The 263943-nt window shown below is 45.2% G+C and overlaps 1 protein-coding gene and 1 long non-coding RNA gene across 36 annotated transcripts; one reads left to right on the top strand and one right to left on the bottom strand.

The window, feature by feature from the left end:
• The first annotated feature begins 36179 nt into the window (after nucleotides 1-36179).
• Nucleotides 36180-239606, top strand: GRB10 (growth factor receptor bound protein 10). 35 transcript variants are annotated; one of them, XM_063815392.1, is made up of 23 exons: nucleotides 48237-48286; nucleotides 50109-50191; nucleotides 50538-50565; nucleotides 73684-73853; nucleotides 97345-97441; nucleotides 101821-101918; nucleotides 102271-102366; nucleotides 103672-103694; nucleotides 125922-126009; nucleotides 155211-155433; nucleotides 160003-160144; nucleotides 202645-202801; nucleotides 210322-210437; nucleotides 211469-211537; nucleotides 213249-213386; nucleotides 214716-214826; nucleotides 216757-216855; nucleotides 223233-223310; nucleotides 224241-224357; nucleotides 225277-225343; nucleotides 225569-225656; nucleotides 234145-234238; nucleotides 236571-239606. In XM_063815392.1, exons 10-23 carry the CDS (start codon nucleotides 155246-155248, stop codon nucleotides 236715-236717), a joined length of 1611 nt encoding a protein of 536 aa, XP_063671462.1. In that variant the 5' UTR covers nucleotides 48237-48286; nucleotides 50109-50191; nucleotides 50538-50565; nucleotides 73684-73853; nucleotides 97345-97441; nucleotides 101821-101918; nucleotides 102271-102366; nucleotides 103672-103694; nucleotides 125922-126009; nucleotides 155211-155245; the 3' UTR covers nucleotides 236718-239606. The 35 variants fall into 35 exon arrangements, with proteins under 35 accessions (XP_024213603.1, XP_063671464.1, XP_054543521.1 ...); XM_063815393.1 differs by lacking the exons at nucleotides 48237-48286; nucleotides 50109-50191; nucleotides 50538-50565 and adding an exon at nucleotides 47224-47289; XM_063815384.1 differs by lacking the exons at nucleotides 101821-101918; nucleotides 102271-102366; nucleotides 103672-103694 and adding an exon at nucleotides 72491-72678 and having other exon boundaries at nucleotides 48168-48286; nucleotides 50523-50565.
• On the bottom strand, nucleotides 186158-188209 carry LOC129144558 (uncharacterized). Its single transcript, XR_008548983.2, has 2 exons — nucleotides 187922-188209; nucleotides 186158-187040 (listed from the first exon to the last, which is right to left on the bottom strand). It is a non-coding gene; the product is annotated as an uncharacterized LOC129144558 (long non-coding RNA).
• Nucleotides 239607-263943: the final 24337 nt, after the last annotated feature.

The raw sequence follows: 263943 nt of genomic DNA, 5'->3' as shown, positions 1-263943 counted from the left end.
AGGAACCCACGTGCCAGAAGACTCCATAATTTGATGAGACAGAGCTGAGAGGTTATATGGTTCCATTTACGTGAGATGTGCAGAAGAGGCAGACTTATGGAGCCTGAAAGTAGACAACTAGTTCCATGGGCTGGGAGGAGAGGCAAGTGAGGAGTGACTGTTAATGGCATTTCTTTTTGGAGTGATAAAAATGTTGTGGACCTAGACAGTGGTTAGGGTTGCATAACTTTGTGAATACACTAAAAAATTAACTGCATTGTACACTCAATAAGGGTGAATTTTATAGTATGTGAATTGTATCTCAATAAAACACTTACAAGATATAGTATTAAAGGCCAGGGAGAAATGAAACTATATTATACAGCTATTAAGTCACCAAGGATGTATTCTGTTATTTTGTTTCTTTGTTGTTTTTATTTCATCCTCTTTAGTAGACATCACTGCTGTTCATCAATTATTTCCAGTATTTTTCACTTCCGGAGGTATGCTAGGCTTGTACCTCTCTGCCCCTGTGTTAGTCAGCTCAGGCTTCCAGAATAGAATACCACAGACTGTGTGTGCCTTAAACAACAGAAATTTATTTCCTCACAGTTCTGGAGGCTGGAAGCCCAAGATCAACAAGGTGCAGGTAGTGTCATTTCTGGTGAGGGCTCTCTTCCTGGCTTATAGACGGCTGCCTTCTCACCATGTCCTCACATCCCTTTCCTCTGTCCACACACTCCTGGGGGCCCTTATTCTAAGTCATAATAACTTAACCTGTCCCGAGTAATGCAGCCTCCATAATAAATATCGTTATCTTGCTTGAGTTTCTTCATGTTTATAATTTTTAAAAATCATATAACGTTTCAAAGAGTTAAGGTTTCACTTAAAAAAAAAAAGACCCCATTGTGGAACACATAAATTGTTTCCCATATTTCTCTATTAAATAATCAGACTGCAAAAAACTTATGAATCTGTCTTTAAAAAACTTTTTTAAATTCCTTAGGTTACATCCACAAGTGAGATTATTAGATCAAAAATCCCACAATTTTATGGATGTTGATTTGTATAACCTTTTACTCTATTACTTATATAAATGTACCTATTCCACTATATCTTTATGATCATTAGGTTGTAGTATTGTTTTCGCCTTATTAAAGTGATATACAGATAATCCCCAACTTACGATGGTTCAACTTAAGGTCTTTCAACTTTACAATGGTGCAAAAGTGATACACATGTAGTAGAAACTGTACTTTGAGTACTTATACAGCCATTCTTAGTTTCGCTTTCAGTACAGTACTCAATAAGTCACATAAGATATTCTCCACTTTTTGTAATAGGCTTTGGATTAGATGATTTTGCCCAGGTGTAGGCTAATGTCAGTGTTCTGAGAATGTTTTAGTCTCAGCTACGATGCTCAGTAGGTTAGGTGTATTAAATGCATTTTCAACTCACTATATTTTCAACTTATGATGGATTTATTGGGAAGTAGCTCCATTGTAAGTTCAGGAGCATCTGTATTTATACTTAGATTTGTGCAAAAATTCATTAAAAATCTGTGTAATTTTGCATAAAGCATAAATCAAGGGTGATTACTAGATTCTAAAAAGTAGTCTTCTGAAGTGCTTTTAAAGTTTGATTTGTTTCAATCAGCATAATGGGTGTGTCTAGGTCAAGTGTGAGGATTATATTTTGGTGTCCATTGAAGTAGGTGGGGTGTAAATTCTATGAAGGGCCGGACTGGCAGAAAGATGTGGTCCTCATGCTAGGTACTTCATGTAGTCATATGCACAATGAGCTTAAAAAGCAATTGGAGTGTCTTGGTCCATGTAGGTGGAACATTGAAGAGTGTCAAGAAGAGCTGGATGGGAGGTGCTGTCATACAGGCAGGGCTCTCTCTCAAGGTCAGCTCTGCCTCCTGTTGTATTGGCTTCTTCTGAAGGCAAGTTCTCTCATGAAGTGGGGAAGATGGCCACCACCAGCTTCCCAGTTTAGCAGCACAGGGAAAGTGAAACTCTCCTTCCCAACATACACATAGCCACCTCAAGGGAGGCCCTCCTGGCCCTGTGGAAATGCATACCCTTCGCATCAGTCCTTCCTCCTGTGGCCCACTGGGGGTGGTGTGCTGATGGACAACCTAGGACCACAAGGGATGGGGAGATGAGTTCTTCCAGGGATGGGGGATCCTGGACAGACCAAACAATAAAAGTCCCCCGTGTCATGCATCCTCATACAATCCTATGGCTGAATTAATAACTGAATTAAGGGAAATTCCAGATCAGCCTGAAGCATCCTGTAGCATCAGAGGACATGCTTTAAAAAATAGGAACACATCAAAAGCACACAGGAGTCATCCTGAAACAGTACCCAATGGCCAAAGCTGGAACAATCCATGAGTCTATGCCAATATAAGTAAACATGTGAATAAGCAAATACATAGGGAAAAAGAGACAAATCTTTCTCACAGAAGCACCACAAGTAATACAGGGGAGCATTGATGCAGCCACTTCTCCAGGAGGTGGGGCTTCATTGCTCTCCTAGTGAGTGTGGACTGGACCTGGTGACTCACTTCCTCTAGAAGGGTATGGAAAGAGAAAAATAGCAACTTCACAATGCAGTAATCTGGCGGATGCCACCACAACCAAGGGCTCAAGGTTAACATCACCAGACTTGAGTCATGGTGAGGTCATGTGCCCCCGAGGCGAGGCAATGAGAAGGGCACTTCACCCCATGGCACTCACCCCCAAAACATAACCCCAATCGATCACAGAAAACATCAGCCGAACTCAAAGCGATGCACATCATCCAGAATGCCTGATCAGCACTCCTCCAAAGGGTGATGGTCTTGAAAAAGAAACAAAGTCCCAGAAATGGGCATAGATGGGAGGAGATTAAGGAGACAGCCTAAATGCACTGTGGGATCCCGGATGGAATCCTGGAACAGAAAAGAGGCATGAGTGAAAAAAACTGGTGAAATACAAAAAAAGTCTGGAGTTTAGTTAGTAGTATTGTGCCAGTGTTAATTTCATAGTTGTGACAAACATGCTGCGGATATGTAAGATGTTAACAATTACAGGAAACTGGATGGAGAGTATAGGGAAACTCCCTGTATTATCTTTACAGCTTTTCTCTAAATCTAAAATTATTCCAAAATAAAAAGTTTGAGAAATTAACAGTGATTACCCATTCCATACTAGGCACTGATTTAAGGGCTATGCATATATTAACTTTTAAAAATCTTAACAATAACATTGAGGTATCTGCTATTATGATTACCACGCTAATTTTATGGATGAGGCTACCAAATCTGAGAGGTTTAGCGACTATCTATAGTCACGTGGTTCTGAGTGTGTGATTAGCGCCTAGGCAGTTTGGTTCTAAAGCCTGTAATCTGCAATCTTTAACTCTACATAACAAACTTTCAAGGAAGAGTTAATATCTGCACATTGTTTTTCCTCTTGAACACCCTTACCTTAGGAGAAAAACCTGTTCTGGTCTGCACAGCTCACAGGGGCTTCCCCTCCACTTATTCCCTTTGCATACACCTTCCTAAGACACAGACTTTCAGATTGCAAGTGTTCCTAATCCCTAATACCCAGGCCCCACAATACTGAAAATTTCCAGAAAAGAAATGGAGTCAGCTTAGAAAAGAGAATTGAGAGAGAAAGAACCAACGAAAGGGAAATAATAAAATTTAGTGGGGGAAAGTATGAAAAGCAGTGCAAACTTGATTCCCTCACCAGAGTAACTCAGGGATTGAGGAGAAATGGCTTGCTGCCTTAGGTGTTGGTTAGAGACCCCAAATCACCCACGAGTAAAGTGCAGTGGGCCTTCAGCCTCCTGCTTTCACTCACGAAAAGCACCTGTTTTCTGCTCTGATAGAGATCAGTGAATACCAGCCACTGAATGACTCTCACGTGATATGCCTTGTGCTGTTAGTTAAAGCTCGTGCTCCTGAATTCTCACAATATTGTGCATTTCATGCCCCTGTAGAGCAGGGGTCTCAGCCCAAACATGTCCACCACCTGATTTCATAGGGCCCATGAGCTAAGAACAGTTGTTATGTGACTAAATGGTTGAAAAATACATCTATGAAGACTATTGTGTGACACGTGAAAATTAGACCGAATTCAAACTTCAGTGTTCATAACTGAAGTTTTATAAACATAGTCTTGCCCATTTATTTACATATTGTCTACGACTGCTTTCACACCAGAGAGTGTGACCATATGGCTTGCAAAGCCTGAAATATTTACTATCTAGCCCCTTGCAGAAAACATTAGTTGAGCCCTGGTATAGATAAAGAAACTGTGGCCTGGAGAGATTGAAAAAACTCATCTATAAGGATGCAAAAGAAACTGTTGTCTGGATGAGCCCTGGGGCATAGGTGTTCATTACAGGGCGGGCAGGGAAGGAGGCGTGGGTGAGAAGGCTGGGTGTTTGCATCGTACCCTTCTGTGCTGAGGGTTACTCTACAGTGAGCACGGACTGCTTTGATCTTCAGGGGCCGCAAGTGGTGAGGCATCCTTCAAACCCAGACAGCTCGGCAAAGCCCGCCCACTGAGTAAATAGGACTCATCCCAAGACATGAGGTTGAGGACAGTCACTCAGTTTGAATTTTTCCAGATCCTGGGTCATTTTGGAATATGACTGGGAGAATAAAAACTCCAGAAAGGCAATAAACTGATAGAATTGTAAAGGCAATAAACTGATAGAATTGTAAAGTGAAGTAAATCTTAAATGCTTTTAAATAAGTGAAAAGCAACCAAATAAGTCTCAATATATTTTCCCTCCAATAGTTAAAACACAAATTTAATGCCAAAATAAATGCACATGAATAGCCAAAACTTCCTTAAGACCTCGAATTCTTAATGCTCCAGGACTGAACTTATATTCCATGTGGTATCCCAAGGACAAGGTGTGTAAGAGGCATGAAAGAAGGCTTAGAAAAGCAAGGAAAATGTCCCCACGAATTAGAGACCAGTGTCTTGATAGTAGAGGTTTCCTGGATTCGGGATGTCCCCTCCTCAAGGCCACGGTAGAGGAAACTGACTACTCATTCATTCAACAAATATTAGGTAAGGGTCTGCTGTGTTCTAGCAGTTGCTCATAGAGCAAGACTGAGACAGGCAAGGTCCCTGCTCTTCTGAAACTTACATTCTAGTGGAGGAGAAAGGGAATTAATAAGACAACAAATTTTAAAACATCATTTCAGGCAGGAGTGAGTCCATGAAGCAAGCAAGCAGAGTGATAGGACAAAGATGAGGTGTCAGGTGCACTTAGGCTGAGTGGCCCAGGAAGGCTCTCTGGGCAGAGCCCTGAAGAAGAAGATGTCAGCTGTTTGGAGACCAGGGTAGGATCATTACAGACAGAGGGAGAAGGCAAGAGAAAGGCTCAAGGGGAGAAAGAGTAAGGCCTACTCAAGAAATAGGAAGTACACATGGAGCAATATCAATGGGGAGGGTGCCTGAGAGGGTGTTGGGAAGGGAGGGAGAAGCCATACGAGTGGGCCTTGGAGGCAAGAACAAAGAGGTCAGTTTTCATTCTGGGTAAGATGGTGTGGTGGGTTTAACTGTGTCCCCCAGAGATAGGTTCAAGCCCTAAGCTCTGGTGCCTGTGAATGTGACCTTATTTGAAGACAGGGTCTTTGCGAATGTAATCAAGATAAAATGAGGTCATACTGGAAACAGAGGGGCCTTAAATCCAATAATGGGTGTTCTTATAAGAAGAGGGAGGACTGGGAGGCCAAGGCAGGTGGATCACGAAGTTAGGAGTTCGAGACCAGCCTGGCCAATATGGTGAAACCCCCGTCTCTACTAAAAATACAAAAATTAGCCAGGTGTGGTGGCGCACACCTGTAGTCCCAGCTGCTCGGGAGGCTGAGGCAGGAGAATTGCTTGAACCCAGGAGGTGGAGATTGCAGTGAGTCGAGATTGCACCATGGCACCCCAGTTTGGGTGATAGAGCGAGACTCTGTCTCAAAAGAAAAAAGAAGAGGAGGGGACACACCAGATACACACAGGGAGAATGACAGAGACAGAGATTGAATGATGCAGCTACAGGCCAAGGAGCACAGTGGATGGAAGGGCAGGGTGGATTCTGCCCGGGAGCCTTTGGAGGGAGCGTGGCACTTCTGATACCTTGATTTTGGACTTCCAGCCTCTGAAACCGTGAGAGAATAAAGTTCTGTTTTTTTAAGCTTCTCAGTTTGTGGCACCTCGTCATGGGAGCCCTAAGAAACTAACACAGATGGGAAGCCACCAGAGGGCTTTACCAGAGGGCATGATCTTAAACCATAACAGGTGTTGTGGCTGTCATGCTGAGAATGGCATCAAAGAGGCTGTGAAGGGGGTGATGGTCAGGGTCAACTCACAGGTCAGAAGTGGCAGCAAACCTTGTCAGGAGCTGGGCTCCCATGGCACAGCCAAAATTCTGTGAAGGCTGCCAGGCACAATGCAGTCACACACGGATGCATCCACCTACATTCTTGAGGACCAAAAATTATAGAACCCAGATTAAGGCAGGAAATTGCAAATACTGGCCCTGACATACACAAAGCTCCCTGGAGAAGAGTTTCTTCGGGACAGATGCCATGGTTTTCCATTGTTTTGCATCTCCACTGATTTTTACAGAGGGTTAAGTGCATAGTCTAGTTAGTCACCAGTTATTCTCATGCATACTCGCCTACTCATGCATACTCTAGTAAAGGCCTGCTGAGTGCTTCTGGATGGGTTGAAGAGAAAAGGTGGAGGACCGAGTCCTAGAAGCAGATCTTTTACACATGCCACCAAGACTCCATTTTCTTTCTCTTTCATGTTCTCCTTCAACCTTGCTAGAATTCATCTATTGCACATATTTAAAAAGTGACTACATTTTATCCTGAAATATAGTGGTTGTCAAGAATATATGGGCTCATTCTGCCTTTTACTTGGGATGAGAAAATTTTGACTCTTTTACTTGGAATCAGTGACAATAAAGACCAACTAACAATGACAGGACTATGTTTTGATGAACTAATCAGGGATTCCATCACAATGAAAATTAAGGCCACCTGGTTAGTTTCACAGGGGTGAACAGTAGATGTTCCCATCAGGTCTTGGTATCCATTTCCCTTTAATAGCAAATTTTAAAAAGCTACTCTCGTGGTCATGATGGAGAGATTTACAGATGTTTCAATGAAAATCTTCGTTTGGAATTTATGTAGCAACGTACATATTGACTTTGTGTCACTGAGAATACCAAGATTTATTATTCTTGAAGATAAGTAATAACCTTGACTTTGCCTTGGTCAACATTTATCTCATGAGTCGATAAATCTCCTGCAATAAATGTCAACTAAATCCTAAACTTTCTGGTACTGGACTGTATTCTCTGCTCTTTTTCTTAGGAAACCAGTGGTCAAACCTGTGGAAATATTCTCAGACGTACGTTATTTTTAGTGAATTCAGTCTGGTTATGACGGCAGACTTTTATCCAAATAACTTAATGTGGGTGGGAAAATTACAGACTCTGAATCTTTTTGTCTTCTTTTCAATAGTTATGACCAATGAATCTCCTCCCCAGTCCAGCTTTTTCTAAAGCTGATCCCAAGTGCTAACATCAGACACCAGCCTGATCAGGCTGAAGGAAAAGCCTGTCTGCAAATAAAGGCGATATATGACACCGGCCATTTGTGTGCCTGTCACTGCAGGCATTATCTGAGCTCCCCTTTTATATTTTAGCAGTGCATGATCTCATACTAACTTTCCATAAGCTCAAAATACTTTTTTGGTGTTGGCCGGTCAAATAGTTTGTCACTGTCTAAAGCTACAGTGTGCCCTGTGAGCAACCAAAGACAGTTGTTCTCATCTGGCTGGAAGTGAGACGATGGTTCTGTCCCCAGATGACTCAGCTTCTGCAGCCAGAAAGGACCTTTCCCTACGATGACGTTCCAGGCAATCCCCTCTCCTCCACATTCTCCACGTGGAGCACGTACCACAGTTTGTCAGCGTGCACATAACAACACGGCTGACAGTATGTTGTCCCTTTCCTTCTCCTTCAGGGAGCACACGCATAGGGGTGCCCGTTTTCCACATGATTTTTGGACCTTACCAGGTTACTGAAGCCCAAAGGAGCTGATTCACAGAGAAGATTCCTTGGCGTGACTCTCCTCATGGCCCACCCGCTGTGTCTCCTCCTGCTTCGAAGAGGCCCATTCTAATGTGTTGGCAGATGAATCTGCAGATAAAGATAGGCTTTAATAGCCAGTAGCTCTGCACCTTACCACCTGAAATTTTCCATCTAATGATAATTTTAGGAAGAATATTTTTCAGCTGTCCTACATCCACATTTTCGTCCATCAGAAGGCTTTATTGTTTTGTTTGTTTCTGTGTTTCATTTTGTTTGGAGCCAGGTTTATTTGATTTTATTTATTTGTTTGTTTTGCCAGAATTGCTAGAGAAGCTAGGGTTACTGATGAACTTCCCTGGAAAATCTAAAACACACACTTAGATTATATCAAAATGATCTCAACCAACTAATCAATCATTGAACATGGAGAGATATTCCCCAGATATGAGGATGTTTCTTTTCTAATGTTGATGTTGAGGGAGAGTAGCAAATAAAAGCAAAGATTCTAGAGCCAGACTGCCTATATGTGGATCCAGTCTCTCCCACTTACCAGCTGTGTGACTTTGGGCAAAGTTACTGTCTCTTTGTGCTTGTTTCCTCATGAGTAAAACTGGGATCATTGTAGGACTATGCATTAATTGATAATTAATTTAGTTAATATTTTAAAAGTATATAGAATAGTGCCTGGCACCTAATAAGTGCTATATTAAGTGTTTGATAAATACCTACAGTGACATCTTGCCAACAGTAATGACTTTTATTTATTAAATACCTACTCTCATGCAGCCACTTCATGCACTTTATTACATCTAATCCTCATAACCATTCTCCAAGGCATATCATTTTGAAGATGAAGAACCAGATTCAAGAGGTCAGATGGTTTGTCTGAGGTGACAGAGCAGGTGATAAGAGCTGGGATTGGAATTTGGGACTTTTGAGCCTAAAAACTGATTGCATGTTTCTTATAGCATTGCCCCTGATAGGATTTAAAAGTCACTTTTACTGAGTACTTATTATATATCTACCAATTTCACATATGTTGCTTCAAGGACTGCAACAACCCCTCTGGGTTGCTTGCTTCTATTTTCAGGCAAAGAACTGGGGCTCAGGGAATGAAGGTACCTATGTGAGTAGTAGACTCAGGATTTGAACGCAGGTCTTTTGAGCCAAAGTTTTGCGCTTTCCACATATGCCCAAAACCATAAGGATTCACATTTGTTGAACATGTACTCTGAGTAGCTTCCATGTTGTTATCCTCCCACGTTCCAGCTTTTCAATTAGAAAATCGTAAAGCCTATGGAGAAATTGAAAGTATAGAACAATGAATATCTAAATAACCTTCAACTAGTTTCAACAATTACTTTTATAACAAGAGGTTTCAAACATACAGAAAAGTTGCAAAGAAATATTAAATGAGACCAAGAAGGTCATGTTTCAATGATAAAGGGTACAACATGCACTAAGATCTAACTGTGATAAATATGTACACACTTAATAACAGCATCAAGCCGGGCGTGGTGGCTCACGCCTGTAATCCCAGCACTTTGGGAGGCCGAGGCGGGTGGATCACAAGGTCAGGAGATCGAGACCATCCTGGCTAACATGGTGAAACCCCGTCTCTACTAAAAATACAAAAAAAATTAGCCAGGCGTCGTGGTGGGTGCCTGTAGTCCCAGCTACTCTGGAGGCTGAGGCAGGAGAATGGCGTGAACCCGGAAAGTGGAGCTTGCAGTGAGCCGAGATCGCGCCACTGGACTACAGCCTGGGCGATAGAGCAAGACTCCATCTCAAAAAAATAAGTAAATAAAAATAAAAAATAACAGCATCAAAATCCATGAAGTAACTACCATAGGCGCATTATGAGAACAAACAGAAACACATCAGGTATGAGACTTCATTTCTCTCACCTGTGAAAGATCGAATAAGGATGCAAAACATATGTAAGACTGAAACAAGGAGAGATGCTTAAAAGAGCATTGGGAGCATGGTGGAGGGCAGGGAAAGTCCTAATCCAGAGTGGCCAAGTGGGACAGTAATGAGCGAGTAAGCTTGGAAAGATGAGTATTCCAATCAAAGGGAGTGCTGAAGGACTGTACCTATTGCCTGAGAGAAGGCAATAAACTCCAAACTACTAACTGACAACATGAAAACACCAGCCCTTGTAGAAACTCCTCTCCTGCCTAAGTACAGATTCCCTTTCCCTCAACAAAGTGGCTTCTGCTTAAATAGTCAGGGTCAGATGTCTTCAGAAGCCAGGTAGATCAACATGTAAAGGACAAGGAAGCAGTTGACCGTCACTAAAGAACACAGCTCTGCCTAAAGACCATGTGGGCATTTGTTAAGCAAAGTGTAAGTCAAACAGTACACACCTGGAGACGATATTCTTTTCCAAGGGCCACAGCTTTTGTCCCCTGATTTGTACTTCAGTATTTTTTTTTTTTTTTTACTTCTCCGGCCAAGGTCTGAGACAGAGATTATTTGAGATAGTTTACTACGTTGGGTAGAGAAAGAGATGTTTAAGGGGTGTAAGGTGTAGAGGTGTAATTGCATAAGGGATGTGCCAATCCCTGAACTGGATAAGGGTCCATGAGCAGAAATTCCAGGCATCTCTAGCTCCCCATAAATCCAATAAAGTGTTTTATTTGTATGTTCTAAACTATAACCTACAGCCATTGAACACACCCAAATAAAATGCAAGTACAAAATATTATATTCTATTTCAATGAATGTTATGATTTCTAAGTGTGTTGGTACCCATTGCCTTCTCTAAGCCTCACACACTCAAGATGTGAAGTATCTGCTTCATAATTCAGTCCAGATGTCAGCATCATGGCTGGGAAGAGAGTATGATGGAGACTGAATCCTCCGCCAAATATAATTCTCCACCTTTAGTGCCACTGGTGTGCTTGAGTGAATGAACTAGTAGGGAAGTATGCCAGAGGAGGTTGCAAATCTTTGGAGGAAACCTGGCATGCAGCCACCACAAAGACAACAGCGGAAGGTGTATAGACAGCTGAGCTCATGGCATTTTTCTTGGCTACCTATGGTCTATGTAGTGCATAGAAGTGACTCAAAAGTTCCCGGGTACCCGAGTAACATAGTATGCAAATGCTAAAACTATTATTGTAATGACAGAGGCCTGAGGTCATGATAAAGGTCACTACTAATAAGGACTCAAAACTAAGAAAAGGATTTCAGCTTCTGGCCAAGATTTACCCTCCCATACGAAACAATTTAAAAACTAGACAAGATCCATGGAACAACAGCAGACTTCTTGTTGGAAGTGTACAAACCAGAAACATCGAAACAACATCTTTTTAAAAAAAGCTCTTTATAGGTTCCAAGTCTAATAATTTGTTTTCAGAAATAAAGGCAAATAAAAACATTTTCAGGCACTAAAAAGCTTCCAAACTATTCATTACCAGCAGAATCACAGTAAAGATAGAAATCTGTATTTATACAAAGGAATGAAGAGTATCAGGAATGATAGGTGGGCAAATATAAAATAACTTTTTCATGATTTAAAAAAATATTTTAAAAACATAATTGACTATTTAAACCAAAACAAATAAAAATGTTTTATGAGGTCTACAACATGGAGTAAAATGTATGACAAGAACAGCACAGAGGCCAAGAGGGAGAAAGAACGTCCTTGCTGTAAGGTTTGCTGTGCAAAGACACTGGACTTGGAGTTGAGGAAACATCTGAAATCATGGTTTCCTGTGGAATGTGGAGAGACTGTGGGAAAGTCAGGTAACTCCTCTGAGCCTCAGCTTTTTTCTTTTTTAAAATTGTAAATTGACAATTCATAATTGTATATAATTATGGGATAAAGAGTGACATAATGTATAAATACAATGTGGAATAATAAAATCAAGCTAGTGGCCGGGTGCGGTGGCTCACTCCTGTAATACCAGCACTTTGGGATGCCAAAGTGGGCAGATCACCTGAGGTCAGGAGTTTGAGACCAGCCTGGCCAACATGGTGAAATCCCGTCTCTACTAAAAATACAAACAAAGTAGGCAGGCGTGGTGGCCGGCACCTGTAATCGCAGCTACTCGGGAGGCTGAGGCAGGAGAATTGCTTGAACCCAGGAGATGGAGATTGCAGTGAGCCAAGATCACACCACTGCACTCCAGCCTGGGTGACAGATCAAGACTCAGTCTCAAAAAAAAAAAAAAAAAAGCTAGTTAACATATCCATCACCTTAAATACTAAACAATTTTTTGTGCTAAGAACATTTGAAATTTACTTTTAGTAATTTGGAAATGTACAAAACTCTATTATTAACTATATTCACCATGCTCTGCAATAGAACTCAAAAAAGAAGAAAAAATACTCTTCCTATTTATCTGAGATTTTGTACCCATTGATCATCATATTTCCTCCTTCTCCCACCCCCAGGCCCCGTAACCACCATTCTAGTCTCTGCTTCTTTAAGTTCAGTTGTTTTAGATTCCACATATAAGTGAGAACATGCGGTGTCTGTCTTTCTGTGGCTGACTTATTTCATTTAGCACAATGTTTTCCAATTCCATCCATGTTGTCACAAGTGACAGAATTTCCCCCTTTTTTAAAGCTAAATAGTATTCCACTGTGTGTATATGTACCACATTTTCTTTATTCATCTGTTAATGGACACTTAGATTGATTCCATAACTTGGCTATTGCAAACAGTGCTATAGCAAACATAGGGGCGCAGACATCTGTTCCACGAACTGACTTCAGATCTTTTAGGTAAATACCCAGAAGTGAGATTGCCAAATCATATGGCAATTCTATTTTTAGTTCTTTGAGGGACCTCCATATTGTTTCTCATAATGGCTGTACTCATGTACATTCCCACCAACAGTGTATGAGGGGTGCATTCCTCCACATCCTTGCCAACACTTATTATTATTTTTCACCTTTTTGACATTCTGACAGGTCTGAGATTATATATTATTGTGGTTTTAATATGCATTTCCCTAATGATTGTCCATGTTGAGCATTTTTTCATTATCTGTTGGCCTTTTGTATGTCTTCTTTTGAGAAATGTCTGTTTAGGTCCCTTGCCTATTTTTTTTTATTTTCTTGTTATTGAGTTGCTTGAGCTCCATATATATATATTGGATATTAACCCCTTATCAGATGTATGGCTTGCAAATATTTTCTCCCAATCAGTAGGTTGTCTCCATACACTGTTGTTTCCTTTGCTGTGTAGAAGCTTTTTAGTGTGATCTAAACCCATTTATTTATGCTTATGTTGCCTATACTTTGGGAGTTAACTCCAAACACTCATTTCAAAGACCAATGTTGTACAGTTTTTCCCCTATGCCGTCTAGTAGTCTTAGTGTCTCATCTTATGTTGAAGTCTTTAGTCCATTTTGAGCTGATTTTTGTACACGGGGTGAGATTCTGTGAAAACTGGAATTCCACACGCAGAAGAAGAATTTGAGACTCTGTCTCAAAAAAAAAAAAAAAGTCTCTTTTGCTCCAATTTTTTAAAGCAACAGAAATCTCTACCAATGTTATAACTTTCAGATATAAAAATCATGAATAAAATGAGAATTCGTCTGCATGTGGAATTCCAGTTTTCATGGAATGAATGAATTCTTCTGCATGTGGAATTCCAGTTTTCACAACATCACCATTTATTAGAGGCTGTCCTTTTCCTATTGCATATTTTCATGGAAACCTTTTCAAAAGTCTATTGACTATATATGCATGAGTTCATTTCTGGACTTGCTATTCTGTTCCACTGGTCAATGTATCTATTTTTTGCCAGTACCATGCTGTGTTAATTAATATAGCTTTGTAGTATAGCTTGAAATCAGGTCATATGATACCTTCAGCTTTGTTCTTTTTGCTCATGATTGCCTTGATATTTGGGTTTTTTTGTAGTTCCATATGAATTTTAGGATTTTTAAAAAATTCTATAAAAATAACTTTTGAGATGACCACTCTGTATTAATCTGTTCTCATACTGCTAATAAAGACATACCCAAGGCTCACAGTTCCACATGGCTGGGGAGGCCTCATAATCATGGTGGAAGAGCAAGGGAGGTCTTACATAGCAGTAGGAAAGAGAGGGCTTGTGCAGGGGAATTCCCCTTTATAAAACCATCAGATCCTGTGAGACTTATTTGCTATCACATGAACAGCATGGCAAAGACCCGCCCCTGTGATTCAATTGCCTCCCCCTGGGTCCCTCCATGACATATAGTAATTGTGGGAGCTACAGTTCAAGATGCGATTTCGGTGGGGACACAGCCAAACAATATCATACTTAATGTATAGTCCATGAAGCATTTAAAACATTTCCATTGGCCAGGCGCGGTGGCTCACGCCTGTAATCCCAACACTTTGGGAGGCCAAGGCAGGTGGATCACCTGAGGTTGGGAGTTCAAGACCAGCCTGACCAACATGGAGAAACCCCATCTCTACTAAAAATACAAAAAAAATTAGCTGGGCATGGTGGCACATGCCTGTAATCCCAGCTACTCAGGAGGCTGATGCAGGAGAATCACCTGAACCCAGGAGGCGGAGGTTGCAGTGAGCCGAGATCACGCCATTGCACTCCAGCCTGGGCAACAAGAGCGAAACTCCGTCTCAAATAAATAAGTAAATAAATAAAATAAAACATTTCCAACTCAGGCCCTCCCTCAAATCTACTGAATCAGAATTTTCATTTTAACAGGTTTCCCACATGACTCATAGGTACTGTCAATCAAGGAAAATGACCAAGAAATTCTCAATCATTTTAGGAGGTTTATTTGTCAAAGTTAAGGATGTGCTGAAAGACATGTCTATGCCTTTCTCTAAAGATGACTTTGAGAGCTTCAATATTTAAATGGGAAAGGGTGGGATATTGAGAAATATACAATTTTCATGTGAGAGGGCAGTAGGGGAAAACAGTCATTCATGCCTTTGTCTGGCTCAGTGAATCTGCATTTTTACATAAGATAATGGAAACAATAGGGCAGAGGAAACAATCAGATATGCATTTGTCTCAGGTGGGCAGAGGGATGTCTTTGAGTTCTGTCCTATGTCTCTGCACCTGTGAAGATAAGCTATCAATTTACGTTGCCATGGTGAACTCTAACCGATAAGCTTTAGGGTAAAGCTCTTGGGGCCTGCAGGAAATTTCCTCGTGGCAAAATGTGAGGGAGGTATGTAGCCTTTCCTCTTTGTAGTCATCTTATTCAGGAACCAAAATGGGAGGAAGGTATGCATGACCCAGTTCCCAGCTTGACTTTTCCCTTTTGCTGAATGAGTTTGAGGTCCCAAGATTTATTTTCCTTTCACAGTACCGTAAAGATTGAGAATCAATGCAATAGGACTCAGTTGACATAGTGTATAAACAGACACTTTTTAAAACTAAACACTGTATTAATGTTTTGTAATAACCAAGAAAATAGAAACTAGGCATTTCTCATTTATCATTATGATTGTATATGCAATAATTTTTCACTTTATTTTCAGCTTGAGATAATAGGCAGTTTTAAAATGAAAATTATAAAGCCTCAGGATTAACATGTTCATTGCTATTAAGAAAGTCTGGGGGCCGGGCATGGTGGCTCACAACTGTAATCCCAGAACTTTGGGAGGCCGAGGTGGGTGGATCACATGAGGTCAGGAGTTCAAGACCAGCCTGGCCATCATGATGAAACCCTGTCTCTACTAAAAACACAAAAAAATGTAAGCAGTCATGGTGGTGGGTGCCTGTAATCCCAGCTACTCTGGAGACTGAGGCAGGAGAATGGCTTGAACTTGGGAGGCGGAGATTGCAGTGAGCCAAGATCGCGCCAATGCAATCCAGCCTGGGCGACAGAGTGAAACTGTGACTCAAAAAAAAAAAAAAAAAAAAAAAAAAAGGTGTCTGTTTTGCTCCAATTTTTTAAGGAACAGAAATATTTACCAATGTTACCCCTTTCAAATATAAAAATCATGAATAAAATGAGGATTCAATCAACTACATCCTTGTTTCCCCAAGTTGGCTGATAATAAGAATAACTGCACTCTTTGTTGGTTTTATTCTTAAGTGTGAGTTACTTTAGTTTGAAACTGCTGTGGATTAGGGAGGGTGGAGTACAAGTAGTGTTAACCATGGGGAAGAGAAGATTCCTTGGCTGTGGCCAGAGCAGGGCCTTCCTACACCTGGAGGGAGCAGAGCAGAAGCTTCCTGCAGCTCCTGAGCTCAGAGACAGCAGTGGCTTCTCTGTGCAGGATACTGAGTTCACTTCACGGGTTTTGTGAATTCTACAAGGCTACAGTTGATATGTAAGGCTGTCTATTTCTTTTTGTAGCATAAGACAGGAGGGGAACCCTGTGCTCCAGGAGGTTGCTGCTTCCTTTCTCATTTTGAAGGATGAACAAGTGGCCTCTGGTCACCTAAGGGTGTAGGCCTCAGGACCTGATGTCATCTTGGTTCCTGGCCAAGGCTGGGAGTTTCCTGGAATGTGGGCAGGGCCTGGGCCTTGGAGTTCCCATTACTGCATGCTACATGATGCATGGACAGGCAAATTGGGTCTGGTAAGCTTGCTGGAAGTTGGCCCTTTGGGACTGGATTTTCATTTGGGTTATCTTCTCAGGACCCTGGCTATGATTCCCTTGCCTCTGGAGGGGTGGGGGAGGTAGGGAATATTCCACAGTTTAGGGTAGGGATAAAAAATCTACTTATAACTATTGCCCCAGGTAAATGGCCTGCTTGAGTTTCTGATTCAGTAGTCTGGGTCTGGGGCTTGCACTGAGAAATTGCTTTTCCAAGGAGTTCCCAAGTAATCTTGATCCTGCTGGTTGGAAAATCTCACTTTGAAAACAACTGATCTAGGAAGTGATTAACAGTTTATAAAGCCCTTTCATGCATTCTATTGTGACTGAGTACCCCCGTTTTTCTAAGAGATTGTTTAATTATATTTTTCTTCTTTTCCTGTTTCTGTTTCCCCACTTCCTCACCTTTCCGAAATGCAAATATGTAGCCTTTTACCCCCGCTCCCCTACTCCATCTCCGTAGGGAGATGCCTCCATCTCCCTAAGGGGGCAAGTTCATCTAACTATGGGCTTCAAGGTGGAACTCCTGAGAGTTAACAGTTGATTTACAAAACAAAGTATCCGCACTAGGGAGCTCTCACCCTACAGGAGGTTGCCTTGAGGGATAACAGCCTGCCCACGAATGCGCTAGCAGTCACTGGTGGCACTGGAGCTGGCATGCAGAGCTCTCTGCCCTTGCTCACTTCCTCCCCTGCCTTTTAAAAGTGGTCGCTTTCTGCTCCAAAAGTGAAGTGGCACATTTAAAGGCAGGATGCCTGTGCCTCTTCCCGTAAGCTAGTTTGAGAATAAATCACTCTCTTTATACCAGACTCTGCATGCGGTAAGCAACTAACCTGCTTATTGCTAACCTGTCTCATTGAATCCAGGTAGCTAAAAAAGTATTAAGTTAAAATGGACTGGATTTCAGGAGTGCTGTGAATAATTCTGGTGGGAATACTATAAGACAGAGGGAAGGGTGAGAGTTTTGAATAGCTAATGTTCACTGAGCACTGCTTTGTTCCAGGCGCTGGGGAAACACTGGTTCAGAGAAGTTAGATAATTTGCCTGAGATTGACCAGCTGGAAATAAGAACAATTTGAACTCCAGAAGTCTGGCTCCTAGGTCCATGACCACCTTCATACCCTGGTGTTGCCTTTATTACAAATGACAATAAAATACTTGCTACTCCAAAAGTACTGGTGATAATTAAGCTTAAATACCAGATCCTGGCACAGTCCAGCGGCCTGTAGTTTTAAAGAACAGTTTCTTTTAGTTTCAAAAAACACAGGCTCACTCAAATTTACCTTGGGTAAAGCAAGAAACGTGTAGACTAAATCTCAAAAGTTGCAGAAAGCAAATGAGCTTCATCAACCAATTCTCTCTCTCTCTCATTGTAGGCTCTTCCTTGTGGTACGTTAGCAAATCTCCATTTTCTTCTATTTTTGGGTTTCCACTGCTTATTCACATGTGATCTCATGACATTGTGTTGTCTGATACCCTCACTGTAAACTAGGTCAGTCTTACCCTATTTCCCAAATAGATGTTCTAGGCAAGAATTAGAGAGATTGGGGGATTGTTTCAATCTTGGCCATCTCACTGGTCATTCACTGGCCTCTGAATTGGCTACCTTGGCTCTGGTGACTATCAATGGCCTAATTAGCTATGGTGGTCTCATTGTATAAATCACAGCAGAGTGCAATAAGTTTGCTCATTAAATGAATTATTTCAACTTTGAAATAAAAATGTTTTGAGATATCACATATACCCTATTATAGTGAAGGCATACTTATTTCCACTAAGCCCCTTTTCTGGGTGCCACCGTGCCTTGTGCTATTTCTGCAGAGCTCAGTGTGGGGAAGGCTGCCAGGGACTCTCCCAAGGTCCAGAACAAGGGACCAAGGTCATAGCTGCCCTCCATAGCTGCTGCCACATAAACCCATTTCCTCAGGGACTGGGACAAATTGCATGGCACACCTACTATTTGTCTAGGAGTGAAAACGTAGTTTATGTAAATATCAAATGCAGTCTAAACCAATGGAATCTGGACCAGGAAATCTACCTGGAGCACTGAGGAGATAGCAATGCTGCAGGGAGATGCTGTCCTGGAAAGTCACAGATGTGTGTCAACTGTTGTCTCCTGTCCTCACAAGCAACTACAGAACCCAACAAAGTCACGGGCCTGGGGAAGTGGTCAAATTTTTCACACATCAGGACATCTCTGGCACTAAGGTAACCGTTTTGAACCAATATCATGACTGCAGTTCAGTTTGAAGCATTGGAGCCCCTCCTTAAAGCCAGACAGGTGTCAGTACTGGTGTAAAAGGAGAGTGGGATTGAATCTGGGCCCCCAGAGCCCTGTTAGATGGGGAAGATGGACATTAAATAGCCCAGCTATGTCTGGGATGACTTCTGGGTCTTGATCTTTCTACGCCAGTTGTTCTCAAAGGCCAGCATGCCAGAACTGGTTAGGGCACAGATCCCTGGAGCACCCCCACAAAGATCTGATTTTGCAGGTCTGGGTAGGGCCCAGGAATTCACATTTCTACTAAGTTTGCAAGAGGCGTGGATGCTGCTGGGCTGAGGACAACACTTTGAGGAACAGCTCTACTCAGCGTAGCCTGGGGCAGGTTATTCTGCCTCCTGCTCAGGCGTGCGGGTGCAGTCAGTTGTGGCACCAATGACTGCAAGAAGAAAGGAGTCTGGGATGACAAGCTCCATGTGGGACATGCCGTGCTTGAAGTGTGTGCAGGGGGCCCGGGGGAAAATGTCTGGAAGGTGGTTGCAAACGAGAGTCTGGAGCTCAGGGAGTAGGCTGAATTGCAGCCATTGGCACATCAGTGGAAAGGAAGGTGGCATGACTCGGGAAGAGTTACAGGGTTTGACAAGGAGGACTCATTCTCATGGTCTCACCCTCCCTCCCCCCGACACACCCTGGCCATTTGTCTTCAGCACTCCGCATTCATGGCATTCCCTGGAGCACGGACAGGACCCAGATCGTGGGGACCTGTCAGGCACCTGCTTCCTGAAACTTCTCTTTGTAAGTCTTGCCTCTGTTTGTGGCCTGGTCTGGCCCTGCAGGTGTCCCTCCTGGAGGTTCCAGGCCAGCCCTGGCACCCTACCTAGAATTCCTCAGCCTTGGTTCCTGGGCAGTAAAAATGCTGGGATGGAACAAGGGGACCTGGGGGCAGGTAAGTGGTAGAACCTAGAGGAACAGGGAGGAAGAGGAGGAGGGACAGAGGATGCACCTGGACAGAATGCAAGTCCTGTTTCTGCAGAGGGAAGAGGCCAGCTTCTGACGTGGCTGAAGACTCAATCTGAGGCCTCTTCCAGGAGGATGCTTCAAGGATCTTTTGATCAAGGGTGACCACTGGAGGCCAGCACACACTAGACCACAGGTCTTGGTTTAGGTGGAGGGGAAGTAAATAATTCCATTACTCTTCAAGCCTAGGAAATTCTGAAAAGCAGCTTAAAAAAAGCAAAAGGTGACCTGTGGCCAGGGTTGGAAGCCACCACTGCAAGAGGACATGCATAGAGCAGTGAGCTGGGGATGCTGTGGACTGAGCTGTATCCCCTAAAATCCATAAGTTGAAGCCCAAACCCCAATGTGACTGTATTTGAAGATAGGGTCTAGAAGGTGGTAATTAAGGTGAAAGGAGGTCATAGGAGTAGGCCCTAATCCAACCTAACTAGTGTCCTTATAAAAGGAGATTGGGACACGGACACTCAGTGGGCAGACCCTGTAAGAACACAGGTGCATGGGCTGGGGAGAAACTAGTCCTGCCCATGCCTTGGGCAGGCTTTTTTCTCGGACTTTGGCTTCCAGAAGCATGAGAAAATAAGTGTCTATTGTTTAAGCCCCTCAGTCTGTGATATGTTCTTATGGGAGCCTGAGCTGACTAAGACACTGCATGGGAGAGACTCCAGGTGGCTCAGTGAAGACCACATTTGTAGGCGGTGCCGTGTGGGGATCACCACTTGAGAACAAGCCTTGAGGCTTTTGTCACTGCTGCGAGATCCATGTCAGGAAGTCTTAGACCAGAAAGAGGGTGGTTTATGACCTGTGAATGTGGTTGGTCTCCCCTAAATTCAGGCTGTTAGGGGAGGCTGACCATTGATGAGACTGCAGCTGATCCAGGGTGTAGCAGTTAAGCTCGCAGATAAATGCCTGCGACAGAAAACCCCAATATATATGTCAAAGAGGCGGGGCACCCAGACATCTGTGGATTAGTTCTCACCAGCGTTCATAGTACTGGACTGGGCAAGCCTCAGCAGGCCTGCCGGGGCCACGCTCCTTCCAGGGGAAGCTGCTGTGCCCGCAGACCTGCTGCTCGGGCAGCTGTGCTTCCCTGTGGTTGCGTGGCTCTTTCATGGTATCACCCCTACTGCAAGGGTGCAAGGAAGGAGATGTGACCAGGGTGGCATGCGGATGCCAGGCCACCCAGCCCAATCCCCCTTCTTCGACGAATGGGCTCACTCTTCCAGCTGCTGCCAGTGTGGGTGGCCAGCCGTGCCCAGTGGTGTGCACTCTGCAAGGTGTGCCCTCTGCAAGGTGTGCCTGCGCTCAGGTGCCCTTGCTGGGGGGCAACCGCATCCAATGGCTGACTGACAGGGGAGTGGTCATCATGAGAACCCCACCTCTTTGCCCCAATTTAGGAGATGCCAGCACAGAGCTGCCCACAGGGTCAGCTGAGACTTCTGTGACAGTGTTGCCATTCAACACCATCTTCAACTCTTACTTCGTTCCTTCCCTCCCACAGGTGATCCTGAGAACACCCTCCAGTGACTGTCCTGTGCACTGATCTCCACCTCTAAGTTGGCTTCTCTCACCTCAGAGCAGCCCATCTATGGGCCGACCCTATAACCAGACTTATAACCAGAGGTTTGGGGGGCCAGTAGAGGCCCATTTCACTTCTATTTTTACAGGCACCTGGTATAGAAAAATGAAAAAAAAAAAAAAAGCTATATCAGGATTACAAAATTTGTGGTACATTTTCAATGTTTATATTAAATATGTTAAAACTTTTTAAAAAGTAGACAAATGTAATATGATCTTGCTATGCATGAGATAATTATAAGGCTTAATAAAAGATATGCATTCACAGTGACCACATACAGAAATGAGACCTGGTTTGAAGTAGTATGTTTAAAGTAGTATGTTTAGTGTAAAGCAGTATGTATCTTCTTTCAAACTTTCCAGGTTTCATATGAAGTTTCATGCACGCGTATTGTAAAGTGTTAAGGCAACAGCTCCCAAAGCACACTAAGTCACATGTCTGCACCCACGGGCATCACTCTCCCAAACTGGCCAACATAACCCTAGCAAATAAGATGCAGCAGGAGCACGGAGAGCCCCTGGCCACCAGGACTTGCCCTCTCCACCTCCCTGAGACAACGTCCTGCAAGTGCAGGACGATATCTCATGGAGGAACACAGCGGATGTTCCACCTCAGGACCCCCGGCCTGCACACCCCAGCAGGCAGCCCCAGCCCCAGCCCCAGGGCAGGAAGGATCCCAGGGGAGGCCGGCAGAAGCACCGTGCTGTTAGGCCCAGTCTAAATCACTGGTCTAGAAAATTGTGAACAAATTAGATGGTGGTGGTTTTCAGTCACTAAGTTTTGGGCGTGGTTTGTAAAATCCCATTTGGAGATCAAATTTCAGCTGACCCTTGAACAACACTGGGGCTAGGAGCACTGACCCCCGCACAATCAAAAATTCACACATAACTTTTGACTCCCCACCAACTTAACTACGAATAGCTGTTGGCTGGAAGACTTACCGACCACATAAGCAGTTGATTCACACGTATTTCATTACATGTGTCATATTCTGTATTCTAACACTAAAGTAAGCTAGAGAGAAAAAGAATAACATTAAAAAGGCTGGGCGCAGTGGTTCATGCCTGTAATCCCAGCACTTTGGGAGGCCGAGCCAGGTGGATCACCTGAGGTCAGGAGTTCGAGACCAGCCTGGCCAACTTGGCGAAACCCCATCTCTACTGAAAATACAAAAATGAGCCGGGCATGGTGTCACACACCTGTCATCCCAGCTACTTGAGAGGCTGAGACAGGAAAATCGCTTGAACCTGGGAGGTGGAGGTTATAGTGAACTGAGATCGCGCCATTGCACTCCAGCCTGGGCAACAGAGCGAGACTTCATCTCAAAAAAAATAAATAAATAAAAATTTTAAAAAATTAAAAAATAAAGTTAGAGAAAAGAAAATGTTATTATAAAACTTATAAGCAAGAGAAAATGTATTTATTCTTTGATAAGTGGAAGTGGATCATCGTAAAGGTCTTCAGCTTCGTCTTCACCTTGAGGCTGAGGAAGAGGAAGAGGAAGAGGAGGGGTTGTTCTTGGTGCCTCAGGAGTGGCAGAGGAGAATGAAAACCCATGCCTAAGTGGACCCACCCAGTTCAAACCCATGTGGCCAAAGGGTCGACTGTCAACTAAATTTGATTCCTTTCATGACCGAGCCCTCCTGCCCCATCATAGGCCCTACCCGTGCCCTGGCCTTGTGTGAAATCAGACTTAGATTAAGGAGACAGCCAGTTGAGGAATATGGACTATGGAATCTGACAGATTGAGCTTGCTGAAGGTGGAAATCAACACTGCAAGGAAATCGGCCAGTTGGTGCCGCAGGAGCCACAGCCGTCCTCATGAAAGCCAGTGACGAGGGGCAGACCACAGGGAGCAGGTGCCAGCCAGCAGACCTGGACGCAGGAGAAGGGAAGGGGGCAAGGTGTGGCGGCACCCACCAGCAACAGCGACCCCCCTGCACTCACCAGCAACAGTGACCCCCCTAGAACAGCTGCTGCCTGTCCTCCCAGAAAGATTCCCCTTAATGAGCCCTTTCTGTTCAGGTAGCTGGCATAAGTCCTTTCTTCCTCGACTCTAATAAAAGAAGAAAAGGAAACAGCAATGTTCTAGTGAGATGTGTAAAGGATTTGAAAAAAAAAAAAAAGGCTTGCCCAGGGGCATTTCTTGCGGTGCTATTCATAGCAGCCAAAAACTGGAAAAGGGCCAGGTGCCCCACAGACATGCATGTGGAGGGTGTCAATTCATAGAAAGGGGTGCCTGGAGGCAGCTGAAACCAAAACAGAATGCGAAACTCACTTCTGGCTATTGAGATGGAAACATGTACATCATATTTATTGGGAAGTGGCAAAAGGTTATCCAAATAGTTGACATTTCATGTATTTTTAACTCTTCCTGTAAAGTTGTGAATATAAGGGAAATTTAAATTAAATGATAGCTCTTCTTTCACAGATGGCTATAAAATGAGATGCTCAGTGCCAGGCAGCCTTGCTTCCTCTTTCTCTTTCTTTGGTGTATATCCACCAAAGTCGAGTTCCCCCATCTGGCTCTAGCTAGATGATGCCACAAGGGCTGAATGGTGGACCAGAGGATATGTGTGGTGAGTCCCTGTCAGCTGAGATTAGGGTGCCCAGCTCAAAACTCACCTTGCAGGCAGCCCTGCCCAGCCCTTCAAAGGACCTGTCAACATATCAAGGTGGGAACAGGCACAGGATGTCCTGTCCCATGCACAGAGTACCTACCTAGGTGGTCCATTCCTTGGACACTGCCATCGACTGACCAGGCTGTCATTCTGAGTCTCTTCTTCCCCAGAGAAGAAAGTAACTGAGGGCCATCCCTGGTCAAGCCATTCTCCTGGCAGGATGAGCCTGATGAACCATGGGCCTGGGAGTCAGGAGGATCCCAAGCATGTATTTATGGCTCACCTGGAGGGATGGTCCCCAGAGTTTATTGCTGGTGACACCACAGATCACTCCATTACATACATACAAATTTAATCCTAAGAAGCCACCCTATGGAGTAGGTGCTGTTATTTCCCCATCTTACAGATGAGGAAAAGAGGCAGAATAGGGGTCTCACCAGTGGTCGAGCAGGAACTGAACCTACTCCAGATATTAGTAAGTTCCTCCAGGTGATGGAGGAAGTATAATCCCTGCTGACTGAGTCTTACCATGAGCCGCTATCTTGCTAGGCACTTCAGACCCATGGTCTATTTGATTTTGCCCACAGTAGATGGTCTCTGCATGATAACTGAGAATACTGAAGCTTGGAGTTATTGGGTGGCCAGTCTATGACCCATGGAAAATAAGGGGTGTGGCTGTATTGACCCCCAAATCTGTCCTCTTTACTGTGATAGGATTTCTCAGTAGCCCTTCTGGAAGAATGATTGTGCTTCATGACATATTCCTGAAAGACCCTAACTTGAGCATTCAGTTATAGCTCTGACTCTGGGATAGTGGGGGGTCCCTGAGTAGTGTCTCTTTGGGGGCTATGAAGGCATTTTGGCATCAAGTGTTGGAGAGTTCTGCTTAAGACTTTAGACAATTGATTAACATGCTAGGAATGAATGAGGCTGACCCTGTTCCCTAAAATGCTTTGGAAAGCAAAGTGTTAACTGTGTAAAGATTTTTTTTTTCCAAAACAACACAAATAGAGCAGAGCAGAATGGTAAGTGTATCTTTCAAAACACCCATGCTGTTTCAGGCCAGAGTCTCTGGTGGTAACTATAGGGTAGGGTGAATGGTCCACAGTCTCAGTGGAGGATTTGCACCCCTTTCCAGCCCCCACTCAGAGTTTGTGTCTTCCTGATGCACCTTCCCTGGCTGGGGACACTTCCTCCCTAGAAAAGAGTAGGTTAAATAATCAAGCAGCCCTGCCTTTTTCATGAATATTGGTATACCTGATGCTGTGATGGCAAAATGAACAGAAGCTTCTGTGCAGAAAGGCAACTCCATGATACTGCTCCTCTTTATAGAGTGGTTACCCCATGTTATCATAGTGAACAATCATATTAGTCATGATGCTTTAAGCCTCAAGTAAAAACAGTAGTCCATGAGCCAGGTGTCAGGGCATGTGTCTGTAGTCTCAGTTACTCAGGGGGCTGAGGTGGGAGGATTGCTTGATCCTAGGAGTTCAAGAACAGCCGGGGCAACACAGCAAGACCCTGTCTCAAAACAAAAAACAAAAAACAGTAAGGATGTTTATTGACTCTCAGAATGTGAAGTCCAGGGTGGGATGGTCTGTGATGACCTCAGATGCCCATGTTTCCTCTGCTCCCTTACGTTGAGGCCCACAGGGTCAGCTTCCTCCTCAGTGGACTATCCTTAGAGCCAGGGAGGCTGCCAGTGCACCTGAGGTTCCACACTTTCTCATTCATAGCTCGTGTCCTACATAACAAAGGAACGGAAACTCCTTTTCTAGACACCCCCAGTAAACTTCCTCCCCCTCACTCTTCTTTGGCCTGAGTTGATTCCCAGGCCCATTCCTAAGCCAACCACTATATCTCTGGGACACAGGGATGGATGACTCTGATTGCCAGGCATGGTAGAGAAGAGGCAATCTGGCTGTCCTCACTGCGCCATGCATGACTTACTGACTCATAGATGTGCAAACAAAACAAAAAGATGTTTGTTTTATGCCACTCTATTTGGGGTGGTTTATTATGCTGCATTATATTTTAACTCATTACAGACAAAAGTAAGGTATAAAAATCCACTAAAATAACACTATTAGGTAAGAATTATCATCCTGACTCTACAGCTGAGGAAGTTGAGTTAGGGAGTCTGTGTAATTTATCCACAGTCCCACAACTAACAAGAAGCAAAGTTAGAATTTGAACCTGGGTCAAATTCCTGGTTCCAAAACATATGTCCTTAACTAGAACTGAATGAATATGGAGCCCCCAACCGAATGCTTTACTAGGGCATTGTGACAAACTTCCTCCACAGGTGATGGCCTCTATACAAAAAGTCCTCATGGAGTTTTTCAGACATGCAGACATGGAGGCTCTGAGAGACAGAGCAGCTGCTAACTGCTGCCCTCACCGACTGGTCTCTCAGAGCCCCAGCTGGAACCCTGGACTCTTGACGACTGAGACACTTAGGGCCCCTGGGCAGTTTGGAAAGTCTGTGCATCCCTCCCTGGGAAGAGTCTTTCTGGTATACATCTGCCCTTGTCATCATACAGGCCCCCAAAGAGTCTGTCCCAGCCTCTCAGAGTCCTGTTGCAGAAGCCTTTGTAAGGCCATCAATGCCAACATCTTGACTGCCTCTGGACTGCTTTGCACCTACCTGCAATGCTGCAGGTAGTCAGCATTCAATCAGTGTCTGTTAATTGAATGAGTTATCACTGATGGTCTTTAGGACTTCCCTTCCATTCCCTTCCCTTTCCCTTTCCCTTTCCCTTTCCCTCCCCTCCCCTCCCTCCCTGCCTTCCCCCCTCTCTTCCCTCCCTGCCTTCTCCCCTCCCCTCCCCTCCCCTCTCCTCCCCTCCCCTTCCTTTTCTTTTCCATGGACTCTCACTCTGTTGCCGAGGCTGGAGTGCAGTGGTGCGATCTTGGCTCACTCAGCCTCTGCCTCCCTGGTTCAAGCAATTCTTGTGTCTCAGCCTCCCAAGTAGCTGGGATTACAGTCACCCGCCACCACACCCAGCTAATTTTTGTTATTTTTAGCAGATGGGGTTTCGCCATGTTGGCCTGGCTGGTGTTGAACTCCTGACCTCAAATGATCCACCCACCTCAGCCTCCTCAAATGCCGGGATTACAGGTGTACTAGGCACCTGGCCTAGTACAAGCATTCTGAGTTGCATTACTTCCTTCCCCCTTATTCCTCCTCTCCTCCCTCAAAGAGTCCCTGCAGACACTGGCATTCCTCTCCTAAGGGAATACTGAAGGAGTGTCACAGGGGTGCTCGGGGACTCAGGTCCTCTACAGACTTGTTTCCTAGTTCTTGCAGTGGGGCACCAACTTTTACTGTGAACAGTCTTGATCTCCTAACTCACTTCCTGCTGGATGGAAGCCCTATCTTGTTCTTTCCCAGGGACTGAATATCTGCCACTGGACTTCCATCTGTGAGCAGACCTTGCTAGCTCCTTCTGTCCACCAGGTGTCTCATCACCATGAGGGTCACTCATCCGCAGGACATCTACCTCTTTTGCACTTTTTGGATATATTGTCTGGCTGCATCATCACTGACCCAGCTCCACCCACTCTAGGGTTGGCTCTTCCCACCGCCCATTTCTGGAGCTGCCTGTCATGGTGCCATCCCCATCCTGTGGGTGTCTCTGGTCTCCAGGAGGTCAGAATTCCCAAGGTAGCATCAGAGCCAAGTAAGTCAAACTCCCTAACAGTAGGAGGGCAAGGAGGGTGGGTAGGTGTGAGATTAAAATCCCTAACTTGAATAAATAAAAGACTTTAATATCTTCCTCCCATGACCCTCCCCTTCCTCCACCTTGGATTCAGGGACACATGCTTAAATAGAAATGAGATCACATTTTAGGATCCAAAAATAAACGAGAACACCTTTCCTAAAGAGGGAGAACTTTATTATACTGAAATCTAATTGCAGACTTTTGCACAAAAGACATCCCATTAGGTCATACATTTAAATAACTGGTTACATGGAAAATAATCAAATGACAAGAAATGACAGTAGAGACAGCCAGGAATAGTGGGAAGAAGGTAGAAGGGACTGAGAGTCAGACAAAGGGGGCTTCAAATGCCAGCCCTGCCACTGATTTGTTAAGTGACCTTGAGAAGCCATGTAGCTTCCCTGAGTCTGCTTCCTTGACTATAAAACTAAGAAAACAATATTTGCCTCAAATTTATTATGAGGATTAACTGAAATACGTATATAAAGTGCCTGGTACAGTGTCTAATGTAAGGTACACATTAAACATATATCACCTGTTTATGCTGAAGCAGGCACTTAGGGATGGTGCTCGTTTTGAGAATGAAGAGGGAGGAGAAGAAAGAGGAGAAGATAATAACTAAGGGAAGAAGAAGAAAAAATACTGTTTCTCCTAGAAAAATCTGTCACATACAGTCACTCGATCTTTAAATCTGATGAGTCCTAAAAAATAATGACCCTGGGCTACACTTACATATAAATGAATGAGAAGGACTCTCTGCAAATTATTGTAAAATATAATTCTCTCCTGTGCAACTGAACATCCAGACTTGGCTAACAGAAGTGCGAGCCCAAAGTGAATGCAAACACTCACGTGATCGCCCTCCACCTGGACAGGGTTCCTCACTGCTGTAAGTACGAATTGTGGGATATCTAACAGGTTCATCTCCAGGATTAGCTGTTCTATTTTCTGTGTAGTCTCGTACCTCATGCAGGCAGATTAATCCTCTTAAAGAATGTATGCTGACTAACTGAAGCAGCTTCTGGCTTTAACATCTTAAACATTAACTTTAAGGTGCTGTCTCAAAAACATACATTCACTTCCCCTCACACACCGTGCAGGTTATGCTAATACTAAATCCCCAGTAGCTCTAAATAATTTTTACCAATTAAAAGTTTTTGTTCTTATTTTGGATTCTCCTACTAGCTCTGGAATTTTGGTTATTAAAATCATGAAGTGTATTGGGATGGAGATATATTTTATTAAGTAAAGTTTGTGCTACATTCATGGTTAATTAACTTCTAATGGGGTTAAGGAGCTGAAATGATTTTTTTTTTTAAGTGGCTGGAAAGGAGCTCGTGTTTTAGAGATATAACTAGGTTTGGATGCCTAGGGATTTAGAATTGCATGCCATCCCTAGGATCCTAATTCCCAGGCTGCATTTATTTAGGAAGCTCCTTCTAAACTAGAGGGGTTCTCAGCTCTTCATTGCCAAAAAGGCCACCTGCTATTGGCCACGTCCTTTTGGTGGTCCATTTACCAGCCACCCCCATCCCTGATCCTTCTTTCTTGCTGGTAGAAGCTGCCCCCACAATACAGAAGTTAAAGATGCGTGATGCTTACATTCTCACCTTCCTTCCCGCTAGGGCACGGGCCTGAGACCATGTTCTAGATCCTGAAATGTGAGAAGAAATCTCCTAGTGGATTCTGGCATGAGGCAAGGGAGGAGAATATCCCCTTTGTGCCCTTGGACACAGTTATCAGGGGAACTGACGCCTGGAACTGCATCTGCATTGTGATCTTGACACTACCGGGGCAAGCATTAGACAAAGCCATGGCCCTGAGAATGACGTGGACAGAAATCCTGGACAAGGCTGGTAAGCTCTGCTCTGTTCCCTGCAGCCCAAAGCATCCTAATGGGTGCAGTGTTGTTTCAACTAAGAGGGAGACGTCTCAGCCAGAGTGCCCGGGGGAGGGTGCTGAGCTTGCTCCATGATGGAATCTTCCTGCAGCAACATGGCCATGCACTCTCCCTGCTCTGTGCCTCCCTCCCTCTGTGCCAGGCACTGTGCTTACTGCCACAGTCTCATCTAAGCCCAGGGCCACCAGAAGGGCAGAGACTTGCTGTGATACATACGTCCTATACTCACCCCAATCTGTTCATTATTGTCCCTCCCCTCTGTCACAGCCCAACATCATCCTCACCTACCAGTCTCCCAACTGGTCTGTTGGCTCCACTGTAGCTGGATCGAGCATTCTAAAACAAAACTGGGATCACCTAACAACTTCAAATCACTCAGTGGGACAAGCAGACATCCATATGCCACAAAAAAGAACCTTCACCCTTGTTTCACACGGTCTACAAAAATCAGTTACAATTGAATTATATCTCTAAATGTAAGAGCCAAAACTATACAACTTCTGGAAGAAAACATAAAAGAAAATCACTGCAGTATTGGTCTAGGAAAGAATTTCTTAGATAGGATACAGAAAACAATCCAGGAAAGGACAAATTGATAATTTAACTTACAAAACAAAAAACTTATGCTGGCTGGGCACAGTGGCTCATGCCTGTAATCTCAGCACTTTGGGAGGCCAAGGCGGGCGGATCATGAGGTCAGGAGATTGAGACTATCCCAGCTAACACGGTGAAACCCCGTCTCTACTAAAAATACAAAAAATTAGCCAGGCGTGGTGGCGGGCACCTGTAGTCCCAGCTACTCGGGAGGCTGAGGCAGGAGAATGGCGTGAACCTGGGAGGCGGAGCTTGCGGTGAGCCGAGATAGTGCCACTCCAGCCTGGGCGACAGTGTGAGACTGTCTCAAAAAAAAAATAAAAAATAAAAAATAAAAAAATAAAAAAACTTCTGCTGTTTGAAAGGTACCATTTAAAAAATGAAAAGAATGGAGAAAATACTTGCAAAACACATCTCTACTAAAGGATTGATAATATAAATAACTCTCAGCACTCAATGATAAGAAAAAAACACACAAAAAGATGGGCACATGATTTGAATAGACACTATACAAAACACTGTATATGCACAGCAAATAAGCACATGAAGAAGTGCTCAACATTATTAGCCATGAAGGAAATGCAAATTAAAATCAGAATGAGACACCACTACACAACATTAGAAGCTGCCCCCACAATATCAGGATGGCAGAAATGAAAAAGACAAACAACAGCAAGTGTTGGGCAAGATGTAGAGCAACTGGAACTCTTACACATTTTTGGTGCAGACACAAATAATATACTCACTTTGAAAATGGTTTGACAGTTCCTGGTAAACATATACTGAGATATGACCTAGCGGTCTCTCTTTTAGTTATTTACCCAAGAGAAATGAAAACTTACATTTCCAGAAAAACCTTTACCCAAATACTCATAGCAGTTTTATTCATAATTGCCCAAAACTGGTACTAGCCTAAATTTTCGCCAGCCAGAGAATGGCTGAACAAGTGGATGTACACCTACCCTAATTAAAGTATCATGCTATCCAGTCACTAAACATGGATGATTCACAAGGACATTATGCCAAGTTACCTACTGTGTGATTCCATTCAGATGACAATCTTGAGAGCAACATGGCTGGGTGTGGTGACTCACACCTGTAACCCCAGCACTTTGGGAGGCTGAGGAGGGAGGATTGCTTTGAGGCCAAGAGTTCAAGACCAGCGTGGGTAACACAGGGAGATCCCCATCTCTCCAAAAAAAAAAAAAAAAAAAAGAAAGAAAAGAAAAGCAAAACCTAAGAACTGAAAGAGGATCAGTTGCCTGGAGTAGGGAGGGGGACTGACAAGGAGCATGAGAAAACTTTTTGGGGTGAAAACTATTTGTATTAATGTCTTTACTGGTTCCATAACTATATACCTTTCCAAACTCCACAAAATGTACATTAAAAAATGATAAATTTTCTGGTCAGCAAATTATACCTAAGTAACCAGCCTGAATAAACATCTTTCTGTGAGCCTCTGTTCTGGTTGTAAAGACATTTTGATCCAAGCAACTTCAGAAAAGGAGAGTTGATATTAAGACAATATAAGGAAAATGGGGCCAGGTGTGGTGGCTCACACCTGTAATCCCAGCACTTTGGGAGGCCGAGGCAGGTGGATCACCTGAGGTTGGGAGTTCAAGACCAGCCTGATCAACATGGTGAAACCCTGTCTGTACTACATATATAAAAAATCAGCTGGGGATAGTGGCACATGCCTGTAATCCCAGCTACTTGGGAGGCTGAGACATGAGAATTGCTTGAACCTGGGAGGTGGAGGTTGCAGTGAGCTGAGATTGCGCCACTGCAGTCTGGCCTAGGCGACAGAGCCAGACTCTGTCCCTACCCCCTCCAACCCCCCACCAAAACCAAAACAAAACACACAAATAAACAATGACGGAAAATGGAATTCTATGGAAGTTCAAAACAATAGCTGTACCAGCCTGGGCCCAGAGAGACGGGAGGCACGACGGCATCTTTTGGGTCTTTGTACTTTACACCATCCTTATGCTGAGCCCAACTCGCCGTTCCTCACCTGGTCTCCATTGTGCAGATCCCACCAGTACTTCAAGTTCAGAATCCCAGGTGCAGGCTTCTGATTGGTTGGGTCACCCTTCCGCCCACTGGCCCACCTACCTACAGAATGGGAATCTCTGGGCCAAGCGTCATCCCTGACCAATTTAATTGGTACTTAGGAATCAAGGAAAACCAGGGTTGTGGGGAAACTCTAGACAGAGCAGTGCTAGCTGGGGGGCACTGTGCTGGTAGGCCCCATAACAGACATATCCGGTGCTCTCATCACCATATAAGCCTATGCTTGACAAATAAGTATAAATAGTTAAATATAAATCTGACAAATAAGTCCCTTCTTACCCCTCCAGCTTGGTGTGTTGTCAAAACTCTAACCCCAGACCCAGCAGCAACATTCTGTGACTAAATGCAACTACTTGGTACTGCGCCCTGAGGGAGCCAAGGTCTTTCATGGGTTTGGTCTGAGAGACACGCCTGTCCCTCAACCCCAAAGGCCTTTTCTTCAGTTCTCTTTGCCTAACTTACCATCTTTGATGTTCTAGGGTGCCATGGGGGCATGGCAACCACTGGGAAGCCTTCCTTGAATGCTGCCAGGCTCCCCACCTCTAGACTCCAGGGTGGCCTGTCCATCTCGTTTTGGAGTGTTTGGAATACTGGTGTGGATGTAGATCGTGCATCGTGCAGGAGTCTATTAAAAATGGGCTGGGAGTGTTGGCTCACGCCTGTAATCCCAGCACTTTGGGAGGCCGAGGTGGGCGGATCATGAGGTCAGGAGATAGAGACCATCCTGGCTGACATGGTGAAAGCCCGTCTCTACTGAAACAATACAAAACAATTAGCTGGGGGTGGTGGCAGGCGCCTGTAGCCCCAGCTACTCGGGAGGCTGAGGCAGGAGAATGGCGTGAACCCAGAAGGCGGAGCTTGCAGTGAGCTGAGATCGCGCCACTGCACTCCAGCCTGGGTGACAGAGTGAGACTCCGTCTCAAAAAAAAAAAAATTGCAGATGAACCCTGGAAGTGTGAACTCTCCAGAGCTTGGGTGGGCCCAGGGATGTGTAGTGCAAGCAGGCTCCTCAGGTATTCTGGGGCAGGCACTATGATTATACTATGACTATAGACTACCCCCTTCCTCTTGCAGGGGTGGGCAGGCGGCTGCTTTCCAGACATGTGCTCGCATGTCCACATGGGCCGCATGGGATGGTGGCTGGGCCGTGTGACTAGCAGTGGCTCATGAGAGCAGAGGCGAGGGCCACTGCTGCTCAAAGCAGTTAGCTGTCAGGGTGCCATTCACCCTGACTACTTTCCCTTTGTCAAGGTTACTGGCAATGTTTGAGACAGTGCCCAGGTCTCAGAGGCTCCTGAGAAATTAATTCACAGGACAGTATTCCCCAGTAATGACTATTCACTTAGTGCCCTCTCTGTCCCAGGCACTCCCCCTGCTGGAAGGACACTAGTGAAGGGGCACAGAGTTGCCACAGTCACCATGCTTACAGTCAACAGGGGAAGACAGATGTTAATCAATTCATTACTAATTAAAAATTAGAGTCTATCAGATTCTCTACTTTCAGCTGAAGGAGGCTTATAGCTCATGTTTAGATAATTGAATTTCTCACTATCACGGAATCCTGTGTCCTGACACCTAATTCCAGCTTATATGTTTCCCCTTGGGGAAGTGCTTGAACTACAAGCCTCCCTGTCTTGCCCAGTAAGCTGAGCTCTCCAGGATAACGTATAGGCTGCATGGCTAGATTCCACTGTGGCTGCCACCCTGTTGAGAGGGCGCATTGTGCGTGGGCAGGGGCATCTGGAGTTTGGGGGAAGGGAAGGCTATAAGATACAATCTGTATATAGGATTGGCTCATCCAGGATCACTGCACAGAGGACAGCTGCAGCTTCTGCAGCCACAAGAGTGACAAGTTCATGAACTTGCATCAGAAAGTGTCTCTGAATGGGTTCTGCCCACTGATGTCTACAGAGAGCCAGGAAATGTAGGGAATGAGGGCCTGTCCTAGGAATTCTAGAGACCCATGCTAGCAGGAAAACACTTAAGGACATTTATCTTGATCACTTCTCTGTGAATAGTAATGTCTGAAAACCCATACATTTTGAGACAACTAAATGCAATACCTGACTCTAGACCTCAATAGTGGATCTTGTAACAGAGGGAAAGAAATACTATGGAAGACATCGTCAGATCAACTGACTATACCGGAATATGGACCTAGATTGGATACAAGTATTTTATCAATATAAATTTACGAATTTGGTGACTATTGTGGTTATGCACATAATATCTCTACTCTTAGGAAAGACACATCAATGTATTTAGGGGTAAAGGGGCCATAGTTTATGGAATTTACCCACAAGTGATTCCAAAAGAACATATGTCTATGTATCAAGGAACTTTTGAAACCTCTATCAAAGCCTCCTTGCCTATCAGGCTATCTGACGGGTGTAGGCATGGATTGCTGTTTGGACCTTCAGCAGAAGCTAGAAGGTTCAAAGCTGATGCATTTGTGAGAAGTTGGCTCAAACTGAGTTTTCTGTTCTTTAATTTTCTTTTGAGTCCTTTGTCTGCAACAGGAGTCCTCTGTGTTCCTTTCTTCTAGGAATCTAAAATCCTTTGATATCATCCTCTCTTGATTTTCATCTTACGTGTTTCTGAGCTTGGACCAATAGGCAAAAATTTAGGGAGGTCTGTTTCAGTTACAGGGAAGGATGACCTTTCCATGAGTAACATCTGTCTAAGGTGGAATAACTCCTGCTAGAAGCAGGTGCCTACGAGGGGCTTTGGTACAATACCGTACATGGTTTCCAATCCTTGCTCTGCACTTACCAGCTACTTGACTTTCAGCAAGTCACTTAACCTCTCCAAGATTCAGTTTCCCAGTCCGTACAGTGGGACTCTAACAGTAACACCTAGAGGGCCACAGTGGGGGTTACATGCAAGGATTCATGAAGGTTTTGCACAAAGTGCACGCTCTATGAAGGCAAGATATTGTCGCAGCTGCGTTTAGAACGCCAAGACCCAGGAAAAGACATAATTATCGTTATGCTATGTGTATTATAGTTTTGACTCGGTAGAGATATTAAGAATCACACTAACGACAATGGCTTCCGTCAATTGGGGGGTAGGGGAGTCTTTCGCAGTCACTTTATGTTCCCAGTATGACCTCATTTAATCCCCAGGACACCAACCCTCAGGCGGGCGTTATTAGCCCATTGTAAAGATAAGGACACCAGGCTTGGCAGCATTAAGAAAAAATGAAGGGCCTCTCACTCCACCCGCACTCCGATACTCATACGCAGATGGGGCAAACTGAGGCTCAAAGAGGTGAGGCCCCAGACCTGGCTGGCTGTGAGCAAACCCAGGTTTCCTTTTCCCAGGCCGGGTGCCTTCAGCCCACGACAGAGTACGGGGCAGCCCCAGCTCTTCCGTCCCGTCCTGCTGCGCCCAGGATAAAGGATCTGGACTGCGCAGTTAATACTTTGTGCGTTTCAAACAGTTCGCTTATAAATTGTCTTTCGGGACAGGTCCAATTTGTCCTTTCACTGGCGAAGACTCCTGAGCCGCGGCGGTCGTGGTCCCGCGCCCGAGTCCCGAGGACAGCAGGAGGGGGGAACCCGCTCAGCAGCCCGGGGCAGGAACCTCCGAGAGCTTCTGGCCCCCCGGCCGTCCGGCCCGCGGCCCGCGCCCCCGCGCCACGCCCTGCGCCCAGGCCCCGGCTCCTCCCGCGCTGGCGGCCGCCGAGCGGTCCGGGCGGCGGCGGCGGGAGGAGGAGCAGGAAAAGTAGCCGGGGGAGGAGGCGGAGGCGGAGGCGGCGGCGGCGGCAGAGGCGGGGAGGGCGGGCGGGGTCGGGCGAGTTTAAAGCCCATCGAGGGGGTGGGGAGGCCGGGAGGAGGCAGAGAGGGAAGCGAGCTGCGGCCGGGCGGGCTCGGCGCTCGGAGACCCGGTGGAGCCTAAAGTTTCCGCGCAGCCCCTGGGTGGCGGCAGCGCCGGCGGCGCGGGGCGCCCGGGACAGTCTCGCGCGCCGGCCTCGCCCCGCGGGGACCCGCGCCCGCCGCCGGCCACGCCGAGTGTCGCCCGCAGCCACGCGGAGGCGGCGGGGAGCCGCGCGCGGCAGGTACGGAGTTGGGCGGGGAGCGCGGCGGCAAGTTACTTTGTGGTTGGCGTCCCCGCGGGGCCCGGGACGGCCAGGCGGGTCCCCGCGCCGTCATTGTCTGAGCGCTGGGCGGCCGCGGCCGGGGACGCCGGGCCCCGCGGAGGCGCGGCGGGCGGAAGGGCGTCGCCTCCGGGCCGGGGGCTCCGGCGCCCCGGGCCCGCAGCGGGCGGTGCTCGGAGGCGGGACTGGGGCTGCGGGCGCGCGGCGGAGGCGGAGGCAGCCGGGCGCCCCGCCGGGCTCTCCGCGCTGCGTTCCCGACCCCTGGGGGGAGGTGTGGAGTCCAAGCGGTGCATTCTTGAACCATCTTGTCAGACGCCGGCGGCTCGCGGGCTGTGGCGGGGGCTGCGGTCAAGGCCGCGCTCCTGGGGGCCGCCGCCTGGGAGGGTGGGCGCCCAGGCGTCCCTGCAGCCCCGGGTGCTCCGACTGCGCGGCGGGGCCGCGGCGCGCGCGCCCGGGCGTCCGGGACAGTGGTGCCAGACACTCCCAAATCCCGAGCCGGCCCAGCCTCGTACGGAGGACCTTTTTTTTGGTTCTGTTGGTGACCCGTTAGCCGCCGCTGGGGCCTAACACCAAGTTGAGGGCTCGCGGATTAGCCGCCCGCCAGCCGTGGAAATGTGATAAGAGCGGTACCGTTTGCAGAAGGAAATTTCTGATGCAACTCTTCGCCTTTGCTGATTGCCTCTCCAAACGCCTGCCTGACGACTGCCCTGGAGCATGTGCGTTATGGAAATTAGGGTCCTTTACTTTTTATTGTGTGCGTCTTTTCTTGGGATTGGAAGAAACGCGAACTTTTTATGGTTTGCTTTCACCGAAACGTTGGGTAACGTAAGAGAGCCACAGGTGATTTTTACAGGGTCCTGGATCTTTACAATGCGTTTGAAAGAATATTTTCTTGCAAACTTGGTGCCCAGTTTCATTCAAGAGATGGGGGGGAGGGGGGAAAGACCAAAACAAGGGGAGCTCGTGAGTAAATATGCGTTATTGCACAACTTGCTCGTTGCTGCTGTTTAAAAGGCCAGGCCTAGAACACTTTGTTTCTGAAAATGCTGATTCAGCCGTTTGGAGCCCCCGAGTTTCAGAAATGGTGGTCTATTTAAAGTTTCAAGCAGTTTTACCAAGAACACATGTTGTTAGCGCAGCAACCGGAGTTGACTAGGGTTTACAACACAATGCTGGCAATATTTTAACGAGCTGACCCCGAGTTCCTCTCTTTCCAGGAGGAAAGAGTTAGAATGAAGAGTTTCTACAGCAGTGGGACTTCTGGCTGTGACAGCGGTGAAGTGTCTTTTAGGAGAGTATTTTAAGTAAAAGCACTGAAAACCAACTATGTTTCCAGGAATGATTCTAGATGTCTAGGTTTTTCTCTTAAAAATCAAAACTCTAGGATCACTGCATGTAATATTTGAGTTTTACTGGGAGCACTTGAAAGAGAAGGGCAACACAGGCCAATCCCCAGATTACAGGGAGGGAATTTGAGGACAGAGTTACACGCCCAGCAGGCATTGCTCCTGTAACTGAGAAGTGTAGCGACTGATACTTCTGTAGCATTTCACAGTTTACAAGGCACTTTCAAAAGCCTTGTTGCTTTTAATCCCCTCTACAACCTCCTGATCCCCATTTTACAGGTCTGAAAACCAAGGCTCAGGAGGTTAATTGGCATGCCCGAGGTCATACTGTCAGCAAGTGACAAAGCTGTCACTAGAACCTAAGCTTTGGATCATTTTAGTCTTGTGTTTTATTTGCAAAAGTACATCCACTTCTGAAAGGGAAATGGCGTGGGTCAGGTATGTATAGCCTGCCAGTCACACACTCGGAGAGTGATGATTGCCTGGTCTGGGGGCTCCCAGCCTTCAAGGTTAATGCCATGTTACCAGAGCATTCTAGATATTTCCTTTTAGTTCACTCACTTTTTACATTTAAATACACATTTATTTTGGGAAGGAATTTTGATATCCATGAAGTCATGAGTTTTGATGTGGTAGTTATGTTTACTGTAATTAAAATAGAAAAGCTGTGTACCCCTAAAGTCATCTATTGCATATTATCTGTTTGGTCACTTTTGGGGCAGCGTTGGCCCACTCAAAATGCTTTTCATTTGTGGATCAGGAACCCAGAACTGGGCAGGTTCATGCCAGCTACTTGTCCAGAGCTTTGTATGGTGATGGCCACCAGGACTGGGACCAAGGGCAGCCCTGACCCAGTTTAAAGAGCTATGTCTGTGTCTACTCAGCCTCCAGTAGGAGAAGAGAGCAGAGTCAGACTCGAAGAGTTAGCTCAGAACTTGATTTTGGTGATCTCTCCGGGTACAGGCTTTATTATGTGTAGAAATCAAACTCCAGCTTGAACACAGTCATCTATTGTGCCTTCAGCTTCATCTTAGAGCTGTAGAAATTCTTGATTGGTTTATGTGGTAAAACCGAATGCTTTAAAGGTGGCATAATTTAAGGAATGGAACCTATTTCCTTGGAATTCTGTCCAACTCTTAACTGCAAGGGGAAGAGAAACCTACGGGATCGTAGAATGTATTTGAGCTTGTATCTAGGGTTAGGTTGCCAGCCTGTCAGAGCTCAGAGCTAAATGCAGGGGATTTTGGTCCTGCTCCCTGGAGGGGAAGCCTGTGCCTTTGCACGTTTGCTCCGTAATCCCCACGTCTGTTTCTCAGTTTATTAAACCAACGTGGCATTGTATGGCTTGTGAGGAGAACATATTTGCCTTGTCTTTCATTTAAGTAATCAGTCCTTCAAAGTTTAAATAAACTTTTTTTTTTTCCTGGTAGTGGAGACTTTTCTTTTAACCTGTGCTATTTTATTTTTTATATAACTGTAGAAGTACAGAAGTGTGGGAGATTATGGAAGAAATTAAGGTCGTCCAACTACTTGGTGGGTGAGACTTGGCAGACAGGTACTTTGGAGTTCTAGGGATCACTTTCAGAGTTTGCATACTATTAGGGGTATAACTGGTCTGATCCATTCAGCCCCTGGCTGGTATTTAATTTGTGTGAATATTTTAGCTGCACACTTTTAGGGAGCTGTATCTGTTTTCACTCCTTGTTCCTCTTGGCTGGGACACCTTTGCATCAGACTCCCACCCCCAACCTGGACCACTTCTGAACTGATCTCTGAGAAATGAGCGTTCCTGCACTTTTGTCTTCCGGAGGCTTTTGTCCATGCTCCTGGTGATCACAGGGCCTGCTAACTGCAGGGAGATAAAAGCAGTCAAAGCTTAAAACTACCCGCTTACTCGTGGAAAGGCAGGCTGATGGCTCTTCTTTAATAATGGATTGAAAAATGGTGTGATTGTCCTTTGAGATGGCAACAGAAGAAGCCATTTCCTGGGGTTATCAAAAATAATCTCAGAGGTAGAAATGAGTGGTTCTGATTTTTTTGCTTTTAGGATATAGTGACTCTAAGGAGATTTTTTCTTTTCCCCTGTATTAGAATATTCATATTTTTGAACCATCTACTTTACATAGGGATTTCTGGGGAGATTCTTCTAGTCTTTTCAGATCCCTAATTTGAGGGGCTTATTATTTGGGCTGGACCCAGCAACAGAGTGGACTTTTTGTTGTTAACGTCAAGCCTGAGAATGGGCGCTGGGGAGGAATAACCCCTCCCACCATATCGTTTCTTTTCTGCTCTATTTGACCAGGGCAGCAGGCACACTGCCTCAGTTGACTCCTGGTTGTACTACTTACTAGTTTGGCCAGGCTGAACAAGTGAACCAACTTGATCTGTTAAAATGGAAGCCATAGGCGTGTTTATCCCCACGGCTTCTTGGGAAGGTAGCACGAGGTGTGATGTGTGTGATTGGCACGATGCAGAGCTCATGCAGTCTTTGTGGCGATGTCTGTAGGCACTTTGCCGTCAGCCTTGTCTTAGAGCAGTTTGTGGACTTGATATCCTGCTTGCTATTAATTTATAAGGTTGGTTAGAAAGGGGACTTGGCTTTTGTATTTTTGTCTTCCAGTGCTTTGTACATGCTAGTTGCACAAAATCTTGTTTGAATTTATCTGAATGTTCTTTGAGCCACAGTCAGTGCTCAGAAGAATCCTTTTGTTGACTGTGTTTAGCGTGACAGTTTGAACTCCTCACAGGTAGAATTCTAAGAGCAAAGATAGCTGGTGTACTGCAGACTTCACTTGGCTGCAAACCATTTGAACCAGATAATAGTGAATAGCAGGTGTCAAAAATTGGTTTCCTTCAACCAGGAGCAGAAGTTGTGAAGACCCCTGCAGTGCATAAGCTCTGATGGGCAGCAGCATTGGGTGTGGAGACAGATCTCTGGTCTCCAGGCCTGTGGAGCCTGTGGCATTTGTCTTCAGGCCCCCACGGTTGGTGTCTGGACTCTTACAGAGGCACTTATCCTAGCTGGGACTGAAATGACTGTGGACCGCTTATCCTGGTCAGGCTGATGTGCCCCTGGGATGTGGCTCCGAGCTCTATCCAGGGCTGTGCTAGTGGGCAGTCCTGCTTCTCCCTGAAGTCCTTGAAAGGTTTTGTATTAGGTAAATGGAACTGGGCATGAACAGTGGCAGTCTTGCCTATTAACATGGGTTTCCCAAAGTACTTGGCACTTTGGCGTGTGTTGGTCCTCATCATTGTGTCATTAAGGTCACTAGAGCTAATGTGGGGTTGGGAGCTGGGATCCTCATGTGCTGGGTCAGTGCAGGTGGCACTGCGTTGGGGACTGCTCTCTGTCTGGTCCTGTCTGTGAGCTGTCAGGGGTCTCACTCTGGGAGCTCCAAGGGGACGTCTGAGCAATAGAGGACCATGAGGGATAGCTGAAGACCCGCTTTCTACCTTCTCTTGTCCTTTCACATGGGAGTCGAGGGTCAGGAACCTCCAAGGCTGCTCACTGCAAGCTACCTGGGCCCCACTGAGATGGCAGGTCCCCACTTCTCTGATGTGCAGGGCCTTTAGTTTACTTATTTGATTTTTAACTTTCATCCCTGGGAGTATTTAGGCAGTGGCTTCCAGCCTTTTGTAAGTGAAGAGTTCCCTTTAGTATAAAAACCTTTATAATACCACATATCTCATAGTAATAATTTTTGGATTCCCTGCTTTGAGAAGCTACCATGAATTGAGTAACTTTTAAATTCAGAAGTTTGTACCACAGCTTCCTGCCCAGGGACAGTGCCTGGTGCTGAGCCTGGGGCCCTGCTTGAGATCACTGTTCCTAGATGGCCTTCACATCCTGTGGGAAGTTGAGCTGGCTGGGTCATGTTCAGTGCCCTATAATTGTCCCGTATGGGCTGATTTAAGCCAGAGGGCACCTCCCCCATCCATCTTTTCACCCTGGCCACACCACCCTGGCCCACGACAGGCTGCAGGGGTGTTACCTGAGCTTCCAGGTGTCTGTTCTAGGGTACTGCACTCCCTCTTCTGAAGAAAATCACGTGCATCTCACAGAATCCCCTCCAGAGAGGAGAACATTGAGTGTCTTGGCCTGCGATCCTAGTGAGGTGATGGAGCGACGCAGGAGGGATAAGGCAGGAGGGCTTCCTAGTGTCATTGTCGCCTCATCTCTCCATCACAGGTCTCCCCGGCCTTCTCCCCACCTAGGCCTGCAGGGCAGTGACTGGACACAGGCTGTCCCTGTCCTGACCCACCGTCCCTGCCCAGGGCACTGTCCCCGTGCTGTCCTTGCCTGTCCATATCACACAGTGTTTCTCTTCTCTTCATCTGAAGGGTCACCTGGTTTCCTAATTCCTCAACACCCAGAGCAAACTATTTTAAAATTTAGTTTGGATTTTTAAAATCAGAGTGATATGTAGACATAGGTTAAAGATGAAATAATTCCCCAGAAGTAACTTATCAGCAGATTTTTTTCTGTACGTACTTCCATACTTCCGAAGAGGTCTAGACAATAGATTGCGATTCCTGTCCTCCTCCCCCCAACAACTACTACTACTACTACTCCTCCTCCTCCTCCTCCTCCTCCTCCTCCTCCTCCTCCTCCCCATTTTTCATGTGATTCTTGATTTCAAACTCCATGGAAGGTGAGGGTGATGCCCTTTGCCCCATCCCCACCCTACACTCACTCTTGTCTCCCCATCGTCTCTTCTGGTCCATTCGGCTCCATCAGTATGCAGTGTTGGGATGGTCCCCTAATGCTGCTCATAGCTGAGCCATGTAGTATACTGTGATAACTGTGATTTTCTCCTAGGACATTTTGTTTTCTCCTGGAGTTGTTTTTGCCTAGTTTTTAAAATGTACTTATCATCTCCCCTCCAAACTTACAGAGTTGTGTGAATCTCCTTTCCAAGGCCTAAGGTGATCTGCAGTTTTATCTTTGGAAGCAGTTCCTCGTGTGCCTTTCTGCTTGCAGCAGGCTGGGTTGCTCTGAGGCTCCCTGCACAGCTGTTGTCTTGGAGTCTTTCTTCTCCATTGTCCCAGGAATGCCCCTTTGCCTTTCTCTTGGATCTCATGACTTTTCTTCTTGGTTTATTTCCAAAATTTGATGGAGTACTTTCTATAGAAGCTTCCAAAAAGTGGTGCACAAGATGTCAACTTTTTGAGACCTTGCGTGTCTGGGAAAATGTCCATCTTCTACTCTCACAGTTTACGGTTTGTCTCAATATGGATTTCTAAATTAAAGATAGTTTTCCCTAAAACATTTAGAGGCTTCCATTGCCTTTAGGCAGAATGAGGTTGAGAAAGAAGCTCTTCTGATTCTTGATTCTGTGTATGAAAGAGTACCAGAGTGGTTTTTTGGTTTGTTTTTTGTTTTGTTTTGTCATGTCTGGACACTTGTAGGATATTCTCTGTGCCTTTGTTCCGAAGTTCCTTGAAGATGAGTCTTGTTGGGTCTCCACTTTGTGTGTGGGGTATGTTGAGGGCCCATTGAAGCTGGAATCTCAGATCTTTCTGGTCTTGGACATGTTTTTGAATTAATCCTTTCATTTCTTTTCTTCCATTTTCCTCTTCTCTCTTTCTAGGATGGCAGTTATTTGGTTTTTAGCCACCTGGATTGGTTCTCTGTATTTTTTATCTAATAGTCTGTGTCTGTTGTGTTGTTTTTAGGTTTTGGGATATGTCCTCAATTTGACCTTTTAACTTTTCTGTTGGATTTTGTTTCTATTTTCATTTTGAATTTCTTAGGATCTCTCTCTCTCTATATATATATATTTATATTCTTTTTAAAAAACAGACTTTAGAGCAGTTTTAGGTTTACAGCAAAACTGAATGGAAAGTCCAGAGACTTCCTACATACCCTCTGCCCCACACACGCACAGCCTCTCCCACTACTGGGAATCCTGTACATTTGTTACAGTTGACTATTGACACATTATTGACATTCAAAGTGAGTATTCTTTTTTTAATGGCATAATATTCTTATTTCATAGATACGTCTATCTCATTTGTAGATATTAATTTTTAAAAACTTTTTGTGTATCGTTTCTTCTCTCCCATTTGTAAATGATTTACTTTTAATTTTTCTGTTTGTTTGTGTCCAGCTTACCTGGAAAGCAGAGCCTATGGCAAAGCCTTGTGTGCTTCTATTGTAGGAGGGTGTGCCAGCCTGGTGGAGGGAGACTGGAAGGAGGGAACCTGGGTGCAGGGTGAGGCGGGGTGCCCGCGGTGGGCATTGCCTAGAATTGAGTGAAGCCAATGGTTCCACATGTGGGGCTGACTTGTGTCACGAGCTCCCAGTCCTCCAGACAGTGCTGGGAAGGGGTTGGGGTGGAGGATGTATCTCCTGTCAGTGCCCATCACCATAGGCCAGGGTTGCATCTGGGCTACATCCCTGCAGGTGCTGGGTGTACAGGTTCTTCAGAGCCCTGGTAGGAGGAGGCTGTGCTGCAGGACATAGGGGTCCCATCAGATGCGGCTCAATAGAGCCGTGGACAGGGCCCAGGGAGGTGAGGCATAGGAAGTGTTTGTCCCATGCAATTTGGCCACATCTTTCACCTTAGAGGCTTCGCTTAGCTGTCTGGGGCCCTTTTTTGTCTTCCCACTTTCAAAAGGACATTGCTCAGAAGCTGACAGGAGCCCTGTGTGAGTGAGCACTTAACTGTGGCCTCTGTGGATGGACGCCTGGTTGCTTGTTGTGGGGCTCATGCTTTTGGGTCTCTTCTCAGCTCTGCAGGAGCCTCTTTCAGTTCTGTTGGAGGTGCTGCTCCAGGAGCTGCTGGGGATGGTGGTGGGATTCATATGGCAGCTAGCATGTGATCCACCAAATCTTTCTGGGACTAAAGGCATGGCTGTGTCTGCTGACCCTGGTCCAGAGACCTGTGTCCCTGCTTCCAGAAAAGAAGTCACCTAGCTGATGGAGCTGGGGAGAGGACCCGGGATGAAATGGGGCCCAGCTATTCCTGACACTTCCAATTAATCTTCTTGTTTTGGACTCTATGTTTCCCATTTCCAGAGGTGAATGGTAGTTCTCATTCCTGAGACTTTCTGGACTTCCACTGAGTATATCATCAGGCTTCATCTCCACTTTCCAGCTTAGCCTTCATCTCTTTTGCCTTTGCTGTCAGTTACTTCTTGACCACTGGCTTTTATACCTTTTCAAAGATTCTGTTCTTGTTCTAGTAAAGCAAAATGTGTGTCCTGTCAGCCATTCAGTGAAGGTCTGGCTTTTCAAGATTCCTTGTCCATCATTAGATCATTTCTCTCTTGCTCTTCCCACATCCAGGAACAGCTGCTTCGAACTGGGACCTCTGGCATTTTGTAATAGAGGGGAGTGTGGCAGGGAAGCCCTCAGTCCTGCACAACCTGTTGTTCTAGCCCAGGAGACGGCAGGGTGCGTGGGATGTTCAGGCAAAGGAGTTCACCATCCAGGCTGGGAGCTGCTGGGCAGGGAGGCAGAGGAACACTCGAGCCACCTTTGTAGGGTTGACTGCAGAGGTGGATGAAGCCACTGTGTCAGACCGCAGAAAAGTCTCATATCTGGAGTCTGGAAGGAACGCCAAGTTCTCCCAGTCAGTAACCTGCTCTGGACTTTGGATGAGTTACATAATTTCTCCACACTTTGATTTCTCCCCGAATCTCAGGGTTTGATTCTGTGCTTCCATTTCCCATTCTGTGCCTCGCGATGTTCACTCTGTGACATCTTCTCTGAGGGGTGCACAGTTAGAGTCAAAAGCGCTAACACCTTCAATGTTTCTTGCAGTAGCCAGGCCATATGTGGTCAGCCCGGACTGTGAGAAAAGAAAGCCTTGTGTTACCCTTTGTGTTGTGTTGAAAACTGCTCTTGGCTGCTCTCAGAACCAGCCTTAACTCTGCTTTTGTTTGATCGACTTAAACATATTGGAATTTTGTGGTCATGACCACCATGGAACCTCTCCTTTTGGAGTGCATATCTGCACTTTTTCCAGCCTCCTCCTCCAGTGACCTTCAGGGGCCTGACCTGGCCTCCGAGCATTGGACTAGGGTAGCTTTTCCACTCTTTGAACCCCAGACTGAGATGGGGTTTTCCCAGCGCCCTGCCCCTTAACATGTGTGAATGCAGTATAGGATCTCAGTTTCAGAATCCATTGTCCACTGTTGACTGTTACGTTCTTACTGCTGTCTACAATGTCTAGCTTTTCCTACCATGTTCTCTGCTAGAGGGGAGTAGAAAATCTGCTTACTGCTTACTGTGGCCTTGTAAACGGCAGTGAATATCTCCAAACGTTCTGTTTTGCTTCCATCATTGCAGGCTCGTGTGTATGTCTGTGGTGTATGTGTGTGCGGGGGTGGGGGAGTATGTGTGATGTGTGTGTGTGGTATGTGGGGGTGTGTGGTGTATGTGTGTGTGGTGTGTATGTATGTGTGTGGTGTGTATGTATGTATGTGAATGGGTGGGTGGGATGTGTGTGGTGTGTGGGTGTGTGTGTGAGGTGTGTGTGGGGTGTGTGTGTGTGTGAAGTGACTAGCACATAGCAGATGCTTGGTATGTATAGGATCTGTTCTTTCCCTCGCTGACTCTCAGTTTAAATGGGACCCTACTTTGTCCTCGTTGTTCAGTAACGTTATGCCTGTGGCTTCCAGAAAGAGCCTCTCCCTTCCTGGTTCTTGCTCTGACATTTTGCGGAGAAGGGTGAGACGACAGTGATCCTGGAAGAGTAGAACTGGCCGGCCCTGCAGGTGGAAGGTTGCTCGAGCAGGCGGCATCTCTAGCTTGCCGCGGCCGCGATGTCCCCCGCCTGTCTGCGAATGCGGCGTAGCGGGTAGACATGGAGGGCTTTCGGCATCGTCAGTGGCCAGTGTGCGCGTCCTTGCCCATCAGGCGGGGGGGCTGTGGGGGAGGAGAGGAGGCAGTGGAGGGAACAAGGGGTTCTTCAGGGTTGCCATGAGAACCAGGGATCCGGGGATTGGGCAGCAGAGGGCCCCCGCTGGGCGTTGGGGCGTGGCCGCGTCACATGGGTTTGGTCCTGGGATTCCTGTTGTGCTCCAGGACCGGGCGCTGCTCCGTCGTCCTCCCGCTCCTCAGGAGCGCCCGGTCCCTCGGAGGCTGAGTATTGCCGCCGGGCGGCAGCCGGCTCCGCGGAGGGGCCTCCGGGCACCTGCGCGGTGATGGCGCTGGGAGCCCCCGGGCACGCTCGGGCGGTGGCGCGGCATCCCACCCTCGCCCGGATGGCGTCCCCAGAGGCGGCGTTGGCCCGCTTTTCGTGCTAGCGCGTTCGCCTGGCGCGCGGTGGCCCCGAGGCCCCGGGTCGGTTTTCTGCGCCGCAGGCCCCTGGCCGGGGCGGAGCCGTGGAGGACCAGCCCGGCCCGGCTCCGAGCGCTGTCCATGCGGAGCGCTGTCCACGCGCCGGGCACTGCGGGGGCCGGGCCCCGAAGCCCTACCCGGGCCGGCGGCGCGCACGCAGCGACCCCGTGCGGCCAGTGCTGCCGCCCGCTCTCCAGGTACTCAGGTGGGCTCCGCCGCGGGCGCTGGGCTGTGGGCGGTGGGCGGTGGGCACGAGCCGGGGCGGCGGGCGGATCGGCCTGCGCAGGCTGCAGAGGCCCCGGCCGCGGCGGGCAGGGCCCGGGAGGGAGGCGGGGAGGTCTTGCCGCGCGGCCCCCTGCCCGCCTGCCGCGGGCTCGCTGCAGTCCGAGATCCCGAGCTTCGTTTCCGCCAGCCATAGGACAGTATTATGTAACCATTTTTAATCTTAATTGTTTAATATTATGTAACGAGTAATAACTGTACCCACGGAAACCCGTGACGACGATTCAAGCGAACCTCGCCCGCTCCTTCCTCGCCAGGCGGCGGGCAGCGGGTGTGGGAACCGGTTTGGGAAATGAGTGGATCTGGGCATCCGGGCTACTGCACCGGCTTTTTCTGTGAAAAACATAACGCTAGAGCCTGCCTGGACTTCTCTTAAACCTGGATGGCATATAGTCCGGTATAAAAGCCTTGGGTAAACACATATAGACAACGTTGCCTCTTTCTCCATGAAAACCTCCTTCTCCCTGGAAGGTGCATATCAGACAATGCGAATTGAGCAGTGAAGATGTGGGCATGGGGTTCGTGTTCTTGATGGAGTTCAAAAAATTGTGCATATGAACACGTAGGACGTCCTAGCCCTTGCTCTTTAGAAAAACAATCGGATCACCTGTTCCACACGCCAGTCGCCTCCTTGGTCGGCTGCCATTTGTCTGTTGATGGTACAGTCCCTGCCAGGGTGCTGGGGGGACCTCGTCTGCGGAGCCGGCACACAGGTGGCTATGGGCGGGGGAGACTGCAGTCTAAACCCGCAAAGCTCTCCTTCCTAGCCCAGTGAGGGGAAGCGTGGGTGTCTTTCCTCATTGTTCTTTTTAAGTCTGAAAGGCAGCGACTGCAGGGATTATGACGTGCTGGCGGCCAGGGCCTCGGGTGCTGCCTGGAGTCTCCTGCGTGTCTCTGCTCCTTTGATGTCGGCATCGGGGGTGGGAGCAGGGCCCACGCATTCCCCCTTTGGCCTGGGTGGGAACAGGGGAAGTGGTGGGCAGAGCCAGAAGGGCTTCCTGGGATTTTCTTTCTCTCTGTCACTCCAGAGAAAGGTGGTAAAGAACACTTGTTTCAGTTTGAGGTGCTCGGCAGCCACGCGCTGAAGGACGGTTTTTAATTGTAGGGTGGGGTGTGAGTGCAGTGTGGTTCAGTCCCCTCCCCGTCTTGTGCTACCTGCCCTTGTACCTGGACCTGTGAATCAGGGATAATAGTTACTATCTTGTAGGACAGAGAATGGTACATACTAACTGCTGAGGAACACGGTGAATGGAGTTATGGTAATTGCACGATTGGCATAAAGGGGTGAGAGAAGTTCCAGATTGGTCGATTAAAATGTGAGTTATTTTTAGTGTCTCCTAAGGATTTCCATCACCAGTTGCTCCTCCAGCCATCATGTAATTACCACCCCAGAACTAGGCTTCCAAACTTCCAGAGAACACTGCATCTTTCGAATTTTGGAGGTTAGGCTCCAAAATTTGCATATTTAGGCCACAGCCTAAATTCACTGACACTTGTGTTCCCACAAAAGCCAGGCAGCTTCTTGGAGTATGTACTTGTGACTTAGTAAGAGTGTCTTAGGAAACTCGCTTGGACTAGAATGGTTTTACCTTTCTTTCAGACTTGGGAGGCTGCATTCTGATAATTCTCAGGAGGAAGAATGTATAGGAGAGACCAGGGTTTTTAAGGTGTGACCTCTGAACCACCTACATCAGAGCCGACTGCCTCTCGGTGCATATCCCCAGGCCTCAGCTCTGAGCTATGAAACTGACTTTCTGGGCTTGGGACCTGGAATTCTTTGTCTTTGTAAAGCATGCCAGGTGATCCTTACAAGTATAAAGTTTGAGAACTGATGTGGTGTTCTGGGCCTTGTAACTACTGGGGCTTCTGGTGATTCAGTTAGAAAGTTAGTGTCTGAAGGGTCAAGGGCAGAATGAGGGGAGGCCTTGAGGCAGTATGAGCCCTGTGGACCCTAGGAGGTCTGGGAGCACATGTCAAAAGAGGCCTTTATGTGGGCCTTTTGCTTCTGTCAGATTAAACAAATAACTTGGCACATCTGGTAGTGGGCATGGCCATGCATCACGTGCAGAACTGGTGTGATGGACCATATTTTCTCATATTTCACAGAATTCACTGGCTGGGCATGATCCACAAAGTCCCAACCCATCCCAAACCCTGGAACCCTTTCCATGACGGTTTATTCTGATTTGTTCAGGAGACACATTTCTTCTGTTTTCATGTGGAATGGGCTTTGTTCCTCTCACGGCCGGCAGAGGTTAAATTAAAGGGGCCAGAAAATGCTGAGCTGTGACTAGGATTGGGGGGCCAGTAGGCATTTATTGGCCCCGTTTGCTTCTTTCTTCCCTTTTTTTCTCTGCCTCCTCGGTCAGGGGGTCCAGGACTATCTCTCCAGGGGCATTTCTGGTCTGTGGAGACTTGCCTGAAGGCACCTGGAAGAGTCTGGGCTGAACTCTAGATGCCTCAGGCTCAAATCTCATATTAGTGAGGGAAGAAAATTCTAAATGTGTAAATGGTACCTGTAAGTCACCTACAAATAATTTTTTTCCTTTCCTGTGCTGTGTCTGGGAGCCAGCTTCTGAGTGTTGTCAAGGTAGTCCTGGTGGCTTGAGACTGGTGATGTGCCGTTGCCAACAATGGCTGTATAATTCTGAGCAGTTGTTCAGCACTCAAGTGGGATGAGAATGGCAAGGAGTGCTCTGGGTGGCTTTTGACAAGGGACCCCGCCTGTCATTCACTCAACAGGTGTTTGAGGAGCCAGTCTGTCTCCGTCGTCTGTTCCTGCCTTACTTAGATGGAAAATAATGAAATCTGTGTAGGAAGGGAGGGTGAGTAGAGGGATGGCCTGTGTCGACTGAACAATAAAATAGTGATGTTAATATATTTTGCTTATTTATTTTCTTAAAGGGAGCTGGCACGTTTCAGTTCTGATACAAGTTAAATATTAACAATGTCTGAAAATACCACAACTTAAACTTTAATATGCATGGGAATCTCCTGGGGCTGATGATAAAATGCAGCTTCTAATTTAGCTGGTCTTGGTTGGGACCTGAGGTTTTGGGTTTCTGACCAGCTCCCAGGTGTTAGGCTTGCAGTTGGTCAGTGGCCCACACTTTGTGCAGTAAGGTCTTAATGCATTTCCCCCTGTGTTCACTTTAGTGTCTTTTTCTCTAGAAATTCTCTGAAGAGGACACTTTACCTGGTAAGAACTATTATTAATAATGCTATTACTTAATCTAAGAATTTTTGTACCAAGAATTTTCTAGTGATTAGCCCTACATTGTTGTAAATGACATTCTTAAATGTGTCCATACTTTATTCCAGGGGCAAATATTTGTACAGTGTCCTGCTTTGACATTTGTTTGGATTCCTGTGGATTTTATTTAGTGGTTTCTCTTTTGTTTATGATGATAGAACACTTTTAGAAAGGTTTGAAACCTTTTGAATCTTGAGCAGATTTGAAAGCCCCACCTGCCTTCTTTTAAGAATGTAGGAATTGTATCTGCTTTGAGCTTGTGCATGCTAACACCCCACTTCTTCCAAGGTCCTTGCTCAGTGCCTTCATGTCTCAGCATCACAGCCTGGAACCTGGAAGGCCTCCAAGCCATAGAGAGAAGCAATAAAGATGTCCCAGTGGGGCTTCTGGCTGGGGCCCTTGCCTGTTTCTGTCAGCGTTAGCCCGACCCTACCCTTGGAGGTAGGGTTGGGTTGTCCCATTATTTCCCTGTCAGGGTAGGTGGTATTAAAGCAGCTTTTGTCTTGCTTGCACTGTGAGTCTGTTCTGTGTATAAGGCTTCACTGTGTGGATCACCTCTGCTTAATGCCACCTTTTGAAAAATTCTACCACCAAAGTTCTTCCTTGGATAGCAAAGACATTTTTGAATGTTTGTATTTGTGCCTGCCCTAGTTGGTCAGTAAATGCATTGATGGGCTCCATGGGACTTTGGACCCATTCCTTTGTCATCTTCCATTAACAGTCTTCCTAGGCTGGTGGTGATGTTGGGCAACTTAATGCTTCCTGAAGGTTTTAGATACTTACTACAGGAGCTAATAATTTATTGCCAAATAAGTGAGGAAACTTTGGATTAGATAAAGTTGGTTTCTTTATGGCACAACATTTCAGAAAATTTTGTGTGCCACAATGTATTATGACACTTTAAGAGGAAGATGGCTAGACTACAGTGGTTCCAAATTTTGGGGGGTCGGGGTGGAGCTAGAACCCCTCTTGTGCTGATTATTTCATTAGGCTAGTTTTTTCTTTCTTTAGTTCCGGGATACATGTGTAGAACGTGCAGGTTTGCTATAAGTATACGTGTACCATGGTGGTTTGCTGCATCTATCAACCTGTCATCTAGATTTTAAGCCCCCCAAGCATTAACTATTTGTCCTGATGTTTTCCCTCCCCTCAGTCCCTCTCCCCTCCCTGACAGGCCCTGGTGTGTGTTATTCCCCTCCCTGTGTCCATGTGCTCTCATTGTTTAGCTCCCACTTATGAGTGAGAACATGCAGTGTTTGGTTTTCTGTTCCTGTGTTAGTTTGTTGAGGATGATGGCTTCCAGCTTCATCCATGTCCCTGCAGAGAACATGCGGTGTTTGGTTTTCTGTTCCTGTGTTAGTTTGTTGAGGATGATGGCTTCCAGCTTCATCCATGTCCCTGCAAAGGACATGATCTCATTCCTTTTTGTGGCTGCATAGTATTCCATGGTGTATATGTACCACATTTTCTTTATCCAGTCTATCATTGATGGGCATTTGGGTTGGTTCCATGTCTTTGCTTTTGTAAGTAGTGCTGCAATAAACATACGTGTGCATGTATCTTTATGGGCTAGTTTTTTCATACAGTCCTCTCTTAAAAAAAAAAAAAAGCTGTATTGAGGTATAATTCACATACCATACAATTTTTACTCATTTAAATTTGAAGTATATAATTCAATTATAATTAGTATATTTACAGATATGTGCAATGGTGTGTGTGTGTGTGTGTGTGTATGCAGATTGCTGTGGTCTGAATGTATCACCCAAAATTCATGTGTTGAAACCTAATGGCCAACGTGATGTTATTAAGAGGTGGGGCCTTTAGGAGGTGTTTAAGTCATAAGGGTGGACATAGATGGGATTAGGGCCCTTTTAAAAGGGCCTGAGGGGGAATGGGTTTGCTCTCTTCTGCTCTTCCACCATATGAGGATACAGCATTTGTTCCCCTCTGGAGGGTGTGGCAACAAGGCACCATCTTGGAAGCAGAGAGAGGCCCTCACCAGACACTGAACCCCAGTGCCTTGATCTTGGACTTTCTCTCCTCCAGAACCATGAGAAGTAAATTTCTATTATTTATAAATTACCTAACCTGTGGATTTTGTTATAGCAGCACAGACAGACAGAAATTGATACTGAGAGTGGGTGTTGTTATAGCAAATACTTAAAAGAAAAGTGGAATTGGGTAATGGGTAGAGGATGGAACAGTTTGGAAGTGTTTGCTAGAAAAAGCCTAGATTTCTGTGAACAGAGCATTAAGAATGATTCTGGTGAGGGCCCAGAAGAAGAGGAGAGCCGTAGAGATAACCTGTGTCTTCTTAGAAATTTCTAAGTGGCTGTGATCAGAATGCTGGTAGAATTATAGACAGTAAAGCCCGTTCTGCTGCGGTCGTACATGGAAATGAATATCTTATTGGAAACTGGAGGAAAGACAGTCCTTGCTACAAAGGCGCAAAGAACTTGGCTGAATTGTGCCCATACTCTAGGGCTTTGGGGAAGGCAGAATTTAAGAGTGACAACCTAGGATATTTGGTGGAAGAAATCCGTGAGCATAGTGTTCAGTATGCTGCATGACTTCTCTTAATTGCTTACAGTAAAATGTGAGAGAAATGAATTGAAAATGGAATTTATAATCCAAAGGGAAGCAGAGGCTGGGCACTATGGCTCATGCCTGTAATCCCAGCACTTTGAGAGGCCAAGGTGAGAGGATTGCTTAAGCTCAGGAGTTCAAGACCAGCCTGGGCAATATAATGAGACCTTATCTCTACTAAAAATAAAAAAAAAAAATTAGCGGAGTGTGGTGGTGTGCACTTAGCCCCAGCTACTCAAGGGGACTGAAGTGGGAAGATCGCTTGAGTCTGGGAGGTCAAGGCTACAGTGAGCCATGATTCTGCTGCTGCGCTCTAGCCTGCGTGACAGAATGAGACCCTGTTTCCAAAAAAAAAAGGAAGCAGAATTTAAGGATATGGAAAATTTTTAGCTTGCCCAGGTTGTAAAAACATGTTTGGGAGAAAACACTAAGGGTGTGGCCAAGTGACCTTTTGATAAGGAGATTAGTATGGATAGAAGGAAGCCAGATGCTATTCATCAAGATAATGGAAGAATGATCCTGAAGGCATTTCAGAGATTATCAGTGCTGCCCCTCCCATCGGAGGCCCAGAGTACCAAGGCCCAGGGAACAGAACTATGTCAAAGGAGAGGCCTTGGGCGTCTGCAGGACCTCAGCATTCACTGCCCGGCATCACTTCTCTGCTCTCTGCATTACAGTGCAGCCCTCCTTGGATATCCCAGCTGTAGCTCAAGGGGGCTCACGTGCAGCTAGTTCCCTTGCTGTGGAAGGCACAGGCCATAAGCCTAGGTGGCATCCACATGGTGCTAAGTCTGCAAGTATGCAGAGTGCAAGAGCTGTGGATGCATGGCTACCTTCACCTAGATTTGAAAGGATGCCTCAGAGAGTCTTGGGCTCAGACAGAGAATTGCTGCAGGATAGGTCTGCTGCAGAGTCTCCCTGCTAGGATAATGCCTAATAGAGCCATGGGGCAGGAGTGCCAAAAAGAGCCCCCACTAGGACAATGTCCAGCAGAGTCTTGAGGCTGGGGGCACACCAGCGAGCTCCCACAAGGACAATGCCTAATGGAGCTGTGGGGGTGGGGCTGCCCTCGAGAGCCTGTAACTGTAGAGTTACCCGTGTGTAGTGCCAGCCTGGGAGAGCTGCAGGTACCCAACTGCAACCTGTGAGAGCTGCTGTGAGGGCTGTGCCCAGCAGTTGGCTGCAGGGCTGCCCAGGTCCTTGGGAACCCAACTCCTGCCCCATTGTGTCTGGAAGGCAGGACATGGAACCAAAGATTTATTCTCCAGCCTTACCATTGATTTAATGTTTGTCCTGTTTGGTTTTGGATTTGGTTGGGAAATGTTACCTCTTTTTTCTTTCCTATTTCTCCCTTTTGTAATGGGAATGTCTGTTCTTTGTCTGTTCCACTGTTGTTTTTGTTTGTTTGTTTGTTTGTTTGTTTTTTTTTGGAGACAGGATCTCACTGTGTCATTCAGGCTGGAGTACAGTGGTGTGATCTCGGCTCACTGCAACCTCTGCCTCCTGGGCTCAAGCTATCTTCCCACTTCAGCCTGCTGAGTAGCTGGGACTACAGGCATGTGCCATCACACCCAGCTAGTTTTTTTTTGTTTTGTTTTGTTTTGGTATTAGAGATGGGGTTTTGCCATGTTGCCCAGGCTGGTCTCGACCTCCTGGGCTCAAGAAGTCCAGCCGCCTCAACCTCCGACAGTGCTGAGATTACAGGAGTGAGCCACTGCTGAAGTCTGAAGTACTTTGCCTCAGGTTGAAACACATCTTTGAGTCTCACATGTCTGATTTAGATGAAATTTTAGACTTCAGACTTTTGAATTGATCCTGGCCTGAGATAAGACGTTGGGGCTATTGGGATGGAATGAATGTATTTTGTATGTGAGAAGGATATAAATTTGGGGGACTTGGGGTGGAATGCCATGGTTTGAATGTTTGTGTCTCCTTATGGCCTTATCACTTCCCCAACGCAACTCTATTAAGAGGTATGGCTTTTGGGAAGTGATAAGGTCATGAGGGCTCCAGTCCCATGAATGGATTCTTGCCCCCATCAAAGGGCTGGAGAGAACTAGCTAGGATCCCCTTTTTGCACTTCTGCATTCTGCCATGTGAGGGCACAGCAAGAAGGCCCTCACCAGACACCGAGTGCTGGCATCTTGATCTTGAACTTCCCAGCTTCTAGAACTGTGAGAAATAGATTTTGTTCTTTATAAGTTATCCAGTCTCAAGTATTTTGTTATAACTGCAGAAATGAATAAACACACACACATACATTGTATATAGTGTTCAGTTAATATATTCACAGGTATGTGCAACCGCCACCATAGTCAATTTTAGAACAAAAAGAGACCCTGCACCCTTTAGCTATCATACTCCCACTCCCTGCCATCCCATTGCTCCCCCTGCTTTCCCAACCCTAAGGAACTCTACTTTCTGTCTACATAGATTTCCCTGTCCAGGACATTTCATGTGAATGGAATCGTCTGTGGTTTTTGTGAGTGTCTTCTTTCACTTAGCATAATGTTTTCATGGTTAATCTATGTTGTAGCATGCATTAGTACTTCATTCCTTTTTATGGCTGAATAATATTCCCTTGTATGTGTAGTCCCAGCTACTTGGGAGGTTGAGGCAGGAGAATGGCATGAACCCAGGAGGCGGAGCTTGCAGTGAGCTGAGATCGCGCCACTGCACTCCAGCCTGGGTGATAGAGCAAGACTTCGTCTCAAAATAAATAAATAAATAAATAAACAAACAAATAAATTCCCTTGTATGTATATACTACTTTTTGTTTATTCAACTGTTGATGGACATTTATGTTTCTACCTTTTGGGTATTGTGAATAATGCTTCTGTAAACATTGGTGTATAACTATCTTTGAGTACTTGCTTTCCATGTTTTTGTATATATGTCTAGATTATAATTGCTTCATTATATGGTAATTCTATGCTTAGCTTTTTGAGGAACTGCCAAACTGTTTTCTAGAGCAGCTGCACCATTTTACATTCCCAATAATAATGCACAAGGGTTTCAATTTCTCCACATTCTTGCCAACACTTGGCATTTTTCGTTTCCTGTCCTCTCCTCTCTTCTCCTCTCCTCTCCTCTCCCCTCTCCTCCCCTCCCCTCCCTTCCCCTCCCCTCCCCCCCTTCTCCTTCCCCTTCCCTTCCCCTTCCGCTTCCTCTTCCCTTGCCTTTCTTCCCCTTCCCCTTTCTTTCCTTATAGCTGTCCTAATAGGTGTTACATCGTTTGGCTGTGTCCCAAATCTCATCTTGAATTGTAGCTCCCATAATTTCCACTTGCTGTGGGAGGTACCTGGTGGGAGGTAATTGAATCACGGGGTTGGGTCTTTCCCATGCTATTCTAGTGATAGTGAATAAGTCTCATGAGATCTGATGGTTTTATAAAGGGGAGTTTCTCTGCACAAGTTCTCTTCTCTTGTCTGCCACCATGTGAGACATGCCTTTCACCTTCTGTCATGATTTTAAGGCCTCCTCAGCCACGTGGAAATGTGAGTCCATTAAACTTCTTTCTTTTGTAAATTGCCCAGTTCTCTGATATGTCTTTATCAGCAGCATGAAAACGGACTAATACAAGGCATCAGATGATAGCTCATTGTGGTTTTGATTTGCTTTTTGTTATTGAGTTGTAGGAATTTATATATTCTAGATATTAATACTCTTATCAGTTATGTGATATGCAACTGTTTTGTCCTTTTCTGCAGGCTGTCTTTTCACTGTCTTCATAGTGTCCTATGATGCACAAAAGTTTTTAATTTTTGATGAAGTTCATTTATTTTATTCTTTTGTTGCCTGTGCTGTTGGTGTCATATCTGAGTAGTCATTGTCAAATCCAATGTCCATATAAAGATTTTTGCATATGTTTTCTTCTAAGAGTTTAACAGATAATTTTATTTCTTCCTTTCTAATTTGGATGGCTTTCATTTCTTTTTCTTACTTAATTGCTCTGGCTAGAGCTTCCAATACTGTGTTAAGTAGAAGTGACAAAAGCAAGAATTCTGTCTTGTTTCCACTCTTTGGGGAAAAGCTTTCACTATTTCGCCATTGAGTATGATGTTTGCTGTGGAATTTATAACAGACATTAACAGATATTTAATTCCCTTGCCTTGGTGGAATGTTTCGGGAATGATTCTGTATTCTTTGACTGTCCTGGGACTCTTGGATCCAGAATGCGGTCTAGAAGCCCAGAACGAGGTGGCTGGGGAGTTGGGAGACACAAGTAACATGATTTTGTTCTATGTTATAGTGTGGCGTCAGTTCACCTTTCTTTCCAGACCTAGTGGCCATTTTGTGGTCTTGAGGGTTGCAGCAAACGCCTTAGGTTTTGAGTGTCTTTCAGAGGCAAGGGGGGGTTCTTATACCAAGGTTCTCACAACTTTTTTCCCTTTTTGTCTTAAAATGATTGAGACCATAGGGCCGTGGTGATGTTGAAGGAGGTCGCCTGAATAGATCCACATCCGCATCACAATTTCACTTCGCCTCTTGTACTTCAGTACCAGGTTTAGGGGACACATGTGCCATTCAAGTGAGGTTGGCTTTGTGATGACTTTTCAGGGTGGATTTTGGCTTCCTACAGGTAAGAACTTTCTACCTTTGTAATATCCTGACTCATGAGTTGAAACAATAGATATGATGAAGGCCCATGCCCCATTTAGAAGAGTAAGTCTCATGTTGCCAGGTCAGAAATAGATCCTCTTTGCTCTTGTTAAGCGTTGTGCTGAATCCTGAGAGTGGTAATCCCGCAGCAGGCAGAGAGAGGAGGACATTGCCCTGAAGCTGTGGGGAGGCCTGGGATTCATTCCTTCTGGGCTGCGGGTTCTGGTCTCTTCTACCAGTTTAAACAAAATGGCACAGATGGCCAAGAGCAGTATCAGTTGAGAGTAGCACGAATCTTGGGTGCTGATGTGTGCTGTTTAGTTTTGGCCCCTGTTTTAACACAGGGAGAGGGCAGATGGTGAAGCTCTGGCCACCTGTGAGTGTTGGCAACCCCGGGGGGGCAGTCCGTCCTGCTGGCTGTACTTTGAACTGGAAATACTGGACATATGACATTTTCCTTCTGACTCTCGCTGTTCATGTGGCTTATGCAGGAGGCAGGGGAGGAACATTCTAAATGATCTGGAGCTATGCATCTTGCCAGAATCAACAAGCAGGACAAACCTTTGGGGAGAACAGTTGAGCCACTTTTCAAAGGCAGTGACCCTCTGGGACCCCCTACTTCAAACTGGCCCTGGAGGAGTAGACTGGTGGAGTGGACCGGAATGGAATGTCCTGCTGATTGTGTGGAGCAGGCTGAGTTGCACATGGTTTCTGGCCAGTGATGTTCATTTGTGTGGCCAGGTCTCAAATTCAATATTGTTTTTAAGAAAATCTTTCTGAATGAAGAAGTCTCCATGGACTCTTACTCCATAAAAACTAAGATTCTTTGCAGAGTTTCATTGGGCAGCAGTTCCATGTCTAGAGGTGGAGGTTTGGCTTCTGTCAGACTGTTCCACAGGGCACATTGAAGTCCTGGGTGCTGGGCAGGGCTGAGATTCCCAGGGGAGCACCCCCAGGGCTGGGTCCTAGGGCGCCTCGACACTGTTAAAAATTACTGAAGGCCCCAAAGGGCTGTGGTTATGTGGCTGTATATATTGAAATTTACTATTTTAGGAATTGACAGGCATTTAAAAAATATTTTTTTCTCCATGTAAAAAGAATATTCACCCATTATATCTTTTATGGAAAAAAGCTGTATTTTCAAAAACCAAAAAAAAAAATGAGAAGAGTGTCATTGTTTTGTACTTTTTAAATCCCTTTAATGTCTGCTTTAAGAGAAGGTAGTTGGATCCCCCCATCCCCCCGCCATCTGCAATCAGTCTTATGCTATTTGGCCTCTAGAAAACTCCGCTGTGCATTCGCGACGGAATGCAAGGGACAAGGACACATCATATCTTACTATCTTGAAGATAATTTTGGCTTTACCACTCCTGGAGGTCTTGCCATAGGGGTGAGGTCACTCATACCAGGGTACCATGTGAGAGGCTACCACAGGTGGAAGCACAGGTGTGGGGATTTAGGCAGAGACCTTGGAGGCCAGGGGCTGCAACACCCCCTCACTGAATTCAGATAGAGAGATGCTTGGGAACCACCAGTTCCTCTGGTTGTTCTCTTGTGTCTGTTGTTTGAATCAGAAACTCAGCAGCTTAGGCCTCAGAGAGATCTTGAGGATACTTGGTCCATAACTATTATGTGCCAAATGAGGGAACTTAGTTCTTCAGTCTTCTAGAAAAATTTTATCCCTTTTTGTGTTAAAACGTGGATGCAGCCTGGAAGTGGTAATGCTAGATGCTGCATACCACCTTGATGGAACTAGATGAAGTGATTAGCTTCAGTCGCCTGAGTCTAGAGAGCCTGGGACCAGGCAGGGCAGCAGCATTTGAGGGACTCTTGGGAAGCTTGGCACAGCTTGAGTGTGGGGGCTGTGATGCACAAGCACAGGCAGCTGTCTCTCTGTCTCTTCCCCCAGTGTTTGTTGAGCCAGTGTGATGTGTCCTGTGTTGGCTGCCCAGGTATATACGACAGTTTCTATCCTCAGGTCACCTTTACTAGGGGGAAGACTGAAGGTTTGTAAAAGAAACTGTGATACCAACGTCATTCGATGATCCACCCAAGAGTGCCTTGGAACAAAGGAGTGTTAATCGACAGCAACGGGAGAATAAGAAGGCTGGCTTTTTTTTTTACCTGACATGTAAAGGAGCTGAGGAGAGAAGGGTGTTGCAGAGAAAGCAGGGATCTGCATTCTCTTCCTCCCCACTGCTGTTGCAGGCTGACAGTCTTTGAGTACACACACAGATGTGGCTGTGTTGTGCCCTGTCAGAGGCCCTGTGAGACTCACCACCTCCTGAAGCACAAAGGTCCTTAGTGTGGTGCTCAGAGACCCCTGAACCATGGGGTACAGTGTGGACAAAACTGGCCATGAGCTGACTTTGTAGAAGGGCAGCCTTGGAGGGAGGGCGAGACATTCATGACCGTGGACCCATTTTCCTCTGTCAGGAAGGATGGGGGAAGTGAAGAGGACCTGATCTATATTTGCCAAGAGAAGCTAAGCAGGTGGTTTTGGTGGATATGAAGGACAGGTTCTTTCTCGGGTCCCAGGACTCTCTTTCCTCCTGGGAAGCCCAACCTCCTGTGTGGCTCCATGGCTCGGGTCAGATTCCTGACTACTTAGCATCACAACAGTGGAGGACAATGGAATTCTAAAAAGATTCAGAGGAAACTTAGTAATGTTAACAGGAGACAGTTTGAAATTCGATTGTTGTTGACTCTTTCAATGGCTCAAATTGCGGAGAGGAGGATGTGTAATGAAATGCTAAGAGTGGATTTTGATGGAGTGAAGGAAGTTTGAATTAGCTTTGATTAGAACACAGCCTCATCATGGGGACTCCATTCTCATGGGGAGTAGTGGATGCTTTAAGATGGATTCCCCTGAGTTCAGAGGTGGGCATCAGAGTGATTTGCCTGCATATCAGTCGTGTCTGTGGTCCCGGGTAGCTTTTTGTTCATCAGCCCAGTGAATGGGGCTCCACTTTTCTCCCTTTGGCTTTGCCTCTGGTCCAAGAAGTAAACGTCCTGAAATAGAAAAGGAGGAGCTGTTCTTTGGCCAATGATTTAAGAATAGCTAGAACTAAAGTTACCAACTGTGGAGGGCGGTTCCCTGTGGGCCTCATCAACAGCTGAGGGCCCCCTTTCAGACACCTGTGAACAAGCTCCTCCAGAATCCTTGCATGCAGCTTTTGCAGAACTGATAAAAGCAATGGTCGGTCATACTTGCCACAAGCTGCTTCTGTTGAGATCATCATTCTACAATCTTGACCAATGGGTGAAGTTTGGTTGCACTTTTGGCATCTTGCATTCACAGACCTACAGAAACCAGATTAGGGAGCATGTTGGAGGTGGCTCTGTAAGTGACAATGCTAAGATTGGGAACATAGTGATGACATGGTAAGTGTGTACTGAGTGAATTAATGAAAGAATACTGAATTTCAGGACTAAGGGGAAACATAGAGGTGATTATAAAGGAAGTGAAAACAGAACTCCCAGCTGACCACAATGAACCTGGGGGTTTATGAAGGCCTTATTAGGGCACTTGAAGTCTTAATTTGGGGATTGAAGGAGGTAGCAGTGGAGTCTTAAACTTTTCCACCCAAATTACAAGAGCCAGGTAAAAAGAGAATTAGTGCAGAATCTGGTATTTGAGCTTCCTGCATCAATTTTTCTAAATTATTTGCCAAATTACAGGTTGTTTACTTTCTTTAGCTAAGGCACCACTCAGGGTTTGCCTTTGTCATTGCACAGTTTGTCCCCAGGTCATGGGAGCTGAGGCTGTGTCTAGGTGGCTGCAGGCCTGAGAGGTGTCAATGATGGAGTGGAGCTGGGGGTGTTGGGAGAGGTTTGAGCAGACCCAGCTGGGCAGCACCATAGGGCTGCTGGGTAGGTATTTTTGGGAAGCAGAATGCTGAGCTCTCACTCAGAACCCCAGTGTAGGAGGCAGATGATTACCTGAGGCCCTCTGCACAGAGAAGGAACCGGCTTTGGAGAGCATCATGGGTTTCTGCTGCTTCCTCAACTGTGGTCTCCCCAGTTCCAGGAAGGCAGAACAGGTCATTGAGAGGCACAGCTTGGGCTTCTCGATCGCAACACAGGAGCAAAGTGGTAGATGGATCATGTCTGTGAATGAGGTGTGAGCAGCCCAGTGTAGGACACAGTCAGGGTCCCCAACATGATGGGCCTAGTGGCTCACTGCTGGGTCTGATTTAAGAAAGATACCTGGATAGGACGATGTAAGAACTGTCTCTGGGTCCCCAAGGATGGGTTGGGAGCTGAACTGTACCCGCTGCTGGCCAGGAGCCGCAGGGACTCTTGTAGGTATGGAGGGTATGGCATGGGGGCTGCCGTACTGTGACTCAAGAGTGCGATGGGTGGATGTGGGCCTCAAAGTGGGCCAGCTCCGCCCAGACCAGAGCATTCTGCTTCCTGTGGAGCATCCCTGGAGTCCTTGTGACCGTGTGGCCAGAGAGCATGGTCTTGGGGCAGGCAGATGACGAGGCCGTACCAGGATGGAAGTCGTCTGCATTTGGAGGCAGGAAACAACACAGGACTCTCCCTGCAGTTGGTAAGTGTACTCTTAAGGTGTCACATGCTTGCCTGCACCTGCTTGCCCTATACCTTCAGGATCCAGGTGTCCTTTTGGAACTGGAGGATCAGGAGCCAGAGGGGCCGGCAGTCTGGTACTCCTGCCTTGGGCGTCTGTGTGGGCATTCTGGTATTCCTGCCTTGGACTTCCCGGCAGCCAGGCAGTGGGTACCTGGGAGGATGTTGCACCAGTCTGTGCAGGAGACCAAGAGAACTAAATACTGGAGATCATGCACACTCATTAAAAAAGAATACTGCAGAAAAGTTAGATTACATTGCTAGATAAAGTCATTTTTAATGTGTCCATACCCTGTGTCAGTTTTCAATCTTGTGCGACCTGCCTACTGTATGATAATGATGCATTTCAGAGCCATTAATCATTGTTTACCAACCATTCCTGTTTGTAGGAACCCTCTGTTTCCATTGTCTTTGCAAAATTCTTGATTTTCTGAGTTAAGGATTGGTTTTCCTTATACATGTTTATATAGACATTACCCTGAAAACCTAGAACACACAGTAGTTACTTACTGAATGTACTATTGATATAGAGAATGAAAAGATATCATCATCTTTAGAATAGAATGCCAGGCCCTAGTGGGCTCTGGTGTGTGTGCTGGTGATGGGCTAATGTTGATAACTGGCTGTTTGGGGGTGGTGATAAAGCGTCCAAAGCACATTGACTGTTTCCCCACAGCTTTCTTCATTGAGGAGAGGAGAGATCTTAATCAACTGTGCACGCCTCTTCACTCCAAACTATTACTCCTCTCACAGTTTTAACGATTACAATTACATTATGTTTCCTCCACAAGCAAGAATGTCTTTCCTCTTTACTTTTGAGGTGTATCCTTTTTTCTTTAACCCGCCCCTTTTTTTTAAAACTCCTTTAACTTTTTTTAAAACTCCTTTAAGGGAAGAAGAAAAGGAAAAGAAAGGAAGAAAAAGAAAAGAAAATAGAAGGGCAAAGTCTTTCAGTATTTCCAGAAGCTGCCTGTATAGAAAAGGGCCTGTGCAGTTAATATTCATGTGACTTGGCCTCAAGCACTTAATAGCCTCATTGTGTTTAGGTATAGAGCAGTGATTTCTCTGGAATTCCTAGAAAGGGAGGGGGAGCCCTCCACAAGGGCAGAGGGGGATCACAAGGGACCCTGAGTATAGGTTTTTGTGTGAGGAGAAGCATATAGGACCCTTGGCCTGAAACTGGATGAAAACATTCTTTCTTAGATAAATTTTAAAGTTGCATGAGTAATTTGTGATCTTTATTTTAAATAGTCGAACCCAGAAGTCTGTAGAGAGTGAAATTCTCACTTCACTTCTCATGGCCCTCCTTTGAGGTTGGTGTTCAGGGTTCTTTTGGCTCCTTTTGCTCTGCGGAATTAACTAATTACTTTTTTATTGATGCATAATAGATAAACATAGTTTCAAGGTACATGAGATAATTTAATGCATTCATGTAATTCGTAAAGGTCAAATCAGTGTACTTGATATACCCACCACCTTAAATATTTGTCTTAACTTTAGAAACATTCAAATTCTTCTCTTCTTGCTATTTTGAAGTGTACAATAGATTATTGTAGACGGTAGTCACCTTATTGATTTATTTAATGAAGTGTACTTATTTCAAGAATGAGCAGAAATAAGGCCTAGTATTATATAAATCAATAAGGTGACCATATATTTGTACTCATTAATCAACTTTTCTTTAATCCTCCATACCCCCCTACTCTTCCCTGTCTCTGGTAACCACCAATCTACTCTCTGTCTTCATGAGATCCACTTCATAGCTTGCACATGAGTAAGAACATGTCATATGTCTTTCTATGCCTGTCTTCCGGGTTAATGCATGCTGTTGCAAATGATAGAATTTCACTCCTTTTTTATGGTTGAATAGCACTCCACTGTGTGTGTGTACCACCTTTTTAAAATGAGTTCATTGTTGTTGGACACTTAGATTGATTCCATATCTTGGCTATTGTGAATAATGCTGCAGTAAACACGGGTGTGCAGATATCTTTTTGATACAGATCCTTTCTTTTGGGTATATACCCAGCAGTGGAATTGCTGGATCATATGATAGTTCTATTTTTAGTTTTCTGAGGAACCTCCATATTGTTCTCCATAGGGGCTGCACTAATTTACATTCCCACCGACAGAGTACAAGGGGTCCCCTTTGGTACATTCTCCCCAGTATCCATTATTCCCTTTTTGATAATAGTCATTTTAACTGGGGTGAGATGATATCTTATTGTGGTTTTGATTTGTATTTCCCTGATAAATATTAGTGTTGAGCATTTTTTGGATACACCTGTTGGCTCTTTGTATGTCTTCTTTTAGAGATGTCTGTTCACATGTTTTGCCCATTTTTAAATCAAGTTACTTGTTTTTTTGCTATGGAATTGTTTGAACTCCTTATACATTCTGGTTATTAATCTCTTGTCAGATGAGTAGTTTGCAAATAGTTTCTCTCATTTTCTCTGTTTGGAATTCCTGGGTGCAGACACCCACAGATATACTGCTTTCCCCTTTTTACGGCAGTGTTTCTTATTCCTGGTGCTTAGCTCTTTGCCTCCTTTATTAAACACTTGCCTTCTGTCAGTGCTGTGTGAAGCACTCTGTGGGAATTGCATCATTTCATCCTTGCATGAAGTTGGGACGGTTTTGTTCTCGGTTTACAGTTGAGGAAATTGAGGCAGAGAGTGGCTGAGTGCTTGTGCAGGCTGCCCCCACCCCAGCTGGTGGAGGCTGGGTTCTGAGCCACTTTCACAGCTGCCTCCCACAGACCAGAGCTCATGTCCCTGTGGCTCCTTTAGAGCTTTTGCGTGCCTTCCAGTGCTGCTTTCCATGCTGGAGGAGTACTGTGCTCTACTATATTTAAGTCGGCTCCTGTCCAGGCATTTTTTCCATAAGTTCAGCAAAGATTTGAGCCACTTGGCCCTGTGCTAAGAGATGGGATACAGCAGTAGTCAGGACAGATAGAGTTCTCGGCCTCAGAGCTACCTCTTCTTGGAAAAGGGACACAAAAAAAGTTGGCAGGAAGAAGAACAGCACTAGCAAGCCTGATGTGTTCTGCAGAAGAGGCAGCCAAGGGCTGAGCTATAGACCCGTGTGGGGAGGGTCTGGAGTGGGTCAGGCGACCTGATCCCTCAGGGTGGACAGGGACAGGACAGGGTGGATGGGGAGCCTTGGTGCTCTGAGGAGGCTACCAGCAGGGGAAGGTGGAAGGCAGCTGGGGCCACAGGTGTTTGAAAAAATTCCAAATACAAGGCAGAGAGCATGCAAAGGCCATGAGGGAGGATAGAGTCTGAGAACCTGGAGGAGGCCAGGCTGGTGAGCGAGGTGACTCCAGCATGGGACAGCAGTGTCTGGGCAGCCTGGAGAGGAGGCAGGAGCTACATGCGTCAGGCCTGGCAGCTGTTGCTGAGAAGTTGGGTGCATTTGAAGTACAGAGGGCAATGGTGTCACCTCATGGGCTCCCCAGAGCTAGGGCTGGTTAAGTGGGAAGCAGTGAGGATGCTTAGAGACAGGGCAGCTGAGTCCCAGTTCAGATGAGGGGCAAAGGCCTGGAGTTGGCAGCAGAGATGGAAGGGAGTGGATGACCCTCAGATGCTTCTGCAGCCAATGAGCTGGGCTAGCGGATTACATGGATGGAAGGCAGAAGAGAAAGTTAGGAATGGAGAGCTCTTGTTTCTGCCTTGTGCAGTTTGGTGGGTGCCATGAACTGGGGGAGAGGAGGGATTTGGGCAGCCACATTTAGGTTGCTTCCAGTTTTTCTGTCTTAAAGTGTGTAGTAAACATTCCGTGTGTGTGTATGCACGCGTGTGTATGCATGTGAGTCTTTCTGTAGGATAAGCTATTCCAAGAAGGATGCCTGTGCCTAAGACTAAAGTCTGAAAGCTGCTGCCCCCACTCCAGCGGGCCTCCCCATGCCTGTACAGTGTGATCCCACCTCCGGTTTAGGGGAGCCCTGTTGCTGTTCAGCCATCCTCAACTCTGGGTAGTCCAAGTCCTTTTAATTTTCAGCTATCAATTATAGCTCATGTGTTTGTATATGTCTCCCTGGCTCCTAGTGAGGTTTAGCATGTTTCACATGCCTGTTTTGCAAATTGTTTGCTTCTATCCTCTCCCCATTTTTATGTTGGGCTGCTTACATCCTATCTCTTATTTCAGTAAAGAAGAGATTAAATTCAGATTGTTGGCTGTGTGGTAATGGAAATATTTTGTCCCAAGGCTTTTTTTTTTTTTTTTTGGAGACGGAGTCTTGCTCTGTCGCCCAGAGTGGAGTGCAGTGGCACGATCTCGGCTCGCTGCAAGCTCCACCTCCCAGGTTCACGCCATTCTCCTGCCTCAGCCTCCTGAGTAGCTGGGACTACAGGCGTCCACCACCATGCTCAGCTAATTTTTTTGTATTTTTAGTAGAGATGGGGTTTCACCGTATTAGCCAGGATCGTCTCAATCTCCTGACCTCATGATCCACCTGCCTCAGCCTCCCAAAGTACAGGGATTACAGGCGTGAGCCACTGCGCCCCGCCGGCTTTTTGCCTGTCTTTTGATTTGTCTATAGGGTCTTTTGCTGAACAGAAGTTAGTTTTTTCTTCATGGCTTCTAGGTTGAGAATCTTGCTTATGAAGATCTTCCTCACTCAGATTTTATAACATTTTTCTTCTGTACTATCTCTTAGTAGTTTAGTAGTTCTTGTAATGTTTAAGGCACATATGGAAGGTGAGGATATGACCGTGGGATCTTACTGAGCATAAGTTGCCAGCTATCCATGATCTTATTTTTAATTTATGTGTCATCATTCACCTCTGGCTGCATTCTCTTACTTTTATTCTGTAAATGGACATGTCTGTTCCTGTATCTGTAAATCAGCAAGCTGAGTTCCTTGAAGACAGGGCCTTCCTTGGGATGATATTGCTTTACCTTACTGATGTGGAGGTGGAGTGGCCGTCAGCAACGTGAGGGCTTCCCTTTAAAGGAGATGGTGCATTTCTAACCCTTCTGATCTTCTTTTGGCTTCCTCAAAAATTTTTTATTTTCTTCAAAGGATCTCGTATGTATTCTTAAGTGTGTTGTTTTGGTTGCTTGTGCGAATTAAATCATTTTCACCATTAGACTTCCTAGGTGTCTTGGAGCTGCTGTGCAGAAGGGCTGGGGAGGGTTTGTAGTTTGCTCTGGGATCGCAATCTTACTAAACGTTCAGATTGGTTCTAATTATTTTTCAGTGCATGGTCTTACATTTCATCTGTAAATAGTGACGGTGTATTAGTCTGTTCTTGCACTACTACAAAGGAATACTTGAGACTGGGTAATTCATAAAGAAAAGAGGTTTAATTCACTCTTGATTCCGCAGGCTGGACAGGAAGCACGGCAGCATCTGCTCGGCTTCTGAGGCGTCCTCAGGAAACCTACAATCAAGGTGGAAGGGGACAGGGGAAGCAGACATGTTTTATGTGGCTGGAGGAAGAGGAAGAGAAGTGGGGGGAGGTGCCACACACTTAACCAGGTCTCTTGAGAACTCCATCACAACAGCACCACGAGGATGGTGCTAAACCATTCATGAAGGATCCACCACCACAGTCCAGTCACCTTCCACCAGGCTCCACCTCCAACACTGGGGGTTACAATTTGAAATGAGATTTGGTAGGGACACAGAACCAAACCATATCAGACAGTTCTTAAAAATCTTTTTCAATTTAACATTTACACCTCGTTTCTGTTTCTTCACTGTGTTTTCTAGACCCCTAGAACAGTTACATCTGATACTGCCATTGTGAGCTTTCCGGCCCTAATGTTAATGGGGATGTCATTTTTGCTTCTTCATTATCTGTGCCACTTGCCTGCTGGAAGTTTTGGATAGATGCTTTTTATCAGGTTAAGGGGGTTCCTTATTTATACCTCATCACTAAAAATCTTTCATTCCTGGCATGCAGGGGATTTTAAAAGAAATTCTGTTATCTTCTATGCTTTGGATTTCAGGCTCACTCTAGTAGATTTTCTTTTCCCTAAAAGGAAATGATAAAATCTGTTCCAGCAAGTGATTGAAAGAATCAAAATGAAGAGAAACTTTACAATTATTGTAAAAGTTTTCTATTTTTTTCCTTATGGTAGAAATGATATTTTATTAAAATCACAAACCGTGTGGCAGGGATTCATACATCCAGGTATCTGTTGACTTGCATCTTCGCTCTGCCATTGATTAACTGTGTGGCCTTGGCATATAATTACCGTCTCCTAGCCTTGGTTTCTGCATCTGTAAAATGAGGTAACAGTGCTGCCTCAAAGGATTGATATCTAGTTGTTCTTAATTAAAACCCACCTATCTTTGCATGTTGTGTTTTGTGTCTCACATGCCTTTACTTCCTTCAATTTGATCTTCAAAAAGCCCTCCCATGAGAGATTGTAAAGCATTTGGTAAGATTCTGACAGGTAATAGGTTGTCAATCAAGGGTGGCTGCCATTGCCCTGAGTACAGTTATCATAGCTGTCACCACCATCTTGGGTGGCATAATCTGGAGAGTCAGGAATGGCTGTGAGCCCTGGGATTCTAGTCCCAGGGATCCTGTATGCTCGATTGTGGAGTGAAGACACGTGCCCACTCTTGTTTCAGTGTAGCTTGTATAGCATGTGGTGCCATGATAAAAATACTCATGTTCGTATTTGCAGATTTGACTCTTCTGGATGAACAGTAGCATGTATTTTTGTGCCAAGTACACACTATTTTAACTACTTTTGCTTTAGGGTGCATTTTACTAGATGATGAGTAATTCTCCCTTAATGGTCTATGATTGACCATCTTACCACTTATTTTATTTTGTTAGTTTTAGGATTATTCCACTAGTTCTAAGAAAAAAACTGCTTGAATTTAATAGATACATACTACATTTCATTTATAAAGTTGTTTTGGATATTTATATTACTTTTAAGAGAATTAATCCTTATGATGTTTAATCTTTCCATTTAGGAACTTAGCATGTTTCCATTCATTTAGGTCTTTTTATATCTCCTAAGTAAGTGCTATGATATTTTATGGTTTGTATAGGATTATTCTTAGGGCTAACCTAAAATATGCATACCTATGTATATAAACTATTGTGAGTGTGGTCTTTTCTGTAGGTTTTCTGCTCAGTCGCTGTTCTGTGCATGTGTGCATGTGTATTTATCCTGCCTCTCACCGCTCTGCTGGCCTTTGGCTAGTTTTAGAGCAGTGTGCTGCCTCTTTCAGGTAGGCAGCCTCTGACCTCCCTGTGCTTCTGGTCTGCATGGCCGTAGGGGGAAGCACGCTCTCTGGCTAACCCATCTTTGTGCTTGCTCGGCTGGTGGCTCCTGGAGGCCCCACACTGAGGATTATTGGGCCTGTTGGTCCTGCTTGACCCTGAAATTGAGACCTAGATGGAGTCTGGGCCTGCTTACACATTTTGGCTAAGTTTTGTTGGTTTCAGTGATGGTGGCAGTTCAGAAGCTGCTCCCGGGGTGTCCGCGCTCTGCCCCCTGGCCATTCACTGTCTCTGTGGCCCTCTCCTGGTGTCTGCTGGTGGACAGGTTAGTGAGGGAAGAAGGGCCTTCCTAGGATTGGGCAGATGACTGGGTCCCTGGCAGCTGAGTTGCTGCTGAGCCTTTCTGTATGTTTGGTGATTTGAAAGTACAGCCGCTCTCCTATTCCACAGCTTGTGCGTCTGTGGGTTCCACATCCTTGGATTCAACTAACCATGGATAAAAATATTCAATCCCCCCATAAACAATCAAATATAACAATAAAACAATAAAATAATTCAAATAAAAACAATACAGCATAAACAATATAGCATTTACATCATGTCAGGTATTGTAATTAATCTAGAAGTGTTTTAAAGTGAATGGAAGTGTGTAGGTCATATCCAAATACTACGCCATTTTATACCAGGGACTGGAGCATCCTCTGATGGATTTTGGTGTCTCTGGTGTCCTGGAAGCGATCCGCCATAGGTGCTGAGAGATGATGTTGGCAGTGAGGTGGGATGGTTTCTGTTTTCGCTTCCATCTGCTGCCCGCTTCTGTGGGCCTCCTGTTCTATCATCTTCACCAGGAAAGGAGCTGTGGCTGCTGGATTTGCATTACTGAATGAAGAGGCCAGAAGATACACCTGATAAAAGTGGTGTGAAGTTTGGCATTTCTTTTTTTTTTTTTTTTTGAGGCAGAATCTCACTCTGTCACCCAGGCTGGAGTGCATTGGTGTGATCTCGGCTCACTGCAGCCTCGACTTCCTGGGCTCAAGTGATCCTCCCACCTAAGCCTCCTAAGTAGCTGGGACTACAGTCACCCACCACCACACCCAGCTAATTTTTAAAAGAAGATTTTTATTTGTAGAAACAGGGTCACGCTATATTGCCATAACTGGTCTTGAACTCCTGAGCTCAAGCAGTCTTCTAGCCTTGGCTTCCCAAAGTGTTGGGTTTACAGGTGTGAGCCACTGTGCCTGGCCTGTATTTCATAGTTGTTGTTTCAGCTTTAAGCTGTCCACAGGTCCTGGCAATAACATTCTGAAATTTTATAATTACTTTTTAGAAATGTTCTTTTAATTCCATTCTATTTACATATTTCTCAGTTTGTCTTCATAAGCACCCTCTTACTCTGGGAAAACACAGTCATCTCTGAGTCTCTGATATCAGTACAATATGGAGTTTAATTTTTTTGTTTAACTAAAAGTATTCTGTCCCCTTCTGAGAAGGCCTAGACTTCACTCCAGAGCTCTCTGGCCGAACAGGCTGAATACCCTCGTCATGAAAGTTAGGATTTATTGAGTGTCTAAATAGTCACTGTTATTACTCTAAATATTTAGTGTGAGAAAACTAGACAGAAGGAAAACTTTATATTAGCTCAGGAATTTTTGGAAGATACCAAAGATACTAAACAGAAATCAAGAGGCCCTTTGTTTCTGGGATATTTTGGAAGTAAGTTAAGACATTATTTATTTTTCCCCAGGTTAGTATATTCTTTAAGATCTCAAGTTTAAGTCGTATCTAACTGGAAACTGCCTAAGAAATCTCTCCTGACTGATAGGGAAATAGCTGAGTGAGCCCTTTAGACTCTGTAACTTCTGTCCAGTGGTCCGGGTCAGCGTGTGAAGTGTGCTGGTCTACTCTCAGGGTGTTGGTGGTCTGGGTGTCGGTGCCAGATGAGGCTACTGTAAACAGAGCCGAGAGGTTGTGTTTGCAGCAGGCTTTCCCCTGTGTGTTGATGGGCAGACACTGAGGTTATTGAGGAGGCATTGTATCTTACTAACTCTTCAGTTTATCAGGTTCAAAGAGCATGTTGTCTTTGTTTTGTCAACTGTAAAGACTAATATCAACTTCCTAGAAAATAGACAAAAATGGATGAAGTGGTGATGGGTTTGATAGGACAAGTATATTTCACTTTACCTCAGTGATGTATTTAATTTATCGTGCCCATGAGAAAAAGCAAACCTTTCAAGCACATGTCTTACATTTGAAGCCACATGCCTGAAGATGCCTTGGGAAGTGGTCCTGGGCATTTGAATCAGAATTGGGGAAAAGATTAGGCTCTCTAGAGATGGGACACACATCAGGATATGAGAATTAGCAGTGATTCGTATGCTGTTGTGATGGTGACCGTAAGTCCATTTCCCAGTGTTCCCATTGCCATGTCACAGACCCTCATACTTGTTTGCCCATGCACCCTTTTTTCTTATCTTGTAGTCACTTAAGCTACTAGAACTTAGAAATATTCTAGTCGACATAATCATCTTGATACTTTCCAAACTTCCAAATTCTTTGAGAGGGTTAAAGCGATACCCTTAATAAAATGCTTTTGCATAGGCAGGTGATGTTCAACTTTGATCAGTCTCATAATCATGTATCACATATCTCCCCTTTTGGTCCTAAAAAGACCAGCATCCCCTTTAAACATTAGCAAGCTTCATAGCTTGCAGGTGGCTGGTGTGTTTCACACCTGAAAATGGGAGAATTATTTGGCGTGTTGTAGTTAAATGATGAGTATACATTTGTTTAACGTTTGCTATACGTTGAACCCTGTCCTAAGCCTTTACATGCATTAGCTCATTTAATCCTAATAAAAGCTCCGTGAGAGAGATACTATTTTCATGCTGATTTTATAGCTGGGAACACTGAGCCCCAATGACTCAATAATTTGCCCAGACATCAGCCGCTAAGGGGTGGCATCTGGAGATGAACCAAGACTCTCTGGTGCCTGGATTTTTAGCAAGCATGTTCAGCGGGACCTGTTTCAAAAAACAGCCATTTGACTGGTCTTCTTATATCTGGGCCCAGGACTTCTTGATGTCAGGTAAGAGGCAGGGGCAGGTTTCATTTTCACCATTTAACAATTAGGAAAATTTAGCTTCTGACTCTTTCATGGAGGGATCTGTTGAGATCACCCACGTTGCAGGCAGGGGACCTCCTCCAGCCCAACAGCGATAGGAGGCTCCTGGATGGCACCCTTGCTGCATGCCAGTCACACTGCTAAGTCATTCTCTGTGTATTTCATTTAAACATGTTGAAATCCAGTGGCATTCCAATGCAGTGTATTAAAATCCTCAGTGAGGTGGGTTTCATCCCCATGCTCTGCAGTGGGACCAGAGCCTGGGAAGACCAGTGAGTTGCCCAGGTCACTATAAAGTCTCCTCTGGTAGGGGTTTCAATTGGTCTCCACCCTCTTCTCCATGCCTAGAACCCACCTGTGAACTGAGGGCTCTGCGCCTTGAGCTCTCAGTTCATAGGACTTGAGTGATGAATCAAAGATCAGAGCCAGAATTGGAACCCCAGGTCTGCCTGCTCTGCACCCCTCTCGTGGAACACATGTGCGCCATGCAGAGTGCCCAGCGGAATCTCTGCTGAGAACAGTACCAGGCATTGTGGGCTGGGGCCAGGTCTGACATGGAGGCAGGTTCCTGCTGGGTGGGCCGAAGGTTGTAGCCTGGGAGGACCCTGACCTGGGCCCGAAGTGAATTCTAGGTAACTTTGCCTTGCAAGAGGGCAAAGGTCTGTGTGCTTTGTACCCCGCCTGCCTTGGAGGCAGCGTGCTTTGGAGACGCAGAGATGTGTGGGCAGTGAGCGGAGAGCCCAGTGCATCTTCCCTCTGTCCTCTGTCTCTGGGCATCACGTGACAACTAGAAACCTACATCTTACGTAGTCACGTCCTTGTTTTGTTCTTCAGAACACTCTTAAATGATCTTCTTGGAAAAAAATATTCTTTCATGTCTGTTTTAAAAGTTTTATTCCTGGGCTCAGAGTATAAGTTCATTTGTATAAATTCTACGGAAGTTCAGTGATGGCCCGTTTGACTTTCCAGCTTTGGCACTGACCACAATGCTGAGCAGGAAGCAGCAGCTGCGGGCCCAGTGACTGGCAGCTCAGTGACCAGCAGCCCAGTGACCGGCAGCCAGGTCCTCACCTGGGTCCTCTCAGTGAAGCCAGGGTGGCCGCCCCAGCAGACAGTGCTACAGAGCCAACTCCTGACAGGTAAGCCCTATGCGTGACACTAGTCACTAGTGCCTTTCTTTGCAGGAGAGTCATCTGTTCAGTATTGATTAAGGTGGTCAGTGAATGCGTGTCACTGTAGGTAGAGGCCTGATACTAGAACCTTTATTCTAAGGTTCCCAAAGAGAGTCTCCCGTCTCTGTCCTCTCTCTCCCTCTCCTCCTTGGCTCGGCTCTGCCTGGGAACACCGGGCTGAGTCGGGTAGGGATGGGAGGACCTGGGCTGCAGCAGAGCCGTGCTGCGCACACTCTCCTCGCGGACATGCCTCTGGGCCTCACTGGTCTCCTTGTGCCCTTCCATACGGTGGGGGTGATGCTGCCTGCCTCCTGGGTCACTCTGGGCACCCCTCGTGAGCCTCAGGAGTTGGTAGCTGTTGTTCTGAAGGTGGGCTAGAACACAGTGTGGGAGGGTCTTGACCTGTGCCTTGTTGCTGATGTGTGTGTTGTGTGCCCCTGCCTCAGTCAGCACTGAGATTGGGGACCCTGTAACTAACGGAGGACCAGGGCAGTGTTGGCGCCCCTGCCTTCCTTTGGCATGTCAGCCTCAGGTGGCCCTTTCTGGGAATGGACCTTCTCTTTGTCCTGGTTGGCCCTGGGTGTGGGATTCTTACAGTGCTGTTGGCAGGTCTGAGATGGTAGCTGGAGATGCAGGCAGAGAGCTGAGGCCAGAACGGCTTCAGCACACAGACCTGCCGGAGCCTTTGCCTGCAGAGTGGAGGATGCTGTTAGCTCGGGCTTCCCCGCAGTATCCCGCAGACTGGCTGGCTACACAACAGAAGTTTGTTTTCTTATAGTTCTGGAGGCTGGAAGTCTGAGGTCAAGGTGACAGCTGAGTTGGTTCCTCCTGAGGCCTCTCTCCTGGGCTTGCAGATGGCTGTCTTCTCGCGGTGTCCTCACCTGCTCTTCCCTCTGGACCTGTGTTTTAATCTCCTCCTCCTGTAAGGACACCAGTTGTATTGGATTAGGGCCCACCTTTGTGACCCGGTTTTAACTTAGTGACCTCTGTAAAGACTCTGTTTCCAAATACAGTCACATTCTGAAGTGCTGGGGGTTAGGGCTTAACATAGGAATGTTTGGGAACGCAGTTCAGCCCAGGTCAAAGGCCTGAAGGGAGGCTGGGGGACCTGGGTACTGCCGGTCACCTTCCCTCATATCCACACCCTTGGTAGGAAGTTTCTGGGCTATCTTTTCCCAAATGTCTGCCTTATGTTAGCTTTGTGTTAGATGCTGAATGACATTTTACACATCCCTTTCTAAATTCAGAAGGTGCGCATGTGGACATTTTCCTTCTCTCCAGACAGCTCACACTGCCGTTGCTTTTTTTCTGAGAGTCTGTGTCCCTGCAGAGAGAGGGTCCTGGCGCCAGTGAGGAGAGGGAGCTGGAACCTCCTGCAGCTCCCGCCCTGGTCATGCATGAACCGTGACCTCCCCCACCTGCCACTGCCTTGCCAGGGAAGTGGGCTGTGCTGTTGGGATGGATTGTCTTTTGTAAAACAGGCCCTTCACCCTTCTCCTCACAGCATAGTTGAGTGAAGGTAGCAGACCTCCCTATCTCAGAATGGGTCAGAGAAAAAGCTACCGCTTTGTGGCCAGTGATAGCTCTACAGACCCTTCCATGCCTGAGACCCAGGGCAGGGCTCTAGGGCAGCTGGGTCCCTCGTCTTGCCTCTTGACTGCTCATTGCAGACGATGTGCAGTGCCTGAACCATCAGGCAGGTGTGCGAGCTTCAGGAAGGCAGCCCTGCGAAGCTGAATCAGGGAGTGCCGTGCTCACGGGCAGGTAGTCGCCCTCCTTGGACCCGTCTGCCCCTTTGCATTGCCCAAGATCCTTCATTGGTGACATAGATTTGTTGCGAGTGATGCTGAGATTCCTTGAGATTTGGGACGAGTTTTCTTTCTGGCAAGGCTTTACAGTGTTGAAGGGACACATCTGAAAAAGGCAAAAAGCCATCTCTCACCAGCCCCAGCGCCCACTTCCTGGATCACCTGACAGCCTTGGGCTTCCTGCCTTTTCTTACTGGTCATGTAATTCAAAGGGAAATCTCCTTCCCAGCCTCTGCATTCCAATTGCCTGATTATGGACTGCTTGGCATGGACATGGCATTGAAACAAAACTTCGTTTCCCACTTAGTCTTTGTGTTTTTGGCTTGAAATCTGATGATCACTGGCAGCTTACAGAGCAGGTCCACCTGTGTGGTGGCTCCACTCGGTGGGGTGCTTCCTCCGTCCTCCAGGAGGGAGACGCTGAGTCTGTGGTCATCTGTGGCCCCACTTGACAAGTTTGAGCCCCTTGAGGGGTCAGCAGGTATTGAATGAGGCATGGTCTTCCAGGGAGTGCTCTGGGAAGTAGTTTCCAAACTTTATAAGCCATGAAACCTTTCCTTGACTTGGGACTCTCAGATGGGCTCCCTCTTGTCCAACAAGAGAATGAGTGAATGTGGGCACCCATTTGGTACCTGGCACTGTCCAAGTGCCGGGCACCATGGTCACAAGATGGCCCCAGCTCCTGCCTGCAAGGAATTTATTTTTGGTAGAAAGATATCCTGTTAAGAACTCACGTTTTGCTTGACCTAACAGTTGAAGCCCAATCCCCTGGGGTTTCAGAAAGATGCTACAAATCAAAATAATAGAGTCTGAGAAGAGCTAGTTATTGTCAGAGTAGACTTCAGTTTGCAGAGTGTCTCAGATGAGGGCACCCAGGCCTGGATGTGGTGGGGCCTGAGGTGGGAATCCCAGACCCTATAGTGACGGGCCATGGCACTAGACTTGGGGGAATCAGCTGGGCCTCAGGGCAACCCTCCCACCGTCCTTCGCTGCTCACTGCCTCTAAGAGCTAGCCCTGTTTGTTTTGGGGTCAAGGAGGGAGAGGCAGAAATACGCAAATGGTCCTAATGGTCTCAGTTTCTATTCGTTAGCTCTTGGGCCCAGAGAGACCTCTGAGCGTTTCCCTCAGGCCTGTGGTTCCTTGGGGACCATAGCTTAGCTTTCCTCTGTCCGCATTTTTGGTTACTTGTCTTCTTCTCATGGGAGAAGTTTTAGGGGTTGCCTGGGGTTCAAAGCATCACATCCCCAAACTCAGTGTTCATGCAGCAGCTTCTGCCTTGTGGGGCTCAGCCTCAAGGAAAGAGCTCTGTTCTCCTGCTCTTGGCCCGTGGAGACCGGCCCAGCTGCGATGGTACAGCTCTTGCTGGGCTCTTACTCACACAGGAGGGCAACTCTCATGGCCCTGCTCACCCTTGGAATGCAGTCAGGGGAGGGCTTATTATCATGACACCAATCTACTTTAGCGACACAGAGCTTGGCTAAGGGTAGAGACCATTTCTCTGGCCCAGATGCTCTGATGCATGGTTCTTTCCCATTTATAGGACAGTTTGAACTAAAAAACTTTCAGAAACTAACCAAGAATGGTATGCCTTTCACCTTTCTCTTTCCAAGGGCAGGAAACTTCTACAGTTGTGCCACACAACCGTTTTGCTACTCAAGGTGTCCCATAGCCTTTCCCGTAGGAAAGAGAAACTCTTAAGTACCTTGATGTTGCCTCAGCCTTCCTTTTTTGACATCCTCTCAACTTTTGGCTTCTGTAACTTGAGCCTCCCTGAATCTCCTGTTTATCATTTTCTATTTTTGTAGCCCCTCATTTTTTCCCCCCAATAACTTTGCTTCACTGTCCTCCCCATAGGAGCCCTCTCAACATTCTTCTGTGGAGTTCTTATTGTCTTGTTTCTGCCTCACGTGGGGCACTTAACCTGCACACCCTGACTCTGTGGTTTTGTATGAGCTTCTCCCCACTGGATTGCGCTGGGAAGCTTGGGTCAGGCATCATTCATGCCCCTTGGCATCCTTGATCAGCCAACGAGATACCTCAACAGTATATTTAAGTAAAGTGTCTTTAAACAGAAACACATAAAAAGAGGTTACGTATTGATTGGTTGATGAAAATGTGACCGGCTCATAGAAACCTAACTCTGTATTTCCCCTAGGGCCAAAGACTCACCATTCACTAATTCAGTGTTTGAGGTGACTTTAAAGCCCTTAACTATACCACAAATAAGGAGAATCACTCCACTTGTTCTTGGTCACCAAATTCCTTGCTATCCACCTGCCCCCAATTGTTTTCATTCTTTTTTTAACCAGCTCAATTTAGATACAATACATTGAGCACAGTAAACTGCACATATTTAAAATGTGCAAACGGATGCATTTTGACATATGTGAAACCATCATCAAGTAACCAAGGTAATGAAAATATTCATCACTTCCCACACTTCCCAGTGCCCCTTTGCAGTTCTTCCTTCCCACCCTTTCACTGGTCTGTTTTCTCTCAGTATAGATTGCTTGCATTTCCTAGAGTGTTGCATAAAGGAATCAATTTATTTTATCTGGCCCCTGGCTATTTATTTTGAGATTCGTCTATCAATATTTCACTCCTTTTTAATGCTGAGTAGTGTTCCATTGTATAGATGCATCACAGTTGGCTCATTCATCCACTTCTTGATGGGCATTTGGCTTGTTTCCAGGTTTTTGCTGTTTCAGACACAGCTTCTGTAGATTGCTTTCTTTCTGTATCTGAGCCTCTTTCTAGGCTTCTAGGAAAGCAGTGTCCTTCCTTTTTTCCTTCTTTTTGGATTGGATTTCTTCCTGCTGAGGTCTTGAGTATCTGGTTTGGACATGGCTGTGGGTCTACCTGGAGTCTGAGCTCTGGCCTGATACAGAGGGGTAGGAGTGGTGAGGAGGGCAGTGTCCAAGGCAAGTCAAGGCTGGGACGTGGCGTCTCTCTTGTTGGTCAGTGAGCTCTCGGTCCCTGTGGGTCACTGCCTTCATTCATTCTTGGCGAGTCTGATTTGCAGGCTTGGGGGCCAAGCGAGCCACTGTGGACCCTCAGAGCATATCCTTATTTATTGACTCCATTCACGTCCTAGGTGGGTAGAGATGATTCCTGGGAGAGCTGTCCTCAGACAGCCCAGGCTGTGATTTGGAAGGGCCCATCCATCCTTCTGACCAGTGGTGAGTTATTTGGGGACCCAGGAGATGAGTGCAGGCTTGATGCTGAGACTTAGGGTAATTCGTCGCCCAGAGTGTCTGCTGTCTTTGCTCTCCTTCTAAAGTGGCTGGCATAATTAGATTGGGGACTTGCTTGTCTTTTGTGATGTACAAACTTGTCTCTTCTGGTATTGACAACAGGCTGTTTGACTTCACAGTTGGAGGTGGGCGTGGGAAACCTAAGTGTGATACTCATCTATATAGTTCTGTCTGCAGTTGGTTATTGGAATTGTGGGACTGCGTTCCCTAGCACTTCTAGATGTCTTGCCCTAAGAGAGACTCTCGGCAGGCTCAACGTGTGCTGTGATCATTGGAGCTTCTATTGAACAGGATTGCCCTGAAATGGAGGGTGAATGGCAACCGTTGGATATCTCCGCGTGCGCACCTGCTTAGGTGGAAGACAAGAAACGGTGCAGGAAAGCCCCTTTCATTTTATTTATTTTGGTCTTTGTCCAGCATTCAAAGTTAACTCAACTTTTCAGAAAGGTTTTATATATGAGTGGTGAGAGCAGAGTCGACCAAGATGTTGCTTATGATCATCCTTGAAATTTATGATTAAAAAAAGAAGATAAAATTTGCAAAGAACTTGCTGCCTTGGCAGCTCCCAAGAGAATTCAGTTCCTGAGGTTGAGAGGGAGCTGGTTTTAGGGTGCTTTCCCACGGAGAGCTGCCGGAGGGCTCCTCTGTGCTTCTGTAGACAATCTGCAGGCCAGACATTCCAACTGTCTTCACGAAATAGGTTCTCCTTTTTTCTTTGCCCCCACCTGGGAGAGTGGGGCCAGCCTGGCAGCAATCTCACCAAGGGAGTAGCAGGATCAACAGGCTGTTACAGTCTGTCCTAAGTTGAAAAGAAGATTAATTTTTTTTAAGTTACAGTTTCAATTAAAGGAAGATGGAGGAATGTAATAACATGCAATGAGATTTATGATAAGTACAAACGGTGCTTGAATACCTACATTTAAAGCATTTCATGCTTTCAGAATTAATAGAGCTGTGGGCCCAAAGACGGGATGGAGGAGAGAAGAGGGTAACATTTCAAAGGTGCCCTCTCTTTGTACTGTTAATGGTTATTTTGATGGATTACTTCATAGACCAACGAGTTGATGACTGGGGGTCCAGAGTGTGCATGATTGATGTAGATGATTGCGTTAGAAGATGATTACCTAGTTATTGCAGTGTTTAGAACCAATGGAAGAAAAATGCTTTGAAAATGACAAATTCCACAAATTATACAAAGTTTCTAAGAAGAACTCCTGGAGATTATTTATAGAAGCTCTGGTAATATAGGATGAGTGTGGCCAGAGTAGAAAAAAATCTACTTTTATCAAAGCAAAATTATTTAAAATTCCATCTCACAATTATACATTAAAGAATTTTATAACAATACAAATTTTGGCCAGGCATGGTGGCTCATGCCTGTAATCCCAGCACTTTGGAAGGCTGAGGTGGGTGGATCACCTGAGGTCAGGTGTTCAAGATCAGCCTGGCCAACATGATGAAACCCTGTTTCTACTAAAAATACAAAAATTAGCTGGGCATGGTGGTGAGTGCCTATAATCCCAGCTACTCTGGAGGCTGAGGCAGGAGAATCGCTTGAACCTAGGAGGTGGAGGTTGCAGTGAGCCAAGATCGCACTATTGCACTCCAGCCTGGATGACAGACAGAGTGAGACTCCATCTCAAAAAAAAAAAAAAAAAAAAACAAAAAAAACCCCAACATTTTATATAGAATTGACTAACGTGTTTGTAAACATCTAGACCATTTGAGTTTGACAAATTGTGGCATCCTCTAGATTGTAGAGTCTAGACCCATTCCACCCTTTTACAGGTGAGAGAACAAGAGTTTTTATTTAATATGTCTTTTAATGTAGCACCTCTTTATAAAGTAGAGGTTCTGATTTCTTATGGCCTTTTGGAAATAAATGTCCTGGTAGCTTTTCCCTGTTTTGAGGATTAGAGAAATTACATTTTGCACACGTGGGTCTCACTCTCTCCATGAAATTTGATTGTTTTACTTCAGAGTCTTTGTGGTCAAGATGGATATCATTGCCCTTTACCCCAACTGGTCCCTATTCCTGGAGCACTATGGGGTCCAAAGGCCTCGGTCCCCGCCACAGCAGCTAAACACTGGGGTTGCTTACATTCCTGAACTCCAGGCTCCTCCTCAGTGACACTCGGGGTATTGTTAGGAAGAATGAGAAGGAAAATGGAAGTCAGCGCTTAGCTGAGAACCTGGCCCATTATAAATGTTCCACAAAGGCTTGTTTTTACCCGACCCCATCCCTGGTACCCTGATTTTCTCCACATTCTCCCAGCCTGTTGTGTGTGCCTTTGCCTCTGGTTTTGTTATGCTGTTTCTCCTACCTCCTTTCTCCACTCCTAATTTCCAACACTTTCCCGAGCTCAGCTCTCACATCTGCCGTGACGCTCTCCCCGGCTGTTGTGGTGCCCACTCGTGTCCATCTGCATGGCACTTGGCCTATAGCAGGTCGGTGTGCACTGTCTGATGTCCATCTCTAACACCAGCACATGGCTACTCTGTCATGGGCCACGGGGCCTCCTCCAGGGTGCTAGGCAGAGAGGAGGAAAACCCCTACCTAGGGCTTCCTTAATTAATCCGAAACCACAGGACCCCGTTAAAGATGGGGTGGGGGGTGAGTGATTACGTTCAGTTGTTAGAGCAGATCCACTCCCTCCCCATCCTGAAATAACAGTGTCACCAGCATCATCAGGCGGGGATGAGAACAATCCTATCCTCTGGAATTTCCCACCTGCACGCATGCGTCCTGCCTTCTAGAATTTACCACCTGCACGCATGTGTCCTGCCTTCTGTGATTTCCTACCTCTGCAAGTATGCTTCCTGCCTTCTGGAATCCCACCTGTGCATGCATCTTGCCTTCTAGAATTTCCTATTTGCACACATGCATCCTGCCCATTCATCATCTCCCACGCCTTTCCTATCTCGATGTCTGGAGATGCCCTCCTTCTACTTGCCCAGGCCCGAGGTCTCCACTCTGCTTTTCTTTCACGTGTCCCACCTGCTAGATTCAGAATGCACCACTTCTCTCCTGAGCATCCATCAAGGCCTGGGTGCAGGATTCTGCTGACTGGTTTCTCAGCTTCTCTCCTCCCAGGCGGCCTATTTTCAGCAGAGAAGCTGGAGTCCCATGGAGCTGCCCTGCTCCATGCTTGCATGCCATTTCTCTCAGTGTTGGAGCAGAGCCCTCAACAGTGAGCGTGGTGGGTGCCTGCCCAGTCAGCTCTGGGGGTGAAATGGAGAAGCAGGGCGGAGGGAGAAAAATCCCAAAGGGTTGGAGAGAGGGTAAAACCATCTTTGAAAATGCTTCACCCCACTTTTCCTCTTGAGAGAGCTGCCTTGCTAGATTAAAGGCTCAAAGAAGCACTGGAAGAAAGGAAAACGTTTGACTTTATAGAAAACCTGAACTTGTTTGACTGTAAGCGCCTTTGTTTTGTGGATTTGGAGGGAACGGTGGGGACCTGCTCTGCTTCGCGGGTTTCCTCCTTAAAAGCAGGAATCCCAGCCCCAGGCCAGGTTCAGCTACCGCGCCTGGGCTCATGGCTCAGGGATAGGTCGTGTGTCTCTCCTTAGCCTGGCTTCCTTATTGTAGTGCCCACCAGCAGCGACCATGACTGTGAGAGTGAGAAGAGACCATGATGGAAACTCTTAATGATTCAAATAAGTTTAGAGAGAATTTCGCTGCAGAAACTGGGGCTTTGGAGAGACTGCTGATTTGAGGGGTGGGAGGCAGCGGGTTTCGAACATGCTTTGTCAACACTTGCAGAGGGATGCAGAGAGAGAAAGGGCTAGAGCTAGAGGAGGACATGCTTAAGAGAAATGTCTCTTTGCTTCCTCCCTTCCTTCCCTCCTGAAGTGGGAAATGCACACAAATGTTCATGGGCCCAAGGGAGGGAGGACATGGGCAGGAAGAGGTCATGAATGGAGGCGAGAGCACAGAATGGCTCACGCAGGGACAGGCCAGGGGAGCCTTGGGGACTGGAGGCCCGGGGGGCAGAGACTGGGTGGTGTGCAGGCCCTGAAGTGATATGGGTGTTCTGCAGGAAGGGGTTTGGGGATGCTGCACTGAAAAGGGTGGGGATGGGAGGTTTAGGGCAGTAGGCAAAAAGCCTCTTTTGTGGAGAAAGTGAGTAGCTGAGGGTGAATGAAGATTTGCAGCACAGCATGGAGGGTCTGCAGGTAGTTTTTGGTGATTGCCATTATCCTCTTTGGTGCTGCTGAGGAAAGGCCCTCACAGGAGTCCACACAGTTCCTAGGTCTGGCAGTGTCATCAGAGGGTGCCCACTCCTCCCTTATTTCGTTAGAATCCCGGTCTTAGGTATAAAAGAAAATAAATCACTCCTTGGTTTACAGGGTTCCATTCTGATAAACCCATCATAAGACACAAATGTCGTAAGTTGAAAATGCATTCAGTGCTGGCAACACGGTAGACGGTGCCTGATTTAATGACGGTTTGACTGTTTTAATTTTAATTTTTGATCTAATAATGCTTTGTGTTTTTGGCTTTTTGATGGTGTGAAATCGACAAGTGTTCAGTAGAAACTATAACCCAATGGTAAGTTGTAAGGAGATTCTTAACTAAAAATGGGTTTACATCCTCATCAACTCATCATAAAGATGAAAAATCCTGAGTTGAACCATTGTCAAGTTGGGAACCATCTGTACAGATTATGAAGAAACCAGGCTGCCTGTGGAGCTTGTATGGTTTCACACTGCCACATCCTACTCTCAGTGGCACCCAGGACAGCGTCCTTACAGCTCAGATACTGGACTCTGGGGCCTAATTGGGAAGAGAGCAAATCCCAGGCCTTGTTCAAGATTTGCCAAAAGAATGAGATTAAGATCTGATGCCACTATCTTCAGTATTTCCTAATTTAGCCAGAGAGTTTACTTTAGCATCTAGAAAGTGTGATTAACTACTTTAGCGTTTAGAAAGAGTGATTAACTTTTTGAGGCCTTTAAAAAGTTTTCTTTAGGTAAAAAGATGTCTTCTGTGAGTTATTTGGGTTTTATTATAGGGACAAATGATTTACCATCTAATATTGATTGGAATGACTTTGGAGCGCATTTAGTTTATAAAGTGTTTAAATCCAAGGGCTGTTTTATAGAGCATCTTTTATTTTTCGGATAAAGTTCTAGCCGTTTTCCCAACAGTTATGAAATTCACTATTTTTAGGCGGCAAAGACAGATCTGAGTGGTTTTGCTTTTCCTTCCCGTTGGCTTTATCTATTCCCAGAGGAAGACAGTGCTTCCGGACCAGTGGGGGTTATAGTTGGTAATGTGTTGTCATGGCAATTGTTCCCCTCTTTGTCTTAATTGATTTGGTGTCTTAATTTTTGTTTCTCTTTTTATAGTTTAAATGTACAAAGATCTATTCCTTGGAAGACACCCAAAGGCATTCGGTAATTTGTAAGAATTTGTAAAATTCAAGTATCAAGGATTCCAAAGGTAGAAACAAATCTTTAATGAATTTAGAAAAATATTAATATATCAGAGAACAATAAGTTCTTTTAAAAGGAACTCAATTTTAAATCTATATTTAAGTAATACGCATTGCAAATTTAAAATTACAGTTGACTCTTGAACAACATGGATTTGAACTATGTGAGTCTATTTATATGTGGAGTTTTTTTCAGTGATTACTAGAAAATTTTTTTGAGATTTGCAACAGTTTGAAAAATCTTACAGCATAGCCGAGAAGTACCAAAAAAATTAAGAAAAGGCTATGTCATGAATGCATAAAATATATGTGGAAGACTAGGCTGTTACTCTAAAATATATACAAATCTATTATAAAAAAGTTAAAGTTTGTCAAAACTTACACAAACACAGACCATACATGGAGCCATTTGTTGACAGAAATGTAAAAAAACCCATGAAGGTGCTGTATGAAATCATCACTGCATAGAATTAACTGTAGTACATACTGCACTTAATTTCATAGTTATGAAAGAATTACTGTTCTACTGTAATAATTCCACTGTTGCTGTGAGCTCAAATGTTGCAAGTATACGCTTTAAATGCCATGTGATGCTAATCATCTCCATGTGAGAAGCTCCCTTCCCAGTAAATTGCTCATTGCATTAAAAAGTGACCTCTCGTGGGTCTTGTGTATTTTTCATGTTTAATGCAATACCGTAAACTTTGAATAACACAGGGGACCCATACTAGTGAAACTGGAAGTGCTCCCAAAGAGCTTACTTTATTCTAAGAATACAGTATGTAATAACTATATGACATACAACATGTGCGTTAATGACTTTATGTTATTGATAAAGCTTCTAGTCAACAGTAGGTCATTAGTAGGTAAGTTTTTGGGGAGTAAAAAATTATACATGAACTTTTAACTGCATGGGATGTTCGTGCTCCAACTTCTGCCTTGTTCAGTGCTCAGCTGTGTAATGTTTATTCTTCTCCCCCCATCCTTCTCCATGCCAATATTCCCAGGGTGCATAAAGGTAGGATGCTTTGATCTCTGGAGCACCTGATACTGCTCCCTCCCTGCCGTCCTTTTCTTTGACTCCAGCCTGCCGGCCTGTGATGGTTCTACGCGGTTTCTTTTCTTTTCCATGAAGTCCTGTGGTCGTGGTGTTGCAGCGCCTGCGTCCTAATCTGTACGATTGAGGCAGTACTCTGACCTGTTCCACAGTGTGTCTAGACTTCATTGTGCACATGGGTTCCTCTTCTCTGCACATGCCTACCACAGAGCAGGGGTATCCACTCTCGGTGAATGCGGCTTGAGAAGGCTGCATGTGGAGGTGGCCTTCATCACCCCACCTCTTTTCAGGGCTAGAAAATTGGTGTTTTCCTCTGGTGAGGCTTTTAGGATGGAGGGATTCGAGGACCTCCTGCCTGTGGATAGCCTAGGCTGTTTTCTGTGGTTACCTTTGCTCAAGTTTTCTGTTGACTTTCTGGGTCTCAGATCAGTTGGATCACTGCATTAACAGTCCTGCCCTGGGCATTCGTGTCTGTGTGTGGACCACAGCACGGCAAAAGGGAAGACCTTCTCTCTGACACCAGTGCTAGTGGTGAGGGTGCTTAGAAAGTGAAAATTAGTTTCTGGTGTCTGCCTCTCCTGGTTCTCCTGAGTAGGATCTTGCTGTTGGGGTTCTGTGCTGTCCCCTTCAGGACTCAGGCTCTGGATTTGCGGAGAGCATATCTCAAATTAACTATGCAGCTGTGCAGCAGGAGTAACTGCTGGCCAAGTTACTTGGATTCTTTCTCATTGGTTGAGTGGGGATGCTGCTAGTGTCTCTGCACAGGTTTCTTGAGGGGACTTGATGCTTCCCACAAATGACAGTAGGGATGTGGCCACCGTAAAGTGGTGCTGTGCTTCGCAGCGCTGCGTGATCTGACCCACGCTTACGTTTCAAAGCCATTGAAACAGATTCAAGATCATGTATTGATTTAAAAAATTTACTCTTTTCTGTCGGGAGGCTGACCAGACTACTGAAGTGGAAGGAACTGTAGATGCTTGAATAGAATATGCCATACAAGTCTTTTTCAAACTGCTGAGAATAAAAAATCAAAGGTCATCCTCATACCTATGGTCACATATAGACCCTTGTACCTAATAATGTGCAGTTGGAAGCAATGAGGTCATGCTTTGCTGCAGATAATTAAAATAGCTCTTGAATCTGTCCCTTCTCCCCCTTCTCCCATCAATGCATTGTGGAAGAAAAGCGGAAATTGGTGTTCTAAAAGGCATTCTTTGTATTTGCATATGCCAAAAAACCCAAGAGTTATTATTTTTTTTAAAGGCAGGAAGCAGAACAGGTACAGCTTTTAGTTAGGGATCTAGTACTTAGGATTCAGTTAGGGCATTTTGAGGAACCGAGTATAGTTTTTACTTCAAGCAGTGTAGTAGCAGCAGGTTCCCCCTTCCCAGCCCCCAGGAAGTGGGATATGATTCTTCAAAGCGTTACTGAATTTTTTCCCCAATATTTTCCCCCTGCAGACATCATAGAAACCAACAGTAATTTAAAGAAAAGAGTGGTGGTGCTTACCTTTGGAAACAGCTGAGGAGCTTTTAACACTATTACCCCCCATCCCCGAGATTCATTTTCCTTGGTCTGGGATGCAGCCTGGGCATGCAGAGTCTTCCCCTTTCCCCCTAGTGATGTAATATGCAGTCCAGTAGTTGGGACTATGTCAGCAGTAGAATCATGCAAGGGCTTGCGGAAACACATGTTATGGGACCACACCCCCTCCACTGAGTTTCTGGTTTAGTAGGTCAGGGTCTGGGCTCCAGAATTTGTATGTTAACAAGTACCCGGGTGATGCCCATGCTGTATGTCCGGGGGACCATCATTTGAAAACCCTAGGACTTGTAGGATCCTGGTTAAGAGCATGGACTCCTGCACTGAGCTCCGTCTCCTTCATTGAGTCCCATCACCAGCCCTTGGCCTTCATCTCAGCACTTCATTTTCTTGTTGTGATCAGTGGGAATGGATGCCGTGTGTGTGTGTGTGTGCGCGCGCGCGTGTGTGTTTACACATAGACAAATACATAAAAAGCACTGAGCCAAGTGCCTGTTATTAACAGGTGCTTTAGAATCTTTCTTTCCTTCCCTTGACAAATTATGGTCATTGATTGGTTCTTCCATCCAAGTCCATTCACTTTCTTTATATTGGTAGGTGGGTGGAGTTTGGGTTTTACTCAGTTTCATCTTCACTGTTTATATTTTAAGTGTTTTTACTTTAGATGATTCTGATTTGGGTATTTTTTTTTTGTAAAAATTAAAATTTCAGTAATGTTCAAAATTTATTTCTTTACTGGTGTGCATAAAAATTACTGTATGATTAAAAATCATTGTATTTCATTGTTTAAAATTTTGTATGTTTTTTTGACTATACATTTAAGAGATTTGTCTTTTATTATATTTCTTGGATTTCAATTTTGTCATGCTTTGCTTTCCGATTTTTGACTGTATATTTCCCTCTTTCTGGTTCAAGATGGATGGATTGGTGTTCATTTATTTTGTCCTTATAAAATATGCGTTTCATGGCATGAGTTTTTCTTCTTTTATTTCTCTTGCTTCATTTTATTTGTCTTGACACATGGGGGTGTGCATTGTCCTAATTGTCTAGGACTGTATTGTATCTTTATTTCCTCCTTGAACCACTTATTTAGGCCAGAGCTTGTTTTTAATTTTCAAGTGCCTTCGTTTTTTTGTTTTTTGTTTTTGTTTTTTTTTAAACACATGTTACTAATTTCTGGTTTTCTTTATTTGGCTGTAGCATGGAGCCCCTTGGCACATTGGCCTACGGTCCCTGTCTCAGTGCTGGACATTTGGGGTCCTGTCTGCAGCTGCATGCAGGCTGGGAGGAGGCAGCATGTAACAGGTTTTTCCTTGGGGCCGTGTTCTGTAACTCCAGAGATCTTTGCATTTTTGTAAAATGCACTACTCTTCTTTGTGGTTTAGTATTTTTAAAAAATAATAATTTTTCAAATGTTTATAAATATTTGCAAATGCCTGTTTTTCATAAATATCAATTAATGCCTTCTCATTACTCATTCCAATTTTATTTCTTTGTCCTACATAATAGACCAACATCTGCAACAACTAGTTTTCCTCGTTTTCTCCTTGAGACTCTCATAGTTTTTGTTTTTAATGTAAACTTTTTATTGAAGTGAAAACTTTTTATTAAACTTGCTTCTAATTTTAGCTCTTTGTATTTTGATACTTTGCTGTTTGGAGGATAATACTGTTCTTATTCATTATCAATTATGCTTTTATCAATGCTTTTTAGTATTTGGATTATTGTTTCTTTGCTTTAAGTGACACTTGACTATCATTGCTACCATTGCTTTTATTTTGTTTGCATTGTGTTTGGTTTTTATATCTGTCCATTCTGTCTTTTTCTTTTCTAGCTCCCTTTTTAAAGCTTTTCTATTTGCCTTGGGTATTTTTTTTTTCATTAGAATGGTTTTGAATATTATTTTGAAAAGGAGAATTGGATGACTGACATTTACTGCTATGTCTTCTCTCTTCTGTTGCAAATTGTTTGGGTTTCAAATGAATGTGTCTTCATCTATTTTCCCTTTGATGTTTAAAGAATTATTAGTTTCTTTTAATGTTTTTATTATGGCTTAGAATGTAAATATTGTTTTCCATTCTACATGTGATTATTTTAATATACCGTGAACATTGCTCAATTATATTTTTCTTAATAAAGAGTAGGATCTTCTGGCTTTTATGGAAGGTACAGCTTTTAAAAAAACAATTCTATGATGATTTAAGACTCAAAACGTCTTTCTAAAATTTTAAATTTTAAATTGAATTTTATTATTTAACCCAATCATCATTAATTATACAACTTACCCTTATTAGTCAGCAGATCTTTCTTGGGTCCCCATTACTATGTGCTGTTCTGGGTATGGCAGGGAACAAGACTGAGTTCTTGAACAAGATGGGGTTTGTGACTGTCTCAAAAGTGAAGCTGTCAGGAAGTGGTTGTTGCCATGGAGAAGATACACCAGGGCGATGAGCTAGAATGGTGTGCCACTTGAATGGGTCAGGTGTGGCAGACACGCGACTGTCATCTGAGTGACTGGCAAGTGGGGGCCAGTGTTCTGGGGGAGAGAGGAGAAATTCTGAAACATACGTTCAATGTAGATTTCCTAAGGAATGCAGTAAAATGTTCTAGTACTGTTAAATGCACATTTTGGATTTGTGGCTAAATAACAAAAGAAAGGATTCATGTGGCACAGTCACATGACTTTCCCTCCAGCCTCACACAGTTCCCGGGCTGGCTAGGTTCCTTTAAGCAGATGAGCTGTGTTTTCAAAGAGCGGGAGTCACAGGAAGAGGTGGCATAAGAGCTGTGGTGTTTGCTGGGAATGTTTCTGGCTCTCCTGAGTCAGGGAGGAGAGAAATGAGGACTGAGGGGTGAAGAGGGAATAGAAAGAGAAAGGCCAGTGGGCCAGCCTCTCTGTGCCCTGGACAGCACTTGGGTGTGAAGGGGCAGGCATGGGAGGGGACGTGAGGGAGCGGGCCCTCCAACTGAAGTTGGTGACCCCGATGTTGACCACAAGCCCAAACACAGCCCTGCCCTATTTTCAAACTGTAGGTTTCAACCTGTTATTGGATCTTGAAATCAAGTTAGTAGGCCATGAAAAGCGTTTTTAATAAATACAGTAGAACAGAAAAGGAAATAATGAGAGTGGATTGCATGGGTTCTTAGCATGCACTTAGTATGTTGCCATGTGTGATGAGCCACATGCCATGCGGGATAGACAAGGTGAGCATGGATTGGTCACGGATGTGTCATTTGGTCATCTGCTTATTGGCATTGGGTTAGAAGATGTCTATTTGACTATCTTTTCAGAACGGAGGGTAAACGCTCTACAGTTTAAATCCACCATAAACATAATTTGCAATTAGCTGTGAGGTGAGGGCCTAAGAGTATCATCTACAGGCTGCTAGACTCTAGAGTTTCAGTTAGGAACACCCAATGTACTTTTCAGAAAAAGTGTTATTGGGTGCAACATTTTTCAAGTTTATGACAGTTATATCATTTTAATTTAACTAGTATAAGTTGCCCTAACATGGAAAAACAAAAAACAACCCATATAATCGGAAACACAAAGACGTTCAACTTCAGCTGCTGGATCTAGAAGTGTAAATATTGGCATTGTTAAGAAAAATGTTGACTTTAGAATGAGTAAACTTTTGACTCTGCTTGAACGATTTTTCTGAACTATAGTCCAATAAAGAAGTTTAAGCTTTATCATGAAGATTATTTAAATTTTCATTACTTAAAATAAACAAATTTTAATATATTATTTACAATGATAATCTTGCAAAGGAGGGTTTAACCTTCGACATTAAAAGAACAATGTGAAACCACCACAGCAAGCCAAACTTGTTAGTAGGCCCTTTTAATCAAGGGAAGCAAAAAGACAACAGATATTGATACAATTTCTTAATCATCTGACAACGGTTAATGAGAAAGTCTTTAGTTATTATAGACAGAAAGCTGCTATCTATCTACTGGCTTATAAAACTATTCCTCATTATCTATGAATATGAATCACATATTTTGATAAATCAGCTGATGATTTAGAATCTGAACTCTTTAAAGTAGCACAGTAGATGATCCAGTTGTATAACTGTAGGATGTTCAGAAGTGAGCTTTTTATCTGGGCATGGTGGTGAACTCCTCTAGTCCCATAAGTCCCAGCTGCCTGGGAGGCTAAGGATTGCTTGATCCCATGAATTTGAGGCTGCAGCAAGCTTTGATCACACCACTGCTCTCCAGCCTGAGTGACAGAGGGAGACCGTGTCCCTTAACATTCCATGTATGTATATACCACATTTTGTTTGTCTGTTGATGAATTATCCATTAATTCATCAGTGGACACTTAGGTTGCTTCCACCTTTTGGCTGTTGTGAATAGTGCTGCTATGAACATGGGTATAGAAGTACCTGAGCCTCTGCTTTTGATTAGTTTGTATTATATGCTTAGAAGTGGAGTTGCTATTATATGCTTAGAAGTGGGTCATATGTTAATTCTATGTTTAATATTTTTGAGGAATCACCATATTATTTTCAACCACAGCAACACCATTTTGCATTCCTACCAGCAATGCTCAGGGGTTCCAGTTTCTCCACATCCTCACCAATACTTGTGGTTTTATTTTTTATATCAGTCAGCCTAATGAGTGTCAGGTGGTATCTTGTTGCAGTTCTGATTTGCATTTCCCTAACGACTAGTGATGTTGAGGACCTTTTCATGTGCGTTTTGGCCATTCATGTATCTTCTTTGGAGAAAAGTCTATTCAAGCCCTTTGTGCCTTTTTAGATTAGGTTGCTTATGTCTTTTGTTGTTGAGTTGTAGGCATTCTTTATTGCATTTTTTTTTGTTTTTTTTGTTTCTTTGTTTGTTTGTTTTTTTTTCTGAGGTAGAGTTTTGCTCTTGTCGCCCAGGCTGGAGTGCAATGGCGTGATCTCAGCTCACTGCAACCTCTGCCTCTGGGTTCAAGCAATTCTCCTGCTTCAGCCTCCTGAGTAGCTGGGATTGCAGGCGCCTGCCACCATGCCCGGCTAATTTTTGTATATTTAGTAGAGATGGGGTTTCACCATGTTGGCCAGGCTGGTCTTGAACTCCTGACCTCAGGTGATCCACCTGCCTCGGCCTCCCGAAGTGTTGGGATTACAGGTGTGAGCCACCACGCCCGGCCTAGTCTGTTGTTATATTGCTATAAAGAACTACCTGAGACTAGGTAACTTATAAAGAAGAGATAAAGAAGAGAGGTTTAATTGACTCACAGTTCCGCAGGCTGTACACGAAGCATGGCTGGGGAGGCCTCAGGGAACTTAGACTCATGGCGGAAGGTGAAGGGGAAGGAAGCACATCTTACGTGGCTGGAGCAGGAGAAAGAGTGAAGAGGGAGGTGCTACACACTTTTAAACAGCTAGATGCTATGAGACCTTTATCATGAGATAGCACTAGGGGGATGGTGTTACGCCGTTAGAAACCACCCCCATGATCCGGTCACCTCCCATCAGGCTCCATCTCCAACGCTGGGGATTACAGTTCAACATGAGATTTGGGTGGGGACACAGAGCCAAACCATATCATTTATATATTCTGGGTTTTAATCCCTTATCAGATAAATGCTTTGTAAGTATTTTTTCCCATTCTATGTGTTGTCTTTACAATCTTTTGATAGCATCCTTTGATGCACAAACATTTTGAATTTTGGTGAAGCCCAGTTTATTTTTTCTTCGGCCTGCACCTTTGGTGTCATATCTGAGAAATCATTGTCATATTTAATGTCATGAAGATTTTTCCCTGTCTTTACTTCTAAGAGTTTTATAGTTTTAGCTCTTACGTTTAGGTCTTTCATACATTTTGAGTTACTTTTTGCTTATGGTGTAAGTTTAGAGTCCAGCTTCATTTCGTTGCATGCTGATGTCCAGTTTTCCTAGAACCGTTTAAAAAAAATTGGTTATTTTTATTTTTTTGAAACAGTCTCACTGTTGCCCTGGCTGGAGTGTAGTGGCGTTAATCACAGCTCACTGCATCCTCAATTCCTGTGCTTAATTTGATCCTTCTGCCTCAGCCTCCCAATTAGCTGGGACTACAGTGCACATGACCATGCCTGGCTAATTTTTTTAGAGGTGGTGTTTCACCATGTTGTTCAGGCTGTTCTCAAACTTCTGGGCTCAAGCAATCCACCTGTCTCTGCCTCCCAAAGTATGGGGATTACAGGCGTCCACCATACTCAGCCCCCAGAACCATTCATTTATTGAAAAGACTGTCTTTTCCTCAGCGAATGGTCTTGGCATCCTTATTGAAAACCAGTTGACCATATATGTGAGGATTTATTTCTGGGCTGTTTGTTTTATTCCATTGGTGTATGTTAGTCCTTATGTTAGTACCAGACTGTTTTGATTACTGTAGCCTGGTAGTAAGTTTTTTTGTTATTGTTCATTTTGTTTTCTTTTGTTTTTTTGAGATGAAGTCTGGCTCTGTTGCCCAGGCTGGAGTGCAGTGGCGCAATCTCGGCTCACTGCAACCTCCACCTCCCAGGTTCAAGCAATTCTCCTACCTCAGGCTCCCAGGTAGCTGGGATTACAGGCACATACCACTACACCTGGCTAATTTTTGTAGTTTTAGTAGAGGTGAGGTTTCACCATGTTGGCCAGGCTGATCTCGAACTCTTGACCTCAAGTGATCCGCCCCCCTTGGTCTCCAAAGTGCTAGGTTTACAGGCGTGAGCCACCATGCCCAGCCGTTAGTAAGTTTTGAAATCGGGAAGTGTGAGTTCTCCGTGCTGTTCTTTTTCAAGATTGTTTTGGCTGTTCAGGTCCCTTGAGAAGCCATATGAATTTTAGGATGGCTTTTTGTTTTGTTTTGTTTTGTTTTTTTCCTTCCAGTTTTTTTTTTTCCTGTAGTTTACTCAAAAGGCAAACAAAAAATCTTTCATTTTATATATATCACAATATTATATAAAAGTCTTTTTCAAAAGAGAAAACCAAATTTCATGTTTGTATTAGTGCATCTTTAATGCTAAAGCTACTTTTTAATAAAATTTTATAAATCTGTCTAGTTTTAATTAGTTTTTATTAGTTTTAATTAGTTTGACCATAAGGTAAGATTTTCATAAACTTTTTAGAGTCCTTTACAATTTTTCATTGAATAGCAGATCACTTTTTTTAAGGAAACCCTGTTACTCAGACACATGGGCCCACATTCTGGCCCTGCATCAGTGTGCTTTCATTTTCATGTTCAACCTACAGAAAAACCTAAATCATCCCCTTTCAATCTTAGCCAGCTTGCTCACAGAACTTCACAAGATCAGCCCTTCACACACCCTCAGCTCTGTTTCTGCAAAAAAAAATCATTAGGATATTGATAGGGATTGCATTGAATTTGTAGATTGCTTTAGGTAGTATTTCATCTTAACAATATTAGTTCCTCCAACACAGCATGTCTTACCGTTTATTTATGTCTTTATTCTTTTAGCAATGATTTAGTTTTCAGTGTACAAGTAGTTCACCTCTTTGATTACATGTGTTTCTAAGTATTTTGTTATTTTTGATGCTATTGTAAATGGAATTGTTTTCTTAATTATCTATTGGATTGTTCTTAATTTATAAACACAAATGGTTTTTGCGTGTTCACTTTGTATCCTGTACCTTTGCTGAACTTATTTACTAGCTCTGATAGTTTTTTATTATGGAATCTTTAGGGTTTTTACATATAAGATTATGTCATATGTCATCTCTGAACCTTGATGATTTTAGTTCCTCCTTTCCAATTTGGATGCCTTTTATTTCTTTTTCTTATCTCAGTGCTCTGGCTAGGACTTCCAATACCATGTTGAATAGAAGTGGTGAAAGTTGGCGTCTTTGTCTTGTTCCTGATCTCAGGGGAGAAGCTTTTCATCTTTCACCATTAAGCATGATGTTAGCTGTGGATTGGTTACATTTTATTAGAGACCAGAGATAGCCCAGCCCTCTTACTGTATCTAACTATAGTTTACTTGTCCCAAGGAAACTGTTCCACTGGGCTTATGGGACACACATTTTCCTGGCGGATAAGCCATCTCCTTTGGCAAATACTTTCAAAGGTGATATTTAGGTAATAAAATTGGCATATTAAGTGATATTTTTGACAGTCTTAACACACATTAAGTTTGAAACTTCAGGGAGAAAATAAGAACATATTTCTATACGTCAAACACATCCAGGAATTCCAGAAGGCATATTAGTGAGGGCCAGTGAGTCTCCACGGATGAGCTGGGAGACTGGGAGATGACCACAGCAGGGAGGCGTGCGACATGCGTGGGGGGTGTGGGCAGCCTGGTGGGATGTGGCAGAACTGTCACCCAGCGGGCAAGGTGGCCAAGAGGACACTCCGTCCTCTCCCAGGCCCTCAGAGATGTGGGCGAAGGGGAGAGAAACAGGTCCCTGCAGTTAGGGGAGAAGGCAGAAAGAGTGTTTAGAGATGGGGCTAGGACATGGGAGGTGGTGGGGTGAGGTAGAGAGTGAGGAGTCGCACAAGAGTGTGTTTGCTGGTGTGGAAGGCAGAGGCCGCCTGGCTGCCCGCAGGAGACATCCAGGCATGGTCCTGCGATCTGGCAGCAAATGATTTGGGGCACTGATCCACCTCAACGGCTAGGGGTGACGGCCTGTCCAGTGAACCCAAACCGATATGTGTATGAAAATAAATAAATATATGTTTAAATATATAAATATTTATATTCATATGTATTCAATATATGAAGATTTATTTTAAGGAACTTGCAAGTTTGAAATCTGCAGAGCAGGCAGGCTGGAAACTCAGGCAGGAGTTTGCTACAGTCTTAAGCTAAATTCTTGTTTCTCTAGGAAATCTCAGTGTTTGCTCTCAAGGCCTTCTGTGGATTGGGTAATGCCTCTGTTAAGGGTCATTTCCTTTAAGCCAAGTAACTGTAGACATTAACCACACCTACAGAATACCTTCATGGCAATAGCCAGACTGGTGTTTGACTAAGTGACTGGGAATTAGAGCCTGGACTGTTGACGTGTAACACCAGCTACCCTGAGGACAGGCTGACTGCGAGCTGGAGAAGGCTGAGGCCTTGGGGCTGCTGATCATGGCAGAGGTGAAGGGTGGATGTGGGCACAGTTCTCACTCAGTAGGTTGGGGACGTCTGAGCCAGGTCATGGACATGCTCCCTTCATTGTGCCAGTACTTCCACTGCTATTGACTGCTTCCTTTCAGCCCCAGCAAAGTGTTCTGGGGTGTTCTTTGGTGATTTGAGGGATTCCAGAGAAACTCTTGCAGAAAACATGGTTGGTAGTAAATTTTACAGATCTGGGATGCTTCTGTTCCTTTTAGCTGTGATGAGAATTTCCTAGTGATTTTATATTTTGGGTCTGTGTTAGTTTAGTAAGGCTGTCATAACAAAGTGCCACAGACTGGGGAGGGGGTGAGGGGACTTAAATAGCAGAAATCCATTTCCCGCAGTCCTGGATATTGGAAGTCCATGATCAAAGGTATCGGCCGATTTGGTTTCTCCTGAGGCCTCTCTCCTTGGCTTGCAGATGTTCATTTTCTCAAGGTGTCCTGACATGGTCTTCTCTCTGTACAAGTCTGTGTTCTAATATTCTCTTCTTACAAAAACACCGCTTGTATTGGATTAGGGCCCACCCTAATCATCTCATTTTAACTTAGTGACCTGTTTAAAGACCCTCCTTCCAAATACAGTCACATTCTGAGGTACTAGGAGTTAGGGCTGCAGCTTAGGAACTTTGGGAGGATACAGTTCATCCCATAACAGGGTCTTGTCTTGATTTTTGTTGTTGTTATTCTGATTGTTAGAATTAATATCCCTCATTTTATTCGGTAATAGGTGCCGTGGCCCACAGGGGAGAGTATGTAATGAGTTTGTCAGGTTGGATGTCCACTGAGAATTCCGATTTGTTCTATGGCTTGTGGAGCTAGTGTTCACTCAAATGATGTTCTGTGGTCCTGGCCCCAAACACACACACACAACCCCTTCCGGGCTTCTTTGGAATTTGTCTGAATCCCTATTTGCGAAAGCATGATGAAGTTTGCAGGGTGTTAATAGATGGTATAGGGAAGAAGGGTGAGGCAGTGCAGGAGAGTGTTGGGAATGTGTGAGTTAAATTTAGAGGGTCTGATGTCACCCTCACCACTCTGGGCACCCTTCTACCCCACAGACTTTTGACCTCACAGATGACCTCTCAGGGCACCATAGTTGGGGACCATCTCTGCATGTCAGCAAAAAGCTGGTGCCCCGAGCAAGTGTCCTTACTGAACCTACAAGCTGAGGCCAAGAGCTGCCCATTCAGACATGTCACACTTGAACCAGCCATAAGTAGTGGATTTTTTTTTTTTTTTCTGGCTTGGCTTCTCACAGTCTGTCTTTATTCCAGGTGCTGCAGCGCAGTAAATGTAATTTGAAGAAGGCAGAAGGAACCCATGGCTTTAGCCGGCTGCCCAGATTCCTTTTTGCACCATCCGTACTACCAGGTATGGGCGAGCACATATATCTGATCCTGGCCCGATGGTGCTGGTCGAGGTCCAGGGCACACATGTCGCCAGCAGCCACGGATCGTTTCTGTAGCTCTCAGGTCACTAGGACACGCTGGAGCAGGGGCTGGTGACAAGTCCCATGGTGCAGAGGCCCACTGCCCTTTCTGCCTCGGTCTTCTGTGTCTTGCTTTGCCTTGTAAGATAGCGTGGTCATATTCCCGTTTGACTGTGCGTACTTTTCTAAAAGAGTTTGGTTGTAGTACAGAGTTGCCCCCTGAGAGCCGGGCTTCCGTGTTTGGAATGAAGCAAGCACTCACTGTGTTTTTCACCTTCTGGGTCGGGCCAGACACTCCTGATGACGGGTTCTGCAGTGATGGTGGTTGTCGGGACATTCACCTGGAGACATGTGCTCACGCGTGAGGGAGTGGGAAGGAGAAAGGGCTTTGGTGTCTTAACAGATGTTCTAGAGGGAGTCCTCTCCACAGATTGGCTCTTTCCTTTCCTGAGAGCCCTAGGTGGAATTTTGTGGGAGAACAAGTTCATTTCTGTTCCTTCACTTTCTCTAGCTCTTCTTCATGGGCTGCTAGAACAGTTTCATCTGCAAGTTCCCGTCATCTTCTGAAACAGATTTTATTTGAACTTTCACTTGGTGTAGACAGATTCATTGTTAGGGGATGGTCTTTGGTTCTTTAGATTTGATTCGCGAATCCTGGTTCATCCTTACTCGTGATTTGTCATTGGAAGTACTTACACCATCTCTCCCAGGCCTGTGACTTTTCGGCTGGAGCAGTCCTAGGTTTGGAAGTCCTTTTATATGCTCAGGCTTTGGTCAGGTTTTTGCACTTCTTTGAACTTATTATTTTCTCTCTTAGTCTGTGAAGTCTCTTTTTAGCTACTGTGATGAGAAATTGCCTACAGCATTATGGCTGCAAAAAGATGCCTTTGAACTTTTTTTTTTTTTTTTTGGTATCTAAGTGAAGCAAGCCTTCGAAGAAAGGCTGAAGATTAGGAATACCATTCATTCTAATCGTCGAATGTGACACAAAGCCAAAATTGGTTACAAGCCAGAAAAGAGGATTAAAACCTTAGCGAACTGCGAAGTTTGGTGGTGACCCCTGAGTCTGTGTAGTTTGTGAGCTCTGGAACAGGCATCTGCCTCTGCCTCTGCATAATTGTTTTCTTGTTCTTAAAGAGGCTGTGGTTGCCTCCCCCCATTGATTAAAGCTCTGTGCTGCACCCACAGGTCACAAGTCCAGTTCTCGTGTGGCCAGTTAGTGTCAGCTAGTTGTGCGGGCCCGACTGCACCCTTCACCCCTGCCTGCCACTTCCTACTCAGTCCCAAGAGAGTGCAGTCAGCGAGCTCAAAGAACATCCCCAAGGGAAAGTCTCTCTGAGGTCATTTTCATAGTGCTGTCCTCGGCTGGGTATAGAATAGGCTTTTAGGGCCAGATAATGGCCACAGAGGTTCTGTCAGCTTCCCTTCCCTTCCTGGCATTTCCAGTTTCCTGCTGGTACCTACAGAAGTGGCAGACTTGCAAGCTGTGTCAGTTCCTCCCTTGATGGCCTTGTTAGGTGTTTGTAGTCACCGATGCCCCAGGCTGCTTTCCTGGAGCCAGGAAGCCAGGAAGGAAGGGTGGGCTTTCCCTGCTATGTGCTGTCATGCTTTGAGGAAATACTCATTGCTTCTCAGGGCCATTTGAAAGCACTGTCTTACTCTTTAAAAAATTTGACAGCAAGACTTGGCAGCATATGTCCCTTGTTCCTGGAAAATAAGATGACAGTTCCAGAATTTCTCAGAATATGGGATGATTTACAATGGGTTCCAGTCTTGAGCAATCGTAATTATATAATAATAATTAGATAAATCTCCAGAGTTTTATAGAGAAAAATTTATTCTTAAAACCTTCAACATACAAATAATTTTCTAATTCTAGCTGTTCACTTGCAGCAGTGGCTTGGATTAGATAGATGGTTCAGTCCGTGAGTCACTGATGTGATTTTTAAAATATGCACAGAAGCACCAAAATTACTGTATGCGTTTAATCATCCTGCTGTTGGAGGGCAGCAGTTGGGGAGGGGTTCTGGCAAGGTTGGGGATGACCCACTTCACTTTTAAGACTTAAGTTTTTCCTTTAGAATGTGACACATCATAATTCTCTGACCTTGGAGAAATCCTGCAACTTTCCCTACCGCAGTTTCCATACCGAAGTTTTGGTAGAAAAGGGTTAGTGGTATCTGGGTTGTAGCAGGGATTAGAGGAAATATGTCTAAATTACCCGGCGCCTGGTCATCCTTTAGAAGCTAAGTCAAGGGCTGTGATCTTTAATTCTTTGATAGAGCACCAGCCAGGTACCAGGCACATGTTTTGGGCTAGGGAGCCAGCTTTGAGCTCGGCAGACAGATCTTTGGGGCTCCTGGATCCCAGTGGAGGAGACAGACATGGAACAACTGGCAAGTGAGATAGCTGTGAATAATGATACTAATTCTGAAGCAAATAAAATGGGACAACGGGGGGAGAGAGGGCCGGCTGCCTTGGTCTTCGGGGGGGGCTCCGTTAGTAGGGTCCTATAGCTCATTGTCTGCCGTTTTTAAAATCAAAAAGTCTGAAGCAAGAAATTTCCTCATTTATTATGCCATGGCAGAGTCCAGAGCTTTGCCGAACACAGGGTCTGCCTGGGAAGTGGGATGGGGTTTATGGAGCTCCCTCTGGGCCCTGCACATCTGTGTTAATTGATGTGGATACTGTGTTATCATTCTCCATTCCCCAAAACTCTTAATTCTTAACCATGTCCAGCCTCCAGGCTTTTGAAGAAGGAATTATGCACCTATGACAAAATTATGGTAAATAAAAGCAACATTTATTATCTTTCAGAAAAATGCAAAATAGGAAATAAAATGTGCTTGCTACAAACTTCGTACACAATGTTGAACTGAGCATTAGAAATGAAACAACTTGCATGTGAATTTTATGTAGGTGATTAAATTTACTGTTGAATTTCCAAAAGCAATGTTTTTATTTTCATAGTTTTCTGATTTCTGAATTAAAAACAATCATGCTTAGAAATGAGCCATCTTAGAAACTCTCCTTGCCATCCTGCCCTGCAGAGCCTCAGCTTTTGGTGGAGATAATGGCAACAGCATTAGTGCACATACACGCTGTCCAGCCCCAGGACACCACAAGATGTGTGTTGTGGTTCCATTTCAGTGCTGTGTCCCTGAACCTTCAGGTGGGGAACCTACTCTTCTAGTGCAGGGCTTGACGAACTGCAACCTGCTTTTGCAGATAAAGTTTTATTGGAGGCTGGTCTTGGTGGCTCACGCCTGTAATCCCAGCACTTTGGGAGGCAGAGGCGGGTGGACCACTTGAGGCCAGGAGTTCGAGACCAGCTTGGCCAACATGGGGATACCCTGTCTCTATTGAAAATACAAAAATTAGTCAGGCGTGGTGGCGCACACCTGTTATCCCAGCTACTCAGGAAGCTGAGGCAGGAGAATTGCTTGAACCCAGGAGGTGGAGGTTGCAGTGAGCCAAGATCGCGCCACTGCATTCCAGCCTGGGCGACAGAGCAAGACCCGGTCTCAAAAAATAAAATTAAAGTTTTATTGGAACTTGGCCATTGGGTTTTGTATTGTCTGTGGCTGCTTCCAAGCCCCATCAGGAGAGTTGGGTAGTGTTTGACCCTTTACAGAAGAAAGTTTTTTCTGGGACACTGACTGCTAGAATGAACCTTTTTGGATGGACAGAGGCTCAAGGGGGCCTCCTTGTATCAGCTCATCTCCTCCCCATTTTCTGGGTTAGAAACAGTCCTCAGATGAGACTTCATCTGCTGATCACATACAGCTTTGGATTTTCTGTTGGGTGCCCTAGATTCCTTAATCTTTTGGCAGTGCGTGGAGGAGCTGAAAGATGACATCATCTCTGAGAGTTGATTTGGGCTCAGTTCCTGGAAATGAATTCCATTCCCAAAGTCTGTCACTGTTGTTATTATTATTATTATTTTTAGTGAAAGAGTGATTCTGTAGTTTTTCATTTTTAAGTACTACACCCCCCCATACTTTGGCTAAAGAACATTTTATTAGACTACATTTTCTTTAAGAAATTTGTTGATAGTACCTGCCACTCTTAACCCTTGAGGTGGGAAGTTACGAAGATCATTTGAAATGTCTCTCTTTAAATTTTATTTGACTGTTCCAGCTGATAGGACATTTACCTAAAATGGTTTTCCAAGTCATTTAAGGTTATGATTCTGAACTTAGGAACAGCAGCTATGTTATGGAGATATTTTGTGAGGTAAAACAGGCAGTGTGTTGACTACTATTCACCTGCATGGCTTTAGGCATGGTGTTTAAATTCTCCACATTTCTTCTGTTTTCAGCGTCATTGTGAAAATTGGAAGACACTTATATAAACTTTGGCATTGTGTTTAGCACACAAAAGACCCTGTTAAATGTGAGCCACTGTTTGGATGAGCTGGTATGTGATTTTTTTTTTTTAGAGTGTAGAATTATTTTTAAGAATGTAAGTTTTTTTTTTTAAGTGATTTGTGCGATACCTATGTAAATTTGAGATTATAATCTTTTTAAGTCTTTAAAATCACGTGAATATTCACTTAAAACAAATAGATGGCATTTGGTTTGGGAAAATACTTTTCATTGATCTGGCAAATTGCTGTTAACTGGCTTTATTTATTTAAATCCTAGGTAGTTAATTACATATTAGTAAATAGTTTACACTTTCTGTAACAGAATCAGTTGAAAACTCTATTCTTTAAATGTTCTAAGTAACTTTGACTAATTTGTTTATTCGCTTACCATTTTATGAACAGTTGATTGGCAGACCATGGCTGGGTATTAGGGTACCAGGTGAACAAGATGTCAACCCTGCCTGCAGGGAGCTCCCAGCCCTGGAGGGAGACAGACAGGTACAACAACCAACCATGGGCCACCATGACCTGGGATGCTGTCAGTGGCGTGCTTTGTGCAGACAAGTCGAGGGGAGGGTGATTAATCCCCCATCCCATGTCATTTCCTGCTAGAACTGTAAAACTAACATATTCGACAGCCTGCAAGCTGACCACTCAGAGGCTGGCAGTGGGGAAAAGATTAAGCTCTTCCTGTGTACTTGCCTTGTCTTCAGCCTTCCACCGACTCTGTGAATTGGGTACCTTCATGATACCTATTTTATAGATGAGAAAACTGAGGTTTTTACTATATGCTGGTCATCATGCTGAGGACTTTACTTGGATTTTCTCTCCTGCCAATGCTACGCGGTGGGGACCTTCATGTTCTCCCCTTTGCAGATGAGATTATCAAAGCAGAAAAAGACCATCTCTCCTACTGAGTAACAGAGGTACATTCGTCTCTGTGAAGTGTGTTTATGTTTAATGTTGGTGAGACTGAGGAGAACAAGTTTTTGTCCAAATGCCAAAATCTCCTCCTCAGAATTATTATAATAAAACATAGAATTTGTATCCTGCAATTTTGGACTTATTGAATTTCTTTGATCATGAAATGTCATAAGTCAGTTTTAACAACAGCTTTTCAGTTGAAATAAAGATTATTATGTATTGTCCCTAAATGTGTCATGTGTGCTGATCGTAAGGTGTTTGCATTTTTAAAATGTTAAAATGGGGAGTGGGGCATGTCTTAAAATCAGTGAAATATGACAGATAAGTAAATAAATGGAAATAAAAATACATAAATATGTATATATTTATTCTCAGTGCTTTTCTTTTTAATGCCTAAATCTTCTCAAACATCATCATCCTCAAGTATGGGCTTAAAGTCTGATTTTTTTTGAATAATATAAACAACTATATTTATCACATATTTTCTATGTATTATTTTTGTTTTTTGTTTTTTTTTGAGACAGAGTCTCACTCTGTCACCTAGGCTGGAATGCAGTGGCCCAATCTCAGCTCACTGCAACCCCCACCTCCCGGGTTCAAGCGATTGTCCTGCCTCAGCCTCCCGAGTACCTGGAATTATAGGCATGCACCATCACACCTGGCTAATTTTTGTATTTTTAGCAGAGATGGGGTTTCGCCATGTTGGCCAGGCTGGTCTTGAACTTCTGGTCTCAAGTAGTCTGCCCATCTCTGCCTCCCAAAGGGCTGGGATTATAGATAGGGGTGAGCCACTGCACCCAGCCTGTGTTATTTTTATCCTCTCTCTGGTACTGTGGCAAATATTCTGGATGTGTTATTTTTTCTATTTCTTTTTTCCAGGAAACCAGGGCTTGCAGATATTGGTAAGTTGCCCAAGGTCACACAGCTTGTAATGGGATAGATCAGGGATCAGGCGTGCGGGGTCAAGCCTGAAGCCTGTGTCCTTAACCATTCCACTGTCTGGTTTTTCCTTGGCACCGTGTGCTTGGCTGTGCAGATATCTATTTGATTGGGGGTGCTAGAGTTGATTATCTTTTTCGTAAGATTTCATAAGCAGTGGAGGAGCGGAACACAATATTGGTCTATGACTTTGCACTGCCTTTGAGAAGGACATATCTAATCAGGGATACCTATATCCCACTTCTGTTTTCCTCCTACTTATCATGGGGGTTAAATCCCCACAGAAATATTTGTGTTCTTTTAATTTTACATCCCATGAAAGTTCAATGTTAGTAATCAACTTTCCCTTTGCCATCTATCTGCCCAGAAGCTACTATGAAATCACTTATCAAAGTCTTTGTTTTTGTTTTACTAATGAGACCAGATGGTTGCCTCTTCTGTTGTAAAGTATCAGAGTTTCTACTAGACCTACAAAAACCAAAACTTACCTGCTGTGTGTGTGTGTCACTGTATTCGTCCACACTCACACCGCTTATAAAGAACTACCTGGGACTGGGTAATTTATAAAGAAATGAGGTTTAATTGACTCATAGTTCCGCAGCCTGTACAGGAAGCATGGCTGGAAGGCCTCAGGAAACTTAAAATCATGGCAGAAGCAAAGGGGAAGCTGGCAAGTCTTACGTGGCTGGAGCAGGAGGAAAAGAGCACAAAAGGGGAGGTGCTACACACTTTCCAACAACCAGGTCTCATGGCAACTTACTGTCATGAGAATAGCAAGGGGGACATCTGCCCCTGTGATCCCGTCACCTGCCACCAGGCTCCTCCTCCAACCTTGGGGATGGACATGAGATTTTGGGCGGGGATACAAATCCAAACCATATCAGTTGCCATTACAGCAGGTAGGGCAGGCAGCAGGCAGGTAACCAGCAGAGCAGGCAGCAGGCACAGCTACCTTGCGGGAGTGTTTTTCCAGGAGAGATGGCAGTATCAAGCGCACGCAGACTTGGAAAGGCATCATGGCGCACCTGGTTGGAGCATGAATCCTTGATTCAACTGTTTTCTTTGCACAGAGTCATATTACTTGATTACCAAAGGGAAGGGAACTCATGACCCTCAGGGACAGGCTGTTTATCTGTGGTCAGAAGATGGGCCTCCTGTAACATTGACTGTGCTCCCTTCTGGCCTTGTCAGTAACGCAGAGCAAATCACTTCCGTCTCTCTGCGTTTGAAGTTATGTGTCATTACCCAGCCAGCCCCCAGCTCCTTCAGGCATCCTTCCTTTGTCGGGGTTTGTGGCACTTTTTCCTGTTTCCTTTCTCCTGTCTTGCCTAGACCTCTTCAAGGGGAACGACCAGAACTAATCAACACTTCAGATGAGACTGACCAGCTCAGAGCTGGGCGGCTCACGCTCTCCCTTCAGGACCCATCCTCCCATCCCTCATTGTAGCACAATGTTGACTTTTTTGAAGGAAGGTCTGTTCATGCACCCACTGCTGTGTCCCAGGTCGTGTTTATTTCCAGTTCATGATAAGTAGAGACATTGAGAAAATGCGTTTAGAGATTTTATAGCAATTTGAATGTTGAACTTAAGAATAAAAATGTGGGTGTGTATCGTATTTTTGTTTTATTTTACTTTCTGGCAATTCATTGCTATGTGAGTTGTGAAGTATCTGTGCTTGACAGGTTGACAGGGACAGCAAAAACTGCTTCTTCCCCGCAGGTGGCTCCTGAAGCACTAGTCTTGGCTATCTCAGGATATCACAGTCATGCCTGTGGTTTTTCTGTCCTTGGCAGCTCCAGTTTGCAAAGTTGAAGCTTTGCGTTTATGACCCATTGTGGCCTTGGTGTGTCATTTGTGCATGGTGAGATTTCCTCAGGCGCTGCTGGAACGTGCGAGTCCACTGCCTCCAGCCAGTGGCGGATCATGGGGGACAGCATCTGTGCCCTCCCACTGTGTTGTCCACTCTTCCCTATAGGCCTGATGTGACTCCGCTGTGCTTTTGCTAACCATCCTTAACCAGCTCCTTGCCACTGCACTAGGGCGTGAAGGTTGGAGGGTGCCTGTGGGTCCCTCTGTAGCTCTCAGTGTGACCTACCTCCCACCTTCCTATGTCTGTTTGCCTTGAGCAGCTGTTCTAGTCTTGGCTCCATCAAGAGTCTACACCGTTTTGGAGGGTCATGTGGCCAGCGGGAGGTGAGCCAGCCCAGGAGGCATGCAGGCCCCAGGTTTGAATCCCAGTACTGCTGCAGGCATGTGAGGCTGACAGTTATACCTGCACTGTTATGAAATGAGAGCCTCCAGGGACCACCCAACTAGTGGGGCCTTAGGAAATCCCAGTTGACCAGGGGCACTGGGCTGGAACCCTGAACACGGCCTTTGCTCCTGGGATCCAAGGGGCTGGATCCCTAAAAACCCTTCATCGTCTTCCTTTGCCCCCAGACTCTGGTTTAGCAGGCTCTGGGGTACTGGCTGAGGGGTTCATCCTTCATTTCCAGACCTCAGCTGAAACCCAGCTAATTTGTAAGATGGGACCAAACAACATTAGAACATTTCGTTCTTTGGACAGTGAGGAAATGATTGGCAGTTTCTTTGTGGTTGCCCATTCTGGGAATACAGAAGTGTGTAAGACATAGCCGGGGCTTAAAGGATGTACCCAAGTAATAGAGGAAGGAGAATTGTACCTGTTGTTTAATGACTCTAAATAAGGAAACACCTGACCCCTCTGTCTGTGGACACAGAGTTGGAATTTGAATCCTTCACTGCCAAGGACATCATTGCTTCACTGCAACTTTTCTCTTTTTTTAAAGAAAAAAAAGCTACTTGGTATTGTGAAAAAATAGCTATACGGTTATATTTTGCTTTACTTGTCCCTTCAGAACTTCACTAAAAGAAAAGTAAATTTTATATAAATGTATTTTATTTTTCGACATTGTGAAGGTGTTAATTCCAATTAAATTGGTCTTTGAGGTCAGGTTCTTGGCATTTGCAGGGTACTTATATGGATTTTTCAGCTTTCTAAGGCGTAAATGTGGCCTTTGTAGCTTGTGCAGTATGAGGGGTGAGTGCCAGGGCATCTAGAGAAACAACTTAATCCTGAGAGTGCTATCTTTACCTAAGGTGGGTGAAATGGGATTAAAAATAACCCTACCCAAGGAGGACATTGAAGGCAGCTTCTGAGGAGAGGCTTTATGGAGAACAAGCTGTGTGTTTGGAGGCCAGGTATAAGTAATGTCGGGGAAGGAGAGGGGGCGGTACCCTGTCACCCCACCTCATCACTCTGTCACCTTGTCACCCTGGCATTCTCCCCCATAGTCCATCCCCCATCATCTGGTCACTCTGGGCCCTGTCACCCTGGCTCGCATCACTGGTTCTGTCACCTCTTCACCCTGGACTCCCCTTTCTTGAGTCCTTGTCACAGGGCTTTGAAGCTGTTGCTGCCCATGTGCCCCCATCAACTATGTTCTCCTGGCAGATGGGAATGTGCTTTCTGTGGCTTTGAAATCTTCGAACACATGGAATTTCCCACCTTGCTGCAAGCTCATGGGACTACAGATGCTCTCGGAGCTGCTCTGTCTGTGCCATCCAACATCTTTGCCCTGACACTTCTTTGGTGCCAGGCGGGGTTACCCTGGGGCCTTCCAGGGGACCTTTCTATCACCTTAGGAAGCCGCTTTGGATCTTGGAATGACCCTTGCAGGAAGTCCTTGAACGTAAGTTTATGGCCAGTCCTTGGCCTCCTGAGTGGGCATGAGAGTGGGCAGGGCAGAGGGGCTGTGGCGTGGTGCAGGTTAAGGGTTCGGGGCTCAGCTGGTGGGGGACAGCCTGGGAAGCTGGGAGCTACTGGGCCCGTGGTACACCCTGCCTCTGGGGTGCAGGAGAGACAGGAGAGGAGGGCATAGGAGGTAGCATAGTGACCGGGCCAGCCTCCTCAGCCTGTCTTTGGCCTGATCCTCCCTACCAGCAGCCTAGGCTCTCCTTTGCCACCAGTAATACTGAACTGCTCTGTTCCCTTCTCCCCGCTCCACGCGCTGTCTTCTTCTTCCGTTTCTTTGCCTGGGCCATTTCCTTGGACTTCGTCCCAGACACCTTCCCTTCCCACAGCAGTCCCTGCCACACCCCCATGGAGCCTTCTCTTGCATTCCTGTAGCCAGTCCTGGGCCTCCCTCTGCCTGACCCCTCCTTATGCTGTCGTCTGTCCTCCCCCATCCTCAGCCACCCCAGATTCTGCTTGAGGACAGAGTGGAGACCTATCACCCTTCTGTTTGGCCCCTACCCAGTGGGGAATGGGTGACATGGTGAGGTGAGACCCCGTCCCCAGCCCAGGTCAGAACACCTAATTCTCAAGCTGCAGAGCCCTACGAGGGGCAGAGACAAGAGCTAACAGACCGGGGCTTGGGCCAGCAGAGCAAGAAGGTGGTAGCAGGTGGGGTGGGCTCACCTTGTCATGAGTTGCTTCTCTTTGGCATACTCAAATGGCCAGCATCGTTCCTCTTCACTTTGGGGCTGTTATTCAGTATAGTAAGGGCTACTTGAATTCAAGCTCTGTGATCCATGGCAGTTGATCTGATGATCACCGCGACGGCTCCTCTGTGATTCATGGGCAGGCAGCGCCTGCAGCGTGGATCTTGGAGTCGCATCCTGGGCAGAGGGAGGAGTCGCATCCTGGGCAGGACAAAGCGGGTTGGTGCAGGATCTCATCACTCTCCTCCACACAGTGTGAAACTGATGAATTATTTATTTCTGGAATTGTCCATTTAATATTTTTGGACCACAGTTGACTGTGGGTAACTGAAGCTACAGAAAGTAAAACCAGGATAAGGGGGGGACTACTGTATTCTCCAGGAAAGTTTAAAATAGTTTCGTGTTTGGGTACCTTTACTGTGTTAAAATTGTTTGAATATGGCAAATACTGTATGTGGTGTTCATGTTAACAATTTATAAAACTTTTCAATGAAGCAGTGCGTTTCTTTTCTTTCTGGCACCTGGATGAAGAGGGTATTTATTGCAACAATTTCCTGCACTGGATTTGGGTGCCGTGCAACTTCTGTGATTGCTCACTCAGTTGCAGAAGAGAAAAGCTATTGGATAATATCGTGCTTTAGACAGCCAGGCAGAGAAAAATGCTATTTTAAACAAGCAGTAAATACATTGATGAAAATTTAGGAAACGGCAACTTTTTTTTTTTTAAATGGTGTACTTTGGCAGAGAGAGGAACCTTAAAATTATTCCTTTTATTAAAAGCATACAGAGTAATTTAAACATAAGCTTCTTTACTTACTTTCTGATTGAAGTGTCTGGTCTTTTAAGGTGGTAACTATGTTTAAATTATATTTTTATATTCCTGTACCATGCATGTTTAGTTGGGATGACTTGCTTTCACTGTTATTTTTCCTTGGGGTTTTAAGTGTTGCCATATGTGCCGGGCTCCCCGTCCGGGATGTGCCTGTCCTCTACTCTCTGGGCCTCTTTGGCGCCTTGTGTCAGATGGGCCTCATCACCTGTGTTTGCTGCCACCGGTTATGAGTCTCGACAAAGGGGGTCACTTAGGTAGGGTTTGCGATCCTGTTTTCATCATGCAGTCAATACTGTCACTTTAGCAGTTTCCCCAGAACCTGTTAAATATTTATGTGTGTTTCAAGCAGACTCTGCGAAACTGGCTACTGGTACATTTATTATTATTATCATCTTAACTAGAAACAAAGTATGCGAAGTGACTGTGATATGAATTATTAACATTATTTTTAACTTTTGTGAGGTTTTCCTATCATTGATCTTAAGAAAGTAAATATTTAGCTTGTATTTAGTTTTTCCTCTTACTGAACTTTCTGTGACTTAGTTGATGTGTTTGTTAGTGTTTCTGGAAAAGTGGTAGGAAACCGTGTTTCTTTATCTGAAGATGGGCTTCAGCCTGCAGCTCTGCTAGGGGTTCTCTGGTGTTTGTTGAGAGGCATTCAAGTTCTGTGAAGGATTTCAGCCCCGCTCCCAGCAGCTGGAGTGGGGGGCAGAAGAATGTGTCTCCACCAGCTATTTCTAGGTGCCAGAGATCCTGCGTAGCATGCAGGAACTCGGATTTGATCACTTGATAGTATGACTTAAGAAAAAAAAAACCTATAAAAGGAGTAAACTCACAGGAAAAACAAAACTTGTCATTCTTGGTAGGAAATTCCAAAGTGTAGTGGAAATGTAAGGAGCTGGTTGTAGCATTTATTTCATGGAGAAAGTGGCATCCGTGTAATTGTTAAAGATGGTTACTCTTTTTTTTTATTTTTTAAATTTTACTTTAAATTTTGGGATATATGTGCAGAACGTGCAGGTTTGTTACATAGGTATACATGTGCCATGGTGGTTTGCTGCACCTATCAACCCATCATCTAGGTTTTTAAGCCCCCCATGCATTAGGTATTTGTCCTAACGCTCTCCCTCCCCTCGCCCCCTACCCCCGACAGGCCCCAGTGTATGATGTGCCCCTCCCTGTGCCCACGTGTTCTCATTGTTCAACTGCCACTTATGAGTGAGAACATGCAGTGTTTGGTTTTCTGTTCCTGTGTTAGTTTGCTGAGAATGATGGCTTCCAGCTTCAAAGGATGGTCACTCTTAAGATGAATTCCCTTTGCAGGGCCTTCTGTCTCTGCCTGCAGTGATATTCTTTTGCCTTGTTTTCCTCCTTCATGTAGGTGTCACAGGACACCTGTGGGCCTGGCCCTTCCTCCTTGCAGTCTTCACTTTTGGACCCCTTTTCAGTGAGGCCTTCCCTTGTGTTCTGTGTAAATTGCAGTCTCCGCCCCGTTTATCCAGCTCTATTCTGTTCTTTTATTCCATAGCACTGCACTCTCAGATTATAACAAGTAAATGGTGTGTTTATTGCTCACTACTTGTTTTCTTTAGATAAAATACAAACTCCATAGGACAGGATTGTTGCTTTAAACACTCATGTGCTGGGCATAGAGTAATTGCTTGGTAAATATTTGTTGAATGGATCAGCCTCTCTGAAGATTGACTATATTTTTCTTCTGCTTGGGTGACCAAGAGGTTGGATACTCCAAGTCTCTGAAACTCTGTGATTGGTTATCTATGACTGTGTCACCCTTGGGTAAAGATTTTGAGGGGTTCAACAAGCTTAGACATTGGACAGTAATTGCAGGACCCCTCTTGCTGCTTAAGCGCTCTTGACCCTGAGAGCTGTGAATGGCAACCTCTGCTCTCAGGGTTTCGACGGTTGCAATTTCAGTATGCATGGGACTTAACGTTGGGCTCCTGGTGAACTGGGTGTTAATGTGTTTTTGAAACCTGCCCTTAATGTACAAATTACTTTGGAGTAAAGTTAGATCTGTGGTCCTCAAAAACTGAAATATTAGATGTAGAGTGCGGGTTTAAGACCCAGGCTGGAGAGTCCCTGAGTTCTATACTCTGGGATCCTCGTGTGAGAGTGAGCTCTCACTGATCTCAGTCAGTGTGCTCAGGAAGCAGCAGTGAGCGGCCTGAGCCGAGGGCGCCGCAGTGGCCGTGAGAAGAAAGTGTGGGTGGAAGTGGATGTAGAAGGCAAAATAATCAGGATCAGTAAGCAGTTCATAGGTGGATAAGGAGGAGTTGGAGGCTGACTGATTTCTGTATGGGTAACTAACCCATGCAGATGGCTGACTGGCATTCAGGGAGGTGAAGGTAATGCCAGCATTTCAGAAGAAGGACATTTCAAACCAAACTCATTTTCCCATTCCCCAAACTGGCCTCCCCCCTCTCTGTTAATTCTCCCTTGAACTGGGCACTGGGCTTTTTGATTTGAGGGAGCTTGGATCCCCTTCCCTTTCTTCCTTCCTGCTGGACACAGTTCCGCAAGCCTCCGGATCTTGCCTTGGGAATCCCCTGTCCCCTCTTTGTCCTGGCACTTAGTCAGTGGGCTGGAATTGTCTGGGCCGACTGAGTCCCTGGCCTCCTCCCTTTGCTGGGCGCCCAGGGCCCTTTGGACTCCCTGGAGTGACAGAGGAGTCTCTGCCTGGGGGGATCAGAACTGGGCCTGCTGCATGTTGAGCAGTCTGGAGTGGGGTCAAGCAAAGCATGGCCATGGCCTTGTGGTTGCGTCTCGTAGGTCCCTTCAGGAGCTGGTACCAGCACAGGGTGAACCGATCTGTGTATCTGACCATCGCTCCTCAATGGGTCCAGAGACCCCAAGAACCTCATTTCAGAGAATGAGGCCTTGGCTAAGTGGTGCTAAAAAGCAATTTCCATCTAAACACCTGGTTGATAATATGGACACAGGAGAAGATACACTGTCTTCAGATCTACTGATAATGAACGAGGTTCCTAACTTAGGGAGAAAGTATTTAGGTAAAGAAATGTTTTGTAGCTTCAGTGGTGGATAAGGAGGGGCCTGTTGTCATATCTGTAGATTACCTGTATCTGTGTACATTTTAAGTTTGTATTACTTGTGTTTCCACACATGGTTCAAATTTCATATTTATGTATATATACATATATATGTGACTGTGACGCATGTGCATGCACACACACACACACTCTTCAAGCTTCTCGTGCGAGTGAGTGTCTCTCCTTGCGGTGGCAGCATTAGGAGCACATGGCCTGGCAACTGCTTCCTGTGGTGGAGCCCAGTTGCCCCTGACTCCCTTGCTGTTTGTTGAAGCTGGAGCAGTAACCAGACTATTGCGCTTATAACTGCTTTTCAAGTACGTAAGAGTAGGTTCACCTCTGAGTGGAAGGAATGGTGAAGACTTTCTGTGTTTCTGTCCTTGATACCCCCTTGCAGTTGTTAGGCTGCCACAAAGTGGGAGACTGTCTCCTTGGAGTTTGAGAAGGGAGCTAGCATGTGTTTTGTGACAGGACTTTGTATACCTCATCTCACTCAGTTTTCCTACCAAACTTTTTGAAATGGGTATGATCCAAATTTGCCTACAATAAAAGTGAGGCTCAGAAACTTTGGTTGACTTATCCAGCCCGGCCAAATAGCGGGAATGCAGAAAGTGCTGGCTGCAGCCTTTATTTTCTCTGGCCCCAAACCTGAGCTCCTTCCTCCCTCCCCTCATCTGGCATCATCATTTGGAGGTAGTTTATCGTAATCTTTTCCATCTTCCTTTTCTCTCTGTGTGCCATTCTGGATAGTTTCTATTACTATGTCTTCATAGGGTGCTCCTACCCTAGACCTCTCCAGACCACGCCAGCCGTTGGGCAAGGGAGCCTCACAGTGTGTCTTTGGAGATTGGTCACTGGGGATGGAGGGAGGGGAGAGAAGCGTGGTGTCCAATGTCTGGTTAATCCTGCCCACATATTTTTCATCTCCTGTGTTGCATTTTTCATCTGTAGGGTTGGATTTGGTCATTTTATATCTTCCACTTCTCTCCTTATCACTCATGCTTTGCTTTTCCTTCTTGAATGCACAGAGCATATTTATCTTCATCATTTTAATATATCGCCTGCTGTTTCATCTTGGACATTTCTGTATCCGTTTCTCTTGGCTGATTTCCCTTATCGTTATGGGTTTTATTTTCTTTTCATGCCTGGTACTTTTTGTTTCGATCCCAGTCATTGTAAATTTCACCTGGTTGGGTGTTGGCTGCTTCTTGGGAGGGGGCTATTCTTTTAAATATTTTGGGCTTTATTCTGGAAACAAGCTTCTTGGAAATAGTTTGACCCTTTTGAGGCTGGCTTATAAGCTTTGTTAGCTGGGCCCAGAGTCACTTTTAGTTTGGGGCTAATTTGCCCCCACTGTTGAGGCAGGACCCTTCTGAGGGCTGTCTTGTGTCCCATGCGTAAGGAAGTTTTCCATTTGGGTTGGTGGGAACACGCTTCTCTCCAGATGGCTCTGTCTCCTTCATTCTGGTGGTTCTTCCCAGTCTTGGTATTTTCCTTACATGCATGCGTCATTAATCCTCAGCTGGAGATGTGTGTGGAGAGCCCCCTCTCTTGAGCGCTCTCCTCTCTGCCTTGACCTTCCTGAGTGCTGAACTCTGTCTCCTTAGGACGATCCTAGGCTCTGCCTGGAAGGGAGATTCCCCCTCCCTGCGCTGCAGCTTGGAAGCTCTCTCCAGTCAGTGAGTGGGCACTAGTAGGGCTGCGTCATGTGGATCATGTCTCAGGAATCACTGTCCCATGCTGCCTGTTGTCAAATGTATGAAAACTGTTTCAGTTTTAGTTATTTAGGGGGAGAGGGTACATCTAATCTTTTATATTGCATATTGGCCAGAAGCTCAGAAGTCACCCATGATATTATTTTAACCGTGGTTCTAGGAGTAGATTTGCTTTGGAACATTTTTGTGGAGTGTGCAGACCCAGCCTTGGAACTCAGAAGAAGTTTAGACGTCATATGGTCCAAAAACCTGATTTTATTGGTGAGGAAATAGGCCCAGAGAGTGAAGTTATTTGCTCAGAATCATAGTTTGTCACACTGGCAGTTTGTAAACATTTGGCTCATGCCACAATAAGATTTTTCATACCTGAAGGGCGAGGTGAACTGTTTCTCATGGACCACAGCAAGGTTGGGATCCACCAATTGTTCCTGCTGTAATGGCTGCCCGAGTTTGGTCTTACTGGGAAAAGTCACTCTTTGGCAGAGGGATTGAGTTTCCTGAGCCCTGGGGTCTGTGCTGTTTATTCATTTTTATGAATAAAACGAGCTTTATCCAAAGCCTCTGGGGAGCATCACTATGAACCGCCGTCCTCTTGCCCTGCCAGCCCAGCCCTTCTGCTTGCACCTGGAAGCTGCTCCATGCCCTTCCCTGCTCCAGATCGCGCCTGCCCTTCAAAGGGCTGCCACACCTGGGAGCCCCAGGCTGGAGCTCCAGGCCAGACCTAGCTTACCTCATTCCGCCTCTAGCTTCTTGGCACTGGCTGCCATTTACCCTTGGCCCCCTGCCCTCCACCTGTGGGAGGGACTTAGAAATGAGGAAAAGCCACCACCAAGGATTACATCATATCAAACCCTGGGGCCTTTTCCTGGTCAGCCAGGACAATGAGAGTTATTTCCAAATTCTGAGATTATTGTTGAGAAAGTTCAAGGAAGAGATTTCTCTCTTCCTTCTGCTCATGGGGGAAGAATGTGGGTGTGTCATGTGCCTCCTACGGCCCTGATCTGCTAGGAGGGCAACCCTGGCTCTGTTGATCACTCTCACAGCCGCACATGGTTTGGTTCTCTGGTTTTAGTGTAGAGGTTGCTGGGGTTGTGGGACCCAGAGAGAAAACGAGAAGCTTGAAGCTGAAGAAGCTGGGTTCAGCGCAATTGCAATGGCTTTGTGCACCCCACCTGGGAGCTCAGGAGGGCTCAGGATTGCACTCCGTTTTTTGTTTTTTTTTGAGACAGAGTCTCGCTATGTAGCCCAGGCTGGAGTGCAGTGGTGCAATCTCGGCTCACTGCAAGCTCCGCCTCCCGGGTTCACGCCATTCCCCTGCCTTAGCCTCCTGAGTAGCTGGGACTACAGGCGCCCGCCACCACACCCGTCTAATTTTTTGTATTTTTAGTAGAGACGGGGTTTCACCGTGTTAGCCAGAATGGTCTCAATCTCCTGACCTCGTGATCTGCACACCTTGACCTCCCAAAGTGCTGGGATTACAGGCATGAGCCACTGCGCCTGGCCTCAAGTTATATTTAAAGTATATAAATATAATTTGACTATAACTTGCATTGTCACTGATCCTCTTGTAGTACTTTAAAGATTGTGTTGTCAACATTATTAAGTGGGTAGTTTAGAGATTCTGATCTTCTGATTTCTCAGACTGTTAAGTTACTCTAGAACTCATGATCGATTAAGGTACTGCTACATGTTGACTATTCTAACAAATTAATATTATGTTAATACATGTGGATATTTTGGTGTCTGAATAGTTGCCTTTTTCTTGAAGTTGGGGATGGAGGAAGTGGTGAGGAGGGGTGAAGGTAGGGGAGGAAGAGGTAGAGATGATGGTAGAGGTGGTGGTGGAGGGGGAGGAGGATATAGAGATAATGAAGAGTGTGGAGGTGGATGTGTTGGTAGCAGTGGAGGTGTTGGAGATGTAAGAGGTGAAGGGTGGTGGGAAGGAGCAGAGGTGATGGAATGGGTGGAAGTGGTGATGAAGGGGTAGGTAGTGGAGGAGGAGGAGGAGCTAGAGGTGAGGGTGGAGGTGGTAGAGGAAGTGGACGAGGTGGAGGTGATGGTGGAGATGGTGGAAGTGATGGTGGAGGTGGTAGAGGAGATGGAGGAGGTGGAGGTGAGGGATAGAGATGGTGGAGGAGGTGGAGGTGATGTGATAGTAGAGGAGGTGGAGGTGAGGATGGAGGAGGTGGAGGTGACAATGGAGGAGGTGGAGGTGGTGGTGGAGGAGGTGGAGGTGATGGAGGAGGTGGAGGTGATGGTGGAGGAGGTGGAGGTGATGGTGGAGGAGGTGGAGGTTGTTGTGGAGGAGGTGGAGGTGATGGAGGAGGTGGAGGTGATGGTGGAGGAGGTGGAGGTGATGGTGGAGATGGTAGAGGAGGTGGAGGTGAGGATGGAGATGGTGGAGGAGGTGGAGGTGATAGAGGTAGCAGAGGAGGTGGAGGTGATGGTGGAGATAGTAGAGGAGATGGTGGAGATGGTAGAGGAGTTGGTTGAAGTGCTGGAGGTGATGATGGAGGTGGTAATGAAATGATGGTGGGGGTGGTAGAGGAGATGGAGGTGGTAATGAAATGATGGTGGGGGTGGTAGAGGAGATGGAGGTGGCGGTGGAGGAGGTGGAGAAGGTAGAGGAGGAGCTGATGTGGCAGGAGAAGTGATGGAGATGGAAGGAGGTGGTGGGAAGGGGTGGAGTGCTGGTGGAAATGTCGGGAGGGGAGGTAGTGACCGCAGAGGAGGAGGAGGCAGGGGCAGTAGTGGCAGTAGTAAAAATAGCAGCTGAGATTTACTGAGCCGTGCTTTCCATGCGTGATCACACTAAATCTTCAATAGTCCTTGGAGGTTATACTCACACAGGGTGGTTTAATGTCTTCCCCAAGGTCATGTAGCTACTCTTCTGTAGAAATTCTAGAGCTAGTGCTGTCCCCCTTTCGGCCAAAATGCCTCATTGATGTGGGAATACCAGATCCAAAAACAGGAACAAAACTGACTTGGCAAAGGCATTTTATTTTGGGAAAACCATTTGTCAAGATTGACAGGCTCTGGGCAGGAGGTTTCTTTGTAGGGTGATGGAAATGTTCTAAAATTAGATTGTGGTGATGGTTGTACAGATCCTTAATTATACTAACATTCATTGGTTTGTACACTTCCAACAGATGAAATTTATGTTATGTAATTTATATCTCAATAGAGCTGTTTAAAATGTAAATGATTGATAGACTCCTCCCCTTGTGAATAACCAGAATTGATGTTTCTGTGCTGAACACTGCAGAGTGGGTGGTTAAAGTGAGGCAGCTCATGCACTACTTTTGCTTTTAATTCAAGAATGGCCGCACTTGGAGGTAGTTATGTGGAAATAAGTGCCTGAATATGGAGTACAAGCCACTGATCTGTGTGTTTTTTAGGCCGTATGATTTTAGTGAAAATGTGATCATTTTTTATGTGGTGGTATTTTCCCTGCCAGGCCAGGCATTCTTACCATTTGGGAGAAAAGTTTTTTTGTCCTCTGACCAGGGCTTGCCCAGATATTTTCATGTTGGCCTCAGCAGCCTGTGTGAATACAATTGTAAGTAAAGAGCATCCCCCTTGTTCCTTGATACGAGACACCTGGCTTGCTGAGTTTTCTTTTTCCCCCATCTCAGGCTTTTGGTGGAAGCAGCTCTTGTTTTTGTTTAAGGATCAGTTTGACTGAAATCTCTGCTTAAAAACCTCTTGCTTCCTTTCCTCTTGCATAGACCTAAAGTGTAATATCAAAACAGGCAGTGTCACTTTGGGTGAGAAAAATGGCTCTGGCTCATTTATTATGAGGGTTATTTCCATTTGAGGGACTAGTTTTGTACACCTTGCAACTGGCAGAATAGGAGTGCTGATACTGCAGCTTTTACCAAGTTCACTAATGTTTTAGGAATTTTTTTTTTCAGCCTTTTTCAGCCTTGTGGAGTTTCTGCATGTTTTAGGAATTCTCTGAGTGACAGATTTTGTAGTTACCCATAGCTTGGTTGTTAAGGACATGTTCTCTGATTCAGCCCCAATGGGTCTCACACCCACGCTTACGAGATGTGATTCGCTGGGCAAGCTGCTGTCCTCCTTTTTCCTCATCTGTAAAGATGAGGTAACAACAGTACCCATTAGAGACAGGATTTAAGTGGGAATGTGTGTAAACTGTCTAGCACCGTACCTGGTACCCAGGAACTATAATATTAGTAGAAACCCTGCCATTTTTACATTAATATTTAATAAAAGTATAATTACATGGCTGAGGGAGGGTAGTTGTGAAATCTGTAACTACACTGTATCTGACGGCTTGTGTGTGTTCAGAGTTCTAGAGCAGGCATATGTGCAGTTGGTAGAGAGGGTATCAGGCATTGGAAGGGAACTGATGAGCTGGGTGATGCCTCCGCTTTCAAAATGCAGGTGACACAGGTAGTCACTCTTCACTCGGCTGCAATAGCTTAATAGACTTGCGGTTTGAAACATTTTACTTCTTTAAGTGCATCCTGTGTGAAATGACAAACCCCATCCCTGTTGCAGTTCACATGTTCATCTGCAGACTCAGCGCCCTTGGGTGGACTCCAGCAATGTGCCCCACCCGTCTCAGCTGATGTCCCTGGCTGGGCAGGAGGGGTTTGGGAAACTGCCTGCAGGAAGGCCCCAGGGAGCTCTGGGACCCGGATGGTGGGTCGTGTAGGATTGCGTCTTCTCCTTTGCACCAAAAATCTGAGGGTAGCTGCAGGAGAGGGTTTCAGGGGGTGGGGGAGGGCTGGGAGAGCCCCTTTTAACTGCATCCTCAGGAGCAGTTCTCATCCACTGTTCTCATCTGTTGCTTTTTTTGTTTTTTAATTTGGTTGGCTGTTTTTGCATACCTGTAATGTTTAAAGTTGATCCCTGTTAAGCCTGTAGGTTATGATCGGGCATTCTCCCAGGTGGAAGACATTTCGAATCCCTGTCATTCTGCTCTCTGTGGCATTGGTCTTTGTTTACCTTAGTGGAGTTATTAAGTGTGCCTTCTGTGCCGTTCTCCAGGTTCTGAAAATATTGTGCACAGGGCAGGCTGAGGACACAGCCACGTGATACCCACTGTAGAGAGAGGGAGAGAGAGACCTCCTATGCAAGCTGCCGGCCCTCTGTTCCGTAGTAAGGTCAGTGCCCGCTGTCTACCGAACACTCAGTACCTTTAGTTGCTGGGCAAGCCCTTTATTTATGTTATTTTAATTTGAACCTCAGAAGTGACCTATGAAGTGGTCGTTCTGCCTCAGGAAGGTGTGGAGATACCCCGAAGGTGAGGCAGTTGCCCTGAGTCCCAAGACTAACCAGCATGTGGGGGCCTGGGATCTGATCCAGTGTCCAGCCTGCTGTGCAGTCCTTCCATTTGTCACCTGCAGTGCCCGCCGCACTGATGATGGCACTCCTCTCATCCAGTTTTCCCGCTGCCCCTCCATCCGTGTGTTGCAGTTTTAGATAAGAAAACTGCCTGAATCGCCCAATGAACAACATACCCTGGTTCTCTGGGGCTGGTTCCTCTTGTGCATCTTGTAGTGTTTAGTTGGTACCCAGCAGAGGCAAGAGTGCATTTGATGCTCTAGTTGAAACGGAACGCCAATGACTGGTGGTAGGGGCTGCTTCCTTGCTGTTTTGTGCCCAGGCTACCTTGTGATGCTTTTTGGTGAAGCCTGGGCTTTGAAAGGTGGGTGGTGGAGCATTCTTGTCCCTCTATCCTCACAGAGAAGCAGAGGCTTCCCTGCCCCAGATCTTGGGGTGAGGCTGGGCCATGTGCTGGGGTTGTGAGGATGAGTCAAGGAGGCCCGTTTCTGGGGAGAGGGTGGGCACCAATCCATTCACCCTTGTTACTTCCTGCTTGTAATTAAAGCAGGGTTGCTGGGTAAGGTACGAGGAGGTAGACTTTTCGTTGGGGTTGTCAGAGAAAGTGCCAAAGGGACGAGCCTTGAGGATGGGTTGATGGGTTGATGGGTTGTGCATGGTGGATGGGGTAGAGAACATTCTACATAGTGAGCATCCAGGGCCCAGTGCTGTGAGAGGCATACAGCAGTCACTTTGGAGTCAAGAAAACCAGCTGGGTTGTGGCTCCTAGAGTGCCATGGAGGTATGAGCCACGTTACATTAGGAAGGGCAGTTCACACATAGACACCTGGGTCCCCCATCATGGGCCTGACTTAGCAGCTCTGGCTGGGGCCTGGGAGCCTGCATTTCTACCATGTTCTCCAAGGTGAGGACCAGCCACACCAGGCCACCTGGTACCCTAACAGGCATGCCCACAGTCCACAGCACAGCTCACCATTTTCTTCCTCCCACGAGTCACTTTTTATGTGTACTCTTTGAAACCTCCAGCCCTTCATCCGCAGAGTGAGGGAAGTTAAGCCACCTGCCTCTGTTAGCCAGGGTCTCGGCAGTCTGCAGCAGGCACCCTCCGGAGGGCGCGGGGTGGGGGTGGGGAGCAAAAAAAAAAAGAGTTTAATGGAGGGGTCTGGAGAAAGCATCTGAGTTGTGGGTCCTAGCCTGAGGCCAGCAAGGAGAGGGAGTGAGGCCAGGGGGCATTTGTGCAACCCCCAAAACGTGGCTTATGGAAGGAACAGCCCAGCTGGCCTCCCGGGCCATGTTCCTGCCTGGCCTGGCTCCATCGGCCGCCCACCACTGGGGGCCAGAGGACCAGCTGTTGGTCGATGCAGCTCAGGCAGACTCACTGCCTGGCACAGGATGGAGGAGCAGACAGAAACCATTCTCCTCACCCACTGGAGGGCTCTGTTACAGGAGATGGCTCAGCACAGGGCCTGGGACTGGGTCACCCCAGGAGAGGGAGGGCTTCTCGTGTTCATCTTTATGAAGGTGGTGTTTCTGCCCTGATCTTGCTGGATGGGCTTGTTCTGACTTTGGCAAGTTTTTCTAAAGCATGTGGATTTGGGAAAGTTCAGCATTAGTGAAGTGACCTGTGGGACTTTAATTAAGGAGCTTGGCTGCCCTCTCCCATCCTTTCACCTTCCCCTAGAGGTAGAGAGCATAGTGATTAAGGGCTCTGAGTAAAAAGCGGACTCACAGCTGGGTACTGTGGCTCACGCCTGTAATCCCAGCACTTTGGGAGGCCAAGGCAGACGGATCACGAGGTCAGGAGATCAAGACCATCCTGGCCAACATAGTGAAACCGCATCTCTACTAAAATACAAAAAATTAGCCAGGTGTGGTGGTGCGTGCCGGTAGTCCCAGCTACTCGGGAGGCTGAGGCAGGGGAATTGCTTGAACCCAGGAGGTGGAGATTGCAGTGAGCCGAGATCACGCCACTGCACTCCAGCCTGGCGACAGAGCGAGACTCTGTCTCAAAAAAAAAAAAAAAAACCAAAAAAAAAACAGACTCACAGGGCCTCCCCCATTCCCTTCCCAGTCCTTCCCACAATGGGCGAGGCTGGGAAACAGACACACAGACAAACAAAAACTAACCTGGAGAGGAAACCAAGCTAACACAATGATAAACCTTTTATTCTTGTCCCTGTGTTCATTACCCTGCACCTGGCAGAGCGCCACTGTTTGCCTCTGAATGGTGGGTAGACATTTGCCGCTTACCTTCCAGCTCTGTCCGGATGATCTTTAGTGCCACGGTGGCTAACTTTTTCCCTGCTGCCTTTTGTGTTTTGGCTTTATTTTACAATCACCATCATTTGTCATACCATGAAATCTTTCTTGGCTTCTCAAGACAATAGACTTCATGTCTGAAGTGTCTAATTGAATTAAAGAAGGTACATTTCTGTTTTGACCTTGGAATTTCATAAACAAATGAGCCACTTGTTGAAATTTTGTTCTTACTGCCATACTTTGTCATGCAGGCCTGTCAGATTTTAACAGTGTTTGAGGCATAGAGTTGCAAGATAAAATATAGTATCTCCAGTTAAATTACAGATAAGCTACAAATACATTTTAAGGATAAGTCTCATGAAATATTTGCCACATACTTATACCAAAAAATTATTAGTTATTAATCCGAAATTCAAATTTAATTGGACATCCTGTATTTGTATTTGCTAAATCTGGTGACACTGTTTAGACAAGGTTGCCTTAAATTAGGTTTGCAAGTTACTTGTCTTCTAAATAGATGTCTCAGTGGAGCCTGGTTGGCACTTAAAAGAGGAGGTCTCGGGCAAAGCAGTCATCTGACAGAGGAATGGGCCTCACACCTCACAGTGCACAGGAAGCACCCAAGGGGCTTGTTAACCTGCAGGGCCTTAGGGCTCCTTGCAGGACAGGCCTGGAGCAGGGCTGTGCAGGCCCTGGGTGATCTGGAGGCTGGTCCCACCCACCCTTTGAGAAATAGGTGGGGTAGCATGTCTTCTGAATATAGTCTCTCAGTGCTTGTGGGATCAACCCAATAGCAACATTTGTATTAGCAGTATGTAGTAATTATTCACATACATAGCAGTAAATACTTCAGATGAGATGTTTTAATAATTTAAGCAAACTTTGAAACTGTTTTGATGTTTGCTTGGAAGAAAATGACTAAGGAATTCATATAAAAGAAGCAAGAGGGGAAATGTTCTGCTGATGAGAAAACACGTTGGCAGGCTGTGAGAATGGAAAATGTAGGATTGGCGGCCCGGGAGCGGGCAGCTCTGTGGAACCGGTGAGGAGGTGGCTGAGAAACAATTGGATGTGTGTAAGATTATAACACGTGAGCAGGGTGACCTCCCAAATCAGACAAAAGGAAGGCTTGGGTGCTAAGTGGGCCTGGTAGAACTGATCAACTACTTTTGGGGGGAAGGAGTCATTGTATTTTCTCTCCTTTTACTATCCTCCAAAATAAATGTCAGGAAGAGGAAAGAGTAATACATCAAGTCAGAAGAGAAATCAGAGTAAAACACAAATGAAGGTTTTTCAGTTTTCTTGATAGAAGCTGCAAATCATTTTCACGGTTAAATGATGAGCCAAAAAGATAAGGTCAATAAACTTGACTACATTGGATTATACTTTTAAGAATCAAAAGTATAATTAAATTTAAAGACATGCAAAGTGGGAAAAACATTTGCTACAAATGTGAACGAACTTACTTGCCTACTGCGTAAAAAGCTCGTCATGGGAGAAGTGGAAGCAAGTCGGTGTTCAGTGACAGAGGGTTGGGAGGCCAGCGGGCCACCAGGGATGGGTGCTCACCCAGGGCTCAGCCTGGCTTGTTTTCCATCATAAACAGATGAGCAGATTGACTCAGAGAATCCAGGTAACTGGCCCCAAACCCTTAGCTGATGAGTATCAGGGTTGTGATTCATTCATGGACATTTTTTATTGGGAACCCCTTGTGCCCTCAGGATCTAGTCTAGCTGACCTGTTAAAGGATAGCCCAAAAGAAGAAATATAAAGGTCTAATTCGCTTATGAAAAATGTTCAACCTCAGCATTATAGACCTGCATATTAAAACCACAGGGTGGGGCCGCTGCTTACCTCTGGAATTAGCCAGAAAAAAATTCCAGAAAAATAAACAGTCACTGGCTGGCTTGGGTGTTATGAAACAGGCGGTTGCCTCCACTCCGGGTAGAAGGGTGAGTGTGTGAAGAAGAGTTTGACTGTGTGTATCTAGAATCTTAAAAAAGTGCATGTGGCCTCTGGCCTAGTCCTTCTACTTCTAGGGATCCTAAGCAAATAATCAGAAATGTGGACAAAGTTTTGTGCTCGAAGGTGTTTATTTGATCATTATTTATGCTGTCTGAAAGTTGAAAACAACTACAGAGTGTCTACTAGAGTAGTCTAGAATACGAAAAAATGGTATTTACTGAAGTTTTAAAATAGTTGAAGACAGGGACAGGAAAACACAATTATTTACACAATCTCACTTCAACAGTGTCTAGTTGTGTACAACAAAGGTGCAAAGACCACGGGAATGCTATTATCCCACTGTTGTAGGATTTAGGCTAATTTTCTGTCTACTCTAGGTTAGATATTTACATAAAAATTTTCTTTACATGGATTGTTGTAAAATTCAGAAAAGAGGAAAAATATTTCAGATGCCAAAGAGCAGACTGGGTGGGAAATGTTGGCCATGGAATTGCAGAAACTAGATGGGGGATGGCTGAACTTGAGGGGCTGGGGCTGGGAGGTACCACCCTCTCAGATAGCCAGGGGAGCACAGCTCCCTCCTCAGCGCCTGTTGCGGAGGTTCTTGGGGACCTTGCCCTTTCCTCCCAGACACTGTGTGCTCCAAACTGTCTTTCCCCTCTTTCTTAGTGGAAAGCTTACATTTCCAACAACCTGTATTTTCATTAGTAGGATATTGGTGAAATGAATTACACTACACTTCTACTTGGTGGGGTACACTAGAGTGCCGATGGAGATGATTGTTGGCCTGAAAAATTTCAAAAACGATATTAAAACACAATATGTGGAAGATTTTTATGATTCAGTGTTTATCAGGATCATTTGTAATCCCCATGTGACTCGAATAGAGTATGCATGTTCTCTACAAATAATTCAAACATTGCACAGATGCACATGGTAGTGTTTGTTTTTGTTATTCTGATAAAAAGAGAGGTTCCGTTTTAATTTTTTGTTCATTTTTTACCATACAAAAATATAAATTTTTATACTTAGCAAGTTTTACATCTGCGATTAAAAAATGAAAAGAAAGCTATTTCTTTTGAAAGGGGAAAAAGAGAGAAGCTGGTGAAAATGTCTCCCTTCCTTAGGGCTTTGTTCGTTTTATTTTGTTTTCTCCAGATATTCTGGAGGAAGGTGTGAACGCAACTTTGCCTCCCAGGGAACAAGCATCCTCCTTCTAAGTGGTAGATGTGGGTGAGCTGACCCTGCTGGAGTCTGTCCCCTGGGCTACCCTCTGCTTCCCCCCATTGTGAGTGGTCCGTGAAGCACAGCGTTGACCAGACCTAAACCTGTTTGCTCCCAGGTCAGTGTGCACGCAGCAGAGAAGTGAGCATCCATCCCATTTCATGCGTGAGCAAGGAGGGCTCTGGGCAGAGAAACCGCATGCTGGGAAGCATTCAGGCAGAAATTAAGAGTCACATTCCCAAGGCCTGCTGCTTGGGCACCTTGTTGAAATCAATGTGCCTTTTGAGTTTCTTGGGCAGTTTGGGCACTGCAGAGTGGTGGGAAGGAGTGTGGACTCTGTAGTTCGAGACCCAGAACAGCCGGGACCCACTGGGTGATGAGGGTTGTGAGGGTAACTCACCTTCCCATGCCTCAGTGGCCGCCTCTGTGGCGGGAGCCCCGCTTGGCAGAGGGAGCTGTGTGTGCATGTTGGCTGTCGCCAGCACCTCGCATGCTGGATGTTTCACGTGCTTCAGTTTGCAATCTGGAAGGTCTCTTTTGCATGAATAGGAGGGAATTTGCTGAAGTCAACTATGATATTTGTGACAATGTATTAATATTAATAGTAGTTCTGGGGCACATCTTATACTTTTGGCACAGTTCAAACCTTCCTAATTACAATAGTGGTACATATGCATCATAAAGATGTCAAAGATTTTTATAAATCTATAAGAGAAAACAGACATCTCTCCACCCCAAGTTAGTCACTGATAATATTTCTTTCCCCACATTTGAATGTATCTTTCATTGGCTTCTGGTCCCATGCAGGTGTGTTTCTAGAATTATGGGCTTAGGATCATAATATTGCTGTTTTACGTTTTGCCTGAAAGTGTTGTTCTCACACTAATGTCTAAAAAAAATGCCACTGAGCTCCTTAACATTTTGTAGAGGGAACCATTTATAAAACACTCTCTAGATGTTTCTGTCCCAGGTAATAGAACGCCCAGCACTTGATTACCTGTAGTTGTTACAGAAAATGCATGTGTTCCATGGAATGTTAATTATTTCTATTCACTGCCTAAATGGAGCAGTTGGCAATAATTCTCTTTGAATTGCTATTCAGGGAAAGCTATTTAAGCCCAAACACAGGAGTAACTTTTAACTCCTTTGCCAAACAGCTTGCACCTTTTCATGATTAGCTTCCCTTATGCAGTCTGTTTTCAACAACTATCATTGAAAATGGAAAAAGTAAGTAAGTGGAAAGGAAGTAAGTAATTGAGGAAGAAAGGAAATGCTGGGGAAGCTGGGTGTTGAAAAGTGTGGGATGCTTCTTGTGAACTCACAGCCTTTCTGCTGCGGTCCTGTTTTTTTAGGACAAGGTGAAGCAGACACCTCGCAGTCAACAAGACCCGGCAGGACCAGGACTCCCCGCACAGTCTGACCGACTTGCGAATCACCAGGGTAAGGAATGAGCAAAACACAAGAACACTCCCAGTTCTAGCTTTGCAGCAGTGCCCAGACCTGATATTCTAAAATGTTGCTCTTGACACTAATAGATTACAATTCTAACATTGGTTCTTCTTTTCTCATTAAGGACAGTGAATTCCAAAATAGAGAAAGATCCTTGGTTCTGATATCTTCATGTATTTCCTTTCAATTAGCAAACTTCAGTGAGCAAAACTTCACGATCAGTTTCATACGAGTTATCTAGGTTTCAGCCGAAAGGCAACTTGATGTCACCTATTGAAGGGTACTCCAAGGTGAATCCTCTTGATTTTGGCATTTTTATATTTCCAATTAAGACGGTTTTGGGTGTATGTACTCTTGGTCTTTCTCTACCTTTCTGTGATTCTTTCTGTTCCTTCTATTAATATTTAATTTCTGATGAGGTCATTGTGGGAAAGGAATGAAAGGGAACTACCTTTAGAAAATTAGACTACTTAGGAAATTAGATTGAATAAATGGAAGCTTTGCCGTAGGATGAGGAGCCTGAGGATTAAATAGAACGAAATGTGCACGTGGCACGTTGTTTGGCTTATTGGAGAGTTTAAGTACAGTAAATCACAGGTCCTAGAGCTGGTGGGAATGTGAATATTCAGATTTTCTTAAATTACTTAATGAGAAAGGTTGACTATAAAAATAAAAGCTGGGATCTGACCATGAGGTCAAAGCAATGTTTTCTCAATTGTTAGAAGATTCATAAAAGCTGTCAAGGTTTTCTGTGGCAAGCATAATTTTAGGATCATCTTTTAGAAAACTTTGAAGTGACATGATGCGGGGAAAGGGTACGAATTTGTTAGTATTGACTTCAAAGCTTAAGAAAATTTTAACGTGTTACATTGTATGCTCACAAATGATCTCATTTAAATGGAAATAATGTAAGCCTTGGTGTTAATGCTCATATAAAAACTTAGGTTAATACTTGAATTAGGAAACCAGAAAAAATTACACTGAAAGAACTCTTTAAGGCTTACCTTTTATCCTTTGTCTTTAAATTGTACACTCAAATATTCTACAGATATCAAAGTAGTTCAATTAAGGGACATTTGCAGCACAGAATGTGGAGCACATTCTGTGTAGAAGAGAGCTGGTTCTCTTCCCTGATGTGGAGTTACACCGTATGCAGTTGAAACTGAGTCTTGGATGTATCCCCACACCTGAAACAGGGCTTAAAGGAATGGATGAACACATCACTATGTTGAACCCTACCTCTGCTCCGTGACCAGAGGGTTGATACCTTTAAGCACACCCTTGACATTGGCCACCTCTCAATCATTTTACATACACATAGCATGTAAAATGGGAAAGCCAAAAGGACTCAGCCTTGCTCAGACCCAGGCATGTCCACAGAGCATTGAATAGTGCTGTCCCCTCAGGGCTGTGGCTCCCAAAGCGGCATGGGTGCTGCTGGCCTAGGTCCTAGGGAATACAAAGGGCTGCGCTTTCCCTTCTCCGGCAGTGACTGGGGAAGCAGGGCCAGAGCCAGGCCCACCGTATCCAGCCGAGAGCTGTGGTGGGGCTCCCCTCTTTTCAAAAGATGCTGGAAAAGGGCCGTTGCCTGGGAGGAATTGTAGTGCATGTGAACTCATGGCCAGGTAGCCAGACAGAGTGGATGCAGCCCTGCAGCCAGAGCTAACCCAAGCAGCCTCCCAGTGCAGTGACGCAGACTGCAACCTTGCAGTCTTCCATGAGGCAGCAGCTCCAGACTGTCCCGACTTGACCACTCAGTGGGGAGGGGGAGGCAGGAAAAGAAAAACAAAACAATCCACAAACCAGCATTCCAAAAGCACATGAAGCAGTCCCATACTAAGAAATATGGTATAGCTAACAAAACCAAGAGATTACCAATTTAGCCTATATGCAACAAAAAAAAAGTGTGACCAAGGCTTTGAAATATGTGTTTATAATGCTCAGACAGATGCATGAAAGAATAATGTCTGTAAGACAAGGCAAGAAACTATGAAACACAACAAGACAAAATGAGGCAAGACTTGGGCACCCTGGGCAATGCCTGAAGGCAATGCAGTGTACTCCCAAGTGCAGGATGCAGGGGGAAAGATAACCATCCATCTACAATGTTATGCCAACATATCATTGACTAGGGAAGGCCAAATAAAGCTTTCTCAGGCAAAGATTGAGAAAAAAATGTGTCACTGGTAGTCTTCACTAAAAGAATGATTATTATTTTATTTTTATTTTTTAAGAGACCAAGTTTTGCTCTCTCACCCAGGCCGGTGAGTAGCTCGTAGCTCACTGCAGCCTTGAACTCCTAGACTCAAGTGATCCTCCAGCCTCAGCCTCCCGAGTACCTGGGACTACAGGTGTGCGCCACTACTCCCAGCTAGTTTTAAAAATTTTGTAGAGATAGGTCCTTGCTAGGCTTCCCAGGCTTGTCTCGAACTCCTCAAGCTATCCTCCCATGTCGACCACTGGAAGTGCTTGGTTTACATGTGTGAGCCGCAGTGCCTGGCCTAGAAGAATGATGAAAAGTACTTCTTGAGGAAGACGGAATGTGGATACTAGGGAAACAGGGCACATATGGGAAAATAATACGTGATGAATAATCAATTGTGTATTTAAAAATATTAGGTGCGTCTAAAGTATTGACTGTAATTACTAAAAGAATGTGCATATAATCTATAGTTCCCAACCTAGCAGAAAAAGATATAAGGGAATATATATGAAAAACACAACAACAATCAAACAACATCAAGTAGAAAACGGAAGAAAAAACAAGATATGAAGAGAAAAAAGATATTAAACAAAATACAAAATAAGATAGTAGGAGTAATTCCAAGTCAATTCGTGATAGTGTTAACAAACTCAAGTTAATAGACACACATAGCTCCCTCTACCCAACAGACAGAGACTCTTGATTCTTTTCTAAAACCTGTGTAACTTTTTGAAAAGTTGACGGTGTATAGAAAGTTGCACTAAATTTTAAGCAATCTATTTCATGCAAGGCTTGTTCTTTGACCCAGTGTGAATAAATCAGACGTCAACATAAAAAGTTGAAAACAAATCACATAAACATGCATGAGGAAACTTTAAAACACACCCACTCTTATTTTACTTATGAGTTAGAGAGGAAATTGCAATGGAAATATCAATCATTTAGAACTGAATGAAAGTGAACATAGTACAGGTGGAAAGTCATACAATGCTGCAAAGGTGGTAAGGCTAACTTTCTAAGCTTCAAAAAAAGAAAAATTGAAATTACAGAAATGAAATAGAATAAGGAATGTAGAAGGAATTAATTATAAAAATTAAAGTCAGAAATTGTTGAAACAGAGTACCAATAGGAACAAAATCAAACACCAGTCTTTTGTAAAAACGACCATAACAGCAAACCTGTAGCACAGACACTCAGGAGGGCAAAAGGTGCCCAAGAAAATCATGGTAAGAGCACGTTAGCAAGTTTTAAAAACAGCATCAAGAAAACTGTGAATGAAAAAATAGAAATCTGGGGGAGATAGATGATTTATTGCAAAAATGTAAAAACAAAATAGACTCTTGAAGAAATATAAAATCGTAATAGAGAAACAGCTCTGGAAGAAATTGTAATCAATACTATACCTTCAAAAATACTCAAGTGGTTTGCAGATGAGTGATATTAAACTTTCAAGAAAGAAACAATTTCTCTTTTTTTTTTGAGATGGAGTCTCGCTCTGTCACCCAGGCTGGAGTGCAGTGGTGAGATCTCGGCTCACTGCAAGCTCTGCCACCTGGGTTCACGCCATTCTCCTGCCTCAGCCTCCCGAGTAGCTGGGACTACAGGTGCCCGCCACCACGCCCGGCTAATTTTTTTTGGTATTTTTTAGTAGAGACAGGGTTTCACTATGTTAGGTAGGATGGTCTCGATCTCCTGACCTCGTGATCTGCCCGCCTCGGCCTCCCAAAGTGTTGGGATTACAGGCGTGCGTGAGCCACCGCACCTGGCCCCAACAATTTCTCTTTTTAAACACACTAAGAGTGTGTACACTCTTAAACACAGAGGACAACAGCTTACACAGAGGACGAGATCTCCGATTCATACCATGTTTGTGTATCTTTGAAACAGTACAAGAAATCAAAATTATAATACCATTTTACATTTTAACATAGAACAAAAGGTCTAAGTAAAACACTAATGAACCAAATTCAGTACCTTATCTTAAGTGAAATGTAAATGAAACAAATGTTATGACGAAGTTGGTTTTATTATAATAGTGCAGGGGTGGTTTACTATCATAAAACAGTGAACACACTGAATATGTCAGAATTAAAGGGAAAAAAATAATCATTTCACCTGGCAGAAGAGTATTTAATACAACTCTTCACTCATTATAATACATAACAAATAATAACAAAATTTGTACTCAACTAGTACTGAAAAGAAACCTCCTTAACTTGTTAAAGTTCATTTGTTAAAAACCTACAGCATTGCATCATACATAATGGAAAACTGTTAGAGTCATGTTCATGAACATCTAGAATTAGACAGCGGTGCCTGCTGTCACTGGAGGTCTTAGACAGTGTAATAAAAGAAGCAAATGAAGAAACTAAGATGTAAACATTAGAAAGGAAGACTGAAATATGTGTCTTTTTGCAAATAATTATTCATATAGAAAATTTACACAGATATGTTAGCACTTTTAAAATGAGCAAGAATTCTCTAAGCAGATATAATGTGAGATCAACATGTAAAATGGAATAGTACTCCTGTATGCCAAGAAAAAACAATCGGGAAATGTAATATAAAAAGAAATCCCACTTATAATATTAACAAAAATTATAAGCTATCTAGGAGTATATTCAGGAAGATTACCAGGCCATTATAGGATGTTTCAGAGCATGAAAACAACCTGAGTAAGTGGAGAGCTATACTATGATCATGGATCAGGAGACAGAATATAGTGCAGATGTCACATTTTCTCAAGTTTATCTTTAAATTTAATGCAGTTGCAGCCAAATTCTTAACAGTTTTGTCACATGTGACTTGAAAAATGTTTCCTAACTTTAATAAGAAAGAGTGAAACTCAAGAATTTGAAGACAAATTTGAAAAACAACAAGGCGTTTGGAGGATTGATTTGCGCTATCAGATAGCAATCCCTCTTATGTGGTATCACAACTAAGAAAGGATGTTGTTAGTTCAAGGCCAGACAAATAGACCAAAGGACCAGAATAGATATCCCATAAGGAGACCCACACATTTATGGAAACTAATACAGCACAGTGAAATCGCGGCAGAACAGAGATTACAGGAACCATGACTGTTCACATGGGGTGGCAAGGAATGGAACCCTGCTGCGTATTCTACACAATAATTGGTTTCAGGCCAATTAAATAATTAAAAGTGAAAGAACAAAATGCCTTTTATTTGTTTGAATGACAAGAATTAATGAATAGTGAGAATCTTTATTCTCTTAGGCTAAGAAAGACTTTTGTGAATAAGACTTAGCACAACCATAAAGGGAAAATGGTAAATTTGACTGTATTACCATTACAAATTTCTATGTAGACGTTACAGATGATATTTAACATGCTGAAAGGCGCACTTCAGCCTGGAAGAATAATTTGTAACTTCTTGCATGTACATACAAAAATGCATGTAATATGCAGAGTATTCGTATCCTGTTTATGTAAAAAAAATCCTATAAATAAAATAAGATAAACAATTACATAGGAAAACTGGCAAAGAACATGAGCAGGCAGTTTACAAAAAAGGAAAGCATGATGTGTTTGTGTCTGATTCTGGATACTCATTTCACAAGAAAAATACGGAAACCAACTGAGCTGGAAATCAAGGAAGCCTGTGCTCTGAGGGCTGTTAGATGGAACAGAAAGACACAGATCCTTCTTTTAAGTGGGTCCAAGTGCAGAGTGTTCATCCTCCCTCTTGGCGTGTTCACAGCCCTGTGAGTCTGTGCAGAATGGACCTGGGGCTTGCAGCTCCCTGGCACTGGGTACAAAGGCTCCTTCCCTCCCTGGGGTGGGGTGGGGGTGGTTCAGCCCACAGCACAGCCTACAGGAGTCAGTGCCTTCCCTTTCCCATCTCTGTGCCTGACACCAGGTTCAACTTCGGGGATTCTTTTTAACGAGATGCTTTGGGACCTATGACCAAATCTAACAAACATACAGTGCGGTTCTTTCCTGCTTCCTTAATTTTCGAGGCATAATCAGATGCTGCCATCATAGGCTGTAGCTTTACATGGTATGTTTGATCCAGAGTGGCCTGGATCCTTGCATGGAACCTGATGTTTAGAATAAAAGATTAGCTGTGACTTTCCTTGACCTGTTACTGCTATCTGGCAAAGAGGATTTATTGCTCCTGTTTTATTACCTTGTTCCTAACTAATGTAAGCAGCTTATTTTTGTGTGACAGTTGCTAAAAATGCATCCCACATTTCTTAGCAGCACACAGCAGGGAGGGATGCACTTTTCTTTGAAAGGGGGTGGTTTTGCAATAGCTGGAATTACTTTTGACGATTTTGAAAAAACCTTTCTTTATTAAAAATATATAAAACAAAATTAACCATTTTAGTCATTTGTATAAGTGTACATTAAGTGGCACTGGTCATGTGAACAGTGTTGTGCAACCATCACCATTTATCTGTTTCCAAAACTCTTTTATCACCCCAAACAGAAACTCTGTACCCATTAAGCAATAATTCTCCCCAGTCCCTGGTAACCTCTAATCTACTTCCTGTCACTTGATTTGCCTGTTCTTAGTACCTCATGTAAGTGGGACCATACACTATTTGTCCTTTTGTAACTGGCTTCGCTCAGCATGTCTTCAGGGTTCATCCATGTTGTAGCATGTGCCAGAATTTCCTTCCTTTTGAAGGCCAAATAATATTCCATTGTGAAGATGGACCACATTTTATTTTTCCATCATCTGTTGAGGGAGGGACACTTGGGTTGCATCCACCTTGTGGCTATTGGGAATAGTGCTGCTGTGAACATTGACATACAAGGGTCTGAGTTCCTGCTTTCAAATCCTTGGGGTATGTATCTAGAAGTGGAATTGCTGGATTGTAGGGTAATGCTATATTTAGTTTTTTCCTTAACAATATTTATGAGATGTGAAGTTTTATTTTTAGAAGTTTGGCCTCTCAGTTTTAGGCAAATTTTGTCTGATTGTTGTTACTGCTCATAACCCAAGCAGAGATTCCTGGCCATGCCTCTCACCAGGAACACAATTGAGTAAAGATGCCCAAAGGGTTGAAAAAGAGATGTTGAAGTCTGTGTACAAAACTAGATAGAGTTGACTCTGTAGAGAGCTCCCAAAGGCTCATGAGCTTAGTGGGCCCTGTGGTGCAGGGGTAACAGCCTGAGAGGCTGCCAGTGAATGCTGGTTTCATTTGAAACTCTGCTGTCTTGTGTACTGAGCCTCAGTTTCCTTGTCTATAACATGGGACAACAGTGCCTTCTTTGTGAAGTTGTTGTGAGAACTGGAAAGAGGTGTCTGTAAAGCACAGGATATCATGTCTGCCATGGTGTGCCCTTTTTAAGAAGTAACTCTTGCTGGAGAGTGCGAAGAAGTGGGTCTAATTCTGGAAGGCGGTTTGCTACTGTCTAACAAAAGCCTTGCAAAGGTCATACATTTAAACCCATCAATTCCAGGAATTTATTTCAATGACGTGTGCATGTGTGTGCATGTATATCCATTTCAATTCAATCAATAGCATATTCCCCTAGAATAAAGGAAATAGGGAAAGACAAGACTGATCAGATAAACATTACATACACTGATGATAGACTATTATTCTGTCTTAAAATATGTTAAATATCTAGTAATTTGAGAAGATGCTCAGATTTACTGAGTGAAAAAAACAGGGAAACAGGTTACAGTACTGTATGGTCCCAATTTTGTAGAAAGAGAAAATAAGAGCACAATATATGTTTTATATAATGATGTTTAATTTGGGTGGTGGGATTATGGGTGATTTTTATTCACCTTGTAATATAGTGCATTTAAAAATTTTGAACAAATGTAACAATTTTTCATAATGAAAATAAAAATATAATTACTATTATTTTTCATTTTATTTAAAAATACAATGACAGAACTTTGAATGTTTATTATCTAAACCTATAGCAGACAGGAAGGAACAAAAGACCCTGGAAATTCCTGTAAGTTCACCTCAGTAAGAGTTGGTTTTGGCAGCGATATAGTATTGGAAGAGAGAGGCCAGCAAAAGGAGCCATTAGAACTCACGGAGTCCAGCAGGGTAAGTCCATTTACCTAGGAGCAAATAGCATTACACCTCATTAGCCCAGTGGACATCAATCATGCTCAGAGAGAGGACTGAAGTCAGTGAAGGTTGCGTTATATTCTTTGCCCCCTGCTTAAGAAAGAAAGCAGCCAAGAGGATGACGTATGACATGTACAAGAGGGAAAATGAAAATAGGTCCTCTTGCTGGAAGGTGTGTTACTCTCACTCCCTAGAAAACTTACTGATCCAGGATAATGCCTTCCTCAAAGGTTTTGCAGTTGTCAAGAGATAGGGTGTTTTGTTATCAGTAATGTGTGGTTTTGATGTTGATACATCAGTCTGGAGCAATTTGTGGCACCACTAGTTGGAAAATGAATAGATGATGAGTTTGAAATTTGAGGAAGTTGACTTATTTCACTCTGAGTATTTTTCTTGATTTATTTCCCAAGAATATTTGCAGACCTTTGAAGACGAGGCAGTGTGTAGGCAGTGGGGAGAAGTCATGGTCTAAGCAGGTGGTGGGGGACACATCCAGTGGATCGCACCCTGGGAGGATGCAGAGGTGTGTCCCAGGCACGGGGAGGGAGAGAGCCTAAAGCTCTCAGGATCTGGGGGCTTCCCAATAGCAGAGAGGTTAGGAGCTGAGAGAGGGAAGGAAGACATTCATTGTCAAGTTTTTAGAGATTGACAGTCTATCTGCTATCATGGCATTCCTCTTGGGGTGAGAAATGTGTTTTTGTTATTGGCTTATTTGCAGTTTCTCAATGTACCTATAATGTGGTTATTCTTACAATGGAAAAAAAGTAATATAAATTAAAAATTTGAAATGAGTGATTGTGCCATTACAGTGTACTCACCAAACTGCAGAATTTTCCTACTAACAGGTGCTCTGAGACCCCTGAGTTCAGTGCTCGGGGGAGTCTGAGGTCTCATCCCCAGGAGGACAGGCTTCAGTAATCAGTGCCAGCCTGTGGGTAGGTGAGGGATGAGTGGCTGCACACACCACAGATTCTTCATCCTGTGAGATCTCACCTAGCCTAGTTTGGGTGGAGACAGGATCTGAGAATTTAAGTTATTGGCCAGAGTCATTCAAGGTCATTCACTCTATTGAGAGATCCACTCTATGAGAGTTTGGCAGAGAGCCCAAAACTCATTTTTAGCATGTCCTTAGTCCCCTCAAATACCCCATCACAAATCGACCCTAGCCCCCTACTCTTGTATTGTTATCAGTGGCCTCGTGATGGATTGCAGAGTTTCTGTTTTTGGTGGTGTGTGTTTGTTTTTGAGACAGAGTCTCGCTCTGTCACCCAGGCTAGAGTGCAGTGGCACTATCTTGGATCACTGCAACCTCCACCTCCCAGGTTCAAGCAATTCTTGTGCCTCAGCCTCCCAAGTAGCTGAGATTACAGACATGTGCCATGACACCTGGCTAATTTTTGTATTTTGGGTAGAAATGGGGTTTTGCCATGTTGGCCAGGCTGGTCTTGAATTCCTTACTTCGGGTGATCTGTCCGTGCTGGGATTACAGGCATGAGCCAGGATTGCAGAGTTTCTGACCACAGACGAAGTGGTCCCACCCACCCGCTTCCCTCTATTCTCCATAACAGAAGCATTGCAGAGTCTCTGCCCAGCTTTTTTTGTCTTCTGCTTGGCCAGAGACACTTTGTTGCTCCAGCTGGCTTCTCTTCTTTGCTGACGGCAACTGCTTGGGTCTCCCTTTCTCCTTGCTGGTGTGGTTGCTTTAGCCTTGTGGGCAGGGCAGGCTATGGTCCTGCCTGAAAGTGGAGACTGCTCTTCCAGCCTCTCTGCCTTCTGTGTCTGTCTCCTCTGCATGGTGTGTACCTCGGGCGCCCCAATCCCATGCCTGCAAAGCACACAAATTCATCATGCCTTTGTTCCGTCTGGAGAACAGGGCTGTGTGTGTGATTGTTGTAGTGAAGCCTCCTGAGCTGGAATCAAAACATTTTCCTTGATTGCTGGAGTCATAACCCAGGAAGTGTAAGTAGTTCATTCTCTCAGATGGAGACATCCTACACAAACACTTAACTCCTGACTTGAGGAATGTCTTTCAGGCTCTGGAGTTCAGGGGTCCTCTCCAACCCATTACGGCTGTTTTCTGACTTTAGTTTCTTTAGCTTCTTTTCTTGGTTTTCTTTAAGCCAGAAATACTGGTTATAGGCATGCAGCTTTAATTTGTAGCAATGTATTTGGTGCAATGCTTTCCTTTCTAGTAACAGGGGAAGTGTAGAAAAAAGATTGGAGAATGGACTATTTCAGAAGCACCAATTTCTTAGTGGAGAGACTGTCAAGAGGAAAAGACCAAAATTAGAAAAGAATGCCAATTATTAGAGAAGGTAAAATAGATCAAGAAAAAATTTTGTTTTTTTTCCTCCAAGAAGCCATTCTTAGCAACATTAGGTGCCGAGGGACATAGCCTGGCTTTGGGCTGGCTGTTTTTCTGTCTTTTGGTCTCTTCCAGCAATGCTCTTTGACTGGGGGTAAGTTAGGAATCACTTTGCACTTTAGATTCTTCGTTTGCATGTACCCATCATGCATAATTATTGGCAAAAATAATGATGCTGATGACGACTTTGAGGCCTGTGCTAGAACCTCCCTGCATGTCTTATCTTCCTCATCAGAGCTACAGATGGGAAAACTGAGGCTGAGAGGTTTGATAACTTGCCCAGAAGTCACAGACAGGTGTTAACTCAGTGGTGGGACGGGAATCAAAGCCAAAGTCCATCTCAGGTTTTAATTTAGAGGAGCCACCCTGCACACACCTATATGTATAAGCTGCCTGTTGCGAGCATTATTTTATATATTGTATTTTTCCGTTTCTCCCTAGATCATACATTTGTTGAGGGCAGTACACATGTCTTTCTTACTGTGACATATATACTGCCTGGTATATACCACAAGGTTCTACTATACTGCCTGGTCTGAAGTCATACTTCATAGATATTTAATGAATTCCTGAACTCACATGCCATTAATAGACTTGTGGGCTCCAGAAAGGTCCTGAGCCCCTGCCTCTCCCCTTCTTGTGGGAAGTCCTGGTTACTCTAGGCAAGCAAAGGTAGAAACCAGTCCCTAGCGCCCTGTCTTCCTGCTGTGCCTTGCCATTCATGAGATATCGGCAGCAGTTTGGATGAGGGCATGATTGATGAGAGAACAGGAACTCAAGCAGGAAGACAGCATATTGTGTCATGATTCCTCTAATGTCCTCTTATCTAGTTCATCTTTTACTATGTTATCCACAAAAAATCTTGAAGATTTTATTCATTATATATATGTGTGTGTGTGTGTGTGTGTGTGTGTGTGTGTGTGTGTGTGTGTTGTGTACACAGTTGTCCCTTGATATCTGCAGGAACCTCCTGCAAATGCCAAAATCCAAGGATGCTCAAGGCCCTGATGTAAAATGGCATAGTATTTGCGTATAACCTACACATTTTCTCCCCTATACTTTAAATCATCTCTAGATTACTTATAATACTTAATGCAATGTAAATGCTGTGGAAATAGTTGTTACACTGAATTATTTGGAGAATAATGACAAGAGAAAAGTCTGTACATGTGCAAGTACACTCTGTTTTTCTTAATATTTTCAATCTTCAATTGGTTAAATCTGTGGATATGGGGGGCTAACTGTATCTGTGCAGAAGTAACTTTTGTTAGTATCATTTTCTCATGGTGAAACTGTGCTATTTCCAGGGGTAACTTTCTTTTTCTGAAACGCTCAGCATAGTCCTGAAAAGTAGTGAATGTTGGTCTCCAGTTGCACACTGATGCCAAAGTTGATGATAATTGTGATATCTGTGACTGCCCCCACCCCAGACACTAAATACCTTCTATTCGGGTTGAGATGCAGAAAAGCTAGGAGAAAAATCATCTATAATCCTTTTCCCACAAAATAACTAATGCCCATATTTTATTTCTGCCTTATGGAAATGGAGTCATGCCACACCAAATAATAGCATTTGTACATGTCATTAGTGATTATTCTGCAACCTACAGTTAAATTATGATAGTATAGTTTATTAGATATGTCATGATTTCTTACCTTCATCCCTGTTTCTTACATGTTTAAGTGACTTCTCCAGCTATAGTAGTAGGTTCCTAACCTATTAAGAACTTATGCTTCGTATTTTAACCCATTGAATCTACCTATCATATGAGGTAGGCACAATTATTATCTCCATATTTATAGGGAAACTGAGGAAACTGAAGCCAGAAGTAGGGGAGTTGCCCAGATCACAGCCCTTGAGAGTGGCAGAGCTGGGATTTGAACCCAGGCTGGTGGGCTCTGGCCTCTAAGCATTTCATCCCTCTACTATTCTGCTTCTAGATTAGCCCTCCTTCCTTATCCAAGTCCACCAGTATTTTCTTTCTTTTTGATTCCTCGATCGTTCAGTGGCTCAAACCAAGATTTCAACTGTAGGGATTGAGTTTTCCTTGGCCTTGAAAGCAGTAGATCGAATCCCTACAGTTGCCCCCGCTGCCTGGGACAGTGGTTTCCCTTTAATTGTGCTTATTCCTTCCTTTCCACTTTGAAGATCATTTGTCTTAATAAGGAAGATAGGAACAAAAAAGGCATTGAGGAGCCTGTGTTCTCTTTGTTTTGCCCCAGTGTGTTAGGCAAGCAGCAGACCTCTCCCTCCTGGTCCTTATTTGGAGCAGAACTGAAAAAGCCATTGTCATCCTTTGTAATTTTTCAAATCTCAGCTATTCTGGGCCTTCGCCTTCCCCATGCTCTGACAGTTCACGCCACTCTTTTGTCTGGTCCCCTTTGGCAGATAATTGGACTCCATTAATGTTTCATGTTTCCTTTAGCTGTCAGGATGCTTGCAGCTCAATAGAGGGCTTTATCCCAGCAACTCTTTCTGTTCCCCTGGTGTGTTTGCTTTTCATCCCGTTGCTCCGCAGTTTCCCTGTGTCTTTCATTCATTCGTTCATTCGTTCATTCATTTGTGAAACAAGTATCGGTTGCTCATGTAGGCGATAGGAGGCCTGGGGCCCAGGCCCCAGGCCCAGGGGATGCAGTGGTGAGCAGCGAGTCATTTCTGATTTAATGATCCACAACATATGGACCGTTTCCGTCCAAGGAAGTGCAAATCCTTTTTCGAAGTAGCAGAGTACAACTTAGAAATAATTCTTTCATTTCATTAAGATCAGTGATGAAAGAATACTTTTAAATTTCCCCTAGGTAGAAATGAGAATATTCTGTCTCCTAAAATCCAATGTCTGTATTATATTTTTCCACTATATTGTACTTTGCCTAAATTAACCTTTTTTTCTTTTTTTTTCTGTTTGTTTGTTTGTTTGTTTGAGACAGAGTTTCGCTCTTGTTGCCCAGGCTGGAGTGCAGTGGCATGATCTTGACTCATCGCAACCTCCACCTCCCGGGTTCAAGCGATTCTCCTGCCTCAGCCTCCTGAGCAGCTGGGACTACAAGCATGCACCACCACGCCCGGCTAATTTTGTACTTTTAGTAGAGATGGGGTATCTCCATGTTGGTCAGGCTGGTCTCAGACTCCTGACCTCAGGTGATCCTCCCGTCTTGGCCTCCCAAAGTGCTGGGATTACAGGCGTGAGCCACCGCGCCCAGCCTTTTCTTTTCTTTTTTTTTCCTTTTTAACCACAATTAACCAGTACTAATCAGCCAGAGTCTAGTCATTCCAGATAAGTAGAATGCTTCCTTATTTTGGCATGAGTTATCTTTCTTATACAATTTTAAACTCTATCCCCAAAGGAAGATGTCAAACTAGAGAATTTCAATTAGATTACAAGTAAAAAATAAAAAAAAAAAACCCTCTGTCGTTTGCTACAGAATGTACTATTATTGCCTTCAGAAGCAATTTAACAAGATTTCCAATATCACTTTTGTTAACATGGCTAATATTATATTCCCCACTATGAATTAATCCCATCTTTAAGGAGGTCCTCAAAAATGTTAGTTTCTTACCCATGGGTAGACACTGTGTGCACATTTGCAGTCAATCCTTACAGTGACCCTCTGAGGAGCAGACATTTCAGTGGTGTTTAATGCTCAGTGTTCAAGGGCGCCCCGAGACTCAGCAAGTGTTGGAGCCAGGAGCCTGCCTTGTGGTCTCCCCATCCCCAGCTATTTCCCTTACAACCTGCATGGACTGGCCACTTAACCCCTTCAACTTTGGATTCAGCCTGACCAAGAAAGTCTTTCACGATAGTCCTGAGTTGTTCAAAGGGTGAGGGGGCAATGACAAGAGGAAGTTAGTGCCCAGCCATTAACCTTCCCATCTTTGTGGATATATTTTTAAATGCACTGAAAAATAATTGCAGCAGGCTTCTAATCTACTTGCATACCAAATGGCTGAAAGTACCTTTGCATAACTAGTGTGCTTCCTCTTGGGGACTCAGCACCCTGAATGGGGACTCCCTGCAGCACCCCAGCTACTGATGGGGGGGATCAGCTAGATTTCTGCATCATGGCAAAATGGTTTCCCCACCTTGGAGCGGACAGGGCACTCCCAGTGACTCTAGACTGTCATTACTGAGGCTAATCCACTGTGGGTATTTGAAGCAGGGAGCGGTTTCGGAGAGAGATGAAGGCAAATTGTCTGGTTGGACTCTTCCTGGCCTCCACCCTCCAGCAGGAGCAGGCTCTGTGCATGGCCAGCTCTCCTTGGTTGGGAGTACTTCCTGTCACAGACTCACAGTATGCCCCTGATAACCTCCACCCCTGCTTCTGGTGCACTCTGCAGTGACCTGGAATCCATCTTTCCCTGTTCATGTGCTTGCCGACAGTTCGGTTTCTCCCAGGTCTCACTCAACATCTGCTCCACCTCTGCCCCCCCTCACCCACCCGACCCCCACCCTTGTCACTCACTGCCTGCCTCTGCACCTTCTGGCCATTCTGTGTGGTTGTCAGATTTTTATTTTTTTAAACAGTCTGGGAACACCATTGTCTTCTCTGAGAGTGGGATTCAGTGGCCTAGGAGTGAGTCCTCACTCTACTCTTTGGCATCTTCTCACGTCCTTCCTGTACACACATCACCTGGGCCAGCTGCATAGACAGCTTACCTTTCTGGAACCGATGTTTATTCTTGCCCTCCCCGGCCTTTGTCTATGGGCTGCCCCTAGCCAGGAATGATTTAACCTCTTTTGAGTGTTTAAGTTTCTCTCATTCTTTGGTCCTGACAAAGATGACACTACCTTCTCCCTGGATGTTTCTCTTTCTCCCTCTGCCCATTAAAAGCAGCTGCTTCCTCTTTGGTATCCCTTGTGGCTTTTTACTTCTCCCCCAGACCTGTCATACTTCACTTTATTAAATTATCAAATACATGTCTGTCTTTGCAGTTTATGTTCCTTAAGCCCAGGGATCATGTTGTTTTTTGTTTTTTAAATCTGGGAAAACTGAAAGATGTTGGATTTGTAGTTAAACCAGAGGAGGAATCAAGTTTTACTCATAGCTGTGTGGTGCTGAGTGTGTGTTTTAGCCTTGCTGACCTTGGTTTTCTCATTTGTGAAATGTGGCTGATAGCATTTAGCTCATGGTTTGGCATAAGGCTACTTAGATGCCATATGTGAACATTTGGCATAGTGCTAGATTCTTGTACTGTTCCTCCCTCCCCTCCACGGTTTCTCAATCTGAACCACTCTTTTTCACCAGCATACACTGCATTGAGCAGAACAGACGAGGAATACTTGTGAAATACAATACTGAATTTGGCTTTGTTGAGTGCTAAGTGTCTATGCTTCTTGGAGATGTGAGCAGTAAGTACACGATGTGTCAGACACACTTATTTTCACCTTCCATTTGGAAATAGAAATCTTCCCAGGGCAGCGCCCAGCATCCCACCAAGCACCAACTTCTCATATTCCATTGTGGTCTCTGCTGGCAGGACAAGGTACTGAGGGGGAGACTGACCTTACATCATGGGCAGCTGCTGTGCCTTAGAAGGACAGCAGATTTGTTGTTTTGTAGACACCATGCGGAAGCAGAGAAGAAGGTAGTGACATGCAAAATGGTGTCTTCCCTACGGCAGGATCCGCAGATGCATGGAGCTGCATCCAGGGTTGAGTGGAGACATGAAAGGCTTGGGCTTATGTGGGAAGCGTGCATGCAAGAGGTGGCGGGGGTTTCTCAGAGCAGAAAAGCCCAGGGCAGACGTTGAATTCGCTGCACTTCCTGGACGGAAACACTATTGGGATGGGCAAGGCAGGATTCAAGGCAGAGGTGTGAAGGCTCGCCATAGAGGAGGGCTTGTTGAGTGTCACTCCTGGAGCCTACAGAGTCGCAGGGAGGCCTGGCATGGTCAGGTAGACTTGGTAAGGCCTGACTGCTGGGGAATGTATCCTGCCAATAGATTCCTGGGCCTGGAACAGCTCTTCTTTGGACACATGCCATCCATTTTTGGAATAAGACAATCTGGCATTTATGTACCTGGTGGGTTACCCTCTGGGCCTTTTTCCAAGAAACTAAAAGTTTGGAGATACAGCAGCCTCCAGAGAGTTTGGGAGCTCTGCCTGGCTGGCTGGCTTTCGGGAAAATTCTACCACTTGATTGACGGAAACTGATGAATCTATTTCCCACCTACTCAACTAACATGTACTGAGCACCTGCTGTGTGCCAGACTCAGGGTAAGGTCATGAGGCAAGGGCAGCTCCGGCCTTCTAGAAACTCAAGTTCACTGACAAAGGAAGGTATCTAAATAAAAAAATAAAACTTACATTTAGTGAGGAAAAAACTAAAGAAAATTATTAAAACGTAAGGAGGCAGTATGTGCAACTTTGGAGTTAGGCAGACTCTCCACTCTGTGTCTTGGTAGCCAAGTTTTTGGGTGCCTCAGTTTCTTCCCCTGAAATATATAAAAATGCCTGCTTGGCTGGTTTGGTAGGAAGATTAGGAAAAGCTTGAACTATGAGAATTGCCTGGCATAGGATCTGGTACCTTGCAGGTACTCAAAAAATGGTGGCTTTTGTTTGTCATGCTCATTAATAATGTAATGTTCTATCGAGAGAAACAATAAAAATCAAAACATAAGTCTTTTCCTCTCTCATGACTCCCCACTGTGAAATCTCTCTCCCTGTGCTTGTTCCATACTTTGTTCATCAAAACCTGGAGCATCCCCTCTCCCTGGAGCATTGTTCAGAAGGCACCTCAAAAATAATTATCTTAAAAATAGTAAGCATTCATTTTGGAACTGTCTTAGTCTGTTTGAGTTGCTGTAAGAAAATGCCATCAATTGGATGGCTTACAAACAACATAAATTTATTTCTCGCAGCTCTGGAGGCTGGGGAGTCCAAGATCAAGGTGCTCCCAGATCTGGCAGCTGATGATGACTCTCCCTCTGCATCACAGATGGCGTCTTCTTGCCGTGTCCTCACATGGTGGAATGGGGAAGGGTCTCTCCAGGGCTTTATAAGGGCACGAATTCCATCATTTGGGTTCTGCCCCAATGACCCAATCACCTCCCAAAGGCCCCACCTCCTAATACCTTCACTGTAGAGGTTAGGATTTCAACACATGAATTTTGGGAGAACACAGATATTCAGACCCTAACAGGAACTCTGTTCATTTTCTGAGCCCACCCCCGGAGACTTGGAATCAGAATGCCAGGTGCATCTCAGGAACTGGTTTTCCCACCCCAGAAGTTCCTAGGCGGCCCCATGCATCTGGCGGTTTGAGGGTTACAGCTCTAGATCATCTGCCCCTTCAGGCCCGTCTGGAGTGTCCTGTTTTTCTGGTTAAACTGCATTTCCATCCACATTCTGGAAAACCAGCTCCTCTCTCCTGGGCATTTCAGTTTTCGGAGAACTGCCATTTCTTGGAATCGCCTGGTACTGTTCTCCTAGAATGACTTTTCTCATCCTGATGCCTTAGAATTCAGGCTCTTTTTAGAGCTGAATGCCCTCTACTTGACTATCTTGTCTGTAAACAGAGATCTCGTTTTAAAACTCTTCTCTCTGCCAAGCAGTGTGCATAACCATCCTAGGAGAATTTCTGGCCTCTGGGATACTTTTATAAACTGGGAGCGTCATGAACTCTGCCAAGAAACTCTTCATCTGAGGACGCACACTGTACTCGACTCTGCACTTCCCTTGACTTCCCACTCATCCTTCACCTCTCTTGCAGAACGCTGGGGCTTGGGATCCCTCCTTCGGGCTCCAGTACCCCTTGCCCTTGGGTGCCCACTCTTTCCTATGGGATATGTCCACCCCCTCATCTCTCCTTTGGTTGCCACTCAACTGAAGCAGGTTTTAGCTTCTTTGTGGAGGGAATTATTTTTCCAGAAGTAGTAAAAACAGTTTCCTGTCCTTTCTTGCTATGTTATATTTAGCCTTGTAAATCCTTTTCCAAAGGTCGTTGCTTAAGACGTCACTGCATCGAGGTGGCAGGGATTTGTCTCTGTTTTGTTAACATCTGTATTTCCAATACCTGAAGTGATGTAGTTAGTGTTCAGCAAATATTTGTTGAATGAAGAAAAATATCGGGTAAATGAATGGATTTTAAATTTATGGAGTTAAATCCACAGAATCATAGAGTGTTAGCATTGGATGTGATGGTAAAGATTCCCCGGTGTCTAATTTACCTTTAAAAAATGGACTTTCTGAGAGAGCACAGTGCTAGTGAGTGACAGAAATTTGGACCATAACCTGGATTTTCCCTCTTCAGTTCCAGTGTTCTCAGGCTAATATTTTTAGGGTTCATGGAAAATGAGAACCTTCCAGAATGACAAGTTATTTATATAGTTTCTTGTACTTCTGCTTCTCCGTGATTTGTGATGTAATAGAAGAGTTAGGAATTGAAATAAAAAGCCTGAGAGGAAACAGATCAAATGGCTAAGGAAGACTTGGGAAAGATAGAGTTAATCCTTTGCTCTTTTTGAGTAATATTTTGTGGGTATGTTTCTCTGTCACTCCCGAAGTGTCTTTTGAGTAGTACAGATAGAAATTGCTTAGCTGAATCTGTGCATATTAAATGCAGTTTTAGCTTAGGTTTTTGGTTCTTGCTGGGCAGGCTGTAATGTTTTGGTAGTGGAAAATTTGTTTCCTGTGTTGTATAGGCTCTATGGTGCAGAGTCCAGGCAGTCATAAAGGGCCTGACGGGATCTTAGTAATGCCCAGGTGCTTCCTTGCAGCAGAGTAGCAGGATGAAACCAAGGAAAAGGAAACTTTACATGCTTTTCTAGGGGATGCTCACTGAACATTGGATGCCAGGTCTTTGATGAAATCACTAAGATGAATTGCTTTCCTTATTTTTTAAAAATATAATAATTGTACAACTCCCTAAACCACAATTAAAAAAAAAAATCTCACTGGAATCAAAGTACAGAGTGATTAATTATTACCTTACCTTTTTTTTTTTTTTTTTTTTTTTTGGTGATGATTGAGTTGCAGTTGTCTGGCCGCCAGGCTATCTGCATTTGATTCTGAAGTTTGCCCTAGACTTTAGCCTTTGCTACCAGTTGTCCTGGGGAAATGGGTGAGGGGCTGTTGGCCCAGCTGTGTGTAAAAGGAGATAGACTTTCTACATTTTTATAAGTTTAATTTAATGAGCCTCCACTGGCGGCGGCACTTTGCATGTGTCATTAAAGATAAACAGTTTTTTAAAATCCCACCTGCCATGTTCTGCAGGATTGGTGGGGAAGCATACACATTTATACTGAAAATTCTTATTTTTCTAGGAAGAGGAATCTATGTTTAGTGTAACTTAGGAAATGACTAGCCTTGTCCTGGTCCTTTAACAAGCCAATCTGCTTGGCATCACCTGGAGGGTAACCTGGGAACAATTCAATTTAAAAACTGCGTTTGTTTTTTAATTATTATTTTTAATTGTGGTAAAATATACCTAACACAATTTACCACCCTTAACATTATTTTTTATTTTTTGTTTTTTATTTATTTTTTTGAGATGGAGTTTCGCTGTGTCACCCAGGCTGGAATGCAGTGGCATGATCTCAGCTCACTGCAGTGTCCACCTCCCGGGTTCAAGCGATTCTCCTGCCTCAGGCTCTTGAATAGCTGGGATTACAGGTGCACACCACCACACCTGGCTAATTTTTGTATTTTTAATAGAGACAGGGTTTCGCCATGTTGATCAGGCTGGTCTCGAACTCCTGACCTCAGGTGATCCACCCGCCGCGGCCTCCCAAAGTGCTGGGATTACAGGCGTGAGCCACTGCTCCCAGCCCATCCTTACCATTTTTAAATGCACATTTCAGTGGCATTAAGAACGTTCACATGGTTGCACAACCTTCACCACCATCCATCCATAGAACTCTATTCATCTGGCAAAAATGAAACTCTGTACCCATCAAATAAATAACACCCCATTTCCTTCCCTAGCCCCTGGCCACCACCATTCCACTATCTCTAGGAATTTGACTACTCCAGGGACCCCATGAGCAGAATCAGATAGTGTTTATCCTTTTGTGACTGGCTTATTATGTCCTCAAGGTTCTTCTGAGTTCTAGTGCGTTTCAGAGGCACCTTCCTTTTTTGTGGCTGAATAATATTCCATTGTGTGTATATGTGCCACATTTTCTTCATCTGTTCATCTGTTGAGGGGCACTTGTGCTGTTTCCGCCTTTTGGTTGTTGTGAATAGTGCTGTTGTGAACAAGGGTGTACGATTATCTGTTCAAGTCCCTACTTTCAATTTTGGGGGGTATATACCTGCTTTTACTTTTTAAAAATAGAACAAAGAGAGAAAAACAAATTTGTATTTCTTCTAAGCTTTGAAGATATTTAATTATTGAATATGAATAAGCCCAAATTTCCCCATTGCAACATTTCAGTGTGAGCGTTGAGATTTAACAGATTTATGTTTCCCTCCCCTTTGAATTGGACCAGAAAATATATGCTGACAGTTACTAATTAATAAAAACCATTTTCTGTCATGAAATCTCATTCCTTAGGCCACCTTTCCTCTCTGATTCAAATATATTTTCCAAAGTGTAAATACTCATTTCTGATTTAAAACTTCAAACCACTGCTATAAAGTGACAAGCCAAAAAGTACAGAAACAAAGTAGTATATATATTGGTTTTTAACTTGTCAAATACTTGACTGGAAATACTAAAGGCCTGAAAGATAAAAAGCAAAAATGGGGGTCATCCCTTTGTTCGGGTGATGTTGAGCCAACATGATCATTGATTTTCAAATAAGGTTACCAATCCTTTTCACACACTTACCCAAAAACATCAAATAGCAGATATCATGGCTCTGACCCTGCCTGAGGGCACGTTAATGACTTTTCCCACCTAAATCCCAGAGCCTGGGGAAAACGTCAGCAGAGGTGTAGGCCAAAATGAGCAGAGCCTAGCAATCTACCCAAACAGATGCAAAGGCAGGCTGCCACCTGCCAAACTCTCTTCCTCACTGGAGTGACTCACCACACTCTGGACAAAGGGGTCAGGGGCTCCTAAAATTGCTGTGTTTAGCCAACTGCTCCAGGCGTTCTGAGGTGAGCTACGATCCCTTCTCAAGAGTCTCTGGATTCCCTTATGCCCTTCAGGTCCCTTCCCAATATCTTGGTTCCCAAGGTGGCCAGTGCTGGGGGGCAACAGAAACATTGGGTTGAGTGGGTAGCAGGGCTGCCTACAGCCAAGGAAAGCTAAGCCCCCTACCATCTCCTGCTCTGTTTCTTCTAAGGATCACCTGACACACTCAGGATTCATCAACCCGGGGCTCAGAGACTCCTCTGCTCAGCACTGACACACCCAGAGTCAGAAATTCTATTAGGTTGGCAGCCCTGGCTGGTGAAATTAAACTCCTACCAGGCGCAGAAGCAGGAAGGCTAGGGCAAAATGACTTAAAAGGGGAAGTTACACCTCACATGGAAGGCAAGGGTGCAGCCCCCGTGAAACATGAAAAATGCAAATGGAAACTTGAAGAAAGCATGTCAAATGTTTACTTTCGCATTTTGAAGGAGCCCCATAAACTCAAATACACTCAGATGCCCAGGCAGTCTTTTCAGTGCTTCGTGGCAGGCTCCGTGTGCACACAGAGGAAAGAGGCTCATAAACCAGATTAGTCTGGCAACAGAATCATTTCCTGGTTGTTTCGTTGTAAGAATCCTCTCTCCTTCCACAAGAGAGATATGATTTTAGCAGCTCATTTGTAAAATACAGGTTTTTCTCTATCCACTGTTAACAGTCACATTTTCAAGGAAACAAAGAAGAAAGGGTCTGGAGATCCTTAAGGTCGGGCGGCATCCTGGGAGCCATAAACACCATCGCCCCTCGAGTTGGGACTAAGAGGAGGCCGGAAGACTGGAGCAGCTTGCCTGAAGTCCAAAAGGGCCAGGGTTGCAGCTCAGGGCTCTCTGCATATCCGATGGTAGTCTTTGGGGTAGAGCCGGAGGCTTCTCCGTGGAGGGGCTCCCCTTCTTGTCTCCCAGCCTTCTGCACCCTGCCAGGCAGCTCATGAGCTGTGCCTGCTCTGTGCCTCATCTTCGTGGTTGTAGACTGAGATTTGGCTCTCAGTCGCTTCTTAGTTGCTTTGAATCTAAATAGCAGCCATAGATACTTAAACACTCAAAGGTCGGGGTAGTGCTTATTTAGAAAGAATGTGTATATTTAAATGTAGCTTTAAGGAGGGCAGAGGACAGATTTTATGAAAGCAGAGAATCAGTAGTCTCCATATTTTGTGTTATCTGTAGAATTGTTGAGTAGGGCCCTGGATCTGTAAGTCATATTGGGATCTTCTTGGAGGAGGGTCTGGATGGAGTTTCAAGGTAGCAGAAGAAAATGCCCCTGCCCTCAGGGAATTGGATATAGGATTAAGTATGCATGCAGCCTTCCTGGATACACTAGCCTGCATTTGTCTTAGGAGAAGAAAAAAAACATTCTAAGAAAAATAATTAAGAAACCACCTGTAAATAGTAATCAGGAACAAGTGAGTGTAGCCTCAGCAGACTGAGAGGATCCTTGTGATTTTAGCTTTGTCTAACTATGTTATGCCCAGGATATATGTTTATTTTTGTCCCATTTTATGTCATCATGAACTTTGAATATGCTTTTGATGGCGATTCTGCCCATGTGGCCTGTGGGTCCTGGGAGTCGGAGTGGAGACTTCTGAGTCTCCATAGGCACCAGCACTGATTGGAGCCCTGCCACCGCCCATTAGCATAGGCCACGACTCTTTTGCAGATGTGTCTGTACATAATGAAAAACCAAAAAACGTATATTCTTACAAATTGTTAAATTCATCAGTTTGTTGATATGTGTTTTCTCAATTACTAGAGACTGAAAATGGTGGTTCCCCTTGTCTTTTGTGAGCTGGGTAGAGAGGAGAGGATGCCATTTTCAACAAAGGTTGGGAGAAGGAAGTTTCTCTTATAAACACTGAAAGCCAAGAGTTAAGACTGTGTAGCTCTTTCTAGGTACAAGGATATTTATATGCATTTGCTGGACAGACTAATTCTAGGGATTTTATTTTCTGCCTCAAATCCTGCCTGTGTGTAGGAACCCGTGAAATAAAGCATTGATTCCATTTGTATTTTTATTTGGAGTTGTGGTTAGGTGGTTTGCTTTTGTGTTTGCTGAATATCTTTAAATACCATAAATATGATAGAGAAGAATACTCTAACCATATAATACCTGGTTTTCTTATTCTACTTACTTATGTCCAAACTCTATATATGGGAAATTAAGTGCATGTGACTAGAATACATGAGAATAGAAGATGAATTGTTGTTCAAAAAGCTATTTCAGTAGAAGGTTAAGTTATATTTGCACAAAGTTTTAATTGGTTAGAAGTTAACAGAAATTGCTTGCCAAGTGAACATGGTCTAGTGGAAAACACTTTTGCAGCCTGACCTTCACTTCTTTTCTAGATAGAAATGTGTAAGGACTTTGGCTTTTGCACATGTGTTAGAGACTTTTCATGTAAAGTGCCACTTATCTGTTTCTTAGGGACTGAATCTGCTTTGACTTAATGATATACCCCCACCCCAGCTGTTTATGACTTAACAGGGTATATCTTCCATATGAAAATGGGGGAAGGGGGTAGTGGAGAAAGCTCTGAAGGCATCGCACACTGATGGAAGCTTGTGTAGGTCTGTGAAGAAGGGATCGTAACGGAGACGTCCTAAACACATGGTGCAAATAACATGTCCTTATGGTGCCAAATCATTTAGTAAAGTGAATCCAGTGTCATCTTTAATCCCTAAACAATGTAAAGAAGACACTAGATGGTGCTGTAAACTAAGAAATGTATTGGTGAAGGTGGTGAGATGGTGCTAGAAGTTAAATACTCTGTCCCCGGAGTTTCTCTGTCCTCTTTGCCTTTTCCTAGTCAGCACACCTAGCCTGCTGTATGGAAGACATTTACTCGTGATGATTTATAAGCCCAATGCAAATGTGTTTCCCTGGGTTTATATCTATTTTAAAACTAAGCCAGCCTCAGTTTGCTAATGACAGTGAAACTAGATGAGATGTGAATTTGAGATCAGACAAGCTACTCAAATATTTGGGGCAAAGTTAATACCCAGTTTTGGACTGGGTTATTTAAAGAAGGAAAATAACTATTAATAACATGATTGACAGCCATGTTGTTTGACCTATATTTGTGCAGAAAATACATTCTTATAAATCTGTCTGAAGTGAAATTTTATATATAAAATTATTTTTTTCTTCACCTTTCACTATTCCTCCCAGTGGGGCAGCCCCATGGAAAATATTTTGGCGTCAAGTTAACATTAAATAGACAATCTGAATATTCACTGCGAGAAGCATTTGTTTACTTGTTTCTCCCACTTCTGTTACGTGGCAGAAGGCCTTTCACAAATGGGTGATTATTGATCCACTTGGATTCATGGGACCAGACAAGAATTTTGCAGTTGACCACACCCACAGAGGTGGCACACAGAGTCCTTACTGAGGTAGACCAGCTGACAGAATAAACGCCATAGGGATGCTTGTAAGAACTCAGTGTGATTTCAGTCGTATCTTAATGTAGTAATTAAAAAAAAATTGGTGTAGAATATGAAAAATTGTCTTCTTTTGAATCAAACCTTTAAAACCCCTGTTTGGAAGATTTAACTGTCGCTCTTCGTTAGAATTTAGTGAAGCTTACAAGTCAGAGAACCATAATTGATTTTATTATCTAAACAGATAAAATGCTAATGAACCCCACAGGACATTTTACAGTTGTTTCTAAAGTATGGCATTTTAAATTTTCTAAAAAGTTTTATTTTTGCTGTACTGGCTCTGGAAAGTATGAAGGTTTGAAACATCCAGATAGAGTGGTTGGATTCAGTTTATGAAGATTATAACCTATTGAGTTACCAGATTGACCTGGCTTTGTTGAAAATATTCATGATTGAATGTATTAAAGTAGAAAATAGTTGTACAAATAATCCACCTCAGAGGAGAGTAAAAGCATTTTGAGGATATGTGTTGTGTTTATATTTTGGCATCTGTTACCTTATATTTACTTTGAATAATGACAGAATTACTTTGCATTTGACCTAATTGCAGAGCTATGACCCAGGAATGATCTGGTTGACTGACAGAAGGCTTAGCAGGAAAAGGACAGGAGACCCTGGGGGCTGCTTGCCTGGGGAGCACAGCCAAGGGGCTGTTGGGAATGCATAGAGAGAAATAACTGCACATGAAAATTCCCCAGAGGGAATGAAAACATGTTATTTTCCTAGAAGAGAACAGTCTCAGAGTAGGAACTGTACCACTGTTTTTATTTCCAAAGCAGGATTAAAAGCCTGGCATTGAACTGGCAGAGTGGCCCCACAGCACACGTGTATTTGTGTGCAAGTGTGTGCATGTGTGTGGACATGTTCGCACGTGTGCACGTGTGTGGCATTGAGACCAACCTGCATCACCCAAGACTGACTATACTTACAGTGAACTTTGTGTTTGGGCCAGTATTGACTTTTAGATGGCCCACTGAGATAGAAATATTGAGCTGTTAATACGGTAAGTTAAGAGTGGCGCTCGTGCTAATTGTTTTGCAGAGCTTCAATTAAGCAGCTATTCCCTGTCAGCTAAATAGGAGTGTAGGAGATGAGTGGGTGCATGATGCATATGTTCTAGAACTTTCCTGAAGCCCCAGATTCGTGGTCTCCACTATAACTTTTCCTCAAGATGAATGCAGCAGTCTCAATAAATACAGAACTGAGGTCTTGTCTTTGGCAGGCAGAGTTCTCTGGACTGCAATTTTCACTCCAGCAGTTGGCAGTGAGGCTCTCCTCTCCCTGAGGCCACAAGCCTTCTGGGCCTCGGGTAGCTCAGGCAGGTACATGCCTGCCCCTCCAGGGGTCCTGATTTTTTGCCAACCAACTCTTCACCACCTCACCTCACCCCAGCTATGAACAAGAGTTCGCCTGCTGACTCTGAGTGTTCTTCCTTGTGATTAATTATTGATTATGCAGTAATTATTAATTATTGATTCAGCACTTTGTCCTTTTAATATCTGGCCAGGATTAATATTTGACCACTCACAACCCGAACCATGGCAACATCTCTCTTCTTCCCTCCTTCCACACAGATCCTGGGCACACAGGGCCCTGCTTGCTGCGTCTCAGCTGCTGATTTCACCCAGTCCGCATCTTCGGATCCATCTGACCCCTGTTTTTCTAAGGCAACCTTCCTCTTCCAGCCTGATGCTCCCCAGCCCCTGCCCTCTCCCCTGGCCCTGGTTTGAATGTGGCCTCTGTTCTTCCAGCAAGGGCTATGCTGGCCAGGCCTCAGTGATCTCATCGCTGCCATTTCAGCAGCCTCCCTTCTGTCCTCACCCCTCCCTTCTATCTGTCTGTCTTCACCAGGATCTTGAGCGTGATCTGGCTAAACCCTGCTCCTACTGTCCCACCCACTCCAGAAGCCCAAGCACTACCCCCGGGGGTGACCCTGCCCACTCCATACCCCCTCTGCACTACCGTGGTTGCCCAGGACTTCCCTCCCTCATTGTTGTTGTTTTGTTTCCTTATGTCTTGTCTTGTTATGCCCTTTAGCCTTGAGAGATGAGGGGAGCCCTTTAAAACAAAGGCCTTCCTAACCAGAGGGCAGAGTGCCCCTCTGAAGCTTCTGTGAGGAACACACACCTGGTAGGAGAGAATGAGGGATGCAAAGCTTATTTTCAATACCGCTTATGTGACCTTGGGCAGGTGATTTAATTCTTCCAGGCCTATTTCCTCAGCTGTTAAGCCAGGTTAATAACGATCACTTTTTGTTATTTTGTAAGAAATAGATGAAATAGGGCTAATAAATAACATCTTCCTGTTTACTGTGTGCCAAGCTGTGTTATAAAGCAGATAATAACTAACCTAGTCCTTACAACCCCCCCCCAGTGGGGTGGACACTATTGCTAAGCTCATGTTAGAGTTGAGGACGCTTAAGAAATAGGAAGCCCACGTCCTGGGCCCTGGGCCCAGAGCTAGTAGGAGCAGGGCAGGGTGAGCAAGTTTGCAAGTGCCGGTCTCTGCTTTCCTTCCTACCAGTGTAGCCTTTGGTAGGAAGAGGGTCTTGCTGTCTGTGACCCTGTGTGTTAAGTGGGTGTAACTTGCAGCTATTCTGGGAGCAGAAGAGAGGACGAATTATGTGAGCTTCCATCATTATTTGCCATGTTGTCAAAAAGCGAAAAATCTAAAAATGCAGAAGAAAGGAGTCAATATTATTAGAATGTATTGGGTTACACGTACAAAACTCACTCAAATTAGCTTAAGCACAACAACAACAAAATTATTGTATGGATGCAAGAATGTTTTACTAATCTTCCCTGAGCAGGAGTGCAGCCAGGCCTTAGGAAGCACCGGAAGCTGCACAGCCCTAGCTCCTGGCTCCCTTTCCCCGTCCCACCCCAACCCCTCCCCATCTCCATGTGCTGGGTTGTAGCCCTAGGTCTCTGTTTCTCTGGAGAAACAGACCCATTAAATAGGCTGTATACAGAGAGAGACACATGTGTTTTAGGAATTGGCTCATGACACTGTGGAGGCTAGCAAGTCCAAAATCTGCAGGGCAGGCTGGCAGGCTGGACATCCAGGGAAGAGTTGCAGCTCAGGTCTGGAGGCAGAATTCCATCTTTCCCCTTGGAGGCCGGTCTTTTTCTTCTATTCAGGTCTTCAGGTGATGGGCTGGGGCCCTCTCACATGAGAGAGAACAATCTGCTTTACTCAAAGTCTGTGGTTTAAATGTTAATTACATCTAAAAATACTTTCACAGCATCTAGTCTAGTGTTTAGCTAAAACCCGGCACCATGGCCCAGCCAAGTTGGCACATAAAACCGACCATCACTGTCTCTGCGTGCTCATTCCTCCCTTTCTACAGTGCGTTTTCCGCCGCTCTCTCTCTCTCACTTACTCTCTGTGCCATTGTGGCTTCTCTCTCTGCATCTGCCCCATGCCTTCCTCTGTGAAGATGGGCTTCCTTCTGCACTCTGGCCAATCGAGAGGATGGGTGGGCACCCGAAGCCCTCAGGCATGTGTTGTAGTAGCAGCCACACACAAACCCCTGCCACAGTGTCAGCCCCTACTTAACCTTTCTGGGCTGGAACCAGTGTCAGTGTTGGGTGCTGCTCTGTTTCTGTCTCTTGTTTCACTTCTGGAATCCCAGGGAAGGGAGAGTCCTGATCCTGGGAGACACCTGTGATTCAGTCAGCTGAGTCCAGGCCAGTGGGGTCGTGCTATGCAGCTGTGGCTGTGTGCGGTCTACCGGAGGGGGTGGGGAGGAGAGAAGGGGGTGCTGAAGGGAGCTGAGCAGATGCTCCGAATGGCTTCTCCCTGGAGACAGGTAGAAATGCAGCCCAGCTCTAATGATTGAATTGTCTCTGGAATGTCAATCATGATGAATACATGTAATATGCATGCTTCCATACAGTCATACTTGTCTTGGTGTTTCCCCTCTACCCCTTCCATAATATTTGAAAAATAGGATTGAGGTTTGGAACCTGATCACCAAGATGTACATTTGGGTTTGATTGCTCTCCATTGTTAAAGTTTCTTTTTTGCTCTTGCCTTTTTCTGTGCAGAGGATGATGTGGACCTGGAAGCCCTGGTGAACGATATGAATGCATCCCTGGAGAGCCTGTACTCGGCCTGCAGCATGCAGTCAGACACGGTGCCCCTCCTGCAGAATGGCCAGCATGCCCGCAGCCAGCCTCGGGCTTCAGGCCCTCCTCGGTCCGTCCAGCCACAGGTGTCCCCGAGGCAGAGGGTGCAGCGCTCCCAGCCTGTGCACATCCTCGCTGTCAGGTAGGTCCAGGCCTCATGGGCAGAGCCTTCTCCAAGGATGAGAGCTGTCGGCAGGGACACTGCTCTCTGTGAGTTAAATGGTGTTGGAGGGAATAGTGTTGGTCTTGCAAAGTCAAGAGGCAGATACATTGCTTTGATGGGATAACGGATACACTGAGTGTGTGCAGTGTGCTGCCCTTGGGTTGAACTTTGTAGCCAGTTCAATTCCAGTACCTTTTATTGAGTGCCTGCTATGTGCAAGGCACTGTGCTAGGTAGAGGGATATGCAGGAAGACCACCAGAGGAAAAATCTCTGGAAAGATTGGAAGAACAGCCATGGAGCTGATTGCATGCCCCAAGTCCTCACTACCCAGAGTAGGGACGGGAGGCTAGCAGCTACAGCACCCCCTGGAGCTTGTCGTGCAACCCCAGACCTCCCTCAGAGTTGCATTTTGCCACATTCCTCTGCTAATTCAGGGGTAGGCACATCTCTGTGGAAACAGGGAGGCTGGAGGGAAGAACGTGCTGGGGACATTGAGGGAGGTTCCTGGGAGGTAGGATTTCTGAACGGATGTCAAAGGGTGATAGGAGCTCAGATAGATGGAGGCAGAGGTTTTGTGAGCAGAAGAGATGATGCAGATGGGGGCCGGTGCTGAAGCACTTTGTGTGCCTTTTTCAGGAGCCACGTGAGAAAGAGTTCTGGACAGGCGTGTGAAGGGGCTGGGTTTGGGTTTTGACACCAGCATTCTGGTTGCCAGGGGTCGTGGGGGCAGTGGTAGAGGGCAGCAGGGTTGGCAGAGCATGGCCGGTTTGGAAGTGGTCTCAGGAGCCCCCGGATGGGAGATGATTGTGCGCTGCCTGAGGATGAAGAAGGAGGGGGTATTTGAGCACGTTGCTGAGGAGGAGCAGCTGCGTTTTGCCAGCACTTGAATTTTGCCAGGGCTGTGAGGAGACAGAGAGTGTGTGGAGGGTGACTTGGATTTTGTCTCGAGTGCCTGGGAGGAGGGTGTCTAGAGAATGGTCATGTCGAAGGTGAAGGTGCTGAGAGTACCTTAGACATTCTGAATGAAGATCTTTGTAGAATCAAGCTGAGAGCCAGGGGCAGCCCTCAAGGATCCGCCTGTCTGCCCTGCCGCAGTCGGGATGGCGTGGGGCTCCGTGGGACCCTGCGTGCCTCTCCGGGCCTTTGCGGAGGATGTACAGCCATCTCTGCTGGGACTGCCCCTTGCCCTCACTGGCCTCTGTCAGGATGGGGTTCTGGTGCCTTCTGTCTCAGCACCCCATCTTCCGGGGAGCTCTGTTCATTTCCTGGGCTCTTCCTTGCTTCTAGAAACTTCTGAGAGTTTTCTTTGTGGTCTGACATCTTGGGTCTTCCGCAGCCCAGATAATCACCTTGCCCCAGGTGGCAGCTGTTTCTTACGGAGGGGAGAGGGTGCAGCGGCCCTGGCGCCCGTGGTCAGCTGCCTCCCCAGCTTCCCACCCCGGCTTCCCCTCCGACTTCTCACTTTTTGTCATATTCATTGATGCTGAATGAGGCCTGTCCCAGGGTTTGTTCAACTTTGCTCTTTGAAGCGTGACCCCTTGTACTTAGCTCCTGAGGAGTTAAGTCCGGTGGGAGAGCTGTTTTTCTCTTGGGAGCATCTCTTGGGAGCATCACAGTAGCCTTGGGGAGTGCCTGGGAATATGGAGTTGCAGTCGCATGGCGAAGGTGCCCGAGGGTGGGCTGGAAAGCCAGAAGGCCTGCCTCCCTGCTGGAGTAGTTGCCCAGGACCCTTGAACCTCGAGTTCTGGCTGAACTCGCCCATATGTGCCCCGGGACTACCTGCGCTAAGTCCCTGGGATGGAGGGGCAGGCTTGCTCTGTGGGACAGCAAAGCCCTCTCCCTACAGGGTCACAGGCGCTGTTCCTTGGGCCCAGTGTCTTCTCTCTGGTGTCCTCTCAGATAAGTAGTTTTGTTTCTTACTTTCAGGTGGATTAAAAAAAAATGTGGAGATCAATCTAGAATCACCAAAGATTATTTTGTGAAGTGAGGCCATTTGCTGAGTGCTTACTGTGTGCAGATGCTGATGAGCTCCTCCTTGTTATCAGTGCCCTCGGAGGGAGGCAGTATGGGTTACCCTCGCTTCCCAGCTGAGGAAACTGTGGCACAGCGGGGCGGTAACTGGGCTCACCACATCAGGTGGGAAGTGGCCATGGAGCAGGCTGCTGGGTACCAGAGGTCACGGAGCATGGTCCACGCTGCAGAGGAACTTACCGGGGGCTGCCATGCAACCCGAAGGGAGCTGGGGAGCAGGCAGGGTATGGGCAGAGGAGACGCTTGGGAAGGGCAAGAAGGCTTTGCACATAGGAAAGCCGATGGGTGAGCCGATTCTGTACAGAGAAGGAACCCAGGCTTTTGAGAGTGCAAGGGCCACGCATGTGTTCTAGACAAACACAAGTGAGCCAAGGCACAGAGAAGAAGGACCTCGCCCCTCAGCTCTGCAGTTCCTGCCACCATCCCTGACATCCCTAAATCTCAGCACCCCTCTCCATAGTCACTGTCCCTTCTATTGTGAGCCTCTTTCGTGGGGATTTTTTGTCTTTGTGTGATATCCCTTAGTCTTGCCTTAGGCGATGTCTCTGAGCCGCTTTAAAGTCAACACAGGACTTTTTAAAATGCTCAAAACAACCCAATAAATAGAGAAGCTTTTGTGGACACTAAAATGTCAGATTATCTTTTTGGGGTGAAGTCACTGGCTAGAAGCCATGGATGGGAAAGTGGCACTGGCCACCCGTTTTATCCATCTCCTCCTGTATGACAATGGCCAGACGTTTCAGTTGGACGCCTTGCCAAGGCTGAAGCTGTTATGGGAAGAGTGGGATTTGTTCACAGTAAAAATAAACTTTCTGGCATGTCGTCAAACCATTATAGGAACGGCTTTCCTGTATTTCACAGCACTGATTCCCTTCATGCCATGTGAGTTCTCGTAATTTTAAATCCATGCATCATTTGCTGGTCTACGTGGGATAGTTAGCTGGATCTTCCTTTAAAAAATAGGGAAAGTTGGTAAAAGAGAAAAAGTAATACAGTCACAAAATGTGTTTCTGTAGTGGCAAATCTCCTGGGAAAGCTAACGGATTGTTGATTTTGTGAAATCGTAAAAATTGTCAAAAAAATTACTTGAAGACACAGCCTATGATGGGGGTTTCTGAGGTATGTTTAAACATGGGGAGGGATTGGAAATGTCGAGTGAAGATAATGTGAGGTTTGCTCCCCTCTCCTTGAAGGTAGGAGGCTGCGGACAGGGCCGCGTGGCCTCAGGAAGGGTGGAGGAGGCTGTGTGTCCAGGAGTGCCCTGGAGGTGTGGGCCAGAAGTTACTTTACAGAGGGGAGGTGCCAGACACTTGACATTCGCTTTGACTTTGAACTTGATTTCTCTGCTGTTCACAGTTGCTTCTGATTCATCATACTGTGTGTGTGTTGCATAGTTGTGTGACAAGTGGGTTGTGCATTTTTCGGAGGAGGGAACAGATGCCCCTGGAGATGTGCCAGGAAAGTAGAAGTGGTGTGTGGATTCAGCGTGTGTTTCTAAGGTGTGTTTCTAATGTGGACACAGGCTTTGCGAGGACAGATACATGAAGCTATAATTTCCAGTTAATTCAGTGTCAACAACCTTTTTATATAAATAAGCATCCATTGCATAATTCAGATGAGAACACACAGCCTTTTCTCGTATTTTCATTTGATTAGATTAATGCTCATTTCAAGGACATTGAAAAACACTTGGTTCTCATGAAAATGCTCATATTCAGAAAACTTTCACACATCAGGTATTCACTGATCAAACGGATAAGGTATTTGGAGCTGATGCCATGTCAGGTACTGAATGCTGCCTGAGATGAGCACGCACCCAGGACAACAAAACTTCGGCACCCCGCCCCCGGCCCCCGATGCCTAATGAGGAAGAGAATTGATACCCAATACCCTTTGGGTCTGAGAATGACAACTTGTAATTTTTTTAAAGTTTTTGTTTTAGTAAAATACATGTAACATAAAATTTACCATATTAACTGTTTTTTTCAGGGTACAGTTCAGTAGTATTAATGCACACTCACAATGGTTGTACAATCTCCAGAACTTTCTCATCTTATGAAACTGAAACTCTGTCCCCAATAAACAGCAATTCCCCATTGCCCTCCCCTTAGTCCCTGGCAGCCACGCTTCTATTTTCTATGGGTTTGAATACACTACCTACCTCACTGGGTGAAATCACACAGTGTCTCTGGTTTTGTGACTGGCGTGTTTGACTCTGCATAATGTCTTCAGGGTTCATCCGTGTTGTAGCCTGTGTCAGAATGTGCTTCCTTTTTCATGGCTGAGTAGTGTTCCATGGTATGGATATGCCACATATTGTTCATCCATTCATCCATCTGCAGACCCTTGGGATGCCTCTACTTTTTGGCTTTTGTGAAGGATGCCACTGTGAACGTGGGCATGCCAGTGACTCCTAGAAGCCCTGTGTCCTGCTTTCTGGGTGTATCACCACAGTGGTAAGGCTGGGTCATGTGGGGAATGGCAGCTTTTAACAGGCACTTATCCCTGCCTTCCAGGCGCCTTCAGGAGGAAGACCAGCAGTTTAGAACCTCATCTCTGCCGGCCATCCCCAATCCTTTTCCTGAACTCTGTGGCCCTGGGAGCCCCCCTGTGCTCACGCCGGGTTCTTTACCTCCGAGCCAGGCCGCCGCAAAGCAGGTGAGTGTGCCCCTGGCTGGAGCCCAGGCTGAGGGATATGCCAGATTATTGGGATCTGCACAGATGTGCCAGATTATTACTTTGGGAAGAAGGGCGGGAAGTCCTGGGATCTTCTCTCTCAGTTCTTTTCTTGTTGTCACAGTACTTGTTGTCCTATGAGGTCGATACAGTTTGGATGTTGTCCCCTCCAAATCCCACGTGGAATTGTAATCCCCAGTTTTGGAGGCAGGGCCTGGTGGGAGGTGATTGGATCTTAGGGGTAGATTCCTCATGGCTTGGTGCTGTCCTCACAATAGTGAGTTCTCACGAGATCTGGTTGTTTAAAAGTGCATGTCATCTCCTCCCCTTGCTCCCACTCCTGCTGTGTGAGACGCCAGTTCCTGCTTTGCCTTCTGGCATGATTGTAAGCTCCTAAGTCCTCATCAGAAGCCGAGCACATGCCCGCACCATGATTCTTGTACAGGCTGCAGAACCATAGCCAATTAAACCTCTTTTCATTATTGATCAAAACTCTTTATCTTTATATTTTAGAAAAAGTCTCATAAAAAATGGCAAATAATAACAATGATTTGATGTTTAAAGATGAATCTTAGTTCTTTGAAAAAGTTTCACCACTGGCTCAATAATAGGTGTGAAAATGCTGGGCTCACCCGGGCACCTGGATGTCAGTACACAGGAGTTGAAGAGTTTCTGTCTTGTAGTCCTGACTTTGAATATGATCTGCCGAAAGCAGAAGAGTTTCCATTGGACCCACAGGGCAATAACCTCCTTTTTGAACTTGTAGTTTCTACTTAAAGTAGATCCATGAAGTAGATAGGACACAACCATTGTCCCCATATGAGGAAACTGAGGCACAGAGCATTTCAGTAATGTGTCCAAGGTCAAACAGCCAACAAGTCAGCTTAGCAGAGAAACTGGCAGAGAAAGGGGTTGAAAGTTCCTCCCCACCGGTTGGCAGGGCTGTGAGCCAGGATGGGCTGCAGCCTCTGGAGGAAGACCCCTAGGGGTGGAGGTGATCATTAGAACAACTGCGCCATCTGATGTTTATGGAGTGAGGGATTTCTGTGTGCCAGGCCTTGTCGTAAGTGGTGGATATGTTTATTTTTTGTTTATTTATATGTTCATTTACTCCTCATGCCATCCCGTATGAATTAAGTACACATGTTCCCTCTGTTCCACAGTTGAGGGAAGGGAGGCCCCTGTAAGCAGCTGAGCTGAGTGTGGCTGAGACCTGATGGTGCGGCTGAGTGTGACCCAGCCTCAGAATCGGAGCCTGTGATTGCAGCCACTGTGCTGATTGGCTTCCCGGGACTTTGACTTTCCTTCTGCTAAATGCATATTGTTTAGAAGTCATTTTGCCCTTCTACTTGAATCATCTCTTCTCCCTACTTGCTCTCACTTCCCTACCTTTGCTGTTCTCAAGCAAGACAGGCCAGCCATCCCTTTCTCTGCAAATCTGCCTGTCCTGTGCCATGCAAGGTCTGTCCTCTTGAGAGAGAGACCTTTTTTCCAATACCCGCTGGCTCCCAAGTGTGGGTCCCGTTCTGACCTCAGGCCCCCGGAGCAGGCTGCATTATGGCACTATCAAAACTTAGAAGGTGAGGTAAGTGTCCCTCATCTGGGAGCCAGCACTGGCTGGGCTTGTGCACTTTGTCACATGTCTAAAGTGCATCTGGGATGTCTACCTCGCTGGTGACCTTCTGCTTCAAATAAGGATCCAGACAAGCTGTCTGTGGGTTTTGTCACTGAGGTTGTTTACAGAGCTACCCATTCTAAAATAAGACCATGAAAATATTATCTGGCTCTCTCAGCCTTTGGCAAGAAAATTGGCCTCCACCCCCAGGGATTGTCCAAATTTGTAAGCAGAACAAGGAAACCGGGGAATTTTGCCTGCTGGTGTTTTTCTTGGGATCAGAGCTTGTTCCCCATGAGAACGTGGCATTGGTGTCTGTGTCACTCGTGTCCTCAAGCCCACAGAAACGACCAGGAAGGATGTTTCTCACTCAGAACTAGAACTACTTGTAGAAAGTCCTTGTTCTTTGTTCTTTTTTTTTTTTTCCTGACTTGCTTGAAGGGACATTTCTTTATCTGTACTTGGTGTTGACTTCTGATCTCATGAAAAGTGTGTTTTCTCAGTGCAGTCAGTAGCAAGTGCTGGACAACCTCCAGCCACTTCCCAGGGCTTTGGATCTAGGATCACGGTGGGGGATGGTGCTGGGCAAAGAGCTTTGGCTCCATTCCTTGCCCCTTGCTTGAGGAAAAGAGAAATCTGATGTTCTTCTTCCCTTCATTCAAGTCAGAGGAAGTAATGCTGAGACCAAGGTCTAGTCAAGGATTCTGAAGTAGTAGAAAAATTGACAAAGTGGACCCGATACATAAAGTGGCTTTGCTCACGGGGAAGAACTCAGTTAACATAGGAAAAGAAGAAAGCATAACGAAATCTATGGAAGGTAATGGGATAGTGAGGTGATTGGAAACTTCCTCATTCATGTCATTATGTTCACTATTAAATAGCAGATTAATGAAGAAGGCAACGGGAGGAAAAAGTAGAGATATTTAAACTTCCATGAGAAAGGAAAAATCATTCTTGCCCAAGCTTTGTAGGCAAAGCCTTCTGAAATTCCCACACAGGCATTAGTACCTTTCTTCTGCCTCTCTCCTTTTTTTTTTTTTTTTTTTTTTTTGAGACAGAGTCTCGCTCTGTCGCCCAGGCTGCTGGAGTGCAGTGGCGCGATCTCGGCTCACTGCAAGCTCTGCCTCCTGGGTTCACGCCAATCTCCTGCCTCAGCCTCCCGAGTAGCTGGGACTACAGGCGCCCGCCACCACGCCCGGCTAATTTTTTGTATTTTTAGTAGAGACGGGGTTTCACCGTGTTAGCCAGGATGGTCTCGATCTCCTGTCCTTGTGATCCGCCCACCTCGGCCTCCCAAAGTGCTGGGATTACAGATGTGAGCCACTGCGCCTGGCCCTGCCTCTCTCCTTTTTAAGTGACTCCTTGGTAGCTCCGTAATGTGATAAGAGATCAGATGCTGGTGTCCAGAGACCCCAGGTCTGAGAGCAAGCAACTACCATGATGTGGACCTGGCGCTCCTTACAGCATGCTGAGTCCCCTGGCCCGCGTGCTGGGACAGGGTGGGAGAGTGGCAGTGGTCTCACTGCAGCATTTGTGGGCCCTCACGGGTCTGAGTTCCACCTGCAGCTCTGGTGTGTCTCCTTTCTAGACATGTAAGACACAAGCTCAGTGCCCTGTAAAGGCTGCGGGCCAATGGGACTTGATGAAAGGAAGGAGGGGAGGGAAAATTCTGCATGGGAGTAGTCATGGGTAGAGAAGAGCCCTCAGCCTCCTATTCAACAGCACGAGATTCCTCCAATGCTGCCTCCCTCTGAGCTCTCTGCCTTCGCTCACCTTGAGCCCCTACAACGGGCTGGGTGTTTTGCCAGACCCTGAGACCAAGAGGTTGACCGCAAAGTGGGCCCTGCTCTCGTGAGCTTAGCACGATGGTGACAGAGTGAAGAGCTATCTGAGGAAGCAGGATGGAGTAGTTGGTAGTCTAAGACGTGGCAGGCATGTGCCAAAAGAAAGCAGCCATTATTCTATCTAGAAGGACAGGGAGGTCTTCCCCAGCTGCCTTGCGTCCTCTCCCTGGGGATCCCAGAGCATGCAGCAGCCCCAGGCAGGCTTACCAAGTTCTTCCACGATGACTGCACCCTGGCTTCGTGACCCTGCATTGGCCAGGTTCTTCCTGAGTGCTGTGCTGAGTTTGCTAAGGGTACCCATGGGGCTTGCTTGAGTCATCTGGGTTGGCGGGAATAGCTGAGTTTCAGACCTGTGATCCTCCAGCTGTAGGGGAGACTTACACCGGCGCAAAGGGGGCTACTTCTGATCGGAGATCCACGTGCTGGGATGTCACCGTCTGACAGCCCACTCATTCCTTCCTGCCTGGCTGTCCTTCACCTGCCCTGGATTCAACTTCCTCACCCTGCCCAGGCTCTGCTTCCTCTTCTGGGTCTGGGGTCCTGCCCAGGTGCTTCTACAGAAGCAGTGCAGGGTCGGTCTCACCTCCCTGGTCCCACCCAGGCTCGTTGCTACCCCCACGTGGGGTGGCACCTGCCCTGCAGCTGCTCAGCATTTGGCCAGGGGGAGCCCTGAGAGCAGTTTGTCCAACGTGCTATGGGTTCCAAACCTGGGCCGGTCAGACCCTTGATGGAAGCATGGAAATCTGGAGCCAGTAAACCCAGGCACTTCCACGCACCTCTGCCACTGGCTCATGGGCCCTCACTGGTGTTTGGGTGCTCATAAATAGTGTGAGATGTTTTGGAGTTGTCTTTCTAGACTTCTTGGGCTTTCTGTTTTATTTTGTTGTTGATGATGAATTTTAAAACAGCAATGTTTTGGCTTGTTAATATTTAAGCCAGAGTCTATTGGTCTTGCGTTTACCTGAGGTTGTACTCTATGGCTTCACCATTAAAGTGAGAGAGCACACAGACCTACTCCCTCACGGAAGGCAAAAACTGATGTTAGAGCAGACATCCCCCTTTGCTCTGGGAGAGTGCATAGAGGAACCGTGATGTATGGTTTTACATAGTGTCTGTTAGAGGTGACAGCAGTCCTCCTTGTCAGCAGTGAGTGACTTTCATTGGAAGGTATAGCTTCTGTGGAGATGATTCCATCATTTATTAAATGGCATTTAATTTTATTCAGTGATTTGATTTATTTAAGTTTAATAATACCTCGTCATTGACTTACCAAAAATACAAATACATAAGAATTTCTTTCTGAGTGTTTAATTTCTTTCCTCTAAAAGGTGGTGAAATTAAATTAGTCATTGTTCAGGAAACTGGATATTTGTGGTAAAAATCAACAGGGTATTTTTAACTGCTTTGTGACTCATTTGAAAAGACAGGCTGTTGTGGTAAGGGTGATTGATATAGCAAAGACTTGTGAGCCCTGAGGCCAAGCACCATGCTCCGGCCGGAGAGGCTGGGCTCACGGTCTAGTTGGTGCCACTGGGTCTCTGTGGTGAGGCTCCCTTTGATCTTGGTGCCCTGGCGGACACTGGCTGCAGTGGTCCTCCTTTGCGTCAGACCCTCCGGGGCCTTCTGAGTTGAGGAAGTGCCATGCAGTGTGCCTGGAGCTGGCCTCGGGTGTCGGGAGGGAGGGGCACCACAGAAGGATATGCTCCGAGACCTGGGACTTGGGCCAGGTGCCAGACAATCCTGGGTAAATACCAGAGCTGTCCCCCCTGCTCCCATAGACACACTGCAGAGGACCCTGGCAGGTGGGCTGGCCCCCCGCCACGGCCTGGTGACTGTCTCCCTCTGCTGTACTTCTTTAAGGTCCTGGGAGAGGAGAGAAAGGTGAGTGGGGTGCCATTTTCCTCCTGCAGGTGCTGGGTGAAGTTCAGAAGGCTCTGAGAGGCTGAGGGGAGCCATGTGTATAGGTACATTTGACTGTTCAGGCTGGTGGGTACGATACCCTGTAGGGGGGCTGTCCCAAAGGCCTTCTCGGTTCCTGCATTCTGATCCTGGCTGTTTGCTGTGTGAGGAGGGTCTCAGCTCAGCGACATCAGAAGTCAGGGCGGAAGTAGCTCCTCGAGGCAAGACTGAGCGTCGGTGTCCACGCTAGGGAAGAGGGGCCCTGTGTCCACAGCCACCGCCCATCAGCCGAGCATGGCCAGCAGGAGCATGGGACCAGTGTCACCAGAAAATTGGATGCTTTGAGAGAAATCAGAATTGCCACTGAAGACCTGAACTCTCCACATTTTGCACATTTCAGTGTCTGTAAGCACTGTGTGGGCTGAAGCAGACACCCTGGCAGGCAGGTCCTGGCCTGCTGGTTTCGGCTGTGGCATCCTGCGAGGTGACTCCTATGGTGTCTGCATTGTCTCCCTGCACCTGGCATGCCAGGGGCTTTCCCTGATGGGCACTGGATCTGGCGTCCACTAAGGGCTCAGCAAGCTGGGATGATGGCCCGAATCTAAAAAGGATTACATTAAATAGGCTTTCAAAATGATGTCTGCACATGCAGCTACAAAAGTATCACCAAGAGGATGGCAGCTGCAGCCGCTGCTGCTTGTGAGAGAAGGGCTCAGTTAGTTAGACACGTGGCTCCAGTCAGCAGTCCAGTGTGACCTTTCCTGAGTGGCTGGCTTGACCATTCTGCTCTGACAGAAATAGGTTTTCTAGAAGCTAGTGGCTTTGTTGTGTTCTTTCTTGGATGCCATTATCCCTGTGAGAAGGACCCTAGTCACATGGCACTCATCCCAAGTGGAGGGACTTGATGGTGAGAGGCTGTGGCAGGAGGCAAAGGAGAAAATGGGAAGTGGTTAAGGATCATTTGGGGCACTTGTGGCTATTTCCTACAGCACACACGTGGGAGGGATGCCTCCTACTCTCTGGGTCCAGAGGCTGGAACAAGGGCCAGAGAGGTACAGGGAGGTGCCACCTACTCCTTGTGGGGGAAGGTCCCTTCACCTGTCAGCATCCCCAGGGAGGGGGCTGCCTGGGGTCCCACTTCCTGTCACTGGAATGTCCCAGCAGCATCTCACTCTGCAGCAGGAGTGGCCTTGCCCTTCCCAGGCTGTGCTGGCTGTATCTCCATGTCAGCCCTGAGGATGCACCCTGGGCCCTCTTCCCTGTCATCCTCACCCGTGGAGCAGGGACAGCGAGTGGGCCTTTGAAAGAAATGTTTTAAGTCAAGGGATAACTGAAAATGTAATGAATCAACAAATGAATCTATGTTATGGAAGAGAATTTGCAAAATTGGTAAAGGTTGAAGTAGATTCCCTTGAGAGTCTAGCTCAGGTGTCTGTAAGAGCATCACCTGAAAGCATAAGGAATAGCTTCTCTGCATTCCAGATGGGCAAGGAAGAGGCTTCAGATGAATCAGGTGATGTTAGACCAAGACTCACATTTGGGTTCTAAGAGATTCTATCAGGTAGAATCTTAATTTTCCTGTTTTTTAGCATCTGTTGGTGGTTACTACACATTTAATTTTCACAGCACTTCCACATGCTGCAAGGGAGAGACTATTTTCATATGGTGAAACCAAGGTCCTGAAGCTCCACAAGGTGAAATACTTTGGCTGGAGTCACACAGCCAACTAGAGGTACAGGCAGGAAATGTACTCAATCTAGATGAGCCCAAAGCCTTAGTCTTCTTCCTGCCCCTCCCAGACCTCTGAGGTCAGCACCCTGCTGAGTTTGGAGAAGACACTCTGAGTCTGTCCAGCCTCCTGCCTGGGGCTGAAGCATCACCCCCCAAATGCAGCACACACTGGCATTTGCTGCTGAAAGGAGATGGATTTGTGCAGGCAGTGGAGGAGCTTAGCATCCAATTCTGAATAACCCTTCATTTCTTGGAGGTATTGGGAGACTTTCATTCCACTTATCAGGGAGCCTCGGTTTCCTGATCGTGCCTCGCACATCCTGGGTCATGACCATCGGAGAGGAAGACCTCTCTGAGAAGGAGGCCCAGGGGCTTTTAAGGACAGCACCTTCACTGCCAGGAAGCTGCCCCTCCTGCCATGCACCAGCCTGGGACTGCCAGGGGCTTGGTCTTCAACTGAGAAGGACAAGGCACCTGGGCATGGGGCCAGACTCCAACTCCACAACATTGCAGGTAATGACAGTAGTAACACCAGCTGCTGAGATGTGGGGAGTCCTTCTCCTGGCAAGCGTGGGACACTGTGCTTCACCTGCTTTCAGGATGCCTTTGGCTGCAAGAAACAAAACCAAATCCGTCTGGTCTCTATTGTAAGGAGAGTTGCTTTTGCAGAACAGGAAGTCTAGGGCCGGAGACAGCAGCCACCACAGCCTCGTCCTGTGTCACGGCACTTGTCCTCTCTCCACAACGGCAGCTGGTGAGACCAGAGTTGGGCTTGTCACCCAGAAGCAGCTGTTCCATATACGGGTGGGTAAGCCAGGTATGCAGAAATGTGAAGTGGTGGCAAGGGCAACTGAGGCAACATGTGGGGCGCACTGACCCCACAGGTCCCAGTGAGTTGGTTGTGGTGTGTGATGCCAAGAACAGATTCACATGTTGAAGAAGCAGAAACCAAGAGCAGGCAGAGAACTGACTCCTACAGTAAATGTACAGAGGTGCTGAGACAAGAGGGTGGGGTGTCCCCAGGGGCACCCTAGAGAGGAGTGCCGGTGAAGAAAAAGTACAGTAATGCTATTAGGAACTTGTTTATTTATGAACTTAAGACAAGCTCAGTGGACACTTTGGGGTGGCTTTGACAGGCCACACTTTCCTTCAGCCAGTAAAGGTTCTCGTGCAGCTACATAATGAGTTTTTAGAGCACATTTTTCCATTTGTTATTCAAACACAATTAGTCACATAGTTTAACCCTGTTAGTAATAGGACATAAATCTTGTCTTAGCTCCAATCAGCTCTTCTCCCTCTGCTTAATTTTAAAAATTAATTTTCTGGAACCACAGTAATCACTTTGGATAAGGGTTTGTGCATACAATTATTTACTAATGATCAAAATTAGGTCTCCTGAGGCTTTAACTGCATGCAATATGTTAGACCATCTTTGCTGAGAAAAACTAGTCCTGGCCTCCCAGTGCAGGTTGTTTCACAGAATGTATTGCACGGAGAGAATGCTCTCTCTTGCAAATGTGTGTCTGCAACTGGGCCTGTCCCGAGCAGTTTGCTGGTGGGCCTTGCTGAGGATGGACTTCCTCCATCCTTTAGCCCCTTCCACCCACTGGCAAGCCCTGTTACTCTTAGCGCCTCCACAGTCTGCCCATGTCACCTTCTCTGGTGCCTTTGGAGATCAGAAGACATTGGGGCCTGAGCCTAACTGCAGTTTACCCTGAGTGCTGGGGACCCTGAGGGGTGCTGACTGCAGTGAGTTGGGTCTGCAGCCCCCAGGGCCTTGGCCCTGGCGGGATGGATAAGATGCTGCGCCATCACAGGATGGTCCCTTGTGGCTTCATGCACGCAAGAGTCAGCATGAGGTGCACTTCAACTCATCCCGCCATTTTCAAGTTAAAATCCTCTGTCCTCGGCCCCCCTCACACCTGCATCTCTAACTCCTTTCCTTCTGCTACTGCGTGGCTCCTGTCTCCCAACGGAAGCCACTTGCCTGTAACCATTTCCCCTCTGCACCGAGAGGCCGCGGTGTGGAGGGGGAGCTCCTGCCCACGGCACTTGGAAGGTGCTGGGGCAGAACCCAGCTCCAGCGCTGATGTGTGGCAGCATCTCTGGAAACTTCCATTTCCTGCTCTGTCTGAGGAGGCGGGGCCCTGCTGATGTCTCTGTGTCTTGGAGCTCAGGACAGTCAAATCTGCACCACGGCTGCTTCCCCTCTTGCTGTGTGAACGTGGCAGGACGTCCACCCCACCCCACTTCCTGCATGGACATGGCTCCATGGCTGTGCCCTACCTCCCTTCCTGCATGAATGCAGCACCACGGCTGCACCCCCCACTTCTGTGGATGTGGCATGATGGCTGCACCCCCACTTCCCATTTGAATGCGGCACTGCAGTTGCGCCTCCCCGCCACTTCCCCTGTGGACGCGGCATGATGGCTGCACCCCCTATATCCCACGTGAACACGGCACCGCAGCTGTGCCCCCATGCCCCTTTACTGCATGAACGCGGCACCACTACTGCGCCCCCACACCCCTTTACTGCATGAACACGGCACCGCTACTGTGCCCCACCCCTTTGCCATGTGATCACTGCCTTCATCAGGAGTGACCACGAGACATGTGCTCTTAAGGAACCTGAGGCCCAGGGAGGATAAAGTCATCTTCCAAGGTCATTGACAAATACATCACAAAAAGTGGGTTTAGACTTAGGACCCGAGCTTCTAGCTGGCTTCTCAGTGTGCCACAACAGTGCCCCAGACGACAGAAATGCATTTCAGTACGCCTAAGTGAACTCTCAACTTGTCATTCAATTACTTATGAGGGGACGCGTGAATCCCTGAAACCGTGCAAGCAAAACCCACACATGTAGCAGATCCCATTGCATTGCTCACCATCATTTATGCCCTCCGGCGTGGCCACCACTGAAGGATGGATGTTCTAACCTTATGGTCCTGTAATATGCTCCTCTAGGTGAGGGGCTGTCCTGGACAGGCTCTAGACAGAGATGAGTTTGCTGTACTGTCTGCCTTCCAAGACTCGGGCTACCCGGAGAAGAGATGTGGGCACACACACTATTGCACAGCTGCTTAGCTCAGCATGGGAGATAGGTGCAGGACCCAGAGCGACCTGGGAGCAGCCCTGCGTCCAGCCTTGAGCGTTGGCAGGTTTGGGGGGCCTCGGTGACTGTGAGCATTGCATTTGAGCCAAGGCTTTAACAGCAGGGTGGCCAGGACATGTTTTTTTCAAAGGGGGGCTTGGCTGGGCTCCCTCAGCTCTCCGTGGTTTGAGTAGGGTCTAGCTTTCTGGGTTTCAGTCTTCCTCTGGCGTTGCTAAGGTGACTGAGATCTCTCCACGTTTTTTACCTCTCATTTTCTAGAATGCCAGTTACCTGAGTTGTCCTGAGGGGGAAAAAGCCATACAGGTTCAGTAAGTTTGGGAAATTTGGCATCGTCTATCGTTTTCTTGGCAATTCTACATTTCCCGTTTGATTTTAGAGGATCTGAAAAATCTTACAGAAAAAGAAAACCTACCTATTCACTCAAGCTAAGCTAGAGCATCTGAAACATTTGTGATCACAGAAGTGCTTTAGAGACAGCACCTGTAAACTTTACACAGAACGCGCTTTGGGAAAGGGTGCTAAATTGCCCATGATTATTTTTAAAATGGTGAATGTCATCCTCACTTTTTTAGACTTTTCTGGCAGCTTTGCTAAAGCGGAGGTCTCTCACAGCTCTCTAGGGACCGCAGCCCCTGCAGTCTGAGAGTAATCCTGAAGGCCCGACGTGACGGCGCCTGCATGTTCCCGTGTTTGCATCAGAGCAAGTGATGCAGTTGCAGCGAGGCAGTCGTGACCTGGAGCAGACCACTTGTTTGGCTAAATATGACACAGGAAATCAGTGCAGGAATCTTATGTGAAATCCCAACTACTAGTGTTTCTCTGGTGTACAAATATCTTTTAAAATATAAACCTCTGAATTTGAGGGGCCTAAAACAGATATTTTATTGTAGCATTGAATACCTCTTGATATCTATAGCTGTCAAGAGCATTGGAAATGTGAGCACTTAAATTATATACATCTTTCACAGAAAGAATCACCATAGTTTTGCCAAAAATCTAAGTCTGTGCCTTGCCCACCTGTGGCCATCTACGTGCGGCTCCTGTGGACTCAAAGGCAAGGGCAGTGTGCAGTCATTGGTTATCGGTGGCCATCAGTGCTTTCACAGAGACCGCCTATTTTGCTAGCAACAGGAAATAATTTTCCTTGGCAAACTGATTTGCTAATTCTTGCTGCTGCTTTGACTCGAAATTTCATCAGATAAGGGGGAACCACTAGACAATGCACTTTCCCCAATTTACCTACCTGACAGCTTCTGCCATAAATGACTGCGAGCAAACAGCCTGCTGGTTTGTGTTTGGTTTTGAGTAGGAATCCACAGTTCACCCACTGGAGAAGCCTGTTACACTCACTGAACGTGGACATTGGCGCTTTATTTATACCTGTGACCAGCCACGGAGGGACTTTTCTTTTCTCCTGCAATAGGCGCATGTGGCAGGTCCACCCAGTTTAGGATAAAGTGTTCTAGAGTTTACAGTCGAGAAGTGTTAGGCCTCTGGGTCTTGGTTGAGACCCAAGATGAGATGGGCCATCTAGGCCACTGCCTGGACAATGGCCATCTCTTTTCCTCCATGTCTTTTCTGTTCTTCTTTCCTTAGGCTCTTGCCTCAGTCTCTTAACTGGCTGAAGGACAAGTAGTTTGAGTAATAAAAATGTAAAAAAGAAAAAAAAAAAGAATTAGTGGAGGAAACCAAGTGAAAGTGTTTTGAAAATCCAAAAAATTCACAAGAGAATTTGGTAAACATCCTCCCTCTGCTGTTGGTGCCAAGTCTGGACATTTCTAGGAAAGAGAGTGCAGACATAGTCCCTGTGTGGGAAGGTTTACAAATACATACCCTCTGCTGGTGATTTTTATTTTTTGGTCCCTGAGAGAACCAAATGCTAATGACTAACATGGTTTATCTTTTACTTTGCCCTAAAATAGCATCTTCGCTGTCATCTTACAACAGAGATTCTCTAGAATCAGGGCAGTAGTTTCTAGCCCTATTTATAGAACCCTGGCATCTTCAGATTTATTTATATGAGGAAATCCCCGAAAAGATTTAAATGGGAACACCATGTACCGGCGCACATTCCTCTCTTTTTGTTCACGGGTAGTGTTTCTGCTCACACAGTCCCTGGTCTCTCTGCAGAATCCTGGAAGGGAATGAGAGGCAGTGTTGCTGTGCCAGGAGCAGCGGGAACATCACAGACACTCGAGGAAGTGGGAAGCAACATTGCTTTCTTCTTCATTTAACCTTGGAGCCTAAGTGTGACTGCCCTTTTGACTCTGACCATTGAACTGGCACAAAAACAGTATTGTAACAGTATTAAAAACAAAGTCAGCTCTTTCCATCTGCCCAGAGTTTGGTTGAGTTCCTGGCCCCTCGGCATTTTATCAGGTTTTAGTAAAGGTGGATATAATTTTAGATGTGTTTTCAGTTATTTAACATCTCATAAGTATTTTCTGTGTTTCTTAGTGTGGTCTTCCTAAAAAACACTCACGATAGCTGATACCTACATTGATGAGTACCAATTTGTGCCATATTTACCTACTTCACAGTGACCAGATAATTTGCATTGTTGTCCAGTGTCTGTGCTATAAATGATGCTTCACTGGGTGCCTGCAGTGCAGCTGTTGCCACGTTTTGAATCCTTTCCCCAGGGTAGACCCTAGAAGTCAGATTCCTACTAAAAGGTTGAGGATGTTTTATAGCTCAGGATGTGTGTTGCTATATCTGTCTGCAAAGACCTGCTTATGCTGATTACCACATCCGGGATAGAGTGAGTTTCAGGACTTCCGAGCCCTGACCCCATTCCTGGAGCCTTTCTCCACCTCTGCATTCTCCCTAATGAGAGAGTGGCTCAGAGGCACCGCATGGTAGCACACGGTGGCTTTGGAAGCCTGCCTTCCCCAGCAGGGGTGGAACTCTGTGTCCCAGGTGGTCAGCAGCTGTTTGCAGGGACTCCAGGATTTGTGTCTTCAGAATACTGCAGACACCTTAGCAAGCCCTCTGGCTTTTCCGTGGCTATTTCTGGGTGTATAGTAATTGTATGACAAGTCAGGCCTGTGTGGCCCTGCAGTGACAGGGATGAAGGAAGAAGAGAGTCTCGTGGCGTTTGCATAGGTTACTGCATAGTCACCACATCGGGTCTCCGACCTTATGAGCTTAGAGATCTCCAGCATGTATTGTTCCAGTAGTTACACATCCTGTCTTTTTCAGCTGTGCAGCACAGCTCACTGCCACTGCCTCCCTGACATGGTCTCAAGTCCACAGGATCGCCCTGGGACGGAGGATCAGAGTGACCAATGGCAAGCAAGGACCTTGGGTCTGCTTGTCTAAACCCCTCACATGTGTGCACATCTCACACTCTGCGCTCAGCCTGCGCCTGTCTCCTCAGGGTTCCAACTTCCCCTACCAGGACACAGTCAGGAAATAATGCCCTTACTGTCCTCTGTTCCTCTCTTGTGCCCATTCACTGATAGATTTTAGGTGGTTTCTACATGCAGGTACTGCCTCGGTGCTGGGGTCTGAGGCTGGCAGGGCAGACACAGCCTTGCCCTCTGGGAGCCCATAACCCAGTGAGAGAAACCAATGCTAATCACCTCATAGAGGCACATTATCACAGACAGTTTCCAACATGCTGCCAGGACATTCCATCATGTGGGGAGAGCTATCAGTGGGGCCGAAGATGAGGAATCCTTAAGTGCCTTGGAAGGCATACAGTGTTCCAGAAAGAGGGAATGAGGACAGTTGAGGAAGGCACAGGCACCCTGGATGGTGGCTGAGATAGTATAGAGGAGGCAGTGCCTAGGAAGCCAGGGCCTTAGGTGTCTCAGGAAGAGATTGGTCTCCAGGGCAAAGGAGGTCTCTGGCAGAGAGGGGAAAGCAGCTTTGTACTTTGCTTTGCCTGCTGCAGTGTGAAGGATGGACTGGGCTGGAGGAGGTGTGGGATAGCCAGTTGGGATGCAGGTGCAGGAGATGCTGACGTGTTATCTGGACTAAGGCAGTGGAGTGAAGTTGGACAGCTGAGTGCATCTAAGTAAAATTGGTAAGATGTGATTTATTGATTTCTCATAGTTTTCATGGTCTGTAAGACAACTTGCAGTTCTGTGTTTCCTCTGTCTTTAAATATATGTTCAACCTAACGCTCAGGTCATTTCTAGATACCGTTCTCCAATAAAAGGAGCCAGGGCTGCCTGGGAGATGCTTAAAGAATGAAGGGGACATGGCATAAAGACACAGGAGCCAGCATGAAGGGCCAGGGGAAAATAATAACTTACGTGTGTGGAAACACCTGGCAGACACTCTTCCCAGGTGAGCCACACTGATGTCACCAAAAAAGGGTCAGGGCAGCATTGTGTGGCTCCTGAGCTGTGGCACCCAGGGGGACAATAGCATCTCTACAGCTAATCTCAAAGGGACGTCAGCTGAACCAGAACCAAGAGACATTCTAGAGAATGACCTCGGGTTTTGAGGTCATAGAAGACCCCCACAGAAACAAAAGCCAAAAACAAAACCCAAATCTGAGGAACTAAAGAGCCAAGGCAGTCAAACGCAGCTTGGGTCCTGGACTGAATCATGAACCAAGAACAACATTGTTTTTGTTTTGTTTTTTTCTTCCTTTTCTAAAAGGACAGGAGTCAGACACTTGGCTAAATTTGGATGAGGTCTGTAAATTAGCTAATGGTAGTATATCAGTGTTAATTTCCTGATTTTGATCATTGTACTGTAGTTATGCGAGTGTTCTTGTTTGTAGGAAATATACACAAAGCCATCTAGCAGGAAAGGGGCTAGATGTCTGCAACCCACTCTCCTAGGTAGGTAGGGAAAGAGAATGGGAATTTGATAAAGCAAATGGGGTGAAATGTTAATATTTGGAGTACTAAGGTGAAGAATATATACAGAGAGTTTTTGTATTGCTTTTTGCACATTTTTTGTAAAAATGCTAAGCAAATTATTTCAAAATAAAATTATTTCAAAATAAAATGCTAAACAAAGAAAAACCCCTGCTTAGAATCAAAAATGTGCCTCTTAACATGCACTAATGCTGCAGTGAGCTCTTTCTAGAGGAGAAACCTCACAGAAAACAGAACTGACCAGGTCATCCCACAGTAATTCTCCCTGTTGACCAGAACCTCGTCTGTTAAGGCCAGACCAGGGCAAGCTCTGCAGAGGTGCCCTTGCCTGGGACTCTGTGAGGCTTGGCAGCGGCCACCTGAAGGCAGGAGAATATTTATTGCCATCAACTGATCTGTCTCTGGTTTTTCACAACTCGGGATCAAGGCACGCTCTGAGCTGGTGCTGTTGGCCATGGGAAACACTCGCAGAGCCACCTCCCTGGGACCCCGTGGTGCCCTAGGCATCCCCCACACTTCAGGAGAAGCTGGGGACATGCTGCTGCTTCCTTCCTTCTTTCCAAAAGCCATGGAATACTCATAATTCTGTTGGCAGAACACACTGTGCAAAGGGGGTTGTCTCTTCCATGCTCAGCTTCCTTGTGTATAAACGTCATCCGAGGGCGGGGGATTCCTGAGCCTTCAGCCCTTGAGCCTCAGCATACTGTGAAAGGTTCCCAAGAAGACGGAACACAAGGGAATAAAGACCTCATGGTCTCAAGCACAGTGACAGCCGCATGGTTACACTTCTAGCTGGATTTATATTAGTGTCTGTAATCACTTACAGTTCAAGAGGAAGATCTTGTTATCATTGTGAGCCCCTTCCAGCCTGTACTTTAGAGGTCCCTTTTTGATCTACCATCTTTACTTGGGTAGCTTCTTCATGTAGCCACCTGGGGGATGGCAGGGGTGGCTAGTCATGGACCCTGTGAACAGTGGTGAAGCGTGTGGAAGGAAAACTTAAGTCTCTTCCCGATGCATCGTTTCACCAGCCCGGGGAGGCCAGCGGCTGAAGTGGTCTCTGGCAATTTCCAAGGGGAGGAGTGTGGGAGAACTCAGAGGGCTGGGAGGGCTCTTCCTGCCTGGGGAGGGTTGTGGCTTGGAATACATGCAGGGCAGTTATGCAGAGCCTAAGCTGCACGTGTGTACACACACCTGCACTTGTTGTGTGCTGTTTCCTATGAGATGAAAATGTCAGACCTGAAATCTCTTCCTAAGTCCCCCACTCTCTTGGCTGTCCCAGTTGCAGCGGGTGGGGCTGGCCGAGACAAACAGCTTTTAGTGCAATAGCGTCTGGAGGCTGTGGGAGATTAGTTGTACTCCTCTTGTGCAAGCCCTTATGTATGCTGTGGCTGTTCCCGGCTTCATGGGCGGTGCTGCAGCACAGCACAGACTATTCCTGCTGTGGCTACCTCCTGCTGCCCCACCACACAGTCCTCCCTCGGAGCATGCACTGGGGCCCACGGCCTAGGGCTGACAGTGCCTAGGAAGACGGTGCCTGCCTGCTGCCCATGCCCAAGAAGATGCCTTGCTCCTCATCGTACTGGGGCCAGCTGAAGAAGGGCACAGAGGCCAGCAGGGGGGAGTGTGAAGTGGGCCCTGGTATATTGCACTCAGCAGTTGCTCACTTCCTTTGTAACCAGTTACATGAGAGGGGACAAAAATTCTTCATTGTATTCCAGTAAGATTCTAGTAGGTACCAAGAGCATAACTAGGAACAGCTTTGGGAATGTGAATTCTGACCACAGTGAATTGTGTTGTTGAGGGCAGGAATCCAAAGAAGACTGGGCCATTGGAGGATCAAGAGTGAATTATCTCCATGCTGATAATTCTGAGTCAAACTAAACCTGGTGTGCAATAAGCCAAAGGATGAGGCAAAGAAAACGAAGGGGATGGGTAAAAAGAAACATTTTGATAGAAAAACCTGCCGTCTCAGCGAAGTCTGCGTGGTGTCTGCTTTGACCAATCTCATGCTATTAAGATTTTCAGGTATTTGATCAGAGGGCTTGGTTGTTAGCAAGCAGCGGAAGTCTCAGAATCCCTCTCCTCCCACTCTAGAATGACCTGGTCTCTGGACACATACCTGGTGCATGTGGCTTGTCTCTGTCTCTGGTGACGCTGTATGGCCATCTCCCTCAAAGGCATTGTTTGTTCTTTTATTAGCAGTCAGTTCAGTGGCCCAAGTCCCTGGAAGGCGTTCTCTTATTCTGTATCCACCCTCTTTGGTGTAATTTGGAGTTCCCCTAATAAAGGACAGGTTGCTTCTATAGAAACCGAAGTTGTTCTGTAGGTGAACAATTTTTATGCCATAGAGACTAAAGAGAACCAGATTTGCCCCTGCCATAACCGTGGCCCTGATGGGAACCTAGAAACTTGCTGCCCAGCCCACCAGGTCTCAGGTACTTAACGGGTGTCTGCAATACTAGCAGTGTGTGCTGTCATATTCTTTTATTATAGATGGTATTCCACTTACTTTTATAGATGGAGTTCTTGTTTTAATTTAGTTTTATATTGTCTCAGCCACTGAATCAGTCAGAACCCTGATTTGGAACTAGAAATACACATTATTTACATCTAGGTTTTTGAAAATTTGAAATCCAAAATTCTACCTACAATTTCCAGAATAGATCAGGGCCCTTCCAAGTGGGGACAGTACATGGAAGCCTGAGATGAAGAGGTTAGAACAGACTGAGTGGGACCTGTGTGGCTGCGTCCAGTGAGGGTCGTCAGCAGGGTCCAGCCCTGCCAAGAGGTTGGGTTGGATGGAAACACAGAAGAGACTATTTGGATTTGGTCTTTCAATGCTGACAGATTACCTTCTTCAAAAGAGTGGCTTTGATGTTATAAAGCTACTGTCATGAAAACCACATGGTTTGAGTTGAAGAATGGAGAGTGAAAGTTCTGTGCACTGAAGCATGTACTCAAGAGAGTCAAATACATACAAGGTTAGAATCTTGTAAAAGTGGCATCATTGTTTAATTTAATGTGCTTCGACAACTATAAACTATTTGGATGAGCAGCTGAATTAGGGCCTTATTGCACACTGTTATGGATTGAATTATGTCCCCCTCAGAATACATAAGTTGAAGTCCTAGCCCCAGTTCCTCAGAATGTAGCTTTATGTGGAAATAATGTTGCAGATGTGATTCATCAAGATGAGGTCGTACTGGAGTAGGCTGGGCTCCTTACCCAATATGACTGGTATCCTTTTCTAAGGGGAAATTTGGACACAAATAGACACGGGACGAGAATGCCACATAAAGATAAAGGTGGAGATTGCAGTGATGCTTCTATAAGCCAAGGAATGACAAAGATGCCAGCAGCCGCCAGAACCTCCAGGAGAGGCCAGAAGTGGGTTCTCCCTCCAGACCTCGGGAGGATCAGACCTGCTCGCATCTTGATCATGGATTTCTGTTCTGCAAAACTGTGAGACACTGAGTTTCTGTTAAGTCATCTAGTTCATGGCATTTTGTTATGGCAGCCATGGCAAACTAATACACATACACTGAAATATTTTTAGGTTGATTAATCTGTTAATAAAAAATCAGACCGTAGGAGGAATAGAAAAATATATAGTTGAATAATTAATTGGTCCTCAGATTAAGGAATGAAACCCTAACTATTAAAGCAATAGGTAAAATCATAGTGGAAGATTGCTGGATTTGACCATGAAGAAAATTAATGCTGTAAATCAAATGTTAAACTGTTGATAAGCTGCAAAAGAATATTTGCAATATTTACATTTGCAATATCCTAAATAAAGAGCTCTTATAAATCAGTAAGAAAAAGGTAAATCTCCTCTCTCTATCCCTTGATTTTTTTTTTCTCCCAGGAGATTTTCCTACTCCCAATTTATTCACTACTTTCATGAAAAAGACAACTTGTTACTCCTTTTCTTCCCCCTTCTAACTTCTCACCTGGTGTCGTAGCCTTGGGCTTAGTAGGCAGGACCTGCTCTCAATGAGAGCCACCTGCTGTGTCTACCACCTGTTTTATCCATTCCCCATCAGCACTCACCTGCCTGTCTTCCCACCCAAACAGGGGAACACATCCTTACATCTTCCCGGGGCCACCACTCCATTTGCAGCTGCCCCCTTTATCTTCTCTAGGACGTTGAGTCTGTAGTCATTGATTTTCTTTTCCTTCCTCCATGGTCAGTTTCATCCTCATTCCAGAATCATTCCTGCCTGCATGCAGACGTGCCTTGACACATCTCATCTAAGTGAAGCCCTTCTGTGGCGACATTCCTCTCTGGCTGCTGCTTCCTTTTATGCTGCTTTTCTGCAGACCTCCCAGGACCAGCTGCTTGACTCCCTGTCTCTACTTTTCCTCTCCTGGTTTCACCCCCACCCACCTTGGTTGGCGCTCTGTTCTACTAGGTGCCTGAAATGGGTCTCATCAAGGGGCCTTGTGGCCTGCCTGTAGTTAAGATCAGTGGCCAGTTGGGGGTGGCATCTCAGCAGCATGTGACACAGCTTTGATTCCTAGAAACTTGTTTCCCTAAGTGTTTTCGACCCCAGCTTGTGATCTCTTCATCTCTCTGCTCCTTCATCCCTTCGCTGTCTCCTGCTCTGCCAGGCTGCTTGGTGTTTGGAGGCCCGCAAGCCTCTGTCCTCAGCCTCCCCCACTCTAGTGGTCTTCTCTCTGAGAGACTGCATCTGGCCCCATGCCATCAGATGCCATCTCTCTGCTCATGACCCAGATCTATAACCAGGACAAGTCACCACTGAAAGGTACCCTCCGTCTTCACTTGGGTCTCTAGTTGCCATGTGAAATTTAACAAAAGAAAATATAGTCGAAGCACACCAAGGCCTCCTCGCCTAACTAAAAGGGGTCATTGTCCGCTCAGTTGCTGTGGCCAAGGAAGAGGAGCATATCCTTGATTCCCCCTTTGGACTCAGGTACAAATCCAGTCAACTCTCCCTCTCCAATGTGTCCCATATCCAGTGCTTCCTGTCCTCTCCACCATGCCATCTCCAGTCCCAGCCTGGGACGACACAGCAGCCTGTCTCCTGCTCACCTCACCTTGCCTCATATCATCCACAGCCCAGCAGCTCTTGTATGATTTCTAGAGAGTCATTTGAATCCCACTGTTCTCCCATCACACCCAGAATTAAATCCAAGCTCTCCCCTGTGGGGTGTACAGTCCCGTTCTCCATTCCCTCCCCCGTGTGGGTCGTCACTGTGTTCTAGCTGCCCTGGCCTTCTTGGTCCCTCACATTTGCCAGCTCAGGTCCACCTCTGTGCATTTCCCCTGTGGCGTCTCCACACAGAGGCTCTTTCCTGAGACCTTTTCTTCACTGCCACTTGGTCATCATTCAGGTGTCAGTTCCAATATCTCTTCCTCTGGGCCTTCCTGGGCTTCTTTGGAAAAGGCAGTGCCCCTGGCCAGCCTCCCTCTGACACAGCACTTGCTTGTGGTCTCCGTGTTGTTCACTGTCTCCTGAGATTATTTTGTTTGTTCTCTGTTTTACCACTAGAACGTCAGTCCCCTAGAACAGGGACAGGGTCTCTTATTCACTGCTCTGTCCACACCTCCGAGAATGGAGCCCAGCACATCCCAGGCAGACGAGTACAAGGACGATGGCCTTGTTTTTATAGAAGTTCTGGATGCTCCTCTAGGGGGATGGTCGCCCTTGCTTTGGCAGAGCCAGGATCAGAACCCAGCTCCCCAACATGGGTTTCTTACCCCCAAGTCCCATGGCCACTCAGGAGCAGGAAGAAGAGGCAGCTGACCTTAACCAATGCATCCATCAGGAGCTAGCCCGACCACATTGAGTAGGTCTGAGGCCTGGGAGTCCCACCCAGAATATTTACTTTGTCCTCTCCTAGTGGAGCGGGAGAGCTGAGAAGATTACTCTCAAAAGCTTCAAAGAAAAGGACCTGGGACCACTTCAAACAATAAGTCCATTGTTATGTCTCAGTGACCTTGATGACCTCCAGAAGTAGTGTTCTGGGCTCACAGCACACTGCCCTGAAGAAGGGAAACTCTGGAAGCCCAGAGGGAGTAGCTGTAGGAGGGATGTGGTCAACTGGAAAGTCCCCAGGTGTTCTATGGGAGGGGGACCTATGCTCTGCCATCCTTGGGCTGGCAGAGGACTTGGGATAAGGATTCCCAAAGGCAAAACTGAGGATGGGTCTTCCTTACCGCCTTGGGTCGAGGCTCTGCCTTCCTTTCCCTCACAGATTAAGGCAGTGGTTAAAATTACTGCTTTCAGAGGATTATCATTTTCCTTGGTTTCCTAATGCTCCTTTTTAAACCTTTTTAAAAACGTTCCAGCAGCCCAGCTTTTGTCCCCACTGTGCTATTCAATTCCTCTTGTTCCCATCAGGGTGGCATCCACATGGCTAAAGCCAGCGGGGTTCTCTGTCTTCCGCTTGCCGGGCCTGCAGCAGCATGAGGGCTCCTGTCGCTCGCTGCTCTCCTTTCCACAGCTCCGTCTGGGTTTCCACCCTCTTTGCTGGACTTTCCTTCTCAGCCATCGTTGCTGGCTCTTCAGTCACTGGGCTTTGGTGCTCCGTCTCTCCTCTCTGCGCTCCCTCCCTGGACAGCCGTGGCCGTTCCCTCAGCTTCCCATCTTGTCCCTATGCTGATTACTCCCCGGTTTACATTCCCATCCAAACTCTTCCTCAAGGCACAGACTCCTGTTTCCAGCTGCCAACATGGCACCTCCATGTGGGTGCTTAAAAGACACTGCCAGCGCAACAGGTCCAAAGTCAGCATCTGATCCTTCCCTCCAAACATGATACCTCCAAATTCCCATCTCAGAGCAGCAGACCAGTCCCCCCATCAGAATTCCCAATTCCCTTCCTCACTCCTCTTTTGAGTTTCACGCCACCCCAGCCTGTGTACCAGAATTGGACAGCGCCTGCCTGGTCTCTGCTGTGGGACCCTGGCCTGGGCTTTACTTTCCTTGCCTGTGTCGTCATGGGAGCCTCCTGACTCAGCTGGTCCCCAGTTTCTGCCGCCTGGGAGGGAGCATCACAGTCGGCCTGTGGCATCTTTTGCTGCCTTTGAGGACCTTCTTAGCCAGCAGCCCTTTGCTGAATGTTTTTCCTTTGCCTTCTGCCATCTAACAATCTCTGAATTTTGCTTTTTGTCTATCTCCCCTACTTGAATGAAGTTCCATAAAGTCAAGGGGTTTTATTCCAGACCCGAATCCCAGCACCTTGGTGCCTGGCACGGAGAAGGTTCTCAGGGAGCATCTGCTCAGTGACTGACAGTGAGGGCACATCCGCACCCTCCCCATGTAGCTGGGCCTGAGATGGCTTGAAAAGGTTCGGCCAATCTGACTCAAATCTGAAAACATTTTTTCAAATTATAGGTTACATTTTAGGTTTAATGTTTCATTAAAGTTTGATTACCACCAAAGAAACTTTTTTCAAAAAAAGATGTTACTGGTGGAAATCCCTCTTGTAATTCTGGAGCACTAACTATTTTGATCTGCTTTTTAAGTTATAAAATGCTGAGGTTAGATGCCACATCTATATAACCAAGGTCTCTATTTAGACACTGATAGATTCTAAGTGAGTTTGTTTTGTTGTTTTGCTGAGACTGTTGTGATTCCTGTCCGAAGAGAGAATTGGACTCTTCATGCCTAAATGAGCTTTCTTCCATTAATAGGCACATTTCATCTTATGCTCCACACTTTCTGCCTCTTTTTAGTTAGTGATACTTTTATGGATGCCTGGGGTTGCCGACTTTGTGGCTGGGATGAGTGGAGGAGCCTTGAGCCTGGCTCTGCACCAGGGTTCCTATCTGGCCCCACCGGCCTAACCAGGTGGGATTGGTGCCCGTAGCAGCAGGGCTGGTTAAGTCTCAGTAGATGAGATGGAGGATTGGTTGTTGAATCATTACACCAGTTGGTCCAAGAGCTACTTCCTTTTCTGGAGAAAAAGGCCTCCAGGAACATGAATGCATTAGAAGCTAGCATTTTCCCCAGAGAAGTTCACGTGAAAACTTTTTCCCACTCTACCCCCACTCATCTCTTTCCAAAGAAGCTGGTTCATTCAGTCAGGGCGTGACAATTTGTGGAATCTAGCACTACAAACAGGATTCAGAGTCAGGAGTAAGTTTGCCATGACTTATTACCATATCACCTCTATGTCCAACCAGGAGACCAAAAAAAGGAGAACCTATTTTATTTATAAAAGTAACATTCATAGTAAAAAACAAAAAGTGAAACAAATACTACAAAAAGGTATTTGGTAAACGGTGAGATTCACTTTCTTCTCAGTTTCCAACTCTAGTCTCATTCTCCAGAGGTGACACTGCGGACAGTATCTTGTGTATCTCTTCACAAAATTGATGTGCATTGTTGTGATTTCCCCTGCAGCTTCATGGTGTTGTGTTGTATGGAGGTGCCGTGATAGATTTACCTCAACCCTCTTTTGATGAACAGCTCCCGGAAACAAGGGCCCCCGTGCTTTCCATTGTGTAACCTCACGTTCTAGGGTGAACGTTGCTATGGGAGAAGACGCTACTGAGATGTTTATGTACCATTTAATGGCACATAAGCTTACTTTTGTTTGCAGCTCTTTCTAATTATGAATAGAGCTGAAATGAACATTCTCGTGCATAGGTCCTTGGTCATGAATGGGGTTGTGGATGGATAGACAGATGGATAGGTTGGTTTCCAGCAGTGTCATTGCTGGAGCAAAAGTTTTATGTATTTATAAGTATGTGGGTGGGTGTAGAAAGTTCATTTTTATAAATAATGCCAAGGGCTGCATGTCACTTATAATATGATGGGAAGGCATGTGACTTGGGGGCTGGCCACTGGCTAGGACTCTGCAGTTCCTCGCAATGTGGCTTTGGACCAATTCTTCTCACTGCCTAGGGCCTCGCACCACTGGGGCTCTGGTGACAGTTCCCTGGGTGGTGAGGGGACCGTGTCCAGGCAATCCATCACTTTGATTGGCTGTTTCTGTAGTTTCAAGAAACTCTAGACGATGTTTACTGAGCCTGTCTGGGAGCAAATGGACAGACCCCAAGAGGTCTGATACGACGGCGTTTGCTTTCAGATCTGCCTGGAGACCTCTTGGAGTCTGAGAACTCCTGGCGATTGGAGGATGGGGGTAAGATGTGCACAGTCAGTTTCAGGTACTTATTCTTCTTGGTGTTAGACCTTCTGAGCTGGTGCTCAGCAGATCCTTTTTGTTTGCTTGGTTTTAAAGGAGTTAGTGCCCAAACGGCAGTGTTTTTGGCTCATGTTTCTTCCCTGCCAGCCCAGCAGACATACTCCCCGGCTGGCTGAAAGCTGCTGTGGGTCACTGGTGATTTTTGCATGGGTTGTGTGGTTTTTAGTACTGAAAAAGTAGCAGGCTGGGAGTCCAAGGGCTGCCAGTGAGTGTGTTCTGCTTTTTCAAAGAAATCTCCATAGTTTCTGTTTTGCCTTTCCAGTTATCAGTATTTTTGTGATTATATAATCTCATTTTGATGGTATGTAAGCTTGCTTTTTAAAAAATGAATTATGGGCAGTATAAAGATTATTAGCGTCAACTATATTCATAGCAAATATATTTTGGAGATAAATCGGGATTTTGAGGGTGAAAATTTTATCTTCAAATACATTTTCTGGCATGTTGTAATTGAATAAAATTATAGCCCTAAACGATAGCTCCATTTATGAAATTTTTCTCATGGCTGTCATTTTCTGCGTCGTCCAGACTGGAGATGGTACTGGGGATTATAGCCCTTTTGCAGTGTTTTAGCCATCCTGTGCCTGCTGTGTCTCTCAGCTTCTCAGACTTCACCGTTTGTGAATCTGCCAGTCTTCCTTCACCGACTGGTCCGCCCATCCCATACCCAGCCCCTTCCACCTGTCTGTCATTGTTCTGTCTGTCTAGCATCTGCCCACACCTTCTTGGTCATGGGGCCTTAGCAGACAGGACAGCCCTGCTCCACTGGCCAGTGGGTGGTGGCCCACTGGGCTGTGTAGAGGCTGATGTCCCGCTCTTGCTAGTTCGGTGCTGTGATCCAGGGTACCGCTTTCACAGCAGGCCTTACAGAGCTTACCTGAGGTTCCCTACTCAGGAAATCACAGTTAGACCTGTCCTGCTTACTGATGGGCTCAGGTGAGAGTTTTTCTGAAACAGAATGCCCATCAGTCAGTGACAGGGTTTGAAATAAGACATGAAGGAGAAGTTGTCCTGATAAAGACAGTACATTACCATAAAAGTAGACTGATGATACTGCGTGCGTTTCAGGTTGCTGGGGGGCTGCTTTTGGGCTGCCAATACAAGAGGGAGGAAGAAGGCAGTGGAAGCGGGTGCTACGTCCCTTCCCTATCTGTGTCCCTGAGCTCGGCCATCACATAGCCACCAAATAAAGAGCTCGGGCATGGACTAGGGGACCCTGTGATGGTCAGCTTGTGGGACCTCACTGAGCAGGTGAACACACACCTATAGGGACCCAGTTCCAGGGCCTGGACTCAAGGAACCCCACCTGGACACCTGGGATATTTTGTTGAACCCATTGAGCTCCTAGTCTGTGATTGAGCCACACTGGCTGAGTGTTTTGGACATAAATATCCGGGATAGTGAAGACAACTGCTGAATGGAAAAGAAACAGAGATGCTCCTGGTGAAGATAGCCCTGAAACAAGGGCCCCCATGCTTTCCACTATGTAACCTCATGTTCTGGGGTGATCGTTATTATGGGAAAAGATACTACTGAGATGCTGAGTGAAGAGAGGAGAGCCGCAGGTCATTATTTTCACGCACGTATGTTTCTTTAAACTTTTATTTTGAAAAAATTTCAAATGTATAGAGAAGTTGCAGTAATAGAGCAAAGAACTCTCATATATTCTTTACCCTGATTCCCCAATTGTTACTATCTCTGCCACATTTTAAGTCATTTCCATTGTCCTGTACATATATAGAGATACATATATGCACATATATACATTTATATGTACACACACCATGATTCTTTGGACCATTTGAGACTCATTTGTAGATATCAAGTCCCTTTACTCCTAAATACCTCAGAGTCTATTGACTAAAAACAGGGTTACTCACTTACATATCATAATAAAGTTACCAAAGTCAGGATATTTACCCTTAATAAGATGCAGGGTTGAAATCTACAGACCTCGTTCAGGTTTCCCCGATTGTTCATATAAACATCCTTTATGTTATTCTTTTATTCTGGTTCAGGAACCATTTGTATTCACTTTAAGATCTCTAGTTTCCTTTAATACAGAGTGTTCCTCAGCCTTTTCACACCTGTCGTGACGGATGGGATTTCTTGAAGGGCCATTTTGGTTTGTGTGGTGTTTCCTTGGAGTCCCATCTGGTCCACAGACAGGAGGCTGTGGCCCACAGGCATGATGATGTTGGCTGGTCCAGTTTATGCTGATGTTGATATTTATGACTTGATTAGGGTGTTGTCTGTTACATTTCTCATTGTTAAGTCTTTCCCCAGTGTACATGGGGGATTGGTTCCAGGACCCCCTCCATGTACCCTAATCCGCTCATACTCCAGTCCTGCAGTCAGCCCTTGGAACCCAAATTTACAAAAAGTTGGCCTTTCGTATACACAGGTTTCAAATACCACCAAGACTCTATTTTCCATCTGCATCTGGTTGAAAAAACTATGCTTATTACTGGACCCGAATGGTTCAAACCTGTGTTGTCCAAGGGTCAAATGTATTTTCCTTTTGTAATTAAGAAGTAATTTGAAGGAAGATGATTTGAGACTGTGTCGATCCTCTGCTCTCTGCAGATGTCCATTGACTGGTGCTGTCCTGATGATGATGTCCAGTTTGTCTGTCATTCTACATTCTTGAGTAGGCATTCTGCTTGAAGGAATATCAGTTATTATTTTTTGTTCCTTATTTAGTTTCCAAATTTGCTACAATGAACACATTATATTTATAATAGAAAACTAATGTATGTATGTGTCTATGCGTGTGTGTGTGTAGGAGTATAATGATTGAGTATTCTTTATCTGAAATGCTTGGCACCAGAACTGTTTCAGAGTCCGGATTTTTTTCTGATTTTGAAATGTTTGCAGTACACTTACTAGCTGAGTATCCCAATCTGAAAATCCAAAATGCTCCAATGAGCGTTTCCGTTGAGTATCATGTCAGCACTTAAAAAGTGTCAGATTTTAGAGTTTTTTGGATTTTGTATTTTTAAATTAGCAATACTCGACCTATATGTATGTGTATATATATTTATGTGTATATATATTTATGTGTATATGTATATGTATGTATGAAGCATGTGTATATGTGCATGTGTGTATGTGTTTGTGCATGTTTGCATGTATATGTGTACGTGTTTACATATATGTAGGTGTATACGGCATATATGTGTGTGCATTTGTGTATCTGTATGCATATGTGCATGTGTTTATATGTGTGTGTGTGCATGTGTGTGTGTGTGTGTGTGAAGTTTCCAAGCCCACATCCTCTTTGGTTGGCTGTTCTGGCCCCTTGGTTCTGAGTGCATGGCCCTTTGTCCTGCCTCTCCTGGCTGCATGCTCTGCAGTTTCCCCTGCTGGTTCTGCCTCCTGCTTAGGCCTCTGAGGCTCAAGAGGAGGGGACAGTGAGTGGAATGCAACAGGACCCAGAACACCTAGTTAAGAAAACTCCCAGGCACTCAGCAAGCTAGGTTAGAGACAGATTTTGAAGCCTCTATGTAGAGCCTCTGTCGCTGCCGCGGAACTCCTCACCTTCTCCCCACCCCGTGTTCCTCAGGTGAGCAGCAGTGAGTTTGTGCAGACTTCCTGGTACTCTGCCGCTGGCCGGGTTGAGCCTTCCCACGCCCTTGCCTCCTCGGCGCCAGTCTGCAGACACACTCTGGGCTCGCTCACGGTAAATCCTCAGGCCACTGAGCATCAGCCCAAGAGAAGGCTGTCACCACCAGCAGTCCCAGTGCCTTCTCTTGCCAGTGTCACCAGCTGACTGTCCTGCCGCAGAGATGTTGGAGCAGCAGGAGTGGACACTGTGGCCCTGCAGCTGCCCACGTGTTTGTGTTTGTGATGGTCTGCCTTGTCTGTGTGTCTGGAACTCATGGTTCCACCCCTCCCAACTTTGCACAGCTGCAGGGACCATGAGTGGCTGCAGCCTTCAGCTGCTGTCATTGTCCTTACACAGGAAAATGAGTGCCCCCAAGTGGCCTCTGGCCTGAAGAAAGTCCTTTTCCTTATCTGTTCTAAATGTACTGCCCTTCACAGCTCTCATGAATGTGTCCTTGTTACACTAGTGCCAGGGCTTTTAGGATGCCCTTCAGGGAAACTTGCATGCCCTCTGCACACTCCAGTAGAGGGAAGCCATTCAGATAGGGACATCTTGGTGCAATGTTGAATGGAAGACTTGAACAGTCACCAGCAAAACGTTTCGGCTGAGAGTGGAAGAAGCTGTAGGTTTGAATGAAGGCTACCCCCCCCCCTTTTTTTGATGAGTATAAAATTCAAGCATAGTAGAAGTGATGCAAGCAACTCTTTCCTAGGGTTCATTCATCGAACAGACGAACAGGTGGACAGTGCAGAGTGAGCAAGAGCAAGCAAGAGTGAGGAAGAGTGAGCAAGATGTGACTCTCTGTCCAGGAGCTTAGGAGAGGAAGAAAGACAAAAAAAATGTTCCCAGCAACAGTGGTAGGTGCTCACTGGATTGGCAGCAGGACCGCGTTCCCATGAGCCTGCGTGACTAGCCCTGGAGAGGAGATGGTGCTGTGCCTGTGTCACGTGAAAAACTGAGGCTCCAGGCACTACAGCCTGCCTTTCTGTGCTCAGCTCCATAGGGCTGGGATCCGGCAAAGCTGAGGATGGAAGGCCACAGAGGCCCTCCCCTGAGTCCATCTACAAGAAAAACAGTTCAGTGCTGTAAACAATGTACAAGGAATAGATTAGATAGAGGTGAGAGTCCCAAAGTTAATTCCAATTTAGGAAAAACTTCAGCTCATACTCCTGGATATCATGGATGAGGTCAGTGAGATATCAGAAGAAAAGGAAGATTTTAAATGTGAGATGATTTGGATGGCAAATAAGCTACAGAGAGAAGAGAGAGAATGCTGGCTCTCCTCATAGGTTTGAGAGGACAAGTGAAATTCTCTTTATGGTCAAGTTTTGTAGCAATGTCTGACTCAAGGGAAAATGCATAAATTCTAATTCTAAGTAAAATACAGTCGTGGGTTACAACATCCTCTTGAAGTTCAGCACCTTCTAAAGAGAAGGGTGGAGGGGCACAGGACTAAATGCTTGGCCTTGCAGTAAACCTAATGTGGTGTCATGGTGTCTCCAAATGTACCACAGGCTTCCTCCATGATGTCACCCATCTGAAGGTTACCTCGAAGGGGGCAGCCATTCCTCCAACATGTCCTTCTGTGCCTGCTGGACCTGCCTCTGTCATGACCACACAATTGAAGTAGGAATTCAGATTGTGGCACATAGCCCATTTGGGGATCTCCAGCATCCTTAGAGCCAAAAACCATACCCAACAAGGAGTCATGTGTGAAAACAGAAATCTCTAGCTGACTGTAAAGCAAGCTAACTGTGTCCCTTCTGGAATCTTAGCCCCAAAGGACAGTAGCTCCAAGAGGGCCCTGCCCCTGTTTGGGAGGAGCCCTCAGGTTGTATCTTCAGCCCAGATTAAACCTTTCTAGAGATGACCCCAGCAAGGACACTGGTACTGGGGGTCACAGCCCAGATGCCTTTCATGCCATACTTTCTTATCTTTGCTCCCCTTTAATCCACCAATGGAGATTTTTTAAAAGTGGTTTTCAATTTTATTTTTGACAAAATGATTCTATTTTATAAAAACATGTTTTTCAAAATAACAGGCTATGCATATCCATTTTAGAAAAGTTAAAAAAAATGGCAGATGAGCACATCAAAACTGATTCTTCCAAATAAGCCTGTCTACTTGGTATAAAACAAGGGTAGAGGCTACTGCTTTGAATCTTGTTGTCCACCCCCTTAGCCAGTGAGACTTGTTCACTGTGGAAAGTCCTATTAGGGTCTCTGAAAACCATGGTTGACTTTTTTTTGTGTTTTTTGAGACAGAGTCTTGCTCTGGTCGCCCAAGCTGGAGTGCAGTGGCGCAATCTCGGCTCACTGCAAGCTCCGCCTCCCGGGTTCACGCCATTCTCCCGCCTCAGCCTCCCAAGTAGCTGGGACTACAGGTGCCTGCCACTACGCCCGGCTAATTTTTTGTATTTTTAGTAGAGACAGGGTTTCACCGTGTTAGCCAGGATGATCTCGATCTCCTGACCTTGTGATCCGCCCGCCTCGGCCTCCCAAGGTGCTGGGATTACAGGCGTGAGCCACCGCGCCTGGCAAACCATGGTTGACTTTCAAGAACTCTTTAGTTATTTCTAGAACTTTATCTCCTTTAGAAAAAAGGATTTTTAAAAACAACATCTTTTTAATTTTCACTGCAAACTTGAAATCTATCAATTATAAAGCAGAATTTTAAAACATATTTTTAAATTTTAGACTCGGGGGTGTATGTGCAGGTTTGCTACATGGATATATTGCATAATAATGAGGTTTGAGTTTCTACTGTACCCATCACCCAAATAGTGAAGATTGTACCCAACAGGTAATTTTTAAAACCCTCACCCCCTCCTTCCATCTTTCTCCATTTTGGAGTCCCCAGTGTCTGTTAATTCCATCTTTATGTTTATGTGTATGCATTGTTTACCTCCAACTTCTAAGTGATAATATGTAGTATTTGCTTCTTTGTTTCTGAGTTAATTCACTTAAGATAATGGCCTCCAGCTCCACCCATGTTGCTGCAGAAGACATGATTTCATTCTTTTTTATGACTACATACTATTCTGTGGTGTATATTACCACTCTTTAAATCCAGTCTACCATTGATAGACATTTAGGTTGATTCTATGTCTTTGCCATTGTGAATAGTGCTTTGATAAACATACAGATGCATGTCTTTTTAATATAATGATGTCTTTTCCTTTGCATACATGCCCAGTAGTGGGATTACTGGGTGGAATGGTAATTCTATTTTTATTTCTTTGGGAAATCTCCATACTGTTTTCCATACAGGTTGTATTAATTTACATTCCCACCAACAGTGTATTTGGCTTTCCTTTTCTCCACACTTATGTCAACATCTTTTGTTTTGTTGACTTTTAAGTAATAGCCATTCTGAGTGGTATAAGATGATATCTCATTGTGGTTTTAATTTGCATTTCTCTGATAACTAGTGATATTGAGCATCTCTTTATATGTTTATTGGCCGCTTGTATGTCTTCTTTTGAGAAATGTCTGTTCATGTTCTTTGCCCATTTTTTAATGGGATTGTTTGTTTTTTCTGGCTGAGTTGTTTGAGTTCATTTTAGATTCTGGGTATTAGTCCTTTGTCATAATTTGCAAATATTTTCTCCCATTCTCTAGGTTGTCTGTTTACTGCACAGAATCTTTTAATTAAGTCCCACTTGTCTATTTTTATTCTTGTTGCATTGCTTTTGAGGGCTTAGTCATAAATTCTTTGCCTAGGCCAAACTCCAAAAGTTTTTTCCTAGGTTTTCTTCTAGGACTTTTATAGTTTCCAGTCTTACATTTAAGTCTTTAATCCATCTTGAGTTAATTTTTGTACCTGGTGAGAGACAGGGGTCCAGTTTCATTCAGACAAGGGTCCAGGTTCATTCTTCTGCTTATGGCTAAAATTTCCTGTAGATGTTTTAGTTTGTATGGATAGAGATGTTCATAGAGATAGCCAATTTTCCCAGCACTATTTATTGAATAGCATGTCTTTTTGCCATTGTTTGTTTTTGTCAACTTGGTCAAAGATCAGTTGGTTGTAAGTATGTGGCTTTATTTCTGTGTTCTCTATTCCATTTCATTGATTTGTATGTCTGTTTTTTTTTACCAGTACCATGCTGTTTTAGTTCCTTGAGCCATGTAATTTGAAGTCAGGTAATATGATACCTCTGGCTTTGTTCTTTTTGCTTAGAATTGCTGTGGCTATTCAAGCTCTTTTTTTTTTGTTCCACATGAACTTTACAATCTTTTTTTCTAATTATGTGAAGAATGACATTGGAAATTTGATAGAAATTATGTTGAATCTGTAGACTGCTTTGGGGGCAGTATAGTCATTTTAATGATACTGATTCTTCCAATCCATGAGCATGAGATGTGTTTCCATTTGTTTGTGCCATCTATGATTCCTTTCATGAGGGTTTGTAGTTTTCCTTGTGGCAATCTTTCACCTCCTTGGTTAGATGTATTGTTAAGTATTATGTGTATGTATGTTGTGTGTGTGTCTGTGGCCATTTTAAACACGATTGAGTTCTTGATTTTGTTCTCAGCTTGAATATTATTGTTGTATAGAAATGCTAATGATTTTTATATGCTGATTTTGTATTCTGAAACTTTACTGAAGTCGTTTATCAAGTCTAGGAGTCTTTTGGAAGTGTCTTTAGGGTTTTCTAAATATAAGATTAAGGCAGTGGCTCACACCTGTAATCCCAGCCCTTTGGGAGGCTGAGGTGGGTGGCTCACTTGAGTCCAGGAGTTCGAGACCAGCCTGGACAGTATAGTGAGACCTCATCTCTAAAGTACAAAAAAAATTAGCTGGGTGTGATGGCACATGCCCGTAGTCCCAGCTACTTGGGGAAGGTAAGGTGGGAGGATCACTTGAGGCCAGGAGATGGAGGTTGCAGTGAGCTGAGATCACGCCACTGCATTCCAGCAAAGTGACAGAGCCAGACCCTGCCAAAAAACAAAAACAAAACAAAAAAAACACAACTCATGCCATCAAATGAACACAGAAAATTTGACTTTCTCTTCTTCAATGTGGATACCTTTTATTTCTTTCTCTTGCATGATTGCTCTGGTTAGGGCTTCCAGTGCTATGTTTAATAGTAGTGGTGAGAGTGGACATTCTTATCTTATTCCAGTTCTTAGGGGGAAATGCTTTCAACTCTTCCCTATTCAGTATGATAGTGGCTGTGGTTTTGTCCTATATGGCTCTAATTATTTTGAGGTATGTTCTTTTAGTGCCTAGTTTGTTGAGGGTTTTTTTCATGAAGGGGTGTTGTATTTTACTGAATGCTTTTTCTGCATCCATTTAGATAATCATATGGTTTTTGTTTTTAGTTCTGTTGATGTGATGAATCACATTTATTGATCTGCAGATGTCAAACTATCCTTGCATCCCTGGAATTAAACCCACTTGATCATGATGTATTACCTTTTTAATGTACTGTCGGATTTGCTTTGCTAGTATTTTGTTGAGGATTTTTGCATCTATGTTTTTATAAGGGATATTGGCCTGCAGTATCCTTACTTTGTTGTGTCCTTGCCTGATTTCGGTATCAGGGTGATACTGGTTTTGTAGAATTGGTTAGGAAGGAATTTCTTCTCAAAATTTTGGAATAGTTTCAGTAAGATTGGGACCACCTCTTGTTTGTATGGCTGTTAAAATTTGGCTGTAGGGCCAGGTATGGTGGCTCACACCTGTAATCCCAGCACTTTGGGAGGCTGAGGTGGGTGGATCACCTGAGCTCATGAGTTCGAGACCAGCCTGGCCAACATGGCAAAACCCTGTCTCTACTAGAAAATACAAAAACTAGCCAGGTGTGGTGGCACGTGCCTGTAGTCCCAGCCACTTGGGAGGCTGAGGCAGAAGAATCACTTGAACCCAGGAGGCAGAGGTTGCAGTGAGCTGAGATTGCACCACTGCACTGCACTCCAGCCTGGGAGACAGAATGAGACTCTGTCTCAAAAAAAAAAAAAAGGAAAGGAAAAAAAAAAAAGCTGTGGATCCATCTGGTCCTGGGCTTTTTTTTTTTATTATTGGAAGATTTTTATAATTACTGATTCCATTTTATTACCCCTACTTGTCTATTTAGGATTTCTGTTTCTTCCTGATTCAATCTCAGGAAGTTGGGTGTTTCCAGGAATTTATCCATTTCCTCTAGGTTTTTTAGTTTGTGTGGATAGAGATGTTCATAATAATCTGTGATGATCTTTTGTATTTCTGTGGTATCAGTTGTAATGTCACCTTTTTCATTTCTGATTGTGCTCATGTGAATCTTCTTTTGTTCTTAGGTAAACTTGCTAGCTATCAATTTTATTTATCCTTTCAAAGAACCAACTTTTGATTTCATTGATCCTTTGTGGGTTTTTTTGTTTTTTTGTTTTGTTTTGTTTTTTGGGGTCTCAATAACACTTAGTTCTGCTCTGATCTTTATTTCATTTCTTCTGCTAGCTTTGGGTTTTGTTCTTGTTTTTTTAGTTCCTTGAGGTGTGACATTGGGTTGTTAATTTGAGAACTTTCTGTCTTTTTGATGTAGACATTTAACACTATAAAACTTACTTCTTAGCACTGCTTTTGCTGTATTCCAGAGGTGTTGATATGTTGTGTCTCTGTTTTCATTAAAAAAATTTTTTTTTCTGCCTTAAGTTCATTGTTTACCCAAAAGTCATTCAGGAGCACGTTTTTTAGTTTCCGCGTATTTGTACAGTTTTGAGAGTTCCTTATGGTATTGATTTTTAATTTTATTACACTGTGGTCCAAGAAGATACTTGATATGGTTTTGATTTTTTAAAAAATTTATTGAAATGTGCTTTATGGCAAAGCATCTGGTCAATTTTGTTTGATGTGCAGATGAGAAAAATGTATATTCTGCAGGTGCTGGGTAGCATGTTCTATAAATGTTTATTATTTCCAATGATCAGGTCTAGCTTAAGTTCAGAGTTTCTTTGTTGACTTTCTGCCTCAGTTACCTGTCTAGTGTTGTCAGTGGGGTGTTGTAGCCCCCCACTATTATTGTATTGCTGTCATTCTCTTCTTTTAGGTGTAGTTGTATTTGTTTTATGAATGTGGGTGCTTTGGTGCTTGCACACGTATTTCCAAAAGTTATGTCCTCTTGTATTGAATGCATTCTTATGATATAATGCCCGTCATTGTCTCTTTTTTTAAAACTGTTGTTAGCTTAAAGTCTGTTTTATCTGATATAAGAATGGCTACTCCTGCTCACATTTGTTTTCCATTGCATGATATATATTTTTCCACCCATTTACTTTGAGTCTGTAGGTGTCTTTAGCCATTAGGTGGGTCTCTTGTAGGCAGCAGATGGCTGGGTCTTGTTTTTTTATCCAGTTTGCCAGTCCATGTCTTTTAAATGGAACATTTAGGCCATTTATGTTCAACATCAATATTGGTATTTGAAGTGTTATTCCTGTCATAGTGTTGTTAGCTGGTTTATTTGTAGTCTCAGTTGTGTAATTGCTTTATACAGTGAGCTTTGTCTACTTATGTATGCTGGTATGATGGTGAGTATCATCCTTTTGTTTCCATTTTTATAACTCCTTTGAGAATTTTTTTGTAGGATTTGTCTAGTAGTGGCAAATTCCCTCAGCATTGGCTTATCTGGGAAAGGCTTTATTTCTCCTTCATTTTTGAAGCTTAGTTTGGCAGAATATAAAATTCTTGACTTACATTTCTTTTTTCTTAAAGGAGGCTAAAAATAGACCCCCAGTCTCTTCTGACTTGTAAGGTTTCTGCTGAGAAGTCCACTGTTAATCTAATGGGATTTCCATTGTAGGTGATTTGACACTTCTATCTAACTGCTTTTGAAATTTGTTCTTTCATGTTGACCTTGAATTAATCTGATGACCTTTCTTTGGTGAATGTGCATCTTCTATAGTATCTCTAATGGGTTCTCTGAATTTCTTGTATCTGCATATCTACATCTCTAGCAAGTTTGGGGAAATTTTCCTGAATTATTTCCCCCAAATATGTTTCCAAACTTATTTTTTTTCTTCTCCCTCAGGAATACCTATAAGTCCTAGGTTTAAATAATCTTACATTTCTCAAAGGCTTTATTCTTTTTTAAAAAATTGTTTTTTCTTCTTATCTGGGCTAATTCAAAAGACCTAGTCTTCAAGCTCTGAAATTCTTCTGCTTGGTCTACTCTATTGTTGAAGCTTTCAACTGTTTTTTGAAATTCCTTCAGTGAACTTTTCATTTCCAAAAGTTGTTGTTGTTGTTGTTGTTGTTGTTGTTGTTTTGCTTGTTTTTAATATATCTATCTCATCTTTCATCTCCAGAATTACTCTTCTGGTTTTTTTGTGTTGGTTTTCAACTTTCTCTTGGCTCTCATTGAGCTTCCTTACACTTCATATCTTGAATTCTTTATCTGTCATTTCAAAGTTTTCATTGTGGTTAGGAGCCATTGCTAGAGGGCTAATGTGGATGTCATTAGCCATTGTTTCTTCATGGAGCTGGAGTTCTTGTGTTGGTTTCTTCTCATCTGTAGAAGCGGTCACTATTTATTTTTGAATTTACTTTCATTTGCTTGGTATTTTTTCTTCCCTCCCCCACCTTGAGGATGTGACTGTTCTGTATGTTGGTTAAGTTCCTTTGTCTTGGCTTCTCTGTAGTTTTAGGGGGCCAAGGCTTTTATGAATTACTTGGTTATAGATAGCTTTAGTTTAGTGGTTTTCTCAAATGCTAGTTGTTTGTAGGTTGTAGTAACAGTGTGCTGGACCAGTGGTCAGACTCACTGTCCCCTACAGAGAAATGGGGAGGTGGAGGTTTCAGGAGGCTTATCTCATCCCCCACCGCTGTATACTTCTGTCAGCAGGAATTACATTGAGTTATGCAGTTCACCCTACAGGCCATTAGGTGGCGCTTGCAGTTGAGAGGCAGTTGCAGTAATAGCAGTGGAATTGTTGGCCTTTGTTGATGTGGGGAAATACCAGGGTTTCCCTGGCCATGGGCGGGATTCCCAGGGATCCCGTCCTGCACTCTGCCACCATCCTGGCTGGAGGCGGCAGAGCTGGGCATGGCTGGGTCTGGCAAGCCCGTGACCAGGCTCTCCAGGGCAGGTGCAAGCACCAACCTTGGCGGGGGTCTAGGGACACCTCTCAGGCCACTGGGACAACCCTCTAGTGTGCAGCACAATTGCCTTTCCTGCGCAACAGAGTCTCTTCAGTAGGAGGAGCAACTGGGATGCTTAGCCCAGCAGGTAGCCCTGGAGACTGCCAGCTCACACTCCCCCAACCCTGTGGTTCTCCCTCCAGCATCCAGCCCTAGCAACTGGCCCAACCAGCTAGGCTTCTCCCAAGTCATCCGCACTGCCCTGAGCTCCTGGTACTCAGGACCTCAGGACTCCCTGCAGCAGAAACCCAGGCTATCAGGCCACACCCTTCTGGGTCTGGTCTCACTAAGGGTGGGGCACCCGGCTCCCATGCCACCCCTTGAACCTGCGCCACACTCTTTGCTGTGTTCAGACAGTGGGGGCTCCTCCAGTATTTGAAATCAGGCCACAAGTCTCATCTCCATAGCCCTGGGCAGTGTGCTGCGTCCTGGGGAGCTGAGACCAGGCCTCAGGGTGAAGCCTCAGCTGTGGTGGGGGACACTGAACTGCTCCCAGGCTAACAACAAAACACTTCAGGTGGGACAATGCAGGCTATTAAGCACATTTTTTTAAGTAGGTTTGAGTCACTATAATTGAACAGGATTATTATGCGTGTTCTTGTTATGGTGAGTAGAGCCATATAATCATGTGTAGTGCTTCAGTTATCCCTTATATCAAGAAATAATATCATTAATTTAAAACAGAACTAAAAAATAATGGCAGAATTACATTCCTTTTTGGTGAGATTAATTTAGCCTACCCTGGTTGGTTACGCCCTAGTCTGAAGTAAATGTAATTTACCCCAAACCTCCAGGCTTCAGGGTCTGCCCAATTTGAGGCCTTCAGGGCCACACGGAATCAAAAGCCTTTTTGTGTGAAGCCTTGGAGCCCACCTGGTACACGCTGGGTAGTGGGTTGCAGTGGAGAAGAAAGGCAAGCAGAGCCAGGGCGGGGAGCCCTGGTTAGATCCTGGCTCCAGTACTTTCCACCTCTGTGACATCGGGCAAGCTTTCTGCCTTCCAGAAATAGTTCCACCTCCTGTCAAAGGGGCAGAGACATGTGCCTGGAGTTCAGGCTTCCTTTGCCTTCCTGGCACAGCAGTCTTCCTGCTTTCTCCTCAAGGCCCCTCGGAGGCCAGGTAGGGTAGGGTAGGTCACCCAGAACAGGATTTCATCCACATGCACAACCTCATATCACGTCTTCGGGCCCTTTTGCCTGCTTTGATAATTTCTCTTACCCTGTGAATGCCTCCACTTGGCCCTGTGATTGCCTCCACTTGGCCCTGTGATTACAACCTGGCTTCTCCAAAACATTTACCACGAGTATTTACCAGAGTTACTAAAAACTCCATTTTACATTACATCCTAAAAGAGCTTTTGAACTAAAAAGTATGCTAGATCATAATTAAGAACTGGGACGAAACTGGTCGCAAGAGCTGCTGGCCCAGAAGCCCTCGGATGTCTCGGTTTCTGTGTGAAGGTCTCAGGGTAGGCGTGGATCTCGGGTACTGTGGGTCAGTGTGTGCACCCTGGAGGCCGGGCCGTCTGTCCAGGGACATCTTATGCTGCAGAGGGCTCGAAGAGGACAAAGAGAGTGCCCCATTTGCTATTTTTACAAGGCGATTACTGCTGAGCCTTGAGCAAAGACTCACAGCCAGTCAGGAGGTCTTTTGGATGCAGTAATGAGATTCCCTGAGCCTGTAAGTTATCCAAGAGCAAGGTCTGAGACTGTGGCAGGAAGCAAGAGTGAGGGTCTGTGCTAAGATTGACAGCAAGGAGGGGCCTGAATGACTCCCACACACACATCAACCCCGTGGGGGCCACTGAGACAAAAAACCAGGTGCCCCAGAGTGGAGTTTGGGGCCGTGGAGATATAATGATCTACCTTCAACTCCAATTGTTCTTAAACTTCTTCCTTTAAGTTTGCAAAAAAAATTAAGCTCTCGCTTTTTTGTCTATGCAGTGAATATGTAAAAAGTGACAACAGAAAGTCTGGGAACAGTGGAACCTTCTATTAGCACTTCAGGGCTTTTATAACGGGATTCAGTGCCAAGCCAGCCAGAGGCCTGGGTAGCTTTGCAAACCATTCCTCCCCCAACTAACTCTAAAAAGACAGAGTTTCATGCTGTTGACATAATTATGCCCTCTTTAATATTGCCGTTTATTTTTAAAAACAATTTGCTATTTAGGGGCTTTTTTGCAGTAGAGAGAAAGAAATTGAGGATTTGAGGGGTGGCTTTTCTGACTGAATTGTTCCTGCTGCATCTTAACTGGTCATGAGGTTTGCTTTCTCAGAACTGAAATCCTGAGTTGGAAGCAGCTTTCAGGGTCCTGCCCCTGCACCCTTCGGTGGTTGTCCACAGGCCTTCAGCTGGAGCCTGCCTTGTTCCCAGATCCACGGTGGATCCAAGCATGTCCCAGGGAGGGCACGTGTCAGGGGCCAGGATCTTTTCAAGAGGGTATCTCATTAATCCATGTCATAGCAACACTATGAGGCTGGTGCTGCTTACAGATTTCCATTTTACAGATGAGGAAACTGAGGCACAGAGAGGCTGGATAACTCAGCCATGTTCCCACAGCTAGTTACTGATGAAGCATGGTTATGGCCAAGTCTGTTTCTAAGTTCCTCTTTGGAACCACCACCCCAGGCCAAGATAGGTCATAACTAATGTAGTAACTTCCATACATTGATTAAGCAGTGTTTTGCTTACATTACTGATTCTCAGAGCAGTTCCCCACAGCTTGGATGAGGAAAGCAAGTCTTAGATTGCTAATTACCTATCCGAGGTCACAAAGCCAGTAGGAGGCTAAGATAGAACTCAGATAGAACTTGTGGGTCTCAGCTTCTCACCCTTCCTGGTGTTACCAGATTCTTATATTCCCTAAACAAGTCATACCTTGGAAATTAACTGCCTGTTGTAACAATCTCCGCACTGAACTGTGAGTTGCTGCGGGGCAAGGGCCTTGACCTGCTCGAGAGAACCTTCTAGGCCCACCTCGTGTGAGATGCTTGAACACTGGATGGGCCAGGGAAACCCAGGCCTGCTCTGCAGGAGACCTGAGCCCCCAGCAGTGCTCAGGTGGTTACTAAAGGGGCAGTTGGTGCTGTACAGAATGCTCCTCCTAGAACTGCCAGCTCTAAAAAGACTCCGTGGTCAGTGGCTGGCAGTCCCCTGTAATAGGAGCCCTCGTACCTCTTGTGTTCCTTACAAACATTCTCATCAGTAGCTCTACGCGTTGACTGGGTGGTTTGAGATGGCTGGTATACACAGGGCTTTCTTGGTGTTCTGTCTCTGGGGCTTAGTTTTGTGTGTGGTTGGAGGGCCCTGGTGAGATTGGAAGTACCAGAGAGTGCTGTGTCAGGGGCAGAGGGGCCTGTCGCTGGAGCTGGAGGGTGCCTGCCTTTGTGTCTGACTCAGTCTCCTGTCTGCCTTGCCCCCTCAGGGTCTCGCCAGCCCAGCCTCTGTGGGAATCTAAAAGGAGTGGAGGTGGACGTGTGACCAAGCACATCTCAGCTTTTAATACCCGGGCTATTTATAGACCTTTGGGGGGATGGCTGTGGAACAACAGGGGATGTTAATGCATTTTAATAACATTCCTACCTAGGACCCAGAGACATGTTTTCTTCACTTAAATTGTATTTCTGTAGACTTATTCAGCCATGTCAGCTGTATTTGAATATTTTGCTTGTTAGGGGGAAGTATACTTTCATTGAGTGACACATAAATTCTGGAAAAGAGATGGTGGATTTCTTGAAAAATAAATAAGAGTTGAAAACAAGTCTCTGGGTCCTGATCCAGCCCCAGCCCTGGGATTTCTTTGAGTTGGAGAAGTGGCCCGTAGGTGGCAGGCAGGGGGCAGTGACCCTACCTGAGAGTGCAGGCTCCCCTGGCTGGTCCCCCGTCTGCTGGGAGGCTAACCTGCCCTCACAGAGAAGGGCTCTTCCGCTCTCGCTGAGCGCCGCCCCTACCACCCCCACCACCCCCACCTGGGCACTCAAGCTTGAGTGACATTGACTCCTTCATGCCCACCAGGTGACAGCTGAGGGTAGCTAGCTGTAGGAGGGTCAAGAGGGTCCCTGTAGAATGGTGTGGTCCCAGTTCCTGATTAAGGTGGGGGCCTCCCAGCCCTTCCCTCTGCTGTCAGACTCCACGCCGGCCACAGAAATCAAAGTTCAGAGCAAGTAAGCACCCCCTTCCAAACACAAGAAAAGGGGCCAGAGAGAGCGGGGAGCCTCGGAGGGAGTTTGTCAGGACAAACTAACATTCTCACCCACCCTGCAGATCCAGCTCCAAAGCTGCCACTGACACATCAGTTGCGGGACAAAGATTATTTGGAGGTTGGCAGATGGGTCTGGATTCAGAGAACGCACGTGTTTCAGCCTCTCAGCTGCCTGTGTGTGATTTCACTGCCATGGGAAAGCATTGAGCGGGGGTTTTTCTGACCAGTTGGTGTTAGAGTTGTGTTGTTGCGGTTGGCATCCTCACCCCCAAGTCCGGGTCTTGTCTTATGGGAGTGGGAGAGCAAGTCCGTGGGGTGATTGCATCACTGTGGCTGGATTCACTCCCTAAGGGAGCCGGTGCAAGGCAGCCTGGGAGCCCAGCGGGTGGGTGGGTGGCCTCCCTGCTGCCCGGAGACAGCCTGCCCCCCAGGGCACACGCAGGCTCCACACAGCCAGCCTGGGACAGTGGGGAGAGACGGAAACACGCTCCCTTGCAAGAGGCAGTCGCGATTTAAAATGCCATCTTGCTCCTCTGACTGCTTTTTCCGGGCTGTCGAGGTAAGGATTTGTTAAACACACCTCGTGTTCTGGGAAGGGTGCATTCCTGCAGGGTCTTTCCTGGAAGGGATAGACTCCCGTCCTCTGGACTCTACTTCTCCATCCCTTGGCCTGGAGCTGCTTGGTGTTCATGGATTTGAACAGTACCGGGCAAATGAAGCTTGCTTGTAACTTTGTAGGGGTTAGGGGCTAAAGAATCTTGTGACTATGTTTTTATTATGCCCTTCTTTTGTATTAATTCATCTCCACTCCACCCTGAGCCTCAGTGTCTGTGAGGGGTGAGGTGCTGCGGGAAAGGCTGTAGGTGCCGCTGCTGGACCCTGTGCCCTGGGAGAACAGGTGGACTCGTCAAAGGTTATGATGGGAAGAGGGAGATTTACAGGATTTGTTGTTGCTTGCTTGTTTTTTCAATTGGTTCAACTGTAAAATGTCCAACCCGGAGACCACCAGCGTATTTTAAATGAATCCTGTGAATCCTGTCACTTCTTAAGACAGGTTTGGTGGTTTAGCCGTGTGCTGTATGTTCCCGTGAGTTGTCCTGGGCATTTTAAGAGTATCATGTTGTAATCCTACCTGCTCTGCCCCCAGGAGGTGGGAAAGGGGAGATAGGGAGGAAGAGTCACATCCCTGCAGCTGGTGGGGACCTCTTGGCTGCCTGGAAAAACAGTTGCCCATGTGTTGGAGCACTACTATTTTTACTTTACCTGTTTTCTTTTGTTTCAGTTTTTATTTCTTGAAAGCCTGAAGTTGTTTATCTGTAACTATCCCCTTTGTGTGTTGCAGGATGTTAAAGTCTTTAGTGAAGATGGGACAAGCAAAGTGGTGGAGATTCTAGCAGACATGACAGCCAGAGACCTGTGCCAATTGCTGGTTTACAAAAGTCACTGTGTGGATGACAACAGCTGGACACTAGTGGAGCACCACCCGCACCTAGGATTAGGTAGGGAACCATCAGAACAGGATTGGCACCTGGGGATGCTTATGTGCAATTGAATGAGGACCGCTGCTGCCAAATGCCAAATGTGTGACCGCAGTGTCCCCTGCCAAATTAGCAGGCAGTCTCTGGGTTCCCCTCGACTCTCCTGCCTCTTCTGTTTCTCCTAAAATTTCACTCTCCTCTCTCCAGCCCCTTTCCCCTAGTACTTTGGGAATCTTGGCTTGGATGGTTGAGGTAATAACTTGCCAAGGGCTCAGACATGGCGAGGTTCCCTGTGGCTTGTCCGGCCTCCCCAGCTGTCAGAGCCACATGGAGCTTGCTGCACACCTGTGGGCGGGGGACAGGAGGGAGGTGCCCTTGAGGTGCTCTGGAGAGAGCTGGCCATGCACAGGATTGCAGCTGCCCTTCTGAGATCAGCTCCTCAGCTCATGGGAAGAAGGGAGCCATGGTTATAGGCAGCAAAGTGCAGAGAGGTCCGCTGGGAATTGGAGCAAATTATGAAGCACTTTGCTGTAAGTTCGAGTTGAGTCTTACATGGCATCTCTGCCTGCTGGTTAATAAGGCTTTGAACAGTGTTCATGCACGTGTATATGTGTGTGCCCATGTCATGCCTAAAAAGTAAGAGAATATTTTGTATCACAGAATATTTGAAGATATTGACTCTTTACAGAACGTATTGAGGTATTTTGTTCAGGTGGCTTATTTTAGGTAAAAAAGCTTTTCAGACTTTTGCTTAAATTCTTATCTAATAAATATAGTTCTTACAAAGTCATAGTAAAATATTTAAAACCAAAATTTTCTCTAAATCAACAGCTATATTTGTTCCATGTCTTGAAGGAGAGAAAAATAACACAGATTGGAAACTTCCCATAGTTCTAAATTTTTCTCATGAACCTTTTTTGAAAGATTAATACATTGAATTTAAACCTCTAGGTCTGGAATACTTAATTTAAACCTCTAGGTCTGGAGTAGCATCCTTCCAGGTAATATTATACAATTTAAGCCTAAATAATGCACTGTAAATTTGAGCTGACACCACCTTAAGTCTCTGTTTTCTAATGCGCCCTGTACTTTGGAGAGACGGTATGCTTTTTGAAGGAATTGGATAGAACTCTTGCTGGTTTCTTTCCCATCTCTACCAATTGCTAAACGCATTTGTGTGATGACAGAAGCCTTCTCCTCCATTGTCACTAACAGCTTTCTCCTGCCAGGATCACTTACTAGGTCCACAGTTAGTGACCATGATGTCACAGTTGTTCCCATGGAGACTAGCTGTCCCGTCAAGCTCCAGCTTGGGACGTCCATGAGTGGATCCTACAGTGGTCTGATAAGGCTGTCAAAAGCACCTGTTGACACACAAGTAACTTGGAAATTAGACAGTAGTGGGAAACCTTCAGCATGTGTCTCTACATGTGTATATATATGTATGAAAAAATATATATATATAAAATTTTAAAAACAAGTCTGTATAGTTTGACCCAAATACAATGATTATTGTTGAAAGCCCATTCAAAAGTCTGAATATTCTTTTCATTTGAAAGAACTATGAAAAGGACTTCTGCAGATATTTAGTACTTGAATATAATTGGACACACTCAGGACACATAGAAATTGGGTACAGATATACATACATAAAATTTTAACATATAAGGAATGTTTCAGAAATTTTGTATTATCTATTTCATGTGATTTGATTTCTAGACTATCATATGGTAGATAAATAAATGATGCATTAAAACTTTAACCAAATGAAGAACCATTTACTCTGAGAGAATAGGAAAAGAAATGTCCATAAGCACACAGGATTTGTAGGGATGTGATATTTACATACCTTATTTCTTTCTCTTCTTTATAGATGGACTTAATACATTCTAGTGGGCGATGACACTTTATTGTAAAATTAAGTATAAAAGGAAAAAAAGGGAAAGGGAAACAAGTGAAATGATTAAAAAAAAAAGAGGAATATTTGTGTCAAATTTTGGGTCCTGTTTCACAAAAAAAATAAAAAATAAAAAAATAACGAACCTCACACAGCTGGGATTTGAAGATACATGAAATTCCTTAGAATATCCTTCCTCTCCTTCCTCAGTTTTCTTTCTCACCACCGGTCCCGTTCTTATTAGTTACTAGGAAACACATTTTTCTGTTGGCTGGGTTTGCAGAGGACTTTGCAAGTTTTTAGAGCTACCAGTTTCACCAGCCTATAAGGTCAGTACCCCCAGGACTCATTCCCGTTGACACAGGGTTTCTGTGTCCCCATCCCTATAACTTCTCTGAATACTGTTTTGTGACCCAACCATATCACTTAACATTTTTTAAAAAATTAATTTAAGTTGCTGTTTAACTAAAAATCTTATTTCTGCCATGATTTGGCAGCATTCAACTATCAGAAGCTCATTAGTGAGAAAATGCAGGGCTGCGGGGTGCCTCTCAGAGAGCCTGTTGAGTATCTCAGCTTTATCCCCGTTGGAAAGGGACGCAAGGGCCACAAGGCCAATAGGGGCTTCTTCTTTATCATGGATGGTATTCCTGGGCCCTTCTGGCCCTCCAACTCTTAGGGCACATCCCCAGGCATTGCTGTCTCCTTGTAGAGAGCACTTGCCCAGGTAATTATATGTCAGGTATTCTCACAGGGATGTGTACATACGCCAGGCTGGTGGCTGGGGCAAAAGGCAGGTAGTGCTTGCAAGTCTATAAGGCAGATACTAAGGCAGATTGTAACCCAACCCCCCCATAATTGAGGGTATAGGGCACCCAAGTTGGACAGCATTTTAAGCCTATGTAGGGCCTCCAGAATTGAAGATTCCAAAGTACAAAGTACATTATTACTGATTGAGTATCCCTAATCCAAAAATCTGAAATCTGAAATGCTCTAAAATCTGAAATGTTTTGAGTACTGTTTTGATGCTCAATGGAAATGCTCATTGAAGCATTTCTGATTTTGGGATTTTGGATTGTTCAACTGGTAACTATAATGCAAATGTTCCAAAATTAAAAAAAAAATCCAAAAACCAAAGCTTCTGGTCCCAGGCATTTAGGATAAGGGATATTCAACCTGTATAAGGATCTTAACAGCTAAAATATCAGTCCCTTAATAATATTAAACCTTTTCTATACCCAGAAGGAAGTGATGGCTTTAGAAAAAGTGAGGGTAGTTCCCAAGATAGCCTGCAGCAGGTGGTTCCCTTTATGTGGGAGAAAAGCACCATGCGTGGGTGTCTGCAGCCTGGAGGGCATCGCTCCTCTGAGATGCTGGTCACCCTCCATTGGCAGCAACAGTGGCATCCCTGCTGTCACTCGGCAGAGTAGCCCCTCTCGCTGAGGGTGGTTTGTCCTGCCCGCTCTGTGCTGCGCTTGTGGATAAGCAGAGAACGACTCCTATGAGCAGACTGAGGTCAGGTGGCCCTTCCCAGCGTTAGCTCCTGGGGACATTCACTACTGGACGCACTTGAAAAAGTTGTTGCAAAGCCCCTTGCCCTGGTAGGTGAAGCCCTAGTGAATGATGGTCTGTTTTATGATTCCCAGTTCACTTGTCCCTTTAAATGGTCCCTTCCTATGTTAGCACTGCCCCCAGGTTCTACCTGTTGGGGATGTTTCTCAGTCTCAGTGTCTGGAGTGGAGTTCTTAGCCATGAAAACACTGTCCCTGACCCAGGCCACTCAACAGCCGACAGTAAGTCCAGCTGAGGCTGCCAGAATGGGGCAGGTTTTTTGGAAGGTGTCCCCATCCCTTCTGCCCCGAGCATGGTGAGCTGCAAGTCTCTGGAAGGTTCACCTTAGCCAGGGCAGCTTCACACATGGAGGATGAAGTGATATTAAACAGTCATCTTTTAAAATTATATTTTAAAAGATATTTTTGGCCAGGCGCAGTGGCTCATGCCTGTAGTCCCAGCACTTTGGAAGGCCAAGGCAGGAGGATCACCTGAGCCCAGGAAGTTGAGGCTGCAGAGAGCTGTGTTTGCATCACTGCGCTCCAGCTGCTTGACAGAACAAGACCCTGCCTCAAAAATAAAAAAAAAAAAAGATAAAAGGAATTTTGAAAAATACAAATTTAAACATACAAAACTAGTATCTTGATGCCCCCTGAACTTGAAAATGAGATTGCAGATAAACCCATCCCTGGGAATGTGGGGGGCACCTGGTGCCTGGGGCTCTTGCACCCAGGCCCCAAGTAACTGTAGACATCAGGCATACTAAGGTCAGATAATCTGGGAGAGAGGCTGGAACTTACACAGAGAACACAGTAAAGAGAAGAGGGTTTCCGCCAGATCTTACAAATTTCAAGGATTTGAGGAATTCTGTTGTCCTGAGAATTAGGTTGAAACAGGAAGAGCAACAAGTCCTTTTCGGGCTGTTTACAGCTTTGTGGTTGTTCCTGGTCAGATGAGAAACACCGTGGCAGTAACTCTGGAGGTCCTGTGGCTGCCACGCTGTTGGATGCTGACAGCTGGACATGCAGAAAGGTGTGGAGGGAGAAACAGCCGGCGCCTGTTGACTCTTGCTGATTAGAGGGGGCCTTTTGCAGGCTGGTTTTATGTCCCTCTCTCCCTTTTGTATGTGAAAAGCAACAAAAGATGTCCTTTCCCCCACTAAAATTTATAAATAGAAGTCCACTTACGGCCTTATCCACACGTCAGGGCTATCTCACTGATTACTCTGTTGACAGTTTCTTAGCCTGGGAAAGCCCTGAGCTTGCTGACAGCTCTTTTCTCTCCCTTGGGTGGGCTGTGCTGAGGAATGATGGGCAGGGAGTGGCCCAAGGGCTGCAGCTCGATGTGAGGCCGAGACAGTGGGGTGCACAGCTTCCGTGCACCGGCTCTGCCATGGCCCCTCCACTGCCAAGTGGCAGCACAGGTTTCTGCCGAGGAGTCACACTTTAGCTGCAAGGGTTAAGGCAAGGAAGTAAGATTCTCTTTTTTGAGTTGTCTTGATATTTAAATATTTTTTCTTGAGGAGTAGAGTAATGCCAGCATTAGTTTCAGAAATTTGAAAAATACAAATGTACTTCAAGGAATTTTTGCCTTTTCCATTTCTTGAAATTATTTTTGGACTATTATCTTGAAAAGTAGTGTTCCCATTTAACTTAGGCCGTTGTAATCATGCAGTTTATAGATAGTGATGTGATTGTTTATAATCATGCAAGGTCATTTGAAAATACATATCTTTAAATCATGGAGAAAATTAAAACTGGAGGGAAGATCTTTGAACAGATGTGCAGTCGACAGCCAACTGGAACACTGGTGCCTGGAGCATTTGTGCCAGGGGCACTCAGCTGCATCCGGAGGCTGCACAGCTCTGGATCTCTGAGAAAGGGGTCACCTGCCACGTTGTGTTCACTGACCTGCTGTGAGTGACGAAAAGGGAGTTGATGTTTTGTTTGTCTTGGGACCCACCTCTGGGTATGGTAGGTGCCCTCTGGAGTCACCAGCGTCAGAAAAGCACACTTCTTTCAGGATACACAGTCAGTTTCACAGCCCACCGGTTATCCCGAGTTCCTGGGCTCCCCTTTGCCAGGGCACCAAGCCCTCACCTGTCCACCTGGATCTGACCACCAGGGACACGTCCCCCTGTGTGTTTACACTGCCATGTGCAACTTTCCCATGATCTTTCCAGGGGAGGCGCAGGGAGACAGGAAAGTATTGTCCACAAGGATGGGCGCCTGCGTGGGTTTGGCCACCCCCTTTGGGGCTGGTGGCTGCCCCAGGCATCCTCTTTGGCTCTCCTCAGGGTTCTTTGGAGACAAAATGCCCTTTGCTTTGGAAACAGACATATCCTCCTCATTTAGGTAGCTATCACCTCCCATTTTTATTTCTCCTTATTTTGCCTGATAAAAATTTTTAGTTCTGTAAATCAACCATCAACAGGTTATTAGATTGTTGGTTTTGGTTTTGGGTTTTTGTTTTTGTTTTTTCCTGTAACTACAGAAAGACATTTTTCTCTGAATAAACATTTCAACAGAAGTCATTGATTTGTTTTCCTTCTGGAAAATCCATTTTCGATGAATGAACCTCTTTTTGGAAAGCAAACGTAACAGTTTTTGTTGCATGTTCTTGGTTTCTCTCTTTTTATATCATGGGGAGACATGAGGGCCATGTATTGGTTCACATGTTGCTAGCAGCATTCCCTCCCAGACAGGGACAAATGGGAACTGCTCCACACTTGCTGGTGGTGCCAAGTCTGAGCTTTCTGGCAGCCACGGGGAGAAAATTCCTTTCCTTCACAAACTCTGGCTTTAAATGTGTTTTTACCAAGGAATCCTTTCCTTGTAATGTCAAAACCGGGGCCGAGCACGAATCAGCTCCAGAATTTGCTTCTGCATGCCGGTTGGGGCCCATCTGAGATGAGTGCCCATGGCGACAGTTGTTCGTTGTAGACGGAAAGTCTTTTCTGCATTCTGAGATCACTTTGACTGAGAAATGCTTTTGCCTTTAACTTCATTCCTTCCTTCCAAGATGAGACTTTCCTCAAGATTCCAGTCTGGCTGCAGGAGAGGAGGGTAGGGTCTTAGGATAACAGAACTACCCTGGTGGCAATTCCATAGCATGTTAATCTGTACCATTTTGGCATCAGTTCACACTTTGACCCTGCTGTACATTTGTTCATCTTCTTTATTCCATGATTTCATAAGGTTAGTTTCCCATGGCCACCATCCTCCCATGACAGTTTCTGAGGAGGTGCCTGGGAAGGGACGTAACTGCCATGAAAGGGAGCAGTGCGGCCTCTCTGGGCACACGCTGTTCTAGAGTATGCTGAGTTCTTCCCGCTCCACTTGGAACCACTGTGTTCACACAGTGAGGGAAGCGACTTTTCCCTTTCTGGGGGACAGTGCTGCTATGTAAGATGCTGTGAAGGAGGCGTGTGCGTACGTGCGTGTGTGTGTGTACGTGTCCACAGCGGGTGCTGGAGGATGGAGTGTGTTTTCTTCCCTGCCTTCACGTGTAATTCAGTTGACAAGAACTATTCCATGATGTGCGTGCGGGCTTCAGTGTGAAAGATGAGTATGTACGTACAGTCTTGCTGTGCATCACGGCCTCTCCCACAGTACACAGCACCATCTTTTCTGGCAACCAAGTTTGATGTCATCAAAAAGCTTCCATCTCCTTCCATCTCTGCGCCTTCTTGGTCATCCCCCTCCTCCACCTCTTTCAAGTTCTTTCTCCTTTGTCTTTGAATATTTTCTCACTTGTTATAGTCTTTACAAGAGTTGAAATTTCTCAATTTAAGGGCAAAATCATTTGCTAAGAGTCTTATGGGCTCATTCCTTAACATCTGGTTGATCCCAAATTCAAAAGAAGTATATAAAAATAAGTATTGACCTGAATTCTTCATGCTGTATAGCTTAAGACCTCTTATGCATTTGGTAATGCATTAAAGAGAGATTTAAATTTAGTTTCCTTCCTGACCTCATCTGTATTCATAATGTTTAAAGAAGAATAGAAAGTTGAACAAATCTTCCATTTGGTTGTAAAGCTACCATGAATTTCCCACCTGTTGCGTCTCACACGTGATGCTTTGCCCCTGCAGAGAGGTGCTTGGAAGACCATGAGCTGGTGGTCCAGGTGGAGAGTACCATGGCCAGTGAGAGTAAATTTCTATTCAGGAAGAATTACGCAAAATACGAGTTCTTTAAAAATCCCATGGTGAGTCTTACCTCTTCAGGTTTGGGGTTTGGGACTCTTGAAATCTTGAAGTTTATACTTGGGTTTCATAGTATCAGATTAGAAAGTGAGTGAGAGGCATGGTGTAGCATATGGGTTTGAGAATCAGAGTTGTAGTTTAATGAAGCAGTCCTTGCTTGAAACCCAGTCTCGTGCTTCACTAAATGTGCGTGGGACTGGCTGAAGGTAGAGGTCTCCTTCTTCACATAGACACAGTGTAAAGGGGGTTAGTCTCTAAGACAGGAGCTGGGAGAGGCTGGGTGTTTTCTGTTATTTTGAAAGTTCTCAGTTGAACTGATCAAACACTTAGCAGAAGAAAAACTCATTATTCTCTGCAAATAGCAAATATATTTTGTGATCATAACGTGGAAGAATGACTAGAGAAATCAGTGCGATTGGTTGGTGTCTTGAGCTGGTCACCTTGATCTCTCTTTTCTTTCTTTGGGAGAGGCACTTGTCCTGTGAGAGGCCAGGATAGGGAGGGCACCTCCTAGCTCCTGGGGCACTCGCTGTCATCCTGAGTCATGGGTCAGAGCTGCATCAACTGGGGAGAAGACCCAGGGCCATTTCTGACTCTGATAATTTAGCTGCTTTTTTATTCCAAAGTAAGGAATTTGAAGACTGTTTTTGGGGAATGCAGCAGAACAGGCTTTTCTCGTGACTGGGCTTACCTTTTAGTTTCAGGAATTCTTTATCTCACGCTGTGCACTTGTGCCACTGGGCTGGGACGCTGGCATCGCTCTTTGCCATGGAGCATGCTGTGAGACATGAATCCCTTAGTAAACATAGTTGGTATTCCACACTAGTACCCAGCATTTCAGGAAACGAAATACAACCTTTTGAAGGAGGTGTTTCTTCTGTGTGATAGGAGAATAAAAAGGACTGCCATTTTAAATACAGGTGTATGTAATTATACTGGTAGGAATAGTTTTAAAATTGACATATCTATATGACATACCTTCCCTCACTTTGAAGCTAACCTTTTACGTATTTGTTTTTTCCCATTTTCTTAGAATTTCTTCCCAGAACAGATGGTTACTTGGTGCCAGCAGTCAAATGGCAGTCAAACCCAGCTTTTGCAGGTACTGGGCCACAATAGATCTCTGCTGAAATAGACTTTCTGAATATAAATCCTCTTGGAACTGAATGGCAGCATTGTAAAAAACCTAAAGAGAGTGCATCTTTCACCATTTATAACCTGGGCTCTTAAGCGGGGCGGGGGGAGGGTTTAGAGTAACCAGAAATTAAAAGTTTCCTTGGAAAATCTGTGTGTAGCTGGGTTCCTTCTAAGCCAAACAGGCACTTACACGATGCCCTTGCTCTGACTTAGAAGAGTCCAGTGATGCCACTGCTGAGTGTGGGCCAGGGGGTGCATGGAGAAACCCCAGTCTCAGGGCTCCCCAGCTCCTTTCTGAGCAGGGGTCCCAGGTCAGGCCACCGCCTAGCTGCTTGGAAATCTCTGCAGAAGCACAGAGTCTATAGTAAAAGATGATCGGGTTACCACAACAGACTTTTAAAAGTAACTTGCCATATATTACAAATAAAGAAACCTGCTTTAATTGTCCTGATTCATAAAGTCTGTTCTAAGAAAACCTGGTCTCTCCCCACCTCCTCTTCCAGTGGAGGGAGCCACCAGGGCCTCTGTGCCCAGCTCTCACACACACTCCTCCGGGGAAGCTGGGAGTGGGGAATGGGAATGTTACAGCTACACCCTAAAAATGTGCCTGTGTACATGTTAAAAGTGAGAGAATAAACCATTTCCTAAGGCCACCAACAAGATCCAGGTGACATTACATGTAAGAGAAACTACTAAAATGTAGTTCCTACAGAATTCTCCTCATAAGCCCTTTTTCTATGTTGTTATCACCAAATTTGTTTCAGCATCTAAAAGATAAGAGTTTCAGAGCTCTGTTCTGGTGGTGTCTTCAGAAGCCCTTCTGACCATAGCATGTGTCTGTTCTGGCGAGAGGTGTCAGCACTAAGTTACCACCTATACACAGTGAACAGTGAAATGGCAGATTCTGTTTTAATTGCCTTGACTTTGAGAGGATCCATGTGCTTTGTGAAGATGTGCAGTAATCTCTTGAGACTCAAGAAGGACTGACCCAGGTGCACCAGGGCTCTGTCCGACGTGCCTTTCCCACCTGGGGGAAAAGAGCTTTGTCCCCTCCCAGTCTAGTAGCAGGACCTGCCAGCGTCACCTCCCCAACTTCGCTCCATGACCTGGCCCTTGGCCTGTCTTCCCTTTGATGAAAAGCGTAGTTTCTTGTTTTGTTTTGTTTTGATAAAGCCTTTATTCTTAAGGCTGCCTGTGGGAAGAGTTAGCTGGAACAGGGGGACATCACCAGGATGTCCTGCACCTGGGTGCATCACTTGCGGACACATGACACCTTTTATGTGACCCTTGACTGGAGGGGTGCCTGGGTAAAAGTGGCCACTACATACTCACTCTCAGTCTCCAGAGTCCCAATCACTTGGTCATGGCACTTGCTCTTGCCCTCAGTCTGATGTCAGACTGGATCCTTCAGTGCACTATCTTATAGGGAAATTCATGACTCGTGTTATCACCAGTGTTGGAAAGGTCCATTTGCTTGCATATGTTTAAATACGAATTATGTTCTATGCAACACGAATTGAGATGGGATTTTAAGACTTTGGAAAGGAGAACACTCTCATTTTGATCCAAAAAGGAGTCTTTTAATAATTCAGAAAATGTCAGCTATGCTGATAACATGTCTGCTTTAATTATTTTAGATTAGCATTATGTGATTTTAAAAATTTGTTCTTCAACAGAATTTTCTGAACTCCAGTAGTTGTCCTGAAATTCAAGGGTTTTTGCATGTGAAAGAGCTGGGAAAGAAATCATGGAAAAAGCTGTATGTGTGTTTGCGGAGATCTGGCCTTTATTGCTCCACCAAGGGAACTTCAAAGGTGAGCTTTAAAAGCTACCACCACCAGCCCTAATTCTGCCACAGTCACTCCCCCCAGGTCCTCAGAGTGAACCTGGGCTTCATTTTTAAATGCACCTTAGACTCCTCCAAGCTCAGGACAACTTCTTAATAAGCTAATTGTGCAACAGCTGAACTTGGAGTCACAGGTTTCCTGGTCTCGCTCAGAAACTAGGTAATAAATAATACAGGCCTAAGAACCCCACTTGCCCAGCCCCACCCCCACTGCGGGTTGGGAGCAGACACCCCTGGCTGCCCCATCACTTCAGAGACTGGCCTAGTTCTCATAAGTTGGGATTTAAGCTAGCTGTAAAGATGTTTGATAGACTATTGCCACCCTAATGCCAGTGTAACTTTATGTATCATAGATATTTCATGAAATAAACTGCAGGCTTGCATGTATCCCCAGTGAGAAGAAGGTGGGAGATGGAAAACAGCTGCAGGCCCTCAAAAGAGAGCTTAGGCCGGAGGCTCCTTTGCTCCCATGTACACTCTTGTCTGCTCTCTTCTTGTGCTGTCCACATATACCCTGTGGCAGGAGCCTTGTCCACCCAATACCTGGCTGAGCACTTACCATCTGAGGGCTGCGGTCTCTTTTGCTCTGGCCAGCAGAGGTGAAAGGGAGCTGGCGGGACCCCAGCACAGGTGTTGAGCATCTGGGAACCGGCTCTGGGAAGGTGTTGGGGCCGGCTCTGGGAAGTCAGCAGCTGCCGACGCCTGGGCCAGAGAGAAGGGGCGTCTGCAGAGACGGGCTTTGAACTGACACAGGGCATGGTAGCTTCCTGACCTCCCAGCTCTGCTGTGTGGCCCGCTCACTGTCCTCATGTGTGCTGAAGTTGGGAGGGTATTTCGTAGAGCAGGATACAGAGCTGGGCTGGAGAGTTGAGGAGGAGAAGGGTGGGACAAGCAAGCTACCAGTGGGAAAACCCAAAGTACGGTTGGACTCTGGACTCACAACAAACCAAAGGCAGACAGGCCCCGTGCTCTTAACTCTGACCTTTGGGTTATAGATTTTCTCCTGCTTTTTATCTTGAATATCCGGTCATGGGGCTTTGATTTGGCAGAAGTATCAAATACGTTCCAACAGCCTTGTGTGTCTGAGAACTGGGGAAGTGGGTGTTTTGGGTGAGACTGGGTGAATTTGGTTTTAGTTTAGCACTGATTACACCTCGCGTAATAATCATATGTAATATGTATAGTGTCATCGGGGAAAGTGCTTGTAAGTGTGCAGAGACTGCCCTCTGTCTACCAGAGGTGAACACATTTGCTCTTTGCTGTGCTTGAGACTTTAACCTGGCCAGTGTTGTCACAGGAACCCAGACACCTGCAGCTGCTGGCCGACCTGGAGGACAGCAACATCTTCTCCCTGATCGCTGGCAGGAAGCAGTACAACGCCCCTACAGACCACGGGCTCTGCATAAAGGTACCCACGAGCTGTCCACAGACGGCGCGCATGCTCAGCAGCCCACAGGAGACTGACTTCTTCTCTTGCCCAGCACTTGATTGTTGCTTCTATTGTCTTCAACAGAAACATAGTTTCACACTGGATTTATCCATTCCTGTAAAAACATTTATTGTACACTTGCTGCTATCAGTCCTTGAGTAGCTCAGAAGCTCAAGGACAAGCAGACAGGGATGGATAATGTGGCCAGTGGGCTCAGTGTTTTAGGGAGGGTGGCTTTTGGCGTCAAAGGGTGGGCTGTGGCTGTAGCCCAGTACTAGTAGCTGGAAGGGGAGGTGGGGCAAGGGAGGGGACCCCCAGCCTGTCACCTGGGTTGCCTGCATGGTACTGAGTGAGCTGATGGCTTCTGTGTGGGCCTCTGGCTGTGGGGATGGTCAGACAGGAATAGACACAATGCTGCCCACCCTCTGCATGCATGTGTGTGCTGGCATGCACACACACGCGTGCACACACATCTACATGCACATACCCACACGTGCATACATACATGTATAGACATACACCTTTGTGCATACACACAGGTATAGACATACACCTTTGTGCATACACATACATTATACACACATGTACATAGACACACATACACATGTGCACACACCTACAGGCAGAGCCCACTTCTTTTCCCCTGATGAGGTTGTGGTGGTATTAATAATCATAATGGTAGATGATATTTACTGAATGCTTACTGTGCATGATATGTTCCACTGACAGTTTTACATCCATTATCTTAATCTTCACAGCCCCTTGTGGGATAGGAAGTTGGCCACATTGCCCACATCCAGTAGCCAGTGAATAGTTGTGCCTGGAGTTTGCCCTGTAGGCTGACTTATGAGCCATAGCCCAAGCCACATCCCGAGAACACACAATACGGGGAGCCCCTCCTTAGGGGAAAATTTCTTTCCAAAATATCACCTCATACCTTGCTCAGGGAATACTCTTTCGGTTGTAAGTAATAGGCGTCTAATTCACACCAGCTAGAGGCCCAAGGCAGCCTCAGGTGGGGCTGGAGGTATGAGCAGCAGCTGGCACTCTCCCTTCCCACCAGCCCACACCAGCCATGCTTGCCTGTCTCTGCAAACGCAGTCTCTGCTTCTCTCATAGCACCAGCCGAGCGCAGGGTAGTCACACCTGTCCCTCAACCCCTCTAGATTCTTGGGAGGGAGAGCTGGGGCGTGTCCAGCATTGTTTCTTGAGTCTGAGATCGGGGGTTCTTCTGGAGATGCAGGTCAGTTTATGCCTGCAACAATTCTCCTCCCTCACCAAAGGGCCCTGCCTCTGGAGGGGCACCTGTCTTCTCCCCATGGTGCCTACTTCCCCTTCTGTCTCATTCTCCAGAGCCAACATCAGTCTCCCTCTCTGGACCTTCTACTTGGGGTCTGATCTTGGGGCTGCTCAGACATCAGAATCCCTGAGCTCCTCAGGGGTTGCCCCTCTTGGCTAAGCCCTGCAGCAGCCCCTCCTCTCAGTGGCCTGGGGGCAACTTTAAGATCTCTCCTCCTATAAGTCAGAAGGCAGGTTCTCCTCCCATAGAATCCAGTCCCTCGACAGAGTTAGATGCCTCTTCCTCTTTGTCCTATTGTGCTTACCACATTACGTTGTCCTGTGCTAGTTTGTTTTTCTGTCTCCTCTGAAGTTCCCGAAGGATGGCGTATTATTCAGCTAAGTGGTACACAACCTGGGGCCAGTCCATGATAGGCACTTAATAAAGGCTTGTCAGGAAGGTGGATGAATGAACGCTTAACACACAGGTGTGTGTGTATCTGCTGTGCTCCTTGCTAGGGGGATCTCCAGCTGGTTGTCTCTGGTTTGTGTCAGATGCAGCCCTGCCTTGACAGAAGCTGTTTCTGACTCCCTGTGTAACACTAACAGGACTTTCTTTTACCTCCTGTAGCCAAACAAAGTCAGGAATGAAACTAAAGAGCTGAGGTTGCTCTGTGCAGAGGACGAGCAAACCAGGACGTGCTGGATGACAGCGTTCAGACTCCTCAAGGTATGTGACATCTTGCGGTTTGTGTTGAGTGCACATCTCTTCGTGGAAAATTGGCCTCTGGACTTGATGTCTATTCTGGCAGGAAAATGCTCGTAACTTTTCCGCTGTTCTGTCAATATTTTATTTCTCAAATGTAGTTAAGCATCTTTCTAAACAAGATCTCAGGAGCTTTTAACAGAGGGCCTAATATTAAACAGGGTAGAGCTAGGTTTTCCGGACTCAGTACTACTGACATTTTGGGTAGAATAATTCTTTGTCGGGGGTCTGGGGGACATCCAAGCATTGCAGGCCACTTAGCTGTGTGGCATACCCGGTCTCTGCCTGCTAGATGCCAGTCGCACGCCTGGCCAGTTGAGACAACCAAAAATGTCTCTAAATGTTGCCAAATGTGCCCTGAAGCCAGAGGATGGGGAATTGCCCCTGGTTGAGACCACTAGATTAGAAGAATAGGATTCGAAAAATCAGGACCAGGGAGAAAGGAAATAGTACATGAGGTGTTAATTATTTTCACGACTGAACCAACTCTCAGGTTCCCAAAAAGCCAGGGCCATGAAGTAAACATGATGAATTATACAGTTGACTGAAGCTCCTCAGCGGAGACAGTACCTCCTGACTGTAAGTTCTAAAGGAAATTTATCACGTGGTACTGCATATAGAGTCATGCCCTTGACAGCAATTTCATGCCAATTGCCAGAGTGATTTCATATGGCTGTTTACTGTAGTCACTTTGGATTTCCCACAGTGTTTCTGTGCACATATACCATATCCCACATGTCTGGAATTAAGTCTACAGAGTCCTTGTGAGTTGTAAGTTAGCTGGCCCAGGTGAGCTTGGCTAAAGTCCAGGGGTCTCCATAGGAGATGTTCGTTTAGTCAACTGGAGCCAATGGATACAATGGTCTAGGGATTTCTTTACAAAAACTCCCAGCCTTCGTTGAACTGTAGTGGCCTTTGAGCTGGTCCGGAGACTCAAGGTGAAGTCAATTAAGGAGATGGAGGAACCGAAGGAAGCATAGCTCAAAACTTTCCTGGAGGTGCTGCAGATCCAATTCTGAATGTGGTCCTGTTGTCCTGTCCACTTGGCAGGTAGCATTTTGCACCCAGTAATCCACAGATTCCAGAGACATTAAGGATACATCCTAGTGCCATTTTTATAGGATGCTGGGGCCCAAACCAGAAGTTCCACAGATTGGCTTCCTGTATCTCTCTCCCAGAACCTTATTTTATGTTTTCACTGATTAAAAAAAGAATTATGGAAATCAAAACTTTACAAATTCATAATGGAAGAGGAAATGTCCATGTTAATACATCATAGATCATAGACCACTCCTGTGTAAGCCGGATTTCAGTGTAAGGGTCATCAGTGGGAACTGGTCACATAGGTGACATAATATCCATTGAGGGCAGTATTCTGCATGGACCTCCAGAAAGAATGAGATTGCTCTTTGTGTCCTGTTGTGGAAAAATTACTAACAATTAAAAAGCAAAGTACAGAACAGTATATAGAGAGAAGGCTACATTTGTGTGAAGGGAACAGGAAAAATTGGAATATTTGTATTTGATGGTATGCTCATGAACGTTGTGTGAGCTGCAGGAGAGAAGAAAGAGGTTGCTTAGTAGGGAGAGGAGATGGGAGAGGCAGCTGTGCAGATAGGGGCAGCGGCCAGGGGTGATCTTTTGAAGCTGTCTGTATATGGTTGAAATTTTAATCTGCAAATGAATCATCTGTTTTGGAAAAGGCAAAAAAAAAAAAAAAAAAAGGAAATGAAAAAGGAAAGTGGTAGTATACTCCAAGAAGCTATGAATTCTATTACTTTGGGTAATATATAATAAATCCAAGTATCAGGTTCTTAACCACTGTTTCTTGGGTGTCTCTCCTTTGTTGCGCTAACATAACGAGCCACAGGAAAGGATGTGGGCAGAGTGACTAATGCAAAACGAACTGACTTTATTGTTGTCAGTGTTAACAATGATGTGTTACATAATATTAAGATTTTTTTGAGCATTTGCTATGGGCCAGGCATTCTTTATCACTTTACTGTTTGTGACAGCTCAGTGACATGCATATTATCATCCTCATTTTGTGGATGACAAAACTGAGGCCCAAGCTGTAGCTGCCGCGATGTGGCAGAGCAGGGTCGGAGCCCTGACATTCTGGCCCCAGAACCCCTTTCCTCACTACCATGCTTTGCTGCCCTCCCTAGAGCCACCTGGAAGCTGCCGTGAGTTCTGAATGCATTCCTCTTGTCCCAGCCACTTTGCAGGGAAGCACTTTGCATCCAGTGATACACAGATTCTAGAGTCATTAAGGATACGTCTTAGGTACTATTCTTATAGGAGGCTGGGGAGCCAGACCTGACAGGAAGGTGGCAGTGATGGCCTCGGGGCCGGTCTCAAGTGGAGTGCGAGTGATGTGTTTCTGCCCCAAATAGCCATAGGATTGTAATGCAATCGAAACGCCATTTGAGTGTTGTCGGCACTGATTCATTGCCCACTATACAGAAATGATAACCGGGATAGAGTTAGGGACAGTGGGGAGGTAACTCTTTATGACTCCAGGGTCTCCATGTTGACATTCATTCTAAAACAAGGCATCCCGTGTGTGTGCTCTGCCTTCCTCCAGAGGAGGACACAGAACGCCGGATCCCCTTTTAGAGGATAAGAGGGTCTGAGGGCTGAAGTTGACAGGGCCCTTTTACCATCTACTACAAACAGCATCTTCATATCAACCATGGAAAGGCAGAGCTGGGTTGTTATTTTGAATTAACCTAGGACCTTCTTACATCTTTACCTACACAGATACACTTTCTTGAAAAAAATGAATAAATCTTATAACTTGGGTCTACGTAGGAGAAAGCTGGCATGGCTTTACTTAGCTTTTCAGAAAGATGCTCTTAGTAGCGCCAGCAGATAATCTTTTGTCTCATTTCTTCCTGTTACATTGTTTGTTAGATAATTTCTTGGAAGCTATAGGAGCTGTGTGAATAGTATTAAAACTTTGCAACAATTATTTATTGCCATCTTTCCTCCTCCCTCTGTCTTCTAGAAGTCTCTTAATCTACTGTAGAAACTCATCCCCAAGAGGGAGGTCTTGCCTCATCCACACAAGAGTCCCTAGTACTGATTGCTTTGGTTTTACATGACCTGACATTGAAAAGGCAATGAACGCAGCATTAAAACTTCGCGACAATTATTTATTACCATTTAATCTTTTCTGTCTACACACACCCATATATGTAAATATATACATGCAAACATGTGAATAAAATAAAATGTGTATGTTATTAGGTACCCAAAATTGAGAATATTTGTATCTTCCTGGTATGTCAATTCTAAGACATTATAAAATATGTTTTATTAGCAATGCTCGTTGCCCCAGAGTCTAATCTGGCACATATTAATTTATTTAATGGTTTTTACCTCAGCTTTGCTTCATTACACAGTTTTTCTTGGACCATCTTTTTTCTACCTTTCTGGGTCCTTATGTTTAAGGAATATCTCTTATAATCACAATGTAACTATTTTACTTTGATAATCTTTATCTTTTAACCAAAATATTTACTGTGATTTAATTGTATTATTTAGTGTGATAATCATATTTGTATTTGAACCTGCCATTTGCAGTTTTTTCCAGGTTGTCCCACCTCTCTTGTATTCCTTTTCTCTTAATTTTTTAGATTTATTGAGTATATTTATGTTTTTCCCTCTATTAACCCAATATGTACATGTACATTTACTATTTTCTCCCGGTTACCCTAGATATCACATCTTTTTTTTTTTTTTTTTTTTTGAGTCAGGGTCTCACCCTGCCTCCCAGGCTGGAGTACAGTGGCATGAGCTCATCTCACTGTAGCCTCAACCTCCCGGGCTCAAACCATCTTCCCACCTCAGCCTCCTGAGTAGCTGGGACTACAGGCATGCACTTCCATGCCCAGCTAATTTTTGTATTTTTTATAGAGACAGGGTTTTGCCATGTTGCCTAGGCTGGTCACAAACTCCTGGACTCAAGCAATCTGCCTGCCTTGGCCTCCCAAAGTACTGGGATTACAGGCGTGAGCCACCGCGCCCGGCCTAACATGCCCCTTGAACTTATTAAAATCTTTTATAATGTAGTACATTTACTGACTGCTTTCAGGCAGGCATGAGGACCTTTCACTCCATTTGCTCCATTGTCCCTTTTGAAGGATTCTTGTCATATATATAAAACCTCTTAAGACATAGTGTTGTTGTTATTGTTTTATATACTCAATTTTAATTTTAATCACCTACATCTTTGCACTTTGATCTTTCCTAAATTTGCATTCTTCTCTCTGGGACTAGGAGACCTCAACTTAGCGGTTCTTTTCATGTGGGCCTGAGAAATTTTCTCACTTTTTGTTTCACTTTCATTCTTGAAGGAACGTTTCACTGGTTATAGGATGCAAGGTTAGCGGTTATTCTCTTCTGCATCTTCCCACTGCATTGTCTTCTGAATCTTATAATTTATGTAAAAAAATTAGTTGTCTGTCTTCCCATTGCTTCTGTGAAAATAATGCACGTTTTCCTCTGGTTGTTTTTGACATTTTCTTTGTGTCTGTTTCTCAGCAATTTTTCCATGATATATGCTCGGAACGGGCTTATTTATCCTACACCCTGAATCTGTAGCTTGACGTCTTTTTGTCAAGTTTGGAAAGTTTTTGGCATTATCTCATCAAATATTTCTCCTGACCTGTTCTCGCTCTTCTCTTGCTGGAGTGCAGTCGTTCCTGTATTAGACCTTTGCATCATGTTCTAGGTATTTTTATCTTAGAAATGAGTATGTGCCATGAGACCTAGAGCCAGAACTGAGCTTAGATCCCATGAAAGAAGAGCTGTCCCACTTGATGAGCTGTCCCACTTGATGACTTCACTTCCTGTTTCTGACTCTTTCTTCTTCTCCACATGGTTGGAATGTGTGATTTGGGTGTGTAGGTTGGGATGCTGGATGTGTATGAGACTTTGCAGGGCCCTGAGTCCTCATTGCCAGGATCAGAAAGTGCAGACTACTGAGCCAATTAGGTGGCAAGCCTCAGCTAGGGAGGGCACTGGGTCTGGAACAGGTCGTGTACGTTCAAAGTCGTGACTGCGGGCAGCTTGCCTCATTCCTCTGTGCTTCAGTTCTGTGCTCTGTAACATGGGGATAATTATAGTGTACAGCTCATAAAATGGAGAGGATTAAATGAAATAACAACATAAAGCACTTAGACACATAGTGTCTTAGACATATTGAGCCCATAGTGGCACTCAATAAGATTACTTGCTCTTGATGTTATTATTATTATGTTTGTCACTGTCCCGCTTATTCCAAAACCAGTCAGCTCTTCCCTCCTGAGGGGCCACAGTAGCAGCAGCACTGAGGCATGCACCATATTGAATGTGAAGTTGAATGATTTGAACTGTGCAGGTCCACTTAGAGATTTTTATATATATATAAATCTATTATATAAAGTTAAGATTTATCAAAACTGAATGCATGCAAACACAGACTGTATATGGCACCATTTGTAGTCAAGAGATGTAAACAAAGATGTGGATTACCTCAGAACTGCATAAAATTAACTATAGTCCCTGCTGTATTACTCTCATAATTTTGTAGCCACCTCCTGTTGCTAGTACAGTGAACTCAGATGTTGGAAATATCCATTTAGAAACCCACCTTGTGTTGCTAATTATCTCCCCATGAGCGGGTCCTCTCTCCAATAAATTGCATGTTGTAGTAAAAAAATGGGCTCATGTTTCTGGAGTATTTTTCGTTGTGTGTAGTGCAATACAGGAACTTTAAAGAACACCATGGGACCCATGTGAAATGCCACTAGTGAAGCTGGGAGTGCGCCCAAGAACAGAGAAAAGTCACAACATGACAAGAAAAACTTAAATTGCTTGATACATACTAGAGATTGAATGGTTGCCCTCCACACCACACAGATAATTCATTGTGTCAACATGTAGACTTACAGAATCGAATGCAGTACAGTCCCATAATTGTGTTGTCTCTTACGATTTTCTTAATAACATTTTTTTCTCTAGCTTCCTTATAAAAATATGGTGTAGAATACATATACGAAATATATGTTAATTAACTGTTTATGTTATCATTAAGGCTTCTGGTCAACAGTAGGCTACTAGTAGGTAAGTTTTGGGGGAGTCAAAAGCTATACTCGGATTTTTTATTTCAAGGGGCGTCATTGCTCCTAATCCCTGTGTTGATCAGGGTCAGCGGCACTCAGGCTCCTGGAGGCTGGTACAGGGCATCACTCCCTGTTCCGAACTCAACATTGCCCTTTCCTGCTGTGGCGTTTGTCACATGCCGGGCCTCGGGGCTCCCAGGCCGGTGACTAACTGTGGCTTCTCCTCTCCAGTATGGAATGCTCCTTTACCAGAATTACCGAATCCCTCAGCAGAGGAAGGCCTTGCTGTCCCCGTTCTCGACGCCAGTGGTAAGTAAAGCCAGGAGCTTCAGAAGTCTAGTGCCTTTTCAGCTTCTGCATCACATGTGTTAAGGACGCCTCATTTCACACAGGGTGGGCAAGAGAAGCTCTGGAGAGTGTGTGTGCATTTCAGGGAAGCCAGTATGTCCCACGATGACGTGGGTTTTGTAGTCTCAACAGTGCAACGGCAGGGAGTGAATTCCTCTGCCGTTCTTCTCCCGTCCCTGCATCTCCCCTCAGGGTTGTGTAAGTAGGTGGCTCTCTTTAAGTGCTCAAAAATGGCAGCAACAACTTCTGGCCTTGTGGGGTACTGCCTTTCCTGCCTTTCGCTTTTGTTCCTTAAACCTTGGGACCCATGGGAGCTGTTGACTATTAACGCTGCATTCATTCCCTGGTGAGAATTTCGAGATTGTCATCGTTCCTCTTGTGTTCTGGGCACTCTGTTCTCAAAGGAGCAGAAGCACTTCATCTTCTCAAAATACAGTCCTGAGGCTCCTTCAGCATCTGCCCCTTTGAGATGCCAAATGGTGCCACAGAAAGGGTCCACGAGTTTTCCTGAACCCACGTCCCCGAGGGAATGACTCACTGGGGAGGCCTAGGCTCACCCTGGCTGTTGATTTCTTTGATGTGTTGGAGTGCAGGTCAGGAGCCTGTGAAGGACCACATGGTCCAAATGCTGCGAGTGCCGGGGGCCTCACCAGCAGCCTTTTTAATACTCAGGGAGGACTAGAATGTGTTTCGTTCTTAAGAAAAACTGAAGGGGCCACTGAATTTTCAGCCTGAACCAGTGAATTTCCCACCTGAAACTTGGGGAGTTCAGAGGTAGAAAGCAGGGATTCCCTGCTCCCCTTTCCTGACCGTCTTGATGATAGTTTCACGCCAAGACTCCACTCTGCCTTATTTCCCTGCATTTTAAGAACTGCGGCCTTTCCTTTTCAGCGCAGTGTCTCCGAGAACTCCCTCGTGGCAATGGATTTTTCTGGGCAAACAGGACGCGTGATAGAGAATCCGGCGGAGGCCCAGAGCGCAGCCCTGGAGGAGGGCCACGCCTGGAGGGTAAGGCCCCGGCCCTGGCCAGCCTGGAGGGGCACCCTCGAGGTGGTAGCCCCACCACGTGGTCTTCTCCCAGAGGAACAGCTCTATGCGGGTTGGCAAGAGGGGTGCCATGTTGAGTGGGGTGGCCTCTGAGTTCTCAGCTGCAGGAAGCAGTTGGCCCTTCTAGGCCCCTTCCATGTTCCCAGCACCCAGCCTTTCCCCGCTGTCCCCTGTCCCCTGGGCTTTCATGGAAGGGACAGGAGAGGAACAGAGTTCTCTGCCTTCCGTGGCTCCTATGCAGAACTGTTCTGCTGATGAACTGGCAGTGGCTGTCTGTGGAGTGCACAGAGCCCGGGCCTGAGTGGGGCCAGCAGGTGCTCACATCAAGGTCTGCTACTAACAGCCTGAAGGCCTTGGGCCACTCCCTCACCCCTGAGGCTTAGGTTCTTAATCTCCAGGTGGGAAGACTATCACTCAGCTTCTAAGTCCTGAGACTTAAAGGCCATGTGCAAAGCAGGAGCCTGGACTCTGGCATTTTCTGTACTTCAGCCTCAGGGGATGGGAAAAAGAAGGAAGTCCCAAGCACGGGGAGTCCAGTGCCCAGTGTTTTGAGAACTGCGTGAGTTTAATAGAAAGGCTTGTGTGTTTCTCCTGCGATTTACCAGGATGTTCATGGCATTTTCATCGTATGTCTTCAGTGTGAGAAATAAGCATGTCTACTTCGATACTGGGGCTACTAGAGATATTTCAGGGTGTTCTTAACAACTGGGAACCCTGAGCTCTTTGTTCTCAGGGGTCAGTGGGGTCTTCAGATGGGGCAAGGTCCCTTGTGAGCCCAGTCAAGCACCCCACCCAGTGGCCTGCCATGAGCTTGGACATATTGGGTGACTTGGTGTGTCTGTCTGCTGTCCTCGGTGCTAATGTGGGATTTCTTTTGCAGAAGCGAAGCACACGGATGAACATCCTAGGTAGCCAAAGTCCCCTCCACCCTTCTACCCTAAGTACAGGTAAACAGGGCACATTGCCTGATGTTTTTGTTCATAAAGAAAATCAAACAGCACCCCCCTCCACTCCCCCTGAGCCTTACGAATTTGCCTGTGGCCAGAGTGCACCACACAAGCTGTAGCTGGGGGAGTCAGGGGCTCTGAGTTGATCAGAGTTGGTTGTGCTGTCAGGGAAGCCATTCTGCAGAGGCACCACCATCCTACCCTCCTCCTCTCTTCCCCCCACAGTGATTCACAGGACACAGCACTGGTTTCACGGGAGGATCTCCAGGGAGGAATCCCACAGGATCATTAAACAGCAAGGGCTCGTGGATGGGTAAGGAACCACCACTGATAAGAGCTGTCATCTGCTAAGGTTTTATTGTGCTGGGGATCTGTTCTGTTTAATTCCTCAGACATCCTTGCTGGACAGGCAGCAGTTTTGTCCTCATTTTAAAGAGGAGAAAAGGTAGGCTAGAGGTATAAGTGGTACGCAGGGCTTGCCCAGCTAGTAAGGGGCAGAAAGGGATCTAATCCATGTCTGCCCAGACTGTATCTGTAATTATCCTTCACCTCTGTATGAAATCTGAAGAGATGGACAACACAAGTTGTTTTATCTTCATAAGGTAGTGGGCAGATGGAAAAAAAAAATGCTTTTGCCTACGCTTTTTGATTGTGTACTATATGAGGTTGGTTTTGCTGAGAACAAATAGCCCCAAACCTTAGTGGCTTAAAACAACAAAAATAAATTACGTATCATTGTTGGTTGAGTGGCCTTTCTCACCTGGGCCAGCTTGGCTGGGGCTGGACAGTCCAGGATAGGTTCACTCGTGTTTGGTTGTTGCTGTGAGCTGTTGCCGTGGCAATGAGTGACTGGGCATGTGTCTGCAGCAGATTACTTGAGGCTCCCAGGCATAGCAAGAGAGGTTAAACCCCACTACACATGCACGAGACTTCTCAAGATTCTCGTACCATCACATTTGCCACCATCACATTGACCAAAGCAAATCCCAAGACCACACTTGAATGACCCTGGGAAGGAGCTAGCCACAGTGTGGATATAGGGACAGGGACATGGGATGCAGTTACCACAGAAGGCCGACACTGCGGAGCCAGCAGTCTTCCAGAAAGAGACACAGGCTGATCATCCTCCCTGATGAAGTAGTTACATCCATGTGGGAGCTGTCCCATACGGGGTCTGAATACTCAAAATACAGGTTCCTGGAAGCTGCTAAACTCAAAGAATGATTCTTGTGTCCTTCGTTTTACAAAAAGTTTTATTATGGAAATTTTCACATTTACATAAGTGTATAATGAAACCCCACTTACCCATCACGCAGCTTCAACCTGCTTACTTCACCTCTTCCCTTTCCTACATTCTCCTCCTCCTCCTCTTCATCTCTCTTTTCCCTTTTCTCCTCCTCTTCCTCCTCTTCTATTTTAAAGGAAATTTCAGATATCCTAAATTTTTGCCAGCAAATACATCTCAATGCCTGTCTCTAAAAAAATAAGGACCCTTTTGTTTTGATATAACTGCAATGTTATTACACTTAACTAAATAAATAAGAATTTCTTACTATCATCTAAAAGCTAATCCATGTTCAGATTTCCCCAGTTGTCACCAAAAAAACTCCTTTAAATTAAGTTGAGGTTATTTAAGGCAGGACCCACAAATGGCATTTAGATGCTATACCATATACTTCTGTCTCCTTGGATATAAAATAGTCTTTCTCATCACTCTGTTTTTCTTCTATTTTTTTAAACATCTTTTGTTTGTTAAAGAAGTGAGTCATTTGCTAATAGCATGTTTGTGGTTTATTTTAATAAGTTCCTTTGTCTCCCTGATTCCTGGGGAGTGGTGGTCATGGTGTGATCAGATGCATTTCTTCTGCCTGGTGTCTGCAGGGCAGGTACTGGGTGCTCTGCTGCCTGGAGTGGAGGAGGCCTGAAGCCTGGCTGCTGTTTAGTGGTGTCGGGTGAGCAGGGGTTCAAGTGCAGCCAGCTGGAACTTCCCCACCAAGGCTACCGTCCCCGTCCACCACATGGTTTTAGCAGCCCTTGGTGAACTTGCCCAGGTTCAGTATTTCATTAGGGGTTCCAAAATCATCATTTTCTAATTCCTTCCTATATGAGCTGAAGTTCTTTCTTGCATTAGATATTTCCTGGAAAAAGTAGGTAAATGCCTGGTTTTCCCCTTTACTTGTCAATTTTTAGAATGAGTTTGTGTTCTCCCACCTTCCACTAGAGGCAAACAAGGGGTGTTTTTGTTGTTAGTTTGTTTGGATTTTGTTTAAACTGTCACTATGAACTTAGATTTTTGTGTTTGATTTATTTCAGTCAAAACCTCTTCTCGACGCTCACTTTGCCCCTCATTGGCCAATGGTTCCTTCAAGTTGCTTCCTGAGTTCTTCTGAGCTAGCATTAATGGTATTTGATTTTGGGGTGACAAGATGTATTAGACTCAAACGATGCATTTCTCACAGGGACCCTGATTCATTCTAATGCAAAATGGTATTTGGAGACTACAATCTTTAGCTCTTTTTAGTAAACAGAGCTAGGACATAGGCTTTTTTAAAACAAAAAATAAATGTTGGGTTCACGTTGATATTGCTAATTCAAATTTGAGATTACAGGATTTTTTACTTCTTTGATTTTGTTGTTTTTTTTCCCTCTGATGATCTCTGTTAATGGCATTAACTTAATTACTTATTACTTTATATTACATAATATAAAATACATACCTGTAATATCTTGAAAATATTAATGCTGATATTAATTCAGTAAGACACCTGAATTGCGTTTTCTTTACAGTCCTTTTAATCCTTAAGGATTAATCCAGGCAGGTTACCTTAAAATACCTTGCCCAAAGTCACTTAAAGTAATTCTTCTCTATGGTTCTGTCACCAAACTGCTGGGTAAATCAGGTTTGTTTGTTTGTTCTCTTTAGTGTTTGCAAGTGGATCTGATTTATTTTCTTTTTGGTTGAATGCTGCTTTGTAAATTGCATAAAACATTTTCATGGTTCCAAAGTCAGATCTATGAAATAAGGCACATGCCCTGTCCACTCAACTCTGCCTCCCAACCCCTACACCTGATAAACAGCTTTTATTAGTGTTTATCCTTCTGTCATTTCACTGTACAAATACGAGTGAAAAGATTTTGTTTTCTGCCTCTCGTTAAGCAAATGTAGCGTGCCGCAAGTACTGCGCTGCGCAGTTTCCACAGTCTCTGCATCCCAAGGATCGCTCCACAGCAGCGCATCGCGATGGCCCACATTTCTTTTCCACTCTTGGGTTTTCTTTTATGTACATGGAACATCATTTTTTAAAATGTCCCCTACTGAGGGATGTTCACCATGTTTCCAGGCAAATGTTATGAGACACAGTGCTGCATTGTTTCATAATTTTGCCATGTATCTTTGCCATGAGTCCTGAGAAGTAGGGCTGTGGGGTGGAAGGGCAGGGCCTATGTAATATTGTGAAGTATCACCAGAGTCCCTCAGCAGGCTTACTTCTTCATCTGAGAGTCATGCTGTCAGCCGCATCTCTCATGAAGGAGGCTGACCCTCATTTCATGTATGGAAGGACTTCTTTGTCTTTTGGCAGTTCTGCCCTGTTTACATTTTTTGTCCATTTTTCTAATCAGTTAAGTTGCAGACACTTTTGTTTTTCCCACTCCTAAATCATAAAGGGGTGCATTCATGTTGTCTTGTACTTGGATTCTTTTCCCCCTCTCTCTCCTTCCTTCCCTCTGCTCCTCTTTCCTTCCTTCCTGCTCTCTGCATTCTCCCTTTCTTTCTGTTGTCCTTAGTTGGTTCATTTTTGGTCTTTGTTTGGTTTTGTTTCCATCCCAGATGCACTTGGGTTTATTTATCCTCACTGCTGGGTAGAGTATGGGTCTGATTTTATTTTGTTTCCCATGTGGCTTTACAATTGCTCCAAAACTCCTTACTCAAGATGTCAGCTTTATCACAGAGCAGTCTCTCAAAGCATTAGAAGCAACTCCTCCTCTAACTGTAAAACAGTATGTTTCTCCTCTAAAGTTTCTGGCATGCCTGAGGAGAGAAAAGCCTAACACAGAAATTTCTCTTTCTGTGACATTTTTGAGTTAGGGGTATCTGTGTGTTCTGGGGCTTCTAATACAGTGTATACCTGCTTATACCCCTGAACCGCATCAACAGTGGGCCCAGAATGTTCTAGGGGGAACTCTGTTACCCTTGCCGTGTGTGGGAGGCAGCGCAGGCTCACTTCGGGGTAGCGTCACTCTGCTGGAGAATTGGCACTTCCACAGGAGGCTTTATTTGGTGCTGTGGCCACTAAGTGTCCTCCCCAAGGCCAGGGCAGTGAGGACGCCCATCATCCTGAGGCGAAGATGTTTCTGAACCTCGGGGGCAGGCGTGGCAGTCATATGTTTGAAGAAGCTTCCTGAGTGATTCTGGGATAAGGCCCACTCTGTCCACTTTGGATTGAAAGGGCTGCCTTGGGGTGGGGTGGATTGCAGGTCAGCACTGCTGGGCCACCTGAATTGTGTGTCAGCGTTTTGCTTCCCCCAGCCACGTTTGTCTTTCAATTTTTCTTGGATCAGAAACCCAGTTGGCGAGGCTTCCATCTTTCCAGACCTGTAAAGCGATAGAAGCATCACCTCTGTTACCTTCCGTTCCCCACATCAGCCCGGCTGGTGCCGCCCGTCTTATTCTTCAGCAGGCATTCCTCTCCGTCCTCCCTGGAGCCTTCCTCGTCTCCAAGGCTGTCATTTCCAGCTCCCGCCTTAGGCTGCTGGAGCGCTAACCACACACAGAAATGCAGATAATGGGATCGATTCAGGCGTTAACACAGGAACAGCTCATCTTCCTCTCAATTCTTGGGTGTAGGGAGGAGGTGTATTTGTATAACAAGGTAAATAATCCATTTCTAATCTTTACTGATCCCTGCAGAGATGATGAAGGCAAGCCAGTTTAAAGAGTTAAACAACAAAGAAAAGAAAACCACCTCGAAAAACAGCACAAGATTCTGGACAGACAGTATAACAACAGCATTTTCCATAGCTTTATTCTCAAACGGTGTATGCAGTTAGAAAGAGACATCAGAGCCTTAAATAAGCCCGTAAAGTATTCCTGAAATCCCAGGATCCAGGCAGCTCCCCTCCCATCCCCGTCCCCACCCATGCAGCTGAGCGTGTGCGCGCGCATACTCGTGCTTTACCAGCCCTGCACTGAATTTGCCGCCTGCTTCCTTCCTGTCTTGCCACCCATGCCCATCCCAGAACTGCAGGAGAAGGATCTTTTTAAGGGGAAATCTAGGTCTGTAGTCCTCTCTGCCAAACAATCCCACCCCACCCCCAACACCATGCTTATCCCCCCAGGGCATGTGGATGCCCCCCCCCGCCACGCCCACACTCATGGTCTAGCCCCACTGGCCTTCCTGCTGTGCCAGGCATCGACCCCTGTGTCATCTGCCTGTGCAGTCCCTCTGTCTGCACTTCATGCCCCTCCACATGTTGGAAGGAAACCTCTTCGGCAAAATTTGAATTCTTTGAAGCTTTCCCTTCTCCCAACCGCAGAAAGAGAGGTGTTATCCCCAGGACTCACATAGCACCCTTGTAAGAGGGATACTTTCACTTTTCGTCTGCTTTTCCTGCTGAACCAGGAACTCCTCCATGACTGGCTGTGTGACCTTGGGGAAGTTGCTTAGCTTCTCTGTGTGTCACTTCCCTTATCATTGTGAAATGAAGATAACAGTATCACCATGAAGATAAATGAGTTACTACATGCATGAAACACTTTGCACGGTGTCTTGCTTGTAAACGTGGTCTAGATTGTACTCTGATCACTGTCGGGTCCTGTCACAAGGGGCTCTTCGTTCATTTATGATGGACTGGTGAGTGCACCATCCCTAGCATCGATTCTTAAGAACTTACCTGGTTCTTGCCACTGTCCATCCTGGGCCGTGTTTACAACTTCTGAGCCTGGTTAATAGTCACTTAATGTGCTTAGCTTCTCACTGGGCATCTTTCCTATAACTGCAGTCCCCTTAGAAATCACTGGATTGTGGCAGTTGGCTGATTGCAGTGATTGTTATTTCAAGCTACCTTGTATTGCGTGTGATCATGCACAAAGCTGTATATACATCAGCCATGGTCTTCTCAATGGTCCTGTAAGAGAAGAGTTATTCTGGCTGGGTGCAGTAGCTCATGCCTGTAATGCCAGCACTTTGGGAGGCCGAGGCGGGCGGGTCACCTGAGGTCAGGAATTTGAGACCAGCCTGGCTAATACCATGAAACCCCATCTCTACTAAAAATATAAGAATTAGCTGGGTGTGGTGGCGGGCGCCTGTAGTCCCAGCTACTTGGGAGGCTTAGAGGGGAGAATCGCTTGAACCTGGGAGGCGGAGGTTGCAGTGATCTGAGATTGCACCATTGCACTCCAGCCTGGGTGACAAGAGCAAAACTCCGTCTCAAAAAAAAGAGGTGTTGTTCCCCTTCTGCAGATGAAGAAATTGAGGCTGAGAAGAGAAGTTGCCCAAGATGATGAAGCTAATAAGTGACCTATCCAGGATTCCTGCTGATGCCTAAGCCATGCCATTCTCCCCCCATAGCAGTCATCTCAGATAGACAACCTTCAGGCATTCCCTATAAAGCTCAAGCCTTCCAGCAGCCTTGGGACTTCCCAGGGTGAGCCTGCCCCTCTCAGGGGTACACGTCCCTCTCGGGTGAACAGGCCTGGGCCATGCTGCCATTCACTCGTCTGTAGCTTCCCATCTGCAGAAGGAGACAGCAGATAGTTAACGGCAGAGAAAGGGACGTCCCACATTTTCCTCTAGTTAGAGCTGAAGCTCGGCAAACTTCTGGGTGTCAGAGTAACGATGTTTTATTTGGAATGACATGACTCTGACAAGTCTTTGAGGTGGGCACAGCTGCCCAGCATGCACCAGCGCTTGGGAGAAGAACTGGATCTCCTTGTCTTCTCTCTGGCGGTGCCGCGTGTTCCCCAGTGGGGTCGGAGCTTCCTCACGCCGTCCCATCTGGCCTGACCAAGCCAAACCATGGAATCCCATTCTGATCGGTGTTTCCCAAAGTATATCCTGAAGCACACAAGGCCTGCAAAGTGCTATTTTAGAAAGGGTGGTGGAGGTTTCTACGTAGGTAAGATTGGAAAACTGCTAGACAGTTACCATGAATATTCACATATTTAAGGCTCTGAGAAGTCCTGTAGTAAAATATATTTATTTTACCTTTTCAGCATGGGATTTTCCAGTCTTATTTAACTGCTTTCCATCTTCACATTACAATCTAGACCTGGTGATTTTGCTGATGATTGTAGTTTGGTTTTGGATACATTTAAAGTGAGTTCCTTTTCAGGCCATTTCTTCTTTGTAGCTTTCATTGGATCTTTCTTCGCTTTCTGATGTATAACTATCTTTTCAGCTAACTCCAGATTTTCTCATGTAAGAGCAATGATTTTATGCCTTTTTTGTGCTATTCTAATTTAGGATTAAAAAATAATTTTAAGGTTGTAGAAAGGTTGCAATAGTAATAGGATGAACTATACACACTTCGCCCAGATACCCTTAATAAGATTATGGCACATTTGCCTTATTGTTCTTAGTTATTGTTTTTTCTTCTGAACCGTTTAGGAGTAAGTTGTGGCATGATGTCCCTCTAGTCTGAATTATTACAGTGTAAAATTTCTAAGAACAAGAACTTCTATAACCACAGTACCATTATAAAAACCAGGAAGTTAACATTGATGATGCAGTTCATTGTCTAATCTATACCCTTCTTCCTAATTGCCTCCTTTATAGCAAAAGAACATCTTCATCCTAAATCTTCTCTCCCAGCATGTATTCATAATCTTGACCTGCGTTTCGAGTAGAAGCCAGTTCTTGTAGAGTGTGCCTGGGCTCAGCCTAGGCTCCTCACTCATGGTGAGATTCAGGCTATGCATTTTTGGCAGGAGCACCCCCGAAAAGTGATGTTGTGTCATCTTCAGTACATCGTCTCCGGAGGCCCTCAAGGTCAATTTGTCTCATTGCTAGTGGTAGTAATTTAGACACTTGATGAAGAAGATGCTGTCGGCCGGATTTCTCCACTGTAAAGCTATTATTTTCCCCTTTGTAGTAAATAAGTATTAACAGTACAATACTTTGATGCCATGAAAATACTCTTGTTTCTCATCCACTTTTCATCTGCTGGTTTCAGCATTTGTTGAAGATCCCCCCTCCTTCGTTAATTGTTAGTTACTACAGTAATTGCCAAAGGGTAGTTTTTGAATACATCATGCCTTTATTTATTGGCTGACATTCTCCTCCAAGAAAGATTTTTGCCTTCTCCCGTATTAATTTATTTGCTTGTTTATTTTTAAATAATACTACAGACTCACGGATTCCGATTTCATGGGTTATGATTCATTACTTTTAAAATTCATTTTGATGCCCAGATTTAGTCATCCTGCCTCCTGTGTCTTTTTGACATGTCCTCATTATTCTTTGAGCACTTCTTGATATGCAGGCACAAAATATTCCTTTTCATCCTATAGTTTCCCTGCCCTAACCCTGTAGTCAGGCATATCCCCAAGGAGCCCAGCTTTTTTCCAATGGAGAATGACAATTCAGAATTACCGTCTTGGTGCTTGCCTGGTGTGCTGTTGCCCCTAGAGGCCACTTAAATGCCAAAGCACTGAAGCATTGTGGCTCCAAGCCTGTGTGTGTGTGTGTGTGTTTGTGTGTGTGTGTGTGTGTGTGAGAGAGAGAGAGAGAAAGAGAGTGTGTGTGTGTGATTAGTTCCAGATTTGAAAATATTTTAGCAATCAACTATTTTCCCTTCCCCAGGCTTTTTCTCCTCCGTGACAGCCAGAGTAATCCAAAGGCATTTGTACTCACACTGTGTCATCACCAGAAAATTAAAAATTTCCAGATCTTACCTGTAAGTATTGATGTTCTCAGACCAGTCCTTGTGGTTTGTTTTCTGGTTTCATTCTTAATGCAATTTTCAAGTTATAAACCCACAAGACCGGTAAGTATCAGACAGTTTCAAGGCTGCAGTTAAGAAACTTTCAAGAATTTCTTTACAGGTTTGGCTTTTGAAATTAGAAAAACATTTCCCTGGAAATAATCCTGAAAGTGGTGATAGGGTGTTGAGGCCCCCCTTGAGTCTGTGAGCTCTTGGTTGCAGCAGAAAGGGTACTGATGGGGAGGATCAAGGTCGCAGGAAGGGGAGGTGGAGGAGAATTAGCTGAGGGCCCACAGCTGAAAGGGTACTGATGGGAAGGATCAAGGTGACAGGAAGGGGAGGTGGAGGAGAATTAGCTGAGGTCGCAGCAGCCGTGAGCACATGGGTCTGGAAGGCAGGAGTTGTGCAGCAGGATTGCCTGTTGGCTGCTGGAGTCTGAGGAGTCTTGTAATTTGTCCTGGTGTACACCAGGGCTATCCAAGAAGCGTAAGTGGCCTCCGAAAGAGTAATTTTGTTTCTCCTTCCACATGGTCCTTGAATCTAAAGACCATTCTCCCTTTGAACAATTCCAAAAACTTCATTACAGAATACATTAATCAACACTACTTTTTTTGACAAAGCACTTTATGTTTGATTCGCCTGATGTTTACCTCTCACTTCAGTATGCCACAGTTCAATTCTAGTTCATGATTAGAGTGCTAGATCAGTGCCTACAAGAATTCAGTTTAGTTGAGAATACAATACACAAAATTAATAGCTGTTTACATGCTGAATTGATAAATTCTGCAGGTAATGATAATGTTTGTGAAATGCATCCTGTGGAACCCAAACTCTACCAAAAGAGGCTGGCTGGACAGTTTCCTCTCAGAGATTCAATCTGCATGTCAGCAAAGAAAAAGCTCTGAGAAGGCTTAAATTAACTAAACTCACCTGTTTTACACAGTTGAACCTGGAGTTCTTCAGGCTTATCTGACCCCCAGGACTTTGTTATGATCTCAAGAATCGTGTAGTGACTGGCAGCCATGGACCATACAGGATGAGGAGGGTGTCTTGCTTAGCTTTTGTGAGCCAGGGGAAGGCAGTGTGCCACGCACTGTCTTTTCTGTGGCTGCTTGCTTCCTGCTGTGTGCTGACATCCCCACCTTACTCGTGATGAAAATGAGGCTCATGGCTGTCAGTGGCTTTCCCTGCACCGCGCTGGGGTGAGGAACAGAATCTGGGGTTGAGCCCAGCCTTCCCAGCTTCCAGCCAACCTTGTATGCAAATACAGGAATTACTGTCCTAGGGAAAGTGCTGCATAGATGATCCTTTTTGTTCTTCTACTGCATTATATTATTCACACAGTTATAATTCTTTTAGCTCAAAATATAAAATGAAAAGTGATTGACATTTTAGGCTGGATGAGTAAATTAAAAAAAAAAAAGAAAGGGGGCTTTCGTGGTAGGCAGAGTGTGTAATGCCCAAATCCTACAAGTAACAAAAGAACAGCAACTTGGGACTTAGGGCATTAGGTGTGCAGCCTCTGTGTGTGAAAACTGGCTGTGGGATGTGCTGTTAGCTCTAGCAGTGGTTTTAGAGTTACGAAGTGGTTCCAAGCTCATTAATTAGCCAAGCCTTAAAGCTGACCTGTTCCCTCTGAACAACACGACCTCCTTTCAGCAGTGTTTTGCACTGTACTACAGTCATCCAACTGAAAACTCACTGAGTTAAAATAGGTGTTAGGAATATGATTCTCTCTGGGAGATACTGTGGCATTCCCCTGCTTTAATAAAAATAACTGCCCCATATTCAGGGACCTAGGAACGGAATTTACCTGCGTGAGCTTATTAATCCCTCATAGCCACCCAACAGTTGCTGCATCATGGAGCAGAGTAAACCCCTGGGGCCTCAGGAGTTGGCTGAGGTCGTATAGTGAGGACCCAGGTTTGTGCAGTCTTCTCGGGGCATGCTGTGTGCAGTGGGTACTTACAAGTTAACTGGTAAATGTAATTCTCATGAGCTGGGTGAACTGGGGGCAACTTCGAGCCCTTCCCCTTGACCACCTTAGGGAGCAGGGGAGCTAGCTGTCCTCAGCAGCCTCCGCAGCCCACCCAAAGTCTGTCCCTCGCTCAGGGACATGGCAGCCCCCAGCACACATCCTCTGCTCCCCTGTCTTTCCCGCCCCTGGTGTTTTCTAGCCTACCTTGCCCTGTGTGTCCCTCTGGAATCAAATCATGGGCAGATGTAGCTGCTGCTGGCCGTGGGCCCCGTTCTGTTCCCTGAGGTGGCGGCCTCTAACCTGGCAAGTGTTCTTGTGTCTCTCCAGTGCGAGGACGACGGGCAGACGTTCTTCAGCCTAGATGACGGGAACACCAAATTCTCTGACCTGATCCAGCTGGTTGACTTTTACCAGCTGAACAAAGGAGTCCTGCCTTGCAAACTCAAGCACCACTGCATCCGAGTGGCCTTATGACCGCAGATGTCCTCTCGGCTGAAGACTGGAGGAAGTGAACACTGGAGTGAAGAAGCGGTCTGTGCGTTGGTGAAGAACACACATCGATTCTGCACCTGGGGACCCAGAGCGAGATGGGTTCGTTCGGTGCCAGCCGACCAAGATTGACTAGTTTGTTGGACTTAAACGACGATTTGCTGCTGTGAACCCAGCAGGGTCACCTCCCTCTGCGTCGGCCAAATTGGGGAGGGCATGGAAGATCCAGCGGAAATTTGAAAATAAACTGGAATGATCATCTTGGCTTGGGCCGCTTAGGAACAAGAACCGGAGAGAAGTGATTGGAAATGAACTCTTGCCCTGGAATAATCTTGACAATTAAAACTGATATGTTTACTTTTTTTGTATTGATCACTTTTTTGCACTCCTTCTTTGTTTTCAATATTGTATTCAGCCTATGGTAGGAGGGGGATGTGGCGTTTCAACTCATATAATACAGAAAGAGTTTTGAATGGGCAGATTTCAAACTGAATATGGGTCCCCAAATGTTCCCAGAGGGTCCTCCACACCCTCTGCCGACTACCACGGTGTGGATTCAGCTCCCAAATGACAAACCCAGCCCTTCCCAGTATACTTGAAAAGCTTTCTTGTTAAAATAAAAGGTGTCACTGTGGTAGGCATTTGGCATGTTTTGTGGACTCAGTCAAGCAACCACAGTCTGTTAATCATTTCTCTATGCTCAGATGTCAGATCCTCTTGTTATTAGTGTGTCTTGTTCTGCACAGTGCAGGAGACTTTATTCCTTTGGAAAATTCACTGTTCCACAAATAGCAGGCTGAATGGCCTCGCCTCTAGATTGACGTGGGCCAGCCTCCTTGAGACACACCTGGCACCCGTCATCGGCCAGCGGTGGATGCTGCATAATCCACCTGGGTACTTCAGCCTTGCGTTTCCACAGCCTTCAGCCTGTTCTAGAACGATCACTGCCTTACCCCTGCTGCTGCAGTGGTGTGAGTCGTTTCACGGCTGATGTCCCTCGGGGGATTAAAGGATCTAAAGAGAAAATGGCACCTGGTTGTCTTCGTGCTGTGTCTCATGGGTTTCCATAGTGATAAAGACAAGGAAACGCTGCAGGGGGCACAGGCACAGGCTGATATTTAAAGATCTTTGCTTGCAGCCCTCCGTCCTGCTGAAAACCCCCATAAGCCAGTGAACACAGAGCAGCTAGAGGCTCCTCCTCTGCTGGCTTAGGGTCAGAAGTACCTCACAGTGGTTGTGGACATGGAAGAGTTTTGTCAACACAACACTTTGTCCCCGCTCCGGGAGATGAGTCAGATGGTGGCTTGAGTTGTCACTTGGTCCCCTCCGCCCCTCGGGTGGCCCCCTTTGCCACGTCCCCTTAGCTTAGTGATCAGGTGTGAGAGTGGCCATTTCCTTACCTTTGATCCCTGTAAAGCAGAAAGGACTCCTTTGACAAGCAACAAACTACTGTGGTGAGCAGAATGATTTCCTTTTTCAAGACAACACCTGCCTGGCTTCTATTAATGTGTGCTGGCCACGATATTGCCCCAAATCCGCCCCACTGAAGTGCTCCCTAAGGAACAGCATTTCTCTGCTCCTCAGTCAACCCCCGTAGCCTAGAGCAGTGTCACAAGCTTCAGTAAGGCCAATCAGCTGGAAGTCAGTCTACCGTATAGTAACACTGTATTTCAGTCTACAGACCACACTCTAGTTGTTTTCCATGAAAGGTATACAAATGAAGAATTTTCTAGCAAAACATGTTTTTAACCATCTGTGCTCAATTGCATTTTCTTCCTTTCGCAGCCAGTCAGTCTTTCAAACTATTGACAATAAGATAATTCTCGCGTTCACACCTGGCGGCAGGCTTCACTGTAGGGACGGACATTGCAGTTACACCACAATTCCTTCCTCTTCACTGGCTCGAGGTAAACCCTTTTCAAGGAAAAACAACTCTAGGATTTCTTTTTTCTGTGTACGTAGACCAGTCCCATCAGTGTATAATCTCTCTCTCTCACGCCTCTCTCCAATAGACAGCTTGTATTTGCAGTATTTCATATTTATAAATATGCATTTATTTAAAAGGAGAACAAAAGCTTGACTCTGATTCACAGTTTTGTATGTAGCTGGTTTGACGTAGTCTTTTGTATTTTCCCTGCCGAAGTGAATTGTTGGAGAATGTAAACCGCCTCCACGTGGCGGCAGACTTCCTAAGGCCCCAGCTCGCTGGCCTCGCGCTGGGCGGCTGGGAATTCCACCTGAGAACAAGTCCCGCAAACCGGGGACGGAAGGACATTTGACTTTTATTTTTGTATTTAATTAACATGAATGTAAAGGGGACAGCTCAGGGTTGTTTTGGAGCCTGTTGACTTTGTATCTCTGCCTGTGATTTTCTTTTCTAAATGAAACTCCATGTAGCAACCAGGACGAAGTTGAGAAGGAAAACGCCAAATGCTTTGGTTATTAGAGTTTAATAGGTAAGCTCTGTTACACTAGGTGTTAGAGTTCCAGAATGTTCTTTTGTTTGCTAAACCTTGAAGAAACATGTGCCTCAGCCTAGATGTTTTGTCTTCTCTTTTCTGCACTTAATACCTGACAGTATGACCGATCTCTGCACCTTTCTGGGGGCGGGCAAGCTGGCGGTAGATTTGTGATGTCACAGTGCAAACTGCAGTGACTGTAAATTGGCCTGGCGTGTATAAACGTTTTCAGGGAATGCAGAAGGTATTAATGAAGAGACAAAACCTTTATTCCATGTGCTTTGCTTCATTCTGTACATAGCTCTTTGGCTCGTGAACCTAATTGTAAACTTTCAGGTATTTTTGTACAAATAAGGGACTGATGTTCTGTTTCTTGTAATTAGAAATAAACATTAATACAGTGTTCTTCATTTTCTATTGCTGGTGATATCTGTTTCTAATTTTAAAACACTGGCCAATCACGAGGTCAGGAGTTCGAGACCAGCCTGACCAATGTGGTGAAACCCCGTCTCTACTAAATATAAAAGTTAGCCAGGCATGGTGGTGCGCACCTGTAATCCCAGCTACTCAGGAGGCTGAGGCAGGAGAATCACTTGAACTTGGGAGGTGGAGGTTGCAGTGAGCCGCGATTGTGCCATTGCACTCCAGCCTGGGTGACAAAGCAAGACTCCTATCAAAACAAAACAAAAAAAAAACCCTGGCCTGTCATCCACTAAAAACATTTTGAAATGACTTAGAATATTAAAAACACACTTCTTACCACTAGCTAGACACTATCACAAGGAATCCATAGCTGTTTGGGATGTGTCACACACAAGCTTGCACAGCCCTCGTGAGACACCAGGCTCTTGGCTGCTTAGTGCTCCAAGTTGGTGGCAAGACATTCTCAGCTGGCCTCTCCTCCCCCATAAAAATAACAGACCTCAGAAGGTTTCAGAAACAGTCAGATACCCACACAGCCTTCAGAAAGACCTCAAGAAACTCACATTCACCCTTGAGCCCAACTGGCATTTTTTCCACTGCAGTAAGACAATTAAAATGTCTAGAAGCTAGGTTTTCTAAGCCAGCAAACAACTGACAGAGTAAGAATAGATGCCCATTATTGTTGCTTCTCCAGCCCTCGCCTGGGAGGATCCTGGCTGAGCTACTGACCTGACACTTGGGCCAGACTTGCTATCTCATGCCTCTTCCCTGTCACACCCTGGTCAGCTGGAGGGCATGTGCATGTTGTCACAAGCTAGCCTGGTCTACCAGCAGGAGGGCCCCTGTGCTGTGTGGACTCTCCCGTCATTTGTTTTCAGAATCTGAATTCTCAGTTTCTGGAAGCCCACCCTCTGCTTCAACATACAAGGAGAGCCCAGGGCAGGTGGGGACCCACCGGGCCAACTGCAGTTGTTGATCGTAACACCAAAGAAGCTTGTAGGTGCAGCCACGCAGGGCCAGCCAATGGCCTCCCAAGAGCACTCCTGTGGCACAACGCGAGAATGCATCTCACTGCCTCCAGCACGTTCTTCATCGGTTTTCACAGCATTTGAGTGATTAGTAAAATTATAAAAAGGGATTTTGTTTAATGATAAAAGCCTTAGCTTCTTAAGTGTAAAAAGGTAAAATATTCAACATCTTCCGATTATAGAATGGTAAAGGCAGCGTTACCCCTTTTCATTTTGGAAGTTATACAACATTAAGAAGGGCAGGAAACAAAAATGAAAAATCCGCCTTTGACAAAATTGGGCTTCATCTGCCATCCCCAGTCATCATCCACAAGATGGGCAGCTTGGGAGGCCTGCAAAGATCAAGCAAGGGCCACGTGACAGGATGTCCATGGCTGCTGGCCTCAGCACAGCTAGCAAAGGGCACTTCAGAATGAGTGGTGTCCCTTGGGGAACTTGGGGTCCTCTGGGAACAAGGAGAAAGACACTGGGGTTGGTGGCAATTGGTGTCATTTTTTTGTTTTTTAGGACATGGTAGGCACTTTTGATCTGTAACTACATCAAAGTCTCATTTGATTTCTGGGAATGTTTTGTGAATTGCATCTAAATACATTTTTCTTTTTGTTTTTTCTTTTTAATTTGTTTTTTATTGAGGTAAAATATACATACATAATTTACCATGTTTACATTTTAAGTGTACAGTCCTTATAAATGTTTCCACTTCCTCCCCTGCCCCATCCCATTTCCCAGCCTCTGGTAGCCACCAATCTACTCTCTATCTTCATGAGATCCACTTTTTTAGCTCCCACAGAGGAGTGAGAACATGCAAAGCTTGTCTTTCTGTGCTTGGCATATTTCACTTCAAATGGTATCTCCATTTCCGTCCATGTTGCTACATCTTTGCAAAAAGATGGAAATTGTGTGTTTGCTCCCTTTTGTCAACCTCTCCTAGCATTTGCGTTTTCTCAGGCCCTGCAGCTCTCTTGGTGTTTGAATTTGAGTTGCTGTCTTAGTCCTGTCCTCCTCCATATCCGCGATGGTGTTTCAGTAGGGTCTGTTCTCCATGCTGTTTCCATGCACACTTCCCTGCTAGGCTGGCTTCACTTTTCTCTGACGTTTCTCTTCAGAGCTCTGCCAGCTTTCTTTATCTAGTGCCTGAGCTTTTACAGCTCCGCTTTGACCTTTGGTGATGTGATTGCTTTCTTGTTTCTTGTTTTGTTCTTTTAAGTTCGTGACATTATGTTTGGTTGCAATTTTAATCTACTCATGGCAATGTTTTTCTACAGAATGCTCTTTGCTACCATTTTTTTTCCTATTATTTTCTTTTATCTTGGGGTATCTACATAGAAGATCAGTGCTGGTTCTTTAAAGGAGATGAGCTCTTCTTGGACTAGCCAATAGACAGGAAGTTTAGGCAGGGAAGTCCACAAGGGCTGTGTTGGATGCTACCAGGACAAAACAAAAGTAAATAAACCCTTATGTCCAAAGGCTGAGTATGAGAGTTTCAAGAACTTGACAACGTAAGCCATTAAGACGGCCAACCAACTAACTCCTCTCACTTCCTGTGGTCACCCCACCTTCACGTCCAGCCCTTACACCACTTCCAGATGAAACTCCAGAAATGACAGCTGGTAAATTTATAATAGAACCACATTTTCTCATTGGTCATCACTGCATATTCATACGTAGGCACACAGATCCACTCTGCTCTGTATACTCACACCTGGGCACACGGATCCATTATGCCATAACTGTATACTCACACCTGGGTACACAGATCCATTCTGCTGTAGCTGTATACTCACACGTGGGCAAACGGATCCACTCTGCCATAGCTGTATATTCACATGTGGGCAAACGGATCCACTCTGCCGTAGCTGTATACTCACATGTGGACGCAGATCCACTCTGCCGTGGCTGTGTACTCACACGTGGGCAAGCGGATCCACTCTGCCATAGCTGTATACTCACACGTGGACACAGATCCACTCTGCCGTAGCTGTGTACTCACACGTGGGCGCAGATCCACTCTGCTGTGGCTGTGTACTCACACGTGGACGCAGATCCACTCTGCCGTGGCTGTGTACTCACACGTGGGTGCAGATCCACTCTGCCATAGCTGTATACTCACACGTGGATGCAGATCCACTCTGCCGTGGCTGTGTACTCACATGTGGACGCAGATCCACTCTGCCGTGGCTGTGTACTCACACGTGGGTGCAGATCCACTCTGCCGTAGCTGTGTACTCACACGTGGGTGCAGATCCACTCTGCCGTAGCTGTGTACTCACACGTGGACAAGGATCCACCCTGCTGTAGCTGTATACTCACATGTGGACAAGGATCCACTCTGCTGTAGCTGTATACTCACACCTGAATACACAGATCCACTCTGCTGTAGCTGTATACTCACATGTGGACAAGGATCTACTCTGCTGTAGCTGTATACTCACACCTGAATACACAGATCCACCCTGTTGTAGCTGTATACTCACATGTGGACAAGGATCTACTCTGCTGTAGCTGTATACTCACACCTGGATACACAGATCCACTCTGCTATAGCTATATACTCACATGTGGACACAGATCCACTCTGCTGTAGCTGTATACTCACATGTGGATACAGATCCCCTCTGCTGTAGCTGTATACTCACACCTGAATACACAGATCCACTCTGCCGTAGCTGTGTACTCACACGTGGACAAGGATCCACTCTGCTGTAGCTGTGTACTTACACATGGACAAGGATCCACTCTGCTGTAGCTGTGTACTCACATGTGGACAAGGATCCACTCTGCTATAGCTGTATACTCACACCTGAATACACAGATCCACTCTGCTGTAGCTGTATACTCACATGTGGACACAGATCCCCTCTGCTGTAGCTGTATACTTACGGATGTGCACACAGATCCTGTGAGAGCTGTGGCAGAGATCTCTATTGGGAGCACAGAGGTGAGCCTGAGTCCCATGGGAGATTCGTCTGGAAGGTGTGTGTGGATGAACGTGAGGGTGATTTGACCACAGGCAGGAAGAGACGATGCAGCCTACATAGGTGTGTTCTGTCCAATGTAATACTAGTCACACGGGACTATTTAAACTTTAATTTTAATTATAAAGTAAAATGAGAAGTGTAGTCCTTGGTTGCACAAGCCCACATTTCTAGTTCTCAGTAGCCACACGTGGCTGGTGGCTACTGTGTTGGAGCGTGCTGATCTAGAACAGGTCCATCATCAAGGGAAGTTCCATTGGAGAATTCCGGCCTAGGTGAGTGGCCATGATAGCCTAAATTACAAAGGTGGTTACTGATGATCGGAATGAGGAGGGAGTCATGTGAGAACTGGTCTTTGTGTCTGGGGGATGCGCTGAATTGGTGGAGCTCAACTCCATATTCCAGGCTGAGGGTCCTTCCACTTGAGTGGCTCCTCTGTCTCATCCACAGATAAGACACACTCACCTCACAACCAGTGAGCAACCACCCACTTCTGCTTGCTTTCCAATTGTAACTGAATGCCCACGGCTTCGAGTCATAAATGTGTGCTGTATACAAAACTCAAATGTGTCTGTGTAGCCTCAACCTCCACAACTTCCCTAGGAAAATGATGGCATCCCAAGTGGGTATCACCCTACTCAATAAGCAGATGTCCTGGAGTGATCCAGAGGTAGAATGTGTACATTTTCTATTTCCCAAGTTAGTCACCATTACTGTGAGCATACTGTCATTTGAGCATCTCCCTGGAAAGCGGAGTATAGTTTTATTGTTTAAGTATAAAGTGTGAAATGTAAGCAACAAGTTCATCTGGTGCTTGTCTGAAGACACAGCTGCCTTTTTCTTAGTTCTTGCAGGACTAAGAATTGTCTGTGCAGGACTTCTCAAGAGACAGACCGTTTTGTCCTAGGCAATGACACTTAAAACAGGGATCATTCTGCATTTTCAGCACTGGTTTTATAGCTCAGCTGGCTATAACATGGGACTCCTCAGGCTATATCAAACCTGCTTTTCTGGCTCTTTCCCTCCAAAATGAGTACCTTCAATATGATCAGTGCAGACACATTCCTGGCCTCAGGCCCAGAGATTCTGATTTAGTAGGTTGAGCAAGGGACAGAATGGTGCCTTTGTACCAGGCCTCCCCTGTGATTCCGTGCATCCCCCACTGGGAAAGGGAATTTTAGCAGATGCCAAGGAGTCAGGCCTGTGGCTTCCTCTGCCACACGATAGCAGCGTGACTTGGGGAATCCTCAACACAGCCGGAACAGGATGCCACTTGGTCACAGCAACAGACTCTGATCTGCCCGCTCATCAGCCACCTGGAGGGCTGTGCAAACCCACAGATCTCTGGGCCTTCCTCAGGCCTGTGGAGTAAAAACCTTTGACTTGGCAATTAAAGTGCTTTCTCACATACCACCACAGGTGAATGAGATCATCTCCAACTTTCCATGAGCTCCAGTAACTTATGATTTATGAATTTGCTTCATCTTCATCCCTCCTCAAACCATCAGAGATTTTAGTTTCTAAATGTAGTGGTGTTGGTAGTGTGGGCAGAAAGGCTGACGATTAAATTCTAAAGTGCCCAAAGCTGCCCTCAGGGGATGTGCCAGTGAACTCAGAGTGGGCACCACTGGAAAAGGCCCATGGAGGACTCAGGACCCAGGCAGGACACGGGCAGCTTCCAGCTCAGCACCACCCACTGGTAGGCTCCATTTTTCCCCAGGGTGCTGTAGATGATGCACAGGGCTGGAGGCAGTGCAGCCCCCCATCGTCTCAGTCTCACTCCCTGCCCGAGGCCCACCAGCACCTGCTGCTCACCAAAGGGAAAGGAAGCTGGTCGATTTGGCCTGTCTAGGTTTACACAGCTGTTTCATGCAAAGCCAGGCCAGCACCTGGTCTCCCACTGGCCTGGCTGGGTTTCTCCCAGTACCCTCCATCCTCTCTCCTTGCAGCTGAGGTCTGCACTGAATCATCCTTTGCAGAACCTAATAGTGGCCTTCAAAATCACATTAAACCTATGGCCAGGTAACAGCAAAGGGACTGTGTGTCGCCACCTCTCCCTCTTGCCAACCTAAACACCCCTGGCAGGACACCCTCCAGCTCTGTCTCCTGACTCCACTCACCCCTCTGCTCATTTGCAAAATGAGACTGCCAATACCACCTCTGTCCATCTCCCAGGCCAGGCACAAGCAAGAGGATAAGTGTGAATTCCAACTGTAATGCATCACAGCCTGGTTATGGGAAGGTTGATTTGAATTAATTTAAAAAGTAATAAGTGGATCACTTTGTCTTTGATCAGGAATCCAAGTGACTGAGGAAGTGCTGGGACAGTGAGTCTCCAGACTGAGGACTCTGTTGTCATGGTGTATTGGGGGAACCAGCCCCCAATATTTCAACATAGGTTCTTTTCTATTTTCCCTAAGTGTCGGCCGGTCTGAGAAATAAAGGGAGAGAGTACAAAAGAGAGAACTTTTAAAGCTGGGTGTCTGGGGGAGACATCACATGTCGGCAGGTTCCATGATGCCCCCTGAGCCATAAAACCAGCAAGTTTTTATTAGCAATTTTCAAAGGGGAGGGAGTGTACAAAAAGGGTGTGGGTCACAGAGATCACATGCTTCATAGGGCAATAAAAGATCACAAGGCAGAAGGTCAAGGCGAGATCACAAGGTCAGGGAGAAACTAGAATTACTAATGAAGTTCCATGTCCTGCTGTGCACGCATTGTCATTGATAAACATCTTAACAGGGTTCAAGAGCAGAGTACTGGTCTGACTAGAATTGCCAAGCTAGAATTTCCCAATCCTAGCAAGCCTGCAGGCACTGCAGGAGGCCAGGGCATGTTTCATCCCTTATCTGCAACTGCATAAGACAGCCACACCAAGAGCAGCCATTTTAGAGGCCCCCCCCCCCCCGGGAATGCATTCTTTTCCCAGGGCTGTTACTTATTAATATTCCTTACCAGGGAAAGAATTCAGCGATATTTCTCTTACCCATTTTCGGTAATAAGAGAAATATGGCTCTGTCCTGCCTGGCTCCCAGGCAGTCAGACCTAATGTTTATCTCCCTTGTTCCCTGAACATCACTGTTATCCTGTTCTTTTTTCAAGGTGCCCAGATTTCATATTGTTCAAACACAGATGCTTTATAACCAATGTGTGCAGTTAATGCAATCATCACAGGGTCCTTAGGCGACATACATCCTCAGCTTACAAAGATGACGGGATTAAGAGATTAAAGACAGGCATAGGAAATTATAAGAGTAGTGATTGGGGAAGTGATAAATGTCCATGAAATCTTCCCAATTTATATTCTTCTGTCACGGCTTCAGCAGGTCCCTCCGTTCAGGGTCCCTGACTTCCCACAACATCTCTCCCTTTCTTTATATATAAATGTGCCATGGTGATGAAGGCTTGTTCATTCTCTTGAATTTGACGCAGGATTCTTTGACTGGTCTGGCACACTAAAGACAAGCCGATTAAACAGAGAAACATAATTCCAAAATTTACTACAGTGGAGCCCCCAATAGACTTAATCCGAGTTATGGGGTTTAGTCCAGAAAGATTTTCTGCCACCTGATCTAATGCCTCAGCTCCAGGCACAATGGATAAATGAGCTTGAGAGACTTCAAAAATTTGTTTCTTTAATTTAGTTATGTCCAATGATAAATTATCTTCCCTACCCAGAAGGTGTCCTTTGACCATTTCCCATGAATGATCAGTCTCATTATAGGAATACAGGGTGATTTAGAAATTAGAGGTATTCCAATCGCACTGCATTTGCATGCGATGCTGAAGACTCACTACCCAATCTCCAAGCCAAATAACAGACTGAAATCATTAATTTGATTAGCCAATTTTTGACCAATGCCTTGTTGAGAATTCCTCATTTAGGTGGAATTGGCTTGCCAATCATTAACAAAATGAGCTGTTTGAATAGATTGATGTAACGCCATTCTGGCAGTGGTGGCCATTGCAGTGACTGTAATTAGGCCCATGATCACAGCGATTAAAGTGAAAAGAAATCTCTTAGATCTTTTTAGAATTCGCTGTAACACTTCATTAATTCAGTGTATTGAGGGGGAGGATTCCCAAGGTCTGGGCAAAGTTACCAGAATCCAGATTCCTTCTCAAGCTCGAACCAACATTACACTTTTCCTGGAGTGAAAATGGGAGTTAATACAAGTGTATAAATGACAATTAATACATTGGACAGTTTGATTGTTCATCCAAATTTTGATATTTTCCACTAACAGCATGTAAGGAGACTTAACACAACTCTGTATGGGAACAGTCAGGTTGGAGATAAGTAAAGCAGAATGTGTGGATCTATGTTGATACTGAGAGAGGGGAAGGGTAGTGGGGACAACAGACAGAATAGTTTCCCCTTCCCATAATCACAGTCCAGACGTGGCAATAGCCAATTTCCAAAGTTCTGGGTGTTCTGGGCTCAGAATGGGGAATATCATATGAGGCCTCGGGAGGGTGGGGGGGGTAATGCCTTTATCTTCCCATTTTAAGGGATAGAACGAGCTGAACCTCCTATGCAAAGTAGAATGATGATTCTCATTCTCCTGATAAGAAATAAAATAAATAGCCTCCAGGCATTCCCTTCTGCCAGAGGAGCAATTGTGTTTTAAATAGCTCTTTGGTGCCCAGTCTGTTACTAAACCATATGAGTTATTTTTTAATATTACTGCATGTGAGTTAACACAGTCTTCCCAAATTAAAGTTTTAGATGGGCCCTCAAAATTTTTAGGGCATGGCTTTCCTGCAGGTTTATATTGAAAGTATAGAGTATCTCCCATTAGTCCCTCTTTCATTTGTTTTAAAGGAGAAAGGGAGAGGCTGGAGACCAAATGTCCTGGTTTTTCTGTAGCTAATCTCTCCAGAAGATAAGCAGCCCAGATTTGGGTTTCTATATGGATACAACCAGGTGCATGTCCGAGGCACAGAGGGGGGCATCTATAACCCATGGTAACATTAAATGCAGTGCCTTCTTCTCCTGGTTGAGTGGGGCAACGGTCATCTGTAGCTCCAGGCATCCACACACTATCGTTAGTGTAGATTTCTGCAGGAGCTTCCATCCAGGTGAGAGGTCGAATAAGTGGAGGAAAAGGTACATAAGCCCAATAAGAATAATTTTGTGTAGCAGGTAAATCAGTGTGAGAGGAAACTGGTGAGATAGAAAGCATAAGGAGGAGAGTTCATTAAATAAAACCTAGTGTAAGAGAGATTCAGTGCTGAAGAAGGAAGAGAAGAACAGAGGGATGTTATTTTGAGGCTAATAGAAATGGTGAGATTTTTAAGTTTGTAAGGAGAAAAAGAAAGGTAATCAGGAGAAGTGGGATTAGTTAGATGGGTCTCCATTGCCATCAGGGAGGATTGAATCAGACCCATTTTGATTTGGCATGCCAGCTTCTGAGGAGTTGGCACAGATCTCACCACATCTGGGAGTGGTTTGTGAAGCGGACTTCTTTTCCCTGTGGTTTTCGTTTGAGGATCTCCTGGTGAAACACAAGCATATCCTCTTCCCCACATTAAGTAGAATCAGACAATATTTAAAGGTTTGGGGAAATCCTGTAAGGCAGTAATTATAGCAATTAACTCTGCCTTTTGAGCAGAGGTATAAGGGGTAGAAATAAGCTTGTCTGTAGGACCTACATAACCAGCATTTACATTACAGGAGCCATCAGTGAACACTCTAACGGCCTCAGGAATGGGCTGATCTTTGGTTAATCAAGGGACCACCCAAGATGTCATTTTTATAAAATCAAACAATTTGTTCTTTGGATAATGATTGTCAATAACGCCAATCAAATCAGCCAAGTGAATTTGCCACAGTATGGAATGCTGAAAGGTGGCTTGAACTTCAAGCTGACTTAAAGGAACTACAATTAAATTCAGATCAAATCCGTAAATTTTAAGTATTCTACACCAAGCCTGTCCAATTAAGATGGCTATTTGGTCCAGATAAACAGACAAAGTTTTCGACAGAATGAGGAAGAAAACACCACTCTACTAAATCATTATGTTTAACTATTAGCCCAGTAGGGGAAAGCAATGAAGCAAAAACTAGAAGCTGAAAAGGCTGAGATGGCTGTACTCTAGATAACTGGGCGGTCTGGATTCTTTCCTCTACAAATTCCAGTTCTAGTGAAGCCTTAGGGGTCAAAGTCCTGGGACTGCAGAGATTGGAATCTCCCCGCAGCGTAGAAAACGAGTTAGACAGCGCATAGGTCGGAATGCCTAAAGTAGGTCTTAAATAATTAATGTTACCCAAAAGTTGTTGGAAGTCATTTAAACTTTTCAAAGAATCTCTCCTAATTTGAATTTTTTCAGGTTGAATACGTTGTTTATCGACCACCATTTCTAAATATTGAACAGGAGTGGTCTGTTGAATTTTATTCTGAGTGATGTGTAATCCAGCCTCTGTAACACAGCGGCTCATAATTTGATAACAGTCAATTAATTCTTTATCAGTGGGGGTAGCAATTAAAATATCATCAATATAATGAAGAATACAGGCCTGGGGAAATTGGGCTCGAACTGGTGAAAGTACTTGCCCAACATAAAGCTGGCAGATTGTAGGGCTATTTAGCATTCCCTGAGGAAGTACTTTCCATTGATAACGAGCTGCAGGCTCCTGATTATTGATAGATGGTAGAGTAAAAGCAAATTTTTCACAATCCGATTTAAGTAAAGCAATATTTAAAAAACAATCTTTAAGATCAATAACTATGAGAGGCCAATTTTTAGTTATTAAAGCAGGGGCAGCCATGCCAGGTTGGATGGCCCCCGTAGGTTTAATTACAGCATTAATGGCTCTTAAATCGGTTACCATCTGCCACTTAACTGATTTCTTTTTTACTAGAAACACAGGAGAATTCCAGGGGGAAAGAGAAAGTTCCACATTTCCAAGTTGTAACTGTTCAGAAACCAAGTGAGTTAAAGCCTCTAGTTTTTCTTTAGAAAGCAGCCACTGCTCTATCCAAACAGGTTGTCAGATTTCCATTGCAAAGGAATAGGATCAGGAGGCATGGCAGCGGCTGCCATTAAAAAGGATAACCTAAACCAGCTCTGTCTTCTTTTACAATAATTGGGAGGGGGTTAGTTTCATGCGCGTCCGTGTGAAGAGACCACCAAACAGGCTTTGTGTGAGCAACATGGCTGTTTATTTCACCTGGGTGCAGGTGGGCTGAGTCCGAAAAGAGAGTCAGTAAAGGGTGGTGGATTATCATTAGTTCTTATAGGTTTTGGTATAGGCAGTGAAGTTAAGAGCAATGTTTTGTGGGCAGGGGTGGATCTCACAAAGTACATTCTCAAGGGTGGGGAGAATTACAAGGAACCTTCTTAAGGGTGGGGGAGATTACAAAGTACCTTCTTAAGGGTGGGGGAGATTACAAAGCACATTGATCAGTTAGTGTGGGGCAGAAACAAATCACAGTGGTGGAATGTCATCAGTTAAGGCTATTTTTACTGCTTTTGTGGATTGTCAGTTACTTCAGGCCATCTGGATGTATACGTGCAAGTCACAGGGGATGCGATGGCTTGGCTTGGGCTCAGAGGCCTGACATTTAGGAATCCCTTCATGTTTTGGACCGATACCAAGTCCAGGAACAAACCCCATGTTTTCCATCATGTGCTGACTGGGAGCACTGTAAGAGTTATGTGGAATATTAATTTCAGCCCCCCATTGTGCCAGTAACTCTCTTCCCCAAAGATTAATGGGGACTGGCATGATATAAGGCTGAATTGTACCCTTTTGACCATCAGGGCCAGTGCAAAGCAAGATAAATGTGCTCTCATAAACTTCTTCGGGTTTCCAACACCTACTAGTCCCATGTTAGTGGGATGTTTAAGCCAGGAGGAAGGCCATAAACTAGAGGAAATAATAGAAACATCAGCCCCAGTATCTACTAGGCCCTCAAACTTTTTTCCTTGAATGTGTATGGTACAGGTGGGCCGTTGTTTAGAAATTATATTAATCCAATAAGCGGCCTTTTGACCGCCGGAGCCCGTCCCAGGGCCAGGTGTCTTATCTCCTTTGTTTAAAATGATATTAGGTAGTAAAAGCAATTCAGCAATTGACTCACCAGCCAGAATGGAAACAGGAACCTTGGCAGTCACGATGAGTTTAATCTTGTCAGGTGAATAAGAATTAGTGAGACCAGTGGCATAAGTATCAGAGAAACTATCAGAGCCTTTGAGCTGAGCCTGAGTAATTAGAATGCCATTAGTCCGATTTAGCTGAGCCTGCAGATGGGCCTCCGCTGACCACCAGGTACGGAATTGTAAATGCTGAGATGGGGTTAGAACAGCTTTTGCCAAAAGGTCCCAGTCTAAAGGAAGCAAAGTGACCTCCGTACGAAAAGTTTGTAATACGATTTTAACATAAGGAGAAGTAGGACCATGCTGAGTACAAGAAGAAAGGTACAGGGAAGCAGGTTGAGTGGATGGCAAAGTGACCACTTGAGGAACCAAAATGACAGGAGGGTGAGGGACTGTAGTGGATGGGGGAGGGCCTGCAGAATTACAGGTAAATTTAGTTTTTTCCTGGAGCCATTAGGTGATGCCCGGAGGCAAATGCTGCAAAGGTTTGAAGAGGGAAGAACTAGCATATCTATGGTCCCAGGATATGTGGGTCCGGGCCGCAGGAGCTATGAGTACCAGCTCTTTGTGAAAAGAAATAAGATCATCAGGCGCTGACTGCAATCCAAACTCACCGGGGTTAGACATTGAATTCTCAACATCGTCAGGTGGGGAAGGAGTAGCCGAAGGAAGAGGCTGATCAGATAACGAAGGCCGTGCAGGAGAGGAGGGTTGAGGAAGAGGTGGAGGGTCAACAGATTCAGAAAATTGTGGTAACTGTAGGGGGTCACGGGATTGGTATGTCATTAATATGGCACGTACCAAGGCCCAATCACCAAAAACAGTGACGGGAACATAATTCCCTGCCGAGACCATTTCCCGGAATGTTGAACCAACATGATCCCATAGTTCTACATCTAAGGTTCCTTTTTCAGGAAACCAAGGACTGTATTCTTCCACTGCCCTGAATAGAGTGACCATATTTTCCATGGGCACTCAAACCCTTTTCATTTGTTTTAATCGGAGTTTAATATAGAAGAGATAAGTATAATTTTTAGACTCCATGTGACCCATAGTTAACCCGGACCATACACAGACTACTCACCAGTTGTCAGGGAGTCGAACATGCATTTCTGTGGACTGAACCGATGACATTTCTCTGCACCTACCAAAGGGAATTGTGTTCCCATATGCACTTAGGGAAAAAAAAAAAAAAACACGTGGGTGCCAGATATCAGGGGAACCAGTCCCAAATATTTCAACGTAGGTTCTTTTCTATTTTCCCTAAGTGTCGGCCACTCTGAGAAATAAAGGGAAAGAGTACAAAAGAGAGGGGTGGAGCCAAGATGGCTGAATAGGAACAGCTCCAGTCTACAGCTCCCAGCATGAGCGACGCAGAAGACGGGTGATTTCTGCATTGCCAACTGAGGTACCAGGTTCATCTCACTGGGGAGTGTCAGAAAGTGGGTGCAGGACAGTGGGTGCAGTGCACCGAGTGTGAGCCAAAGCAGGGCAAGGCATTGCCTCACCCAGAAAGCACAAGGGATCAGGGAATTCCCTTTCCTAGTCAAAGAAAGGGGTGACAGACAGCACCTGGAAAATCAGGTCACTCCCACCCTAATACTGCACTTTTCCAACAGTCTTAGCAAATGGCACACCAGGAGATTATATCCCGCACCTTGCTCGGAGGGTCCTACGCCCACAGAGCCTTGCTCACTGCTAGCACAGCAGTCTGAGATCAAACTGCAAGGCAGTAGCGAGGATGGGGGAGGGGCGCCCAGCATTGCTGAGGCTAGAGTAGGTAAACAAAGCAGCCAGGAAGCTTGAACTGGGTGGAGCCCACCACAACTCAAGGAGGCCTGCCTGCCTCTGTAGACTCCACCTCTGGGGGCAGGGCATTGCCAAACAAAAGGCAGCAGAATCCTCTGCAGACTTAAATGTCCCTGTCTGACAGCTTTGAAGAGAGTAGTGGTTCTCCCGGCACGCAGCTGGAGATCTGAGAACAGACACACTGCTTTCTCAAGTGGGTCCCTGGCCCCTGAGAAGCCTAACTGGGAGGCACCCCCCAGTAGGGGCAGACTGACACCTCACACGGCCAGGTACTCCTCTGAGACAAAACTTCCAGAGGAATGATCAGGCAGCAACATTTGCTGTTCACCAATATCCGCTGTTCTGCAGCCTCCACTGCTGATACCCAGGCAAACAGCGTCTGGAGTGGACCTCCAGCAAACTCCAACAGACCTGCAGCTGAGGGTCCTGACTGTTAGAAGGAAAACTAACAAACAGAAAGGACATCCACACCAAAACCCCATCTGTATGTCACCATCATCAAAGACCAAAGGTAGATAAAACCACAAAGATGGGGAAAAAACAGAGCAGAAAAACTGGAAACTCTAAAAATCAGAGTGCCTCTCCTCCTCCAAAGGAATGCAGCTCCTCACCAGCAATGGAACAAAGCTGGACGGAGAATGACTTTGACGAGTTGAGAGAAGAAGGCTTCAGAAGATCAAACTACTCCAAGCTAAAGGAGGAAGTTTGAACCCATGGAAAAGAAGTTAAAAACCTTGAAAAAAATTAGACAAATGGCTAACTAGAATAACCAATGCAGAGAAGTCCTTAAAGGACCTGATGGAGCTGAAAACCATGGCACGAGAACTACATGATGAATGCACAAGCCTAAGTAGCCAATTTGATCAACCGGAAGAAAGGGTATCAGTGATGGAAGATCAAATGAATGAAATGAAGCGAGAAGGCAAGTTTACAGTTAAAAGAATAAAAAGAAACAAACAAAGCCTCCAAGAAATATGGGACTATGTGAAAAGACCAAATCTACGTCTGATTGGTGTACCTGAAAGTGACAGGGAGAATGGAACCAAGTTGGAAAACACTCTGCAGGATATTATCCAGGAGAACTTCCCCAGTCTAGCAAGGCTGGCCAACATTAAAATTCGGAAATACAGGGAAAACCACAAAGATACTCCTCGAGAAGAGCAACTCCAAGACACATAATTGTCAGATTCAGCAAAGTTGAAACGAAGGAAAAAATGTTAAGGGCAGCCAGAGAGAAAAGTCGGGTTACCCACAAAGGGAAGCCCATCAGACTAACAGCTGATCTCTCGGCAGAAACTCTACAAGCCAGAAGAGAGTGGGGGCCAATATTCAACATTCTTAAAGAAAATAATTTTCAACCCAGAATTTCATATCCAGCCAAACTGCACTTTGTAAGTGAAGGGGAAATAAAATACTTTACAGACAAGCAAATGCTGAGAGATTTTGTCACCACCAGGCCTGCCCTACAAGAGCTGCTGAAGGAAGCACTAAACATGGAAAGGAATAACCAATACCAGCCACTGCAAAAACATGCCAAATTGTAAAGACCATCGAGGCTAGGAAGAAACTGCATCAGCTAATGAGCAAAATAACCAGCTAATATCATAGTGACAGGATCAAATTCACACATAATAATATTAACCTTAAATGTAAATGGGCTAAATGCTCCAATTAAAAGACACAGACTGGCAAATTGGATAAAGAGTCAAGACCCATCAGTGTGCTATATTCAGGAAACCCATCTCACGTCCAGAGACACACATAGGCTCAAAATAAAGGGATGGAGGAAGATCTAACAAGCAAATGGAAAACAAAAAAAGGCAGGGGTTGCAATCCTAGTCTCAGATAAAACAGACTTTAAACCAACAAAGATCAAAAGAGACAAAGAAGGCCATTACATAATGGTAAAGGGATCAATTCAACAAGAAGAGCTAAGTATCCTAAACATATATGCACCCAATACAGGAGCACCCAGATTCATAAAGCAAGTCCTTAGAGACCTACAAAGAGACTTAGACTCCCACACAATAATAATGGGAGAATTTAACACCCCACTGTCAACATTAGACAGATCAACGAGACAGAAAGTTAACAAGGATATCCAGGAATTGAACTCAGTTCTGCACCAAGTGGAACTAATAGACATCTACAGAACTCTCCACCCCAAATCAACATAATACACATTCTTCTCAGCACCACAGTGCACTTATTCCAAAATTGACCACATAGTTGGAAGTAAAGCACTCCTCAGCAAACGTAAAAGAACAGAAATTATAACAAACTGTCTCTCGGACCACAGTGCAATCAAACTAGAACTCAGGATTAAGAAACTCACTCAAAACTGCTCAACTACATGGAAACTGAACAACCTGCTCCTGAATGACTACTGGGTACATAACGAAATGAAGGCAGAAATAAAGATGTTCTTTGAAACCAACGAGAACAAAGACACAGCATACCAGAATCTCTGGAACACATTCAAAGCAGTGTGTAGAGGGAAATTAATAGCACTAAATGCCCACAAGAGAAAGCAGGAAAGATCTAAAATTGACACCCTAACATCACAATTAAAAGAACTAGAGAAGCAAGAGCAAACACATTCAAAAGCTAGCAGAAGGCAAGAAATAACTAAGATCAGAGCAGAACTGAAGGAAATAGAGACACAAAAAACCCTTCAAAAAATCAATGAATCCAGGAGCTGGTTTTTTGAAAAGATCAACAAACTTGATAGACTGCTAGCAAGACTAATAAAGGAGAAAAGAGAGAAGAATCAAATAGACGCAATAAAAAATGATAAAGGGGTATCACCACTGATCCCACAGAAATACAAACTACCATCAGAGAATACTATAAACACCTCTATGCAAATAAACTAGAAAATCTAGAAGAAATGGATAAATTCCTCGGCACATACACCCTCCCAAGACTAAATCAGGAAGAAGTTGAATCTCTGAATAGACCAATAACAGGCTCTGATATTGAGGCAATAATTAATAGCTTACCAACAAAAAAGAGTCCAGGACCAGATGGATTCACAGCCAAATTCTACCAGAGGTAAAAGGAGGAGCTGGTACCATTCCTTCTGAAACTATTCCCATCAATAGAAAAAGAGGGAATCCCCCCTAACTCATTTTATGAGGCCAGCATCATCCTGATACCAAAGCCTGGCAGAGACACAACAAAAAAAGAGAATTTCAGACCAATATCCCTGATGAACATAGATGCAAAAATCCTCAATAAAATACTGGCAAACCGAATCCAGCAGCACATCAAAAAGCTTATCCACCATGATCAAGTGGGCTTCATCCCTGGGATGCAAGGCTGGTTCAACATATGGAAATCAATAAACATAATCCAGCATATAAACAGAACCAATGACAAAAACCATATGATTATCTCAATAGATGCAGAAAAGGCCTTTGACAAAATTCAAAAATGCTTTATGCTAAAAACTCTCAATAAAGTAGGTATTGATGGGACGTATCTCAAAACAATAAGAGCTACCTATGACAAACCCACAGCCAATATGATACTGAATGGGCAAAAACTGGAAGCATTCCCTTTGAAAACTGGCAAAAGACAGGGATGCCCTCTCTCACCACTCCTATTCAACATAATGTTGGAAGTTCTGGCCAGGGCAATCAGGCAGGAGAAGGAAATAAAGGGTATTCAATTAGGAAAAGAGGAAGTCAAATTGTCCCTGTTTGCAGATGACATGATTGTATATCTAGAAAACCCCATCGTCTCAGCCCAAAATCTTCTTAAGCTGATAGGCAATTTCAGCAAAATCTCAGGATACAAAATCAATGTGCAAAAATCACAAGCATTCTTATACACCAATAGCAGACAGAGAGCCAAATCATAAGTGAACTCCCATTCACAATTGCTTCAAAGACAATAAAATACCTAGGAATCCAACTTACAAGGGATGTGAAGGACCTCTTCAAGGAGAACTACAAACCACTGCTCAATGAAATAAAAGAGGATACAAAGAAATGGAAGAATATTCCATGCTCATGGGTAGGAAGAATCAATATCGTGAAAATGGCCATACTGCCCAAGGTAATTTATAGATTCAGTGCCAACCCCATCAAGCTACCAATGACTTTCTTCACAGAATTGGAAAAACCTACTTTAAAGTTCATATGGAACCAAAAAAGAGCCCGCATTGCCAAGTCAATCCTAAGCCAAAAGAACAAAGCTGGAGGCATCACGCTATCTGACTTCAAACTATACTACAAGGCTACAGTAACCAAAACAGCATGGTACTGATACCAAAACAGAGATATAGACCAATGAAACAGATCAGAGCCCTCAGAAATAATGCCACATATCTACAACCATCTGATCTTTGACAAACCTGAGAAAAACAAGCAATGGGGAAAGGATTCCCTATTTAATAAATGGTGCTGGGAAAACTGGCTAGCCATATGTAGAAAGCTGAAACTGGATCCCTTCCTTACACTTATACAAAAATTAATTCAAGATGGATTAAAGACTTAAACATTAGACCTAAAACCATAAAAACCCTAGAAGAAAACCTAGGCAATACCATTCAGAACATAGGCATGGGCAAGGACTTCATGTCTAAAACACCAAAAGCAATGGCAACAAAAGCCAAAATTGACAAATGGGATCTAATTAAACTAAAGAGCTTCTGCACAGTGAAAGAAACTACTATCAGAGTGAACAGGCAACCTACAGAATGGGAGAAAATTTTTGCAATCTACACATCTGACAAAGGGCTAATATCCAGAATCTACAATGAACTCAAACAAATTTACAAGAAAAAAGCAAACAACCCCATCAACAAGAAGGCGAAGGATATGAACAGACACTTCTCAAAAGAAGACATTTATGCAGCCAAAAAACACATGAAAAAAATGCTCATCATCACTGGCCATCAGAGAAATGCAAATCAAAACCACAATGAGATACCATCTCACACCAGTTAGAATGGCGATCATTAAAAAGCCAGGAAACAACAGGTGCTGGAGAGGATATGGAGAAATAGGAACACTTTTACACTGTTGGTGGGACTGTAAACTAGTTCAACCATTGTGGAAGTCAGTGTGGAGATTCCTCAGGGATCTAGAACTAGAAATACCATTTGACCCAGCAATCCCATTACTGGGTATATACCCAAAGGATTATAAATCATGCTGCTATAAAGACACATGCACATGTATGTTTATTGTGGCACTATTCACAATAGCAAAGACTTGGAACCAACCCAAATGTCCAACAATGATAGACTGGATTAAGAAAATGTGGCACATATACACCATGGAATATTATGCAGCCATAAAAAATGATAAGTTCATGTCCTTTGTAGGGACATGGATGAAGCTGGAAACCATCATTCTCAGCAAACTATCTCAAGGACAAAAAACCAAACACCGCATGTTCTCACTTATAGGTGGGAATTGAAAAATGAGAACACATGGACACAGGAAGGTGAACATCACACACCGGGGCCTGTTGTGGGGTGGGGAGAGTGGGGAGGGATAGCATTTGGAGATACACCTAATGTTAAATGACGAGTTACTGGGTGCAGCACACCAACATGGCACATGTATACATATGTAACTAACCTGCACGTTGTGCACGGGTACCCTAAAACTTAAAGTATAATAAAAAAAAAAGAGAGATATTTTAAAGCTGGGTGTCCGGGAGCGACATCACATGTCGGCAGGTTCCATGATGCCCCCTGAGCCGTAAAACCAGCAAGTTTTTATTAGCAATTTTCAAAGGAGAGGGAGTGTACGAATAGGGTGTGGGTCACAAAAATCACATGCTTCATAGGGCAATAAAAGATCACAAGGCAGAAGGTCAAGGCAAGATCACAAGGTCAGGGAGAAACTAGAATTACTAGTGAAGTTCCATGTCCCACTGTGCATGCATTGTCATTGATAAACATCTTAACAGGGTTCAAGAGCAGAGAACTGGTCTGACTAGAATTCACCAGGCTGGAATTTCCTAATCCTAGCAAGCCTAGGGGCGCTGCAGGAGGCCAGGGCATGTTTCATCCCTTATCTGCAACTGCATAAAGCAGACAACCCCCCCCAGAGCAGCCATTTTAGAGGCCCCCCTGGGAATGCATTCTTTTCCCATGGCTGTTAATTATCAATATTCCTTACCAGGGAAAGAATTCAGTGATATTTCTCTTACCCATTTTCGGTAATAAGAGAAATATGGCTCCGTCCTGCCTGGCTCCCAGGCAGTCAGACCTAATGGTTATCTCCCTTGTTCCCGACCGTTGCTGTTATCCTGTTCTTTTTTCAAGGTGCCCAGATTTCATATTGTTCAAACACACATGCTTTACGACCAGTGTGTGCAGTTAATGCAATCATCACAGGGTCTGGAGGCAACATATATCCTCAGCTTACAAAGATGACAGGATTAAGAGATTAAAGTGAAGATAGGCATAGGAAATTATAAGAGTAGTGATTGGGGAAGTGATAAATGTCCATGAAATCTTCCCAATTTATGTTCTTCTGTCACGGCTTCAGCAGGTCCCTCCGTTCGGGGTCCCTGACTTCCCACAACATCTTTCCCTTTCTTTTTATATAAATGTGCTATGGTGATGAAGGCTTGTTCATTCTCTCGATTTTGATGCAGGATTCTTTGACTGGTCTGGCACACTAAAGACAAGCCGATTAAACAGAGAAACCTAATTCCAAATTGCACTAGGCTGTCCCCCTGAAAAGCTGAGTCCTTTTCACTACCTGGCTAGAAGGCATATGAGAAATGGAAGCAGGAAATTCACAGAAGAAAAACTATACATGACTATGGAACATTTCAATGTAATTTTTAAAATTACATAGAAAATATAGGCATAGCTAGTTGTCCATGAGTTGCCTTGTCTAGCTTTTTGTAGTCATTGATTAATCCTCACTTTCAGATTTCACAAATCTCGACGCACTTTATTTTTATAGAATGAGATCATCTCTTGATAGAGGCCTTTGCAGTCTGATCACAACCTACAGTAAGAAATGCATTCTATATTATGACCCAGTACACATATTCCTGTACATCATTGAAAGGTTCAGAAAGCAATATTTTCATCATTAGGTGCAATGTCTCTTGTTTTATATTTTATTCTGTTCTATTGCATTTTTTTAAATGCTGGTCATGAGACCTGCAAAACTGATTCCATGACCCACCAATAGTCTGAGGCCAATGATTTGAGACTTTTGAGAGAAAAACAAAGTTGGAGGACTGACACTGCCCAACTTAAAGACTTACTACAGCCAGGCGCAGTGGCTCACGCCTGTAATCCCAGCACTTCGGGAGGCCGAGGTAGGTGGATCATTTGAGGTAAGGAGTTCAAGACCAGCCTGGCAACATGGTGAAACCCCCTCTCTACTAAAAATACAAAAATTAGCCAGGCGTGGTGGTACATGCCTGTAATCTCAGCTACTCGGGAGGCTGAGGCACAAAAATTGCTTGAACCCAGGAAGTGGAGGTTGCAGTGCACCGAGATAGTGCCACTGCACTCCAGCCTGGGCAACAGAGCGAGACTGTGTCTCAAATAAGTAAGTAAATTAATAAGTAAATGAATAAAAGACTTACTACAAAGCTACAGTAGTTAAGAAAGTGCTATTGGTAAAAGAATAGACAAATAGATGAATGGAACAGAATAGGGAGCTCAGAAATAGACCCACACAAATATGGTGAAATGGTCTTTGACAAAGGAGTGAAGGCAACACAATGAAGAAAGGATAGGCTCTTCGACAAATGGTTGTGGAATAAATGGACGTCCACATGCCAAAAAAAAATGAATCTAGATCTAGACCTTTACTCAAAATGGATCATAGACTTAAAGGTAACATGCAAAACTATAAAACTCCTAGAGGATGACACAAGAGAAAATCTAGTTTAGTTTGATGATGACCTTTTAGATAAATCACCAGCTTCCTCCATTAAATGCAATCTATGGAGGAAAAGGACTGATGAATTGGACTTCATTAAAATAAAAAACTTCTACGCTGGAAGAAAAGAAAACAGAATTGATATTCTCACCAGCTCCTAAACAAATTGGCTTTTCCAGGAAAACTCAGTTCCCCTGACACTCCTGTCTGTGGGCTTGGCCAGAGTGTGGGCCTAGCAGTAGAGCTCCTCTCTCTTCACCCATGGCCTCAGCAAAGCCCCCAGTGCCCACCTTGCTCTGGCACACAGTGGTCTCAGCAGGAAGCCCCGTCTCTTCTGCTCCCAGGAGCCACACTCAGGTGCACTGTGAATCTCTTTCACAGTCATGTCTGCACCTGCAGTCTCCCTCCTGCAACATGCACACTGTTGCGACTGACTGCAGGCCACTCTGGCATCATGAGAGATGGCCATTGCTGCTCCTGTGGAAGGGCAGACTCACCCTCTTCCAGGAACAGCCTTGGCTGCAACCCATGCTACCTTCCCCTGCCCTGGGGCATTACAAGGTCACACGAGATCAGCCATTCTCAACCAGGGGCAATTTTGCCACCAGGAAACATGCAATGCCTGGAGACATTCTTGGTTGTCACAACTGGGGACTACTGGCACCTAATGAGTAAAAGCCGGATGCTGCTAAACATTCTATAATGCACAGGACAGCTCCCATCACAGAGAATTATACAGCCTTAATGTAATAGTGCTGGGATGGTTAATGTTATGTGTCGACTGAAGTGGGCTAAGAGATGCCCAGAGGGCCAGTAAAGCAGGATTTCTGGGTGTGTTCATGAGGGTGTTTCTGGAAGAGATTGGCATTGGAATCTCCAGAAAGTAAACAAGATCCATCCTCACCAGTGCGGGCTGGTAACATCCAGTTTGTTGAGTGCCAGAATAGAACAAAAAGGTGGATGAAGGGCAAATTCTTTCTCTTCTTGAGCTGGGATATCCATCTTCTCCTGCTCTTGGGCCTTCAAACCCAGGATGAATTACACCACCAGCTTATCTAGTTCTCCGGCCTGTAGATGGAAGACTGTGGGACTTCCCAGCCTCCATAATCACATGAGCCAATTTCTACATTAAATCTCTTCTTATATTCCTATATCCATATCCTATTATTTCCAGTTTTCTGGAGAAACCTGACTGATAAAGTGCCATGGTTGGGAAACCCTGCCCTAGATTTCTTTCTTTGGTCCTCGAAGCCTCACCCCTATTCCCCATAAATCCCACACCTGCAAGAAGAAAGGAAATGTAAAAAGAGTCCCTTCTGGGAATGGATGCTGATTCCTATGTAGATTTCTCTATTGAGAGATAACTGTTGCTCAGTAGTTGGACACTACTAGTTCACTTTTTTGAGGATTTCAAAACTGAGGCCTCTCTTCTCTATGGACGTTTTTTTTCTAGTCCTATTGCTTCAAATATCATCTAAACACTTTCAACCCATAACTTTATTTCCTGTCTGGGCCTCTTTTCTGAGCTGTACTGGACATCTCAAATCACACGATTTGTGGATATCTGAAATTTAATTCCCAAACTGAATCCTTGGTGTCCTTCACCTCCCCACACCCGATACTGGTCCACCCCAGTCTTCTTCCTCTCAGTCTATGACCGTCATCCTCTGCCCACTGGCTTCATCACTGGGTAGTCGTTCCATCCCCTTGACTCCTCCCCTTGCCCAGCAACCTCCTAACATGCACACACACACACGCACTTATGGGGAATATTAGCACGCTTCTTCATCTCAAGCCCCCCATCCCTCCCCCAGCCCATCTCCTAGAATGGATTCACTTGAATTCACTCCTGGTTTGCAGGAAAGTACAGAAATCCAAGGAATGTGGTGGGAATTGGTGGTCCAACTTAAAGGGTCTAACCCTTTCACCCTTATCTCCCTCTGATCCATTTTCTACCCCAGAGCCAGAGTGATCTTAAACCATAAGTAAGCTAAGGTTACTGCTTTCTAGAAACACTTCAATGCCTTCTATTACAGTTGGGGGGATACAAATTATGTAACGTGGCTTGCAAGACTCCTCCTCCCCTACTTTGAATGGTCCTTAGGAGTTGGCCTTCTGTCAGGGCCTGGGAGATGCCGAGCTTGATCCTCAGTAACTTTGCAGAGGCTGTTCCCTGTTTGGAACCCTTCCCTCACTCTTCCCCTTACCAAGGACAATCACTTCTTCGGTTCTCAGCTCCTGTGAGACCCCAGGCTGGAGCATTTGGGTGTGCGTCATTGGAGGGCTCACTTGCCATTCTTTCTCTTTTCCCTCTTTCCTCCAATGGCTCCTGTGGAGGTTTTGAGACTCCTCAATGTCACTCTGCTTCTCTCTCCAGTTCCAGTCCTAACAATAGGAACCCTAGGTGCCCCGCCCCAGCCTGCTCCAGTCCCCTAGGATAGAGCAAGGAGAGCTCTTCCCTGCATCTAGCCTGTGACAAATGCCTCTAGTGACAGCCCTCTCTGCCTTGTTTCCAGTCCTTTAATGAGCTGCCCGCAGCC

The sequence above is a fragment of the Pan troglodytes genome, chromosome 6, assembly GCF_028858775.2.
Source record: "Pan troglodytes isolate AG18354 chromosome 6, NHGRI_mPanTro3-v2.0_pri, whole genome shotgun sequence".
In the NCBI taxonomy this organism is placed as follows: Eukaryota; Metazoa; Chordata; class Mammalia; order Primates; family Hominidae; genus Pan; species Pan troglodytes.
This window is presented reverse-complemented; position numbering and strand designations above follow the sequence as displayed.

Coding starts and splice junctions, on each gene's coding strand:
- GRB10 (XM_024357834.3), top strand. CDS start 47,166: ATGCGGAGCGCTGTCCACGCGCCGGGCACTGCGGGGGCCGGGCCCCGA. Junction 160,145..202,644: donor GCCAGGCCGCCGCAAAGCAG/GTGAGTGTGCCC, acceptor TGTGTGTTGCAG/GATGTTAAAGTCTTTAGTGA. Junction 224,358..225,276: donor AGGAGGGCCACGCCTGGAGG/GTAAGGCCCCGG, acceptor TTTCTTTTGCAG/AAGCGAAGCACACGGATGAA.